Genomic DNA, 264,202 nt, shown 5'->3' with positions numbered 1-264,202 from the left:
GCTTGATAAAAAATACTTTGCTGATATTACTGTGTTTCTTTATGCTTAGTTACCTTATACGCCAAGTAGGACATTCATTTGTAACCAAAAACCTTTTGCCATAAATTTCTTAATTCTAAAATTGTGTTTAAACAAAAGTAGTGATCAACGGGTAATAATAACATAGCTTAACTTTTCATATTATCATATCCTATAAAGTAGTTCTTTGGGCAAAATTGACTTGAAACATTGCTTTTTTCTGTTATTGTGTATTGTAATATGTTATTGTAGCATAGTTATCTTAATCTCTAGTGTGTATACGCCATAGTCGGTGTATTCACTATTTATCACAAATACTGTAGTTGAAGGGAATGTAGAGGCATGATTTCCTAATGACATTATTATACTTTTATTTGATTCGTACTGTCTATCTTTTAGTGCACTTGTTGGCCTCAATATTGTGTTCTCTCTTCGCCACAGAACGAAGATACCACAAACGGGATTCCAGTACCTAGGATGGAGTTTCTTTTGTGCTGTTTTCTTTAAACATCCATTTGTTGTGCACTTAAGATAATGTCATTTTAATCTAAGTAGGCCTATGTCACTTTATCTATTTATTTCGGCTGTTAATGCAAGTGTTTTTAATATGAGGGAACATGCCCTCTACATCTTCCAACAGTGTAGTTGTTTCGGCGTTTGTGTTATTTTGGCCTTAAATTCGTTAAACTTAAGAATTATTTTGTGGCTTTGGTGGCCATGCTATCCTACCATCTTATAGCACTACTGTATTATTGCTACCTTGCTTGTTTTAAGCCCTAGGGCTTTGCCACTTTTTCCTGCATGTTAACTGTTCGTTAGCATGTGTTTTATTGTGCTATAACTACAACGGTTTAGCATCCTGACTTTCGCTCCGCACAGTTAATGGCGAAAAATAAACAATACAATACAAAATACATTGCGTGATGAATTTTAGAAGCACATTTGCAGTACGCTTGGCAAGACCTCCTAGCCGTAGCCTACACCCTCATAGTAAATCAAACAGCACTTACAGACGTAATGCTTTCAGGCGACGAAGAATGCGGTGCGACATGCAACCAACAATAAACTAACCGGGGTTTTCGGCATTTCGACTGCTAACGCCGGTTACCAGTGTTTCGGTTTCAGATTTTCAGAACTGCCACATATTTATCTCCTCTGGACTACTGCCTTGTGGGGCAGAGGAGCTTGAGTGCCTCGACAAACTTTCGATGTATACTGGAGAAAACTTTGTTTCCAAAAGGATACCCATAACAGGTCAGGTTGAAAGTAAGGTGTGGAAGGCAATGTCCATAATCTTCCAAGTTATGATGTAAAATTGTGCAAGTAATTTGTACCGCGTTGTTTATGGCATAACATCATAAGTTGCAAAAAGTTCTGTCGTTGTTTTGACAGCCTGTCTGGTAAACATGTTAATCTGCGAATTAACCGCATTGCAGTACAAAAAAATTATACAAAATATTAGTGATGGTCAAAGTAACCACATAAGCTACAACTTAAGCAGAAGAAGCGTCAGAGCATTGTTACGTTACGTCAGAGCACTGTTACGTTACGAAATAGGTGAAAATCAATTTGAGGACTGTTTGTCAACGCTTTGTGCATATGTGATTGACTGGTTGCTGATGAAAATTACTACAAATTATCTTCGAACTAAAACAGTGGTTCCCGAACGCCGGTCCGAAATTGTATCTTACTTTATGCCAAGCTAGTTTTAATATGGACTCATATTGCAGGGAGTAAAGTTGTTACTCCCTACAAAACCCATCGTATGCCTGGCCGATTCATAGCAGTAAAACTGGCATATCTCGCCTTCGTTAATACTTCGTTGGCGTACCGCAAACGCAATAACAGCTTTGGTTAACAAAAAGATTACCAAAGAGATTTAAACACTTTAACGAACATTTAAATCTCTTTGAGATTACACACATCTGTTCTATACATTACAATCTTTTGTTGTCGGTCTGTGGTAATAAAGGGATATTATAATATACAAATCGAATAGAATATAGAATTCTTATTTTCAGACGTCTGCTTAACGAAACATGACGTCAATAATAGATAACATTGCGTACCGATAACTTTCTGTTTTCCGTTTTAAGTCGTGACATAGGCTAAGTATCGTGCCTGCCTATCTTGCGTGACTTATTCACAGCTGTTCAATGCATTCATTCTACTAAGATCAACCCTATAGCATTGACGTCTTTATGCTGTTGCTGTGCCAATGTTTTGTCGAAATGAAATTGTTCAAAGAAATTTCAATATAATTAGTATACACACTTGTCTGTCCTATGCAACCATTGTTGAATTCTATTTGAAGAAGTTCGGTGTTAAGATAGACAACTTTATTGTCATCTTCACAAGGCAACAAGGAATTTGGTTCTATAATATAGCAGTGGAGAACAAGTCATCATAATATTGATCACTGCCAATTGAAGCTAGTCATCAGACAATAAGCCGTCAAGGTGAACAATTAAATCTGTGGGTGAGAAAAGCAAACAACGACCTCATAAGACTCATATATTATCACCCGCAATAAACATTTCAACAAGTACTTATTGTAGTGAATGCCCACTTTTCATTACAAGTCCGTGAACATTTTTAAAAATTTTTCCCGATTCGTGAACATTTTTCAAAATCTTTACCTGTTCCCCGGAATAAAAATGTTGGGAACCACTGAACTAAAACACCGACTACTTTTTACTTGAATATTTTGTAAACCTACTCAAGTACGTTACTTTGGCCTATACACTACTTAAGTAAAAGTAGAAATACCCATGAACAAAATTACTTAGGTTAAGTCAGTATAGCTAAAGTAGAAGAATTTTACTTCAGTAAAACTACTTGTTACTGACCACCAATGCAAATGATTGACAACTTATCATTCACATTTTTCTTTCTTTATTATATTTTGCTAGTGACGTGTTTTGTCACACGTGAGTAAGCAGTATGTGCAAGCGCATTGCGGCAGATCAAAGATGCAGTCGTGGATTGCAGTGAACGAGTGTGAAGACGCGTAATTTTTCTGAGCAATAAAGCTTGTAAACAGAAATATTGTTGGAAATGCTAGGTTGTGTTAAACTGGAAAGTGTCGATTAAGTGCAGCAAGCACATTTTTACAAAGTAACTATTTCACCGGCGTCCGTTTACTATACCGAAGTTGCTGAATCATAATACCGTGACCGGCAGATTTTTACTAATTTTTTGGTAATTGATTGTCAATCGTTAGCATTTTATTTGAAATCGAATTTTATTCAAATAAACTTAGGATTCGCCTTTAATAATCGATTGATTATTATTCGATTTTTAGGATACCAAAGTGAAAAATAGTCGATTTATTCGTAATAAGTTTGTTGTTAATTCAAACTGTAATCGATTTTCCAGTGACACATGACAATTAACTTTTATCTCATGTACAATTGAATTTAATCGTTATCTACTGGGTAGTTTTGTACCGCCAACAATAAATAGTTGTTTTTCAACACTTAACAGACTGCGTGGTCAATTGAGCATCTTTTACTGTTGCGAAAGATGCCACTGACGTGACGCATCATAATAACGTAAACATAGAACAAGGTGCACTGTTTAAATATGAATTCTGACGGCAAGACTATTATACGGGTTCGATTTACGTACGTTTATCTACATTCTATAATATATTTAAAGTGCTGCGCAGAGTTTTCTAGGTGTGATATACTATATAAAAATTGTCTTAGTCGAAATTTAGTGAAATAAATTTCTGACCTAACGTAACAATTTCATGGGCTGCTTTGGAGTTTAAAGTATAGCCTTACTCGATTGATTAGTTGATTAACGTTATTCAAGTAATCATCCAAAGTCTGGAAAGAATATAAAAAGTAATCGATTTCGAGTAACCAAATAAATCGTCCAAAACGCACAGTTTATTCGAATTAATTGACCAAGATTTTGCCAAAATCGATTAACTTCCGGGTTTAGGTTTAAGTATTCGATTTATTCACCACCATAGTTTAAAAACACCGATTAAATCGAATAAAACCATTTCCGTTAACATTTACTTCATTGCTTCTTCGTTTACTTGGTGGAGGTAATCGCCTCTACTGTACTCCTGACTAATCATTAATATTACAATCTGATTCTCATGAATAATTAGAAGGTTGTGAATCTTGTCTAGAATTCTCTAAACTTCAGTTGAGTAGATTTAATACTAAACAAGGAGAACCTGATTAATTAGACTTTTAATGCTTTTCATTACGAGTTTCAGACAAACACGAGAAATACGACATTATTAAAGCTGTTCAGAGAGAGGGATTTTATTCACCCAATAGCAGTTAAAATGCATCTCTCAACTTACAAGATCAATTAAATTGAAATTTATAGCATGTAACGATACATATATACACTGAAGGAGAGTACGAAAGAGACAGAGTTTTATCTTGAGGGACGATACGCTTATCAAAATAGGAAATGTTTCGCACTTTTGAACTCGAAGATTTACATGTTAGGTGTTTAATTCTAACAAGAGAATCTTAAATAAAACAAATGAGTGTCAATCAACACAGGCTATTTTAGTAAGACAATGCGATGAATACGACGTTAATCGTGCATATATACATATTTACCAATAAGGTTGTCAATGAAACAGAAGTTATTTCAAATTCGGCGAGTTCACAATGCCATGTAGAAAAACATGTTCATAAAACAGGATGACAATCATGTTGTAATCATAAGTAAAATTAATTTTTAATGCAATGTAGACAACATGTTTAGGAAACAGATGGTCAATCAATTATTCTTCCATTGGATAATGATATTGTCGTGCAAGATCGGATTTAGGGGAGGGGGCCCCCACCATTTTTTTGGCCAGCTACATTTGTGTCACAAATTGGGAAAGACACGATTCCGATATAATTAAATCAGTTCGATTTAACGCCAATTATCTTTATTTGATAAATGTTGGCCTCGGAAAACGTAATCTGGCAAAAAATATTTTTTCACAAATGGCGCTCCATTATTATAACCATAGCAGTTACATTTATACATTACCACCCCCACAGGCCAAATTAAGTTAGCTGAGCGAACTGATCCACTCGATTAAGCCAAATAAAATCAAACTCTTTCTGTCAGAAATATTTGTGTAGATGCAGCCGAATGGAAAACCACAAATTGGACTACTTTTTACTGTTGCTTGGAGACTGAGACATACTGCTAACTTATCCATGGCAACCGAGACAATTGTCAGTTTTGTTTGTAGGCCTACTGCATGTTTTAGAATAGCCTAGTATATTAATATCAATGTCTTAATGATCGACATCACCTTATTTTTCAAAGCTGCTCAGAAATGCAGAAACTAGTTCATTACTACAAAAAGATCATAAACATTTTTCTTTTTTTAGTTTACATTTGGATCTTAGATGTATCATTAAAATAACAAAAGTATACCTAGAAGTATGATTAGAGTTATTTGCTTTTTGGCAAGTTGGCGATTGACATGTTCTCTGATACTATACGTCCGGCAAATCGTCTTTGGAGAAGAGCAATCAAGTAATCGTCTTTAGTGAAGAGCACTTGCTTCAACTATGCTAAGAGTATCGTTTTACATTTAAATAAAAGTTGGCATTATATTTTTCTTAGGACAAGTTGGAAAAGCAGGCCAGGTCACTTCAAAAAACGCATTGTGATAATGCATTACGTAACGGTAACTACACAACAACTTTAATGTTGTGCCGTTTTTACGCTCACACGATGGGGAAATCTCCAACTTTCAATATGTCTTTCCATTTTCTTTTGATTTTTGAAAAATCAACGCCTATGTTTGATTTAGTTAGAAATTCCATATCTTTGTGAGAGAAGGGTGTACCTTGTGTGCACCATAGGCAGGGTGCTACTAACATTGTATATTTCAATCCTTAGGGCTTTACCATTTTTTATTAATCTTTTAATAATAATTAATGCAAATGAGCATATGCTTCTTTTTGTGACGCAACAAGTTGGAACGATTTTTTCACTCCCACTGTTACTAACAGAAAATAAACCATTTATTACGGATCAGCTAAAAACAGTCATATGTAATTGCATTAAGTCGTTGATCGATATGATCAGCAGTAATGGTGCAGCAAGTTTGTACCAAAAAAATTATTGCTATCAACAAGACACTTGTAAAGTGTTTGCCAGCATCAACAAAGCTTTCAAAACAAGATTATTCAATCAATATGTCTGGTCAAGAATAATCTTAATCTTTACACCTGATTTGTGAATCGGAGAATCCACGACATGAATATAGGCATATACACTTTTATTGGGAAATCATGTAATCCTCGGAGCAGCTGAGACGTAACAAATAGAAAAAGACATGGTTCTTGATGAATGACAGTTATAAGCGATACATGAACAAAAAGTTGTTCAAGACTGCACTGGTCCATAACTTTGAGTAGCCTGTTTATTACGATTGAGTACTTCTCCAGGAGATGGATATGGTCTTTGCTGAAATAATGGGCCATTTGCTGTTGAATCCACACCACTTTTTGCATCGTTGATCTTTTTCAAACCAACTGACCAATTCCCCCGAGGTGCATCTGAATATGAACTAGGATCCATAGGATCAAATTCCTCTGGTTCTTTTATCCTTTCACTTCTAGTTGTTCTTCGTCTCGGCATTTTACTAAAAGATTTCGCTTTATCTGATTCTTGGGTATTGCGCCTTTCCAAACCGGATGCTAATTTAGATGCAGGATATGCAATTTCAGCTTCAGGATCATCAGGGGGCAACCAACTTACTCTCCCTGATTCAGTATCCCAATAGTAGCAGGTATTGTACTCATCATTCCAAACTTTTTTCCATATCAATGGAAGTGGATTTCCAAATTCATCACGATTTTCAACTTCGGCTGGGTTGTCATAGTTTTCTTCTATCACCTCCTCATCTTGCAGCGAAGTAGGTTTAGTTTGTGTTATAATTCCCCTCTTGGCTAAACGAGCAGCTAGTGCAGGTGGTAAAGGCATTTTTTAACCTAAACCAAAACTGTACTAACTTTAGGCAATCTTAAAAAAGTTAACTTAGTTCATATCATGTCAAATATTACAACTACAGTATATGCTGTAAATAGATAGTTTAATTATTGTTTTTTTGGTGTGGATTTTGTTGTACAGTGGTCACTGCTTTATATGTAAGCGTTTGGGCTTATAAAGTGGGTATAATCTATTCATGTTTAATTTTTTTATTTTTCGTCTTCAATGTGAGGAACGAAAAAAATGTGCTGACGCGGGTGGTCGCAAACATATTAGCAGTTATCAACATTTTCCACAAATTAGACGGGGAAAAATGTGACAGGCCTTGAGGGCAAAAACTTGCATTACGAACCAATCAGAGAATGTGAAAAAGTCATTAGCGTCAGCACGGCCGCCAAACCCAAATTATAAAAACATTTTTAAAACATAATTTAACCCCAAAACACGTAATTTAAACACATTTAATATAAAACAAAAGTTACGCTGAAAGTTTGGCATGACATAAGCATTGTGTCACCGTCAAGAAGGAACCGACCTGTGTGTCTGGATGGAAGAAGAAAAAACCCACTAAAATGAACTCTCTCCATGGGACTAGTTTCCCGTTCAGGTGGCCTGTTTACGTGGTAAGAATCTTTACACAGGTCAGTTGTCAGCGGAAGTAGAAGATGGTCAGATACTTCACTCATGTCCAGCCAGATGGTTCGATCAGTTTGTTTGAGTATGCATACATCAACAGTGATGTACTGTAAGTGCCAGGAAGAGATGAACATATCTGATGCCCGACTGGATCTTCAAGTAAGCCTATGGATGTCTAGGACTGTATTCTAGGGTGTTCACTGTTTATATTTTGAATAACTAATTGTTTCTGCTGGTTTGCCCATGCCAGATGCAAAAAAAAATTAGCAAAGTTTGTTTTACATTGGACCTCGTTTGAATTGTCTGAGAAAGAAAAAGGTCACTGGCTATAATTCAACCAAACTATTACCTCAAACTTCATCAAAAGAACTACCTTTTTTACACAAGCCCATGGCCATGACCGTAATCTCTGCAAAAACCATACAAAAGATTTTGTAGGTCTTAATTCTTGGCTTCTGTGTAGTCTTGTCCGCAACCAGAATTCTTGTAAATAAAAATCATTTCAGCTAATAAAAAGATTGTTAATATGAAATTTATTGCCATGTGCAACAAAAGTAAATTTTGTTTTTGCTTTACATCTCCCTAAAATACATTTCTTTGATAATATCTTTGTTTGTTGACAAGACAGAGCAAAGGTTTTCTTGAGACAAAAAGAAAGGTTGTCTTTTTGCATCTATTGAAACCTAATTAAGCACTCTACAACAATCTGTTACAAAGTTTGACCTTGAGCCGCATGATGTTTAACCTGATGCTGGTCGACCACTCCACCGAACAATTGAAAAATTTTCGCCTGCACACCAAAATTTTTTATCTTCACACCAATTTATGATTAATAAACAAAGAATTGAGACTTCAGTGCATTCCATCACACCAAAATTTGTCAAAATCTGCCATAGTTTTCAGTCAGACTAATGTACAGAATAAGGGCATACATTATAGAGTATAGACGTACAAAAAGATGTTCGATGCACAATGTCACTGAAACGTCCACACTACGACATCAGTGGTAAGAGTTGCCGTTCATTTTATAAGTTTTAAGACAGTCATAACATTGGAATGGCTATGTACAGAATGGGGACAATAGCGTATAGGCTACTTAAATTAACAACAAATCACCTTCTGGTTAATTTCCTCCAATTTGCATATCAATAATGTATGCCCCTATTTTTCATGGTGGAAATTGTGGCATCTGCATGAACGAGGTTCATGAATGTGCAACTTAAACTATTTTACCTTTACCCTGATTTAAAATAAATAAAAAACGATTGAGGCTTCAGTGCATGCCCAGATTGGATAATTTTCTGTTTTTGGGGGAGAGATCCTCCGCACAACAAGATGAAATAATAGCCTTTACACTCACAATTAATTCTAGGGATGGGCCGATACGAACCCAAACCCGAACAGATTCGCCGAATATCGCCTTTATGGAAGATTCGGGCGAACACGAATACCAACAATGGCGAACCCGAATACAATATTACATACTTATAAATTTACTGACTTTCGTATAAAATGATGATCTAGTTTCCCAACAATGCTAAACTAGAGTCAGCAGTACTTACAATGAAGGTCGTTTTCCTAACGATTTTGCTTTTTCGATCGTTTTTTAAACACTATTTTTCGAAAGAAAGCGATTTATTTATCGATTACGTCAGTTTAGAAGCAAGACTGGACAACTTTTGGAGGAAATTTTATTGTTTGGTTCTAATACGAATAGATTCGGGATTCGTTCGTGTCGACCTTCATGATATTCGGGTTCGCACGAACCCGAATAATCTTCCTCGCGGCACATCCCTAGTGTATACTGTATGGACGTAAACTAAGGGTAATCCCCTCCTGTTCATGACATATTGATGAAGACAATACATCACTAGCTTACATGAAACCATCTAATCTGCTGATCTAGCAAATAGAACACCTGCTAGGTATATAGGCCTAGTGGTTACCGCTTCTATTGGTGGTAGAGCCACTGGATATCCACCGTGAAACACGGGCCACTTCATTGCGAGGCCAGCGCCCTAACCACATGGCTACAGAGATTACAAATGAAATAATTGTAGTGGTAATATCAATGTGTGTTAGTCACAGGCTCTATAGTTTATTGTCCATCCCCATTATAACTATTCTTGACCAGTCAATTAGTGTCCTGGGGTAGAGTACATTTGGGGCAGAAGGGCATAATTCATTCATACTATATGCAATGGCAGAAAAGGTCTCCTGAGCCAGGAAGGTACTAGGCCTAGTATTGTAGTAAGTGAATAAAGGTGTCACACATAACTCAACGTCTAACTGACCTGTATTGACCCGGTAACGATATGTTTTCGTCAATGTTTGTCCGCTTGTGTCATGTAAGTCACTCGATAACAAAGACTGCTGCTAGATTGAGTAGTGGTTTCAGTTGTTTCTTCATGCTAAGACAATGGCTTGTCCTCATTTTTCTGCTTCAGTCTGAGAAAGTACATCTATAAAGTGTGCCTGGCCTCTGCTAAACGTATACCAATGGAGGAATTGCATATACAGTATGTGCACTGCCCAGTAGTGATGGGGCAGTTGCTTAGATAGCTTATTTTTATGTCATTTATCTTTTATTTCTATAAAGCTACTATACTTTTCTTCAATGTAACCTACTGAAATTTATTTGTAAAAGGTGGTTAAGATGTTCATGCAGAAAACCTCAGCCACAACTAGAAATAATGAAAGGACAAATGTCAGCAATAGGAAACAGTATAATGTTGTTGGAACAAAATGTCAAGCAGCTGGATATACTTTATACAAAATCATTATTAAGGTAGGTTAATTTATTTGTGATTAATTTAACGATTAAAATTGTTTACCGATTACAATGCTGATATCAATGATAAATTGCAATTTCGGTACCGATGATTTCTGGAATTTTGAAAATAAGGTAGTGTGACTGTGAAAATACAATGAAAGTATTTTAGTTTATTAACTGCCCAACGTCGTGAGATGTTGCAGTTGGGAAATTGGTTAGTGGTATTGGGATTGGTGTTTCGATTGGTATTGGGAACCCTTCTACGCCATTGGGGCAATTGTGTTGTGATTAAATGGCTTAGTTCAGAGTAAGCTTTGCCAATTATTAACTTAGGTTATTAGGTTTAGCTTATTGTTAACACATTCTTGCAGCTAGCCTACTTGTTATATCTTATCTTTAGAGATTCAGTGGTATGCCTTTTCGAAGACAAAAAAAATTAAACGTAGACATTTTTTTCTAATCACCATAACTTTTAAAATATTGGCTTGGGAGTGAAAATTTGATTCGTTGTGCTCTGACCTAGGCAGAAGCCATACTGTGTGTCATAGGAGTCAATTTTTTAAAAGGAAATGAAAATGATAGGGCAAGTTGATAATTCGGAATTTTTCCCATTGTGAGAGCGTAAGATCGGCACAATATTAACGTTGTTATGTAATGCATTACCACAATGCGTTTTATGAAGTGACTTGGCCTGTTTTCCTACTTTTCCAAAGAAAAACATTAAGAATACTTTTGTTTAAACAGAAAATGTAAATAAATTTCTTAGCACAGTTAAAGCAAGTTCTCTAAAGACACTATCAAAGGTGATTTACGTGTGGGACATATCTGAGAACAATGCGATCACCAACTTTTCTGCAAAACGCTTAAATGCAAACTACATATTCTTTCAAATTTCAATGATTAGATCTATAGATACGTATGTTTAGTTTTGTATGGGAAACAAACGTTTAACTTTATCAAATAATTCATATCTTTGGAGCAATTTTGCTTTTCGCCTTTTTGCTTTGGTCTACTGTGAAACTAATTGCCTGTCGTTAACAACATGTTGAGTGACATTACATCGGTGCAACATGACGATTCCAAATCTTTGTAATTGATATGTAGAACGAGTACCAAAACCAAAACAGTAAAAAACATTTTCTTAATTAAACGTTTCAGTCAATACTACAACCATACAACATTTTTTGTTGATGTTGTAGAAAAGCTGGTGACAAATATTTAAATAGTTGCAAAAATAAATTTTTTAATGTTTTTAATGTCATTCGTCATTGTGACGCTTCAGTTCTCGAAGGGTGAACGAATTGATAGATTTACGTATAGTTAATCACCACAAACTTAAATTGGTTGAACTAGACATTTTGAAGTTTTGTTACTGCAGTAGAAGTTGGCAGCACACGAAAGTTTAATTTGTTCTTTGGATTTACTTAAAAACTTTTGCAGTTTAATACCGGCAACTGGCTGGACACATCACCAGTGACCACTTTAAACGTAAAAAAATACATTATTATGTTACAGTTAAGGCGTTTACAGAAATCCGCCCGTGTTACGCCTTCTAGTTTCACACCTCAGGCTTTCATATCTCACTTCTGCTTATAATCTATCTTGTGTTGCACTTTTTTCTCTCCCAGTTGTTTTCCCTTTGATATCTTGTGCTATCCCTTCTTTTCTTTAAATGTTCTAAAGATAGCAGGAGTGTTACTGTTTTTCTTTTTCTCTCTATCTTCTTCTATCACGCATTACCTTTGCATTTTAAAGTGCTAGTTATCTTCAATCATATCTATGCCTAGCCCCTTCAAAGACAGTGATTTCAACAAATAATTTCTACTGGGATTAAGGCGAGGCATTGACGTTGATATCCAGAAATGAGTAAATTATGAGCAATTTAATTTAGAATAAGTTGCACGCGTTAACTGTAGATTATAACCAGGTTGATGCTTATATTTTGCTCCCTATAATTTACAACGGAGGGAGCGCTCTAGTTTATGTCTATCATCTTAATTATAATACTGCATGTGCCAGCATATTTTAATTAACTTGTGAATTTGGGCTGCCGCCTACATTTGATCGGCAGGTAGTGGATTCACATGCAAAAGCTTAATTGTCTTAATCGATCGCAAACCTTGTGCTATGGTGTTAGTACAATTAAGCACTTTCCATTTAAAGCTTGTTCTCTTTGTTTTCTATTAGCAAAGACAAAATGTGAGAAAAATGAGACATGTCTTGGACTTTTTCTTTTGTGATTATTGTCAAACGCAAGCATTTACTGTTGCATAGAACCCTTTTGCAGCGGTAACAAATGAGAACGATAACGCACACAATTTGATTTCAAGTATTGGTAAACAGTCATCTATTCTATGATGCATAACACTTGTTGCAGGGGAAAATCACAAGGGTGGCTTATACGTCAGGTAAACGTTAAAACATGTCTTTGGCTTCAAAAACTGGGAAGGGACTTATACGCCGGTATATACAGTAATTCCAGATCCATGGCACTTTGATGTAGAAATGCTACCAATATTATTCAAGTGATAATGGTTGGCTTTTTCAACTGGTTCCTGCTCCTTTTCTGTCAGAACAAGGACATTTCAGTTTCTATTTGTTAGTCTTTGATAGATTTCTAATTTCTTATGCTCGCATAGGATCCCCAAGAGTCCATAGTCAAAAGAGTTAAAAGATGTTTTAGTGTTAAAACAAGGCTTGCAAAACTTTGTATTTTACAGTTTTATATTTATTTGGTTACCTAAGTTGTCTCTTGCACTTTTAATTACGGCTACTGTGTCATACGTTGTGGCTACTTCACACATTACCTGCGTATTTGTTGTGAGAGAAAGGAAAAGCATTGTTTCCACTTGTTATGCTGGGTCAATGACAGAAAAGGGAAAATTTTCTCTTACAATTTAACTTTTACCCAACATACCTTTTCTTTTATATTAAGGCTCTGACAGTTACGAGAAATTGTTTCATATAATGTTAACAAAAAACAAAAAATTGTGATATGGCAGTTATAAAATGAAAAGATGTATCATGTTTGTTAGGTTGAAGTCTAGAAAACTAACACTTGTGTGCTGAGAAAATGAAGATGTTTTTTTGCTTGTTGGCATCGGTTTTGTGCTTAACTAGTTATCTAGGACATGTGTGAAATTGTGAGTTGCAATCAGTGTAAACTGTAAGCCTTTTAATAATGTCAGAAAGCTGCAATTTCAAAGAAATCTTTGGAAAAGCCATACAGCTTTGCTTAAATGAATGTCATACACGATTACACAAAGCAAAATAAGAAATGTTTATATTATAATGTAAATCTGAAAGACTTACGAATGAGAAATCAGATGGATAATATATGGTATCATTAAAAAATTAGTCATTTTTTTAAAATTGAAACGATTGGTTACCATTAAACCTATTGCTAAAGATATCAATCAGATATTAAGTTAAAATTTTGTTGCATATGTTTGTAACCTGTTTAACTGTTTTGTAGATAATTTAAATTCTAAATTTGTTTACAGGAGTTGGTGTCCTCGGACAATTTAGAATGGATTAAAGAGGTACATAATGTGATTTCTGTCTTTGTAACACAATGATTAGCCAGAAACTTTGCATATTCCAAAAACATATCCAGAGGAGTCAAATGTATCTTCTATGCGTTTCATTATTAAATAAATGTTGTTGTATTAGAACAAATGTATCACTGGGTTTGAAGTAAACCCCAGAAAACAAGCACTTAGGGATTTATTTCAGGAGATAAAAAAATCTAAGACTCAGTTTTTATGTAGAGTTTCATATGGAAAAGATACACAGACTTCAAGAATCTCCATCGATGTTTATTTTCCATTCACAAAGATCTTTATTTGTCAGGAAAATTTCCAACTCTCACCAAACTGAATTTTTTTGGTAAGGTTTGATGTTACTTAAACGATGTTAATAAATGTGTGATTGTAAAGCTTGAAAAACTTGCTTTTTAAAATCACATTATGAATACTTGATGCTTTGTATACTGCATGGTGCAAAAAATACTACAGACGAAATCGGTTAATTGTTTACTGGTTAAATGTATCAATCATTTTATGGTATCAAAATCTGAAATCCCAAACCAAATCCTATCTAATGTTAAGTTTAACCATCGGTTAATCGAATCACACTTAAAGGAATAAATTGGATTATGGTATCAGGATTTGCTTCTCACTTGCATACTGCGGTCATTTAATCGTATCATCGACTTCGGCCAGACGTTCGGAAGCAAAGATGAGTCACGCATCTCACGTTTACCGATAAGCGAAAGGATTTAAAACAGAAAACTTTGGAGAATTTTTTTAGAGCTGAATAAATGTGCGTACTGAAATAAATTGCGTGATTTCATTTGTGCACTTTCGTTCAATTAACTCAAACAACGAATCAATTACTTTACAAAGACAGCGCAAAGGAAAAAAAACAACTACAGTACCGGTACCGATTACGCTTGAAAAAAAGACTGTGACGTAACAGAGACCATTCACGATAAAAAGAGAGTCCTATTAAAGCAGTTTGCCGAAAAAGTGCTTTAATGAACAACGTGTTCTTGGACGATAGCTGGCAATTTAGCCAGCTGTGTTGCATAACGCAATGCAATATGCCACTACAGTAATAAACTCTACATAATTTAACCAGAATTGTATTCAGCTGACGTTGTAGGATTGTCTCACAGAGTTGTACAGTACTGTAATGCCTGTTCATAATAAACATTTTTTTAGCATATTGGTTAATCGGATCAATCGGATCAAAACGTCTGGCAAATAGGTGCTACGATTAACCGATTTCATCTGTATAACAATTTTTATTTTGGAATTTTTCGAAAAGTAATGAAGTTCTTGTTTTTCGTACACATCATCATGAAAGAGATATTTAACACTTTTTTTGACAGTTTCAATTTTCTAGATAAAAAGAAAAGGAAAACATCGCTTATAAATTAGTTGCCAAAAATGCAGTGCCGAAAATGATTTGTAATTATAATTTGTAATAATTTGTATATAGCTTCGTGGTATTAGTTTTTGTTCTATTTACCAGAAAAACATGACCAAGATATAATAAAGACACAAGTTCATCAAATTCAGGAGCTTTTAGATTTTACTAACCTGCACAAGGCATTATATTCTTGCAAAGCCATTGAAGACTTTTTTAAGGTACTGTTGATAGCCTCAAGTATTTTTATTTTCTGTTTTACTTGTCAGTGATGTATTTACGTAAACTTAGACCGCAGGTTCTAGTTTTTGTATTATTTTTAGTTGCTTCATATCTTCAAAACGCATTTATCTTTGAGTGTTGAAAATATGTCTAGTACAGTTTTTAAAAACCATAAGATGCATATTTCTCTATTTGTTTATATCTGATAAAAGTAGGGAAAAACTAAAAACAATTCTGTATTTAATTGTAATGAAATGAACAGTTCTAAAACTTTGGCTCATGATTCATGACTTGTTGATGATCATGATCCTTGATTCATGCCTTCCACAACAATAGATTTCAGTTTACCAAACTTGATAATTCACAATTGGCAGATAGTTAATACAGTAATTGACCAGCAAACATTACTTCAATCAAAGATGTCCAAACCTTGCACCATTTCATGTCTAATGCAACAGTTGTAATTGCTATGGTCTTAATTGACATACCGTGGTTAAATCGACATTTTCAAGAAATTGTTTGGGCTGTTATTCCCTATGTTCCTAGAACAAAGATAAGAATAAAAAAAAGTGTTGACACCGTGAAACATCAATTGCTTAAAATTATTTATTTTTATTTTTAAGGAAATACACTCCCTTTTCCTAGCCTGTTTTCTAGTTTTACGCTAAATATCAACTGTCGTCTTTTTTAGTTGGTGTAATATCTGTGTATTTGGTCTCACACTACTTCTATAATACAGGATAGTACCCCTTTAGAGACTAGTAGCGAACTAAGTGAACTAAAAGAAGTGCCAATTCAACCTATGTCTCAAAAAATGAAAGAAGATGAAAAAGTCAAAAAAATGACAGGTTTGATATTTTTTGTATTTAAAAGATTTTACTTTGAGGTATGCAAGCAGATCTGGGCTACTGCTCTTTTTAAAAGAGTGTTTCTAATGCTCTCACTCGTCAATGAAAAAAAGAGCGTCGCTCATGCTTTCGTTCTTATTTAAAGAAAAGAGTGCGCTCAGTTTGCTTCTCACGCTCCATCTCTTTTTTTGCAATTAAAAAGTATTTACACTCCGACACATTTTCGAAAACCAATCTTACTCGTGTGTTGCAAGTTTGCATTGGAAAACGTGTCTCGAACTGCAACTGTCATTTCATATCATTCCTTGTTGTAGTAAGTGTTAGGAAAGTTAACAATATAATTTTTGTGGCTTTCAAAGAATATATCGGTAAAGTTATAAAAATAACGACAACTTAAAGCACATTATGACATTATGATAACAACTCGGCTCATCTGGACTGAGTGAGTCTCTTTCATTTGATCAGTGATCATTCTCGTTGACCGCTGTTATCAGCTTAAAAAGAAATCTTTTAGGTAGAACCGCAATCGCATGGTTCGGACGTGCTAGGTGTGTATTGTTTTGTTTATTTTTTGCCATTAAATTTTTGGAGTGAAAATAGTGTGTGAAATTTAATCTTAAAGCAGTCATTTTTTATTCACTACAGTACATGAAATTATAGTCTTGCAACAGTCCAAAAACTCAAAGTATTTTAGTTGACTATTTGTATCCATTTTGTGCATTCGCGGTGTTGTTTGTGCAAAAAAAGCGCAACGAACGAATAACTCTTAATAAGGAGTGTGCTCATGGTTCTGTTACTAATTAAAAATGTGCATCATTCTCGAAATCAGTCCTACAAAATGAGCGTGTGTGCAGTTATATGATGTAACCCAGTATTTCTCAATGCGGGCTCTCTGAAAGACGTCCAGGGCCTCCATAAGCTTTTTTTATCTAATGAAATAGGATCATCTATTAACAATTTCCGTAGTACACCTGAAGAAGCAAGCTTATGCTTGCGAAAGCTCGTGTAGAAAAGTATAAAGTCTATCTTCAGAGTCCCAAAATATACCCTGTTTTTTATTTTACATTAAAATTTGGTTAACACGGTTCAGATGACATCAACTATTCACAATTATATGATAATTATTATAATCAATGTACAGTCTCATTAGGTTACACATCAGCGCATAATTAGAGACAAGGTAGTGTTTCAGTGTTAAATGTCATTATACTGCAATTTTGGTTATTTTGTGAATTAAATTGGTGGAGCTCCGCAAAAGACCCTTGCATCTCTTCAGGGCTCCATAACAATTTCACTATGGGAAACAATAATAGTACTTATTTTAAATATCTTATGTGTTCTTGTGTATGATACTAAAATATGATTGAATAATTACGTGATATGCTGATTTTATAAATAAATGTTAAGTGTACTAATACTGTAAATTTCTAAAAGATGCATGGCGAATGACTTTATGTTAGTGCTTTGTAGAAGCATCTAAGGTTTTCAAAAGTACTAATGCATATCACTTTTATTCCAGACAAGGAAACTTACGCTTTTATGAGCAAGGCAGATATGCTTTTCTTTGATCCTTGTTTGTCTAAAGGTAATTGCGATTGGTTAATTGGCGAAAAGAAGAGTGTCTTTTCTTACTTTGTTTTGACTTCAGATTAGTTTATGTCGGCTCAAATCATTGTAATATTTATATACAATTAACTACGAATGTGCAGATAACTGTCACAACTTCTGGAAATTAATTTGCGAACTTTTATTTTTGTTAATTTTTATTAAAACAGTTCATTCATACAGTTGTTGAATCTTGTGCAATCTTAAGAATAATATTAGGCTAGTTTGGACTTCAGATTATGAATTAATCCGATATCAGGTGAAGGTGTATACTACTATATCAAATTGGAACTTTGTTGTTCTAATTTGCATTACATAAACATTAATTCTGTTTAGAAGTTTGCAATCTCTTCCATGTTACACCATATTTTTTTAATGCTTTTGAGTGCTCTTAGGTAAGCACTAAGAGCACTTCATGTCAAAAAAGTTTTGTGTGAAGTATATAACTGAAGCTTATCTCCCTTTAGTCCTTTACATGTATAATTTATTACCTTTGGTTTGTTTTGCCTTCTGCAGACATTGCTAGAATAGTGATCTACGAGGAAAAGGTTATATTGATTTTGAACTTGGCCTTATAGCCTGTACATACGAAAATAGAAAGGTAGAATGTCAGTATAACTGCAGATGCAATACAATTTTAAGATTATTGACTAGACAAAACATAAAAAACTTTAACTTATAGTTGATAAAACCAACTTCAATATGATTAAAATCATATCTTAATGATGTAAGTTGCAATAAGAAATAGGATTTTATACACAGGAAATGGTACACAATGAAATAAAATCGTTTCTTTGTAGTGCTAGTTAAATTTAAAACTGTTTAAATTAAAATAAATGCTTCACAAAGATAAGAAATTTTAGCATTACCCAAAAAAAAACCAAGTAACCATGATCAACTTCTTAGATGTTGTTACACTACTATGCAAGTTTTCAGAAAAACTGGTCTAAGATTAAAAAATGTAAGAGTGAAAATCATTTTCGTAAAATTTCCTAAATTAAAAATCACGTGACTAGAACTAACTCATCAAAGGATGTCTTTGGATCATCGCAGCAAAGGTTTGAAAGCATTAAACAAAATAAGAACGGTTAATAAGAAAATGGAATTTCCAAAGTTTCCCTAAATGAAATTGGTCATATGACCAATCTAATCCCGTCAGGTGGTATAATTACATTCTTTCAAGAAAGTTTCAAGTATAAAAATAAAGTCAAATAAAAATAATGAAAATATAATCAAAAAACGTTTTTGGGAACTCCCTCAAAATCATGTAATCATAAAGAAATAATAATAGTATGTCGCAAAATAATCTTGGTGCCACATGAAATAACCTTATTAAGAAAAGCGTTTCGCACTTTTTTGTATTTAAAGCAGCAGAGTTAGTTACTCATTGGTATAGAGTTGAGAGCAAACGCCCTACACAAGTTTGCAGGCGATTAAGCCACAACAACAACCGTTGAGATGTGAATTGGCAAAAGTAGGCGAAGTCTGGTAGGACTGTTCTTCCACTCCTCATTCCACCAAACAAGCTGCATTGTTGCCTGAGTACTCGGCTTTTTCTAACAGTTGCAATGCAATTGGTACAAATGGATACCTCGATTTTAGTCGATAGGCTTATTTGCTTAGGCAAAAAAAATCAGCTCGTTGAGCTCAGGCTTTGTTGTCCAACATGTAAGAGAAAGAGAGGCTCTGTTGCAGCAAAGACCAGCTGGTGGAATGCTTGCAAGGAGGGGAGGTTGTCCAATCTTATGAGGCCCAACATCCAGTTACAGTAATACAGTATACAAGGCTTGTTGTGGATAAGCTGATGCTGTCACAATGATAGTGTTGATAAGCCTTTATTTTTAATGACATATGAAGTTCTTCTTTTTAATTATTGTCAATGCTTTTTATCAAAATTTTTTTATTTAATAATTACTTCATAGCCATTAGAAAATTGGAAATGTTATGGATCACGTTTTTAAAATGTTACTTTGCATTACCCACTAAAATCAAGTCATCATGGTATCTACAACCTATGAGAGCTTCTAAACATTTGAATCTTGTAAATTAATTCCATCTAAAGCAGACAAAGTCTGTAATTAACTAGTATTTTAATGCAATATCAATTTGAGTTTTCATATCAAAAACATGAGTACATAGGATTGCAAGGATATCAACACATACTAATTATGAAGTTTACAAACATAAATGTTGATATACAGTATTTGATATGGATGACGTAAAGGCATGCATTATTTCTTCAGATACTTCTGACATTCTTGCTAGGAATGAGTGGGTAGAAGTTGTTAAGTCATCTATTCAACCATCAGAGACAGTGTATGCACCAGAATGCGATGGTCAAACAAATACTCTTGGAAATTTTCAACACCCTAGTCAAAATCAATCTGCAAGTTTTCCAGAGCTGCAAGGTCTGGCTAACGCAGAAACTGAAAACCATTAAAAATTTGATGTATCTCCAACTGAAATAGAAATGAATCTCAACTAGTCAATAACTTTCTATCTCAAAATAAATTTTTTTAAGCCATTTCATAATTATAATTGTTCTTCACAAATGGTACTTCAGATGTGGTGTCTGATCCTGTTTCTGACAAAAATATGTCGAGTAGTACTGCAATTGAACTTGGGATGGATATATTACATGAAGAAGAAGAAAATATTGGAATGGCAAAGGACCAACATAGGAAGTCTTCAAAAGCAAGAGCTTACCTGAATCAAATGTTGGAACGAGAACGAATATCTTCTGAAAGTGGTAGTGCTTTTATCTGTAGTGACTCCCAAATACCTAGCACCAAATCTGAGCACCAGTTTGAAACTACTGTAAATACAAACAATGAAATGCATGGATTGCAAAGATTGAATGCTGAAGAAATTAAAACATCTTCGTGCAGTGTAAAAGGTAGCATTGTGGGAGAGAAAGATGAACAAAGGTGCTTAATTTAAAATTATTTGATGTCTTTACAATGTTCATTTTTCCTCATGTTAATCTTTGTTAATATTTAGAGGCTTTTATTTAATTGAGGCTGCAAAGTTTATATCGTCTGCTCAAAATGCATTGGTTGATCAGGAGCATGAAAATGCTTTTGCGTCATACAAATCTGCCATTAACATTCTACTTCAAGGCGTACAGGGTAAGCTGAAGTATTATACTATATCAGGGGTCTCCAACCTTTAACCCAAAGGCCATAAAACCACAATGATGAATGGTGGCTAAACTAAAGAAGGGGATGCTAAATTTCGACAAAAAAGGATCACTATTAATTGTATAAAAATACACATTCTAACTATCCCTTAGTAGACTCGAAAGTGATAAAGGGTCACTAAAATTAGGCTTCTTTAAAGCACGTTTTGCTGATCATAATCACTTGACTGTTTCATGTCAATTCGGTGGTGCTACAAGCCCAATTTTGAAAAAGCATTTACTTACACATTTGTAACATTATCATGAATCAAAATCCTAATAAAATTACTGAAATTCACTTTAGTTGTCCACGGAATTTAATCTTATATACTACATGCAGCCTGAAAATTGGAGACCGCTGTACTATAGCTACAATTTTAGTTCTTTCATTAATTGCTTTTCTGCTAACTTGTGACCGCTAAGAAATTTTAAGACGTTGCGACTTTTAAAAACTAACTGCTGATTTTCTACTTTAGTTGCAGACTTATAAATTTTACGAGACCATTTGTTTTGGTTTCCAAAATCACATTAAAAACTCTAGTATAAGCATGATTTAGAAGTTAATAACTTTTTAATGAAGCTTACAGCTCACCAGCTCAATTGACATCGAGGGTAATGAAAATGGTTTTGGAATTACTTTGAAAACAAAATGAATCTATTTATATGGTTATTCTATTATTCGGAATTGTTTTTTACTACTATTACTCGTAAATGCAGCTGGTACAACGTTACCATAGGGCTTGGTTTTCTGCTTAGTTTTAAGTTTTATTTCAAGGTGATACTGATGAAGTTCGAGTACAGACTGTTCGCAAAAAGACTGCTAAGTATCTCAAAAAAGCAGAAGAAATTTATGATAAACATCTGAAAAATATGGTTAATAGTTCAAGATCAATGAAGGTAAAGCAAATATATGCAGAATGTAAAACATTTTACATATATTGTATTCTGATGGAATTCTGCATGTTTAAGTCAACCTAAAATCAGTAGCTAAATAGGATTTTATTGTCATGTTATTTTTCATTTCCACCTTCAAAAGTTACTATCTTGCCGATTGTTCATAAAATCTGAATCTAAGTAAATACCATACATTAATTGTTTCACATTTCAAACTTTTCTAAATATATGCTGGAAAATTAGCGTCGGTGTATACAAGTTTGTTGAGTTATGCAGTCGATTTTGGTCAGCACTTAAAGTAAGGGGCAAGCTAGTTGACCCTAAATCAAAGAAAGTTTGTCGATAAGCATACCGGACAAATAATTTTTCAATATTTAGTGGTTAAGCAATTATTACTAGAAATGTGTCATAAAAACTGCAAATTGGGTGCTAATTATGACATGGGTGGCAGCAATTTTGATGTCATAATGTGAAAGCCATGTACACGAGGCTGGTGTTTGGTTCGTTAGCTATAGCTTACTGAGCTCAGTTGTGACCATTGGTTCTACACTATTGTCATAAGGATAAGAACCCTACACCCGCCACTTATAGCATTTCTATATTGAAAATCAAGATCAGCTTCAATTAATCGTGAACCTGTAAAGTTGTATTCCAATTAAAGCATGTTAGCTAGGCTAGCCCGCCTATAACTACAACCATACTTGTTTCAAATGTCAGCCATTAAGCCTGTTGATTTTACATGGTGACGTCATAATCATCGCCACTGTTATCAAATTAAGCAGCAGATTTCCAATACATTTTCGGCAGTATCTGCTGAAACCTCCACATAATATCGTAAAAAAAATTTCTGGGATACTCACTAACAACCCGTTTTTGATTTAAGGTCAACTTGTTTTTACACTTGCCCCTCACTATTACTGTTTTGGTAAATGATAGCTTATTTGACGAAAACGTTTATCTGCCTTTATGATTTTTATTGATATTAAGAGCATTTGATTAATTCTAGAATTATTTAGATTGTGTTTATAACAGACTGATCAAAACGTATGCCATAGTGCATTTGATGAAGCCGAAGTGTCCTATAAGGATAATTGTGACAGCCTGAACCATTCTAAGAAACTTGAAGATGATTGCAAACCTGCTCCAAGTCCTAGACATGCATCTGAGGATTTAGTAAAATTTAAAGTTCTTGGAATAGTTGATAAAGTGCTCTTAGTGGTCAACACCAGCTCACAGGACACATTTGTGATTAAGGCATGATGTCTTGTTTTATTGCTTAGAAATTGTGCAAAATTTGGGTAAATGTTTAGTAAAAATACATATCACAGCTAAATGTACTGATGTTGAATTTTAACTTTATTTGGTTGTTGTTTAGGTACTTCCTAAGTCTTGCCGAAAAAGCAGTCGGTTTAGGAAAACTGTTATTCCTGCTAATGTACCTTATATGGTCAAGTTGTATCATTTTTTTAGTACATCTACTTCCATTTACCTTGTTTTGGAACATGCCTCAGGTACTGTATTTTCTATTTGCTGATATTGCACATTGCTAGTTTTTGCCTGGTAATTATCAATTGTTATTTGACCTGTACAACTAAATGTTCTTTGGTGTATTTCAAGATATCACTTTTCTAAATAGAAATATTTAACTTTGACAGGGGGTAAGCTTTGGGATCACTTGTCTGCCTTTTTTACAAACTGCCGAAAGATGTGTCGAGCAAATCCAAAAGAGTTAAATGATAGCAAATTAAGCAATACAGCCCTTACTCCAAATAACCCTGCTAAAACAGATTTGACAGACAGGCCACTTCTTTGCAAGTCAGATGACTCTAATACTACTGCTACCATCTCTGAAAATACCCAGTTTACCATTGACAGTTTAGGAATTTCAAGTGATGAAGATGTGGATTTGCACTTTGAGCAAACTCCAACTGAGTTGCTAGGTGAAAACTACACTGAAGAAACTGATTATGAGAAGTATGTCAACTCAACAGAACTTCTAAGTGAACAAGATTTGTCTACGGTTGCTTTAACCAGCCCGCTTCTAAATCGAAAAGTTGGTTCTTCCCATGCTCTCCAAGCACCGCCGGTTTTAAGCAGCAGCCCATCGCTGCAACATATTCACATGGCTGACTGTTCTCCGAGTTTATCTCTGAACAGTAGTGTAGAAGGAGATGAAGTGACAGCAGATGTTTTGTATAAACCAAATGAAGGAGAAAAAGATATATCCAACAGGATCAATGAATATGGTGTTTCAACTATTGATCCAGCTTCAATATTTCGAGGCTGCCGGATTAAATCTCAAGACAAAAGCGAAATCACCCAAAAGGTTGATGAAAATGAGCTGGTGCAGCCATGTAATACATTCAAGGAAATTGATCAATCTGTGTCTTCTGAAATTAACAGTTTACCAATTGACACAAAAATCACACCAACATCTGTGTTTAATATCTTCAAACAAATGGGTTCACAACCTGCACAATCTTACAGGTACGCGGTTACACCCATAAGTGTCATAGGCTGACTTTTGTAATAAAATTTATATGCCAGGTAAACACTCAAATAAAATAGATTTTGTGCTTTATATGCTACTTTTGCAGGATACCTGAAAGTCTTATATGCACATGGGCAGCTGAGATCATTGTAGCTGTTGGAACTTTACATTCTCTAGGAATATTGTGTCGCAATCTCTGCCCTGATAACATTCTGTTAAGTGCATCTGGTAAGATGTATTTGATGTTTTATCATCAAATATTTTTAATTAATTCGTTACAATTCATGTCAGTCTTTGCATGTGAAACTGCTCAATGTTCAATCATTCCTATTTAAACGATGATGTATTGAACAGACAAGATAACTAAACTAATTTACAAATGTTATTTGAGATATGATTGTTCGACTCAGATATTTTCTACAAATTACGGCGTCTCGCTATCGTAAAAAGTATGGCACATTTTTTATTTGTTGATATCCATGTCAGTGTTCTGCCTAAATTATTATAGACAACGTTTTCAGAAATCATCCTCATTGTCACGGAAGGGGCTAAGGATAAATATGATAAAAGCTTAGCTGCGCATTAAAATTCATAGTGACGATGATAGAAGATATTTCCCGAAGAGAAAGCGCAGAACTAAATGATTGAGACATCTAGAAAGAACAGTTCCGCTTATTTTGAGAACCGTCAAGAGAGGAAAAGCATGGTGCAAGATCATAAAGAGATAACAACTAAGGGAAGGAAAAAGAGTACAGGAACTAATAATGAGATGACAGATAAGAAAGCAGATAGCACAACATGGGACAGATTAACAGGAACTACATGGGATAGGTGTCAACAGAGTTAATAAAAGCGTGGGGCGCGGTCTTCTTCGACGCTCTAAGTATGACATCCTAATATATTTTTCAAGTTTAACGTCATTTTTTATCCTGCCAGCTACCGGTGTTTACCTGCAAAATTCTTAAAGAATGAATTCAACTCGCTAGTTGCAAGCAACTTGTAACCGTGTAAATAAACTTCAAAATGTCCAGTCAAGCCAATTCAAATTTGTAACGAATGATTACACGCCGATCATTTAGTTAGTCCACCGGTTCGACAACTGAAGCGTCACAACAAAGTGTAGCATTAAAAAAAATATAACGAAAAAGTTTAGGCAATCTTTGAAAATTTGTTTTTAATGAACTTTCACAGAAAAAATTTGGAAGCATCTACTTTGCCGAAATAAGGTCAACATACCCGTTCTGTTGTTCTCAGGTCCGTTCCCGCAAATCGTTTTTGATAGCGTCTTTCATGAGGAGCTTACTTTATCTCCGCTAAGAAGTTCGTTTTACGCTTATAATTCAATTAAAAGCAGACATAACCCGTTTCGGAAACAAGTTGGAAAGACAGGTCACCATATAAAACTTGCAAAACGCATTGTGATAATGCATTACATAGCTGCACAACAACGCAAACGTTCTGCTGCTCTGACGTTCTCACGACGGGGTCCCAGATAATTTTCCCCCCCCTACCCACAGATATTTCTTTTTTTTTAAATCGACTCCTATAAACAAATCTTTTATGTGTCTTATGCAGAATTAATTGAAGAAGATACATGTTTTATTTTGAATTTGGTTATAATGTATGTAATTGCCCTTACATGTGTACTCTGTGAGTTTCATAGAATCAAATGAAAGGTTTCTAAGCTTTTATTTGGTTGATAATAAGCTATGGTGGCAGATATTGAAACGATGTTAGGAATCGTGCATGTTTGCTGTCGAATCAAAGTGGTACAGAAAAAAAGACTAAAAGTCAAAATTTGGTATGATGCAAAATCGCATAATGGGAATGAAACCATGAGTTATTTCACCGTCACCGGTTATATATGTTTGGGACACTCTAAATGATAAAAAATCTGGTGAAATTTTGCCGAAGGTTGGTGCACCACATTAGAAGCTTCACTATGTGGCTACACCTTACACCAGCAAGATGAAAAGTGCCGGTAGGGGTAACAAGAGCAGAGCGCACTGCTTTTTTCATTTGGAGCAGTAGCTATCCTTTAATTATGATGCATTGGTTGTAGCGGCTACTTTAATCAATTTTCATAATTTAATTTTCTGTCAAGGTCACATACGCTTAACATATTTTGGCAAGTGGAAGCAGATTGATCCACCTTCAGCGTGTATTCATGCTGATCACTTTTATTCTGCTCCAGAAATGATCAATGTTTTACAAAAGCGTACTGAAGCTTGTGATTGGTGGAGTTTAGGTGCACTTTTATTTGAACTTTTTACAGCGAAGGTAAGTATGTGTAAATCTAGTTGCGTATCCTTGCATCGTTAATATTGTATTCATTTTTGGAATTTTATATATTTTAGACTCTTCGGCGAGAATATCCTTGTGGAATAAGCAGTCATACAATTATTTGCTTTCCGGATTATATTTCAAATGAAGCAAAGTCATTATTGACTGGACTCTTGCAATACTATCCAAGCCAGAGACTGGGTTCAGGAGTACGAGGACTTGATGATTTAATGGCGCATCCATTTTTTTCCAACATCGAATGGGATAGTTTAATAGAATATTGTTGATGTTGTTTTTACATTTCTTCTTAATTTTTCGCTCGTTACTAAAAGTTAGCTTTTAAAGAATGAGTTATCGCATGGTGTGTAGTATGATGGTAAGGATGAGCAAAATTAAAAAGTACAGTTCTCAACGTAAAAAAGACACATGACATACTTTTAAAAATTTTATGCAATCTAATCTTCATTTCCACTGTAGTTACGATAAGTTTCTGAAACACTGGCCTAATCAAAATTCAATTATCATAGCTATTTGTTTAGATAGATGTATACTGTGCGAAATGAAACTGCAAATTTGCTGTCACTGTTCTCAGGAAAAAGCAGGGATGATAATAATTAATCAGCATAATATTTCCTTTATTCATTCATTTATCAGATACAATACAACTTACATCATGATCAATTAAAAGAACTTTGAACTTTGTCATGCGGTAACTATTATGACAGAAACAAATGGTAAACAATTTTCCAGTCACAACTGCAAGGTAATTCGAATCTGTTAACTTTAGCTAGTTTGGCAACGTCCAAGGAAATAATTACACAACTTTATTGTTGTCTTAATTACACATGTCTCGTGCACACAACTTGCAAATCTTAACAATAAAACTTGACTTAAAGGTTTGCAAGTTGCATGACACAAGCTCATTTACAGTTGCGACTGGGCAATATGTCAATCGCTCTGACTGAGAAACTTCATTGCCTCATTACGTTCCTCAAGTAATTCATTAGCTGTTGCATCCATGCGCACTCGGGATCGATCATCTATTTCAAGACCATCCACTATAGTATAACCATTTTCCTAAAAAATAACAAAATACTTTTAGATTATTTTTTGAATGGAAATGGTGTTGAAAAATTGCTGCAGGGTTACTTAAAAGACTGCATGTAAACGAGACCATTGAATACTCTATTTCGGGACTAAATTTTAGGTCCTGGGAATTTTCGTGGTTAACATGTTTATTTCTTGTAATATTGACGCAAATACAGCAGTGCACCAAGAGTGTCATCATTAAAACGATTTCTAATTTTATTGCCAAAATAACCAAGGAGAACGCATGTTCAGCCTCAACTGAAGGACTCCATACTACTTTTCCAAGTTGAGACTTGACCTCACGGCATTCTGCTTCTTCGTTTTCATCAGCTGCCATAAATGTGTTCAGCTCTTGAGGTAAAGTCATTTGAGAAGTAGATTTCTTCAGTAGTGCCGCGTGGATCTGATTCGTTAGTAGAGAACCATGTTTGAATAAGATTTGTTGCCAAGGTGGCAATTTTGGCGTCTTGTGCGATTTCCAAGGTTTCCTGAGGTATTCAAGAAGGTGAATCAGAGTATCATTGCGACGCTCATCGATCCGAAAAGACCAAGTCTGCTTCTTCACTGGCTAGTGCGTCAACAGCAGCCTTGACGGGGGCCAGAGCTTCACCAACACCATTTTGATCTCTTTCCTGAACTCGTAGAATCTTTTCAGCATTGTCAGCAAACTATTCAACCTGGTCTTGCAATCTAATAGAAGCATTTTCTCTTTACCAAAAGATTGTCATCATTTTTTACGAGGGAACTCCAAACGACTTCTACTGTTTTTCTCACGATATCTTGCAAGCTAGGTGACAAAAAAGGAGCGACCTCCTCAGAATCATCCTCAGCAACTGTCTCAAAGTCACTTCCAAAATCATATACATCAGGAGGCTTCACTAGAATAATACTTAGAATTAAATATCTTGTACGAAACATCACAAACAGCCAAATGAATTGCATGGGCATAGCAAGTCACATGTTGAGGGCTAGTGTCCTTTCCGAATTTTACCATAATACTGGCACCATCAGTGACTGTTGCAACCACATCTTTTTTCAGGTTCAGACCAAAGCATTCCAATCGTTCTTCAACCAGCTTTGCTGCAGTCATAGTGATAGAAAATCGACAATTTTTTGTTTGATTGCAATAAACTTTTCATGGACTAGCTTTATAATTTTCTCTCTGTGCTTGATTACTAAATCCCGAACCTGCTTGTGGGATCTGGACAAATCATACCAGTCAGCCTTGAATGCTCGTGGCAATTTGATTAAAGGTAAGCCCATCCACGGGATTCAAATGACTAAGCAGGTCGTTGAGGCTCGGCTTCTTCACCTTGAAAAAGGATCCAATCTTTCGGACTTTACATTTTGGCTGATCTTCCGCTAAAACTTCCATCAGACATGACTTCACTGCTATTTGATGTTTTCATTTCAAGTGGGTGATTAGTTCCTTTGTACTTGATCCAGCAGCTTTCAAAACAGGTTGGCATAGATTACACTTTTCCTTTTCTAGTTTTGCAGTAAGAAAAGCTTCGCCATACTTTGATTTTCTCTGTGAACTTACGTCTTCAAAATTAGACATTTTGATTAAAATATACCACCACGACTTAGTCAGAACTAGTAGCAAGCATATCAATACAGTTTGACTAAAACCTGATGCACAAGGTCCAAGCCCTTGCGATAAAAGCAATTGTTCAGCCATTGTTACTCAATAGGTCGCATGATAACACTTTGCGCTGAATCTAAGTGGCAAGCTACTGCAAAACTGTTTTAAATAAATTTAATCCACATATCAAGCAATATTGAACGGCCAAAACGTTAACTCAGAATTCCCGGGATTTCAAGATAAAAAATCCTGGGGAAACAAGATTGGGATTTCCCGGGGCCCCAACCCTACTACCTAGCACAAGTTATTTTTCGATCTTCACTTTTACATTTACAACTAAAATCTAACAAAATTATTGAAAGAACAACCAAAGAATGTATTTTAAATATGCACTGTACCACAATTCAGACCAATACAATATTGAATGTATAATGTAATATATAATGTAATTGAATGTATAACCAATACAAAATGCCAGTCACGAAGGTGATCACAAATTGCTTTAGCTGCAGACATGGCACTTGAAAGCTTACGAGCAGCAATAATAGCAGCACCCCTTTTTTGAACAGTCTGTAAATGATATAACAGTTTAAGTAACCAGGTTATATAAGCAACATAGTTATGCAAAAATGCCTTGGCAACTCTTATGTAACTGGTTTTAATTAATTTAAAGTAAACGAGAAATAAAGAATTTCTACTAAACAGATTTCTAATTGTAATTAGCAGAACTAATTATACATTCACTTCAAACAAGATGTAATTGGAACCAGGATATAAGCTTTCTATATGTAAAACATTATTGGAACCAACATTTGAAAATTATGCAGGGCTACCTGAAAAAGCAACTTTTCTTATTCTATGTATTGTTTATTTATCACCATGGGCGGTGGGAAGCACAAAATATGGTGCTAACCTCGTTGTATAAAGGTAAAACAAGAAATACACTCACAAACAATCAATGATGAGGAAAAAAGTGACAATGCATTGGATACAAGCAATCTAACACTTGTTCTGTGATATTTTAATAATACTGTGATTCTATTGTACTATATCTTTTGTAAATGCAGTACATCACATGTTGTTTATACAACTGTTCAGACAGAGATAAACTTACAGTTACACCTAAAACATATTTTGACTTTTGAGGAGACTATAATGCAAGTTACCGTAATAAAATCTCCGTTTAGCCATGCATCATCTTTCACAACCAACGGCACTGGTTTCGCTTCGTCACCTACAGATACTGTGGCATGTCGAACATCTGGGTATTGGGTGGAAGAGTGGTTTCCCCAAATAATAACATTTCGCACTGCGCTGGTAGCAACCTCTAATCTTGTGGCAATCTTAAGCACAAGTTTGTAAGTGTTTCAAAAGCCCTTTTACTTCACACATCTTTGTGAATTATGTCTGTATAGATCTGTATGTTGTGTAACAAAAACTTCGAGAATTTCATACTTATAGTACTAACTCTTGCTTGTAAAGCAAAAAACTATATTATTTTAAAAATTTGTTCTATATTTCCATGAAACCTATGAGTCTTTACCTCAAACAATATTATTATTAAAAGCACATTTTAAGCTTTTCTAAATACCTGTGCTTTAGCCCTGTTATGATCAAGCCTTGTAAGACAAGTGAAGTTTTCCTTTGAAATTGATGGGGCACAAGTTGCGGCAATCAAGCAGTTGGTATTTGCAGGGTTGCCCACTACCAAAACCTGAGAAATAATGAAGGCACTTAAAACAGAAAAAAACAAAACGGTCAAAGTTCTAAGAAATGCAATAAGCCATATACAGCAGCATCTAGAATTGATGGTACGTTAAAGTTTTGAAGTACAACAGCAAAAAGTCCTCAAACGCTCCAAGATCCACACCTTCACACTTTTCTTTGCGTAATTCTCTAAGGCTTTCCCTTGCTCCTTAAATATTTTAGCATTGGCTTTTAGCAAATCTTTTCGTTCCATACCTTGCCGACGTGGCATTGCACCCACCAATACAGCATAATCTATGTCAGTGAACGCTTCTTGTACGTTACAGGTGGCTGTGATTTCTAAACATATCAACATGATTCCAGAGCAGCAATATGACAGCATACTCATTAAACATTAGTTGATTTTGAATATTTTCTGATTTAATACGATCATGAAAATAAATAACAGTAATGTTTTGTTAATAATCATGCAATCAATGTATTGTAGTCATGGTATTGTATTTTGTTATTGGTCATGTACTTAACGGTTTGCAGTGTTCCATTAAATTTATCTTTTTCAGGTACATAATCTTAAAACAGTAGATATGTATGTTTATTTGGTGGTGGTAAATTTCTATCTGAAAAGTTGCATGGTGGAAATAAAATGACAAAAGGTGAAGAGCCACTGAACAGCATATGCTAAATGCAAGCAAAAACTTCAATTTATTTAATTGAAATTTCGGCGACATTTTTCTAAAAAAAATACTCGAAGAAATAATAATGAGCAAAATATCATAGCCAAAAAGTAAATCTACCAAACAAGAAGACTTAAAATATATATTAAGTGTATTACAATGAACTGTGAAACAGTTGCACAAAATCTGATTCAGTACATGCTTATTGCTTACTCTTCAAATTTGGCAAGGCACAATCTTGTAATTCTAAAACAACCCCACCTAGAGCCTCTTGCATCATTTCAATATCAAGAAGAATGAGAGAAACTGACTGTAAGCGAAAATAATAAATGTAAAACTTACTTATAACCCTAAATATTAAACGGTATTTTTAAAGGGGAAAAACATATACAAGCATGACTAAAATAAGTTGTCTTTATATAGAAAATACCAACCACATTTTTTCCAAAAACATCTCCATTTGCAATAGAATATAGCAATGAATATGCGATTTGCCCAGCTGCTCCTGTCACCAAAACTTTCAGTTGATCAGTCTGCAATATTACTAAACATTAACTTTGATCCAAGCAAACACCAAAACACACATGAATACATCAAGGTTCGTTTAATAATTATTATAGTTGCAGAGGTAGCATTCTGAACCCAGCTCGCAAACTTTTATGTGCTTGTAAAAGACACTTTTACTGGCAAATACCTTCCAATTTCCAGGAAGTAATTATTACTAATTAATAATTTCTGAAAACAAGATGAAACAAAAATAAATGCACAGTGTAGGTACAGCAATAAATGCTTCACCAGACAAAATTTCTTCAAGCATCTCTTCTTTGTGCAAGTTCATCATGTCTTGACACATTTTCTCGTTTTGTGTTAGCCACATGCAAATCGTATAAGAGTTGCAATTGGTATAGCAACTTTCCTTAAGAACTAACCACACATATGCGTAAGGCGAGTGTGAGATAAAATTCAGAATACTACCCCTGCAAGTATGGGAACCATACTATTTTTGAAAATTAGCAAATTGCAACAAAAAATGTGTTGGTCATTTGCTATTGCCTTTTAAAATAATCAAACCCTGAGTGCTGATTTACAGTAAGACCCCCAAAAAAATAAAAATTAATACTTTACATGCTTTCCAGTAATACCCACCATGATTAGCGTCCTCGGAGTAGGAATTGGTGTTATCAGTGACAAGTTTAACCAAACAAACCTAAAAATCTGCTGCAATAATTACAGACCAATAACTTAATATTGATAGATCTATTTCCTACTCTAGTAGGTACATGAAGGTTACCATTTTACCGGAAGATTGCTTTGATTAGCATAAGCAGTTGACTTAAAGAAAAGACATACAATTAGTTAAATTTCATTGATAAAATGGCCAGACTAAGATTTGAGTCAGTTTAGGATTAAGTGACATAAAGGTATATTGAGAATAGTATACAAGAACATAAACTTAATAACATTTTAAGCCGGTATAAAGTTCAACAGAAAAATAAAAACTGCCACTACATTGAATATTGTAAAGGACGATGTAGTGTGGGGAGCTACAGGTTTTTAGCCTAAAAATATGTTTATGAAAGATGTCATTTTAATCATGAACATTTTTTTAAATCAAGTACAATCTAACCATTTTGTTCATTAAAAATATCGGTTTACTGAGGTATATCACTGCGCAATCAAAATTGGAAGAAATTCTTAGAGTGTTACAATGAGCTGAATAAATTAAACCTCATCTCAGTCAACACCAATATGTTTTGCTTATTTCTTTCCTGTATTCAATCAATTTATGTAAAATAGAATTTAGGACTCATTAGATTAATAGTGAAAAAAATGTTTTAAAGACAAAGGTGTACCCAAAATGACAGATAGTCAGTAAGAAAATTGGTCAATGGCTGTTTGTAAAACTTACATTGAAGTGTGACGAGTTTGAAAATTTAATAATACGATTAATGACGAATAGCGAAGATCCTTGTTTTTAGATAAATGTGGCCTGACACCGACGGTATTTGTTTTTTAACATGTATATATTTATACTGCTACAAATATTATATGTTCAATAACATGGCAACTAGCCGAAAGAAGCACAAAAGAAAAATTATTGCAGATGCATCAGGACAAGATTAGACTAATCTTCTCTTTTTTATCCTCAGAATCGGAAGTATGGTAATTCTGTTTTCTAAACACTATTTCAAAACAAAGTTTTGCACCTGAAATTATCCAAAACTCAGTCAACTAACCAAAATCGAAATAACATATTATTTCTGCCAAAACTCTAAAACTCAGCACTGGTGTACTGCCCACCAGCATGACTGGATAATGTGGCAGTTTATGAGAAACCGTGCCCAAAAAGACACAAATTTTGGTGTGATGGTGTGCATCGAAACCTTAATTCAAACAACTGTTTTTTGTTTATTTATTACAAATCGGTATGGACGAAAAAAATTTGGCTGGCATGTTGAGGAATCTTGTGCGTGCAGGTCACAACACAAAATTAATCAAAAACTAATCCACACAGACCCCAACTAAATCATCACTAAACTACCCCCAAAACTTTCTCACTTCCACAGATTAATGTTGGTACTTCCTCAATTCCCCAAATTATTGTTGACCCCAGGTGCCACACTTTCCGCTATGGCTTGCCAGCACCTCCACTATTTTCATGTTTAACCGTTTTCTATTGATAAACTTATCATGAACATTAATTTTATAATCATTGCTTGTAGCAAGAATGGCAGCAATGGCCAGATCGCTTGTGATTTAGAAAAGAATCAAAGTGAGTTGACATTTTCCATTGTTAAGTAAAGTGACCGAAACAATCTTGCCAATTAAACAGTAACTTGAAAAGCGGCTATATCTGTGATTCCCAAACTGTGTGCCACCACAAATTCTCAGGTGTGCCGCGAATCTTTTTTGGAAAAGAACTGTATAAATATTTAAAATAAGGCATGCAGACAAGCATATACGACCTAAAAGCTTTCTAATTGCTTCAACAGCTGATAAATAAGCACATGTGACAATGAATCCAATTATGGCATTGCCGATAGAGTAGGGTAATTTTTTAAAATAACTTTTCTTCTCTTGTAAGTGTGCCTCGAGCGTTTTATAATTTTTCTAGTGTGCCCAAAAGCTGAAAAAGTTTGGGAACCACTGGTCTATATCATAGGCTTAAATAGGTGACTTTTCACCGGTATCTGTCTACCAAAGTTGCAAAATCACAATACCATGACCGGCAGATTTCCGCTGATTATTAACCTAGCTACTGAGTTATTATTCTCATTTTGGATAAAGGCAAAATATCCAGTAGCATAATATTGTAATGGTTAACGATTGGTTCCGAATACTGGCGGTTTCAAATCTTGCTTAAATCTGTTTATGTTAAATCATTAATTTGGTTATGAGAGATGAGAGTTTGTGTCAGAGGGGACTAGTTGTAAATTAAATTAGAGTTTGGAAAAAACATTATGTCACTGTATGTTGAAAATTAGCGTCGATTTTAATTTGCAGCCTAGCTTAGTAATCTAATCAAGAGGTAAGAGTTTGGGTCTGAGCAGTGCTGGGATTCAGTCGGTTCGTTCGAACCTATTTTTGGAATTTTAATGACTCCCACGAATCAGTTGTTATTAAGCGTATGTATAGGCCTATGTGTATATCAGCCCCGGCCCCCGGGTCAATATGGCATACTGCTAGTGAGAGAACCGGATGTTAAAATATATGAATCCCACTACTGGGTCATAAGGGGTTAGTTTTTTTAAAGGTTAATTTGCACTTGGGAAAATTACTATGTCTTTTAAGATAAAAATTATGAAATTAGCATACTTTTCAGTTCACAGGCTAACCTAATTGCCGTTTACCATATTCGTATCTTCCTACTTCAGTAAACAGTAGCTGATAAAATACCGGCGCACCCGCAATTGGCTGACGTCCTATACGAGCTAATCTTTGTGCAAATGCCAATTGCCACATATTTTTTACTGTTTTTTTTTTTTATTTCTTTTATGGTATTGCCCAGACTAGAACTATTTACTAGGTCCAGTTGGTAGGAGCAACCGAGCAAGTGTCGTGAATGCCTTACCCAAAGGCTTATAGCGGTAGCGTCACTGGGTATCCAACACGAGCAGTATTGCTGTGAATCCAGCGCTCTAACCACTTAGCTACAGAGCCAACAGAATGAATACACCACTGCATACGCTAATGTAGTAATGCAAAATATGTAGGCTAGTCTTGTGGTCAAATACACTATAGTTGATAAAACACAAAAACATACGTATATGACTGTGAGTATGATACCTAAATTGGGTGACACTGGCAATGCCACCATTTGCTGATGACTGATGAGCAACCTCAGCAACGACCTAGAGAATGACCGATTGACCGTTGAAAGTTTCTTAGAAGTCAAATCGCTGTAGCTATCATTTTACCACATTTTACATTTTTTTGTTGCTACGTTGTAATGTAATGTCATAGAAATGTAGTTGCTCGAAAAACAATGTGTTGAAGCACTCTCTTCGTGGAGGATTAGCGCTTTAAAAGCGTGGAAGGTTATGACAAATATTAATTCGTTTGTGTATTACTTGTGTGAAGTATTACACAACAAACATATCTGTCATAAAGACCGGCTTCACTGGCGGCTATTGTTACAATATGAGCAAGGACGATTAAAGATGAGAATTTGTTTTACTTCTGCTTCGATGATATGAGTTCTCATTCCTCAAACGGCGTGACTATGCTGTTAGTTGTGTGACGGTTACGTCACGAGTCATGAGTTATTAGTTGTTACATTTCTCACTCACTTGTTAAGACTGCCCAATAAAGTCAAATAAATTACCACGTTTGAACTGGTGTGCCCTATATATATACAATTGTGTTGTATGCAAGCCCCCCTTATTATGTGATTGATTTCATTGGTTACTACTGCGCAATGTAACATCCAGTAAGCTGTGCCCGAAGGTGAAAACCTTTGTGTCTGATAATAATATATAAAAATGAGAACTTTATAATTTAGTAATTTGTATAGACAGAATATAAGCAACTAACAGCATAGTCACGCCGTGTGAGAAATGAGAACTCATATCATCGAAGCAGAAGTAAAACAAGTCATCAACCGTCAACCGTCCTCGCTCATATTCTAACAATTACCGCCAGCATACGTGGTCATTATGACAGATGTGTTTGTTGTGTAATACTTCACAAAAGTAATACTACAAACGAAAACTAAATTGTCATAAATGGTACCTCGATAACTCGGACTCAAGACCTTCACGGTGAGAGTTTTGTATGCAATAACTTAGCGACGTGGGACTTCAGCGGACTTTCGTCATACCTTTATCAAGATTTCTACAGCTGCTAATTTTTACGGAACTTCACCCTTGCTACTTTTAACCGGTACAGTGTTTTTATTGTATATTATAATTGATGGTTAATGGCTACTTGTTGAACCTGTCTTATGTTTTCTAAATTGCATTTTCTTAAGACATTAGAACACGCTGTTGATAGTCATTTTCCCCCTAAAACATTACCGCAATCGAACGTTATGTCCACGAGTGTTCCAATAATCATGAGCAAACTATTGTATATATTTTTAGTCATCAAGACAAAGTCCATTGGACATTGCAACAAACTGCATCTTATTACCGCGAACAAGGCTTGCTACAGCCGCGGACAGACACACGCAAACGTGATCGCTCATTTTTTTTATCTTCGACACGCAAGGGAAATGCGACACTTCTGTAAGCTTATATCTCACGTTTTGTATATCAAGTAAAATGGTGTATCTACATTTGTTATATTTGCCGAGCTCTGTCATTGTACTGTACTAAATTCTTATTTTAATGACTGTGATGAACATAATAACCATAGAAATAATTTTGTCAAATTCAGCTTGCCTTTCAATTTCATTTTTCACACAAGTTTCTTTGTAAGAAGGAAGGCTATGTGACGGTTACGTCACGAGTCATGAGTTGTTAGTTGTTACTATTCTCACTTACTTGTTAAGACTTCTCAATGATGTCAGATAAATTACCATGTTTGAACTTGTGTGCCCTGGAAGGAGAGGAAATGCAGACGAAAACAGCAATATGGTTCATGCACATGAAATTAATGGTACATAGAAACTGTGACGGTGGGGGCATATTATACCATAAAGATCGAATATAATGTGGACTTCCTGTTTTCGAAAATCTACTTTGCGAAGCTTTGCATTGTGTGCCGATAACTTCCTGTTTTTGAACATCGGCTTAGCCAACCATTGCATTGCGTGCTGATGACTTCCTGTTTACCGTGTTAAGTCGTGATAAAAATATCGTGCCTGTCTATTTTGCGTGCTTTATTAGCAGTTTTATTATTCACAGTTGTTCAATGCAAAAAGTATACTAAGATCAACGTTATAGCATGGACGTCTTTGTGCTGTTGCTGTGCTAATGATTTATGAAAATGTAATCTTTCAAAGAAGCTTCAATATAATCAGTATATACAGTTGTCATTCTTGTGTAAACATTGCTGAATTCAATTTGAAGAAGTTCAGTGTCAAGTTAGACAACTTTGTTGTCATATTCACAAGACAATGAGCTGTTAAGGTGAACAATTAAGTCTGATGGTGAGAAAAGCAGACAACGACCTTATGAGACTCATATATCATCACCCGCAATAAACATTTCAACAAGCAATTACAGTTATTGTAGTGGAGTGGGTCAACCTGTCAAGTTCAGGTGCCATATACCCACCTTTTCATTACAAAGCAAAATGATAAAAATAACCAAACTTAAATTGTGTGGGTTTATGCGAAGTGATCACGAGAAGGGAAAGCGGGTGGCGCGTCATCAAAGGTATATAATCCAAGAGAATGCGAATGTTAACATAATAGAAACTGTTGTGAGTCCAGGTGAAGAATCACCTGCGCGGCTGATATAAACACAAAGGAACCCGTAAGCAGTAAACAATAAAACATTTTGTGTTTCTAATCAAAGAAACATTTCGGTGGAATGACTTTGGGACAAGTCCGAGAAGTCTTGACCGTGGCAGAAGAGGTTATGGCGTCGTCATCATCGTCGTCTTGGTCATCTACGTCAAAAACTGAACTACTCTGAGCTCGAGCCATTGCTGTCTTTGTTGTTAAATCAACTTTTTTTCAAGAATAGAGTTAGCAGTATCAGCCACATTGAAAAAGGTCGGGTGTTTTCATCAGACATTAAGAGGTCGCAGTAGCGGCCACAATGATTGAAACACGTCGGGATCTTTCACCAAAATGAAGAACTACTTTTGGCTTATGAGGATATCTTAACTTGATTTACCTGTTGAATTATCTGACTCTATTGTTGCTTGCGGTTAGAATACTTTATTCTTTTGTCGGCCTAAAGGTTTTAATATTACAACAGAAATAATTTACAAGAAAATATTTTTATTATAGGTGCTGTAAACTTTCTCAATAATACGAATAACCAAGAACATAAGTAATACTACTGCTTTTAAAATGTCTATTGAGTTACAATCACCATGACTATCTCAGACAACTCATCTGTTGATTTTGATGATTCACTAAGCTAACTCTCTTGTCGCTAGTAGAAGCGCGAGCTTATACGACGGGCAAGCGATGGTAGTTAAAATGTTCGAGATGAAAAACGCAGCAAGTCGTAGCAGGTGCAGCGAGCGAAACAATGTTTTGACAATGTGAGATATATATAGCTAAAGCTGATACAGTGAGACATAGATAAATGATCAGTGTTGAGGTTTAGAACCGGGCATTTCCAATAAAGATTTCTTATCAGCATAGATGCTGGAAAACAACCTGGGAACATACTAAAATGAGTGTTCACACGAAGTTATTCAGTGCAATTTTCCAAATATCAATTGACAGTTGAAGTGTTTATCAAAAAACAAATTCACAAACTTCGATCAAAAACTAGAAAACACTTTTCCAAGAAATGATGTAGTGGTGTTAAAAAATACCACCCATGCCCCTGCAAACTTTTGGCTCCGTTGTTTATGCTATCGTTTATTTTGTTTCTTCTAGCCAGCACAGCCTTCATAAAAGTCCAAATTCTTATATTCCTAATGTAGTCGTACTTTAATAGCAGTAATGTTTTGCCGATTCTGATTCATTTTGAAAAAGATAAAGTGCGAGGATAGGTCAAATGAGTTCACAACGTAGTTTTTAAGAACTTCTGAATAATGGTCACGTAACCAAGGTCAAATGAGTTTATGTTCATTAAGATGTTTAACTTTTTCATTATCGTTGTGTAATCCATGAAAACATTCCCAAATGAAATTATGAACAAAAATAGATTTCCAATCATCAGCAGCAGTCATTTTGAAACCCAAACCCTTAAAGACCTGGCAAATCTAAAATGAACAAGTTTGTTGATTGGAGTATGAATTAAATTCCTCATGTACCGAAAAAGCTACAATGGTTTACGTCATTTTTAAACAAAATTCAAGAATTTCATAGAAAAACATTCAAACCACTAAAATTCGTTAAAGGTAAGTCTTCCTTGAGAAAATTCGAACGACAATGCAAAGTCGTTTCTCTCGGCAGTGAAAAACAACGCAATCGAGACGTTTGAAAACAATACCGGAACTGAAGTTCGAATCGTTCTTAAATGCTTAATGGTACGAGATGGTATTAATGAAGAATTTCAATTTAGTTCACAAACTGAAGAAAATCTTTTAGGAACAGATGCAAATAGACTCTTTGAGAAGATGACGGCAAAGATCCTTAAAAATATTGGTAGTTTTTTTACAGGGAGGAGCTGATGGAGCTTTGTTTGTATAACCCATCTCAAAACTCATGCGATAGAATTCAACCCATTACGTGATTGTTTATACATACCTCTTCCAGGGTTTATTGGAAAGAAAGCTAGTATTAACATGAAAAACGAAGATAATGAATGCTTCAAATGCTCAATTACTAGAGGTTTGAATCCAAAGAAAGATGATTCTTAACGAACTACAAAAAACCTTCGAAAACGGTCCGAGCAACTCAACTTTTCTGGGATTTCTTTCCCAATGTTATTGAAGGCATCACCAAGTTTGAATTCAGGAACAATGACATATCAGTGAATGTAATTGGATTTGAACGTGTTTTTTACCCTTTGAGAATTTATGAAGGTCCTAAACGTAAATACAAAATAAAATTGTTCTTTATCAGCAAGCATCATTGTTGGACGAAAAATCTAAGTACAATCTATAGATTGCCATCAGAACAAAGTTAAAAGCACGATCATCACTGACATTTTTGTCTCAGATGCTTATTCGTTTCAATATGAACAATCACTTGAAAACCACAAAGAACTATATAACACTAAAACTTCAGTTAAAATCGTATTGCCAAAAAAAGAAAAAAAATTTTTAAATTCAAAAACTTTAATAACTCCATGAAAGTCTCATTTGTTGTCTATTCTGATTGGAATCGTTTATTGAAAAAATTGACACGTGCCAACCTGAAAAAGTTTGGAAGGCATTTGAGCTGAAAATTCTCTTGGTGTATCATGATCTCTACCTGAAAAGGGATGTATTTCTTCTCGCTGATGTCCTTGAAAACTTTTGGGAAAACTGTTTAAGTCATTATCAACTCAACCCTGCTTGGTACTACACAGCTCCAGGATTAGCGGGGATACGGCATTGAAGAAAACCAACGTAATAAATCTCAAACTTCTTACCGACCCATATATGAATCTCATGTTTGAGTCTGGAATTTATGGGGGGTTTCAACAATTATTACTCGATGTGGAAAAGCAAATAGTTGTTACATGACAGGTTTTGACGAATCTATCCCGGTTAAGTATCCAATGTATCTCGATGCAAACTACCAGGACACCACAGATAATTGGAAGAACATTCCTTGTATTCTTAAAGTTGACATACAATACCCGGTTGATTTACATGACTTACATAATGACTATCCACTTGCCCCAGAACGACTTGAGATAAACAAAGTCGCAAATTAATTCCGAATTTCAACAACAAAAGAAAATACGTTTTTCAATACGAAACACAAATTATATGAAAGTCTCGAACTCAAAATAACAAAAATGCATCGTGAGTTTCATTTGAAGAATCTACATGGTTGAAAAAACACATTGATCTAAACACAAACCTTCGAATGCAAGCAAAAAACGACTTTGAGAAAGATTTCTTCAAGATGGTGAATAACAGCGTATTTGGAAAAACAATGAAAAACATACGAAATAGAGTTGATGTAATGTTGATGTTCAAAGCGATGAAATTAGCAGCTAAACCAACTTTGATCGTGCAACCATATTTGATGAAAACCTAATTGGAATCCTTATGAAACAAGCAAAACTATATTTTAACAAATCAATTTACCTTGGAATGAGCATCTTTCATTTATCCAAAACGCTAATGTACGACTTTGATTACCATTATATCAAAACAAAGTATCCAGGGAAAACGTCTAAGCTATTATTCACAGACACAGATAGCTTGCTTTATGAAATCGAAACCAAAGACTTTTTCAAGGACATCAACCAGGATATTGAAACCAAGTTTGACACTTCTGGTTATCCGAAAGATCACCCAAACGGAATCAAGACTGGTATAAACAAACAAGTTATAGGAATGATGAAATACGAAGCCAATGGGCAAATGATATCTGAATTTGTAGGTTTTCAGAGCTAAACTGTTCACTCTTACAAAATGGATGCTGGGGTGGAGGTAAAGAAATGCAAAAAGGAGTTGTGAAGAAAAGTATTACTTTCGAGGATTACAAAAAATTCTTGCAAACACAAGTAGAATAACATCGAAAAATGAATGTAATTCGCTCCAATAAACATAAAATTTTCACAGAAGAGATGAACAAAATTGAGTTATCTGCAGAAGATGACAAACGGGTTTTTCTTGAAGATGGGATTCATACTTTAGCTTACGGTCATAAAACTACTTTAAAAGAGAATATTTTATAATATAAAATCTATCGATAAATACTCAAGTGACGCGCAGCGCCCTTCCAGTGAAAGATTTAAAAAAATGTTGTGAAAATCAAGAAATTGTCTCTGTTGATGAAATGCTATCGTATAAAAGTTGTAGTGAAGTTCATATACCTGCAATTGCTTATGGTTGGATTGATTATAATCGAAAGTATGTCATTAGACCTAAAGCAGTTCATGATAGAGCTCAACACGTTAAAAAGAAACTGCTCCTTTTACTTCAGATGAAATGCAAATATTTATGGAGGTTTGGAGTCATGTCGAAGGTTATTTAAAAACAATACGTATAGTAAAAGACTTCCTAAGCTAAATTTTGTTATTAACAAAACATTGGAAGTTATTGGAATTGATAAACAACTTTCACTCACCAAAAAAATAATTCAAAATATAATTCTATTTGGGATGAAATTGAACAAAAACTTTTTAGTTTTTGATTTCCCTGAAAAAAAATTCTTCAAATAATTTTTCTGATAACAATCAGAAATCGGTGGACAAACATCAGCAATAGCAAGTTCTCTTTCTAGAATGCTATCAAAATTTACTTCAATTTGTTTCATAACAATCTGGCTATTACATATCGCTATTTTTTCATATTTTATAAGTTATTTTGAAGCCATTTTCTACAAACATTTTATTTCATACAAAAGCAATATTAATCTCTATTCTGACTATTAGTGCTACAGTAGGCTACCTCTTCATATACAATCGCATCAAAAAAACTTATGAAGGGGCACAAAAATATCGAAAATTGGAATAGTTTATGTGATGCTGCAATTTTAATACATCCCAATCTAATTTGCGGCAAATTAGACAGTTCTTTAAAATCCAAAACGCAACTGTTCATCTTATACATGGTCGTAATGGCTAAAGTTGTTTTATTCACAAAAGCGCTTATAGTTTTATTTTGTAAGTCTACTTTTACAAAAATTTAACGGCAACTTTTAACATTTAATTTAATTTAACAACGACATTGGATGTTTATATGAACTCATTTAACGCATCATTTTTGAGACATGAAAACGGATTAGAAAGAAAGCGCTTGTTTAACACAAACAATCGCCGATAAAACGTGCAATAAATGGCCCGCCGCGCCTTCTGTAGTAGCCGCTATAGTTTAGGGCTTAAGTTATAATTGAGGTCCATTCGGTTACATTTTAAAAACCCAAGAAGTGGATAACATTATCTCGCCGTAAAATTAGAAAAAGGCGCTTGGTTAATTATTAATTACGAAGATGTCATCACTGTATAATTACTGTTGTATTTGAAACTGATAAATAGCGCTTGAGTGTTCTGCTGCTTTATTTCAATTTTGTTTTCAATTAATAACGGAATGTGTTATGGAGAAAAACTGAACGCAATGCTGCAGCGTTACATTTGTGGTATATTTTTTACAAATGTTGATTATATTTGTAGATATTAAAGCTTTGAATTGCATAAGATGATGCTGAATGTTGTATCATAATTAATTAACTGAAATCGATATCGATATCAAATTGATATTGATAAAATATTGGCAGTTGATTTGATTATTGTATAAAACAATACTGCAGAGCAGCGGCCGATTATGTTTCATCTTTCACGGATCACTAAATTTGTGATTTTGTGCTCGTGGATCGCTCGTATAAATTTTAGAAAAAAATACGACTATCTGCCATATATCTATATGAACGCCTATTTTATTGACCAATTGTTAAAATGCTCAAGCAATTGTAATACAACTGACAAGAACGTGTTACGCTTTGTTTTCCACGTTGAACGTTACCTCGCTTTGAAAGGTACTACAAATGCAAAGTTTACGCTTTCGTTTGCATATAAACATTCCAGGCGAAAATTATTGATTGATGTGTGAGTTGGTCATGTCATAGTTGGTGTTTTTAGCGAACGGCAAGTGAGCTCAGTTGTTATAAACCAGTAAAATTAATGTAGGCACGATACTAATTGGTCATCTAGTGAAACGTTTGTAGGCCTACCTGTTTGCAGTGATGGTCAGTTATGAAGTAGTTTTTTCTTTAGTAGTCCGCTTAAGTAAATTTCTTCTACTGTGGCTATTTACTGAAGTAGTTTTGTTCATGTGTACTTCTACTTTTATTTAAGTAGTTTTTAGGCCAAAATAACGTACTTGAGTAGGTTTACCAAATGCTGAAGCAGAAAGTAGTCAGCGTTTTAGTTCGAAGGTATTTCGTATTATTTCCCTGCAATTGTATTACTTTTAACAAGCTCTTGGTAATTTGTGTCTTGAAAATCTCATATTTCAGATCGATTACTACATGTACTAAGATATACTTCTCAAACTACTTCTCACTTAAGCAGTTTCAATTTTTTCAGGAATGACAATACTTCTACTCAAGTAACTTATCGTGTCGTTTATTTTTCGTCATCGTCAGTGGGGGAACGAAAAATAAAATGCTAACCATTAAAACGTAGAAAAATCACAACTCAGCCAGCTGACAAAAACGGGAAAAAGTAGCAGAGCCCAAAGGCTTAAAACGTTCAAGAACGATGTTAACACGTGATAAAGACGTATAATGGTTGGCATGGCCACCAAACCCAACATGAAAATAAGAATAAAATAAACGGAAAATATGTGATACATTTATTTAACTTTGAACACTGATGCAGCGTAGTAAGTAAAAGCTGGTAGTAGAAATACGCTTCAGTATCATGGTAACTACAACAAATAATAGGTTGATTAAGGCTAGTGCAGATGGATGGTGAAAATAAATCCTCTGATGTGGTTACTTTGACCACCACTGCCTACTTGTGCGAAATTTCTTTATGGAAACTTAATTGGCTTCATTGATGTAATTATAAGCCAGAGAGTCGCCTAAGTTTCAAGACGGAAACAGTACTGAGTTTTACTTACTGTAACAGATGAAAATTACTTTTCGCAGAAGCAGGTCGTTGAGTAATTATGTAGCTTAGCGAACGTAGTGCACAGGCCAACTTTCGTTTGATTCGTTCTCTATGTCACATGCTTTAGTAGGCTACGTTTGTTTTGTTGAAGAAAATTTTAAGATGAATATATCAATCAAGTTATAACCATAGATTATAAAGGTGCTTTTGTTTAATTTTTAATAATAAACATAACAGTAACAGATAGTCACAATGTCCTGCAAACCACCAAAGCTCTCTTAAGGACCACCAGTCGTCCGCAGATCGGGTTGGTGACCGCAGGTGCAAAGCATAGCTAAGTTTATCTGACATTAGAATTAACTGAATTGTTGTCGGGAAAGGTGAAATCAATGACTGCTATAACCTACATACCATAATTCAGAGAACAAACCACTACGTATGCTGCACACCAACGTTTCTGTAGATTACAGTGACTTCTGTCGTTCGACTAGCCGGCATCACTGTAAAGTAGTGGGAATATATTATTGTGAGAAATAATCGCCTGTGGTTGGGCGTTTAGCTATACGAGCAAGGTTAACGACCGACTAAAGCTGGTGAAGTCATAAGTTTGTGTCAACACCGTGCCAAAAAGAAACGCCTGTAATATTAGTTGTTTGTCACAGTTTCAAAATAGGTCTATATGAAGGTCAAAGTTTCAGAACAAGATAATAACACTTGATGGTATCACTTTCAGACACATTCTACACGATAAACATCCAAACAATATCTGTTAGACAGTTTGAATGTAGAACAGCTCACAAATAATTGAAAAACTTTCCCAATTTGAATGTGAATAAGACTGTGCTAGCACTTGCTCTAGTGTACCAAGGATGTGCACTGAGCAGATAATGCAAAGTCAAGACTGCGAAATCAATTAGGCCCACTTTTTTAAATGCTTGCGCACGTGTCAACCGCGCGTGTGATATTGCATGGATGTAACTATACTACATAGCCGACAGGACAGAACAGCTAAGTGGAGTTTTTCCGCTATGTTACAAACGATGTATCAGTATACCTTGATTCTAGAATGAAAGTTTTGTGTGCTTCATTGCAATATATTTTTCATTTAGGCTTTAGTTTAAAACAACTTTTCTTAAAGTTTTGATGTAAAAATTGAACTTGAAGATTTTTTTCCGAAATGAATGGATTCTTGAAAATTTATGATTCTCAAGTTTTTGATTGGTGGCTTTTCATCTGTTTTTTTCTTCTTTTGCCGATGCATTGTATTTCAACGCAAAGTGGTAAGCTGATAATTTATGTGTAGATTGTACATGAATCAGTATAATTCGAACCTCATACGTTTGGTTTTATTACGATGCTTTTATAACTTGTTAAACGCTGTAGCTTCTTACATTAGCGCAAAAGCTGCTGCTTACCGAAAAGCTGGAAACTTCTTGAAAAGTCTATTGTTAATCGGCAGTTTGTCTACGGCGATATATGAATGTCTTTAATAGTGTAATCTGTAAACCCGCATGAAAAGTGTTCTCTACTGTGGCATATGAAGGTTTAATCAAGGCATGTAGGACCTGCATTACGGTAGTGAATGATCAATGTTGATGTTATTCAGTGTTATTTTACATGTGCTCTCTTGGGTTAAACAAAATTTATATTTAATTCTCTCCTCATCGGCCCTGTCTACAGACTGACATTTCTAATTTTGTTAGTCAAATTATTCAGTGAAGTGACGCTTGCACAACCCTGCGGTCTTTTGCCTTGCGGCAGCACCTACTTCCGTCGTAAATTCGTTGTAATTCTTCACAATTATTCGGACCAATTACAAAATGGAGTGTGACTTGTTTTATTTTAAATGAACAAACGCAGCAAAATCAAATACGTCTTTCATAACCATCACAGATACAAATTGCTATTTCTTAAAATATATGGTTACCACATCCTTTAGAGCAGGACTGGCTAACCCGCGGCTCTTTGCCTGGTATTATGCGGCTCTTTCGTTCATATTGAACCTTCGAAAGAGAGCACATTTTACCCATTTTAGGCAGATAAACAGAAAAGTAATCTGTACTGGCTAATGTTCAATTGATATTTGCTAAATAATGATAGATTTCGACCCAGAATAAAGATGATCCAACTGAAACAATATTTCATGCACTATTATGACGTAATAAGAAAAAACGTCATAAATGATAAGGTGTATGATGTGGCTCTTTGCGGTTAAAACAGTATAGAATGAGGCTCTTCGTCTCTGACTGGTTGGCCACCCCTGCTTTAGAGCCTATCTGCAAATAGGACACGTTTTGCATGGCTCAATAACTTCTACAAAGGGAAAGCAAGCACGTCTTTCGTGTGGATAACTTCATAATCGTTATATAGTCAAAGCGCACCTAATAATAATCTCGTTTTAGGACACGTAGGCTTTCATGTTACCAGTTCAATGAATGCCGCGCTCAAAGACGAAAAGTGTTGACTACTGTAGGAAATTGGTTGGATTAATTAACAATCAGTCATAAGTTTTGCGAAGCTGAAGTAACTTACAATACTATGGGGGAAACACAGTCCGTAAAAAGTGCTTGATATGTTAACAAGTGTGTTGTGAAGCTACAATGTTGTTAAAACACATTGTATGTACAAATGATGCCTGTTAATTATATTTTGTCACTGATTTTTAAATTATTAAAATAAATTTAATTACACTTGTGACTCATTAATAAGATTTGGTCAACAATACCATGATTCGACATTTTGTTTGAAAGATTTTCGCAAATTCAAATTTGGACTTGTTTGGTTTGTTTGATCTTGAGACACTTTGAACTCAACTTCATTGATTTAAATTTGCACTGCACCCTGTCAAGACAGTGCTTTTATTTAGGTTTCCATTGCACTGTCACAATTATTTTCACCCATTAATCTATATATTTGGGTTAGAAATGAGGTTTATAGATTTGGTGGCTGGGCCAGAGTAATGTCAGATTTTCTTACAATAAAATTCATTTACGGAATCGTTTCACGTTTTCAATTGCCATATAAGCATTGCTTTTTAAAAGCAAGCAATCTTTTGCAATTACGCCATGTTACGAGCAAGATTTGGCAACTTTTGGATGAAATTATATTGTTTGGCGCCGATACGAATAAATTCGAGATTCGTTTGTGTCGACATGTAACATGAATACATGATACTTGAATTCGCACGAACCCGAATAATTAATCTTTCTCGCGGCATTTTCCTGCTAAACAAATGCGTCTAAGGTAATCATACTAAACAAGACGAAGCAAGGCAGTCCTTTTGTACTATACAATATACATAAAGTCGTTATAGCCAAATGAAAGGATGCCACATTAGTGAGGTATAGTGTAGTAGTAGTAGGGAAAGACAAGGCAAAGGGTGGCACAAGTTTCTCACGTTTTGTGCTCGTACTTGCTGCGGAAAATTAACGGCGTGAAGGCTACGACACACGCAGTAGTGAAGTGAAAGTTCTTTCGCAACCAACAACGTACATTTTTTATTGGTGACCAGGGAGCCACCCCTTTTGACGGTCACTGTAAGTCTGAGAACCACAGCGTTATAGCTATATGCCCAATTGTTTTTATCGTAGTTAGTAAAATGTTGCTCGACAAAGCAATGACTTGTACAACATAAAATTTTGCATTGGCTACTATATACATACCTCAAACAAGGTTTCAGAAAGAATTAATTTTATTTCAAATACAGTCGACTCCGCTTAATTCGGACACTTTGGTTCCGCTCACTTTTGGCCGAATTAAGCGGAGAAACGGCTTTGTCCGAATTAAGCGGAAAATCAATTGTTCGTTTCATGGTCATGCATAAAGGCAAAAAACGCATTTAAAATACTGTAGTGTTGCGTAATAAATGAATTGCAGCTGCGCTATACTGCAGTAACTGGCACTGATCGCATAAAACATCTTCGTTTACTTTAGTGAGCAATTTCACTTTTTCTGATAAACTTTTCTGTACAATTTTGTCCTATAAGATGGACGCAATTGTACCGAAGTAAAAGCGACTATGAAGCTGGCACGGCGTTATATGAGTTCATTGTCGATTGTTACTGCATGGATCGTCATTGTTTCACCATAATCACTCATAATGCAATTGAATCTTGTCTTAAAACGAACGAAGTATTGTTTATTGTGTCATAACCTAACGATGGAATTGCGAACCTGTGTCCGAATTAAGCGGAGAATCGTCCGAATTAACAGGAGTTTTTTTACGTTCAATTTTTAATTTTGTTCCGTTCCCGAGCATTTTGGCCGAATAAAGCGGTTGTCCGGGTTATCCGGTGTCCGAATTAAGCGGATTCGACTGTATACCATTGTTTGCAAAGCGCCGCTGCAACGACATGCATCAAGGTCTAATTTCATGAGGAAAGCTGCATAAAGTACATATATACACCACGAAAATAATGTGTTGCACGAATCATATTTTTGTGATCGCACACAAAGCGAAAGCTTTTTTTAATTCTTTGTCAAGTATGACCAATACTAAAATGTAAATTATAACCGACAGTTCGTAATTAATGATGTTGGTGAGCGTCAGTTACAAAACCACGGCTATAATCATAATTTATTAAACATGTCAAAGGCATGAACAGGATTTTGCGGTGTCATCTTGTTATCTTAAAAACTTACTTAACACGGAAAAATCTGAAAGGTTTTATATGATTCGGCGGTATGCTCCAAATTGGCCAATTTAGACAACCAATTGGACAAGTAAAATTTCTTAAGCACTAGTCATGTGTAAAGAACCACAAAACATTATTTTTGTTGACGACGCAAAATGTAGAATTTGTAAGACACAAAAAATCTGCTTATGTTTATTTTATACCGATGCGGTAAACAGCAATATTCACCTGATATAAAATACATACATCAACAAATAAAGTTTGGTGGTCCTTTCACCAAAATTGCTTAATACTTTACAACTCTATCATCCGTAAAAAAGAAGTCGGACTGACATCAAGTTTATAACGGTCTTTACCTTTATTTACATGCCCGATTACCAGAGAAACTAATTCGATTCCGTTACATATGACCAGCTTATTGAATGTAGTATGTTGTTTTCAAAAGGTCGCTGGTAATATGAATTGTGATAAACAGTATATGAGAGATGTTTTGCTCTACTTTAAGACAACTTGTGTCTAAAACGCCAGGCGTAAATACCGTATTTATCTAAAATTGTACCAATAACAATTACATATATAGGCCGTTAAATCAGAGGGCAATAGACGCGTTAAAGAGAAATTAAGTTGTTGTTAAGTCAACTATTCAAGTTGATTCATTAAATTTATCATCCACATGGAGTGACTCAATAACTTAGTTTATTCATGAATGTTCTTGCAGAAATTTTGGGTATTTTATTCGGTAATATTGGTAACTTCAGTTCCGCGATCGCCATGCTCTCTTTTAATGATATGGCGTGCACATTATACAGCTCCGCAAAAAACAGCAATTTTAAAGGGTGTCCAACATGTACGATTTTGCTTAATTTGTACCAAATGAAATTTTTTTAATTGAAGATACAGAGTGCTACACGGCAAATGGAGCAGACTACCTTGGAACTCAATCACATATAGAGTCGTCGTTGCTAAATCCGGTTCGACTTACATCATGCGTGAAGTGGAGCGAGACCGGAATGAGTGAATTTATAACATTACCCGAAAATTATTGCAGGTCTTTATGTTTCTTATAAAACGTGTACTGCTTAGATAATTGTAAATTGTTTTCTAATGGCCGTATATAATTAGGTTATGCATCAGAAACGTAACCAACACTGAAATATTTGCAGGAATTCAAATAACAGTATCTTTCCATGGTGTTTCATCCGAAAGGGAAATAAATTGGTGTCATCGTTATGCGATATTCCCAATTGCAAAAGTAGGTAATATTAGCCTATTCTTTGCGTATCGTCAACAAGGTATAGTGCAAGAAAAAAAACCTTAAAATTTAGTATGGTCTGAAGTGTATAATTATAAAAGTACAGTATATACCTGTATATTGAGAGTATACGCACAAAAGTAAAAATGAGAAGTGAGTAAAATAATAAAAACTAATTTCTACAACTATAGTGTGCTTTGCAGGCCCTGCTTATGCTGGTTGCTACAGGATTCCTGCCGTACTGAGCAATTTGAATCATACTGCTCTCTCTGGAAGCCAATACATTTTGAATGGCAATGAAAGCATTCAGTATAACGCAGACAAAAGAATAGAAAATTGTCTAGGGTTTTGTCGTAAACTCAAATACATTTCCGCCGGTTTAGCTGGCGATCGTTCCTGCTACTGCGGAAGCTGGGCTAACGAAATGGAAAGAGATGCAGTGTTGGCAAATAGACTAAATAAACTGCCAGAAAAAGATTGCCGTGCTACACATTGTGTCAACGATCCAGGGCGTTCGTGCGGCGGTGTGAGGGCCATGGCTGTATACGACAGTAAGATAAGTAGCTGTTAATCAATGTAATAATATAATTTGTATAGCTTATTCCCTGAAATGCTGTAGTAAATGCTCCAAAAACTTAGATTCTTTCCTGTTTTATCGATATTAACATCAACATAAAAATTACGCGTTTTTATAGCTAAAGCTGGCATGTGCGGCACTCAGTTTTGGAAGGTAGAACATGGAACTATTTATTCTCCCAGTTGGCCCGGAGCCTATGTCAATCATACCTGTTCGTGGAAAGTGTTTTTACCTCACCGCGTCATGCATCAGCGCTCAAAACATACTGTTGTTTTTTCATTTATCTACTTCGAGCTAGACAAATTGCAGGAGAAACTGTCTTTTTTCACCTTCCAATACTTTGCGAGTAGTAAACCCCATCTTGTAGCTGCGGTGCATGGTGGCACGGTTCCTAATGATCTTATCATTTCACTGCAAAATGTTACATACATATTTGTCCACTTCATAACAGATGATAAAAACGTGCTCAATGGAGGATTTGTTCTTCAATTTCGGGGTAAGAAAGTATTCAAACACTTTGAAATTAAATTAATCATTGTATTATATATGTGTAATTACTCTGTAAAATGTATTATTATTCAGTGGAAAACGCAACAAAGACTAAACCAAACCAAGAAAATGCTACTGCCAACTATGGAAATGGTGAGTTATCAACTGAATTTCCGACATAGTTGAAAAAGCTTTTATCGCGAACTTGAAAGTAAAATCACCTGTCAAGTACTATATTTGGCGAGCAAAAACGCATAAATCACAATAATACATCTTTGAATAGCTGAAAATTTTTTTTTTCGAAGAACTACATTTTATCGGGCCTATTTTGTTACAGAAGCATATCAAATTTTTAGACACTTTATATTATATATAATTATGTAATCTCATGGAGCAAAGTGTTGATATGCGTGCCAAAATACGGACACAAACGTTTCCATAATCGTTATACACGTTCCGCTTTTTTAAACCCCTCATTATTATAAGTAAAGTAGCAAAGCTTGCCATGTCTAATAATGCTTTAAGCATTTTTCAAAGAATAGGATGGGTCGAAAATCGATGTACATCAAAGTGAAGCTAAAACGTGCTCATCGAATAACACTTTTATATTACAACCGCGTAACATCGACTAGTGGCGTCTTTATCCACTTAATACTTCAACAAATAACTCGATTTTGCTCGAAGACATATTACTTCTCGGCATGGCTAGACAAACCGCAAGTAAACGTGTCAAACGCAGTCGTTTTGCTCTATCATTATTGTTGTTTGAAAAGAAAACACGTGCTTGATCGTTTCCAGAAGTTCGAAGCGAGTTCAGACCGTCTTCCTCAATAGGCGTAGGAAAAAGAGTGTCAGAGTGATGGCCAATATCTGTGAATACGTTGTTTTAATTTATCCTATTACCACAGAATAATCCATGCATAGCCAACGTTCTGTTTTAATTTGCTAACTCTGCTGAATTTGTAGATGTTTCGATCAGTTGGAGAGATACTACAATGACTCCAACTCGTGGATCACAAGCTACCGGTATGTCATTCAGATTCAATGATTTTGTTTGTTTTATCCGTTAAGTAGCCTACATGGAAGCGTTAAAAATTAATGCAATTACACCAAAATAGTCTGCATCATATCTCTTAGAGATTGCCTTTGGTAAAAATTAACTTTTTGCAAAAATATCTCAGTCATCATCATCTTCGTCCACATTTGTTAAGATAAAAAGGTGGTTCCCATGCTTGAATCCAAACGTAGGAGATAAGTTAAGGATCTCAATAATGTCTTCAACCAACGGCACTGATTGCAATACAGAGTGGCGCTAGTTTGTTTTTCTCACTCTATTTTTACCTACGGTTTTCTGTCTACTCATATTCTTGCACCCTCGGCAGTGGCGAGTGAGCTTTTTACGACATCTCTACAAGGTGAAATTCGAACTCGCATCATTACGTTTACCGAGCGATTAAGAACTTGACTATGGGCTCATTCTCAATCTTTAAATTAGCTAAAACGGATTGAGTAGTATGTTAAATACGGATAAATAATTTGTTAAAACGGATAGTTAAACAAATTTATGTTTAGCATGCACACTAAGCATACAACGAGACGAATTTAACTTCTGTGCTTTTCACATTTAAATCTAGTTGCAAGACTGTTTACCTTAGTTTCACAACAAAACTTTCTTTCTACACATTTGTAACCATAAGCTCCTACAGCAGCCTACTAGACTAAATGAGTTTTGCAATATTAATAAACGACTTTATAATGATGTAACGTTGAACATTAATAAAATTATATGCTTTTACTGTAATGTCATCTGCAATGATTGTCTTAGCTTTTATTAATGTAGATCTGTCTTCATTTCACAATACGCCGAATTAATTTCACTGAAGTATTAATAGAAACAAGTACTACGTACAGCTGATAAAGTCAAAACTTAGTTTGTATACCGTGATAATAATAAACGGCGGTCACTATTTCGCTGGAAAAATCGAACGTTCGAAACTATCTTTCACAGTTACCTTTACACCTGTTATTTAAATGTCAAAGGAAGCTAAACTTAACCAAAAGCTACTCCCTAATCTGAATCCAACTTGAATTGAACCCCAAACAGCTTAAGTCTACTGTTTGGATATACCCTTTCTCCGCAGATAGGCCTTGCCGCGAAACCGTCCATTTCTAACAAAGGACTGTGTGACTTAAATCATGTATACAATTATATGTACGTTGAAGGTGAAATAGTCACTTTTATATTAAATTTTTTGCAATGTACTTTCAACGTCATATAATAGTAATTTAATCAAATATTCATTGTACAGATTCATCAGGATCTGCTATCGTGATTGATGGGACAGGTCTGAGCTCTGTCATTGCGGGGATTATAGTAGGATTTATTATAATCACAATCTTAATCATAATTACGGTTTTGACAAAACGTTCTGGTACAAAGAAAGTGTTTGATACAAAACCATCTTCCTTCAGCAACCCGGTATCTTTCAGAAATGATGATATAAAAGCTGTTACTGTGTGCTAGAGATTGCTTCCTATATCTTTTTGGAATTATTATTTCGTGTAAAAAAATACAAAATATACGTTATGGACAGTAGCCAAGGCTCTATCGTTACAATAAAAGCGTCAGAAAAAGTTTTGATCCAGAATGAAATTTTATTTTACTTATGGCAATTTCTATTGTCTAAATTTTGTATATATGTTATTGTTTCTTGTTTGTTATGGTTTATTATTTAAAAACTTGCAAACTTTTATAGGTTTGTAATTATACATTTGCTAATCAACTCGTAATCGATGATCATTAATTGTAAGTTTTATTAGTTTTTTTCTGTACTAATAGCCTTCAAGTATTTCACCTGTGGAAATAGTGTTGTCTCTTTTGCTACCTCGTTTTGTTGATCTTTCTGAACAAGCTGAAAAGACAGATTGTTAATTAAAACGATCAACATCTACAAATGTATATGCAAATTATTTGTATAAAAGCTTCACTCTTTTTTCATTTGATTATAGGCATAAATGTAAGCTAGTTTGATGGACTACGAGTGCCAATTCAACTTTTGCCAAAAATTAAAAAAATAGGAAGTCAAATTAAAACAAGTTCGAATGCAATATTGTTCCTTCAAAATAGATTATGTAGCCTAAGTTCGAAATAAAAATAAAAGTAAAATTGCAATCAAAATCAAATTTTAAGTTAAAATCGAAATGTTAACTATTATTGAAGAGAAATGAAAGTAAAATGAAAAGCAAAATGCTAGGGATGTGCCACGAGGAAGATTATTCGGGTTCGTGCGAACCCGAATGTCATGAAGGTCGACACGAACGAATCCCGAATCTATTCGTATTAGAACCAAACAATAAAATTCCATCCAAAAGTTGTCAAGTCTAACTTGTAACATGACGTAATCGATAAACAAGTCGCTTTCTTTCAAAAAAACAGTGTTTAAAAAACGATTGAAAACGCAAAATCGTTAGGAAAACGGCCTTCATTGTAAGAATTGCTGACTTTATTTTAGCTTCGTCGGATAACTAGATCATTACTTTTTAACAAAGTCAGTAAACTTATAAGTAATATTGTATTCGGGTTCAGCATTGTTGGTATTCGTGTTCTCCCGAATCTTCTACAAAGACGATATTCGACGAATTTATTTGGGTTTGGGTTCGTATCAGCTCATCCCTACAAATGCAATATTGCACCGTGTCCTGTAAGGCCATGCCAGTGTTTCCAGCACTTGAAATGAATTTTTAAAGGTTTTAGCCATTTAGTGTATGAAATGGTATTTATAGATTATATTACAGTAAAAATAGCTTAATGAAAACTGAAAAAAGTAAATTAGGCTTATTGGTGCAAACAATGGTTACAAAAATCAAGTTTATGCTCACAGTTCCACACAATTATTTTTCAAAAATCAGACAAAAAATGTTTTAAATAATGTACGGCTGTTGTATACTCATACTTGTGATATGCGTTCTCTAGATCATATTGGCCATAAACCTATAAAGGAGACAACTTTTTTCTTTGTAATGTTTTCTAACTTTTCATGCAATTCCCTTCAATATCGTTCAATCTGTGGTAAAGTTGACATAACAATGAACACAAGACAATCACTACAACAGTAAATGGCTTCATAAACAATTATGCATCCTAGCATGTTCCAGACTACTTTATTGTGAAACTAGGTAAATAACACAGTAATAGCTAGAAAACTGCATCAAATAGTTTGCAATACATTTAACAATGTCTAAATCTTGAACCTCACTGCATGGATGTAGTAATGGAACAATGTGAAACTTTTCCTCAGCGTGGGTAATGTTCAATACGGTTGAGTTCAATTAACATAGTTTATTATCTCATTACAATGCTCTTGATAATATGACATATTCATAGCAAAAATGAACAGATGATTGGCAATCAAAGCTATTATGTACTGATGTATACTGAAAACATGACAGAGATAACAAACACTTTGGAGTTTTACGCTCGGTCCTTCCATCGTCCATGCCTGACAGGCAGTATGTTGGTGCAAAGCCATATGCTTTCCTTGCTGAAACTTAGATGTGCAGAATTTAATAAACAAAGATGTGCTTATTAAATGAAAGTAAAATAAATAACACTTGTGATACAAAATTGCCTAGTGTAATTAGCCAATTTAAACTAACACTTAACAAAAACTAAACTGACCTTACCAAACTGATTAATTATCAAATCAAGAGTAAACAACTCACATCAACTGAAATCAGAAAACCAATTTGAAAAAGTCATAGTGTTTTTATCAACTCCAGAGTATTAACATTGAACAGTGCTCGTTATTGTAGCATTAATCAAAAGTCACTCAAATGGTTATTACAAAGTGCCCAATGCTATGTTTTATAAGTTTTCAAGTTTAGCACATTCAATGGTTTTTTTTTTCAATGCCCAGCTTCATTTTCATAGATAATTTCTGTCAACTTAACCAAACTCAAATAATTCAAACTTCTAAGACACCGATGAGTTTCTTCAGCTTTGAGTCAACCAGATTCTACTGTATATATTACAATGCCCCTAGAAGCCTTCTAAGCATTTGGCATATTGTCCAAGTTAACAATGGGTTCATTGTCTCTGAAATTGTTTATGTACCATATTGATATACTAACAGTAATTACGCTATTTACTAGATTAAAAGATGCTCTTGATCATAAAGCACACAAGGTGTTCTAAAAAAAATAGAAGGTCGAAGAAATGATGTTAAATAATTACCGTACTAAAAGCGCTTTTTAGGAGTGTGAAAATATCAAAGAAGCAAGTGTACTTACTGTACATACTAGTAACTACTACCCAACAGGATTAGCAGGAATAGCTGCAAAGTCATTGTAGTGCACATGGTACTGGTTAAAAAAATACAAGCCCTTCATTAAAACGCTGTCAAAAAAAGAATAGAAGCCGCGGCTTTATTTCGAGTATATTCCGTACAATATATATATATATCGTCCTTGTTATCCCACTCGGTTTTGCATGAGGTATAACATGTACATTTCATTGATACAATGCCAGCTTTTACATCGCACATTGTCCATGTTAACTAGTAGAGAACTTAAACAGACCACTTTGTTCCCTGAAATCACTTTAAAAACACCTTTGTGATTGACATGAGTGGACCGACATTTGCTTTCTGATCATAAGTTCGTCACAGTGACTAATCATTTATTGCTATTATAGCTACATTGCACAGTGATTTGTCTCATGTAGTGTTCAACAGTTAATAGTTATTTCTTGTAGAAAACATACATGCTGTGATATGCAGCAGCCTAGGTATGGTGGTCTGGTCTGATCTAGTACCTCTGTCTGGTTAACTTGAAATTTAGGAAACATATTGCTAACTGGCATGATGAAAATTGTTCCTTTCCCAAACGGATATTCTGAAATTAATTTCGCATAAAATAAGGCTGCATGTATTTCTTTTGTAAAATTTCACGCTGGAAAGCAAGATATTAATTGCTAAATACTGAATTATTTGCTGTAGGCTTCCTACAACCCAAAAGGCAATGAATAACTTCCCAAAGTACTTAAGAGTAGTCTGAAGAAGTTGTAAATATTGCGAGTAAATTAGCCACAGTTACTTGCAAGATGCGCTTCAGAATTGGTCAGAGGGAATTCATAAAAAAAATGTCACTTGCATAGCACGAAAACCCTTGTGAGGTGTGTTTAGAATGTTGCCTGTCAGCAATCTTGAAACGCCCGTTCATTGTGAGTGTACAGTACCTGTTGGTTTTAAATGACAATAACTTCAGTGTTTGGTGTTTTGGTTCACTTTTGGCTGTTGATTTTAAAAAGTATTAGTGTATTGCTGTGCTGATTGCCGGAAAATTATAATTAGTTGTACAGTAATTATTATTAATCTATTACTATTTATATTTTACCAACGGCTGTGCAGTGTCTATCTACATTTTGAAATGATGCCTTTATGATGACAGTTTATTTGGTTACTAGATACGAGCATTATACTGTCGTAGCTATATGTATATTAGACCTACATAATAAATGTTTTGCAAGGATCAGTAAAGTTTTATCAAAACAAAGCTTGTGCAGCTACATACCCATTATTAGGTAATAACACTTTACATTGTTTCTTTCGTTTATGCCTTTACACTGTTGAGCTATTGACTATTATTATTCATTAATAATTTTCACTCATGAATCATGATTTATGTTCATGACAAATCAAAGATTAGGAACCACTGGTATTGTTATCATATATGCTAAGGAGCCAAGCAAAAATCTTCAACCAGGCAACCATAAAAGTGTAGGATGCAACTGGTAGTAGTACTGTGCTGTTTACAAAAAAAGCAGGATATACAACATTAAATAAATTTACAACCTAATAAATGTCAATAACAGCAAAATTCACATCAATAAAACAGTTACAGTAGAATCCACTTAAAAAAACAAGTTGAGAAGCACTGATTCAAACTATATTAATTTCTTCACAATTCCGGCTGTATTTTTTTTCACTGCTTCAGTTTATAAAACCATGGCTTAACCGATTCAAAATCAGTTGATTCAGGAGTGGATTTCTTAGATAGATTCTACTGTATTATGATACATTAACATAAATATTACAAGTACAATAAAGATTTCGGATACGTATTGCATTGCATTGCTGGTAATGAAATACTGCAAAATACACAGTTCGAAATGTCAAATCAAAATTATGGAAAATAATGATAGAATTAATACTCAACACAAATATAAATTAAAGTCATTTTTTGAAAAAAAGGTAAATTGTAAAGAACTTGGCAATGAAAGCTAATTCGATGTTATAATCTAGCAAAGCTTGACGCTAAAAGATTGGCACCAGAACATTGAAACATTGCAACTAGCCAACTAAACGTTTTCTTTGTGAAATATGGAATTGAATGAATTGTGGAATGCTTTTGTTTATTGTAGGGTGCAATCGTTTATTTGCTTACACCTAGGGTTAGACTATCCGGATATTGGTTAACCGAGGCAATTTTAACTATTTGATATCCGGATAAAAACTTGACAGTTCACCGGATACCAAATGCATAACATTATTAATGCATTTTTACATTTTTATACCTTTCTAGCAAATTTTGAACTTCTCTGTTTTCAGAAACGAGTGGTGCAGCCAAACAGAAGGGGTTTTTGACCCCACGTTGAACTTAACTAAAAGCTCTTTGTCCTCTATTCTCTACAAAACGTTGAATGTTGAAAACATTCGTTGTGATATGTTACAAACAATACACAAATCGACTGAAATGCGCAAGTAGAATTATGAGTTATCCAAGAGGCATGAATACTTTGGTAGATGCATTGCAAGGTGAGGACAGGGCAATTTTTTAAAGAAAGTCATTTAAGGCCGTTTGTACAATTCTGAATTTACTGAATTCAAAGATAAATTATAAAAAACTAAAATACTAAGTAAACATTAAGAATTTGTGAAATTTTGGACACATATGTGTTTTTTCATAACAAAACTATGTCACACTTGAACGGTTTCACAATTGACACATTACGTTTTACTAAGAATTAGGATAAAAAGGTTGCTTTGTGCTTACTGTTTATTATGCGGTTAACTAAAACAGAAATATCACGAAATATCCACTATCCGGATAATAGATATTATTGATATCAGAACTAACCCTACTTAAAACTATTTGTTTTTTTAGAGCTGCATTCACTTAAATAAACGTTTGATTCACTACAGGAGATTCCTAAATCAACAGCCACATGCTAATTGCAATGTTTACAATTTGATTTTATGAAATAGTCTCTATCTAGAGAAATAAACAACTTCAGGAAAATTCCCAATTTATCCTGTGACTGAATTATTATTGATAAATTCATTTCAAAAAAAGAAATGAAATTCATGACAAAACTCAGCTAAACACTTTGTGAACATTTTAATCATACCAGAAAACTAATAGCATTAAATGCAAAAATTCGGATACAGATACCAGCAAACGTGTTTTGGCAAACTTCCTTAAAAACTAAGCACACTACATAATAATATGAAATTCAAAAAATGTTCAAACGTTTTTCAAAATGTATCTCAGTTTAAGAGACCAAAAAAAGAATAGAAAATGCATTAGTTACCAACCACATGATATGCCAAATGAGTATGAATTATATTGTTTTGTCTGAAGTGAACGATCTTAACATAAAATAGTGAAAGTACTTTGCAGTAATGTTATTTCACATTTTATGTTTTTTTCTCTCTTGAGATCATGAAAAAAACATGAATGTAAACGCACCAGAACTCAACAACAAAACCCAACAAACGGCCCAGTAATAATCCCCATGAGATCCAATGAGAAAGAGTTGGTATTTGAAGTACAACATCAGTCATATGAATTTGAATGTACAACCAGACAGGAAAGATATGAATAGAACCAATAACAAAACTTCCCAGCATTGTCTTAAAACCTAAGAACAAGTATTTCTCCATTTTATTCAGTTACTAAGCACTTTTGTTTACAGGTTGTTCTAATAAAAAAGCTAATGTTTTTCTCATGTATGTCATAATACATTTAAGCACAATATTTGCTCAGACATTTGCCTGCTTAACAGCTCATAAAGTTAATAGCAGGAGACGATTTAATGCATAGGAGAAGGGGAATGAACTATTACACTTGAAAATAATCTCTACAGTTTGAGTCATTAAAAATTGATAAAGCACAATTTCCAACTAAAGTTATGTTTACATATTGACATAAATCTTCAAATTGATACATGAAGTAAATCTACCATTAGTTAGAGCACTCTCTATAAAGTTTTATCCAATTGAAGACTGAATTAATCAATTAAATTTGTAAATTTTGTCCGACGGCTGTTATGTTATGGAATTGAATATATTTATCCTGATAATATTTATCCAATAAAAAGGTTTTCATTTAAACTTTTTTGGTTTACCATTTTTAAGTCCTCCATTAACAGAAGAAACTGGAGTTATTTCTTTTCCAACATTCATTATATAGATAGCAGACACTTGAAACAGTAGCCCATTACTTCTTTGACAAACTCCAGACAAGTTTAACATTCATTTCAGGTGCCATATTTAAAAAATGTCGGGCTTAATTACTGTCAGCTATAGCAAAGAAGTTTTTGCAAAAAATTATTATATAATTACCTTTTTCCATAACATGTTTAACCATCAGTGGTGATTGGTCAAACTTGTGCTTCCATTGTCCACTATCAGCCTGAGCATGATTTGCAACAAACACAATCCATTCCCAGGCTGGAACGGCATAACCATACTGCATCCACAATGTAAATAAGTTGTAAAATGTAAGGAGAAAAATTCAAATTAATTTGAAAACTTAAGAAAAATAAATCAATTTTTTACATAAATTATTATCTATGCCCTCCTGATGCTCTAGCAAAAACTTTCCATGTATAGCAAACATGCGTATGGAATTGAAATACATGTTTTAGTTGTATTACTATAAACATGGCGATAGCATGGTCTTAGGCTCCTGATTCCCAAGCTTGAAATTAACTAACAATTTTTCATGATCTTTGTCAAATTTTTACCTTTCCTAGATTACACCAAATTATTCCACGACCGATAACATCAACAACAACATCTAGCCATGCTCCAAAGTCTGAAACTTGGTTTAGTTTCCTGGCAGTCCATCCATCTACAGCTGGAAACCATATTAATTATTTACACTTCAAAATCTGACATTCCACTGTTTAATAATAAATATGATTAAAATTAGTAACTGAATAATTACTACAATGTTTATGCATTTGAACATGTATAACACTATAACGATAACTAGGGATGGGCCGATATGGAGCCCAAATAGATTCGACAAATATCGCCTGTGTGGAAACTTCTGGCGAACACAAATACCAACAATAGCAAACCCGTATACAACATTACTTATCAATTCATCGAGTTTTGTATGAAATGATGATTTAAATTCCTTGCTAAGCTTAACTACAGCCAACATTTCTTACTGACGGTCATTTATATACAAGGATTTTGCTTGTCAAATCGCTATTTGATCATTAATTTTTAGCAATTACATCACGTTACAAGCAAGATTTGGCAACTTTTTAATGAAATTTTATCATTTGGTGCTGATACGAATAGATTCGGGATTTGTTCGTGTCGACCTTCTCGATATTTAGATTTGCAGAAACGCGGATAATTGTCATCGTCGTACATCCCTAATGAAACTACATAAATGTGGACCGTACTATGTTTGCTTAGTCGAAAACAAGATCACACCTAGAAACACTTCTCTGAGTTAGTTTTTATTCATCCCAAAAATAAAACAAACAGCATTAAATCGCAATTTTATGTACTTTACGTTTATGCAATTGTATCGTATAAACAGCATACCATCCAATAAGATGCTGGTTATATAAAAGCTCAAAAACTCTGTTGGCTGCTCAATAAAAATCCAAGATGCAATGAGCAGAATCAGTCTGAAGTATCCTAAAAAATAAAAATATACCAGCATACAATTAAAAAATGTCTTCATTCTACCAACCACACATATTCCATGATATACTGCATTCGTGCATTTTGGTACTGTACATTTAGTTATTGCAAAATTTTAGTGTACATATCTTATTCATTCTATAATGTAAGACAATCGGCAATATTGTGTGGCGTAAGCAATTGTTTCGTTTACAATTTATTCTTTTTAGAGCAGTGTTGCCTAAACAATGAACATAAATCAATATAAGAAATCTCCTTACTGTTCATGGTGGGTCTTGCTTAACAAATTCTTGAGGTTTGGTTTGTAATTATTGCTTATTAGTGGAGATTAACAGTTAAGTACTGTCAGAGCTGCGAACTTCATAAATTTTTATTTGAGTTCGAGTTTAAAAAATTTTTTAAAGTTCGAGTTATGCATTTTCAATTTTCATCATGAGATTTTCAGTGTTAAGCAGCAAAAGTGAAACAACAAATATTTTTTTAACATTTAATTTTTGTTTTATTCAAATGCTTTGCTTTGGTATTTCTGTAGCATAAGTTTGAAAATGTATTTATATTGAGTTCAAGATTTTTTATTTTTTAAGTTCAAGTTCAGCAAAATGAATGAGTTTAAGTTTGAATTTGCAGCCCTGGTTACTGTACATCTTGGTAAAGATTGCCACTATCTGCTATTCATTTATTTAAAAAGGAATAGCATAAAGTAATCAAAAAGCAGTGATAAAGAATGTTTTGCAAATCATCTTTCCTCAAAATCGTATAGAAATCACAAATCAACATATTTTTCTTAGAGATGAGCATTCAATCGTTTTAGGTCTTATTGACTACACAAGTAACTATAAAAGCATTTGTAAACATAAATAATTAATAATTTGTTCAGAAATTAGTCTGTACAGTAAATATCAAGCAAAAAAATTGTGCAAAATAATCAAATATCAGTACAACTTTATAGTTATCTAGATCTTGGATGGAATGAAAGAATTCCTGTAAAATTGTAAAAATGATTAATACCAATACAGAAAAGCAATAAAACTGTTTTGAATTTTTTTAATTGGAAAATAAACCTAAATCAACAAGTTTCATCCTTCTTTATTACACTTCTGCCTCGTTGTAACAGAAGAGCCTTAATGGTTTGATGACGTTTTAAACTTAGCTGAAGGAACTTTGTTTCAAAATACCAACACAAGTCAAAAGAAAAAAGTAGACTAAAAGTGGTCTAAAATAAACAAGTTGTGTGAGTACGAACAAGAATGTCACTTCACATCAGTCATCACACGATTAATATTTCAGAAACCCATCAATGATGCGTTAGCTACAAACTTGGTGATGTGACTGGAGACAGCGCAGAGTACTTGTACTCTTGGAGATCTTATGCTTATATTTGTTTACAAATGTGTCAAAGGTTAACAATTGGAAAGGGAAGTGTCCTTTCTCTGACAGGAAAGGAAGAGAAACAAAAAAATCAAACATTAACACTTGGGTATGGTAATACGCAATAGGCAGCTCTTCCAAAAAGGCACTGTAGCTTTGGAACTGTTTAGTTTACTTAAGGACGAAAACTTTTTTACTTGGGTGTCAGTCCAATAGTTTCTGCCCAGGCGAGTGTGGCGAATGTAGATACTCATAAATTTCCAGCTAGTGGATAAATTGATTCCTTGAGGAGGCCAAGTATGCATGTTGTCCAAGTCCAAGCAGGAGGGACGAAGCCTGCTTTGTATATAGAGATATATCCAAATTCAATATCATAACACCTCAAGTTTGGGGATAGTTGAGACTAGTCTGCATAGGGTAGGATCAAATGAATCTACGTTTTTGCAAACTCAGTGGAATGATGGCCTTGACATCCAAGGTGAAAAGCTTGGCAACACCACAAACAAATACGAGGGCAAACTAACAAAACTAAACCATGAGAATTACAGGATTGGCCTAAAAATTAATAACTCCAAAACCAAAGTTATGTGTAAAACCCTAAATAAAACACCAATGTTACCAAATGGAAAAGAAAAGGAAAAGAACTCCGTTTTGTCACATCACCATCCATTTTTTTGGAATATTGATTTTAACTTTTTGCCAAAATTACCATGTATGCCTTATCGCAGGTACTATGTTGTAGCATTTAAAGCATTATTTTGCTTTTATCTTGTGTTTTTGTGCCCAAGTGGTTGCTGCAGTTAAGGTCCAATGTATATGACATTACTTTTTGAATTAATAACCACATTTTTTGCAGGAGTAACTGTATACATTCTGCCTGATTATAATGTCTAAACAACAACGTTTATGCAAAAACAAAGCCGATGCTTTTTGCTATATCTGCAATAAGTTAAATTTAAGTAAATTCAGAAGAAATTTAAGCGATATTATCAAACGTTTGTATTGTATCTACTTTGGGTGTGCAGTTGGTGACTAAGACAAAGATTGGGCTCCATACTTTTGTTTCTTAGACTGCACTAACAAACTTAGTACATGGTTTGCTGGAAAAAACGTTTCTCTGGGATTTGCTGTACCAATGGTATGGAGGACAGAAAGACCATATCACAAACTGCTATTTCTGCATCACCAAAATAGAAGGGTATAACCAGAAAGATAAAAAGAGTATTGCACACCCATATCTACCATCTGCTATTCGTCCGGTTTGCCATTCTGTGAAATTGCCTATACTAAAGCCTCCATTTGGTCTCCCAGCAATAAGCGATGAGTCTGCTGAATGTTCTGAAGACTCAAGCACTGACTTAGACCCTTGTGTGAGTGAAAGAAGACCACATTTTATTACTCAAGAAGATTTAAATAACCTTGTACATGACTTAAATCTGTCTAAAGATAAAAGTGAACTCTTGGCATCACACTTACAGCAATCGAACTTAATTTCGGGCATAAATGTATAGTGGTGTTTTGCATACCTCTATCCATGTAAGTGGTCGGGGAGAAGAAAGGATAAAATAATAATATTACAGTTGTGAAATGGAAAAACTCAATATGGTTGTCAGGCGCTTTGCAAAGCTGCTGTCCTCTGCACCCGTAATGGGCAGCGGTGACAGGTAGTTTTACATGTATCACATCTGCAGTTTTCAGGAAAAATTACTCAATTCTTCCCTTTATAGCAGCACATGCATGTTTGCAAGGATAACCAAGCGATTTCATCACTTTGGCTTTGAATTTTGTTGATCAGTCGTTCAGATTATTCGATTTTCAAGCATAATATTGGAAAGATTAAAAATGTATTTTTTGAAACAATCTTGACGTGACCGTAAAAAGCCAAGCCCATATTTGGAATCAGCGCCCCAGAATTTACATAGTACAAACCCACTAGTTCTTGAATTTTTTGCGAAGTTGATAATTTGTTGCACAGTACTGTCAACCAGGTCAAACTCCGATATAATGCGAAGACTCATTTTGCAAATCACTTCAGCACTAACCGATTCCAACTATTGCAGTATACGCTAGTTTTTCACTAATACATGTATTTCTCTATTGTATTTTACTAATGGATGCTTGCTTGCTTTAAGCTGTTCATGTTAAGTTTAAAGTTAATGGGTATTGGTGACATTTATATATCAATAGTATTGTTATTGTAATAGTAAAATAGTAATCGGCTCCTGGCCGGAATGGGGTTTCTTTTCCCATGTGCTGATGTATAGCATTGAAGCTAATCTCAACCATCTGTCCCTTGGACAGTTGACACACCACCTGCTTATTTTCTTAACTTGGCTATTTAATATGCAAGCCGGGTTTGACTCCCAGTTACGCTACTTTTGTAATACCTTTGAACACTGTATGATTAATGCTTGTTTCTGTTCAGTGAATGGTGAACAGTTTCAAGTTCGAGCGATATAACAAAAAAAGTAAAAAAAAAACAAATAAAAATCGTGTATCCATAACTTGTACAAAAGACAAGCTCAGTAACTGGGGCTTGACCAGCGTGGAATCATTGCCAAGTTTAAGTCGTGCAAAGACTTTCCTCAACCCAATAATAAAGATACCATGCCATATTTTTAGTACTGTAGTAGTATTGAATAAATTATTGCTGCTAATTATTATTTAATTATAATAGCTGACCAATAGGCTTTTGATTTTTTCATGTATTCTTCTCTTACTTATACTGTCTTTTACTTTAAAAAACAGCAAAAGCATTGTTTATAACCGGCTTTCAAGTAGGCAAGGAAAAAGTTACAGGTTACCCAAGTAAAACGTTCAGTTTACATGTTTGACATTCGGAAAAGCATTTTTTTCCAAAGACACTTTGAATGTAATTTTTAGAGTTAAACACTTCAAGCCCTACCTGTTATATAATCAGTTCATTCCACAGTATATATATATGTGTGTGTATATAATATGGTTACTGTATATGCAACTACTGTGTTCAAACAACCTTTCACAGAATGCACATATTCACAAAATAACTGAAATATATTCTTCCATTCATAGAGCTAGCAACTCACCGATTATGTTGGGAATGAAAAAGAACACATTCTGACCACTAGTGCTTTTCATCATCAGAGAATGTGACAATTGGCTTTAGGTAGTAATCGCAGATATACAAAAACACAAAAATTTTTTATGATTCCTTTCCGATGTTTTAAGTTTTAATATGTCAATCTGAAAAAAATGTAATTAAATAATACACACTCTAAAACCTTACACAAGAAGGTGTATACCAAACATTTTTCAGTGAGAGCAGATAGCTGTATGAATTAACTAGCTTGAAAGGCAACACTATTTGACTAAATAAAATCAGAGCAAACAATCACTCCGTCACCTATCTTTAGCGTTGAGTGTTGCAAAGTTTTCATTTTTATGCTATAACACAAGCTATAAAATACATAGCGGCATTGCATCTGCTTTTTTACATGGAAAGAAAAATAGTTCACTAAAACATTTCATAAATGGTAATTGTACAAACGGATAAGCCTAATTATATGAACAAACATTAATCATTTATGATGTTTTTAATTGCAAATATTTCTCTGGTATCCAGCTTGTTACGAAATGTGAACTAATTGGTAACATTTTGCAGGTTTGGCTAGGGTCCATTTCACAGTCTTAAAAAAATAGATGGTTATGTTTGTTTTTGTGTATATGTTCAGGAAGCCCCATGCTACATTAAACAAATTTTGTGATTTATGGTCCGCAACTGCTTTGCAGTTAGCAAAAAAGAATGTTCAAAAATTTTGCAGCAATCTACAGTAAAAAGTATGTGAAAAACGAAACAGATTTCATAAGTGAAAATGGTGATGTAAGTACAATGTTTGTTGATATGTCTTGGCTGTTTGTCTGGGTCTGGCGGTCTGTGGGTTTTTCCTTTCTTTTGACTGGTTTTAGTAGCAATTAGATGTTTGATGAGGAGTAGGTTGCGCGCTACTCATTTCACAGCATGGGCTTGGGACCGGCCACAGCAGACTTAAGAGCACCTGCTTTTATGCAATTCTTCCATTCACTTAATCAGTGCATTATTGTTCTTTTCCTATAACAACAATATAACAAACACAACAGTAATCTGAAAAAAATTGATATCAATCATTTCCTAACTAAGGCACATGATCCTGTATTAGGCTACATGGCATTGTACTGTATAGTGTCTGGTTATCACAATGTCTCTTGTTCAGTCTATTTTTTACAATTTTATTGGTTGCAACCAGTCATGTAACTGAAAGTGCGTAAGCGCAGAAGTGGGCAGTCGGTACTTCGAAAGTACTGCCAGTAACAGTACCAGTACTTAACAAAAAACGTACCAACGGTAACGGTACTGTTCCAAAAAATAATTCGGTACTTTGTTGGTACTCTGTACCGATACTTTTTGTATAGCGGATCCAGCCGCAAGGGCAATTTTTGCTGTTATTATGGTCCAACTAAACGTAACTCCAGGTTAAAACAACTGTGACCTCACTCCTTGCGACTTTATTAGACATTTGCAGGGTCTAGTCCAGTAGTGCACAATCACAGGATGCATTTGTATTCTAGGCCCCGGCTACTCAAATTGTGACATTATCTGGTTGTGCACTTCTGCACTAGACCCCATTTGTATATTAAAAAAGAATAGCGAACAATACAATTGGCATTAAGGTTTAATTAACATAAACTTATAAAATGTTATGTTAAACTTATAAGCTTATATATACTTTCCAAATATACTACTCAAAACCTTGAAGTAATCACTTTAGAAGTACCAAGTATCCGGACAGGCTAAAATTTCTTAAAAAAATAATTCCATATGAACAGGAATTTTCTACTAAACAAGTGCCATGGTATTGACCACCTCTGCATAAGCGGTATTGGGAATAACCTGGATAGCAAAAATATAATTCACAAGGTAGTTAAAATTTCTTATTTTATAAGAGATTTCACAGAATTGACAGAAATTTCATTGGTCAAAATACATAGCGTTAAAACGCGTCATTATTATTCAAACCTCATTTCTCTAGCAGGTTTCATACTAATCTATTGATGAGATTATTGACCATCAAAATATCTGAAATGCTTCTGGCGGACATTCAACTGCTGTTTTTTGTGATCCGTAGGTTATATATTTCAGATCGAGCTGATAAAGATTGATCGAGCAAATAAACGATCAAAAGACTTCAAAAAAACGAAACCTGGAATCCCGTCGATAAAAATATAGAAAGAACGAATTAAAACAACGCGTCAAACAAAAATGGTCCAATCATGTGCAAACTTGCAGTTGCAAATTGCGATCACACACCTAACGCAAGTATACCATCCGTGTTTATCAATCCAAATTAGGAATAAAGAAAGAATACAAAGAACGATAATTCGATAATGCTAAGAAGGTAAATCTTGTGATTTAAAGCCGACTTGATACAGTGAAATAACAACGAAACAATTAGGTTAAAAGAAAACTTTTAAAAAACACCTTGGTATTATAGATTACCGTACATATCAATGTATAACCCCTTCTCGTAGAAGCCCAGTCCCATTTTTTTCCTGCAAAAAATATTTTGTATCATCTAGAAAACAACTGTTTACCAACTTGAACGTCATACAAATTGTGTGTATTGATATGGCATTAGAACAACACGTCTGCCGTCAGTGAAAACAAAGAAATACACAGCGCATGAGGAGGAAGAAAGAAACAAAAAACGAGAGTAATGGAAGGAGGGAAATAAAAGTGAAAAAATCTTCTACCGAAACCACTATTCAAAAAGCTGAGCGATATCAATGGTAACCTGGGGCTGCAGTCCCCTCCTTAATCCGCTACTGGGTCAGCACGATAATAAAGATTTCTCCAGTGATTCATGAATTTTATTTGGTGAATAGTTCCTTTACAGAATTAAACATTAATATCTTCTCTAAGGTTTTAAATATAAAAAATACTAACAAGTACAGAAATATGCATGATGAAAAAGGGATTTGTTTTTTAAGAGCTGTTTAGTGAGCGAATAAAGGTTTAGCATTACTCATGTGAGCTACATCCAACAATGGTGTTGTATTTATTGCAAAGTTTAATCTTGTTGCCAATAACATGGTATATCAATTTTGTGAATCCACTAACGATTGTTTAATTGTCCAGACATTCCATTTAGAAAACATTTATTAATTAGTGCCAGCTAAAGTAATAGTCTTGTAGTTTTGACCAACATTCAACATGTGCTGAAGCTTAAACAATAACGGTACTTGTGTCTTTTGACCCAATGCCACTGCTCACACATGCAGTTGTGGCAACAGACACCATTAATAACAGTTAGTTGAATAGTGGTCAAATATATGTATCTATACTTTTCATGCGCTCATAAATTTTGCAAGTAAATCTATTCAAACTAGTCTTAAACAACACGGTGGTTATACAAAATGCAGAATTTCCTGACACTACTTGCACACCCGATAAAGGGATTTAATGTATATTGAGTGGAGATAAATTGACAACCAAAAAACACACTAGCATCGAATCAATTGCTAAATAGTTATAATAAGGAGATGTATTGTTAGTTTGTTGACTGCCTAACACTGTTGTGTTGTGTGAAACTTTTTTCCCAATACCCTTTCATATGTCCCTTTCATACTTCATACGATGTGCAAAGTAGAATGATTTACTATTCTATATTAATCTAGAATAATTTTTTCGAATCCTGAGTTTGCAACCTTATTTTCAAATAGTTCTAAACCTATATCAATTACATTTTTTTTTAAATATCAGGTATGAGACACTATGACAGGTTCTTTTATGAAATTCTTACTGTTATTTATCTATTTTTTTGAGTGAGAATGGTTAATTCAGGCATTTTTTAAGAAATATACACAATGACCAGTGTAAATTAATCTAAATAAAACAAGTAGGCCTAAGGATGAATTTAAATTTTAGATTTTAGAGATTTTATGTTTGTTTGACTTCGACAGTTACCTCTCTCGCCTGCTTAATAAAGTTAAACAAATACCGTGTGGTTGCAATTGTAATGATAAGAGCAGGCAGGTTCATCGTAGAACATATATTATTAATGTGCTGACTAGTTTCAGAGTTAACATGTCTCCGTCATCAGAGCAAATTTAGAATGAGATGGTTTTACAAGTTACAAAAAAACATTTGAGGAATTAAGCGAAACAGAACGATTTTAGGTGATAAAAGAAACAAAGATAACAAAGCGGTGGACAACACGAAACAGTATAGTGAATAAGAGTGCAGCCAAGCAGCTTCTAATAAACATAAACAATATCATTAATTATATACTTTTAAAAAAAAGATGCTCCCTTTTCAAAGGTTAGTTTGTCAAGAGATTTAATTGTTTGAGAATGTTAAACAAACGGAAAAAGCGCCTGAGTGAAATTTCTGTGGGAATCCATAGTACAAAGTTGCTGTTTAAATGCTCATTTTGCTTTTTACTTTTTGATATTCTCCTAAGCATATAGTATAATAATCATTCTCGCTACCAGGTATAGCTTGACTGTAGTTATAGTAACTTAGCTTTACTTGCAATAAACGAGGTCAACCTTTGTCCTCATGTTCCATCGGATCTTTCAAAACTAAACCCAATATTTTTACAACAATAATAATTATATAAAAAAGCAACAAATTGTTAGCAAATTTTGTAGATTTTATCTTTATTTGCAGCGTTTGGTTAATATCGTATGTTTTTATTATATCTGGTGCGTCTTTGTCTGCAATCTTATTAAGCGATTTCCAGAAAGGTCAGCTTCTAATATGGTAACTGCATTCCAATATCGCCTGATGTGATACAAGGAAGGCTTTGTAGCATTAGTAAGTAGTTTTGTTTTGTCTGCTAAGACAGAGCTTCTTACAAGTTGGTGATATTAATTTGAGTGGTTTTGTAACCAAAAGCCGAGTTACACACAGGTAAAGTTTTTTCTTATCATAACGTTGTAGTGAAGTGTGCTTCATTGTGCAAGCAAAACTAACGAAGATGCCTTGCACTTGAAAGCAAGGTATAATCGAAAACCGACTTTCACACCATTCTACACAAGGGTGTTTTTAAAAATAACTCAAATAAATCGTCAAAAGGTGTTCCAGTTCTCCTTGATTGCCTTTTTCAACAATGACCATTGCGTTTGTGTTCATTCCTTTTCTTACAAACTTATTCAAATGCCACATGCCGTCGCAAATACACTCAACCCCTTTTTCATTCGCAGCAATAATTGCTGTCATGGTTAAACACTTTTAATTTTATAATAATTTAAGCATTAATGTCCATTGCGTTCAGTGAAACCATTTTGATAATAATCTTCGTTAAGATTCTAGGAAATATATAAAAACCTCTGTAAGTAATGATGGTAATCAGCATAATATCGGTTCCAAAAATAAGAATCAAGTAATTTCAAATTCGGTTCTCATGGATTCCCATCCCTACGTACACCATCATAGTTTGGTGACCTATGCCCTAAACACCACCATGCCTTCTTCCAGTAATGAAAGCAATAAGCGTTTATACATTACTCGTACTTTGGTTCAATTTTTTAACCATGTGATATAAATGTGCCTTCTCACTTCAAATGCCATATTTAATCATTTTAGGTCATTCTACTGTGCATGCATGAGTTCTGTTTTGTGAAATCAACACATTTCCTGTTTAAGAATGCAGTAAGCAGCTTCCTGAAAAATCATTTGTATGTACAATCATCCATATGGGACAAAAAAAGCACAAATTGATATAGTTCTTTTATAAACCAACATTTTGCACCTTTTGTTAAAACAATACCTGGTGGAAAACATAGTATATTTACATAAATAAAGTTTACTTCAAAAGAGAACACATAAAGCAAAAACTTAATTCAGAAAATGTACTATATTTCTGCCCTTTTTGTCCCATATGGATGATTGGGCATATAAATCATTTTTTAGGAAGCTGCTTACTGCGTGAGTTCTGTTTTGTGAAATCAACACATTTCCTGTTTAAGAATGTGGTAAACAACTTCTTGGAGAATGATTTATATATACAATTATCGATATGGGACAAAAAAGGCAGAAAATGTAGTATATTTTCTGAATGAAGTGAGCTGAATTTCGTTTAAACTAATTTTTAAATTAGAAGATAAATGGATTTAGAAAAATACTGTATTTATCCTCATAGATACGGATGAAATGATATACTATGATAACCACAATTTCTTTTATCATTCCACACCTTGTGATTTATTTTGATTTTGGTGTGTTGTTTAAATTTTCTGAAAGGGCAAAAATAAGTTTCTCTTTGTAATATTAAACTGGATCAGGCATCATTTCCGGTATACCGACACTTAATCACCGACACATAATCACTTGGACATTTAATCACGCGACACAAAATCACTTGGACATTTAATCACGCGACACATAATCACTTGGACATTTAATCACGCGACTTGGACACTTAATCACGCGACATTTAATCACGCGACACATAATCACTTGGACGGGACAGCACTTGGACAGCGCCTTTGTCTATAGCCTTCCGCTGTCTGTCGAAGGTTGGCATTTTGGTCTCCAAGCGCTTTTTCAATGCCACCACCCGACATTGTGGACTTTCATACAGGGAATTGAAAAAGACATTCAAATGCAACGTGCAACGTTTCTGCAAGTAATTGTTGGTACTCAACCTTCTATTCCAACGCGGTACAAGGCACTGAAACTGCGCGTGCAAAACACAGTTGACCGTTATCTGTCAAGCGAGATTTTAGTTTATCTTCGTGCAGTTGCTCACATTTCCCATGCATGACATTGTTACCTAGTGTGTACGGTAGCCTTCTCTGCGCAAACAATGTTTAATCATTTTAACATTTTCTTTTCAGGTTTTTATTTGTTTTTCGTGTGTAGACATGTAATTTTCGATACTGTAAATGTGTGATTAAACGTCGCGTGATTAAATGTCCAAGTGATTATGTGTCACGTGATTAAATGTCCAAGTGATTATGTGTCGCGTGATTAAATGTCCAAATGATTATGTGTCGCGTGATTAAATGTCCAAGTGATTATGTGTCGGTGATTAAGCGTCGCGTGATTAAGTGTCGCGTGATTAATCCTCCGTCTACCATGGGGTCAAATTGACCCCAATCGTACTTTCACTGTGTGATTATTTCTTTAGTTTTATAGATTGCACATTGAAACTTGGTGACTTTGTGCGCATACCCCAGTGGTATAGCCAACACAAACCTCAGTAAATAAAATCATCTTTTACTGCGTCTGCAAAAAAAAGCAGCATCATGAACCAATGGGGTCAAATTGACCCCAGCGGAATCACAATCGGAAAACTGAGGTTGCAAGAAGATTTTCGTATATAAATCACCATAAAAAACCAGCAGTTGCAGTTTTATTTTGTAAATGATACAATAGTAACCCCAAGTGTTAGTTTATTTGTGATATATAAGATTGATACAGTAATTTTCCTTGGATAATTTCAAAAGAGTAAAAACAAACAATTTTTCAAAAAACAAGAGTTCTACTATAGAGAGGAGATGGTTAACTGTTGGGGATGTTGAGCGTTTGCTAGACGAAGAGGATCTGGAGTCGGCTGATGATGAATATTTGTCTTCTGATGACGGAGAGGTTGATCACATCAGCGACTATGCTTTCTCAGATACTTCAGTCAAAAGTGATAGTGAAGTTTTTTCGTTGACAGCTGCAACAAGTTCTTTTCTCTCTCGAAACAAATCTGTATGCTGGCCTTCCAGTCCTGTAAGACATCCACGAGGCAGAGCTCCTGCTCGCAACATCATCCATGCAATACCAGGCCCATCACGGTTTGCCAACAGGCAACGTGGTTCCGTTGTGGAACGTTTATGCTGTTTCTACGTCAACCACTCATAGAAACAATTTGTAAATGGACCAATGCAGAAGGAGAAGTTGTGTACAACAAGGAATGGAAACATGTGGAAGCTGAAGAGTTCAGGAGTTTTATTGGCGTGGTAATACTTATTGGAGTTTATAAATCAGGCAATGAAAATGCAACCCAACTTTGGAGTAAAGATGATGGCAGACCAATTTTCAACAAAATCATGAGTCGTGGAAGGTTTCAGCAAATACTGAGAGTTCTTAAGTTTGATGATGCAGAAAAAAAGAAGAAGAAATTGATCTTCGGACTAACTTCAACCAATCAGAGAAGTTTTTAACACTTGGGATTCATACTTACGAAATGCGTATAACCCTGAGGCTTGCATGACGGTGGATGAGCAGCTCCTATGCTTCAAAAGGATTTTAACTGATCAAGCACGTATTGTATACGCGAAAGTTTATACCAAAACTAATAAAAATGACAGTTTAAAGTACTATTTTGCTATCCTGCATGAAATGCAAGTATATAGGTCGTAGAACTACAGCAAAATTAAAACAATGCAGCATGGGGTCAAATTGACCCCATTGGTTCACAACGTTAGTTTTTTTTCGTGGTCGACTGAGGGTTAAGTGTCACCAAACCATCATTTCCAGTAAAATGTGAAAGATTATTCCAAGTCTGGACAATGAATGCAATTATTACAAATACAAGAACAGTACAACATAGGATAGATTTGGTTATTTAAATACTAGTGTAGTGACCTTGGTGCTACTACTTTAAAAGGTCCCAAAAGCACAAATTCTATGCTATTTATTGGTATATAAACACTGAAAGTTGTATTCATCCATGTATTCACTTTGGGTGTATCTAGCAAATGGCAGGCGATTCTAATTGTTACACTAACGTACTCCGTACTCACAGGCAAGCCAATTGATATAAATAAAAACTAAAAACACTTAAATGAAATTAGACCAGGCACCTATCTCACAAACAGTATACTGCATTGTTTGGATCACCTAAAATGCAATTAGTTGGAAAAATAGTTCAAGTAAAATATAGCAAATAGCTATTTTTCATGGCACAAGGTTTGTTATGGTAACTGTTAACTGTTTAGGTGACAAGATCAAAGAACAATTGAGATGGCTTTCAAAAATGATGCAGTTGTGATTACAACAATTATGGCAGGTAGGCTCATAATACTTATTTTTCATGAAATGATGACTATAAAGCTTCTGATGCAACAGTTTCATTTGTCCTTCTTCAGAGCAAATCCAGAATGAAATTGACTTCACAATAACAAAACATTGACAGAAAAGAAAAGAGCAAAACAGATGAAAGAAACATTAGTTTTGGATTGTCTATCAAGGAAATCGCCCTGAGATGCAAAGTGATGATAAAAAAAACAGTAAATTGGTTACAGGCGATGGGTAGTCAAATTGCGGTATAAAACGATAATTACTCAGTCAAACAATAGAATACTTTAAAACAGGGGTCACCAAACCACAGACCCCGGGTCAGATCCGCCCAGCGAGATTAGTTTGTTTAGCCCACCTTACTGTGTTGCAAATGAGCTTAATGTATGATAGTCTATTGAACAAAGCGAGTCTCTGGCCCACGATCGTCAGTTGTAATGTTATCTGGCCATTTGTGAAAAAATTTTGGTGATGCCAGCTTGAGAATATAATGGATCGATAGTTTTATACTTTTAATATAAAGGATGACCCATTTTCCAGTTTTGTTTATTTTAGGATGGGTCCAAAAGCAAAATGGAGACACTAGCTTTTGGTCTGATTTATACTGTAAAATTTCTGTTTAAAACCAATATCTCTCTAACTAAAACAATTGGAAACACTGATTTTTCCCCGATTTCTATCATATGGGACCGCACCTTGCCTGCACAAACGTCGAGCAGCCATGGCCCACAAGTCGCAGTACACACCACCTGCTTCCTTGCATACCGGAATTTTGCTTCTGTACATTCGAGATCTCGGCGAAAACTGTCATGCTTTGCAGTTCTGCCGTTTACAGTATTCGTATTTGCCTATAAGCCTAGTTCCGTAAACGGCAACGGTAAAATAACTTTTTACTTCACCGGCCGCCGTTTACCGAAGTAACAAAATACCAGTTGCGTAACCAGCTAGCCGTTTACTGAGGTAGCTTTTTCCGAATTCGGTAACTAGCTTCCGGTGAAATAGATGCCTCCTTCTTTGATGGCCTACTTGTTTTTGGACTTGCCACTCACTTGAAGCGAATTCGAATGCATATCGAACGTCCATGTAAACGCACTTAGTGTCACATCACTATTTTAGATTATTGATGTATATTGACGTGACAATGGTGTCATCCTGTTCCAAATAAGTATATAAGAGCAAATTAACAATATTTCTTTTAACTCCTGTCAGTTGATGCCAATAATTTTGAAGACAGTTTTCTAAAGTGGGAAATCCCCATTTACAAAACTGAACATGCATGCCATCTACTAATCTCCATCAACATGCTTATGGAGATCTGTGGTGCCGTCGGCCATGTGACTCAAGCAACTCGTCCCCTTTCCCGAAAACACTTTTCCGTGTTACATAATTCCGAAAAACATTAGTCCAATCAACTCTAGTCTCGTCTGAACCTGAACGAAATTCTGATTATATAAACACCAAATAATTAAAATTTTGTAACGATTTTAAGACGAATTTGCAAAATCCCGAGCTACTAATAAGGATAAGTAGTTGTACGCACTATTTCCATTGTCTTCCAAGTTGTGACGTTATAATTATGTATCTGTTATTTACCGCGCTGTTTATTACTTTACGTCATACTTGCCGTAAGTGTATTATTTCCAGTTTGCGACATAATTGTTACCCAGTCGAAGAATAATAATTGATTGACAACTTGTTCATTAAACATGTTATTCACATTACATTATGAACTCATTGTACTTATGATAACCTCATAATTGTCATCCCCTTTTGTAAACATGTTTTTGCACATTGTATTATGAACTCACCGAATTCGAAATAGGGCTACCCCTGTTTGATTGGCAATCTGACTAGTGATTGGCAATCTGACTGACTAGAACAGAGGTGACGAACCTGCGGCCCGCCAAACAATTTTGTGCGGCCCACCAAACGATTTGACAAACGCCCATACATGCAAGGCATATAGGACTTATAGGAAATTTAGGGTTGCCATACCGTCCGGAAAATTCCGGACATGTCCGGAATTTAGGGTTAAATTTTGCGTCCGGGAGACCAGCAGTCTTGAACGAAGCGTCCGGTGAGACCAGCAGTCTTGAACTTTCTTTCACCTGTTTCTAATCTTTGCGCAATGCGATATCAAAAGCTGATAGCACAATTGAGTCGCAGCAGTATGTCTTCAATAGATTGCCGCACTCAATCGATGTATTTTTTGCGGCCGCGGGAGCAGCTAAAAATCTGCCAAATGAAGCGGTTGTGCTTGAATGCTAATTATTATGCAAAATGTTAAAAAAATTGTGCGGCCCGCTTGCTCAGCCGTAACTGACAAAGTGGCCCGCGTCATCGAATAGGTTCGTCACCCCTGGACTAGAAGCATGTTTATCTGCACGATCGACCCTGCAAATAACCGTAATGCCATATTAAATATAGCAAATGTTGATTGATACTTAGTCGTTTTGTTGACGATTCTCTTATTAGAATCAACTTGTAAATCTTTGCGTTCAAAAACCCGAAACATTTCCTGTTGTGATAAGCGCATCGCCCCTCAAGATAAAATTTTGTTTCTTTCTCTCTTTCTTCTCTTAATCCTTCCCTTCAGTGTATATATGTACTGTTAAAGACAAATAGTAAACGACTTTGAGAACAATCTTTTGAATTGATCTTGTAACGTTAGCGGATGCGTTAACTGCAGTTGGGTTCTTAAAACCCGTTTCTATAAACAGCTTTACTATTGTTGTAATTCTCGTGTTGTCTGAAAATAGTAATGAAAAACATTAAAAGTCAAATTAATAAGATTCTCTGTGTTTAGTATTAAGTCTGTGATGATATTATAATTAATGTAATATACAGATTAAATAAGATATAAAATTTTCGTCTTCGAACATCGGCTTACCCAAGCGTAACACTGCGTCATGATAACTTCCTGATTACCGTTATAACTTGTGCTATAAAATTTGGTGCTTGCCTTTTTTGCATGCGTTTAGTTTGCAGTATAAGTTTTCATTAGCGTTTATTATTATCAGTATCAGTAATATTATGCTGTTGCCAATAAGCAAAAAGTCTACTAAGATCAATGCTGTGAAATGGACGTCTTTATGCTGTTGCTGTGCCAACATTATGTCTAAATGTAATCGTTCAAAGAAGCTTCAATATAATCAGTTTATACAGTTGTCATTCTTGTGAAAACTACTGTTGAATTCAATTTGAAGAAGTTCAGTGTCAAGTTAGACAACTTTGTTGTCACCTTCATAAGACAATAATTCGTTAAGGTGAACAATTAAGTCCAAGGTTGAGAAAAGCAGACAACGACCTTATGAGACTCATATACCATCACCCGCAATAAACAATTTGACAAGCAAACATTGTAGTGAAGGTGGGTCAACCTGTCAAGTTCAAGAACCTGTAATGAAAAGTGGTATATGGTACCTTAACCTGTAAGGTTTACCCACTTCACTACAAAGGTTACACAACAATGACAACTGTGTATTCTGATTATATTGAAGCTTCATTGAACGAATACATCAAGATAGAACATTGGGACAGCAACTACAGCATAAAGACCTACATGTTGCGGCGTTGAACGTAATAGCCAAAAGACTGAATAAATCAAAATGCACACACAGTAAGTACGAAGCAATCGACTACGTCACGCAGTGTTATGCTTCGCTGATTCGCTAGACGAGAATTCTATGTCGTACACAATATTATCACAAACCATAAACCACCCATTCCATTACAAGTCTATTATTCATAAGAGTCCGATTGCAATATTAGTAAATAGTCAGGAGTCCATTTAATAGAATAAAATATTTTGTTGGGCACACTAAGCAGTGTATTCCAGTTGCTTATCAATGGGGTTTATAAAACACAAGAATCAGTCGGGTTAAAAAATACAAGAATAAATCGGGTGTTGCGCGTTTTTTGGGATTCATTGTGTTTGATTATTTCATTTAAATTGCTTAAATTCATCCATTCATTTTATTCTTGGCCATAATCGTGGGAGACGAATGATTGTGCTGATACTAATGATCGAATGTATTAGCAAGCCAAACTGGAGGCCAATGCGAGCGATGCGGCTGCATTGGATCCCGCGCTCCTTAGCACCAAAACAAAAATAACAATTTAGTTTGGGAGCTAATTTAAAAAAAATTGATACTTAGTTTACGTTATTAATAAAATTACATTAAATTTTAAATAATCGACAAGGGGCTCCGGCGTTTGTTCTTCAGTTTTAACTGAACATGTGTTAAAATTTTCTCGTGACATAACAATTACAGCCTGCTAGTTTTGAGTACCCCCTGCGGTTGGTGGCGGCAAGTGGTTGCTAATCGGTATAGCACCCTGATATTGGTGACGTAGTATTGGTCACGTAATTGCTCATTAAAGATTTACAGAGGCAGGGTCGTATTGTATTGTTTAGTTTTTATCTATGGGGTAACAAAAAGGGTAAGCTGCTGTTGGTGACGTCATTAGCAGTTTTAACTGAGCACGTGCTAAAATTTCCTCGTGACGTCTCCAGTTGCAGCTTGCTGTATTTCATCAGTACCCTGCTATGAGTGACGTCAAGTGGTTGCCGATCGATATAGCACCCTGCTATTACAGGGCCGCAGGGGTGTAATGATAAAAGGGAATTTCGTTTTCAAATCATACTTTTTCTTTTGGTTTGTACTCAATACTTGGCATGCTGCTGTTTGTAACGTGATACTTGGCTGTTTTTGGTGACGTAATGAACAGCAGGCTGTAATTGATCTAGTAACATTCTGCTGTTGGTTGCTACTGAAAACTGAACAACCACAGTTTATTTACATCAAGATTCATGGGCGTTTAAGGCGTAAATATAACCTACCGGTACGCTATCTTCGCTCAAACAATCGATCTTTAAATATATTCTTTTGTAAAAACTAATGTACACTTTTCTTGAAAAAATTTAGATCAGCTGCTCATTTTGCTGAAAAATTAGGCTGCTATTGATTACGTCATGAACAGCAGCCTGGTGTTACGTCACCAATAGCAGCCTGTCAGTTTTAGCAGCAAGCTACAGCAGGGTGCAGCTCCCTTTCTTTTGGTTACGACCCCGCCTTTGTGGAGTCTCGTTGACCGCTGCTACTCTAAGAAGGCACAATAAGCGCCGAGTTTACACATTTTTCAGTGTATATACTCAATCATTAATAATAACTATTAACTATTGAGGCTGTGAGTCGGCCGCATCTCTTTGGACAGCTCAATGCAGAGACCGGCTCTACAGCCCTATAGTCACACTGGACACCTATATGAGTTTACCTTTAAGACCAAGACGTGATGGCTAATCACGGATGTTAACGTTGTGAGGTATTCTCTGTATACGCTCAGGACTGAAAGGGTACGGTGCTTGTTGAGAAGCCACTAGCGCACTTGGACAAATGGAAGCCGCTTAACGAGAGAGATAGCGCCTTCATGACTGCGAGACAGTGATGGAAAGAATCAACTTGATTCGTGTGAACGTGGAAATTTTAGTTGAGTCCCAAAATTGAATTATTTCAAGTTGTTGTAAAGTCGGTTTTAAACTTGTTAAAGAATTTATTAAAAAATCACTATGTTATACAATCTATTGAATGCACAGAAGCGTCAGAATTGGATAAAATCATATTTTATCCTTAGATTTACGTTACGAGTAATCAAAAAGCCACTCATTATTGATCAAAAATGAAAAATTAAATCATAGATGGTGACTTGGCATGTGTTAAGACTTTGACTTGGACTTGACCTGATAAATGTTACTGACTCGATTTGACTTGGACTTGCGCTTTAGTGACTTGACTTGCATCATGTTCATTAAGACTTGTTTCTCTCTCTGCTCCAAGATAATTCGACTCCAGTAAAAGTTCGATGCTCTTCTAGATTACCACTGCATGTAAACCACGTTGCCAGTAAAGATGAAAAACATTGATAAAACTTGTACTGAAGTGTAGTAAAGCGAACGAAACCAAATAAACTGATTGGATCTATGCACCAGACGCACATGCACATTTATAAGAAGCGTATATCTGTATATACCAGTGATTCCCAACCGCGGCTCCAAGCTAGCCTTCTTGCGGCTCTCATTGACCCCTGAAAACCCCACAAAAAATTTATTGATAATTATAATTAGGGCGATTATTTTTTGACTTGTCAAAAAAAGTCAATAATTGGTCAAAATTTGTGTTATTTTTCTTGTTGCTATTAGTTGATACTTGTTTTCATGCTTTAAACTTTTCGTTATAATTACTTAAGTGTTTTCATGTGGCTCCATACGTACTCTGAAGTTTGAAATTCGGCCCGACACCAAAAAAGGGGGGTACCACTGGTATATACACTTAATTAGGCAAAAAAACAGTATGTATAAAAATGTGCAGAATGCGGGGTTTTAAGGGGAAGTGTCCAACTGGCATTAACCCCCACAAAGTTTTATTAGTAATGTTTTGCTTGTTGCTTAGAGGTCGTTCCATGTCAGTAAACCCAGATATTTTTAAAAATTGACATTCATCATCTCAGATTTTGATGAAACTTTGTAGAATGAAAGTAAAAGTCTTTTCGTGGAAATTGAGCCCAACGTTATTGAAATTGGTTGAGTAGTTTCCGAAATACAAATATTTTATGAAACTTAGCCTACTTTTTGTGTTCGTTGAAGCAGAACTACCATGATGTTTTCATAGACCATTTTCATTAAAGTAATTTTGGTTTTGCTGTTGCTTTTTAAGTGCACACATGGTTAATATCAATGGAAAATTTCCTTATCTATCGATTTTTTTGTACGAAAATTGGCATTGCATCAACCATTGTAAGATTTTGGGAAGCAGGACAAATTGTTTGAGTCGTGCGTTGGCTAATCAAACTTTGGTGGCATATTGACAAAAACCATATACTTCGATTTTTAATTCTTTAGTATTATTTGAAAGTTAATTTAATAATCTTTCAAAAAGCGTTTCCATAATGGTGTTTTCTGTTTTATTCGTTTCATAGCATTTTAAATATGACAGAGTATCTAAGTTGTTTCTTTTGAATTCTGGCATGTTTCAGATAACAAATTTTCAAAGTAGACCTATCTTAAAGCCCTGTTGACCATGCTAGATAATTATTCTACTTAAATCAATTTCGTACTGATTTTATGCATATAAAATGTGAAATACGTGTACAAATTTAGTCAACTTTTAGGATGTTTACGGAGTCAAAATAAAATAGGGTTCTTTTACATGAAAAATCTCGACACATGTTTTAACAAGAAATTTAAAACTACAGTTTATGTAAAATGCTTTTTCTGCCAGTACAGCAAAATATTTCACTCCCAATGTTTTGTTTACTTAAATGTTAAGTAGCAAATGTACAAAGGTTCTTATAGAGTTATAGACCCTTTCCAAGTTATGGCCGCCATTTTTTGGGTGGCAAAATTTTTTCGATCGCCTAAACTTAACAAGGAAAATTGTTGACCCACTTTGATTCTTTTTAAATTACAAGCGTTCTAGGCATCCGACTGTAAAGATTTCGCTTAGGTGAATAGCATGTGAATTTCTCTACGTAATGAAGAAAAAAATTTGAAAATATGTTCTTTGAATCCTAGGCACCGGTCTTGTTCGATATGACGTTTGGATACGTGGTCAGCGAAGTATGCAACGTAAAATGCGTAAGAGTTTGCGTGATTCCTGCATGCTGTAACGCATGTGAATGTAGTAATTCGGTTTGTATTTACTTCTAGTTGGATTATTTTAAACTTTGTTTGACATGCCAAACAAAATTAGCCTGTGTATGCCCCACAGATTATATGCAAATTCTTATGCATTTTATGTTGCGCTGACCAAATCCAGATGCCATGCCGTAGAAGTCCAGTGCGTAGGATTTGGAACCGCTGTAAAATAAGAACTAAGCAACATATTTTTGAAAGTTTTTCTTTATTGCGTAAAGGAATTCATATGCTACTCACCTGAGCAAAACTGTTACAATCCGATTCCTAAAACGTGTGCAATTCAAAAACTAAGAATTCAATTCACAACAATTCAAAGAACTAAAGTGGGTCAACAATTTGCATTGTTAAATATAGGCGATTGAAAAAGTTGTACCACCCCGACAGGAACTCAGAAAGGGTCTATTGGGCCGGCCTATACCCCATATTGGAAAGTTTGGTACCTGTACGCATTAAATTCATCAACTTGCTCGCCAAATATTTTACTCATGTCGATTTATAGTAAACAAACAAAGAAAAACTGATTGTTAGAACGCCAATTTATAATTTTAATAAACAAAGAATTAGGGCTTTAGTGCATGCCATCACGCCAAAAAGTGCATCTTTGCATGCACGATTTCTCTTCAAAAACTATACCTAGGTTTATACCTATAAGAAATCTTCATACTAACAAAAATAAGGCAATGTATACATTCAGCAATACACAAGTGCAGATAATACATTATTTCCAAATCAGTATATTGCCTTAAGTTCAGCATGGTTTTTGTACTGAACCAGTGTATTGAAATTTTGACCGGTTTGGCGTCAGCATCAATTTTCTTCTGTTCGGCTTCCGCACCAGTTTTCTGATGCAGAATTGCCGTTTTGCCCTATATTCTATAATACAATTACTACGTTGGGTTGGTGCAATTTTTGGCAGTACACTTACTGGCATCTTCTGGCGCACTGAAAGCAAACTTTTCAGTAGGTAGAAACCAAATTGGTTTAAACCATATTTTATGATGCTTTGTAAGCTATTAAGTCAGTTTCAGGGTAATGTCCATTTCGTAACTGCAAGAAAACTTGCTGTAATTCAAATCACTTTGTAAAAGCTTAGTGATTTAAACTTGTCTTATGATTTTTTGTCAACTTAGGTCAAAAAGTTTAAATTTTTCAAGGACATCACCAGGCACCTAACATGTTCCCATGCAAATCCAAGTATTCTGCCATTTGTTTTAGATTATTAATTTCCGTAGAAATCACCTAGAGTGACATCTGAAGGAACTTCTGAAAAAGTGTCACTGTTAGCGATTAAAGCAAAAGCCAGTATTTTATTATGCTTTGTTTAGTTTCAAGATAATTTGTTTCCAAATGATATATACATTATGTTTTCGTCGGGTAGGTTTATTTTGGTGTTTTATTTTTGGATGATGTAAAGGTGCTAAATGTAAAAAAAAACTTACCAATTCTAAGGACATTTAATTTACTTATCTACTTACATTAAATTACAGTTAGTGCACATAATTAGTTTGACGTAAAGTCATGTACCAGAAACATTTACGTTGCATTGTAGCATGTCAAACAAAGTTGCAAAGTAGTGTATTTCATATTTTTATGCAGGTTCTTCAAATGGCGCGAGAGAAAACTTAAACATTATTTATGACTAAATTACAAAGTTATTTCAAGGCAAAGGCAATAAAGGGAATTGTTTAATGAATTTTTTATTCAATACAAAAGTACACGTATAACCTTATGTGTTAAAAAATGTTAACATCTCCCACAGATTGACTTTGTGGTCTAACTATAAAGTTTTGCTTTTGGTTGGAAAGCTTGTTTTTACAGTAATACTGTTGTTTATGATTGAGTACTGATTGCACTGTGCCACCATTCAGCTATGGGAATGGTATAATTGGTGAGAGGATTTCTTTGACCTACTCATATTGATACCATACTTCGTTACTGATCATGGCTCCAACAGTTCAAAATCAGGGCCAAAGGTCATCAGATGATAAACGCAGGTTGGTATAAAAAAGTATTTAGCGAAATTGTTCACTGTCATAATCAGTAGGGTAAACAGTTGTACTAGTCAGGAGATTTGTTGCATATTATAAAAATAGCTTTTAGGTGTTTTGTAAGAGCTGATAAAAGTGGGACCTTGGCGTTTTTGGGTAAATATGTAATTAATTATTTTAAACTAAATGTCCAGACCAGCGCCCGGGCGTTCCTACATTGATTCACCTAACATCCATGTCATGCAATCAAAACAACTGGAGAAAAAAAACTTTTTTTTGGTATCTAGCGAAACGTACTATAGATTTTTAAGAACAAAACAATTGTGTAAAAAGCATTAGTACATATCTAGTTGGGTAATTCACAGGTCTTATACAATGTACTGGCTCCATATCTCGCAAATAGACAACCTTGAATGCCATGGAGTAAACATTGAAACTTGTTTTGAAATAAACTAATATTGCATAAAACATTTTAGGTTAGATGTAAAACTTTATGATTCCGCATGCTATAGATTACAAGCAAGGGTTCCTTGACAAAAATAACTGCCTGTTTTTACCAACTGGCTGCATGACTTATTTTTTGTGAAATAGTCCCTTCAAACAAAATGTATGCTTTGTATTTTTTCTAGTTAGCCAAGATTAATATGTAGTTTTGGTGGAAAGACAAAATGTGTTTGGAGTGGAATAAAAAATAATCTGGCTATTATTGTTTTGCTGAGAATTCAAAACAATTGTTGTTGGGAAAAACTCAAGAAACTAACCCAAAGTTATCTGAAGCTTATATACTGATATAAGTCTTACCTTAATTTGTTTCTAGTTCTTCCAATACAAGTGAATTGCCATTATAGGCAAACTTTATTGCGCCTGTATATGGTAACCATTATCTTGTAAAATAATCTCTCTCATCAATAGAAGTCAAATAAAAATGCAATTTATGCTGCACTATTAAATGTCAATATCCGTTGTGTAATTACAACTTCATAGCTTGTGCCACACAAATTAATCAGGCATTTTTTTCAGGGGTGTTGAGAAAGCAAGTGGTCTTGTAACTAGAGTGAAGTACTCCAATGCATTACCTGACATACCCTTTGATCCAAAATTTATCCGCTATCCATTTGATGCCAACAGGTTTGTCAGATGTAACCAACAGGATTCTTTTTTCAGACTAGAATTATGACACTGTAAATAGCTGATATTATTTTCAATGGATAATTATTTAACACGCAACATGTTCTAGGTACACATGATAATAAGTAGTAACTGTTATTTTCAAAGGTTCGTTGAATACAAGCCCACGTCACTAGAGAAACTTCACAAGACTGAATTGCACACTGATCATGACTTGGGTGTTGTAATTGATTTGATTAATCCAGAAACATACAAAGTTGGTTGCAACGATTATTACAGAACTATCATAACCAGGAATATCACGATAGCGATGGCATATTTGTAGCATTTATTTATTAAACAACAAAGATAATTTACGATTTGAGCTTCTTAGATAGATACCCATTCTTCATGGCTGGATCCAGCAGATGAAACTTTATTAGAAGAAGACCTGCCGGCTCCGCAAGACTCAAAGAGGTTATATTGCTTAGTGCCTTAATCTATAACTTTTGAGTGTTTGCGGAAACTAGAAGTCAAAGGTTTTGATAGTTAAACGATGACATATTTATGGCAGATCAAAGCAACATAGCTTGAATGTTTCCTGGTTGCGGAGAAGTGAATACATCTCACAAGAATTTAATCGATATGGAGTTAAGCCCGTTAATATTGAAACTAGGTAAATTAGTTATAAACATTTTATATGTTCAGTTGTTATGTGTTGCTATGCCTACTAATTAACACTTTTCACATACTAACATTACCTACTTGTAGATTCTGCTTGTTTACAATCTATATGTCCCATTATTCAGGATTGGTGCTGGTGCGAAAGAACTCTTTAATCAAGAGGATCTTTATAAGGACAGGGATGGTCAAATTGCTGCTATCCAAAAAACGTTTGAAGATACCAAAAACGAAATTTCTAAACACTATAGCAAACCTAATGTGTATCCAGTGGAAGAACTTCCTATTTATCCTGATATGAAGGTGATGTATTTAATTACCGCCCTATCGTATTAGGATTGTATATAAATAAGTTTAGATGTTATAATTATTTGTGGTTTTGCAGATGTGGCAACACCCCAGTGCTCAAGTTATATTTGACACCGATCCAGCTGTACCTGGTAAGCCTGCTCCTGAGCAGGATGAAGAAATGTCACAAGCAATGATAAGGTGCAACTTTTCATTCTGAAGCTCCTGTTTGATTTTGTGGTTTCATGCATTAAAAACGTGATGTTATGTTTGTATCTCCGATAGATGCACAGCACATGCTTAAAATTTGTTTTCACTTCTGAGTTGGGCAATTCCCACAAGAAATTGCTCCAATAAAAAGTGTGTTTCTATTCCTATGAGAAATTGAAGTTTAAACTATTTTTGTTTGATTTTTCAGAGGTATGGTAGATGAAGAAGGTGATCAGTTTGTTGCCTACTTTCTCCCAACATCTGAAACTAGGAGAAAAAGAAGGTTGGATGTAGATGAAGCAATCGATTATAATCCAGAGGAAACCTATGATTATCGGTAATAACTGAACTTTTGCCTGGAATGTCATCATAATATCACAATTAGTAAAGTAATATTTGTATTGCATTCTGTTCCTGTAGTTCCTACAAGTTGTCGTTGTTATGTTGATGTGAAAATTATAATTGCTACGTGCACTTTTAGAAGTTAATATACTATACAAGTATACAACCTGGCACTAATGGCAAATGGTGTTGAATTGCACTCGAACACCTTGCATTTTGTTTTAAACTTTGATTGATATATATTTTAATGGTTGAAGTAGAAAAACTGAAATCTAAGAATTACTATTATGCATGTAAACAGGGCATATTAAATTTGAATTTTATACTTTATTTTTACAGTTTAGCACGAGAATACAATTGGAATGTGAAGAATAAAGCTTCTAAAGGATACGAGGAAAACTTTTATTTTGTATTCCGAGATGATGGTGTTTTTTACAATGAGCTTGAAACAAGGTTGTTTATATCTGAATTTTGTGTGTGATTGTAATTGTGTTGCAAGATTCTAAGTAAGTAGAAATTTTCTTGACATTAAGTTAAGCTTGACTTACGTTTGTGTAGGATCTTCGTGCTGGAATACCTATGATGTAAAAAGTATGATAACTATTATTTAACCACCTCTTAATTAAACTTTGCAGAGTTCGTCTAAGTAAACGACGTGCAAAAGGCGGTGGTGGTGTGCAATCAGCTACAAATGCTGTGCTAGCTGTAAAACATCGCCTGCTAAATGATCAAGAGATGGCAGCCCAAGAAATGAGAAAAGCTCAATTAGAACCTTTGGAACCAGATGATGAGGAAGAAGTAGAAGAAGAAACAGAGGTAAATATATAAATTCCTTTTGTTTTTTGGTTGTCTTGAAAAGCAGTGGACAGCATTTAAACTGATATGGTGTAAATATAGGCCAACGATGATGAAGAGAGTGACGGTGATGAAAATGACCAAAAAGGCGACATTGAAGAAGAGGAAAATGAAAATTCTGGTAAATATCTTGTGCATTTACTTGTTACTACAATTTGTATGTTTGTCTTGTATATTTGCGAGAGGTTTGTTTTGGAATGTGCTAACTTAACTCTACTTGAAAAGTGGACGAAGTTCAATCAGAAGATGAACCGGTCAGTGATCAAGAAGCCAAACAAGAAGAACATTCTGAACAAGAGAACAATGCCGAACATTCGTCAGATGATGATCAGCACGAGATTGATGAGGAGACTGAGAGAAGAAATGAAGAAGAGATCTTTGGATCAGGAAGTGACTTCTCTGATGATTCCAGTTAGTCTTCAGAAAATTTTGATTTTGCCCTGTGCTTTTACGTTGTCTTGCCCAACAAGATACGATGAGACGATAGCTTTGCATAACTTAGTGTATTTCTGAGATGTACTGCTATGTTAAACCTCGAGATGGAATTTTGATCATGCATAATGTTAGCAAACATTTCCGCTGAATATGAGGGTAACAACATGCATCACTCGTCAGCTGCTGTGGACAGACGTATACATCTGTTGCTGATATCTTTTGTTTGCAAATGTGTCTTGCTTAATGACTGCTTGCAATTACATTAAAATCACCATACTTGAAATACCCAGTGATTGATGCACCACAGTAAAGGATGATAATGTTAAACATTTGCCGCTATGCACAACATCAATCTGCAAAAGATGACTCCACATGAACCCTTAATGGTTAACTATTTGGTATATCGAAGTTGTCTATATAATTTCTGAAGGTTTATTGCTATGAGTATGACCGCTGCATTTACATTTGTCTTCTACAGATTGTATCTGAAAATAAAATATTTTACCTATAATACATAGAAACGGTAACCATGATGTTGCACTTGAGGGCATAATTTGTTGTGTAGTAACTCTTTTTAACTGGCTTTGTTGGAAAAAGTGTAAGTTTATCGAGTGAGTATGTATGTAAATTTCGCTTGGGTCAATGGGTACAATGCGAACCCATTAACTAAACTTAAATTTCACAACAAATGCTCACGTACTTTATTTTCATATTTGTAGAATTGCACATTACATAAAATCACCTACCTAGGGTAAAATTAAGCCAGGGGTCCTTAAACTGGAGGCGCGAGAGCTGACAAACTGTCTGTTCTATGAGCTATGTCTAAACATGCTTTCTTGTCTTCCGCTGTAGGTTTATTTTTACTGAAAATTTTAACGTGTGTCACAATGGCAATTGTATTTTTGAAATTTGGATACTGAAATACGTCAATTGTACGTCATAAGATTCCACCATTAGGCTGCTGCCTTTGTACCAAAACCGGAGTTCAACTTCAAACCATGCTATAATGCAGGCTACGGAGTAACAAGTGGCACACGTCCACCCAAGTAAGCAAAAAATGCATTGCTTATGCAGATGATATCAACTTCACCTTAAGGACGTTTACTCTGCAGAAAAACCTTTCTCTTTCTGGACGACTTTACCGAAGCATCCGGTTTATGTATAAACGTATCGAAAACGCAAGGCCTATTAAGTCACCCGCACATTGTATTATCTACTAACATGCCCCCGATCGAATGGACCCAAACGCACTTGAACATATTCGGTACCACACTCAGAAATACAACTTCGGACTTAGCTTGGACCGAGGCCTTACGGAAGCTGAAAGCTGTTGTTTTGCGTCTTAAATCATTTCCCACAACTTTAGACGCCAAGAGCAATCTAGTTAAAACCAAGATTTTACCTATCAATTTGCACAACGGCTTTTCCCAACCTTTGCTTCTCAATATCGCACAAGAAATAAATAAAACGGTTCAAAGTTTCATCCTTGGGAATCTCCACTCATTCGCAAACTATAAAATACTAGAGAAATCTAGACTACACAGGAAATTTGACATCGTCAGTTGTATAGTCACTGTATATTGTATGAACCATTCACCACTGTATGCCGAATTGTTGTATGTTAAATCCCTCATCGATTATTGCAAAGAAAAATCAGAAGACGCTCCACTGAGTGAAAAACACGCTTCAATCGAATTCGAGATCGGTCACCAGCTCTCAAATCTCTTCCAGCTTCCGATAAACAACAACACCCCGCACGTTTCCGCCCATCGTGATTCTATAATGGCACTCTCGAAATAATCAGGAAACATCACGTTACTGTAAAAGAATTGACGCGCGGTAACATTCGACCAATAAACCAACGCTTGATAAACGACTGTGAACCCTCAATCTACGCGCAAGATCCCGGAAAAACAAGCTGGCCCCTCCTACAGATCCTAATTTTGTCTAACTGGCAAAAAAATTTCGACTACCGCGTAATATGGAATGATTTAATTACCCGAGGAAACCCGATTAACTATACTCCGTTGTCAAACTTAGCCTGCCGTTTTTGTTCCACAGGTCCAGATACAATATTCCACACTTTCACTAGGTGCAAGAAAATTGTTGGGAAAACCTATGGCTTGCACTTTCGAGTATCGTAAATAAAGTTTGCAAGTCCCAAATAGATATTACTCAACCCACAGATATGATAAATTTCGACGCTATAAAAAATCTTGACCCTCAACAGAAAGGTATTATTATAGTTATTATGCAATATACGCCGTCGCATCGCCAAACAACAGATTTGGAAAGATAAGAATGATATTTGCTTTCAAGACACAACTTTCTGTTTACCCTGCCTTGTCACATCCCATAAAAAAGCGGCATATGTAAAACGTGCGTGGGAACGTAGAAACAATGGTCATTATAAACATCACCTCGATTCACTTCGTTTACTCCTACAAACATTTAGCCCCACCAAACTGCGCTGTACTCGCACTTCTATCTCCATGTACGTTGAATTTTTTGAGTTCTAGTCATTCTCAAACATCACTTTGGGTGTACGCATGTAAACAGTAATTGATTTTCGTGTGACTGTTTTATATCGTTTAAATGATTAATACAAGAATTGCCGTATTTTGAATCCCCCCTCACTGCTTTTGCTTTACCATATGCGTTTAATGTAGGTATCGCCACTTGTAAATTCTTCTTCCTTTTTCTATCTTTATTTAAGATAATTTATTGTCGCATGTTATTGTGCGCTTAATAAACAACAAATCGCAGAGTATTTAGTCTGACTTCTAACTTTCCACCTCTCTTGGTACCATTGAGAAATGAGGTTTCCTCCGGTTTAGCCCGAAAGTTCATCAAGATCCTCTGATAGAACAAGGCAGTAGCAAGAAGAGTATTTTTAGTAGCGACTAGCGAATATCAAGAACCTCAGAAGCATAAGCGCACACATAAGTGAATAAAATATTGACCAGTATATATACGGTATAAAATTCTTTTATTTAGTTCTGTTTTTTATTGATGCTGTGATTAGGGACGTTTGTGGTATAGCGTTCTTGATTTACTAAGATAGGCAATATCATTATTTCATGCATGCTAATACACATCTGGCGCATATAGCTTTGGACAAATAGTGCTAAAAGCTTTGCAAACTATAAAAACTGTTCAAAATTGAAATATGGTTGAGAAACTATGCATGCACACTGCACAGCCCCTATTTGTGTGTCAACTAATGCTGCAAATGTATATACAAGTCCGCGTACAGAAAACTTAAAAACTAACAGACAAAGTGGCACAAACATACTTGCTCAGATACAAAATTCTGCCATCAAAAGTCGACAAAGGAAGTAATTAAGGCACTAGATAGAGGTATTACCAATTTTATAGTTTCTATTTGACTGCACCCACGTGCACTTTACACATATACAATCATACATGCTCAATTGAAAAACTTCATTGTGATGTAAACCTTATTCAGCCCTTTAAGACGATAATTACAACTAAAGCAGTTAAAAAGAGTAATCACATAACAAATTTTGCCCGTGGCCGTAATACCGACAAAGTAAAACCTGACGTGAGAAATAGAAAAGTAAATATACAAATAAAACAACATACCACCACACAGACAATACCGAGATACATACACAGCATTTCTAATAGTACCATTTTTAAAAACGTATTAGAAATATACAATAGTGCAACACACATAAACTAATGCAACAATACTTTTGTTATTTTAACTAAAAACGTTAAACATTTTAACCAAATCAACACACACCATTACGTTGCAATTAACATGATTTACCTGGATACGTGAAGCAATGTTTATGATTACTGGTACGTTTGGGTAAGATGTATCATGTGTACAAAGCTAAGGTAAACAACATCTGCATATATCATATAATAACTAAAGTTATGCTAACTAGAGTACTAGACACGTATGTCATGTTGCAATTGTGTATGACGTCTTATGTGTAACAATTGAGTAAATTTATAGAGAAAATAATAATTTAGCTACTTCTTTCATTATTTGCATTCAATGTATAAATAAATAAATAAATAAATAACCAAAAACGGCAGTGTGTCAACAAGTTTGCTGAGTTGAGCATACTATTAACACATTCAGATGTTTCTTTAGCAATGGTATGAAAGGAAAATATGTAACATTCTGTGTAACTGTCTGTATAAAAAGTAGAATGGATAAAACACGGGTTCAATAAATTTGATCAAAGTACTTTTGGATTACAGATGCACAAAGTAGTTTAAAGTTATGAAGTGGATCGTAGAAACATTAAACATGAAAAGAATGGCTACAGAAGCCTGAAAAGGATAAATGCAAATAATAAACAATATTCAACAGAAAAAAAATTTAGTACAGAACATTCAAAACAGTAGAAATGCAAATATTCAAACAATGATAGTAATAAAAATGTCGCGTTCCCATGTGTTAATTTATTAGCGTTTGTCAACTTTTTGTGACTTCTATTATTTTCTTCTTAAATAAAATATTTTTCACTTGTGTCTGTTAGTGAAAAATTGCAGCAGAAGAAGTTTATAGGTTTGCCTGCTGAGAGCTGTTTGCTGTAACTTTAAATATATGTTTACATTTCCCTTACAACAGCATCTTCAGTATCTTTGCAAGTATATTAAAATTAGCTACTGAAGATGCCCTTACAGGTGAAATACGTATATATTTAAGAAGACTGTAAAACACAACAGTAGGCTGATCCCTGATCAGCTACTTCTTTTGCTGCTATTTCTTACTCTTCTATATATTGAACCACCTACGGAGCCAGGGCTGTAACCAAGGATATTTTAGTTACATAAATTAAATAAATTGCATGTGTTAAACACATTGTGTTTATTAGTTTGTATCTTGCCCTTTTTGCTCATGTTTTTTTCCATTTACCTTTGCATTAACCTTTCTGGGCTTCTGTAGTAATGTAACAATCCACAAAGATCATGTTTATCACATGGCTACCGTTGCATTATTTAAAACTGCTGTTTGATTGGTAGAACACATGTCTGTATCCAACCAGCTAGGGCAATCTTCAAATACGTGGAAAGCAGCACCCCCAAAGGCATGTACTGAGAACATTGCAACAAGGATACCAATAATGTTCATTATAAAACCAGCTTTTATCTAAAAAACAAATATAAAAGCTTTAAGAAATAAGTACTGTAATACATGCTACAATTGCTACAACAACTGTATTGTAATCTATGTCTTTTTTACACAATTCTTCTAATACTGCAGAAATGAAAACAAAATAAATAAATATTGTATTTAAGTTACGGTTTGAATACTACATCAGCTTAATTACTACCATATCCATCATGGTTAAATGCCCATATGAATACGCAATTGCATTGGGCGGTGTAGATACTGGAAGCATGAAAGCGTATGACGTTATTACTGTTGAAGGAAGCATTAAATATAATGGATTCACACGAAGCACCTCTGCCTACAAAAATTAATTATTATCAGCAGTTAACAAAATATTGCCGAAAAAATCGAAATAATAATAACTGGTATTTGCACAGACAAATACCGCATTATGTGAAACTAAACTTACTAGTTCTGCGAGAATGGGAAGAAAAACTGTTGCAGTAGCTGTATTGCTTGTACATTGTGTGAGGGCACATATGACTATGCAGCAAATTAGGTTTGCCCAGCCTGACGGAATGGTGTTTAAAGGAGTCATTTGACTGCCAATCCACTTTGAAAGGCCAGATTCCTAATATGACAACATACTTCATGAAGCTTCGAAGTGTAACACAACTTTCTGCTATCAACAAGTGTGGAAGACGAATAGCACCATGCACAACATACTTTTGAACCTAAAGCCATTGCAAACCCTCCCCCAAGCAGCAATATGACATTCCAAGCCATCTTTTGTTGCACCACCTTCCATGTCAAAAGAGGAGGAACAGGAGCCATCTCTCTTGCATCTGTAAGTAACATCCACTCAAGCATATGATATCTATTTGTGCTTTTTTATGTAACAATGTACCTACCATTTTTAGCACGACAACAGAAAAAGTTTGGTCGTTTTGATGGAAACACAAACAGAATAAAGGTAATCAGCATAGCAACCGAAGCATCAGACACATATCTGTAAAAAAAAAACGAATATTTTATGTATTTTACCGTTAAGATTTATAGCCTATTATCACAGGTCAACAAAATTTCACTTTTTTTTTAAACAAGAACGCAAGTATATTATTTGAGATGTATTTTTTGCTTTGATTCCGAATCTGCCTTTAGTTTTTCTTTAGCTCATCACATTTTCAAGATATCGTCAAATCCGTGTTTTCAGAAAAAAGCATTAAAACAATACACAGCTATGATACATGGCACTTAAAAATGTTTAACATATGACTTTCTTTTGTACACATGACTGGGGTTATCACGATATAACATCCAGCAGTGGTCCCCCATCATTCCAAAAGCCTTGGTAACGAGCTTCCATAGCTTGAATGTCCTGGTGAAATCGTTCACCTTGTTTGTCACTAACTGCACCAAAGTTTTCTGGAAAGAAGTTCAAGTGGGAGTGCAAAAAATGCATTTTGAGGGACATGCTGCAACCCATTTTTCTGTAAGCCTCAAGCAAATTATCAACTCCTGGCTGAAAAGAAGGCGATTTCGCATTTCCTAAAAAGTTAGCACACAACCACTTGAATGCCTGCCAAGCACAAAATTCAAATATCAACAATGATTTTTCAAAGTGTGGATCCTTTAGCACTTCTCTAATTTGAGGGCCCATGAAGATTCCTTCTTTTAGTTTTGCTTGGCATATGCTAGGAAACTTTTTGCAGAGAAATGGGAACCCATAAGAATTGCACTTTCCCATTGCTTTAAGAAAATTCTTCCAAGAAAAGAAGAGGTGGCAAGAGAATTTTCTGAGGATCTACTAGAGCAGCGGTTCCCAAACTGGGGTCCGCGGACCAACCTGGGTCCGTAAAGCAATTTCAGTAGGTCTGCAATAAGAGTTAGTCTTTAAAGCTTTAAAGCAGTTTCATAGGGTACACGACATGAGAGTTGCGCTATCCAAAACCAAACCAAACATTGATGAGGTAATTGCAGCGAAACAAGTGCACCCATAACATTAAATGATAGTTTTTGCTTTTTCTTTCATTGGTGTGGTTTTTGCATTTTTCCTTTAGCATTCTTTGATTTTTATAGGGCCGCGAAATATCAAAATAATTGCAAAGGGTCCACCAGGCAAAATTTATATAAAAGTTTGGGGACCGCTGTACTAGAGGAACGTTTTCGATGTTAGCCACTCCAGTTAAGTACGATTTTCTTACAGGCTAGTCTCTTCTGATATAATCAGCGTTGCCATACCGTCCCTATTTCTAAGATCTGTCCTTATTTTAAAGGTCCGTGTCTTAGAAAATATATTTGTCTTTTTTTTGTAAGAAATGTCCTTATTTTCACTTGCGTCCTTATTTTCGTCTTATTTTTAGGTCAGGGGTTTGTATTGTGGGCATTTTGACACCTTTGGTATACCATTTTGTACCAAAGAGATACCAAAATTAGGAACATGCAGATTGTGTCTTGTTTTTTTTAGGAACATTGGTTGCTTTCTCCTGTTGTGCACTGCTTAAGGTGGTATTTGTCTTTCGTTTCCCAGTTGTTCTTATTTTTGAGTTGAGACCAATGGCAATCCTGGATATAATGCTCTTTGGTAGCACGGCTGTTCCACAAACACAGGAAACAGCAGTGTTTTGTGAATCCTCCCTGCACTCCCATCAAGATGCCAACGACTTTGAGGTCTCCGCAAATACTCCATTTGTAAGCATTGCACTGAATAGCTTCCAGAAGGACTTCGATGCTGTCATAACATTCTTTCAGATGAACAGAATGTGCTATAGGAATAGACGGTTTTATATTTCCATTGTGCAACAACATAGCTTTCAAACTTCTCTTCGAAGGGTCAATGAAAAGTCGCCACTCATCAACAATGTGTGTTTCACCCAATTTTTGAAACAAGTCATTAATGTTGTGGCAATAGCAAAGAGGTCCGTCTACTGTGAATGCTGCGGCCAGGTCCAAGTTTCGCTTTCTGTAATGACTTATTACTACATCTTTCTAAAGCAAGTTGTTTTCTTTTAATCTTGATGCAAGCAGTTCTGACTTTTCTTTGGAAAGAGACAAATCTCTTATAAGGTCGTTTAAACGTTTCTGGGAAAACAGAATTGATTTTGAACTTTCTTCTGGTTCGTATTCGGACTCAGCAGAATTACTCGGATCTGTGGAACTCCCTTCAGCAGCACTATCTTCAACTTTATCAGGAACAGATTGAAGACCTTCATGAGGAGGAAGCGGAACGGGAAGTGAAGCATCATGTGGTACAGGTCTCCTCGCTTAATCTAAGTTGGGATATGCAATTTTACTTTTAGTTTTTGAAGAAAACTCTTTTACACTGACAAGGCAAAAATAGCAGTCCTGAATGTGGTCTTTTGGTTCTCACCATATCATGGGAATAGCAAAAGGCGTCGATTACGTTCGTTTGTGTAGCTAATTGTGTAAACCAGTTGAACAAGCTGTATATATTCGATGTGGTGCCCACTTTTTCTCTTGGTCTCCTAATGGGCAGCCAAAGTACAACTTGTACATCTTTTTGATAACTGAAGTGATAATTTGTTGCTTGCCTTTGATTGTAAAACTGCCACAAACATATCAAAACAGATCAGGATTGTTCTTGCACTTTCTTGACATAACAAAAGCAGAATAGCAGTCGATCAAAATATGGCACAAATAAATCTATTGAACAGTATACGTTACTACAATATTGATTAAAATCTGCCATTAACAAACACTGTGAAAACCAAACAGTTTATTTCAAATTTTCTGCTGCAGTGCTATAAGCACTATCTACATGTGGAATTAACTGTTCAATATACCACTTATTTTGCAAAAGGTTGGCAAAATAGGCTATTATAGCATAACAACTAAAAATATTGGCATTTTCGGTATCCGCGTCAAAAACCCTTCAAGAATCACCTAATCGCATCTCCGTTTAAAATCGGCTGTTGACCAGTGAAACATTATTTAGTTTAATAAAAATTAATAATTTATTGTAATATAATATGGATTAATGTAAGTTAAGTAATCTTAACAGTAAGATAAAAAGTTACCCTTTCTTAAAAATTGGCAATGACCCCCAACCACTGACAAAACCTGGATCTCGAGTTAACCAAAGCAAAGCAAGCAAAGTGAATAAACAAAAAACAGAGATTTCCGCAAAGCTGTAAAAAGTAAACACAACAATAAATTACTAAATAAAACAAAAAATTTAGTAAAAATTACAATTTAAAGCAATGTAACTAACACATTTTCAAAACGAAAATATGGACATACAGTTATTGTTTTTTAAGTGAGGAGCAAAGCCAAAATACCCTTAGCTTAAATCGAAGAATTTCTGTTAGTAGGTATGCCGAAAAAGAAATTTTTCAATACTATTTAGTGGTTCATGACATATGTGGTGACAATTATAATTTAATGTTGCAATGTTAAAAAAATGTGCACCAGGCTGGTATTTCGATCAATTATGAATAGAACGCTGCAGGCGGGTGACAAAAATTAGGTATGGTTGAAGTTAAGCAATGGGTTGTCACCCTATGGGTAACAATTTAGCATAATTTTCCACTGGGTTACTGAATCATTTCACTGAGACCCTTGTCTGGGTCGCCAAGGAATTTTACATAATGACTTCATTTTGTTTGTGACATGGTGTGTTTGGAACTGTTAGTAAATGTTTTCATCATCAAGCCTGTTCAACAGATTATGGTTTCGAATGTTTTAGTACTGTCGGAATATGTTATTTTCAGTGATTGAAGAATCGCAGATACTCACAGCCCAATAATTTGTGACATTACGATCGTAAGCACCTGAAATCAAGAATCAAGCACCTGACTATCAAGTAAAGGTGTACTGTGCCTTATTTTTAGTCACTCAAGCATCTGTTACCTTAAACAATGAGGGTTAGTTTTAGATTACCTAGCTAAGGCCACACAATGCAGATAAGATACAGATAACACTTGTTTAATTAAAAATGCCTCTTATATATAATTAGCCCTCTAAATTTGCCTAAACGATTCTTGCAACAGCAACTTTCTGTTGATCTGATATGCGCTTGGACCATGCTCAAACACCAACAACCTCGGTGACGTCACATCTGCTCCCCGCACAGTTTTTTGAAAAGGGTTTTACCAATAAATCGAAATTTCATTTAAGTTTTTGAAATCAACCCAATTTTTTCCTGTTTTATAAAATAGGTTGAACATGACTTCAGTTCCCCTTTAACTAAAAATCAATGAACTCAGCCTTGGTTTTTGGCGCAAACTTACACCGGTACAGGCAAATGCCATGAAGACACAAATGCTTCACTAGGAAGCTACAAGTACTGTCGCATGTGCTATTTCTATGATGAAAAGGAACATTAACTGCAATTAATCACCTAAGCCTATTTATTTAACTAAGCGACTTAGCCATTTTATCACTATTTACCAGGGATGTACCATGAGAACAACTATTTGGGTTTGTGCGAATCGGAACCGAACGAATCCCAAATATATATATTTGTTTCAGCACCAAATGATAAAATTTCATCAAAAAGTTTCAACCAAATATCGCTTGTAACGTGACGTAGTCGTTACAAATTAGTAACCAAATGGCGATTAGAAAATCAAAATTCTTACGTGAATGAACTTCAATAAAAAATGTTAATTCTAGTTTAGATTAGGCAGGAAAATAGATTATCAGTTCTTATCAAAGTCGATAAAATTAAAAGTAATTTTGTATTCGGGTTCGCTGTTGTTAATATTTATGTTCGCCCAAATCTCTCATACAGGCGATATTCAGCGAATCTGTTCAGGTTTGCGTTCGTATCAGCCCATCCCTACTATTAACATTGTTGATTCAAACCCAGCCATCAGGTACGTTGATTTCATGGAGTGACGTCATAATCGCCGTCACCCCCCTTATAGTTAGTGACAAATTTACCACACATTTTGAATTGATTCTTAGGTTTAAGGATAAATTGTTTTTGGGCTTTCCCCTCACTTCAAGCTAGGTAGAAAGCAGAAAATGTATCATTTCATAGAACATCACCTCATTCGTCCAAGAGCACTATACTGTCGTTTAATCACAGCATCCATCTGCTCTTCTTCTCGAGTCATCGGACTTCTACGAGACCAGCATGGAAATATTTCTTTCCAACTGCAAAGATACAATAGAACATTTATTGTTTCTATTTCCAACCTTTTCATTATTTTTAAGTTTTAATGCATTACGTTAGACTTCATACACAGCTACAACCTACAGGAAATAAAACTTATCATACAATATAGAAACATTGTCCAAGATATTCATGCTATAATTTTGTTAGACACACATCCAAAACCAAGTTACTAGTTAGTTTTGCAGTAAAAGAAAAGCCTGCCTATAATAACAGTCATGTGACAGTGATGATGTTGCTAAATAACTTAACAAAAAATGAGAAATCAACTTCAATCATAATCATAAGAAATTAGATTAAAGTAAATTTACGTAATTGTCAATGATATGGTATATAGTAATAACTCACTTTAAATCCAAGAAAAGGTATTGAATCCATAACCAAGAAATTATTAAAAATAACACCATTCCAGGAAAGGCAAAGAAAACCCATGATCCAAAGTCAATCTCAGGTGCTTCTTTGTAGGCACTGAAACATTGGATTAAAACTCCAATTGTATGTCTACAGACAAATGTTGCACACTTAGTTCATGCACATGACGTCATACATACGTCCTAAACTGCCCCGCCATTATTAAATTGGGTCCTGTGCCAGTCAAAGTGGCCGTTCCACCAATATTTGCAGAATAGCAAACACAAATGGTTAAAGCTTTCGCTAAGCCTTGATTTCGTTTCTCTTGATCCATTCTTTGACTGAAAGTTCTTTCAAACATGTCCTAAAGAAATAAAATTACAAAAAAAAATTTCAAAAATAAATACTTTGTTTGAAGAATAAAACACTTTTGTTTAATGTCAAAGTATACCGAATCTTGAATAAGTTGTGCAGTTGAAGCATCCGGACCTTCTAAGGTATCTTCACTGTTGCGTTTTTGTTCTACCTGGGATGAAGACTACGAAGAAGAACACTTGTAAGCATACAAAAGTAGAATACAAAATTAAACAGTAGCTTAATATAAAATACACAAGGAGGACATAATTGGATTTTCACCATGGAAACAAAATTTAATTGATCCACAACATACCTCATATACAAAATTATTACATACCTTAGAATACTTTTCCGGTTTTTGTGAACAGACTGACCTGCACAGTAACATACACATTAAAGCACAGGTATACATTTATATCGTAAGAGTTTTACTAATTCCTGGTATTCTTAAATGGTTACTGGTACTTTACATACGTTGGCAGGGATAAATGTACTTCATTAGTGTCATCTTCAGTTGCTACAAATGAATATGCTGGTGGGCTACTTGTGTCATTATTTGGTACATACATAACAGATGGATCGTTATGCCCAGCAAGCCTTGCACCCAGCTGTTGTGCTTCACCGATGTTACCAATTTCAGTAACTAAATAACAAGTGAAGAGATATTTAGGTTAAGAAATTGAAAGTATTTGTTTTTTCATTACTGTAACATTTGATATGGTGGAGCGTGACGTTTTTGAGAGCAAGCTGGTATTTTATTAAACTGTTTTTATGTCACTGTATTTTATAATTTTTTGAGAAATATTTGAAGTATTCATTTTTATAGAAATTGTTTTAGTTAATGTAATTCACTAGACATGAAAAACTATTTTTAGAACAAGAGGGCAACAAGTCAGGTAGTATATCAATTATATCATCAAACAAATATTATAAGCCACGCTTCACATTGTTTCAAAGGTATTCAATAACACTAGCAAAACTAAATGGACAGATCAGTTTCAACACAATGCCTATGATGATATTATGAAGATAACCTTTATGACATGGCTACAAAAGTTTTCCAAACAGTAAAAACTAACATTGCTGTTTCAACTTACAATAGCAATTTTGCTTGCTGTTAAAATAATTCAGAAACAAAAGCCCAGACAATTGATTATTCCGTTGGGATGTACTTTACTATTAGTGAAATATGACACCTCTTTATTGTTGATCTGACTTTACCACACACTGAGCTAGGTGGAAGCTACTGACACCTTGGTGATGAAATACTCGGTAACACATCTTCCTTTCAGCATGGAAGTAGTATTGGATAAGGGCAATTTCCTTAAGAAATTTGTCATGTTGCTACCACAAGAAAAAAAAACTTAGTCACACTATGCTGGAGCTTCAGTATATAGCCTCTTCACAACAACTTTTATGCAGTGATCTCCCAGTGGTGATAAATAATAACTTGGAACAGTGAGGCCACAGGCTGAACTGCAAAGAAGGTGGTCTGGCATAAACAAACCAGAACTCCAGCTAGGGTATACATAGCTTCAGTGCTTGTGGTAGCCCATTGCTACTAAGGCCTAAGGCAGGGATGCCCAACCTTTTTTGTCCCAAGATCTATAATAATTTTTAAATAGCCAACGTCCAGCGGTCTACCAGTTTAGTGTCAATGGTGTATCACAAATCTACACACATCGTTTCCGGTGTTTCTTCATACATCTAACTTGCTAACTTCAACCGGTTTTAAATCACCCCATTTTTAATTGGTACTATGCAACCACCCACACACATTTTTAGTGTTGTTCAATACCATTCAAAAATTGATCTCCAAGCACCAGCTCATTGACACAATTTGCTTTTATTATTTCCATTCCAAAATTTAAATAAAATATAATAAATGTATGTTTTGCTTAATCACTTGTTTGAATAAAAAACTTGAGCAAAACTGTCTCCTTAGAGAACAAGCAGACTTTAGAGACTGTGTGTCCACTTGAGACTAACTTCATTGTTTCAGTAACTTCAAACAGGATGTAGTAAGTACCATTCAGGTCATCCAGTGACAATGAACTGTTTCTATTAGTTACCAGCTTAAATGAGACCAATTACACTTAAATTTAAAAAAGGAGTGGGAAACTGACAGTAGAAAAGTGTAGCTAAGATAAGTGATGCCCGTAGTTGACCACCTGCTGAAAGGTCTGCTACTTTGTCCGTATCGGTTTTCCATTGCCACATGAAAAAATTCAGAACAAGATAAATGACTTAATTCATTATCTGAGCCAGAAGCTGCCATGAATTAATTAGTTAAAAAAACCCGGCCCTTCCTTCAGCTCGCCTCAATTCTTTTAGTTGCACATGTGTAAGTTATACATGACATGTTGCCCACATTATCATATATCACACACATTCTCCTTTATTGAACAGACAAAAAGAAGAAGCCGGACTTACCAAGAAGATTGGGCTGAGCAGGGCAGACAACATGTGAAGAAGGATGTACATCATGTGGTTCATGAATATGAACACTCGGTATCGGATCGTCTTTGGGTGTGCTCCTTCCCGAATCACCACTGCTATCGCTGCTTTTGCCATTCTACGTTTATTAAAAACACCGTATGGTATTTCAGGAACTACATCAGAATGGTTCATTTAAATGTTTACAATAAATAATGTGCTTATTTATAAAACCACACCTGCTCAGACACCAACTCATCAAGTACAGCTTGGGCAATGGGAATCATCATAGCTGTAGTAGCAACATTGCTGATCCACATGGAAAGAAAAGCTGTAGTGATCATGAACCCAAATAGTAACCTAAATAAAGATTGCATGAAAAATGTTGATACAGTTTTGGACAGGTAACAAGTATCTTAAAAGATATTTACATGGTTGTTTTTGTTTTATTTATTTATAAGTAGTTTATTTATTTAATTTTTATCTGAAAATGGGAAGATCGATCACTCCTGTGGATACCTAAAGAACAGTCATCGCTTGTGACCCATAGCAAAGATGCCTTTCGACAGAACCGGTTTCAAACGATGACATGCAGCATGGCAAAAAACGAGTAAGAAAAACAGAACGGCAAAAACTTGATTATCAAGTTGTTCAAGCATATGTGTTGTGTAAATGGCGGTCAAACCCGCTGTAAGCGTTAAACAGCTACAGACGTTTAACATTCTGCCAGGCAAGTAAGATTTAATATGAATACCAATCAACAACGGGAATACGACACAATAGTTTCCTTAAAAAGCTTTGAGAATGTTTCTCCCTTATTAATGTAATGTACATGCACAGATGCTATCTGAAACGCGGCAATTAAACGATTATTTTCACGCGTTTAGACAAATTGATATTCATTAACCAATCTCATTTGGCACTCGCTAAATAAGGCAAAAGATGCAACAATTACTTTTCATTATTGCATTTGTGACCCTGCCAAGTTAACGTTATCCGAAAAAACATAATTATAAATCTAGGACGACTACACAGAAAAAAAAGAGGGATGGAGATTACAAACCCAAGCGTAACACAAAACTAAAGTACAAGGTTAAAAGCGAGCCATGCAAGGCTACACGTACGCTGAAGTTCTTGGAAATGTACTCTAACATTACACGGTAATCAGTAACATTCAGTACGTGACGGAATGTGTTTCGTCCAATGTGTCTGTGGGACGGAGTTAAAGCTTTAAAGTGGTCAATAACCAAATAAAACTACAGCTATGTAACCTTAAATACATGGGAAATTATGCAAGGTTGTATGTATCTCCTGTTAAATATTGTCGATAATTATAAACGTCGAGTCGGTGGGCAAGAACTTCCGCAGTCGTTCGATATTCTGATTGGTTCTTTTCATGCAGGCGTGTTGTTCGTTCGAACTAATCACGATTCGATATACCGGGCAAAGCGTTTCCTAGCAATCGATTCATAAATTATTAGAATTACGCTAAAGGAAATATGAATTGCCTACGTAAGAGACAGCGGGCAACAAAGGCATTCTGACAAAGTACACAGGAATGACATGTCTATTTCTTTGTGAATTAAAAGTAGTACAAGTGCCCAAAACGCGCACAAGGTTATTTATTTCGCCTAATGTACATTGCAGCACATACGGTCGCATGAATTGGTTAATAGTGGATTATAATTTCAATTCATGTAAGAATAATTGGGACCGAAACCTAAGGTACCAAAAACGGAACGCGTTACTATTCCAGAAACGGAATAGTATCACAATTGGAATTAGTTCGCAATGGCCTTATTAATTCTATAGCAGCAATAAATTTTCGCATCTTTTTCATGGACTACTTTAACTAAATACGGTCTTGGTCTTATTCCTGTATTTTTGAGTTCATTCTTGTCTTGACCTTATTCCTTAAATGAAATTAATATTGCTGCCAAAACTCTCACGTGGGCCAAGTAAAATAACCTTGGCGTTGTCTAGGGCTTAGCCAACTGTGTCACACGCGTGTTTTAGCATTTCCAAAATATATGTACTATAAATAATTAATGAATGAACCAACTGTAAAAATAAAAATCACTCTTCATACGCAACGACGGTGGTAATTTTCTTCGTTTTGTTAGTCATAATTGTTTGTATTAGTTTGTGATTTTTCTAAAATCTTAACTGGTTTAGGTGGAAATTTGAAAGACGTAAAAAAAGAAATTTCTCTATATTAGCTCTAGCCTATGTGATGTATTACCACAGGGTGTAAACGCTTTAAAGAAAAATCGTTAGTGGTTCGGAAGATGACCTTGAAGGTTAACTACCGGTGGGAACACACGCGGGAAATGCCATCTCGACAAGTGGTGGGTGTGTCGGGGGTGTGTTAGGGGTGTATACAAATAATTATATCCCCGAACAACAACTTCAAGCAGTTCAATGTTTCTCCCGCATTTCCACGATCAAACTTTAAGAAAACCTTGAAAACATCATGGCATCATCTGCCCACAAGCGTCTATCAGTCTTTTATAAACAGTGTGCCAAATTTTCGCTGTTCATACCCTGTTATTATACTACGCGAGATAGCAAAATAAATAAGCTTATTCGCCTTTTACCAAAAGAGTTATGAAGACAATAGTAATAGTTAAAAATAATCATTTCATTATTTAAAGTGACAATGTCTTAAATATTGGCTGTCAGTTGTCAATTATCACCACAATTCGTAAAAATCTGCAGTAAAGTATGACTGATTCAATGAAATATCGAACGAATCGTCCTACATATGTCAAGCATATGACTGATTTGTGACTGTCACTATACCAAATATTATCCGTATGTCATTATGCATAATGATTCATATTTGTGTGTAAAATCAAAACCCCATGAATATCAATTTTAAGTGTTAATATGATATATAATGTTAATATGATATATAACATTACACATACCACGTAGTTGCGATTTCAACAACTCAAGCAGGTAGGTTCATAATAAAACATTTATTTCCACATAAAAATGTTGATTGTAGTTTCAAACTACATGTACAGTCATTGCATTGTATGTGTAGGCCACTAAACCCAAAGGAATATTATACAAATTCTGGAAGTGCTACGTTCTTTCCAAAGCCCGTAGTTTGCCGGTTCAGTTATTATCAATGTGGTTACGGACACGGCGTCCCGCCTTTAACAAATTTCGTGGAGGTAAAAATAAACCACCAACAAAAAAGCACATTTTTCATAATGAAATGGAATACGTCAAAGGGTTGGTATAGGACGCCCGAAACACTAATTAACTGACAACAGTACGCACCTGATAAGCTTCTTGTACGTTTTTTTAATCGGTCTGTATTAACGGCTCAAAGCTGACAAAATACCATAAACATGACTCATAAACACAAGTTGTATAGTCAAGAACTCAAGACAGAGACAATACGCTATTCTGAAAAATCGGTTATATCATTCTTCATAACAGGGAATTTTTAAGTATGAAGTTTGTTTCAAACTAAAAGGCGATTCTCCTTGTTTCGAACTGATAAATCAAATATTTGACGGAGAAATGTAATATCGAAGTATAACTTTTATGTGTTAAATATCACCAAATTTCAAGCACTGCTGAAAACAGCACCGATATATTGCGCACTAGATTAGAACGATTAAAAACTGTTGAATTGATGCGTCTGTCGCACGATACTGGACACGTTTATACTCGTCTTGCATCAATCCACCTTCGTTTATTCGTCAACAAATTCTTTTGTTAACCATGGATATTTAACTACAAGCAATCCCGTACAGGTGTACAAGAATACGCAACAAACAAATGATAAGTATCGTTATTAAAACCTTTAGTTTCACAAGAAATGCGGTTATTTACTGGAATATTGTTAATTTATCATCACGAAACGTATTATGTTTAACATTTGTTTGAGATGTGTGTTTATTTTTGTCTATCTAGCCGAGCGTTATGTTACATTAACGCAAAATAGTCAGCGGTACGATAAGCCAACAATGGTAAACTGCGCCCTTAACTAAGAAAAATATTTAGGCACTTTTAATCTAACGATTAGTAAATTTATTATAACGCATTAAAACTCTCATAAAATGAAGAGGTATACGTATGAACATGACACACAGTTAAGTAGGCGGTATGAAAGTAGAAATAGAAACACATTGTCACAAAATATTCCTGGACTAGGACTACTGAATTTGGCAATGGCGGTGGGTATGTACGATACGTAGAAACAACGTAGTTACGCTTTCACTACAATCATTACAGAAAGGTTTCTTTGACAGTACCACTCATTTAAACAACAGCCATTTATAAATTTGGACCACGTGGCTGTGGCATTCCAATGAGTCATTTCCGAGAACCGCACTGAGACGGTCTATCTCTTGTGCACTAGAAGGCTTCGGGCCAACAAATACTGTATGGAAAATTACAACCTAGCAACTACAGTCAAACTAAATCAGACTGTACGTATTGAAATGTGTAAATTTCTTTCTCATGTAAAAGAGCTCTCATAACGTAAGTTACAAACTTAAACGATTAAAATTTGGTATGTAAATATCAAATTGAAGCAAATAAATAAATATTGTAGTAACTATGGGAAGTTAAAAACACAATATTGTAATGAACAAACGTTACCATCTTGGCTTGGCTCCAACCAAAGTTAAAACCTTCAACGCTATTCGCTTGTGAAGATTCCAGTGTTCAACGGCAACTGCAACGGTCAATCCACCAAGAAAAAGGACATTTACGTCCTTTAAATACTCTACGCTGACCTTGGAAAAACAAGACATACATACAGTAACAACAAAATATCAGTACTTTGGCAGTCCCTTTGCATTAACGTATGTTAAGTATATGATCGCAAAAGGTTTGACGTTAAGGGAGAATTTGAAGTTGTTGGAACTCCAAAGAAGTGCGGCTGGAACCCAAATATTCCTGACGGAAAAATATAGTCGGATACAAAAAACATAGCACTGAAAAATTCCATTTTTTCCTACAATTCCGACACGCAGTATTACAGTATTCCTTCAGGTTCGGGTTAGCTTTGGAGAGTAATATTGATAAAATTCAAGAATTGCAATAATCAATGACTTTATCTGGCCATGATTCGTTTACCTACCAGTATTCCAACCAAACAATCAAGGTAATGAAGCCAATATAAAATTTAAAATATACTTGCTTTGTCGGAAATGTTAGTGCGACATACTCTGCATTCCCTAGCTGCAAACGGGTAAATTGACCTATTTCTGGACAATAACCAACTAAAATGAAATAACATATAAACGAGGGAGCCATGCACTATGAACTTTGACCAAACTTTTTAACACTACAAACAAGGCAAAACCTCATTTTTAACAACAGTCATTCAGAAGTAAGTCTATTACTGGACAAAAGCTGATTCTGTGAATTTTGACAGCCATCTTAAAATTAACTATCTTCTTATATACATATAGTATCATAACCTTTCTGCTACAACATAGAGTTATTCTACCTAAAAGTTATACTATACAGTACATACATCCTCTACTATATGGCCATGGTATATAAATCTTAGTTAAAGCTGAAATTGGTAACACGGGTATGAAGGATCCAAAGTAATGCCATAAGAAAAGGAATGGTTTACTAATCGAGAAAGTACTTACTGTTTTTGCTTTTAAAATACCGAGAAATGGGTAAAATACCAACGGTAGAAGGGCTGTAACTGCAAGTGGAACCACTTCTGTTATCCAGTAAACAGCCATTAGAAGAATTGTGTATGCACATGCCATTTCCTATTTCGAACACAATGCAGTCAAAAAACACGAAATTTATATTTTCAAAAAATATCAAGAATTATAGAAGTAAATAATGAGATTGAATACAAAAATAACCTGATTGGCAAGTTACTAATTGTTTTACATAAAACATCTACATAACTTTTTACTATAACAGAACAAGTGCACGACTTACAGAATACAATTCTCCAGGTGTAAATAGAATTATAGGAAGCAGCAGTACTGGTGCCAGAATCAATATGAGGGTTGATTTGAACTTTCGCAATTCTCGAAGAGTGCCCATTGTTTCAATAAATATAATTAACTAATTACACAGTCAGAATTATTATGTATATACAATTTTTCTTGCCAAGCTTTTTGGGTGATCTAAATTAAAATAAAATTACTTTGAAGATAGATTCAAAATTAAGTCAGACCCCAAATACTGTCACACCAAGTCATAATGTGTGTATTTCAAAACGAAAACATTTATATTTCAGTTGCAGGATTTAAACAGAGGTACCGGTAAAAGCAATTTTGGCAACAAAGATTATTACACAAAACTAGTAAGTAAATACTCCAAAAAGCATTGGCCAGTCTAGTGTACAATACAAGTCATTCAAAGGTGGTGATAAAATATTAGTATTTTATACAACAATTATGCTTGGAAACATGCAACAGGTATAGCAAAATTTGCATTGTAGCTGATAAAGAGGTTATTGATAACATCTATGTTGGAAATTAATTATTGTTAGTTATGTATGATGTTTTAAAACAACCAAATGGAGTGTGCTCTCAATTATCAACAAGTAACAATTAAGCTATGTAATAACAGAAAGTAAATCTATTTTAATGATGTCTTGCTGCGATGGCATAGATTCATTTTATATGATGCACTTAACAATTTATCATTATTTCTATGGTTAAAATTTTTAATTTTTATAGAGGTCTATAATTTGGATATAATCCAAGATGTTGCAACAAAATTAACAAAAATCATATTTTAATAAGAAATTAACCATGTGTATTGGGGTCCAATACACAAGTACCTAGCCTTCATAATTATACACGACAGAATAATGCTGTCTAAATCATGCTAGACCTATGATTTTGAAGATTGTCAGGGAAAAGAAGATTTTTAATAAACAGTATTTATATGATGAAAATAGGTAAGTAAAGTAGAAAGAAAAAGCTCCCAGTCTAAACAATGTGCGAAAACAATAAATTTCCAGAAAACAAGAACCCCTCCCATTTAACACTGGTTTGTATATTATGTAAAGTTCATTGTGCTATGTCATAACAGAGCCTTTCCGCGTACCAATTGTCATTTTGTTTTAGTGGAACAATTGTCAGCAATCTCTACGCTATTTAACTTGACAATTATCCTTGCTGTTATTATTTTGACAATTTCTTTGTCTCACGAAATTTTAAAAAAATGTGCTTGGTGCACATGAATGTTTCACATCTACCTCTAAAAACAGAGCTCACAGGCTCTCAATTTTGCTTACCAGACTGAAAAATGCACCTGGTGCACCACGATTTTACCTGTCCTCTACCTGGTCACCCCATTTTTGGCCATCCTGCACCCCCAAGATCTCGTCGAAAGGTGCCGTGCTATCCAGTCTGGTTAACAAGAAACCATGAATAACTTTACAAATGAAAATTTTTCTGGTGGAATAGTGACAAGCAAAACATTTTCGCCAACAGATTTACTTCGAAGTTCGACGGCCTATACAGGTCGCACCTTCTCACGCTAGGTAGCCTTAAGTTAAACTCCTTTTGCAAAAAACTTTTGTCCTCCTGGGCTTCCATCAGCAATACACGATCCTATACCACAACCAATCTGAACAGCAAATTTTTTAGGTATCAGTATTAGAATATATCATCACTGGAATATGAAATATGTTGATGAAGTTTTTTGTATTGTATTGCTTATCGTTTGCTATTAATTGTGCGAAGCAAATGTTAGGGCACTAACCGCTGTAGTTATAACACAATAAAACACATGCTCACAAAGAATTAACAAGCAGCAAAAAGTGGCAAAGTTCAAGGGCTTAAAACATACAAGAGAGCAATAACAGAATTGTGCTATAAGATGGTAGGTTAGGATGGCCACCAAACCCACAAAATAATCTCTTCGTTTAACGAATTTAAGGCCAAAATAACACAAACAACTAGGCTACGCTGTTGGAAGATGTAGAGGACATGTTCCCTAACGTTAAAAACACACATATATTAATAGCCGAATTAAATAGGTTATATAATGAAATGGTTTGATTAAAATGACACTAAATATCTTAAATGCACAACAAATGGATGGTTAAAGAAAACTGCACAAAAGAAACTCCATCCTTGGGACTGGAATCCCATTTCTGTGGCCAAGAGAGGGCACGATGTTGCGGCCCACAAGCGGACTGAAAGATAGACAGTACGAATCAAAAAAAAGTATAATACTGTCACGATGAAATCCTGCTTTTACATTCCCTTCAACTACGATATTTGTGATGAATAGTGGATACGCCGACTATGGCGTATACCGTATACACACTGGTGATACAATATGATCCACTCACAAGTTATACTGCACATTTATATTAACGTTGTAGCCACGCGGGTCTAATCTACAGCTTCCAAAACCAAGCTTAACCAAATATAGCTTATTTTGATGACTTGCCTTTAACAATGCTTTTGTGGCGGTGAGTGCCACATCGCTTATGCCACAATTGAATTTGTACCTTTAAAGTCGTTCCGGGTTGCGTTCGTTACCATCAGTCAGTTCCATGCGCACGTGTTACAAAGAAGGTTGTTTTTTTTCTGGTTTGCCTGTGTATGTGTGCTTTCTGGGAGAGAAAGTCAGTCTTCTCGAGGTGTCAGAACTTTCATCAAGAAATTTTCAGTTTACGTTATGCGCCAAAATTGGTGAGCCCGACAAAGCCCAGATGGAGAAGTCACTTGCGTCTTCTTTACTAGAGAAAGATTTTTATCACTTGCACTCGCAAGAATCGTGGCAGCACAATCAAGCGACTAAGTACAGTGCTTACGAAGACTGCAGGTGTTAAGCCAAGTTGCATCTTTGTCTTCTTGCTGACATGAGCAATTCTTCCTAAGCGACGCCAGGTATCACCTGTTAACTCTCAGCCTATGACTACGTATGCCAACGTATTGTCTCCGTACATGTATACGAAACTTCTGTATTGTTTTTATACTTTGTTAATGGCATACACGCTATTGTATTTCAGGTGGCTTCTCCAACTTTACAATTTAAAGGCTTAATACGGTAACGCGCTGGCGTATATCATATACGTTGGTATCTCTTGCGTAAGTCATCACCAAAGTTATAAACACATAGGCCAACAGTATTTAGATTTCAGTTTGGTATCCTACCATCCTTATCTGCAGGGAGAGTAGTGTGGCGGTCAGTGCCACAAAAATTACCAAACGTTGAAGTTACACTTTTAGTTGGCGTGAATTCTGTGTGCTTTCTGGGAAGGACAGTCAGCCTTCTCGAAGAGTCAGAACTTTCAACTATTATATGCTTAGTTTGCGTTATACGCCACACTTTCATGCTGCTTTGTGCTTTCCCATTGACAATAAAAAATACATTTGGTTAGGCTAGGAAAAAACTAGGAGTAGTGAACAGTTTGTAGCACATTTGAACAACATGCAATAAGCAGTGAAATATAAAATGGCAATATTTTCCACAGAATTTCCCATATAATTTAAGAGATTATTATTCACATTTTATCATGCAAGAAATAGGAAATTTTGGTAAGGAAATCGATGTAATTCCGAACAATGTGGAAAAATACATGGCTTTTTTCTTAGGGAAACATTTGAAATTTATTAATAGCTTTCAATTTATGAGTAGTTTATCAAAGGAGTTAGTTAAAAATATAATAAAAGATGATATGAAGTGTACATCACAGGAAATTGGCGAGATTGAGCTTATTACAAGAAAAGGTGTTTATCTTTATGATTACATGGAAAGTTTTGATAAATGTAATGACACAAATCTCCTACCAAAAGAAGAATTCTATAGTAAATTAAACAAAGAAGATATATCAGACGAAGATTACGAACACGCTCAAAATGTACGGAAAACGTTTAATTTAAAATCTATGGGGTATAGGCTATTATGACTTGTATCGTAAATCAGATGCTTTGTTAGTAGCAGATATATTTGAAAAATTTACAAAAACTTGTCTTCAATACTATGAATTAGACTCTTGTCATTATTTTACAGCACCTGGTTTATCATGGGATGCAATGCTGAAAATGACTGAAATTGATTTAGAATTAATGTCCGATATTAACCATTTATATTTCATAGAAAACGGTATGAGTGGTGGTATTTCCTATATCGCTAATAGATGTGCTGAAGCAAATAACAAATACTTAAAAGATTCAGATAAACCATCAAATTACATTACATACTTAGATTCAAAGAATTTATATGGTTGATTAAGCAAAAAAGAGTTGATATTTGAAGTAGATTTAGAATATCCTGAGGAATTACATGAAGAACATAATATCCATTAGCTCCAGAGAAAATGGCAGTTTAAGACTATATGCTTTCAGATTATTCCAAAAAAGTATAAAATCAAGATTGGAATTGAAAGTTGGTAGAGTTAAAAAATAAATGCCTAACTTGGAACAAAAGAAAAATTATGTTCTTCAATACAAAAACTTGGAATTACACCTTTCATTTGGTTTGAAAATTACAAATATACGCGTATTAGAATTTAATCAATCACCGTGGTTAACGAAATATATCGATTTCAATCCAAAGAAAAGAAAAGATGCAAAATCTAATTTTGAGAAAGATTTCTTTAAACTTAAGAATAATTCAGTTTTTGGTAAAAAAATGGAAAATCTTCGTACAGGAGTTAATATTAATTTCATTAATGACCCAGAAAACTTATTAAAACATGTTTCAAAACCAAATTTTGTTAGCTGTAAAATATTTATTTTATGAAAACTTTGTAGCTGTTCATAAGTTAAAAGAAAAAATAATTCTCAATCGACCAGCTTATGTAAGAATGAGTATTCTAGAACTTTCGAAAACATTGATGTATAATTTTCATTATAACTATACATCAAAGAGAACTATGGTAACAAAGCAAAACTCTTATTCAAAGATACAGATTCATTAACATATGATATCAAAACAAAAGATGTAATCAAAGATTTCTTGGTTGACAAAGAAAAGTTTGATTTTAAGAATTACAATTTAAACTCAGAATTTTATGATTCAAAAAAAGAATATATAATTGGTGAATTGAAAGATGAAATTGGTCGTATTTCAGTTGCATAGTTGGGCAGTACCGCGATACTATAATACCAAATTTCTGAACCGCGGTACTTTTTCAGTATCAATACCGGTACCGTTGGGACTGTTGAAAACAAGGGGGCATAATAGCGGCAAACATTTCATTTACAGCAGCATATTTTACGTAAAAGTAGGCTACGGGTACCGAGTACTGACAAAGTACCGAACTATTTTTTTTTAAATAGTTCCGATTACCGGAACGGTCGGTACATTTTTTGCCAAGTACCGGTCCCGTTACAGACGGTACTTTTAATGTACCGACTGCCCACCTCTGTCCAATTGTAGAATTCACAGGACTTAGGTCAGAAATGTGTAGGTATGCTTTTTAACAAATAATAAGAAAGGAGATTCCCCAAGGCCCAAGGGCACTGTCTGTTAAAAAGCAAAATGTATTAAAATGTGTTATAAAGAAAGATATTGAACATCAAGACTATGCAAATACTCTGAAAGATAGGAAACAAATGTGTCATAAATTGACAACAATGAGAAGTGACCATCATCAATTTTATTCAATAGAAATCAACAAAAAATCCCTTTTTATTTTTTGATGATAAAAGATATATTCTTGATGATGGTATTACCACTTTAGTCTACCGTCATAAAACTACTTTAAAAGAAAATATTTTATATAAAAGAAATATGTTGTCCAAATTCAAACATTAAGAACTTTAATGGAATTTGGATTTGCATTAATTGTATAATACATTTCAAAAACCTCAACTTTATTATGAACAAAGTTGAATATATGAAAAATGTCGTGAAAAATGTAGAAATTTTCTCAGTTGAAGTGATCTTATCATGTACAATTGTGATACAGTTCATAGACCTGAAATTGCTCATAATTGGGTGAAATATAATCGAAACAATGTTTATAACAGACCTAAAACAGTTTATGATAGAACTAAACACGTTAGAAAGAAACTACTCTTTATATTTAATCTAGATGAAATGGAAATATTTAATGAGGTTTTGAGTCATGTTGAAGATTATTTACGGATGATAAAAACAATAAGTATTACCGAAGGCGTTAAGCGTAAAATCATTTCCTAAACTAAACTTTTTTATTAACAAAACGTTACAAAATATTGGAATTGATAAACCAATTTCATATGATAAAATTAATTCAAAATATAACTCTATTTGGGATGAAATTAAAATATTAAACTAATACTTTTAAGTTTTTAATCCAGTTGAAATTTCTTCAAATATTTTTTCTCATTACAATCAGAAATCGGTGGAAAACAACCAGCAACATGGTCATCAGCCATAGCAAGTTCTCTTTCTAAAAAGCTATCAATATCTCCAGACCTCAAAATGTACTTCAGTTTATTTAATATTTTCTGATACAATTGAAAAGCATGTCTACAAGATTTTTTAATGAAATTTTGTATGTATGAGATATGTAAGTAAATATAAAATATGTATATAGCATTTTACTATTTTTATCGTCATGGCGTGTGGTTTTTGCTTTTCATTCAGTACTTTGAAGTAGCATTTTTTGTTTTTCGCTTGTGAGTTTTTCGCTTTTTTTCTGTCGATTTCGGCTAGTTTTCAACCAAGCTCTATCTGCGCGGGAGTAGTGTGAGAGTCAAGGCCACACGCAGTAGCCTCCCAAATTTATAAAAATGAATTTTATTCATATTTTGGAACATTTTCTTTAATTTACTTTACGTTTTCGTTTATCCTGGTGACCTTGTGAAGTGCATTTTGATTAGCACGTGCTGAAGTGAGGATGCTCTTCCTATTTTATTTTTGTTTCGTTTTACACCGCAGAATTGAAATACAATTTTTTCAGGCGTTCTAATTTTGAGTGCTTACTGAGAACAACAGTCAGCCTTCTTGATGAATCCGAACATTCATTTAATAAAGTTTCGGTCCATGTTATGCGTCACAATGTCATCTGTCAAAATAAGACGTCTCTGTGTTGATGAATCAGAGCTAAACCATTTAGCCTCTCTTCGTCCATATTTTTCCTGAACCACGTTTTAAATGACTGTATTAAGGAAAAAGTCCCTTCTGCAGACGCGACGCTGATAGCAAAATTTGCTATGGTCGATGTTTACGCAGTTACGGGCAATAATTCACTCAATTGACAAGATGTTAACATGTACTTTAAAAAGCGTGTCTCCAAATCATGCAATATAGAATCATAACATCGGCATATAAATTGACCTGCTGAAATATTCTTCAGGTGAAGATGATTGCAAATAAGTTCTGTGCATTGGCCGTTGCTTTGTGCGAGGTAACTTACAAGAAATGTCCAGTTGGGACAATACTATATTTAACTTTGCAAATATAGTTGAGAATAATCTTCTTCGGGTTTTTCACACCTGGTATTGATAACGCTCTTTAAATCAACAACATGTGAAGCATCGACCCTGTTATGCAGGAGGAAGCACCAAATGAATCCACACTTCTATTGGGAGACTGTAATGCAGAAGTTGTAACCAATGTCCGTAGATGAAAAGGTTGATTGGAAGACACGGAGATGCAAACCTTAATGAGAATGGAGATCCAGTTAAATACTTACTGCAAGTGTGCAGAGAAACAGGTGCAGAACTAGTACGTGTAAATATGAGAATAGCCTACATCGCATTGCAAGGCGTTTTAAAGAAGTTTTTGAGGTGTAAAAATACAAAGTTTTTGCGCTTAGCGCATTTAAGGCTTGCTGAAAAACCACGGAAATTTTAGATCCAACTTTAGGCCTCCCCCCTTATACCTCAACGCAATCCTAATTACGTCACTGATCTTGACCACAATACAATCAACAACTTGTTTATTTCGCCTACGCTTTTTCCAACATCGAGTATTTGGTCAATAGGTCTCCCAATTAATTGCCATTTTCGGTTACTTTCTTTGACATTGAGCCATAAATATATTGACGCTTGTCTCGTTAATTTACTCAAAATTTTAATCAAAATTTAAAGGCAAGTTTCAATTTGCGTTGCTTTTGACGGACATCCCGTATACCATATCTTATTCTCATTACAGATTTCCTAAAAAGTATTATAAATGCAAAAGGCAAGCACGTCGATAAACTGGGTGAGGCCGGCAATCTATACTTTCGACAACGTAGAATATTTGTAACCTTTTTAGTACAAGCACCTTCTGATAAAATCCTGAGCAAGTTTTGCAGAAGGTCTATTTATACACCAAAGTTTTAATGCAGTGTGCCAACAAACAGCAAACGTTAAGGGGAAGAAACTGAGGGTAAATGCACAAACATCAAACAACTTGATTTTTGAAAGAAAAGCAAAATTTTATGCATTCAGCGCCAGATTAGCTCTTGTAAATTCATAAATTTCCAGGGAAACATCCCCCCGGGGCCATGTTTAGCGCAATGTAAGCGCGCGCCAGAAAGTAAGTTTCAGACCCAGCGAAAATTATATAAGCTCATAATTCCTAAATACTAATTCATAAACAGCCAGTTGCCGCCACTTTAAATTTAAACACTGTACAGATTTTAATCACAACGCATTTATTCTAGTGTAAGTTAGAATCAACAAAACTTTGAAAGGTCATAGGCCTAGGTCTCTTCATTATAAACTAAATTTCTTTGGCTACCATAACCTATATGTTGATAACTTATACTGTAGCTGCTTCATAAAATTTTGTTTTAAGAGCCTTTTTATAACATTTGATGTTAATAACTTCATGTAAATGATAATCGATTAAATAAGAGTGTTAGTTATTAGTTTTATTTGTACTGACTTCACATATCTCCAAAAATATTTAAATTTGGAAATTTCTACAAATATTTTGTCCAAGATCTTCTCAACATTTAAGACTTCTATTTTAATTATTTCATAAGCTTAAAAAATTTACCCTATTCGTCTTAGTTTTATAGGTTTAGATACAAAATAGGTTAAAACGACCTTTTTGTCGAAGGAAGGGACAAAAAACAGCTGTTTTTCAGCGCACATAATGCGTTATAATAAACTACTTCATCAAGAAATCTGACATGTTTATGATATAAAGAAAATTATTTGTACAAGCTATAAGTTTTCAATTATTATAATAAAAACAGTGAGCATTTTTGGTAAATAATTCCAAAAGTTTAAGAAATCATTTACCATTGAGCCTTCATTCTGTTATAAGCATCGTGTGTGAAAGTTATGACAATCTGGAACTGCACAGTGCACACTGAGTAAACAGGTTTTTAATAGGTTAGGCGTTGTATTTTAAAAGCTTGCGTTCTTATACACAACATAAATGGAATTAAGACGTAACCCAGAACACAACTTGAAAAGTCACATCTAGCCCACGTGAGCATTGGGCAAAAACAAATATTTAGCTGCGGCGCTATTGGGATACAATAATCGATATATAGACACAAAATTTCTTATTTCTTGTTTAATATCTTTTAACTTTTGTGCTATAACTGAATCCCTCCTATACGGAGGCGTGACAATAAATGTGGTCTGTAAATAATAGGTCCCGTTCAAATCCGTAGGCCCGGGCCAATTGGCCTGTCTGACCACCTCTTCTCTGTACTGGCCTGCATGCCCTCGGACCTCTCTCCCCGAGATAGATTGCTACGTCTCCTGCACTTTCAATTGACTGCAATAATTTCACGTGGCAAATCATTGATGATGACAACCCGCGGACGATCGTTAGGCGATCCTGAATAGGCCTGTACGTTGTGGTTAACGGTTATAACTTAGTACCATTGCAATCGTACCGATTTTTGTTCGGTTCGAGGTCGATTCAATCCACGAGCGATTTAACACATTTACAGAAACGTCTACGCAGTTCGTTATCAGGCACGGATGCCGCTTTTACTATTATACCAATACACATCTTGTGTTGAAATAAAAACAAGTTTATGTACCGTGTTGTAGCCTAACTAGTAGGCCTACTAATAACGAAAAATAACTAACTTTAGACTCTAGAGCAGTGGTTCTTAAACTGGAGGGCGTGTAAGATTCATAAGGGGGGCGCGAGAGATAACAAATGTGCATTATCTTCCACATTCTTCATTAAAGATGTGCATTATCTTCTACAAAGCCTCGAATTAAACGTTTGATTTCCCAAAAACAACTACATCCGTCACATAAATGAAAGTTAATTGAAAATAAATTGTTGTTTTGTTTAATGCTTTTTTATTTTGCAATGAGGTGGGGCGCGGATTTTTAGGTACCGTCAAGGGGGGCCGTGTGCCAAAAAGTTTAAGAACCCCTGCTCTAGACAGTCGAATAGTAAGCTTACAATTGGCTACTAAGTAACTTCGTAATAGCCGAAGCCATAAGTACGTGAAAGGTCAGTGGGTTGAATCGACCTAGAACCGTCTTACCTACTTGTGATGTCGCTGTATTGGCTTCAAAAATTCTGCTGACTTTGTTGCCGGCAAGGAAAGATGTCGTATTGCACTTACGTCGACCATTACACATTACTTTTTAACGCTGGTTGTCGTTAGCGAGCAATCTCACGTTTTTTATCTTTATCCCATTACTCTACCTTTGGTAGTAATTCCACGTTGGCGCATTTTCGAGACACAAGTTTTTGCTTTTTAAAAACTTCTGGTACGTTAACTTCTTAATAAAAATATGAGTGAGGATATACGTAACAAGATTAAGTTATTAATAGCTTTTTTGCAGGTGGTTGACGGATTAGGCTATAACGACCAAGGTCTAATTGACCACCCTTCGCGTTATATCTACGAATGCGTGATTTGCTGTCAATATTCATTCATGTTTGATATACCTATGACATATAGCTTATTAAAATTATTATTCGTAATTACACGCATATGAAATTAAGGAAATTTGAATTGTTTGAGTGTAAAGGCGCTCCGAATATGTTTCGTAGCCTACTTAATCCTAATCTTCACCAGCAAGTTTATTCGGTTCCTGCATAACCAGTCTGAAATCTGCACACGCGAAAAGGGGCGTTCCACTTATGGGCCATTGCTATATTCAGTGAGTACTTCAAATTTATTAACACGGTATAATAGAAACCAGCTATGTCATTGGATATACAATATAGAACATATTTCATTTATATACTGAACTAATGAAGGTGTATTAATCGTCAAAAATTTGATCAGTTATCCAATCGTAATAGGTCCACACACGGGTGTATAAGCCAGGTTGACGGGCAACACCACATGCTTTACCCCAGCTAACTATACCCTTGACATAATACGCCCCATCTTCTCCTTGACACATTAATGGGCCCCCAGAATCACCTTTACAAGCATCAACACCTCCATCAGGATAACCTAAAATGATAAAACGAACAAATCTTATCAACATAGGTATTTGCGATCTCATACAAAACACCTGGGCACATAGTTAATACAGATTCTACATATCTACAGTGAGCAGAGTTAGGGTTAATATTGGCAGCATTTTGTCACTTTTATCATTTATTGTCATTAAACTATTTAGTTGGTAAGAGTTACCTGCGCATATGTTATAATCCTCAACCGCACCTCGAATTGCAGGCCATGTATTACATATTTTATTATCCAAAATCGAAACGCGGGCATTGCGCAATACTCCCCTTTCATATTAAATATAGATAACGTTAAAAATCATAAAGTACGCACTAAGAGTCTTCAAGCTAAATGCTTGAGTCGCCAGCGTAAATGCCAGTAAGCTACAGTGGTGTATAAGCACACAAAAAAAACAAACATAATTTCGATATTAAACTCATTTTCCAGAAGCGAAGTTACCTAGATTGCGAAATGGAACTTGTAAACTATGGTATACCGTGTACAGTATTGGTTCAAATCCTCACCTTTCGATTTTATTAATAATTTCTTTTTGTCCTAATGTACCCCAACCAGCAATAACACAAACATCCCCCACTTTGACATCTGCTTCAGGAAGACAGATAGGTTTAACGCTCGAGGAAAAGCGAAAAGGTATTTCCAAGTGCAAAAGCGCTATATCATTGACAGGGACAGTGTCAATTCCAAAGCTTGAATCGGCTCCACTAGGTCTCCCACGTTTATACCTACGAGTGAAATATTGTTTGCAAGAAATATTTACCTATTAATCTCAGTTACCAACCCTCTTAAACCAGAGAAATGGCTAACTTAGCCAAACATAATTAGTCTTACCCAGGGTGCACAAGAACTCTGTCGATTTTTGAGTACTGTTCTCCATTGGATTGCTTGTTATAAGCATGCCTCCCAAGATATACAGTGAAACCGCTAACATCTGGCACGTATGTATTTATATTGCTGTTCCTGACACTTTGCGGTACAACACAGTGTCCTGCAGTTAAAATCCACCTGCAATGGAATCATACTTTCAGTAAATAATAAAAAAAAAACGATTACAATAATCAGCTGCTTATTGACTGTATTTCAGTTACCCAACATGTACTGTTAAATTCGGCGGTGTATTAATTGTGTAATTAAAACTTTATGAGCCAATTGTTTTCGTTTTCTAAGATGGAATGATAGCCAAGGACAATACAAGATTACTTTTGGTTATGCTTCTGCTTATGTATTAACATGTAATATTCACTTTAAGGAGTAACAGTTATAAGCATCATTACCTTTCATTCAGTAAAGCTCCACCACATGTAGCCCCATCAATCATCGCCACCCAGGGCCAGCTACCAGGAATCGCTGCTTGTCCACCTACTATACGAGCTTGAACTGGTCCACCGGCTCCCCAAGGAGATACTTCTTGAACACCACAACGCTCTGCTTGAGAACCATCGGTAAGTCGTGGAATAAAATAAACTGTTGCCGTAAAACCCTTCTGACCCGGAGATTTTAAATCTCTTTCCGTTGTAAAAAAATTAAGTGATGCTTGATGTGAATTTATAAGCAGCCTTGGAGGCTGGTCAACAACTCCGCAATAAACTCCACTTGTTTCATTTCCATACGTAACTGATATAGAATCTTTGGTGCAACCTGTCAACATTTTCGGCACAATGATTCTGTTGAAGGTTGACAGTTGATATTGTATGATTACAGTAATACGTTCAGATCTCTTCGGTATTGCCAGCTTACCTTTTCATTGCACTACCGAAATTTGAAGCGCTTACCTTCTGAGTAGTTGAGTTGTAATTTTGAAAACTGTATCTCAATCGAATAACCAGCATTAAAAGCTTCAATTGACCATGTGCAATTTAGACCTGCTGGATATGACCTTGGATATCCTGGTGATGTGATAGTTTGAGCATTTTTTGTCACAAATCCTCCACAAGTTTCAGTGAGTGTGTCTATTCTCGCCTCAAATCCAGAATAACTCACTGATGAATCGGTTATAAATTGAAGAAGAAATGAATTCTCTGTTATCACTGTGTCACCATTTTCACTCCCACATAAATTTCGAAGTTTTGTTTGATTGCGGATACCAATGTTACTGTCGTAATCGACTTCGTATATCACTAGCCGATCATTTACACATCGATAAGCTTCTTCTATGACCAGTCCAGTTATGGTAAGCTTTAATTTTGTTCCTAAAATGCATTTTTGTTTAGACATATGCATTATTACAATTTTAGCTACATGAAACATACAGCAACTTACCCTGCGACTTTTTGTCTTGTTCTGAAAGGCTGACTACCCATTGGCAAAACAAACCATTGTCGTACGATTGAGGGTAGTTTGGTGAACTTACAACAGCAGGGGCTGTGATCGGCACCACTTCACGCTCACAGCTATCTGAAATGACTAAAAGTGGTGCAGCAGTGGTCACTGGTACATTGCCAGAAAATGTATCACTTTCATTGGAAAGACCATACACTGCAAAACTGGAAGTATGTTTAAAATCAGGTACAAATCCACTGTACGTCAAACGTGAGTTGTAAGGCTTTCTTTCATTTATTCCAACAAAAAGCTGGCGTTTATTGAGACCGTTTGTTGAGCTTGCATACAGGTGAAACAAAAAATTCCATTTATCACCACAAGGATATTCTGACATAGTGTGGATCAGTGAAATTGTACCAATGGGCGGGTTAAGTTGTTGAGAACAGAAATATACGGTTTTGTTAAAGTCATGTTGATAAGAGGAAAAAAGCTGAAAGACACTAACATCTTGCGGAAGGAACTTAGTTGTGGTCAGCCATGGCTGTGTCGGCTCAGAATCTATTCCATCTCTAACGTATCTGTAAATTAAGTACAAGAAAGCTATTGCGAGTTAAAAATTAGATAATTAACTAGTAAATTATAAAATTATATTTTACTGCAGTTTCCCTTGAAAACACGCTAGGATTGAAAAGCAATTTATCACAAATTGTTGGCATACCTATTGAAGACAAATCCAGACTGTTGAGTAGTAAATACTTTGATCGTTTTTGGAATTGACACAGGAAGCTGAGCTCTCATATTACAGCAATACAAGACTCTTTTGTCAGGACACAAGTTCTACAAATAATAAAATTCTCGAAAGTTGAATAACATTAAATCAATTTTCTTGGGTAATAACTTGTTTATGTCTACCTTAGGAGCAGGATGACAAGGTTCATTAAGCAATCCCCATTCAGGAGGGCCAAATGCAGAATTATGTTCTTGGCAAGTTTGTCCAACAAGATTTCCAACTTGCACCCAATCATTGTATTCATCCAATACAGGTGAGTAATAATTCCCCAACTCAACACCGAAAAATGGTCGATTGCTATAACTTTTAAAAGAAGTAAAACCTATGTTACTAAAATTGTTGCTTATTACACCAAAAGCCTTTCAAAAATAAAAACAAAAACAAACACATGACAATCAAGTTTTGACACCTGCATATATCTTTAGAATTGCATAAATCTTTCCCATCTAGTAAACATTTTTCCCGTAATCGAGGCCATGTCAATGAAGAATAGCTTGATGGTAAGAGAATCATTGTAGCATTAACAGGAGGGGCTAGCATTTCATACTTCAGCATAAAGCCTGTACTTTGTTCAGAACTTTTGTTGTTGGAGAGTTCTATCAAAACAACGTTGCCAATGGTGGTAAAGCTAGGCGGACGTATTCCACCACAGAATCTACCATAGTGAAACCACCTTTCAGTGTTGGCAAAGCTACGTGGTGTACGGACTTCAATCGCTTCATTTGGACAATACTGCTGATGGTTAAACTGCAAACCTTGACCAGTTCGAAACCTCTCCTCTTGGCCAGACATACTGAAATACTTGTGTTCCTCACCACTATTCTGCAAGTTTATGTCAGTAAAGTTGATGCGTATAACATAGTTTATTGGAGCGATAATTCTCCAGCGACACTTTGTTCCCACTGGTTGGCTATGTGGACGAGGAAAGTTGGGAGATGTAATTACTCCTCTTTCTTCACGTAATTTAAACACTTTAACACATGGATTGACTACGGTTGTTGATGGAAGCACTTCAGTTGAAATGGCATAAAAGGAAAACTGTCCATATTCATTACTGTCATCAGATTCACTTGAAGTAGTTGATATTCTTGTGTTGCCACCTACATCCAAGCTAGCCGATAATTGCACGAGGGAATTTCCAGGAGGGTTGCCAGCATATAGGTAAAAGTTAAGCACGTAAGGTAACACACATGATGTTTCACTGATTTTATAGGAGGTTCCTCCTAAACCATTGTTAACAACAGATTTCGAGCAAAAATATATTGGTTTTTGAAATTGATTCTCCACATAGTGTGACATCAATGTGAATGAGGTAACATCTCCTTCTCGCCGTGACACAGTAAGCCAAGACATTTCATCTTGTCTAATTTCTTCTAAAGTGTTTTCTTCATTCAACGTAAACTTGTAGACAGGTCCATTGTTTATAACAGCTGATTTGACATGCACTTTAACAGGACTTGAATTGGTTGGTGGTACAATAATTGATTTTTCACTCTTTCGGCAGCAGATCACTCTTCCTTTAGTTATGCTACCATCAACATTGGGTCGATAATCACCAGGACCATATAAAGATGTTTGGCGGCGACAATGTAAGCTCAACTTAGGGCCAACATAGACCCAGTCATCATATTCATCAGCAATAGGCACCCAGTGATCTTCATCAAAAGGCAAATCACTGAAGTGGAAATGATTTAAATCTGCATTATCATCTGTGTCAATTTGACATAATTCGGATAACAAACATAGGCGAGTGGTATCACTGCTGCATTGCTGTGCAGCAAACGTCCAGCTTAAAGTTGGTTCAAAACTTAGTGTGGAAAACTTTGCTGAAAAGAGTTAAAATAATACAATTAACACAACAATAGACTGTAACTAAATTCTGCCCAACGCTAGCAAATGACAAAATTACCCCATGTCCAAACCAGGGATTCTCAAACTTTGTTCACTCACGACCCACTTTCTTGGGGTAAGATTTTTCTTGCAACAAACAGATCAAAATGATAAAAATAGTGATCAAATTATTTTTCAATGGTCAACAACAATATTTATTGCTTTTTTTTGAAAGCCAGTATAAAGCATGGACATAGTATGGTAAAACTCACCGACAAAAGCTTCACGTATAATGGTAATTCGCTAATATTGACCCTATTTTTGGTTCCAGAGTTATTCTGCTTGTTCATGATACTATATTTATACTATACTGCGTTTACATGCAAAATAATGTTTAGTTTGCACTTCCAAACCATAATCTTTGCTGAGGTTAATTGCACGTGTGATATAACAACCAAACTTTTCTACATCCCATGAATGTGGATGTTGAACTGGACACAAACGTTGTCGTAATTAGTTTTCGGGTTTTATTTCAAATATAGCTTCCAAAATGAATGTATCAAACATACAAAGGAATCTTCCATTTTTGGAAAAGAACGAACCTATTTGCTGGATGATCAGTCAACTCAACCTCAGTCTGCTGAATCCTGGTCAACTGAAACGTGGTCAATTCAACCATGAAACAATATTAATAAAACTATGTACTAATATTACAGTATGCAGCTAACCAAAACTACCACAAAATATATGCGATCGCTGGACAATTATAGCAAGGAAGACGACTCAACCCAGGACCATTCGTTGTGCGTTAATGCATTAATCAAATTTGAGTTTTCCGGTTGAGCTGCTAAACATATAAAAAATACACTAGCAATATATCTCAGTAAATTATACACAACTTTGATATATACAATACATAAACAACAGGATTATGTGAAGAAATATGAGAAGTTAAAGCAAGCAAAAAAAAAACATGAGAAGTCTTTCTGTCAAACCAGAACCGCTAACTTTTATATTAATTAACAATCGCTTAGGGTTGATCAGAGCGAGGTTGAGTTGACCAGGATTAAATTGATCGTGGTTGAGTTGACCGGGGTTAAGTTAACATGGAACCTACTTGCTGTATTGCAACTTAACATTTTATAAAAGTTTGCATTCTTGCGGTAGTTTTGCCCCTTAAATAGGAAAGCTTCTTTTTGTAAGCAGTAATAGGTAACTTTGGGGATGATTTACTCTCAGGAAATATATTCATAAAACTAAAAAATCAACTAAAAGAGCACATATCTCTATCAAGAAAGAAGAATACAACTATTTATCCTTTGCATTTGTCATAATGCAGCATTTTTTTTAATCAAAATTTGTGCCATGTGCCCTTGTAGTGTACACTTACACCAAATATAAACAAAATTAAATGCAAACCAAGCTTCTAATCATAGTTTGCCCATAGATTTTCTCAAACACACTTGCCCATCCTTGGCAGAAAACTTTTTGAACTAATTTTGGTGAAATAAAGACAAAATCATTCATATTAAAAAATTACTTGGTGCAGCTTATATTTAAAGGTGTTTGTACAGCCTATTTGATAATTAATTAATCAATCAGTTATAATCACAACAGTGCAGTATATTAGGCTATTGTTTGCTGTACTTGTTTGTTGCAGCAATTTTAATAAATGGAAATGTGTATATATGTTGTATTTTTACATAAATACTGGTAAATTTTAACAAAAATATCACATTTAGCTCCCATGAAGCCCTCAAGGGCTATTTACCAATCACCTTAACAGCGCGGGCTTTTAAATGAGTTCTATAAATAAAACGAAATAAATGCTGAATGTGTGTCGTAGCTATTTGTATCTTCTAATGTAGATAGTTAGTATAACTTAGGCCACAGACATTTTTTCTTACTACAAACAGTTGCTACCAAATGATTATCCATATTTTCTTTAAACTAACTTAAGTCTGTTCGAGTTTGAAAAAACCCCAGTTTGAGAACATCTGATCTGAACAGCTAATTCGCTTTCTCTAATAATTTTATTTTCTAATCATACCTCTTGCTGTAGTTATTTCACATGTAGGGTAGACAATTTCATTCGAGCATGGCACATTCCTTAAACCTATTAATTGGATTTTAGAAACATTAAGTTTAAATGTTCATCTTTTCATGATACAGTTTCTACTGTAGCTACTAAGCACAAACATGAGCAGGTTTTCCAATTCCAAAGATAATTAAACCATCTCCTAGTACAAATTTCCAAATATCACAAATCACAAACTTCCAAGCACACCTTACACAAATCCTAGACTTACATCGACTTGGGTGCATAACCACACAATTATTATTGTCTTCAAGTGTGGGATAACCGCTACACCAAGGCCAATTGCCCAGAGAATTTCCAATGCCCCAGTTCAATTCAGAACCTCTACGCCATTTCCACACCTGTTTAAAAAATAAATTAATAAGCATTACCACTTTTGATTCAACAAAAAAAGAAAAAAACCTAAACCAAAATCGTACCCCGTCGATTTTTCTGGCAGAAACCATAGTCGGTAAACAACTTAAAGATTTCACAAATATCATCTCTTCAGCTGAATGAAATTGGGCAATTTTGCCATCTATTGCTTGACAAGCAGAACGTGAACCAGGCCTTCCAATGACGGCAGTAGCAAACGTGGAAAAACAAGTTCCATTAAACAGGTAAAAACCAGGGACTCCACAATTCTTACTAACTGTTCTTTCTGTGAGATATTTTGTAGTAAACGTCTTAAAATTCGATTTTCAAGTAATGAAGTCATTCACTACTGAAAATTTGCACAGGTTCAAAAATTTAGAAACTAACTCTGCAATTACCTTGGCATTTTGAAGAAAAGCAAAACTCCCAATGCGCATCACTGACAAAACAATAGGGCATAGGACGAAAATCTGGATTTCGGCATTTGTTGCCCAGGGAACTGAAGTTAATGACGTAACCTTACTTCAATTAATAAAACTGAAGTTGACGCATAAAAACACTTGCTTTCAAAACGCATTAGAATACAAAAATTACAATTGTTACCCACTTTATATCAAGATTATTTAAATTATTTTCTATGTCACTAAGTCGCCAATTCCGACACTGCTTTCCTGTGATAGTTGTATCCAAATTGCCATTGTATTCCCTGTAACACCTATTGACACATCTTGACCGTTCATTGTAAAATTCATCAGTTACACCTGATAACAACAATACACAGCATGCATAAATCAACGCAACTTCATTAAAACATTCTATAAAATTTGTTATAAAAATATATAAAAAAGATCAACAGATAAGTACGCCAGAAACCAACACTACTTACTTTGTCCTTGAATTAATGCAACCATACACAACATAAAGCAAACAGACAGGTTAGCTTTCATATTTCTATTACAGCTGGCTTACATAAAACTTTAAAACCTGCTAATGTCAGCCGTCAGACCGTTTTTACAACATGTGCCTAATGTTGAGATTAAAAAACCTTCAGGCAGTAAGGATTTCTTACGTCATACTTGAAGAAAAACTTTCCCTGAATTAAAGAGAAAACAACTCGAGGACTAATTTAGGAAGTTTAAATCGAAACCGATTCACTTCAGGTCAAACCCAAAGAAAACAAATCTTTAGCAAAAACAATTTCTGGGAAAACTGTATGATCTATGGCAAATAGCACTAAATTCACAGTGAAAGCAGTTATAAAAGGTTTTTCCAACTGTAAACGAATGCTAATGCCATGCCGTAAAGATTTTGGAAACATTACCTAAGGCAGACTTATATTGCTCATTTCCTGTTACCTGAAAATAAAATTTATCATGCTTTAAACTGCATGCAAAATAAATCTACAGAGCTTTTTTCTGAAAGTAACAAAAGTAAACAACAGGGGAACCTATTTTGACTTGTATTATCAAAAAATGATTTTCACATTTACATCACAAAATAAAAGTGCAAATATTAAAATAATTATTTAACAATAATAAATGAAGTTAATTTTGAGATGCAGCATAACTGTACCAAAATCTACCAACAGTGAAGGCAACATAGAAGGTAACATTAAAGCAAATTTTCAAACTGTCATGAAATTCTTGCAAAACAGTTTTGTCAAAATTTACTTTTAAAAGGCCTATTGCATTTTGATACAAATCGTAGCAGCAAAAATACACATCAAAGTATAACTAAATATTAAATACAATAAATCAAGAAAAGAGTATACTGTACAAAAAAATACAATTATAAATTGAGCAGAAAAAGACAGTGTATTTAAGATCACCAAACATATGAACTACAAAATATCAGTGATTCCGAAATTATTATTATTGATACAATATTATCAAGAATAATTATTCTGCATCATCATATACTCATTTCTTTACAAAAAACTACCAAATAAAAGCATTACATCCAAAGCAGGCCTACAATATTTACAACTCAATAAATTCTTTACTTATCCTTAGCTGAAAGTTGCAAGGAAATCAATTTTTTAACTGGTAGTCGAGAAATGTTGATTTGGTGGTTTTAAGACGTCAATCAAATGTTTCTCAACATGTAAATGTACATCCTGTAATACAGAGTAAGCTTTAACATACAGTTAACTATTTCTGAAGGTAACATGCATGACATGCATATTAAAAAATGAAAATTGAACATTATGCAATCAATGATTTTAGCTGAAAATGTTTAGCTTATCTACAGTTTGAGTGTTGAAAAAATAATATCACATACTTTATATTAGAACCTTTCTATGATCCTAGTTAAGAACGACACCTATCTAGAGTAAAACAAATCCTTAAAATGAGGGGCAAATCCAAGAAGTTAGCCTTAAAACAGAGGATAGTAGTCAGTCAGCATACTGGAGAAAGGATTTTTAATTATACGTAGTGGTTTAGCACTTATTCCCAAAAATGTATCACAAATTTGGCCTCTTTTATGACGAAGATAGTGGCTCTTAACCACAACGTAAAAACAACATGCTTTATGACTGAGTTTTGGATTAGGTATGGTAGTAGTGGTTGGCTAGCTAACGCTCTTTGAATGGAACACGTCTCCATAGGTAGGTGATTAGTAGCAGGTAATGGTTATTTTCAGCATAAAAATATTACAGAAGACAGAACGTCTACTGGTCAAATTTTATTCTCTTTAAGGCAGTCAATGGTCCCAGACAAAGCTAGTGCCTAAAGCCAAAATTGAGCTTGGTGAGCTGTAACTTAGCATCACCAGTAAAAATGCGCTGAAGGTAAGTTATCTCAGACTTAGTTAACGCAAACTGTTACCGTTATACGCTTAAGTACAACTTATTACTTGTTGGCCACACGAGACATTCTATTCATATTTGATACTAATACTTGAGTTATGGCACATTGTTTTTATTTTGTGATGTAATAAGACCAGCTCTCTCTGTCATAACCGATAATTTAATCAATCTGTTTCTTTGCCAATTATTTATGGCAATAACTGTTTAACCACTACAAGTCTTTTCTCGAGCATACTGACTGCCAACTACTCTTTGATTTTAGGCCAAGTTGTTCATGGAATTGCCCTTCACTTTGACAATCGAATTTCTGTCTAAACCATGGGAATTGTTTGTTTTTTTGATGATTCTTACGGCATGGTTCCTCAGACCAAATCGCAAAATCAAGCTTTGTACAAGTTTCACGCTCTGACCATTACGTAAATGATGACTGGTTGCTTCAAAATAACAAATATCTTAAAAATGACTACAAGATTTAAACAATTCAATCGCATACAATAACTTTTAAAACTGATGCACTGCCTTACTAGAATTCAATAATTCCACAGCCTCAGTTATTAATTCTAGAATAAAATATTTAACTACCAGTATGCTATTACATAAATCTGTAATTAAACAAGCACATTGACAGAACAAAGATTGATTTTGACAAATAATGCCTTTTTAAAAAATAACTTTTAACTTAATACAACTATACTATAATTTCAGAAAAAGATAAGTCAATAGAAAGAACATGTAAACAATTAACTTTTGTTAATAATAATATTATACCTTTTATTTGAATCGTACTGTCTATCTTTTATTGCACTTGTGGCCCTCAATATTGCGCCCCTTCCGGTCCCTAAGATGGAGTTTCTTTTGTGCAGTTTTCTTTAACCATCGATTTGTTGTGCACTTAAGATATTGTCATTTTTATTAAACCATGCCACTTTATATATTTATTTCGGCTGTTAATATCCGTGTTTTTAATGTTAGGGAACATGTCCTCTACATCTTCCAACTGTTGTTTTGTTATTTGTGTTATTTTGGCCTTAAATTCGTTAAACTTAGAGATTATTTCATGGGTTTGGTGGCCATGCTAACCTACCCTCTTATAGCACTATTCCTTATTGCTATCTTGCATGTTTTAAGCCCTTGGACTTTGCCAGTTTTTCCTGCTCGTTAATTATTTGTGAGCATGTGTTTTATTGGGCTATAACTACAACGGTTAGCCTCCTAACTTTCGCTTGCACAGTTAACGGCGAAAGATAAACAATACAATACAAAAAATAACGGTTGGATTAAGATAAAAGTTATCTTAAATATTAGTTGATAGATAAAAGTTACATCGAGATTATCAGGTTAGTATGTTATAACATCGAAGCAAGAAAAAATTGCCTCGAATGAATAAGTTTTGCTGGTGAAATATACAGTATGCTGCCATAATTTTGAAGCCTTTTGGACAGTTTAAAATATACAAATTTTAAAAATAAGTTACATCTTCAATTAATTAATTTTACCAAAGCTGTGTCAAGATCAGATGAAAAATAATGAGTACAGTTATCCCAGAGACAGCAGCAATTTAAGTTTTCCTTGTAGGCATCGGTTGTGTGAAATAGATCAATGTGTGCGAGAAGGGCTGTACTACAGGTGAAGCCGGCAGCTTTGCAACCACTCCACTACAAAAAAGCAAAATGTAATTAACGATGTTAACAGCTTTGTTTTACTGTAATAATCATGGGAAATGCACAACTCACCAAACACTGAAAATCACTTGTTAAATCTATGACAATGGAAGAATTTAGACTTTTTGGAGAAGTATTGCATTTCTCCCAAACCTGCTGAAGACAAAATTAAATATGATTCTGGAAAAAAGCAAAAAAATAACAATGAGCAACATTAGCTAAAAAACAAAATGATTAAGATTGTATCTCAACATACAAATATTTGACTACAGTAACCTCTCACGTAAGTGTGCATCAGTCCAAGATTCCATCCTACTAGCCTACACTAAAATTTGTCAAAAACTCTGATATTAAATTTATGAATGAGCTATTAGTTTTCCACCTGAACACATACTGAATGATCATCAAAATGATCAAAAAAATCATTATTGCCTGACATAATGTGTACAGTAAGAAACTGAACAATATTGCACTCTATATTGCAAATCTTTCTTTATCTGTAGCCGAAAAAAGTGTATAAAGCAACAACGAGTAACTGTAGTTGTAAAAAATCATAATTGCTATTTTCATGCATTGCTATTACTGCTTTTAATGTAATAGAATATATTATTGTGTTAACAATTGTTAAATGTTACTATACCAAATAGTTGTAAGAATTGCAACTTTTTGCAACAAGTGCAGAGAACTTCATATTTTATTAAATACTAACATGTTTCGGACCAAACACTGGTTCTTCCTCAGAATACAAAGTTACTAAACGCACAAGCCACAATGTGTAGTATATGAATGACAAAGTGTGATAATCCAGAAAACATGCCATTCACAAGGATAATAAGACTGTACCACACGTAGAGCAATACACTGAGTTCTAACTACAACAGTGATAATGTAGGATGCTAATCAATGAGATATGATGTGATAAACAGTAACAAACAGATAACTAAATTAAGCAAAGATTTTCAACAAAAACGAAGACCTTCTTCATAAATTTGTTTAATAAGACTGTTTTTTTGTTTAATAAGTAAGGCCTCATAAATTTTGCAGTCGTAATCATTGTGTTGATTTTTTAAGAAACTGAAGTCATTTATGTTAATTTCTTTAGTTTTACAGTAATTGCATAAAGTGATATGGTTTTTATGGCAGATTTACATAAGCTTTGTGGCTTGAGTGTTCCCTGATCCTTGAAAGGAAATGGCGATTGGTTTTACCAATATAGATAAAGTATGCGTCACATAGGATTTGTTACAAAAATAATTGGAAATTTTGAACGAAGTATAAATATATAACATTTCTAGCTTAAATTTGTTATGAATTATGTTGTATGATTTATTTTTTAACAAAATAGATGGGTTACCAACATGAAGAATTTTTAAGATGGATGGGTGGGGTGCTGCAGTCAGTTTGGTTGACATCAGGTTCATTGCTTTTAGGGGCCTGTGGTTGTTGGCACTTGTTAGCATGGAAATATTGCAATAGTGTATCAAAAAGTTTTATTGGATAAATTATTGTTATAAAATGGGGTTCTAAGTTTATCCACTTCAGACTGAAATAAGATATTGTTGGAGAAGATATGCCATGCCCTATTCAGTAAGCATTTTATCAGTCCGTGTTTCCATTTGATGGGGGTAATACTGTTAAAATTAAGTTATACACCAGTATGAGATGGTTTGTAAAATGCCCAGGATTCATTTGCTAGTTCTTTCATGAATTTGAGGTTGGGATGTTGCTGGTTCAAAAACCTGAAGAAATTTTGGGCCTGATAATGATTCTTAAAAACGATGAAGGTATCACCGACATATCATAGCTATGTTTTAGGTTTGGCGTAAGTGGTGTTTAATAATTATAATTTATTTTCTATGTGGGCAAGGAAGAAATTAGTGAGCGTGGGACCAAGAGGATTACCCATAGCTAATCCATCGATTTCTTTGTATAACGTGTTTTTGTGCATAAACATACCATCAGTAGCTATATCCGGTAAATCTCTTAAGACATTCTTATCAAAGGGTGAGGTTACTATGACATTTTTATCATAAACACAGTCAGTAATAATGCTAATAGTTTCTTTTACGGGTACATTAGTAAATGTTTATTAGAAATGTTTAATCACATTAGTACATGTTAGTATTTGATAAAATATGAAGTTCTCTGCACTTGCTGTCGTTCTTGCAGCAATTTGGTATAATAAAGCAATTTAAACTCTCCAAAAGTTATGTCAAATGTTATGAGTTGTAAGTTTATAGTAGCCCAGTGGTTCTCAACCTTTTATGGCTCGTGGCCCCCTTATAGTGACCATCCTGCTCATCAATAAAAAAATGTAGATTGTTAATTGCAAAACACTTTTTAGTTTTCTACTGCGTGTGCAGTAGCCTTAGCGCCTATAATTTTGCACAGCAAGCATAAGCACAAAAATGTGAGAAACTTCTGTCCGGCTTTGCATCGTCTCCTCCTACTACTACACTATAGCTCACTATCGAGGCATCTGTTCGTGGCCCCCTAGAATGCCCCCCAATTGAAAAACCCTGCACTAGCCGATTAGATTTAAGCTGCGTACTTAACCAAGAGATTACTGTAGTTCAAAGCAAACAAACAAAGCCACTTACGACTGTTGATTGGGTTTTGACTGAGGCAAGATGAGGGAGTGGAATGATTTGTATTTTCCCATCTTGGCAACCAATACATACCACTGGTACAACCATACCAGGCCTACATTGATCTCCAGTGACATCACTCTGGTACAGATGCATGCACAACGGGAGTCCATCAATGGATTTGGGAATGCCATAAATGGGCGGTTTCTGAAAATTTTTTATTATGCATGAACTAAGTTCATTATCCAGATAATATTTAGTAACTCAAATGTTAAAACCAGTGTTTTTTTAAGGTGTTTTGAGCGATCGTTTCGGTCGCTCAAAATAAACAATTTTTTTATGTTTGTAGCACGCCAAATTTAGTTTTTACCAAATCCAACCACAATAAAAAAAGTATCAGCAACCGATTGCTAATTTTCATTGTACTTACAGCATTGATGATAATCACACCGCTATGAGCCTATGGCAATATAATTTCTAGCTTTACAGTTTTGCCCTTGCATGTGATTTTTGCAACAGCAGTTTCAGTATTTTATACGCTACCGTTGGTCTCTGTCCGACTGCACAATGCCTGCTTTATGACGTTGTTGACTGCTTCAAAACGGCAGATTGATTTCCTGTCAAGTCGACCGAAAGGCTATATAACCGAAAAATGGTTACGGAAGAGAAGATTAATTGAAGAGCGATATGCAGTCCCTTTAGGGATTAGCCAGTTAGCTACTACATGGATTTAGCCTCATTATTTGTAGATCAATCTATTGCAGCTTTTTTGTTTTGTTAGCGTTCCCGTCTGTCAACTGCAGCTTTAAACGTGTGTAATTTCAATTTCTTTTTGAAATTGTGTGTTATTTCAGGAAAAATGTCTCACCGTAAACGCTTCTCTGATAAAGCTAACAATCAAACTATATACCAGTTCTTCCCTCGTAAACAAAAAACACCAGATGTTGATACTTCAAACCTAGAAAGTCACCTTCAAACAACACCATAAGTTTGTTTAATGATTGCTCTTCTTCTGAAGATATTCAACAGAACCAAGATATTCCCACAACGTCTTCATCAACAGTTGTAGCAAAAACACTCTCAGTAACATCCAACAAAACATACCAGTCATGGATTAAGCTGAAAGGTTTTGACCAATTCGTTCGTGCGAACCCGAATATCATGAAGGTCGACACGAACGAATCCTGAATCTATTCGTATTAGAACCAAACAATAAAATTTCCTCCAAAAGTTGTCAAGTCTTGCTTCTAAAATGACTTAATCGATAAACAAATCGCTTTCTTTCAAAAAAAAGTGTTTAAAAAACGATCGAAAAAGCAAAATCGTTAGGAAAACGACCTTCATTGTAAGTACTGCTGACTCTACTTTAACTTTGTCGGTAAAACTAGATCATCATTTTTTACATTTACATTTAAGTCAGTAAATTTATAAGTAATTTTGTATTCGGGTTCGCCATTGTTGGTATTCGTGTTCGCCCGAATCTTCCATAAAGGCGATAATCGGCGAATCTATTCGGGTTTGGGTTCGTATCGGCCCATCACTAGTAAACATGTTGCTATTGCATGCGATGGGGTTGCTGCAATGATAGGCCGTCGAATACAAGCTGCTGATGTTGATTCGCATAGCAGGTCTATGTGAAAGTTAGTTAAAGCCTGGCGTACCGGTTGGCTATCTCATGGTGAAGCTGTGATTGCATTGAAGACAAAACTTTCGGCTGTGTATGCAACACTACAATACTTTGCTTCTGAAAAGAAGGATTGCACAGCAATTGGTATTTTTCATTTAATTTGTTCAAAACGCTTTCTTTTCTCTCTTTACTCACTGAATGCTGCTTTAGAGCATCTAAACAAACTATCACTGCTATTTCAAAAAGGCAGCTTAAACTTCTCTCACATACAATCGGCACTTTCATCATGCAAAAAAGAAATCACAAACCTTGCCGATTCGGATCAGGTTGTAAATAGTTTGAAACTTGACTGGAAAAAAATTTCAAAACTTCTATCAATCTCTCAAAATGAATTCCTTGAAAATGATATTGAGCTTAACCGATTTACTTCTAAAAAATACTGGGAGGTACTGCTACGCAATCCTGAAGACCGTTTTCCCGAGCCTGAGATACTCTTTGCTTTTCGAATCTTTGATGTTAAAGAGATTCCCTTGGATCCCCACCAGCGCCAGCTTTATGGGAATCGTGATCTCCAGCTGCTGATCAGTCGATTTAGAGTTGCTTCTGCTGAACAAATCTTGAAAGTACAAAATGATTATCAGACGTTAAAAGACAGATTGGTAATGTCAGAATTTGAGTTCTGCCAAGATGCTGGTGAAGTCTGCGGCAAAATTGCTCGAGATAAGATATTCCGAGAAAGGCTTTGCTGCATAGGCAACAGCTGCATAGGCTTTGCTGCATTGCATTGACAATTCCTTTAGCAACCGTTTGGTCAGAGCGAGGATTTTTGACTTTATGTCGTGTTAAAACCAAGCAACGCAATAGACTGCTTAGTTAAACATAGTTAAACCTTGAAAAACACTGGTTAACACTACAAAAGACGGAATAAAAATAGCAGAAAGCAAGGTACATTTGTTAGTCTGCTATTTGGTAAATTTTCACTGGATAAAATTCTTAAATCCACTACATACTGAATTAGCACAAAAGTTAAAGCGACAAAACTAAATATAAAATCCTGGTACCAAAATATACTATATACATATATAATATACTCAATCAATAGGAGAACCATTAAAACAATTATTCACATACCTCATTTCTCAAAACTCTTAATTTCTTGTCCAAACATAGAGTTACAATTGAAGTAAAGTGGACCTTAAGCATTTTAATACTTCCACCATGAAGACCAAGAAACCTGAAAAATTACAACCAAATTAGCTACATGCTTCACCATACCAGCTAGTAATTACTTACCTATGTACCATATCACCAGAGTGTATATCATGAACAAGCACACTCCTATCAGATGATCCACTATATAGCAGATGGTTGATAAGCTGTAAATGCAAAATGGAAGTCTTTAATATATTGGTAAGAATGACATGTCCACTGAATACTAGATCCAATTTTGAAAAATTACCTGTAAACAATTGACAGTTTTTGTATGTCCTGATAAGATGCGCAACAATAGTCCATCTGTAGCATCTCTAACTGACACCCTGCAATCACTAGATCCACAGCATAACACACGCCTTGCCCCATCAGTGCCAGTTGTGAGGCAGCAAACTGCATGTGGTGAATGGCAATCCAGAATATCCTGAATTTGGTGCTGCAATTTTTAGAAAATAAAGAAATGAACAAAAAGGAATGCCGGTAAATTAGACATGGGCCGATCTGAACTCAAACCTGACTACCTAGATTGGTCAAATGCTGACCTACAGTGAGAACATGCATATTATTAACACTGGCAAACTCAAAACGATTATTTCCTGAAAAAGGAAGGAATTTTATTGGCAAAAACAAGCGTAAAAATCAAGTATCTCTTACTAATTTTCATTCACTAAGCGGTGTCGTGTTTTCAAGAGCTAATAAACCATACCTTCAATAACAGAGCAAATTATTTGGCAATTATGTTATGGCAAAAGAATGTTATAAAACATACCTGGTCTTTGTTGAAAACAACAACTCTTCCATCCCGTGCCCCAAGGTAAAGCAGATTATTATTACGATGCATGCATAGTAAACTGCTACTGTAATCTAATAGTTTTGTAGCTTGAAACTGACAAGACATTTCAGCAAATCTTTGATGGGTCTGCAAATACATTATAGATTTAAAAGCAACTTGCAATGCAGTAAATGGAAACCATTTAGAATGTAAATTGATAAACTTACATTAATTGTGATGAAAAGTTGGTGCAAACTTGATTCTGTGAGTGAATTACGATCACCAGTTTCATCTACAAACACTACATAGAGTGAAAGCAAAGTAGCTTGTTTTTCGTCCATCTGGTTGCTGGATTCTGGTATAATGTAAGCTGCCAGTGGTATACTGGAAAGGTTGTATGACTTCAAAATTTGACCTACCACAAAACATATTATTTCAGCGTTGCACACCAATAAAATGTTTAATTCTACCAGAACCCAAAACATTTTGCATGTTACTTTTATAGTATTACACACACTTAAATATGTAACACCTGTTTTCAAATCCGTAACATGCACTAGTTTGTCCTTTGAGCAAGTTATCATCATCTTGCACTGGGTAACAAAAACACATAATACTGAAGCAGTGTGTAGCGGAAAAGAGTTTGCATGTTTGAGAGTGATCTCAGTTTCTGCAAAAACAATACGATACTCAATTTTTAGCCAACAACAACCAAAATGCGTCATTAACAATTAATTATACATGTCCTATATTTCATTAAAGACTTTTACGTGTTTCGTTAGTTTCTAGTTACAACTTATACCACGTTTTATGCAACTAACTAGTAATGCAAAAATTAGCTTTTTCAGATAAACCAATTCCAAATTAGTTGGAATGTTAACAAATTTACAGGGAAATTTTTAAAATTATGAAGCCAATATAATTTTGACACGATCGAATACCTGCAGAAGTTAATGTAGCTGGTTTAAATAACGTCCTATTGTTCTCTGAAGGGTGGTTGGTGAAGGAATTAATGCTACCATCATGTGCTGTTACCCATGATGCCGTAATGTCAGTAGTCAAAGGTTGTTGTAAACTTAGTTTTGCAAGATAAGGATCTCTACAATGTACAGATTACTAATAACCATGCGTAGACATCATGGTGTGTAATTCAACAGAATTTTGAGTATTGTAATCTTGAGCAATATGCAATAGATATTATTCCTGCAACTACAAAATTATTGTTATACCTCGGTAATGTCTTTGTCTTCTTTTTAGGTCGCACATTTTCTTCATTTGCATAGGCAGACTGTGGCTTAACAGCAGCATGTCTGTCATTTTCTTGATGCTGGTTTTCAGTTACTCTGCCATGGCTGATATCTCTGCAAAACCAATTTGCCAATACGAGCACACCAAAATTGAAAGTACCATTTAGAGCCTTCACCAGAAAACAACTTTTACAGTTTTACAACGTTCTGTTTTGTCTTACAACATAAACATATTTTTATTCGCACAAACATTTTGACACTAATTGCAACATGAAAGCAGAAAAAATTTAATAAGCAAATAATATTAACACATGTACACTGGCCTAAATACATCCGAGGTAATTATAGCCAGTTCTATATCAAGAATAATATACTTATTTCATACTTAGCCAAAGATTTGTGATTTGGTGTAGTAGATGTAACTTCTGTATCTGATGGTGGTTGTGAGAGTGTGCCATTGTCCTAAAAGAATAAAAGTTAAAATATCAAAAAAAGTAAAATCTTTAAATAAAGTTAAATCAGTCGAAAAATATAACTTTTTTTCTAAATAAAAACAATATAGCAAATTGAGGTGACTGTAGGTTAGGCTTGGCTTGTAAAATTAATCAGAAATACTCTTTACAATTAATTAATGATAATAAAATTAATAATCCACTTTAACTCTTCCCAAACTATATACAATTCTGAAAATTTTATGCAGCACTAATTACAGTGTAAAGTGAGCATAGACAAATACATCTACATCAAACAGCCAAATGGTTTTAAAAATGTAAAACTTAATTATAGGTAGTCTCCACCATTAAAAATAAAATTTATGAAAATTGAACTTCAAAACAATTACCAATAGTAATGCATTGTCTTTTTTGCGCATTGTTGATGAGGTCACCTCACGCTCATTACTTGCATCTTCAAGATATCTTCGTATGATTGCGTCTACAGCCGTAGTATCAGGTTTAGATGCTTCTTCCAAAGGCTCTTTGTCCATGTGTGCTTGAAAATATGTAGAGCTGGATGACACAGGAAAAGGTTCATCTCTGCTGTTGCTTTGAACAATTGTGGAAGAGTTCTTATTGCAGTCATTCTCAAAAAATCTGGGAACTTCTGCGTTAGCCTTCGTAAGTGGTGTATTACTTGTAGAATTCATACTAAGATCCAAGTCAATTCTTGTGTTTGCTGTATCGTACTTTGAATTGTCATTTGAATAAATGTTTGCAACACACGAATTCTCAATACTCGGCTGTGAATGAGAAAAACTCGACTGCACTTTTGTGACTGTTGGTGATGTGCATGCAGACAAATACAGCAAATCTGGTTTTGAAGTTGGAGTAGGGGTGCTATGCAAATAACTGCCAGGCTGAAGTGAAATGTTTTGAGCAGACGAATGAGAACGACCGCTTGTTTCAAAATTCTCTCTATTAAAAATATAGTTCTGCATCAATAAAACTGTGTCATTGTTTTAGATTTTGTGTAAGTTGAATGCAAACGTGAGGTGAAGACAAAAAAACACAAGCAAGAAATCCTGTTTAAATTAATCAATTGTTGTATACACCAAAGTCACCTTAAAATTTTTAAACGGTTTTGTCTAATCTCTTGCAATTCAAGAGCAATCTTTCTATCTTCTCGACAATTGTTCTCGTTTTCTTCATCAAGTTCTTTTCGTCTTACATCAAGCTGCTCAATTAACTAAAAGCGGGAAAAAATGAATGTGAACCCTTGTATATAAATATATTTTCAAAGTTGAGTAGTATAGTTTTGCTTGAAACAATGCTTTGAACTTGTTTTCTCTAAGGAAAACAAAGTTAAACATTTTAGTAAAAACGTTTTCAGTCATTTGTTTAAAATAACCAATTTAATTTGTAAAGCATTAATACCATGACATTATACATACTTCATTCACATGGGTGATTTCTTCTAGAAGTTTTACGCTTTTTTCTTTAACATTTTTGCTTTGTCTGTGTAACAACTCTTCTCTTTCAGACATCTCCAGCAGCTGACTGGAAAAATTTCCACTCCTCCTACCAGGTGTATTATGAGAAGCACAAGGAAGTTCAGAATTTGTTGAAACCAGCTTATGCTTTTCTTGCATTCTAGATTCACCATTTACTGTGGACTCTCCTTCAGAAAATGACCGCACACGTTTTGTGGTTGCCCCGATCTCATGGAGTGCTCCATCTTGCTATTTTCAAATGAGGCCAAATGATAAAAACTTTCACATAAACCATGAACACCTTTACATATTACAATTTAAATATATCCGCTCTTGAACTAACATGGTACACAGACAAAACACATCACACGAATGCAATATCACTGTATTTAAACACAGCAAACAATAGACAATGTGTTTGTTGCGATACATGTTTTTGGTACTTTTACCCACAAACACACAACGCAGCAGAGTTTGTCTATTACTTTGTTGTTGTTGAGGTGATAATTTTACATAAGTTTTTTTTTTCATATTATTTTATATCTTATTAAACATTTTTCGTTTCTTACAACTTTAATTTTTTTACAACAAAAAAAAACAGATTGCAGGTTCGTTTTCATTAGACTCTTATCTGAAGGACATGTCTAAAAACAAGTTGGTCTTATATGAAAGAGCACTACTCACAGAATATTCTAACAAAACATCTTTGAAAAATAATTCTGGGTTAGGTAATTATAAGCAAAAGAAATTTGCAAAATTGGCCTTCATCGTGACATGGATGAAGGCTTTAGTGATGACTGATGACATAGGTACCACATCACATTCAATCATCATTCGCAAATTCATAAATTTAGCAGGACATACTGTATATCATGTATGTATCTCCTATTGCTGTATAGATTTCTCTAACTAGCAATAGGTTGATAGGTGACAGTATAGCCCAACCATGGCAACTAGTAAGCCTACGGTACCAGTTTGACAGGTAGCCTATGCGGTTCAAAGGATTCCGTAGCTTCACGGATGCAAATGACTGGACTACCAGATATTATATGTTTAAAACTATTGTAATTTTTCAATTACAATGCTTCACGTTGCTAATTTCTTCATATGACGCTTAATTGGACATCTACAGCGCAACGAAAGCAACAGCAGCAACATGTTGTTAAGCAACTTCATTAATGTATGACGTAACAAGAACCTTGATCTACGTCGCAATGAAGGCCAAAAACTAAGACGCTTTGCGATTTTCTTTTGCCGAACACTAACTAACCAAGAATTATTTTTTTAAAATATTTTACAAGAATGTTCAGTTAATAGTGTTCCTTCAAAAAAGATCAACTTGTTTTTGGACTTGCTCCTCACTTTAACAATTATCTAATTGCATCATCATCACCACAATCTTATCCATTTTTGCAGTGTGCTTATCGTTATATATTAAAACTTTAGCTAGTAAACTTATTTTTGTCTCATTTATTATATTGTATTATTGTCTGTACGCCATCTTTGGTACATTACTCCAAATAAGGACAACGTACACATCCAATACATTTTAATTTTATACCACCATTTATACCAAGGAAGCAAAATTATGAATATTCCTGCAATGGTTATAAATTTTGCAACAGTTTGGTATGTACGTCTGTTTCCATGCAACAAAAGTCAAAATTAGATATCCTTTGATATTTAGCTATTTTAATGAATGGATTAAAGTTTGAGCCAGTTCAGTTTTTTAGATGATAGATTAGACTATTGTTACTATGTGACATACAACTTTCAAGTTGTCTTCACCTTAACATGAGAAAAACTTTCTCAATACATCCCTTTTTAATGTGAATTAGATGTCCATGGTTTAATGCTGGTGCTTTGTTTACGAGCTGTGTAAAACTCGTTTAGTGCCTTACTTTGCAACTTAGGCTAAAGTATACAGTTTTACCTGTGAGAGTAAAGCGTCACTCACATAGCTGAGAAAATGCTTCTCATTGCTATAATTATGACAAACTATTATCATGTTATGTTAAAGAGCTAAAATATGACTCAAAAATGTATTTCTGTTAAATATTTGTAAGAATGTTTTGAAACCTGAGCAATAGACATGATTATATCTTCAAGATCACTTTCATCCATTGAAGAGTAAGACTTGGTGGCATCTCTTGAAACTAATCCAATACCAAATCTAGCAAAAATATTGAATTGAATATGGTATGGTAATATTTATCATCGGACAGAACAAAGTCTTCGCACAACTTAAGCCTGGTGATAATTGCTCTTCGCTCGAGCCACGGTTACCAAGCTAGCCTTTGTGCAAGTTCCGTTTGTGACACACTTTTTATTATTTACTTTTTTATATAGTATTGCTTTGCCCAAGGGCACATTATAGCACCACTGGGTATTGAACACGGAAAATAAGCCGCATTTATTGCAAGGCCAGCTACCAAGCCGACGAATAGTGAATACATGGAAGCTCAAAAAATAAATACTAAAAAGTTACCAATCGACTAAAGTTACTTCAGCATTTATGAGTGGGAGTATCTGTGGTGTATTCGTACGTGGGCTATGAGCAAGTCTGCTACTTGTATAGTCCCCACTTTTCTATAAAATGGATGCAATTATACCTTGGTCCACTCAGTCTTCTTTTGGCTTGAGAGCTGTCAGCTTTTCTTCTTGTTGTACGACCGCTAAGTTTTAACAAAAGTTTGGCCAATCTGGCTTGTTTCTTATCACTATCACTGTTGTTGGCACTAGGTTTATGTTCTCGAACAACTAATCTGCCAAAACAGAAAATTAGTTTCAGATAGTTCACAAGGTTCAGTTAAGTGATATTTCCCAAACACAACTCAAAGTGAAGGGAAAACAAGTTGGCTTTCAAATCAAATAGCAGTTGTCAGTGAATATACTGGTGAACAGATTTGTAATAATTTGTAGTGGTTAAGCATTTATTGCCATGAATAACTGGCAAAAAAAACGCAACTTCATGCTTAATTACGACAATGATGGGTCTTCATATTACGTCACAATAAAAGAAACAATCACCCAGGTATTTGGATCAAGTAGGAATAAAATGTTTCTTGTTAGAGACAATTGAACAGTAATAAGGTATATAATTGTAGCTTATTTAAGTGTACAACAGGAACATTTTGCGTTAACTACGCCTAAACAAGCTTGGTGTATTTTTGTACTTGTTAACTTAAACGCTAACCTAGCTTAGAGTGCAGTTCAATCTTGCCTGTTGGCTCTAGCCTAGTCTAGTACTGGTACTGGTAAGCGCGATAAAAGCAAGAATGCTTTACTAGTATTTGTACTGTAATATGTAACATTCCTATGCTGAAAATAAACATTACGTGCTACTAATTACACTACACAATTACTACCTATTCCACGCAAAAAGCGTTAGCTAGCAAACTCCAGTCATCAGGCATATTGTATTTGCACTGTGATATCATAATGACCACGGTTTTCGTCATAATGGGAAGCTAAATTGTTTAACCACTGCATATTATTAAAAATCCTTCATCACCAGTATGCTTACTGACAACTACTTTTTAAGGCCAATTTGTTTTTGGACTTGTCCCTCACTTTAGACATTCCAACGAGAAATACCATATTCCAAGCAAAAAAAAATATGTAACTTACAATAAAACTTGAAAATAAATTTTTGCAACCAACCTGCTTCTGGCTTTGCGGACATTGGGTTTGGGAGTGTGTTTCTTACTTGCATCGACCACACAACGTTCTGGTTCATCCACGTCATCACTCTTTCTATCCTGCTGATAAATATTAACAAAAAAACTTTGCAGAGTTTTAACAGTTTAGACAGAATATTTATTGATGTGGTGATGATAAATGTTTAAAACATGTTTGATACTCGATACAAAAACTACTGACACAAGGTACTTGTTCGAAATTTAACTTCAATGATGACGTTGTGCTCTCCTCATCAAAAGTTTCATTTACTTGAAGAGATGAATCAAAGTGTCTGTATATTGTTATATGTATTTTCACAAACACTGACACAAAATTAACTTGAAACGCATTTTGTCTATCTGCTTTTATAGCATTTGTAAAAGATAAGCACGCACATTGATTGAATTTGTACTGTTTTTCGATTACACTGAAATATTTCAAATTGTCCATGGCAAAAGAGAATGTCTTACTCATTCTGATTGCAATCTAATTCATTTTGCTTTCTCTTTGCAAGTTTTAGCAATTGATTTCGAACTATTTCAGGAGATTTTCCTCTACTTGTACAATCAGTTTCTGCCACATCTAGAACAGTAAACCTGGAAACACAAAAAATAAAATTTTTAATCGTGTTACTAATATAACCACCAAAGCAATATAAAACCCAGTTACAAACAAAGAATTGTTAACTTCAACTACAAATTCGAGATGAGGTCCTTAAAAATGAGATAAAAGGTTAATCGTTTTACAATTTTAAAGTGAAATGGTGCTGTATCATAATCTGTATCTTTGACTTTGGAGTATCTTTAAACCTAAACCTCACTCCTGTTCAAAAACGTTTTGTAACAGCTGTGTCCAACTTTAGTAAAAAAAATTTCTGACTTAATCAACTTTTCAGCTACCACGTAATAGTAATCAGTTTTCAATACCATGGTAAAAGCATTTAATCTACTTCTGGAAAAAATTGTAGGTGAATAGAATACCAAGCCATAAATCATTAACAAAGTTTCACACATTCTCCTAAAAGTCTCATTGCTTAATACCAACCTATTTACAAAAATAACACACCTACAAACATGAAGAACTGAAAAAGTTTATCTCATACATCAAGTACTCACTTCCTAATGGGTTCATCACTGATGCTACTTGAAGGAACTGGCTGGAGTTTAACAGCAGTGCCTTTTTTAGATTCAAAACTTTCTGCCTAATATCCATTTTCAAAGTTGTTACAGTTGTTAAAGTATATAAAAGAAAGGATAAAAATGCTGATAAGTTAAAACAAATAAAATGGAAGAAAGTTTGGTGGTTAAAAACATTTTCATGATTAATAAAGCTAAATGACTCTAAACTAATGGGCTATTTCAAACAAAGAGTAATGCTATAGCAGTGAGCTTAACTTACCCTTATAATTTTCCTTAGAGAAGAATCAGAGCAGCAGACTTCATCATATTGCAAATTTTTCCCTTTATCTTTATCAGCAGCTTGTAATTTGGTTTCATGGTCAGAAAGCATCGTTTTCACTTCAAGTGTTTCCCTGTCAGAATCTATAGTCTCAGTTGAGCTTTTGTCTGTGAATTTTTTTGTAAATATCTGTGCGGCGAATGAAGATTGTGTAGAAAGCAATGAACCGCTAGATATAGAAGAACATCTTGTGGGTGGCTTGAGCTCATCCATGATGGCTTTAAACTTTCTACGAATTGTGTTACACTCAGCAGACCCAAAAGTAACAGCTGACTGAGTGGAATTATGATCTAAACTAAGCTCCGCAGTCAGTGGTTTTTCTTCTGATGAAAATGAGGACTTAATGTTCGTTTCCAGGTCACCATTCCTTACTGTTACCAAACATTTCAAAGCTTTTAGCCGTTTTGAAGCATATCGAGAGTCAACTGACGTTGCATCACTGGATGATTTACAAAGTTTCTGAAAATAAAAATAGGATAAATTTAACTCACTTGGCAGAAAAGTATGACATAAGTGCAGCTATCACATCTTTCCTATGTAGTACCTTTTCCTTAGGTTGTTTCCTTGATGAAGTACTCCATCCAATATGGTGACGTGGTTCATCAACTTTTACATCTTCAATCTTTGAAATATTGGAGGTACAATGATCTTTACTGGGAGGGAAATCAGAAGTCTGCTCACTCCGCTCTATAGTTGTATCCTTTGGTATGTTTAGTAGTGGCTTTAATTTACTAACTGTTGTTCCTGTGTGTTTGTGTTGTTTTGGTTTATCATGTGAGATATTGGAACTTAATAAATCCTGCATCTGTAAAGGCTGCGAGATAGTATTATTGTTTACTGTGGTAGAGCTGGTCCTATGCATTTCTGCAGTGGACACAAGCTTTGAGCAGTCATTATTACTGGGACCCTTTGTTATACTTTGGATAATTGGATAATTTGGGACAAAAAAGGGTTCCGGCTGTAATAAATCTGGGTCGGAATGTGCTGGCGTCACATGAGACTTTATGATCGGTGTTCTTGTACTAAACGATTCACTTTTATGAGTTGAATATATTCTACTTGTTCCAGAGTTGGGATAATCCACGCTCAATGAAGAGTTAGAAGATTCTGATCTTTTATATCTGTTCCTCTTTGTAGGTTTTCTGTCATATGTATTCCATTCCCAATGACCACTGGAGTTATGATGGTTAAAAACCGGCCCACTTCTGAAACTAGGCCTATGTTGTCCATATGTGGGCATCCTTGGTCCATAAGCATTTCGTGAAAAATATCGTTGATGGTATGCAGCTCCACGTGGTTGATGTCTATGCTTGCTCCATAAAAACTGGTTTTGTTCCCCTTGATTACTCCATGATGACTGAGGATGGTAGCAGCTTCTTCCAGCAAATCTAGTCTTAACCAGAGGACTATGACTATTTTGATGGTACTGGTAAAACACAAAATCTTTGATTCAAAAACAAGAGAGCAATGCCATTCAAAATCAATAAAATAAATAAAAATTCATATATATACTCATTACTAATATCAAAGTATTATCCTAGCATGATAACTTTTTAAAAATCTTCAAATCAAGCATGGAAAAAACAAACAGTCGACAAACTCAAACCAGCCAACATGGGTCCATTGTAATATGTGAAAAATTACACAGAAATGCTTTTCACAATGCACCATACTGTGAAACTATGTACTATACCAATTGATTTTTTGTGATTATAACTGTATATACCTCACCTAAAACAAAGGCATTATAGTAGCAAATGTCCAGATATAGTGATTGTGGCAGTCAAATACATTTATGACTGATTACAATTAGGCCTACGAATCGGTAGGTTTTGGCACATGACTTGCTAGTGGGAATTTACCATATCACAAATTTTTCGCAATTCTACCCAAGAAACCACTATTTTTTTAAAGGAAAGCATAGAAGCCTGGGTCAGCACCATTCTGTGGAAGTTTGTGTTGCGCCAGAGATGAAAGAAAATTTTAGACTAACAAGTAATAATTCAGGCAATTTTGCAGATTTTTTGCTGTCTTTTTAAATTCGCCTTCAGTTACTCGCCTTCAAGTGAGTAATTATTGTGATGTCATAATGTGAATAGTTGTTGAATTCGTGTCAGGTTTTGGTTTGAATAAAATGAATTGTTTAACCAAGAACTAGTAGTAACTAGCAACCCTAAATGCATTCCACACATACACACATGACAAAGTAATTGATACACTTAACCAATGAACGTTTGTGACCCTGACCCACCATATAGCAACACTGCACCGCAAACATTACCACAAACATTCATTGTGTAGTGGCATTTTTCATATATATCAGTCCATATTTCATGCACACTCATTTTGATACATCAAACCATAAAGATGTATTTTTCAGATGTGTTTGACACGCCTGTTTTAAATACACTTGTATTAACCAATCTTTAACCTAAAAATTTATTTAATTTATAACGTTTTTTTCAACACAACATATACAGATTTTTTTACCTGGGAATTGCCTAGTATGAATTATAAAATCAACTTACAGTTTTGATTGCAGCATGTTCATCTATTTTGCTGTGGGCACTGCCATATTCAAGTGGTTGCTTTATGTTACTACACTCCTAATAAATGTAGATAAAATAAATATAACCAAACTTTGTGAAAACAACGAGTAAATCAAATAATGAAAACCAAAAGTTATCCTTTGTGAAAATACCTCTGCTAATGATAAGGGAGAAAGAGATGACCCTGCCCTATCTTCTATTGGTTTTGGATGAATATCTTTCTTTGGTTTGCACATAAATGTGTCTCTGTATCTAAAAATGAGCAGAAAATTAGTTTAACCAAGAATTAGAATGCTTATAAGTGTAATAATACAAACAAAATCCCCAAATCTCATATATAGTAATGGGATTCAGATGCTTTGGGAAAATCGATTGCTGCTGAGCAAATGCACTGTGTTGGTTGTTAAGTCTAAAACAATCAATTGCTTTCGCTTGAATTTTGATCACTAAGATTGTAACAAAATCCTGGTAACAAACTTTCCCATGTATCCCGCGGAGTATCTCAATTTTTATTGTTAACGAATAGCTCTACAATATGAAATACAAATATGTGAAATTGGGAAGTGATGAGATCGAGCTTGTTAAGGAGTTTCGTTATTTGGGGGATATGACAGGGGAAAATGACAGTACTGGCAGGGCAGTGACGGCAAGAATACGCTCTAGTTGGAAAGAGTTTTAGGAATTGTCTGGTACACTCTGTGGCAGACTACTCTCTACCAACCTGAAAGGAAGGCTGTATAAAGCATGTGTAAGAAGTGTGATGTGCTATGGAGCTGAATGCTGGGCGATGAAGAAGGTTGATATCAGGCGAATGCAGACGACAGAAATGAGGATGATTCCAATGATGTGTGGTAAGACACTACGAGATGGGATTACCAATGATGTGATAAGAAGGTGGACATGTGTGGAAGATATTGAAGAACATCTGAGAGGACATCGTCTGAGATGATGGTTCATCTCCGAATGAATGAGGAGAGCTTAATAAGAAGAGTACAACATAAGATGATTGAAGGAAAGGTGAAAAGGGGAAGACCAAAGAAAACGGTTCCATGACATATGACCGCGGGAAAATGACCGCGAACAAACTCACCGGGAACAACTGAACGTGACGTAAATTGACCGCGAACAAACTGACCGTGATGTAAATTGACCGCGAACAAACTAACCGGGAACAGACTTACCGGAATGAAAATTGACCGGGAGGTAAATTGACCGTGCAAGTGCTGAATTATTGTGTTTAAGTTGATGGTAGTATATGATATGTAAAGTAAATATTTGTTTGTAACTATTTCCTTTGTTTTTAACAAAAATTTTTTTTATTTCAATACACATTGAAACATTTATTGAAATAAACAGAAATATTTCCGGAAATACGAGTAACAACATTAAAAGAAGTTCACTGCAAAACACATATGACACTACATAATAAGGGCACTAAAATTTACACAAACTGTTATTTGACAAATAAGGAAGTTTATTGCGCAAATTGTAGGTTGTGGGCGATGCCTCTGAGAAAATCTAATATGTCACGGTTTGCAAAATCTTCAACGATGGTTTGAAGTCGCGCATCCAGATCCTTGTATTTTCTCCTTTTGGCAGGAGGCCCTACACCCTACAAGGGGCCAACAAACCCTACGAGTGGAAACCTTGACTGCAATACACATACTAAATTGGCTGGGATTAAAGCTGATGCGCGACTAGATAGTGAATTAGATTTTTGACCTTTTGACGGCCAATTTGTCGCCGGTTAATTTGATCGCTGGCCAATTTACGTCACGGTTAATTTGATCGCCGGCCAATTTGTTGCCGGTCAGTTGACCACTACCAGTTGTCGCCGGTGAATTTGTTCACGGTCATTTCACGTGATCCCAAAGAAAACAGGGGAAGAGACGGTGAAGGATGATATGAAAAGAAAAGGTTTGAAGATCGAGGATGCCATCGACAGGGGAAAGTGGAGGCGTCGCTGCAGACAACTGGTCGACCCTGAATTTGTTTCGGGATGAAGACCAGGCCTGAACAACAGGCGAATGGAAGATGATGAATAGCTCTACAATAGATACCTGCAAAGGCTGCAATCAATAAAAAGTTTGATTGTCAATTTGTCATTAACACTTCACAAAAAAGAGATTGTGACAACATTCACTAACGACTATTGTTGTCGATGATTGTCAATCACTGCTGGTCAGTGCTCAACCAAGCAATTTGCGAAAACTCTGGCTGGTACAGACCCTTGTTCAAAAATCAAAAATTGATTTCCTTAAATCTGTAGCAAATGTTACAAGGAAATCACAGGCCTTGTTAATATAAAAATGTTGTTTTGTGAGAAAATCCTTAAATCGCTTTCTGCATAACTTATACAGTTATTGAATTTTGTCCCAAGAGTGAAATCCAGTCTGGGTATGATCATGGAACCGGTTTATCGGTTGTTAATTTTTTTTGAATCCTACCCATGCTGCAAGTATCACATTAACTTCATTTTAAAACAGCCAACGTTTGTGTGGATTCAAATACAGATGTTAAATAATTTGGCTTACTTCATTAGACCATACACTGGACCAGATAGTTTATTGTTTCGAAGATACTGTTTTCTTTTTTCCATGTTATCACGATGAATGCCTTCCTGCAGATGACTCACATACTCAGATAGCCCTTTGCAAGTAATACAGCACAAATTGCATTCATGCATGAAGTCTCTGTATGGAAATAACAGTTTCAAACACTCTGAAGCACACACCTTGGGACGGGCTACATTATATATATATATACAAAACTTACTTTCCTTTTTCAGTATCCAGAGCTCGATGATGCAAAAGGGAATATAGATGTTCTTCAAGTTCCTGGTATGTAAAGGTATGTTAATATTTAATTTAAAATATTTAAAAACAAGCATACAATAAATAATTATTAAGCCTTTCTCTAACAAGGTAATTGTTATACATTTCACAATAATCTCTGAATGTTCTATCTTAAGGTATTTAGACTTACAAGTTCTGTTTTGAAGTGTAATTCACAGAGTGAGCAAATTGTAAATAAGCTTCCTATACTCTCATCAGGCATCATGTGAGGCTTGCTTTTGGCAATGATCTTTAAAAGTTAAACATATCACATTACTGTACCAAAAAATGAAAAACAATAACCTAAAATAAAACTGATTAAAGGGATTTTGTTGCAACTTAGTGAATTAAAAAGATGTTACTGCACTGTCAGCTCTCGATAATATTATTAACGTATCATTAGTATATAAAAAATAATAAAGCAGAATATTGGATGGCACTCTAGGGTAACTTTTGCTTTTAATTTCTCTACACAAGCATCAGATTGTGTCATCAGGTGTACTAAGAGATGTAAGTAACATAATGTAAAAGATCTCTAGTTACACCTGATGAAGCAAGTTGATGAAGCTTGCGAAAGCTTATGTAGATACATTAAAAATAAAAGTGACCTTTAGAGTGCTGTCTTTTATTTTGCCTTTTTCTTTTCTAATTTGCTTATTATCAAAATTAAGTACAGAATTTTGGTCAAACTTTTGTCAATTTCACAACACTGCTAATGCATATAGATATAAAATTTCAATTTGCATTCCTGGAACATAAACATTTTACACCTAGTAAAATTGTGATCTAATACAACTGTAATGGATCTTTCTGTAATTAATCTTTCTGTAATTAATCTAATGGATCTGTCTGTAACTAATGTATGCAATATTTAGCTAAACTTCAACTTCATTTGATGCCAAACGGCACCAAATGCTTTATATGACTACACCCACCAGGTTAGGAAATTTGAATAAGTGCGCCACTATGGCCGTTATGACAGTGGTCTTCTACAAACAAAAACTCATTGATAGAAATGAATAAAGCCTCAATGAACAGCATGTGCTTAACAACCATGAAATAGCCAGGTAAATTTCAAGAACAGTTTTGACAAGTCCAGACACGATTAGCTGTAGTAAAAACTTTTCACTGAGCTGTGGTAATAACAATAAATGTATGACAGATCTACCTTTACATATGAAATATCTTAAAATCATAGTACCTGTAAAATCTATATAATATATAGTGGTTGGTATAATGTGTGTTTTAAATAACAGTCATTTTATTACCAAGCTGCAAATAAATTTTAACCATTTACAAATTAAGTAAGTGTATATATCTAGGTGAAATAAAATAAAAGTATGAGTAATGAATATCATGTCAATGGTCCCTTAAAATGTTAACTCTTACCCAATCTATCAGCCTAATCAGGCATGATAATGTTAAGTCACAAGTAAGTTTAACTAAAGAGTCTTCTATAGCTTATACTGAAAGCACTTATTTTAGATATATATATAGATAGTATAAATAACATTTTAAAACTTTATTGTTTTAGTGTTACAGGCACATGTGTTTATGCAAAAAAAAAAAGGTAATTTAGTTTTTATTTATTTAGTTAAGCAATAAACATTCACCATTCATCAGAAGCTGGCAATATAAGTATAGATACATTTACATAACCCCTGTGCCATGCAACCTACAGCAACTAACAACCAGTAGCTACAAACTCAGCTTAAAAACTGAATGTGATTTATATTGTGACAACAACAGTAACAATGTTACACATTATCATACCTTGTCCTTCACAGGTTTTCTAGTTTGAGAGCGAAGTGATTCACGTATCCTTTTTAGGTTTTTGCAAGGATAATCATTTGAAAGACGTCTTTTTACTGGTGATAGGGTGAACCTTACAAAATTAACAGATATATACAGTTGAAACATTTACTTGTTGTTTATCTGAGTTACATACAATGAATAGACTAAAAATTAAGTTAAACAGAGCTACTATCATTCTATGTGTCATTATTAAATGCACAAGTTTAGCATTATATATATATCAATATCATACATATTATAAGTATGTTTCTTCCATAGTTATGATGGATCAAGATGTGATCATACAGAAATCGAATTTCAGAATAGTTTTAAAACCGAGAAATTACCAACAAATTTGTAATCAACAATTTTTCAGTAATACATTCATATATATGAAAATTAAAACAATATGAATATTGAAAGTAATACGTAATTTTTTGACATACTGTGTGGTATGTAATAAAAACATCTTGAAAGCCATTTTATGATGGTGCACAAGTGCATAGACATAAATTGGAACCAAAAACATTTTGTCATTATAACTGGCAAGTCATCAGTAAAACTTTATCAAACTATTTGAAAGGCAATAATTTCGGAACAGATAGTAAAGCAACAAATGATTCACATGAGAATAGTCACCTGCCTATATACTTTATAAAAATTTAGTTTATTGACTTTGAATTGATTACGGAATCAACAATCCGTTATGCTTACTGGCCCGAAGCATTGCAAAGAACACTGTAAGGAGATTTATGACTGGCAGGCCTGATATAGGCTATACATGATTTATATATAGTATGGTATCTCTCAACTAAAAAACTATATATTGCTGATTAGCCTATTATATAAAATTCATTCAAAAATTAATAATAACATCACTAACATTAAAACTTTTTAAGTAACTATCTTTATAGCTAACTTATTAGTTTATTAACATATTTTAATGTTGTTATGAAAAAACTGAAAGTAGGTCAACAAACTATAGACCTTGTAAACATTTAACCCTACCATATGACTAGGGATAACACACATTGTTACAAACTACAAGGAAAATATCTGTTACCATTTGTTTAAAAAGACACACTTACGAATCAGCAAGTGGAGCATTTTGCGTTTGTTCAGTAACATAATCTTTACAGCAAGCCATTTTTCTGCATCCATGTACCCTTGAGTTAAAAACTGATGACAGATATCATGCTAGCAGTTTCTGATACAAAATCTAAGTTTATATAAAAAGCATACTTACTTCTTGATAATATGTCGCAATTACTAAAATTGAAAAGCAAAGAATATCATATTTAGCATAATTATAATAATATAACATATATATAGTCATATATACAGGAATAGTCATATATAGTCAGTAGCCAAGATATAATTTTGCTCTAAACATCACCTGCACAATACCGCTACACATGCAAATAATGCAATGAAACATTTTAAGCATTAACTGAGAAGTCATTTAATTTAATTTTGCATTTTAAGAAGAGCTGCCAAATGTTTACGAAGCAGATATTAACACCAACATAAATGCACTATTTCCACACAGCTATACAAAAACCCCTAAATGTGCAAACGCCAATTATCTGTGTTGAGCAGGTGGGAAACTGAGAATTAATCCACTGAAGAATTAATGAAAACATATATTAATCAAATGAACAAGAATGCCCTGGGGCTAGGCAAAACTTCCGTAAAAATAGCATAGGAATCTTTGTTTGCAAATGGTTGTAAAGCTTAGCACTATGTCAATTTGCACAGACAATATTTACAAGAAACGACCATGGCGCCAACTGCTCAATGTATAGTTAAGACAGGAAGGCAAAATGAATAAAAGTAAAATGCCAGCGTTGCTGCTGAGACTTGAGAAAATACTAAGACGATATTTTATTGCTGAAGTAGTAACTGTTGGTACAAAAATGGTGTGACAGTCTACACTCTACATGTTCAATCAGTGCAATTCAACATCAATCTTTGACAAAGAAAGTTAAAACTACATATTCTTGTGCAGTAGATATACCTCCTCACAGGTCAAAACTACTGGAAAGATTTAGTCAAGGGCTTTTAACTTACTGTACTAGGTTTAGAATGACAGGTTTCCTTGATTGCATTATAGCAGCTAAACCAAGCTAAGCAAACCTTGTCAGCCGATATCTGTTAGCATAGTAAATCCAGCCAGCCAACTAAGCCACTAGTGTAGCTTCAACAACGTTATCAGGAGTTAGCTAAGGTAGCCTATTCTTAATTTGCCACACGCGAGTTTAATTTGAAGTAGAATTCTAAAACATTTTATTGTGGTAAATTAAAATTGGTTTAAGTCGTTGTCAAATACATGGTAATCAATAATCACACAATTCGGACTTTTCAATCAATCAAAGATACGCTTCCATCTACCCACTAGGGCACTAGGCTATTCCAGCAAAACAATTTTAAAAACAACGCCAAGGAGTACGCTTGGCTAATCTAAATTTCATCACATAATTTGACGAGACCTAACCTGTGGTTAGCAGTATAAGCAATTAATGGGTCTCTCTAGTGCAGAAGTGCACAACCACATGATGCATACTATACCCCAGCTACTTGAACTGTGACGTCATCTGGTTGTGCATGTCTGCACTTGACCCCAATTAACCATGTAGGGAGTGTAGACTGCAGGGGTGTTCAACCTTTTTGGGCAAAGGGCCACATGCGATTTACAAATGATTGCGCAGGCCACTTGAGTCTTTACTGCTAATTGCTAATTAAAACCCTCCCACCAAAATTCTAATCTTAGAAATAAATTGTTATGAAATAAAATTAACTTGAACAGTTGTACACCCCTGCACTAGAGACTATAGTATATTATCTATCTAATGCTCTATTATCTATATAGTCTATTATCTCTACTATCTATTGCTCTATACTATAGACTCTATTCTATACTATAGTATATCGACTATAGAGCAATAGACAAAGAAAGCAAACATTAAATGCCAATTTCTCGGAATGTAAGTTCGCCATAAATAACATAGGCGATTCAGTTGATAATATAAGTCATTTCGAAAAATACCGCGCGGGCCACTCAGAATCTTCCCGCGGGCCAAATGTGGCCCACGGGCCACGGGTTGGACACCCCTGATGTAGAGTAAACTTGTTGAAGGTGCATTTGAGCAAGTACGTGAACGAAAAACATTCAATTGTGACGAATTTTCGAAGCATATTTTCATTATTTGTCAAGTGATAAATTTCTACACAATAACGGGAAATGCAGAATCACGTAAAATAAAACGCTGATACAGCACTACACAAGCGACGAAACTTACTCTAGCAGTCTAGCCAGTCTGTCCGACACTTCGAACTGCCCAACCTGACAACGAAACGAGAGGATGGAAATACCTTACAAAGGAACAACAGTACAGAAGATATAGCAGCACAAAAAAGTTAAGATTTGTCAATAATGCGAATATTTTAGGGAAAAGGTTGAGAGTTCGGGTTATTTTGGGGATTAATATTGAATAAATTCGAAGAAATGGCGAGAAAAATTAATTAGGTTTTCTACTATTGTGCTGTACCGGTTTACGGGTGACGAAAATCATTCTTCAGATTTGCTCAGCATTGCGATTTAGGTAGGCACCGTACGTGAGAGAACACATCAATTGAGAAAAAGGTATACGCTTGAGATAAAATATAACTACAAGACCGACCAAGCGTGATCATGATTACACAAAGGCTTTCAGTGGAGGTGAGCGTTTGGTTTGATTAATGGTAGGCGTTGTGACGACAGTATCGTAACTTAGCAGGTCAATTTTTTCACAGAGAATATATTCCACTGGTAACTAATCAAAGTTTCGGAATTAATCTGAAATGAAGGATTTAGTGGCAATTTTATTGAGTACAGCGTTTATTTAAATATGGATTCAAGATTGGCCTGACATCAAAGTTTGTCTTGACAATAACTTGGTACGAAACAACATTTCTCAGTTCTCTTCGACAGATCACAACAAAATTGAGAGCAGCCTACCAGACAGATCTTTAACTTGTAAAGAGACCTTTTATATTTTGCTGGTATATAGGCTATAGTTTTAGCTGAATGACTAACTTTGAATATTAATTTGTTCATTTCTTGCTGTCGCTGAGCATTCAGATTTTTACGTTTATAACAAATTAAAGTTTAGGTTTTCGTGTAAAAACCAAGTTATGGTCTGATCCAGGTCACGTCCAAGGTTGTTTAATTGCTTTGATACTGTGTAAAAATATGACTCAAGAAAATGCCTCAGTTGTGCAATGCACTCCGAAGATCAAGCCAAAAATTCCACAGAAACCAGCACATTTAGTATGTGGTGATGCGGTAGTTAACAAAAACGACAAAATTATGCATCCTCCATTAAAAACTGTTGACGAAAAATCTAAAAATGACCGAAAGGTTAGCCCAGATCGGAATGGTTGCACGTATACCACTATGAGCAGTGCAATTAACAACAATGTTAACCACAAAGAAGACTTTGATCGCAAAAGTGTCACACCACAATATAACGTCACTTCAAATAGCATACATCCCACAGAAATACAATTGGAAACCTGCAGAAATTCCGTCTACAATGACGGGTATGTAGAAATTAATTTTCCACGTGTTGAACCCGGAACTGTTATACGATCGGATGGCAAAACTGGAGAATTTCGCGCTGTTGCGTCTCAAGATCCCCAATATGAAGTATGTCGTTGCAGTAGAAATAAAATTGCTCAAAGAAGCGTCAGTGAAGGAGGAGTGAAATCTAAATTAATAAAACATTACCCGCGCGATGACAGTGAATCAGCAATTAAAGCACAACACTCTCTAAAAAGCAACTCTGTGGACTCTTTGTTCCCGTCAAAGTGTACTCGTGGACAAGTTGACGAAAATGGATATGAAATTCCTTTGCCATTTAGAAAACCAACCTATCTATCCTTTGATTCTGACCTTGGCATTTCTTCCGCCGACGAAACAGCTGATGCTGCCACTCCCTCGGAAAAACCAGTAGTTGTCAGCAAGCTCAAGAAAAAGCGTAGATTGGCCAGGTATAAACGTCAAGCCCAACCGCAAACTGCCGCATTAGCAGATAGTTTATCAAAGTCCTTCATTCTAAGTTTCTCGGGCAACCAAGCAAACGTCTCGGAAAGCAATTTAGAAAATACAGCCACATCCAAACCTTTTGCCAAGCCGATTGATAGTTTTTTGTCAAATCGCTTGCGCGCTGTTCAGTCGGACAGCAAATTGAGCCGATATTTCGTCTCTGAATGTAGCAGTTCAGCCACCAGCACCAATCTTACCGATTCAACCTCTGAAGATGAATGGAGTTTTAGCAGTGATGAATATTCCTCAGGAGAAGAATGTTACTATCAACAAATTGATCCACCCAAACTTTGTGAAAATGTACTAGATCACGATTACGAAGACATTGAAGAATGGTTAGTATGGTCAAAAAGCTCAAAGCAGGTCTCCCGGAAAAAATCCGTAAAAAATGTCATGGCGTCGGTGGTCAGCAGTCGGAAAAGAGACAAGCTCACAAAAACGGGTGAAACAAACAAGTCTCCAACAGACTTAGGCAGAAGCCCGAAACTACAGCGGCACAACATGCATGACATGCGGAGCAAGCGAGTTGAAGAGTGTACTTGGGCTACTGTATCCACGCCCGGAATACTGAAATTGCACGATTTCAAAGATTTTGGCAAAGATAAAACCACTTCGGTAGAAGTTACTGCAGCATATTGAACATTTTTTATATTTTGTTGTTTTCGTTACTTACAAGCTTATCCAACTTTATTACTTACCAATATTTTCCGCACTTGATATACCTCTACAATAGTCTACATGAAATGATTTATTGCGGCTTTCATAACGATGCAATTTGTTTTTGCTGTATATAACGTGTTTTTCTCAAGACGAAATTTGCAGATTATAAATACGTTGCACTTTAAAGTCTCTCCTTGGAAACGGAAAGGTTTGTAGGTGTAAACTGTAAATTCACGTTTTGGACAATTTGTTTTTGAAACCATGACGTCAGTTTTGAGGGCATTTGTATTTTCGTCTTATGAATAATCAATTTCCTGATCTTTCCTTTGTGAAAAAATTCCGTGAATGCCCATGCGTGACCAACATAATCTGATAGTGCTGTGACTTGCAAAATTGTATTTGTTCAAACCGCGCTCTGACACGGGGTCAATTGTTATACAAACAATGGGCGGAATGAAATCTGCGTCAATCAACTTCCGTGACGTAATGTATACACCAGTGGTGAAGTGTTTTAGTTGAACGAATATGAAATTCCTATTAATTCTCATTTAACGTAAATTCACATTTGGAAGTTTCAACGACTGGCAAGGGTGCATGATTAATTAGTCCGGCCAAAGTTATGACGTATAAGCCTGTCATATTTCTTGGAATTTGATTCCGATAATTTAAATTCAATTTATTTTATAGGCTATAAGCCTTCACCGTGCAGATTTTTCGCAATTCAGGCCTACATTGCGGGGATTATTTCATTTTTTAAAGGGATTAAAACTTCTTCCCTTCGCTGCAATAATATACAGACGAAGCCCTGGTTCTGCTTTTGTAATTTAATGCAATACGTTTTCTATAAAACTCACCTGATCGTGAGCTAATTCTTAACCAAAAATAAGTATTAAATATGTGCTGGTACTGCATAAACATTCAAATGTTCTTGCGTTATAACAAAATTTATTGCCCAATCGCAAACGTTTTAACGAAGCGCAAGCCTTAATTTGAATAAGATAAAATTGCATTATCTTTACACTTCGAAAAACTTTGATACAAATTATTTTTAGATAATTTTACAATTCATTTAAATTAAGATTTGGCGTATTTTTTATACACTTTCAATTTTATTAGAAGTTAGCCGTAAAACCACAGTATTTAACGTTTCACTACAACATACCTCCAAATAGTTGCCGCCGGGCAATTATAGCAGCAACGCAAGACAACCGCATGAACTCCATGTACAACATATACTTTTCAACATAGCATTTGCAACTTGTGAACAGTCTGTTATTCATTACGTTTTAAATATCAAATTGAATATTTTATTCCGTAAGCCTTATTATTTTCAAATACTGTATGGTCATTCCCCGTTTCAAATTGTAAATTTAAATGAAGAATTTGAATGTCAAGGGATTAATATTGAATGATATTTTACCGTTTCAAATCGTAATTGTGCAGATAAACATCTCACCAGGGCCATCGAGATTACAAGGTATAAAAGAAGTATACGTAAAATAAGCCTAAAATAATTAATAAAGGCGATAGTTTTGTGGGTATAGGACATATGTGATTGTTCCTAAATGTGCGGTATCAGTTGATAAAACGTGAACTTCATTTTAAAGCGCAAGTGACTGGTAATTGACATATAGGTTTTCCGGTGTTTAATAATATTCCGTAAATTGTGATTGACTATCGAGATTGTAGTATCTTACCGGACATACATAGAAGGCTTTATGTAGGAAGGCTTTTTTATTTATTTATTGTGTATAATAAGTATAACTAGAGCATAGCTGTTTAATGTGAAACCTATAACTTATAGCTTTCATAAAATGATTTAACGCCGCTGAGTAATCAAGCAGCTTTCAACAATCTTTATAACATAACCAGTTATGCTGATCGCGCAATCAAAGAGAAGGTTTACCAAAATTATATATCGAACTTTAATCATTCCAGCACCTAAGAATTTTTTCACACAAGCTATAATACAATTAGTTGTGGCATAAGTCTTTCAACACATACTAGTGCAACGCTACTGTGTACATGTGCTGTGTTTCACCTGGACCCACAAGACTTAAATTTCAACATTAGGCTTACTAAATTAGATGAACAAGAATCTCATAATAATTACAAAAGGGAACTTATTTTCAGAATCGTTTTCGTAGGCGCCTAAGTTTGTTGAAATCATAAAAGCTTTTCCAAGCGCAGTTATAAAAAAGCTTTGAAAAAGAACATAGTAGGATTTTGTCAAAATTATTTGCTCAAAAACAACTAACAATTATATCAGCAAGATCGTGGGTAAGACTAGTTATAGATAAACGCACTATTATGACAGGGGAAACCGACACACCTTATAAAGTTTACAACAACGTATCGTTACTCTTCCAACAGACCAAAAGAAGAATTATTATGATTACTACTAAACAATAATAACCATAACATATTAGTCAGGTTTTCAAAAACGCTTTGAAAATAGGCATGTAAAAATCAGCAATGAAAAAGGAAAAAATTGTGTTTAATTACAAATGTTTAATAACGATTTTCAGAGAGAAATAAGAAATAAAAAACGACGAAAAAGAAAAATTAAGGTCACTAAATTGGTAATTACAGTTTTAATTAAGATGATTTAGATTTTCTTGTTTTATTGTATAGTTCAGCGCAATACCATGGACTAAAAGTTTGTTTTAGGTTAATTTTTAGCTATAGATTTCTGCAGGGCAAAATAGCTTTATTATTAGTCCTCGTTGTAAAAACTGTTGTGAGAAAAGATTCACAAGCTTTCTTTTTCCATTTTGAGTTGGTCTGCCTCAAAATTTTTCGTGTCTAACTTAAAATATTATGAAGCTACAACTACCCGTACAGTCATATACACGAATAACCGAACTATAGGCTAAGCCTTAAACTTTCAGCACGGATTTTGTATAAAGTTAGTACAAAACTACTTTTTGTGGTTCGCAAATTTAACAATATTTCCATGATGCTTCGTGTATAATCGTAATCTTAATTTGCTCATTGCTGGTGCGGTCCTTTTAAAAGTATTGCTGGTAATGTGTTGGAAAATCTCTATGCGTAACTACATGAAACAGAACGCATTATGCTGCAATATTTTTTTCCTGACAACAATGGCAGTTGTTTTGCTTCTGCTACTTGTACAGTACATGAAGCATCGGTTAAACGTTGCCATAAAATTAACTGCCAGAAGGCGAAGCAGGATTAGCTCATCCTTTCTTATATATAGTTAACCACAATCTAGGTTCAAAAGGTTAGCTTCATTTGTCATTTATTTATTATACAGGGCGGTTGCATGCTCTAAATGACACTTGCGGATGTTTTGTAGCTTTGTAGAAATTTAAAGGTGAAAGGGACGAATAAAATGATTGTTTTAACAAACAATGAAAGATGCTCGTCTAAAAACATGTGTGGCGATTCTGCGTTTAACGTTGTTAAACAAAAAATGTATTTTGATTTTCTTGGCGAATTATGATAGGCAAGCTTCCTTAAAACTAAAATTTCCCATTACAAAAGGAACGTCATGTTTGTTCTATTTGTAAGCCTACGTATTTTTTTGCTTCGTCTCTCTCACTTTCTCTTTGCGACCAGACCCAAGCTAATAATGTATAATTGTAAATCCCGGTCCTAGGTCGACCTTTTGGTCCTTTATCGGTTGGGGTAAGCATAAACTATCTTCATTTGCAAATCTTTCTTGAGGCGTTCTGGTGACGTGACCAAACCATCTTAATTGGGACCTCCAAATTGAAGGAAGGAGGGGCTCAACTTTTATAGATTTACGGTTTTCGCTGCTACACATTTGATATAAGCTTATAGTAACTTTGCACCATGAATTCTTAAAAATCCCATTTCTAAAGCTGAGAGCTTTGCTTTCTTAGACAGACCTCGCTTCATGACAACCGAACCACAAAGCTCACGCATGAGTACACTTCCTTTTTCAATTCAATTTTCTGTCTTCCGTCACTCGTACATTACACCCCATATATACTTGAATTTCTTTTCGTGCTTTAGTATTTCTATACACACTAGTGGTGAGTACTGATTAGGGTTTTTTGATAGACATAGTACCTTAATTTTCTTTATGCTGATTTTCATCCCATTGAAAACAGCTGAAAAACGATCGAGTGCACGTTAAAGGTCGTGTTCAGAAAAAGTCAGAAGAACCAGATTATCTGCAAAGAGCAGATGTCTAATCCTAGTGGTTCCAACCACGACATACTCCTTTCCAAAGCTGTTTTTCCTACAACTTTACCAAGGCTGTTATCCAGTTCATGTAAACTATGAAGGAGAGAGGTCGCAGCACGCACCTCCGGCTGAGCCCAACATCCACAATGAAAGGTTTGACTTAATTTTGTTTAGTAGATAGCGGCAGGACACCTCGTTTGCTTGCCGAAAAAGTTGTATGTTTCTCTATTGTACAGTTTGCATTTCGAGTCAGTCGTCTTCAAAACAAGGAGGCACACAGACGCTTTTTGGGACGTTTGTCAAGTCAAGTTATGTCTGTGTTTCGGCGCAAGTTATTTGCCACATGTAAATAAATAATTGAAAATAACGGCGCATGTAAACAATATCAAGTTAGCCGCAGTTGTGCTATAGCGCAACGAAAGACTTTACGCCTTATATATGTTGTTGAGCTGTTTCTGGTACACCACTGCGGCTTACTTGATAATATTTTATTGGTAAATAACATGTGCCGAAGTACAGACATAACTTGACGTGGAGAGACATCTCAAAAGAGCGTCTGTATGCCTCCTTGTCTAAAAGACGACTGAATCGAAAATCGAACAGGGAACGAGCAGAAAAAACACAATAAATCTTTGGGCAAATAAATGTGGTGTTCTGCCGCTGTCTAGCGGACAGGGCGGTGAACGCAACAGAGCATCAGGAACAGTCCAACAACATGTGTATAGGCCTAGGGTATAATGTCATTCGTTGCGCTATAACAGGGGTCGGCAACCTACGGCCCGCGGGCCGGATCCGGCCCGCCATGCGAAATCGTCCGGCCCGAGACATATTAATTAGTTATCACAAGAATACGGCCCGCCGTGTCTTATTGAGTTTCAAACTGTAGTGTTAGCATTTAGCAATTATAGTATTAATGAAAATTCCAGCCCGCCAAAGAGTTGTACGCTCGACATTTGGCCCGTGACTAGCAAAAGGTTGCCGACCCCTGATTTAAGGGTAAGATATTCGCGTTTCAGAAAAGCTGTCCCGGCAGTTACGGCCCGCCAGTATATTTTATTTTATCAAATTGGCCCGCAGCTCAAAAAGGTTGCCGACCCCTGCGCTATAAAGTTAAATTGTAAACTAAATGCAATGCACGATTAACTGATAATTTTAGAGTGTTTTAAAATTAGATGGGTAACTAGTTTTGCCAATACGATGCAAAGCTAGGTAGGCTATAACAAAAATGGGTGTTAAGTGTTAACACAGGTGTGCTCAAGCACGTGATACAAACTAGGTCTGGGAACCTAAGGAGTCTAGGTCATTCAAAGTAGGTCATAGGTCACAGGTCACTGCACTGATCTATGCTAGAAAAAAAGAACTTCTGCGAGCTTAAATTCGCAATGACACAGGTATTTCGAGTTTTAAACCATACCAAATCATATAAATCATTATGAATCATATAATTTGCATGCACAAGAGTGTTAATTGAGACGTTACACACTGCAAAAAGTATATGGTTAACATTAGTCAAGCAAGCGATTCCCAAATTCTTATTTTTCTCGGCATCTCTTCATATGTTATGAATATTCAAGATACCCAAATCAACCCACAATTTACGGGTGTTTATCACAGATATTCAATTAATAAAGTTTATTGCGTCTGTTGATGCTAATGTAGCATACAAGTAACAAGTTATTCACCATATACAAGTAAAAAATCGATTATCAGCGTGGTTATGGTAAGTTCCGATAAACGCACACATTTTTTATACGATTTTTCATCAGGATTATTGAAAAGGAGCAAGGGTCGTTATTGCTTTACCCAAGGGCATTGTAATTTACAATGGCAAACTGGTTATCGGACTCGGGAGCTTTGTTGTAAGACCAGCTCTCACCACTTGGCTACCGAGCTGTTTGGATTTTAGCCAAATTTAGCAGAGCTAGACACGAGTTCAAAGCCGTTATATTAAAAGCAGTTATATAATAAGTATATAACATCTGAAGTCGTTTACTCGTTTTATTACTTAACGTATTCTTTCTGTAGAAAAGTCCGCAAAAAATTGCATTGTAATAATAATTAATCGATCATATATTGAACGTCTCAATACGAAAAGTATTTTGCTAAATTACTGTCAACCATGCTTACTTGGCACTGTTAAAAAAATCGATAAATATTTGTGTTGATGCAACTGTTTGGAATATTTACAAAATTGTTAAGTTGGTACAAAGTCCGTCTTTTATCCATTTTATGGAATCCGTCTTTTACTGACTTCCCAAGTTTTACAGCACCCAGCTTAACACACGGGTTTATTATAGGCTAGCGACCTACGGCATCGAAACCGTTTTTGACAGCTTGTAAATGCGCTGTTAAATATTTTGTGCACACAAAAGACCAAAGAATGCTGACTTCAGACATTGATTAGACGTGCGATACGAGTCTAAGGGATGTACTGGATATCAAGAAGCTTTACTGCGATGGTGTGTTTGAGTCCACTCATCGCTGGACCAAAGAAGTCGGAGTCTAGTAGGCTAGCCTATACAGCTGCACAACCAGTGGACGTCAGAATTTAAGTAGCTTGGGTCTAGTATACAAAGGCATCCTGTGGTTGTGCTCTTGTATACTGATTAGAAATAGACCTTTTTCGAGTTACTGTCTGTTTGGCAAGACTTTTTCGATCGCCTATACTTTACAATGAAAAATTTAGATCCAATTTAATTCTTTTTTAAATTACAAGCGTTCTGGACACTGGATTGTAATGATTTCGTGGATCTAAGAAGTGCCCAACCACAGGATGCCTTTATATACTAGAACCCAGCTACTCAAATTGTGAGGTCATCTGGTTGTGCATTTGTATACTAGGCCCGATGTGGCTCAGGTAAATAGCATATGAATTCCTTTACGCAATAAAGAACAAAATTTGAAAATATATTGCCTATAATTCTTACTTTGCAACTGTTTGAATCCTACGCACTGAAATTGATCCGTTTGATGTCTGGATATGTGGTCAGCGAAGCATACGACGTAAATTGCGTAAGAAATTAAAATAATCAACTAGAAGTAAATACAAACTGAATTGTAACATCCAAACACGCCGCAGGTAGCATGCAAACCCTTACGCATTTTACTTCGCATCATACGTACAACTACGCAACATATCTTAAAATATTTTCTTTTCCAAAAACAAAAAACATCAAATTAGTTTTAATTACTTAATTAATTGCTGGTCCCCAAAACATGCGCGGTGGGTATAGATGATAAAAAAAAGATTCACTCGATTTGCTTCACGAGGCACGTGCCAAATAAACATAACAGACGTTAACATGCAGCTGTATACTTCATGATTATTCTCGGTACCTAAATAGCTCAGAAATCAATTGAAAATTATTTACTTGGGTTAATCTGCAACTTTCTTTGTTTATTGCTTTGTAGGCCTAATGCTATTAAGTTGCAATGTCACTTATGGGTCGAATTAAGACTCACTACTTTTTGTTAATATGTATTATCTTTATTATGTTTGGTGAACGTAAAATGTAAATGTTGCAAATAGTATTGTCTGCCAACCATAGAATGGCGTTCTGTTAATATCAAAGTCAATTATCTGCCTCTTTAAATTTCTTGGCGTGTAGCCTTTTGCTACCTATTTTGTTACGGATGACGTTATTCATGAACCCTTATCGAATTGCGTTGCTTAACCTAATTAATTTGTGAGTACACCAATAGGTAAGTTGATGTTTTTCACCTTATGTAATTTATTGAAGTAGTAAAGCATAATGAAGTGAGACGTAACACCTGAGAAAAGTTAAAACACGTGAGACATAACACACTAAACAAAACACGTGGGGCACAACACCCAATAAAAAAGAAAAAAGCATTAACAAATAATACATAGCACTAAGATTGCTGTAAAAAGGTTGCAAAGCCAACAAACAACAACACACGAGCTATTTACATCAAAAGTTTTATTGCCACCTCTTGTCTATTTATAGACTTGACATCATTGAATACACACTTACTGCAGCAAATACGCCACTTGCTTTCTTCCCAGTTCTATCCCCAAGGGACCTCTGATGTGTTGTAAACAGGAAATAAATAAATATCGCTCTAATGAGGTTTGCCTTTTAGCGAGATTTTGTTTTGCTGCATTAAAGAGTTTACCCGGTTTCTGCCTTTTGCATAAAATGCTTCCATTGAAGTTATAATTAGCTACAATACTTCGGCAATTCCCTTTACCTTCAGAAATTTATCAATAGCATTTTTCATGTCTTCATCGGTCCACTGTGTTAAGTTTTTTTTAGTAAAACCCTCCGGTATATTTCAGTTTAAACATTCCCCACTAAATTCTGAAATTCCTAGGCTAGACTAAGTGTCTCCCCTAATCTTGATTAAGCCGTAACGAGACTCCAATAACTGTTCTCTTTTTGTGATCACCACGATTATGATACCATCATTGGCATTCCAATCGGGAGAGCTTTTATTACTCACCACATTGAAAGTGAAAATAATAAGGCTGACTGATTTTGAAATTATAAGGCAATAAGCGCTTTAATGCCAGCAGTAGAATTGTGCTTTTTAGCGACAAGTACAATATAGCTATTATTGTTGTTCGAAAACAAGTATTTCAGTCTCACACACATTTTTCGTACTTTGACTTCACCACATATGTCAGACTCAAGCAGAGAAAAGTGGTTAAAAAGAACCTTACAGAAAAGATATCTTCACGAAAATTTAAAGAAACAGAGGAAGACTTTATGCGCAATTGTTGGAAGTAATCTTACTTTTTCCTTTTGTGAGATATCATAATACTGTTTTTGCCATGGACAGCGCAATTTCATTTTAGGCTTGAAGAGGTGTGTGAGTTTGATGCGAAGAAACTTAAAAGTATTATGTGTAGGAATTTTGTATACAGTTAAAAGAATCAGCTTATTAACTGCGAAAATTCAATTAAATTGGACGAAAAATTAATATGAAAATAGAGGTTTTTTTTTAAAATTGGAACACAGGGTACTTTCGTACATTGGCTTCCTAACCCTAGAAAGTAAGTAACCGGAGGTTGTTATCAAAAAGAAATTTTGTTATAATTCAGGTTTTTTGTGGTGTGGTGCATATTTTCATATTTGTTGTTTATATTTGGGTTATTTTCTTATAATAATTTCAGGATATTGTCAAGTGGGGAAGTGTCCTTGATGGAAAGTGTTGTTCCTGACAAAGACAAATCAGGTTTTGCACTGCATGTGTCTGTCAATCAGTTTTAGGCAGTGAGCGAAAGTCACTGCCTTTTTTTGAATACTTAGCGGTATGAAAATGCAGCGCTTAGTAGCCAATACGAAAACTGAGGTGCTTTTGTGGGAGAATGATTTAGTCATATTCTCACCGAGGCATTGCCAATATTAAAACGCTTGTTTAAAAACGTCGCAAACTCAACCCGACAAGATGTCATGAAGTAAACCATAATGTTCTATCTTAATCTTTTCCTGAAAAACATTATTCAAACAGTGTATTCACAATGACTTAATCATCAGTATTTACAACATGCCAAACTTAAAACAAGGGATCATGCGACGATATGGCAGAGTATAAATTGCCCGTAGTTGAATAACCCAAAGGCAATGTAAGTCACTTATTTAATATCCTAAGACTGATGAGTTAACAATTTGATATCGTATTTATATGTCGCATTTGGGTTACTGCAGATCAAGCTACCACATAAGTTGTCAATTCAGGCTTTTTCATGTGTATTGCAGCTTTAAACTTTGCAAAAGTTTTTAGAAACCTATTGTTTAAAAACTGTTTCTATAAATGCCACTTCTATAAACTACTTTATAGTGAAATGTGAAGAATGAGATCGAATCTTTTGAATTTCATAATAAAATGTTGTGATTATGTAAATCACTGCCCCAACAAAACGTAGGTAAATTCAAATTACATTTGTTCGATAGTAACCAGCACAAATTAATCAACAATATTTTTACCCCTGTGAGCAACAGGTTGGCCGCCACCCTGTAGAAGCTGGCCCCGCTACCCCTTAACCTTGTAACTCGGAGCCTATTGTAGTGAGCAGTAATGAACAGCACAGTAGTCGCCGCTTATAAGATCCACCTACTTTCCAGGAGAATTGGATCCTATAAGCGGCGGATCAAATGAACAGCGGATCTACTTTAGGTCTCCAAATGACTCAAACAAGCTCAGTGTGCATGGTTCTTAATCATGTAATGTAAATGAACGTCGGAAATAATTCAAAAAACATACTATATTTCTAGTCATGTTAACTTTGATATTTTAAAAGGAACCGTGTTATCATGGTAATAACCTTGTTTTGTCCTAGTGACTGACCCACACACAGTGTTCTACCTCATTCTGACATGCCGTACATCTGTTTAGCTCCAATTTTAATTTTCCTTTTTCCCAAGCATTTAAGTATCATGCTTGGGATCTCTGAGGCGAAAAAGCTTTTCTTATGTAATTACAAACAAATGCACTGTGTGTATCATGTAGGTGCTGCACCACATGTAGCCTGTGATTAACCTAATGAACACACATTTTGCTCGCTTAAAAATATTATGTGATTGTGCTATTAAAAATACTGGAAATAGGAAGCAAATGCTTATTTTAGGCCCCTACCAACCTTCAGAAAAGGGCTCATTTCCTTGTTTATTTTATGCTGTGGGGAAATTAGTAAAATCAGGTTCATTCTTCACTCAATCTTGCATGGGCTGCCTGAAATTTTTCATTTGTCAAACTCAACATAAGCCTTAGGCTTATTTTGTTATATCTAGACAAAATCACATCCTAGAACTCCTTCAATGGCTTGCTAAACTCAAGACTAGAGTTTTGGGCCAAAATCACCTTTTACTACTTTTTAACGTTTGACTGCCAGGGCCTTATTCTCACTCCCATGATTAAATTACCTCAAAAACAAGTATAAACAAAGAAATAATCTAGCAAAGGTAGGATTTGAACCTGAAACCTCTGCTACGCTATGTCCCCAGATTCTTTTTTCCTTCGTCTAAAACGAATCAGCCGAAGGGTCTCATACTTTTGCACTCTGATTTAAACGCCAGAATGGGAAAAAGTTATTAAGTAATAGAAAAGAAATTATGATGTAATAATAATAATTTCTCAATACAGGATTCTGATATATAAGTGCAAAAGTAGAAGGGACCCTAGCACGATTGGAAAATATGGCAGGTTTCAACGCAAAATCACATATTGAAATTCAATACTCATGATCTGTTTTCCCTAACTAAACAAAAACTCCAAATTTGTTACTGAACATCATTTACCTAACGATTTTGTAAATTAAACCAGATTGTAAAGAGTGCTAAGAAGGTAGCGATTGTACAATCACACATTAGTCTGGAAAGATTTCTGTTGTACTGTACGTAGTGTTTGATGAATTTAAGTGCAAATAATGTTTTTTTTTAATTTTAGTATCTGTATTTAAAGGTTGTGTTGCCTTTATTATTTACTTATTATAAACATGGCAAATGTTGGAAAACCAATGGAAAAAGTTGTTGTCCATCCTTTAGTTTTGCTTAGTGTGGTTGATCATTTCAATCGCATTGGCAAAGTAGGAAGTCAAAGCAGAGTTGTTGGTGTTCTTTTAGGACAATGGAAAACGATTGACGGCAAGAAACTACTTGACATTTCAAACAGTTTTGCTGTTCCTTTTGATGAAGACGCAAGGGATCGCAGTGTTTGGTTCTTAGATCATGACTATCTTGAAAGTATGGCGGCTATGTTTAAGAAAGTGAATGCAAGAGAAAGAATTGTTGGATGGTACCACACTGGCCCAAAGCTTTGCTCAAATGATATTGCTATCAATGAACTTTTGAAGAGGTACAACCCTAACGCTGTCCTTGTTATCATCGATGCTAAGCCAAAGGACCTTGGTCTGCCAACTGAAGCTTACATTGCTGTGGAGGAGGTACACGACGATGGAACTCCAACTTCAAAAACATTTGAACATGTTCCCAGTGAAATAGATGCAGAAGAAGCAGAAGAAGTTGGAGTGGAGCATTTGCTTCGTGACATTCACAATGTCACTGTTGGCACTTTGTCTCAGAGAATCACTAATCAGTTACAAGGTGTTCGAGGTCTGGGGGCAAAGTTGCTGGAAATTAAAAATTATTTAGAACAAGTTTCTGCTGGTACTCTTCCCATAAATCACAGCATAGTTTATGAGCTTCAAGATATTTTCAACCTCTTACCAGATATAAATCTTGCAGAATTCAGTAAAGCATTTTATCTAAAAACCAATGATCAAATGCTGGTTGTATATTTGTCATGTCTTATTCGATCAGTGATAGCTTTGCATAACCTTATCAACAACAAAGTTTCCACTAGAAATGCTGAGCGAGGAGATGGCAAAACTAAAAAATCCGATGAGACTGGAGATGGCAAAAAGGAAGATAAAAACAGTAGTGACTCAAAAAAGACAACCAAGTCATATAAACCAGCTAATGCTTCATCTAAGAAGTAGCCATTTTATGGTTGGGTATATTTATCAACAATTGCTACGTGGAAATGGCATATCAAGACAGCAATGGAGTTATAGGCTAACTTTAGAAAGGGCAATCGCAATGTTGCCTTCATTGTTTTTATCATTAAATGATTTTGCTTGTGAGTTTTGTGTATGTGATTACGTAATATTCAAAGCAATTCAAGTCCAGTTTATGTTTACTTGTAGTTGGAAATTGGAATCATTCCCCAAAATTGACAATGTTAGTTTTAGCTTTGTTGTTTTAACCGCAGCTTCTTGATGTATTTCCATTTTACACGATATTTATGAAGACAAAACTTAGCATTTATTGAAAGCTTTATTTACTGTACAACAGCTGTCAACACATGAAAGCATTAATGTATTTTAGATAGCGATGCAATTTAATGTACTCATAATTTGGTAATATCATCAAGTTGAAATGCATTAGTATGTAATTGTTTATTTTCGGTTTTGCCATGCTATTGATATTTCCAGAAACATTGCTTACAATTTTGCCTAAAACTATTTGTTAATTACAGCAGAAATATCTAGTTTAACAGGACTAAGCTTCATTGTTATCTTTGTATTTCTAGAATTTATTTTTAGTAGCCTAGTACAGCACAGACTGCGCAGCTTTGTTGCACAATTATCCATACAGTGTATGTGTGTCTGGAAGACATAAAATGACTGGTTCCTGAATGAAGATGACACCATCGCAAGGGTTTTGGTTCCTGAAAAATCCTGTGGAGTTTGTTCGTTCAAGTGAACGATCTTCAACGCAGAATGAAGTTTGTGTCAGCAACATCAAACATTCTTCTATTCTTACAGGAAATGAGGCAAAGTCCATCTATGAGAGTATTATACATTTACCAAGTTCCAAAATAAATAACCCAAATAACAGTTCTGCTCAAAGCAGTGAAGGTGTGACAAATAAAAGAATATCCGTGGTTTGTATTACATCTGCTGATGACACTAACACTGATACGAAGCCACCGAAAAAGTTAAAAAAGCTCTTAAAATGCAGCATACCTGACACATGGTGTTCAGTGACTTCATTTTTTAAAGCTGCTGAATCTGGTGACCTTGCAACTGTAGAGAAAATTTTGAGCAGTGGTTTGATTGACATAAATGCCATAGACCAGTATTCATGGACGGCATTAATGATGGCATCTTATAATGGTCACATGCCAGTTGTTAAGCTTCTTTTACTTGAGGGAGCAAGTTGGAAAGATTATGTGAGTACAAACTTTTATATGCACAATCTCATTTTGGTATGTGTAACTGCTGACATGTTGATCACCCTACCAACTTTGCATCAGTTTTGATTCAATACTGTAACAATGCAGTACTGAACATAGAAAATCACTGAATGGAAGTTTTTGTGATTTTATAAAATTTGTGTTTGTTTCAATAAAAGTCTCATAGTTATAAAAGCAGAGAAAGTAACTGCAGGGTAAATGTCATTTCTTCAATTTTGTAGGTTGATGGAAGTGCTTATGATGCCTATGATCTAGCTTGTTTGGGTGGTCACCATGAAATTGCTTACCTTCTTCGACATCAAAAAAAGTTAGCAAAATCTGTTGCCATGAAGCGCACCCTAGAAATGGCTCATAGGTCAGTGAAGAGGGAAACATTGTTGTGTAAAACATGTCAGTGCCTGTACAGTGCGACTACTGATGGAAAAGAATCTGAAAACAGCCATCATTCTTCTACCCTCCATCAGTTTTGCAAACATGAAAAAGAACGTGTGTCTGCTATACCTCATTTTTATCTAAGTGCAAATAACAAAGGTTATAAAATGTTGCGGAAAGAAGGGTGGGATGGGGCAAGTGGGCTGGGCTCACAATGTAAAGGACAAAAGTTTCCAGTGAAAACTATTTTGAAAAGAGATAGAAGTGGATTGGGTTGTCTAACTCAGTCCCCTGCAAGAATAACTCATTTTGGAGCTAATGATACATCTGCCATTAAATCTTTGGAACTCGTAAGTTTTAGTGATAGAAAACAGCAATTACAGCGAAAAGAGGCAAGAGAAAGGGAGTTAGAGAGGAAATTTAGATGTTCTTTCCACTAGTAGTTACAAGACTTATATTCTGTATTCTACTTTGCTGACAGAACACTTTACCAAAAATACTGTTGAATTAAACAGAGGTTATTTGTAAAGTTTTGCTGCAGTTATGTATTTTTATTATTTTTGCGTATGACATGTTTTATGACTGTATAACTGGGATAAACAATGACGTAATGATTTGAAGTTCTGCCAGAACTTAATATTTGTTCATGTTTGCTTTTAAAATGTGAGTTCCACCGAAAAATTGTTGATAGGTATATTTGATTTGTTGTAAACAGAATACAGAATTACATTAATTTTTAACGTTATATATCAAATGATACTTTGGTTGGATATTTTATGTTACGCTTAACGTGGTGATGCATGAAGTTTAAGTGAACCAAATGTGACTTTTATTTTATTACCTTCGAATTATAATCCTATTTACTGAAGAAAGTTTGAAGAAGTATGCTTTTCAGAAGTTCATTTCGTTTAAAGTTAAATGCCAATTTTAGCGTTCGCTTTTCCTTTTTAATCGACAAATGTCTAAAAAAATTGCAAGGGATGAAGTCACATGTTTTGACCTGGAGTAATAATTTCAAAATTTTAATAGGTATGTTTTTTTCACACAGCACCAATTTTGTAAAAAATTCATAAATATATGATATTGATAGTCAAAATGATATGCCCTGTGCAATCATCTGCTGTGTACTACCTGTTTTTATTATCATTTCAGGAATATTGAAAAGTAAAAGTGTTAAGAAAACATTATGCAACAAAATGTGCTTAACTTGTGCGAAAACGCAAACTGACCTAACAACCGATACATTGACTTTATTAACTTTGAATCGCCCTAAATTGTTATTTCCTGATGATCACAAAAAATATAATCACAATTGCGTTACGGTAAATGCTGAGGAAAAAGAGAGATATATTTTCGTCCTTGTAGGGAAATTAAGTAACAATGATAAAACAATTACAGTGCAAATAATTTTTGGCAACTATATTGCCTTTTGTTACGAAATAAATGTCCAGAAAGCAAGATTCAAACAACGCGCTGCAACATACAAATAATGTTATGCGCTGCAGCATTATGTTGTGAAAGCAGCTCATCTAAGTCCACTCCATGCCGTTTTGGGTTGTAATTGAAAATAGAACATTCCATATTTGCAACAAGACACTTCATTTGGATTAGCATTTGTTGCAAAGCCCTTCTCTTTTGGTTGCTTGCTGGTTCGTCACAGCACACCATGACACTAGCGTATTCCGCAATGCAATGAAGCTGAAGTAGAAGAAGTTAATCACAAAGAATCTCAAGTATTACTGCATGCAATATTACCATGGGATTTACCAACTTAAAATGTGAATGACTTTGATCTGACCTTCAATTGATTTAAACCATAGTGCTAATATTTATCCTTTCAAAATTATTATTATAACTATAGCCTACTGTTTTAGGCTACAAATCGGCAGTGGTGTTACCTCAATTTGACAGTTTTGTTGGTGAATACACATATACTGTACATCAGGTTTCAGAATTAATTATCATTGTTATTTTCAGTTGTTTTAAATCAGGGGAAAGCCACAACACTTAACTGCATCACATATAAGCAATATTGCTTCGAATTTCGACTTCACTTTTCTGGTGAAGTCAATCTGCTGGTAAACTGTCGCACAAAACGTTGTGCAGCTCTTGGAAAACGACAACATTCTGTAACTAGCTTTGCTACAACAACTTCGTCTTGCTTCAAGTATTTTCTTCGAATTGTAACAATTGTTATGATTTTCTGTCAAATCCCTCACTATTGAACTGAAAAATGATTCAGAGGTCCGACTAAAATCCCAAGTCTGAAAATATCAGTCAATCAATTAGCAGGCCTGCTAAATATTTAAAACCACAAACAGCTGATTAAGGACGAAAACCTAAACGCGAACCTCCTTTCGAGTTGCTTGAACTTTGCAACTGTACAAGCACGCGGAATAAGGCTGCAAGCATATCCAGCAAAAGTGATGACCGCAGACGCAAGACATCATTTGGCAACCTCCAAACTTTTCAATTGGCTCCGTACACATTGGGCATCTTTTTCCACTGATTTCAGTAATAAATTTTGTACTGGCCCACAGTTCTGTTATATAAATTAATTACAGAACTAATTCACTCTAATTAAGTATCATTCAATGAAAACTGTAATATTATAGTAATTAGCGACGGTAATTGTGATGATTTTGGAAAACAAAGCCGCTTGTAATTTTATAGCAAACTATTATAGCCTAAACTTCGGGTATTATTAAGCCATACTTGCGTATTTAGCTGCTTCCTTTCGATATAACGCTGCTGCTTTGCAGCTCGCAGGCCAATGTGGGCATTCAAAACAACATGCGCACCAACCATGACCACACGTACAGAATAAAGGAATGGGTAAACTTCGAGAAGCGTTTGAAAAAGTCTGGGATAACTTTTTTGCATTTAACTGCAAATGCAACTTAAATTATTGTCGAAGCAATTTCTTTATCTTTAGCCTTAAATAAATGGAATACAGCAACAATCTTACTTGCACCAGCTTTCTGCACTTTGGACACATATAAACGTTTCCCGAAAGAAGAGCTTTGGTCTCCTTTTTATGACGTTGATATTTTGATAAAACGTCACCAGGCAAATATGTCATCAACACGACGAGATCAACCTTAACTGTGCATTCGAAAGCTGGACATTGAACGTCTTGGGAATTCTGTTGCACACTGTAGGAAACATGTTGCCTCCAGCACTCCACGCAAAACCAATGGTTGCAATCATTCAAAGCTGTTGCCTGAAAAACTATTGGTAAAGTATAACTTAGTCAGTAAAGTATAATAACTTAATCTCCTAATCACCAGTAAGTCAATGTCAGCAACAAATGCAAAAGTGGTATATGACACTTACGGGTTTTTGAATCTGATAAGGCTCCATCACAAATTCCACAAAAATTACAAGGAATGCTGTTGACAATTTTGACATAATTGTCTTCGGATTCCGGGTCAGGACTTTTTGGGATAAAACCAACACACGAGTTTTCCTGATCAGAAGAGTAACGGAGGTCGATCATCTTTGCTACCTTTTTCCCTACTTGATTGACATAGGTGTTTTTTGAAGTATGAGTGGAGGATTTGGCTACACAAGCAAGTTTCTTATTGGAAAATTTTACATTTTCTAGCATTGCAGCAACGGTTACTTCAAGTTGATTTTCTGCAAGGGTTATCAAATTTTGGACATCAACTTCATTGCAACCAGGAAATAGTTCATTGGTAGCAGTTTGTAGACATTTCGTCCAAGCAATTCCAATTTTCTTCGGAGTTTCTTTTTCAGAAAGTACCACAGCTTTAACCTTTACATTTATTGATTTTGAGCAGTCACAGATACTCTGCCGTGCATAACATACATCCCTCCTTTGACAATCGTTCGGATTGCTAAGAGATTCCAACACCAAAATTGCATCAAACCGCAGATTTTTTGACACACAACTATCAACTTCGGTCTTAGAGGCATGCCTCAAGTGAATGCCATATTTAACTGGGCGACAAGCGGCTTTTGAAACTTTAAGTCCATAAAATGTGTTGGATTTGGTATGAAAAGCATTGTCGAGTGACTGGAAAGAAGGGGTCGAAATATTTAACCAAATGGAGTTTTCTTGCTCTTTTCTAAAAATCGATTTGTGATGTTCAGCCGCTTTTTCCAACTCTTTTATATTTACCCTATTGCAACTGGAATCATTCGAATTGTCCTGGAAAATATACGTGGTTGTTAACGCGTCTGTTGATTTCTACCTATCGGTGAGTAGCAAACTTTGTACAGTAGAATAAATAATGAAGCATGATATATTAACAATAGCTTAATTACACCAAGTTACACCAGTAGGCCTATTATATTTTGTGCAACAATAAGAAATTTTGATATCAAAATACCTTTTGTATGACGGTGTAATATTTACGGCCCTTCATTGAAAATTCCTCTGAAAAATCAACGTTTTGATTTTTTTCTTTATGTTTGTTGTTGATCTTGATCCCTATTTTGGCAACGTTAATCCAAGAACCCAGCTGCCTTTTACCGCATTTATTTTCCTTGCTTGACAAACCATAACTGTAGTTTTCGTTGTATGAATCGTGCGCAGTTTGAACTTCGAAGCTATTCTCGTCCCAATTATCTTGAGTAAGATGAAACATTTTGTTCTTGCTTTTGTGACGCGGTTTCCACCGTTCCATGGTGTTCAAATTTGGTGAATGAAGATAACTAGAATGTCGGTCCGGGGGTTTAGGACGACAGATCTCGTAAATTACTTGCGGGTTATTATGTTCTTTCTCATCATCAGAGGAAGAAAATTCATCTTTCTTCCTGCATGAAATAAAAGGTATATGGCTACGTAAAACTGCAGAAGAAAATATCATTCTATACGACGACACTGTGACGTCTACCGTCCACTTTCTGATATTTTACTTTACATTGCATGATTTCTGTTCCGTAATTAATCGTCAGTTATTATGACTTCAATTAGTGGTATGCGCCTTGATTTTGATATACAAGGAAGCGTGGGACCAAAAACACAAAAAAATGTCACAACCTTTTTGCGAATGTGTTCTTGGTTGGGTTAATATTTTTTCTTCTATAAATAATTTAATTGGTGAAACAATTATGAAATAATTAAAATTCATGTTTCACTCTTTGGTCTCTGTTTTGTAAAACATATTTTAAAGTACACAAACGTGACTAAAAGCGAACGTTTAGCTATGACATCAATATATAATTAATAATTAAACACAATTATGGTCGGTCGACTGCAAAGTTTCGCACCAAACTCAGTCTTTTAGTGTGCGCAGTGGGTTTTGGCTGCAGCAATACTTCTACGATGTTTTTTTTATACAGAAGCGATGTTTTCCACTTCAGGGAAGAGAAATACATTTTTAATAAAAGATGAAAAAACTTTGTTGGCCTATATACAATCGAGTAAATATGGTAATCAAAAAATAGAGTTTAATGCAAGAACCAAGAAACAGACAGCAATCATTCTATTATGCAAACGTTTCTCCAACTCGGTGGACTTCACAAACCCAGTCATATTGCCTTCAGCAAATCAGGACAAACAAGTCAAAATAAAAGAAAGCATACAAATTCACAACCGATAACCAGCGCTCAATACCAAAGTCCAATCACTTCCACTCTGCCTATTTAAAATCCGACATCGTTTTAAATTGTATGTTACATCTCTAATCGAACCCTACCCTATTACTTCTATATTATCTTTACGTCTTATACTTCTTTTGCGTAAACCATATATTTTTCGCATTTTTCGTCGCCTGTACTCTATAAAATATTACGGTTCGTCTACATCGGTTACTCATATGTATCGCATTGAAAATGAGTTAAGCTTAACTGGAAACGTTTGCAAAATAGAGTGAGTGCCAGTTCCTTGACTTATGTATTTATTCTTCGAATAACTCGTGGTTAATTCTCAACACTTTGTCCCTAACATTTTTAAAAGTTTTGTTGCAACGATAACTACCGGTAATTTCATTATAAAGTTTCCTAAATAAATTTTCATTAGATGGTTTAGTATGAAACCAACCTTGATTGTGAGAGGCCAAGTAGCTCTGTAGACCAGGCGTATCTTCCCTGCTTCGGTGTTCGGCAGCTTTTCCTTTGATATGTCCTATCATGCGATTTTTCTGACGTCACACACCTTACTGCATCTGCCTTGTTTGTGCCACAGTGATGGGCATTTGGACCAATCTCCCTTTCGATCATCGTAATGTAAACAGGGGATTCCTGTAATGTTTAATATCGTATTTAGAAAATTTTCAAATGAAGAGTGCTACATGATAAAGAGGTCCGGTTGAACCTTAAACAGTGCAAATTTCATTGTTCGTTTAATTATTATTGTAGCGATATCACTAAGAAATGCAATTAGCCATGGGATTCTCAAAAAATTTGCATATAGATGTAGCATGTATTTATGACAGTTTTGACCAATTTTCAACTCATATGTGTTGTATTTTAGAAGAAAAAGTCATGGAATAAAAAAGTATTATACTTTCTCCCCAGGTAATCAAAATACGCTTGCAATCATGGGTGCAGTTCGATCGGAAGTCCGCTCCAACACTTTTGCGAGCTCCGGTTTAAACACAAAATGTGACATATATAGAAACAATATTGGAACTGGAAGGCTTTTATCGCTATCGGTTTAAGCGCTATTAGGAGTTCAGGAAGCTATAACTGTGGCCCTGTACCCCTGCTCATAACTATAAAATATGTGAAGGCATAGTTGCGTTTTGATAAGTCACTTTTTAATATAGGCTATACGTCGTATTTGCAGGAAAGTTATGCCATGACTAAAATTAATAAAAACACTCCTATACCTTATGAAAATTGTCTTTGCGAATTTCGCTTTTTATCTTATCTTCTATCATCTCTGGCAGAAGCCAACGTTTCTTCTTATTCATGGAATAAACGAGACCGCTATGTTGTGGTTGAGCAGTCGATTTTCGGGATATAGGCGAATATATTCCACGGCCCCTTTTTGATGACACTCGAGTCAGATGAGAGCGCTGCATAGCTGTTTTCAATATCAAATCACACATCAAGTTTAAAAAAGCAAATGTCGGCATTGCGGAAAGGTGCCATGGAAATTGTCTGTTACCTCCGTCGTCAAAGTCGATGGAAGTCTCTGCTTGTAAAGGCGAGTTATTTGTGATTTTCTTTCTCAAATCACTTTCGTCCCAAGTTCCATCGTCTGGTAATGCTACGTGTTTTAGAATCGCAAATTCTTTGCAGTGACCACCACGGAAAAAATCTCTGTTGTATTATTTCTCGTCAACTTTTCAAATCGTTGTTTAACAGGAATAAACAAAAATAAATTTACAAAGAAACACATACAACAACATCATTTAAAAAGTCTTCCGGTAATTTTGAATTTTTTCGCATAGCGTGTTGGTGTTACATTAGACCACAAAATTAATTTCTTCGCTCGTAAAAATTGAAACTACATAGGCTATAAAGCACGCATTTTCATTATTTTCTTGAATTTATTCAATAGAATTATTGCCCGAATTAACTCTCACAATTACCTAAAAATTATGAATGTGTCTACAATTTTTAAATTTTTTCGGTCCTATACTTTGTGTAATAACATTTTTTCCGATGTATATATAGTAGGCTCCGTTACAATACCTGCTAGTGTGCTTGTTTCTTCGATATGTTGCACCCGATCTGGGTATACACCCAAACTTTTGCTTTTTGTTTTTTCTACGTCCAGCCTTTTCAAACATCTGCGAAAATGTTTGGTCTTGACTTTCCATGTCTTGCATGATACAGATTACGTCAATGACTGGCCTTTCTCACTAAACAAAATACAGCAGACGTCTAACGACAGCGCTGGCCTTCTACAAAGACGCTGCTGGGGAAAGACGACGAATATGAGACGGCGAATTCAAAAGCGGCTTTATATAACTCAGACAAACAAGAGGGGATTCACCTCTATAAATAGCTTCGTTGCTGGCATGACAATACGCTTGGAACTTCAGCGTGTTGTGCAACACCCCTTACCTTGATATTGCGCAACCCAGCATTCGACGTTTAAACTATAAGCTTTCCATATAGGTAACCGACTATAAGCATTATATGTCCTCCGGGTTATGGACGTACGTAGAGCCAATATGGTTATAGACGCATAGTCCATAACGAAACAGGTTGGGGAGAAATTTCGAGGAGAGGAATTGGGGTTTTCACAAAGGATTTCACACTTTATACATCATCATTACGAAAACCATTATACTTACAATACTTTCAGGTGTAGCTTATTACGAGTTACAGTACCTAAAAATACCAACGTAAGAAGTCTGAATCATTGGTTTGATCTTTTAACTTGACATCTCATGTTAAAAAAGACAAAAAAGGCAAATTTAGGACTTATGCTTTTGTATACAGTAATGACGCATGGGTCATAACTAGGGCAACCAGTTTTTTGACCTAAAAATTTTAAATTTTGACCTTAAAATTTGCAAATTTTGACCTCATTTTGACCTAAAAAGTTTACATTTTGACTTCATTTTGAAAAACGCTATACTGATAGTCTCTACACTGTCTACAGCAACTTTCTAATCTAAAGCTGCATTTAAAAATGACAAAATGCTTTTCTAGTGTTGACTTTTTTTTCGTTTCTGCGTATTAAGATTGACAACTTGCAGTTTCAAATGCAAAGACGTCACATCGTGACGTCACCAAACGCGCTGAAAAGCCTTCCCTCTCTTTGTGGCTTGGGTTCTAAGTAAAATTTGCGGGACTGGAATTGTTTGCGGTACAAGAAAAGAGAAAAACGGAAGAATAATATTACAAAATGGTTACAAAATTACAAGTTTAATAGATTTTGACCTAAAAAAAAGACCTAACGAAACAATTTGACCGTATTTTGACCTAACTTTACATTTTGACTTTATCTGACCTAATAACTTCTATACCACACGTCGTACAAAGCTGAAATTTGTTTTGTGCTTGTTTCATAGCATTTTGAGCAGGTAAAAAAAAATTGACCATATTGACTTTTGGTTGCCCTAGTCATAACTATAACCAGGGTTGCCATCGGTCTGGACTCTCAAAAATAAAGTCGACTAGGAAACGAAAGAAGAATAGGCCTACTACCTTAAACAGGGCACAACAGGAGAAGGCAATCAATGTTCCTAAAAAAACAGACATTATTTGCATGTTCTTAATTTTGGTATCTCTTTGGTACAAAGTGGTATACTAAAGGGAGAGAAATGCCCAAAGTAGAAACCTCTGCCCTAAAAATAAGAAAAAAATAAGCACGCAAGTGAAAATAAGCACGTTTCTTAGTAATACGCACATTAGTATTTTCTAAGACATTTTACTTGAAAATAAGTACAAATCTTGGAAATAAGCATGGAATGGTAACCCTGACTATAACTAACAAAGACAATGTCAATTCAAACCGTTGATTCGAAACATACAAGTACATCGATACTTGCGGACATATAAGGTCAGGATACCAATACTTCAAGGTACGGCGATTTTAACAATGAAACATAGCATAAATTGTGCAAATTAATTTAAAATCGTGTTATTTCTGGTTTGGGAAAGTTGTATCTTAAACTATCGATATAAACACTGTTTCGTTGCTATGTCACTACAGTCATAACTAGCACTTGAAACATAAAAATATGTTTGCTGGGTTTTAAATAATGGATCTGGTATAAAAGTATTTTTAAGTAGTTTGTGTTTTGAGTAGTTCATAGTCTATTAAAAAGTAAACAAATAATTCTGCCATTTTGCGCTTACAAAAGTATTGATCTTTTTTCTGTGTTGTTGGCTATTCTGTTGCTGTAACGCACGGGTAACTAGGTGTCATGGTCTACTCTAAATGGCTAAAATAAAACGTAAAGTGTACTATCATGGAATTGCATATATTCTGATGATATATTTTGTTTGAAAGAGCATTCGATATTAACTTGTTTCCAGTAAGCTTATAAATATAATCTGGGAACAAGCAAACCTTCTGAGCTCGCAAGTGACGCAGACCAGAAATCACGAAGCAGAAAAAGATCGCGAGACAAATTGCAATTGACGGTTTATTGGAAGTGAGTTACAGGAGAGATTTTCAAAAATTATCCAAGTATCCAGCTGAGGAAATTTCCGCAGTCAAGCAACGAAGGAATATTTCACTTTAATGCTACTGGAACTATGGATTCTGGGTGAGAAAAACGCCGTTCAACTCAATCAAGCAACGCAGACAAAATGCAACCATAGCCCGAAAGAAAGATGAAAGAAATACTGTATCACCAAGAAGAACGAAGCCATCGGTCTCTTTGGCCATTTCTACATGCTTCTTCTACGTTCTACAATCTACACGCTTCTGTGCTTCCGAATAAAATTTAGCCAGTAAAGTGCATTACTCATTTCTGAACAACTGTAGCTTATTTCCGGGCGTTAGCGTATTTCAGAGTCAGTACCCATTTCAATATTAAATGGGTTTATCTAAATCTGATGTCACGGCATTGATTGTACTATGGCGATGGTAATAGTGAATTGTAATAATTTAGATAATTGACATTTTTTAGTAAACAATAGTGTACTAGGGAAAATGTGTTATTTAAAATATGTGCGTGTTGTATTACGTTGCTATACATAGCTGTCCAGTTTAGCTATGACACGTATCCGTGTGGTAGAATAACCTGCTTTCCAGGAGTTTGTAGTACGCTTAGAGTATTACGAATTTAGAAGTGTTCTTTTGACATAGTTCTGTGACGTAAATAGTGTTGTCAAATTGTTATGGTTAGAAAGGAGATATTTTGTGACACGTCGATATGTAGAACGGGTGGCCTTAGCTGATCGGATATAGCAAAAGGATAAATAGAAGTGATCTTGGTGTAATTGTTCTTCGAATAAAAAGCTCCCTTTTTGGAAAATCTGGTTTTATCAAAGATCTATGTAAAAAGTGTGTTTGTGAAAATGACATGGTAATTCCTTCTGATGTATGCGATTATATTTCGGAATATAAGAATTTGGTCTTTATGAACGTTGTGCTGTTGAAGAAACAACAAGGGATAGCAATAAGCAACGGAATAAGCAAGTCAAATAGACAAAAGGAGTTCGAAACGAACAATTAAAGCTTTTGGCTTTATGTCATCCAAAAAACATTAATATAGCCCCCGCTATCGCCACAGTATTTTATAGAACAAAGCGCAGTTAAACTCATGCTTGTTATACCTTATATCAGTTCTGCGTAAACCACGCAAAATATAACCATATCAATTAAATCTGAACTTTAATTTGAACATAAGTTAATGTTATTCTCTACCCCCTATCGACGTATGTCTTTACTTATCATTTTAATCTTATTCATCAAGGAAGAGGATTTATTTTATTTTTACCGTACACTAAGCACACTCAGCCATATACTAATACGCAGCTTTATCTCAATGAAGAACTCACTCGCCATTTTCTACCGAATGAGCAATTCTTTTAGCATTTTCTTTCGCTGGGCAACTTTGTCTTTACTTATCATTTTAATCTTATTCATCAAGGAAGATGATTTTTTTTATTTTTACCGTACACTAAGCACACTCAGCCATATACTAATACGCAGCTTTATCTCAATGAAGAACTCACTCGCCATTTTCTACCGAATGAGCAATTCTTTTAGCATTTTCTTTCGCTTGGCAACTTTGGCTTACGCCAGGCATGTGCAACCTTTTTCACTGGAGGGCCAAATACAAAATTTTGAATGACAACGCGGGCCACATGATTTTATCAGAAAAAATTAGTATCGTAAAACGACTTTCCTATGCAGTTTATATAGTTAAGAAATAGATTTAATGCAGTCCACGACACACTTGTGCGACAATTTATTGAAAAACTGTGAATAATTGTCGATGGAAGATGAGGAAACTAAATTCAGTCAAGCGTATTGCGAAATTATGCAACGCAGCATTGTTGCATCACAAACGGCATTGCATTGCGATATGCACCTCGCATTGCGAAATTATGCAACGCAGCATTGTTGCATCACAAAGGGCAATATTTCTATACACAGCGTTCTATACACAGCGTAATTTCCATTGCTTTGATGTAAACTGCATGAAATAGTGATGTCTAGTATGAAGTTCTAACATTTTACTGAGCACCACGCGGGCCGCACGAAACAACCTGGCGGGCCGCTGGTTGCACATGTCTGGCTTACGCTAACTATATACTAACCCACCTTTGTTGTTTTCATTAATGACATACGTAAGTGCTAGCGTTATCTTCATTCCGTACAATTAGTTTGCATTTTGTCATTCGTATCTGGGCGCAATCTGACGCCCTGTACATGTCAGAATCTGTTAATTAATTGACTGTCCTGAGAGCGTCGGTATACACTACGGTACTGCAAAAACTTGCGTACAGCAACATGCAAGGAAAATCGAATGGAGGCGTTCTCGATCTAAGCTTATTAGTTATTATTATTACCAAGACTGATCGAACTTTTATTTTCTTCTCTTGCATACTTGATATCCTTTTCCTAACTCACCCTTCTACATTAACTTGCAATTGACAAATTCGGCAAACTAACTCATTGTCCTATATCTTTTTTTGCGCACTTATTGAATTTCTTTTAATATAAAAAGCAATAATGTAATACAGTGTGGTTGTATTATTTTTTGTGTGCATTTACTAGTATAGGGTACTTCTTTCATTTTACTTTGTTTGTGGTTTTATAAATCATATACAAAAAAAATATTAAAAAGTTTAAAACTTAAATACAAAATAATTTAGCGAAGAATTTTTACTGCTATATTGCTTTATTTTGCATGTACAAAAGTCGTGTTTTCTGCGAAGAGCAACAAGCCCTAGCTCATGAGAGAACACAAGTTGTTACATTTCACAGGGCATACAAAGACAATAATGCCATCAATTACACTACCTTGAAGCTTATTAGAGGGGACAGAGAGTTTATTGCGATTTTGGTAATGAAATATAATGTGCACTGTGGAAATTGATTAAAATGTTATCTGTATGTTCTCTCTGGTTTGGGAAAGTTGTGTCTTAAAATAACGGTGTTTAGTTGCTGTGTCACTGGGGCTATAGCTAGCACTTGAAAGAAAAATATTTGATTGGTTGCTGTGACGTATAACTAGGTGTCGTGATCTAATTGGCTGAAACAAAAAGTAAAGTGTAGTGTCATGGAATTGCATGTATTCTGATGACATATTTTGTTTGAAAGAATATTCGATAGTAACTTGTTGTCTGGAAAACATCTAAAAATGAATTGCAAGAACTTCACATGAAGTGTATATAAATTCTGGTTATATCTGGAATATATAAAATTGGTAAAATACATCACTACACTGTGCTTATGGAAAGGAATAGGCGCTCACAACACACAATCGGAGTCATACTAGTCAACTATAGGCCCTGGGTCTAGTAAACCCAATAATAAAAATGGTGCCCGACGCTTTCGCCATAGTTGAGAGCCTTTCCCCGACGTTTTCCAAACAAAAAGAAAAACTTGCAATGTTTTGTCTTTCGTAACAAAGCTTGATGTTGAGCTCCTGGATAACAAAATGGTGTTGGAAAACGACTGAGCGTCCGTCGAGTTTAACCGACATGGCCACACAGTCAGCACTCGGTGGTGGATTTTATTAATATTGTAATAGCGTTCAGATGGAATGACAATATGAAAGCGATAGCCCAGGGGTGGCCAGACCTGCTTCATGCTCAATACGAATTTATTCACTCACAACTAAGTGTAGATATTGATTAATATTAGTGCTGCGTGGTGATACTATGAGTCTCCACCTGGGCTGCAAGATGTTTGAAATTAGGCTGATATGATGTTAAAGCAGTTCGGAGCAGTTCCTTCAAGCGTTGATTTGTCAAAACTGAGCGGTATTTTGACTTTGCAAATTTCATCACGGAATAAAATGACTCACAACAGTTTGTTGTGCTGAAAATAGAAATCAACCGGATAGCTGTTTTCTTTAGGTTCGGGTATTTTGCTTCTGGGACTTGTTTCCAGAACTCAACTGTGATTTATGTGATTTGATTTATGGACCATTTTCAAAGCGAGATCTTCCTGCAGTTCCATTTCATTTCCGATTCTGTTTTAGAAGTTCTATTCTCCTCTTCATATTTTCTCTTTTTGCAGCTAATCCTCAACGACATTTCTTGGCTTAACTCTTTTTGCAATGATTAGTATAACCGTAACCAAGATTTGAAACTAGGTCAGCCCTGACGTACAGCTTCAATCTGACAGTTTGCTTAACTACAGTGTACAAGTTAGCACACTTCTGTACAACAATGCACTTTTCGGAGTGTAGTTTCATTATTATTTATTACTAATCAGTCCATTGTTACTACGTGTGATAGAAGGCATAGTTTCATGATCTGATCAAACAACTCGTCTAGACCGGGAAAATTGCATGTCTAATTCATCAATGCTAATTCATTAAAGAGCCACAATCAAAGGCTCAAAGAGCCGCAGTTTGGCCACCCCTGCGATAGCCTGGGTTTTTCAATAGGTCGTTTGCATTACGGACAAGCCGTTCTGTTTCTGTTTGTTTGTTTGTTGTTTAGCTACTCTATTCGATTTTCTTTGCAGATTTGATGAAACGTGTGAAGGCGACTTATCATTTGGTCTCTAAAGGTGGAATAAAATTGCTCATAAAATTCTGAAATCAAAATTTTGTGGTAGCCTAGTTAGACCATTGTACCTTGTAGTAATGCAATCGGAGCTGGACGTGTCAACTTCACGTGACTCATGAAAGTTTAAAATAATAGTTCTCAACCTGGGTGCGACCGCCCACCAAGGGAGCGATTTGATATCGCAAAGGAGCGTTATACATAATTTTCAAAATTAAGGGGCGATTTAATTCTGTTGGGTAGCGTTTGCTTTTGTTTATAAAAACGGTTTCTCTCAATTATCATACGTATTAAGCGATATGTTTTGATGTATGTATGAAGAAATGCACCTAGTCTTATATCTACTGTACAGCGTATTGTATTGTATACAATAGTCTCTAATCGGTTTACAAAGTTTTACTCATCGTACAGTGAGTTGTTGCTTCAAAACACTCCTTGAGTTTATTTGTAGATTGTAACGTATATGATTGTGCTTAGTCTGGGCGAAAAATGGATGCGTCAAAGGACAAGCTTAGAAAATCGATTATTCCGTCATAGCACAACGAAAACAAATTTACTCTTTGTGGGGTTTATAATTCATAAAAGACAGGTCAGGTATTCTAAGCATAAAATTGAATCTCACTGCTTCGTTAAGCTAGAAAAGCTTCAGCTTACCTTAGGTATGAGAATGTCTTTGTGATGTGTTCTGTGTCTTTGATGATGTGATGTGAAATTTTCCCGTAATGAAACTTGCATCAAACAGGAAAGTTGACTTCATTCATTTAACTCGGAAGTTTTTAATTTTTCTTTGTGAAAAGTCGTGGGTGTAACTGTATAGTTAACCAATTAACCTTTATTTCTTTTGGCACGTGACGATTAAGTAACAAAGGGAATCTGCTGGTTAGTTTAACAGATACGTTAACCTGGACAACATGTGCTTTATATTTTAGATTATAAAATGAAAATGTAGGGTTTTGTTTACAAGTGCACAATGATATGAACCGTATCAGATTGTGAGACCACTATTAAATTTTTGTGCTTGTATACATGATCCGAAATGCATTCACACCATAAACCGGGCTCTTGCCCAGGATGGGGCTTCTTATACGATGGGTTTCTTTTCCCATCCTCTGATGTACAACACTGAAGCAATTTTCACTCATCAGTTGCTTGAACACACCACCTGCTCGTTTGCTTAATTTTCGATTTTTCAAGTTATGTTTTATGGATTTAATTAATTATAGGTTTAGTGGCCGTATAAGTTGTTACCAGCAAATATCAACGTTATTTCTTTGAGCACGTTTTAAGCCTTTTCGGCTTTGTCTCTTTTCCTATTCATTTGCGCGTATTAGTAACAACTGGCTTGATTTTTCGTCCCCACCGCGCTTTGGCGAAAAATAAAATGATTGAATGATTGATAATAATCTGGCAACTATCGTGCTGGATATATTGCGGGCAATAAACTGATTCTAGTCCCACCTTGATTAGAAACAAAGGGGCTAGGCTAACACCTATCGCCAAACATATGTCGTTACCGATGTTACGCAGATATTGTGACTATATAGCGACAAAATAAATTTTTACATCTTTGGCTCCAACATTTCGGCTCAAAAAGTAAAAAATTCTTGAAAAAGTATTTTTCTTGTATTTCAAACTGCATAATCTTGAGTAATAGATGTAAAGTTTATTTCTTGGGGATTATCGAACTCCGTGCATACGAAAATCAGGTTAATAAGCAGTGGCGTATGTTTTTGAAATCTAGCTCTAAAACATCCGCGTCTGCTCACTGGACCCAACGTCCGCTGTTTTTACTCCTGAAAACTGCTTAAAACGCCTTGAAAAGAACTGTATATTCTTATATTTTCTTGTACAGTTTAGATGACAATTTGGATGGTGCTTTTATAGTTGGCCTACTGTTATTGCAATGGTTAAAACCGATAAGAAGTTGCAAACAAAAAAATGCAGTGAACGAAAAGCAACGAAGACCTAAAACGCGTACAGCACACAAAAATTTGGTCCGTGGGGGAGGCATGCCCCCTCCCTAAATATGCTGGTGCTAACAAGTCTTTCTTGAGTCATCAACGTGTGCAGCCGGTTTTCCATTAGTTTTATCATAAATAACATTCCCAAGTGCATAAATAAGTATGTAAATAAATACGTATTGCAACTCGATTACTTGCTGGGAAACTAAAGGATAAAAAATATGAACAAAAAAAGGCAAAAGACAAAATAAAAATAAGACAAAACTTTACCTTTGATGAACGTTTTTGCGTTATACATCATTGTATTTTTTGCTTATTTGTGGCAAAAAGAAGCTGACGAAAATGTGGTGGAGGCCTTCCCTTAAATCCGGCCTTGCATGGGAGGCAATACAATGTTCAGGTGCGATGGCTCAAAAAAGATTGACAAACAATGGTTTGAAACAAAAGAAACACATTTGAGTTGTGGAGTCTATTTGGAATGCTGGTGTCAATTATTCATTATTTTGCTACTATACTTTAAAACACGTGAGCGTAAGAGACGACATACAGCGGTGAATTTAGTTAAAAACGTAACACATTCATTTATGCGACACATAAATCAATTTTAATAAGCTGTTATCGAAAATAGAGCCTGTTTGCGGCCAAGCCAGCAATAGGTCCTATGGTTTCAATAGGACCGGATGAATTTGTTTGGATTACAGGATTCTCCCCTTGAGACGATGGTTGCAAACCCATGTCTCATTGTATACCAGAAGTCTTCAAGTCTTGCCCGCCCATTAAAATTTAAGTTAGGCAACAATGTTTCCGGCGTAACAACTAATTTGGTTAGATTCAATTTATCAATGGGCTCGATGATTTCTGTTACGATTTTGATTAATATTAGTGTCACAAATTTGTTTGCACTGGCGTGTGACGTCACTAAAAGGTTTTGTCGCACCAGGAATTTTGACCGCAAGCGCATGCCTTGTTCATTGTCATTTCTAAAAACCGGCATAGAATAAATTTTAATACATGTTAAATCAGTGGGGTGTTCAACATTTTTTCGCATTTCTCCTTACAAGACCAAGATATTTTGAAATCCTTCCACCCAAAGTTAAAATAAAGGCTTTCAATAAAGATAACTATAGGGGATCTATGTAATGTCCTGCAGGTAATAAAGTTATTATTCCAGCATTCTTCAAAAACTGTGTTTGTTTGCTATTTATTACAACAACGAAAATCAACATTAAAAAGATCAAAGTCAAGTCAAACGAAAGAAAGTCAAGAATGTTTATGTTTAATAGTGACCTGTATTTAACAATCTAACAATGAGCGGTGAACCCTTAAAAGCACAAAAGATAAATACGTGTTGCAGAAGAAATCTGAAAGTATCCAAACCGAGGCACAGTGGCGTATTTAGAATTGCATTGACGGGGGGTGGGGAGGCAAAAGTTGGGCTCAACTATACTAATTGTGCTTGCTTTTAATGCGACATGTACAACATTGTATCATTGTCTTCAAAACCTAGCAGTAAAATACAGTTGTTGTTGTTGTTGTTGTTGTTGTTGTTGTTGTCAGTTGTATTTCTTACTGAAAACGGTTGATTCTGCCCTTGTTCAGTGAAAGCAAGTTTATGTCCTGAATTAAGAAACTTATATTCCATAAATTGTGTGCGAAACCTTTAGAAACTATAGGCTAAGACGCTAAGTTATTAGAAGCACCAACTCAAAGTTTCTTAGAAAAATGAGTGTATACAGTATAAGTATATATATTTTTTTGAATTTATCGTCTCCATTTTGGAAAAGGCACGCAGCCACTTAACATTTTATTCACGCCACGTTTTCCGACCAGCGGTCTAAAAATTTGAGGAGTTGAAGACCGCAGATTTTCTTGTTTGGTTTCTTTGTTGTAGCTCATTCGCTTCTTTGTTACGCCTGTACGTCACTACGCGCATTATCTTTATCGCGATGCTGTTTTGTGTTACATCATTATTTTTATGGTTTGTCTTTCATCATTTTAGTCACATGTGTCACGTTAAACTTTTCTGTTTCAGGTTTTCCCGCTTCAACGGCCAGTCATAAAACCGATAACTTTCTTCTCAATATTAAGCTATCTCTCAAGCCAAGTTGTTTTTAAAAACAATTTAATTGACTCTCTTGAACAAATTAAAAACACTTATCCAGCGAGAGAAAACAGCATTAAAAATATCATAACCAGTCCGTTCAAGCGCTTGTTGTAGAATCACTTCATAAAATACTAATGATCTAGTTCTAGACTTAAACAAAACGAGAAGCGTTTCTTAATTCGGGTAAAAATGGCTCAAAATGCACACAGCAATCTTACAACACACGAAAACAACGTGAGACATATAATAAAAGCATCACACTATGACTATACAGTACATTACGTGGCTAAAATACAAACAGCATTTGTGATAGATTACACACAACTCGGCTCATAGCAATTGACAAATACTCAATTGACATCACAAATGAACGTGTTTAAAAGTGTAAAACAAACAATTCATATATCATGCATAAAATAGGTTATGTCTAAATGGTGAATATATTAAATTTTATTAAAAGTATTAAAAACGCACATTTTGTTTGCATGCCTCCGATCTGGCAAGCTTATAAACTTGTGTGAACAAATACGCCTTCACCATGAAGGTGCTGCTACCACGTTCATCTATTTACCCTATTTCTTTTGTAATTTTTCTGAGGAGTTAAAACGGTATTGTGCTAATTGTCATAATTAGCTCTTATTCCTACGGAATTCTTGTGCCGATATGATTATGTTATAATGTTATTAGTGCTTTATTTGGTGTGTTTAGCAACAAGCACTGTACTATATTTTGGCCGTGTCTAGTATACGTGACACAATACTACTTCCGATTTACGTCATGCTTTACCACAGCATACAATGCGCTAGTTCTTTATGGCTGTCTTGCATCTCTATTATGAGTTCTGAAAGCATTAACCGTTTCGTTGTGAATCAATAATATAATTTTATTCCAGAACATAGACAGTTTGGTTATTGTACTGTGATGCCCAACTAGTTTATCACTGTTTGATGAACGCGCATGTCAATGGATCCAGACTAACGATCAATCGATCAAGCAATAAGTAATTACAACTAAAACAATCTAGTAAGAACACTGTCAGTTGGCACAGTATATCAGTATATCGCCACCATTTTGTGGTATATTTTTGTGTATGTATGTTTGTAACCACTAACCAACAACATTTTACATTTTTCCACGCAAAAGTCTAGTCGCCTTTGAAACGTGTCGTTAAAAATTGATCGGGGTAGAGGCCTCAGAGATCCTTTTCAAGGAAAATGGTATAACATGAGAAAAAAATTAAACAATCCTCGCCCATTACAGCACAGCTGTTTGTTTGCCAACGTTTAGATTTAACTGACCTAATCATACTGTAATTTGTATAATTGGATAGATTACATGACACTACGTAAAAGAAGAAAGAGAATTAGACTTTTGTGTGAGTAAATGCTTGAAAATGGTTTTATCTTAGTCCAAGCATCCCTTCATGGAAATGTTTCAACGTATCGCATATTTTTAGTACCACTCTATCATGCTTATACTACTGGACTACGTGAAATTTAATGCGTAGATTTGAGGTATCAATACTTTACACATTATTAGTTTTTCCACTAGGTATGTAGTTTTATTTGGGGCCCAGGAGCTGGTTGGTCCACTGGAAAAAATTCGGCCTACCCTGGAAAATTTCTGTTTAACCTATACTATATATAAGTATGTGTTATAGTTGTTGTTCGACCCCATCCAGAAGACTCCTTTCTTCATCTGATGCCCCAAACTAGGTAGGAGCTTATAATTAAAGCAATAATATTTAAGTTATGAGAGTTTAGAGGAACAAAAAGGTTTTCAGTATGAAATTTTTGATAATCAAATGCCGTACTCATTTTACACAAGAAATTTTAGATTGTTCATAATAGCTTTATCAAGACGCTTTTTTAAACCAGGTATAGGCCTAATTAATTCATTTAATTTTGCCAACCAAGCCGTTTTCGGTGAAAAAAACACAAAAATAAAGTTAGCTTCATTTTCTAAGGTAATTTTTTTATGCCAGACCTATTTAAAACTACCACTATACAAAAAAACGCAAGTTTTACCGGAGCTTTTTAGCTTTCCGAATAGAGGCCTGTATTCCGTTTCTTACAGATAAAATATTACTTCCAAAAAATGAGCTGAAAACGTTACCAAAACACATACCGGGCATTTATATCTGTGATTTTGCATGTAGGCTATACGCAAAAATTAATTTTCATAAATACGACCTATATGCGTTATGCACATGTTACAAAGGCTTATTGCATAAAGATGATGAATTAGATGAAAGAGAAAACACAAAACTAAACCTAAAGCCTGGCCTGAAGTTGATTACCTGTTCCATGGTTCTTTATTCAGTTACTTCTTAAAAGCGTTATGCGTCTGGTTACCTGTTATGTGGTATCTTATACAGTTTAGCTTAATACTTGATTGCAAATGAAGTTGTTTACATGCTATTATACGAGCTCGTAGTTATTTATTCATTTTGTTATCCTATTATAGTAATTTATTCATCTTGTCAAAGTTATTTACGGATATTGAATAATTAATTAACTCAATAAGTAATCAAAGGACTAACTTATAGTATCCACAGCTTCATGCCGGTAACCTAAAAATTGTTTTAGACAACATCCACTCCAGCGTAATCCGTAAAAGTCGTCATATCCCTTTTTTGGAGTGTAAGCATTTGTGTATACCCTCGACTATATAAGTCGGCGGTGAGGCAAAATGAGGACAACTGTCTGAAATCACGAGAACGAATCAGTCACTATTTCCTTATTACGCGCGTGTCGCCAGAACATGATTAGCTCACGCAAGCACGTTTTCAAGTCAGGGTTTTAAAGTTATCCTTTGCAACACTCCACTATCATTTTAGCAACTCCGGAAATGACGCAAAGTATGCAATCTGTAACTCCGCTATACTTCCAGGCTTTGCTTTTTCAGGCACGGGCAGTATTATAGTCAAACCAACTATGAAAACATTAAACCGAAAAACTTCATCGTCAGTACTTTAAGGCCTGGCAAGCTTGGGTTCACTTAATGAGCAAGGAAGTAGCAAAGTTTCAGTCCTGCTGCCATTAATATTGAAAAGAAAAGTTTATGCAATCTTCACCATCTATAGGCCTATAATACTGTTTTGAGTAGGTAAACATTTTTGTTATTTCAGGATAATTCCAAACGCTCCAATTCATGCACGTGCAGAAAAAGTTAAATTAACGGTGTGCAGTATACAAAGCAAAATTTATCACCGTAAGACTGTTCAAGAATGGGCTGGCATATAGTTCTAGTTTTCTCTGTTTTGTTTTTAACGCTCGTGCAAAATACACATTCGCAAGATAACGTTGGTAAGTCGAATGTTTAAAAGAGCTAATTGTTATCGAAGTCTTATAGAGACCAAGAATAATTTGGAACTGTTATAAGTACCTACTGTATATAGTTAAAATAACAATTCAAACAACCCTAATTATAATCTATAAATTTATGTAGATGCTGATATTGCGCGAATATGTCGCGCAGCACAGTCCGACTGCATGGAGTGTATTTTAGCTCATCCAGAATGTACGTGGTGTGCAGATCGAATAGGTAACGCTGAGCGGGGTTTTCGGAGAATAAGGTGTAAAACTGAGAGGTAAGGAATTACTGTATAGAAGCAATACTTTTTGCTAATACTGGTTTGTTTCCTTGTCGACTCATTAGCCTACAATTGTGGTTGCTCTTGTTCAGTGGTCATGATATCGGGCAATACACAAAAATTAAATAAAAATGAGTGTGTCAATGGCGAACTTGCACAAAAGCTTGCTTGATTAGATTGGAGCTCGAGCAATAAGGAATCATCACCGAGTTTAATTTGTGCAAAGATTTTCCTCAGTCCCAGGATAAAGATTATGATACTATGTCATTTAAAGGGCCGGCCAGCATGTCTATGTAATAAGATTTAAAGAAATTAACTTAAAAACATCAAATTTTCACTTAAGTTGAGGTGCTTACTTTCGCAATGCAGTCTAGCATTTGAAAGGTTGTAAGCATTTCGATATATTTAGGTTACATTTTAGACTTATGTACATCGCAAACGTATTCACAAAGTTTACATTTCTTTCGTACGGTTCATACTTTTTATATATAGAAATATATATGTAGAAATTTAGATATATGGAAGTTTGCTAAAATATCCTAAACTTTTAACCAAAATAGCCATAAAAGTTCTTATATCCAGGGAAAACAACGCAACATGTAACCGTGAACAAATACAAAATCCACGAAACGATATTACGTTTCCCAAAGACATGAACTTTACAAAGCGAGAGGACGTCGATCTAACTGATTCAAGTCAACAGGTTATTCAACTAAGACCGCAAGAAAGTAGTTTGAAATTGCGAAAAGGTAAGTTACAAACCGTTACGGGTAACAGAGTGTACGTATTCAGATCAAATTGTCCCTGGTTATGGAAACTTTTAAAAAATGATTGAGAAGCAAAAAGTATGACATTTAGTAACACCAGTTCTTTTTTCGCATATCGTCAAATGTACTACAGGTCAACCCCAGAAGGTAAACGTCACATTTCAGAGGGTCTTTGACTATCCCTTGGATCTGTACTTTGTCATGGATTTGTCAAATTCAATGGGTGATGATCTACAACGTTTAAAGGTAATCAAAAGCAATAGTCTGGAAAGAGTGCTACGGTGTTTGCGTGAGAAGAACACTAGGAAAACTGTTGTTTAATAACGCCTGTTAATGTCTTATTTGTGCTTGAACAGGATTTTGGAGATGCACTTGTTGAAGATATAGTGAGCATCACTGGAAACGTACGTCTTGGTTTCGGAACATTCGTTGACAAGGTTGTAATGCCGTTTGCCAGCACCGTTCCAGCTCAGTAAGCCTTTGCGAATGACATAGGTCATAGAACAAAGCCAAAGTAAAGTGCTAAATTTAAAAAGCGAATTAACATTATATAGTTGGGTCCAATAAAGCTGCAAAATACGAAAAGCCCCCTTCTAAGTACGAATTACGATCTTAGTTGAAAAGAAAAACATATTAAGCATTGACATGAAGGTATTTGAAGCAAATTGACCTTAATTTATGGCCACTGTTACTTTAAGATAAAATCGAACTTAAAAGCTTCTAAATGTCTAGATTATATTTATATAACATGGCAGTTAAGCACGTACTGTAAAACATAAGCCAGCACTTTCCAGTTGACAGTTAAGTCCCAATATGTCGTTTGTAGAATACGTCATTTGCTGAACGTACAAAAATAGGCGTAAACCCATATACGGTATGTTTTAATTGAGAAGTGCCGATCTAGCTGCTACAGTTAGACGTTTAGTTGGACTTGTGGTACAATACAATAAGTAAAGTACAAAAGTACAGTACAATAAAAAGTACAGTAAATTTTAAATCTTGGGTTGATTCTTTAAAACTGTAATGAAAGTCGGTTGCTTATTGCAGGCTTAAAAATCCCTGTATCAACACGGCGACAGCCAATACGACCAGTGGGACGTGCGCTCCCGTTTTTGGATTTCGTCATCAACTGCCAATTACAAGTGACGGATCCCTCTTCCGGCAGGCGGTTGCAGATACTGAAATTTCCGGTAATATCGATTCTCCCGAAGGTGGCTTAGATGCACTAATGCAAATAGCTGTATGTCAGGTCAGTCATGTCACGTTTGCGGATGTTTGTTCTGCTGTTATGTTGTAATAGCTTATACTTTTTCGTTTATTAAAACCTTTACCATACTCTGCTTTATGTCTACGTCGGACTGGATACAATTGACTGGAGCTTGTTTTACGAAATGTTTAGGACAAAATAAAATGGCGAAGTGACTCATTGCGCGTAATCCTCTATACGTCAGACGCCACCCCTCATCTTGCCATGGATGGAAAGTTGGCTGCGATTCTAGAAAAGAATGATATGCATTGCCATCTAGCTGAGGTACGACAAAGCCCGTAACTTAACTTCTTCCTAATTCAAAAAATGTGGAAGAGATTGAAAACGCTGTAAACATAAGAATTAAATTCTCTATTAATTAAAATTAATTGTTGTTTTTGCTGTTGTTACCCTTCGCATTTAAAATTTTGATTTGTATGTTTCAGGGAATTAATCCAAATCTTCCAGATGCTGTAGTCTATTCCAAAAGCAAGGTTATGGATTATCCGTCACTGGGTCAGCTCAATTATGTGTTTAATAAAAACAAAATTCAAACTATTTTTGCGGTAACCGATGACGTCTACCCTTTATATGAGGTAAAAATTGATAAGTGACAGAAAAAAACAAGAACGGCCAAATCCAGATATTTAAAGTTTGGCCTTGCCGTAGTAAACATTATAAATTGTACCATGAACCTGAGTAAATAAACCAACAAACCAACATCGTTATGAAAAAATTTTTCAATATTTTTATTCCAGAACTTAAGATCTGTCATAGACAACGCGAATGTGCAGATATTGGCCAGAGATTCTGGAAACATCATTTCAGTTATCAGAGGTTCCTATTCGGTAAGCAGCAAGAGCTTTATAATTTCACAATGGATTTTAGTACGATACAACATTAGGCAAAAATTTGGTTATTTGCGTGTTTGTTTATGGCAATTGGATTGGACTTTTCAGTTTTCAAATATTTGGTAATGTAAAGCTGGTTAAAAATGTGAGTTGTTATTGTCCAATTTCAATTAAGATATTTATGCTATTGATAGAAGCATTGCACTTAAACATTCTGTTTTTTCTTAAAGTGAGGGTTAAATACAAAAACAAATTGATGTTATGTAAAAGAACACTACATACTGAATATTTTCGTAAAATAATTTTGAAAAATAATTCTTGGTTAGGTAATTAAAATAAGCAATGGAAAATCGCAAAATTGTCCTTAAATGTCAGATAGATGAAGGCTCTTGTAATGTCACAGGTAATCACAGACAACATTGGCAAATTCATAAATTTAGCTATACCTACTGTATATCGCGTATGACTTGTATGTATATATCTGTTACAACTATGTAGATTGCTCTAACTGTCAATAGCTAGATAGGTGACAACCTAAAGCCCAATCACGGCAACCAGTACGGTACCGATTTGACGGGTAGCATATGCGGTCCAAATGATACCGTAAATTCAGGGATGCAAATGATTGGACTACCAGAGTTTTACGTTTAAAACAATCGTAAATTATTCAATTACAATGTATCACGTTGTCAATTTCATCACATTACGCCTAATTGGACATAGGCTAAACTCCTACACTTTTGACTTCAGTGGACTACAGCGCAAGGAAAGCAAAAGCCTTGACCTATGTCGCAATAAAGGCCAAAAACTGAGACATTTTGCAACTTTTTTACCGACAACTACTTAACCATGAATTATTTTTCAAAAATATTTCACCAGAATGTTCATTAACTCACTTAAAACTGTTTGCTGCTATGCTGTAATATTCATTTCTGGATCACATCGTTTTTATGTCTTTTGAAAGACATTGAGCAGTAGAATACAGCTAAACAGCCAAATCGAAACACCTGACAACATAGAATTGAAATACAGAGTGTCGTGCAACGGGGCTGCCTGGAAAGAAAACAGTTTGGATTGTGGCGATATTGGAATCGGCCAAGAGGTATATTGCAAACGTTTTCATTTCTGTTACACTATATTACCAATTAGACGACAAAGTAGAATGGTGTACCGACACTTAATCACCCGACACTTAATCACGCGACGCTTAAACACCGACACATAATCACTAGGACATTTAATCACGCGACACATAATCACTAGGACATTTAATCACGCGACTCATAATCACTTGGATGTCGGAAAAGCGTGAGGAAAATTCAGTAATTCAAGCTCATGTGCATCTCTCTGTGGGGATGACGATGTGGATTGCTTTTAAGGTTGGCCTAAAGCCAAAGGCTATTAGTCTTTCTTTTAGAACTCCCCGACAATTGTCTTTGACTCCGTTGCGCCGGCTTTCTCTATAATGTTTCTTTAAATCAACACCAGCTTCATAAAGTCAAATTGTTATATTGTCCGAAGTAAGTTGTATCACATTAGAAACATTTTTATCATCTTTTCACATTTAAACAAAACTATAACTCCAATTCAGTAATGAACAGTCCAGAAGGTAAAACTGATATTATGTGTAGAGACAAGAAGGGGAGATTTTAACCAAACCTTAGTTTTTATAGAAACACATTAGCCAATCAGGAAATAACATGTCATTTTGCATTGCTACGTATAACCTATGTAATATGTAACATTATTCTATTGTCACCGAAGCTTTTGATCAAAGTACCATCAAAACGGTTCTGATGTGAAGAAAAAACTTTTTACCTATTACCTTTCTTAAAACAAAGTTTTGCAAAAGCGAAGTACACCACATATACGCATAGATGGGTATCGCGACAATTCTAATGATAATTTAAATTAAACCGTCAAATTCAGAAAACATTGGTTTAAAGTTGACTTCCACCAGCTAGAAACTGTTTGATATTTAGCCAGAAATATCACCAACACGATGACAGTCATCGTGTTGACACAGTTGACCGTTATCTGTCAAGCGAGATTTTAGTTATCTTCGTGCAGTTGCTTACATTTCCCATGCATGACATTGTTACCTAGTGTGTACGGTAGCCGATACTGTAAATGTGTGATTAAATGACGCGTGATTAAATGTCCTAGTGATTATGTGTCGCGTGATTAAGAGTCGCGTGATTAAATGTCCTAGTGATTATGTGTCGGTGATTAAGCGTCGCGTGATTAAGTGTCACCAAACCAGTAGAATGCACCACGTAGATTACTGTATATGAATCACAAACGGCTAATTATTATCATAGCAAAGTAAAGGAGGATAACTTTTGACCATGTTATATTCATTAAAGGTAACTTTCCAATTTGAATTTGTTGCCACTTCCTGTCCCTCGCAGTCAGGTCGGTCAGACGAAGTAGAAATCTCATCCAACTCAATTACAGATCGAGTGATTTTTAACATAGGTATAGGTCTTTCGATTCAGTCCGCCCACTCTGTTTAATTGCTTTTTTTTTGTTAGAATAACCCGTTATGAAAGTTTAGAAGTGTATAGTTTTTATTGAGTATCTTTTTATGCAGAGTATATTTGCAATTGTGATTGTGCATCAAATCTTACTCTTAATACCACTTTATGTTCCTATCAAGGCAACCTGGAGGTTTGTCACTGTATACATTTATCTTTACTGTAAAAATCATTTTTAAGTGCGAAAACTTGCTATAAACTAGGTTTACTATTCATTTGCTGGTTGTTTTAGCAAGAGCGAATTATTTTCCTTGTCCAAATAGTGCGGAATCTGCCGATGCGAAAACGGCTACCAAGGAAGCCATTGCCAATGTTCACCTTCAGCTGAAGCTGTTGTTTCCGATAGTAATTGCAGGGCAAGTGAGAGCGACGAAGAGATTTGCAGGTAAGTCTCTCTGGTTTTTCAGACATTGCACATAGCTAATATTTCAGTATATATAAACATATAAATAATTATTGCAATATGTATCATATGCATAAAGATCGACATTATGATTTTTTGTTTTTTTTTGTTAAATATATTTCAATTGTTTAGTGGCAACGGCATATGCGAATGTGGAGTGTGTGAATGCAAAGAAAATTACAATGGAGATCTTTGCCAATGTACCGACCAGTTTTGCAGAAGTGATTCTAACGGCATATGCGGAGGTACCTGACTTAAAATATGCTGTTGTTCTATATATGGTGGATATGCTACTGCATACTGTACATAATGTATAGGCCTACTGTTACAATCGACCAATATGTTGGGCTGTGATATATCAGTGAAGCGAGTTTTTTCCATCTAGCAATAGCATTAAGATCATATGCCAATCGCACAGCAAAGTCAGGACAATAAATTAATCTGTATTTCACTTTACTTAGAAAAAAATGTGTGTAGCGAGCATAGATATAGTAGGCTACAGTATACAACAAGTCGTATTCCATAAGTAATATAATCCACACAATAATGACTCGCCATCAACGGTAGGCCTACTGAAGAATAGAAAAATGTCCAGTAAAAGGATTTACAAGTTTAGTATACGCAATTTAACGTAATCAAATCACCACAGTATACAGGTACCGTAAGTGAACATATATTGATGGAAATTTAAAAGTAAATTCAAAATTATAAAATCAAGCTACGTCAGCCAAAAATAGTAAACATACAGAATGTTGATATGGTCGTAATACTCCGAATTACTTTCTCTTGCAGATTTATCAAAAATGAAACATTTTTTCCTTGAGTTTATTTCTACTCTATAACCAGGGTTGCCATCAGTCTCAACTCAAAAATAAGGACGACTAGAAAATGAAAGACGAATACCACCTTAAACAGTGTACAACAGGAGAAAGCAATCAATGTTCCTAAAAAAAAACAAAAAACAAGACACTATCTGCATGTTCATAATTTTGGTATCTCTTTGGTACAAAATGGTATCGTAAAGGTGACAAAATGCCCAAAATACGAACCTCTGCCCTAAAAATAAGACGAAAATAAGGACGCAAGTGAAAATAAGGACATTTCTTAGAAAAAAGGACAAAAATATTTTCTAAGACACGGACCTTCAAAATAAGGACAAATCTTAGAAATAAGGACGGTATGGCAACCCTGTCTATTTCCTATTTACATAGTTGGTCGTTTAAAACGTTTCTGGTCTTTTCTTCCAGGTCCAAACCGTGGAACATGTCAGAATTGTAACGGAGATCAAAAGTGCATATGTGAGGATGGTTGGAGCATACATCCTAATACTGGTACATGCTCCTGCAACGACAATAATTGCAGGAGTAATGCTACTGACACTGAAGCCCCTCTTTGTAATGGAAATGGCAAATGCGAATGCTCTACTTGTGCATGCAAGGATATTGTGAGAGAAATGTCGTTCAAAAATTTTCATATGAATATGTGCCGCATTTAAAGGACGTCAAGCCTTACATTAAAAATGTTCAATGTTTTTCCAGTTTTCCGGAAATCTCTGCGAAATATGTGAGCATCCGAGGTGCAGAGGTCTTGACGGGAAATGTGGGGAAGAAGCAATAAGGGAATGTGCCACCTGTCAGTACGATAACCAGAGACAAACCGAGGTATAGTACTCATATTAGACGTTTAAAGTGAGGTTTAAAAGAAGGCTACTTAGGCTACTTAAGTTGACAGACTGTGGTACAAAAACATCATAAAGGCCAAAAAAAAACCTGCCATAACTGCATTTCCTTTTATATATCGTTGAGAATACTACTATATTGCAACGCTTTGCAACGTAAAATATTCGTTTTATGTAGTTGTAGGCCTACTCTGTATTACAACACGGGTTTACGCGACATAGCTGAAAATCCGTCTTGTTTTAGCTCAAAACAGATCCTTGTGCCAAAGTATGCAAAAACAGGAGCCTGGAAACTGAATTACGAGTAGCACTACCCGACTGCAGTTTATGCAATGGATCAGCAAACACTGATGATTGTCGTCTTTGCGCCTCTTTTAACACGTAAAAAAGTGATATAACACCTAACTCTTCAAAAACTGTCAGTAGAACTGAAATTGTACCGTATGTTTCCGACAGCATAAAAAGGATTTATGAAATTAAAAGCATATTGCCAAATGTTGCAGACGTATCCACACCCCTGTCACTTGCCAAAGTTCTCTCACCACAAGCGGCTGCCTTGCTACATACATGATCGTTTGGTTGGACGCAATCAATAACTTCAAAATCTTTATTCGAAACTACGACGAAACTACAGGTATGAACCTGAGTTAGATAATATATCCTATGAAAGACGATATTAGTGTTTGTAACCATCTTTTGTACAGAAATGTCCAATTATACTGTATTTAAAATTTAGTCCTACTTCCTATTAGATAAATGTCCCGGTCCAACTGATCCGTTGCTAATCGTATTACCTGTTATTGGTGGTATTCTGCTACTCGGCATTATCGCTTTAATTTTGTGGAAAATAATTCAAACATTACGAGATAAAAATGAGTATGAGAACTTTCTCGAAGACACTAAGAACAGTCAGTGGAGCAAGGTAAGAGTTGCCATTTTGAACGTTTGCTGAAAAGGGTAAGATACAGGCAAAAAAAATCAAACAGAACTGTAAATTAGTCGAAGTATATTATAGGCCTACTATATATTTGTGAATTTGACCTGAAATCTAACACTGAACGCAAAGTTTGATAAGATATTTCACAATAATGAAAGCATACTCTTTTAAGGATGGAGATTTTTGTAAAGATGTGCAATACTATAATAAGGTGTGGGTATACAAAGGGTTCGTATATAATTTGTATTTTTTGCAGGGAGAAAATCCTTTGTTCTCGAAGGCAGCTGTTCGCATTGAGAATCCAGCTTTTGTGGGAAACTAAGTGCAAATATATAGGGCATAATGGTTGTCATTTTCAGAGTTCAAAATGCCAATAGCAACGATGCTGAACATTTTACTACTTAATTATCATCGACAGATGAACGATAGTGTTATTATGTAGGCTTACTGGAGTCAGAAACATGTGTTGACATTGGTTTTTGGCCAGTCATGAAAAGCTTTGTGTCATAAATTTTGCTGTCTTGTATTCAAACATTTTGAGCAGAAACGCGCTTCCAAGTTCGCTATTTGTGAAAAAACTGTTTTTCCAGATATTGACCGTTATACCATAGATTATTGACATCACAAACTTTTACTTTTTTGTACTGTTACAGTTATTTCGTTCTATTTCATTTATTAACTAATTGTTTTTATTTGTCCGCCTTTGTAAGTTTGTAGTTGGTAATTATGTGTTTGTTATATGAGTTGTATATTACTAAATCAACTACAAAAGTTTTCTTACATTGCCTAAACCTTTTGTAGGTGATATAAAAAAATGCGTTAAGTGAATGCATCCGTTACAATAACAGCATACCGAAAATATCTGACACTGTTTTGTATATTTTTGATGTGAGTAGCCTACAAAAGCTTACACACTGCCTGTGAAAACAGCTAATAAACCTTCAATAACATGTTGGACATATTTATTCCATGAAAGCAACACATCGAAACGAAAATAATATCTTAAATTTTGGAATGAGATCAACAGCGAGTGGAATAAGACTAGGAATGAATTGATTTTTGAATTTTCGTATTTGCACGCGCATAACTATTAATAGCACCCATAAAGTGTGACTATACAGAAATAGTTTATACATTTTTGTACAGATTTAATTTATAGAAGCACCTACATTCAATCAGTATAGCATAAGTTTCATAGGTATATCAATATGTCTGATATAGGCTTCAAATTTTTTCTTCAGTCACGTATTAGTCGCACCCTGATTATGCTGTATGTAGCATCCTATAGTCTATACCAGGGGTGGCCAACCAGTCAGAGACTAAGAGCCTCACTTCTTACTGTGTTAACTGCAAAGAGCCACATCATACACATTATGATTTATGACGCTTTTTCTTATTACGCCATAATACTGCATCAGATATTGTTTCAGTTTCATCATCTTTATTCTGGGTCGAAATCTGATGTAATCAGTCATTATTTAGCAAATATCAATTGAACATTAGCCAGTAGAGATTACTTTTCTGTATTATTTATCTGCCTAAAATGGGTAAAATGTGCTCTCTTTCGGAGGTTCAATATGAACGAAAGAGCCGCATGCGGCTCGCGAGCCGCGGGTTGGCCAGGCCTGGTCTATACTCTTACTTGTTGGTATATACTTGTGTACATTAGGTACAAAATACGCAATGTAGCCTATATACGAATAAGTTAAGCCTGTTATAATAATTGTGTGCTAAACTTGTTTTTTGATAGAATCATTCACACAATTTTTAACGATGATAGTTTATTCTGTTATTGACCGCTGAGCACCCGTCCACTTAATTGCTGAAGTCTGGAGATTTATGTGACACGCTTCGGGCGCATTCTTTAGAGTCAATTAACAGATCATGCAGAAGCAATGGAATATACGACGTTTTTGAATAATATAGGCTTAAATAGTTATTTATATCAGCTAAAACCATCAAACGAGATGAGTTAATTTGGACTTGATTGAATTACAATAAAACTGTAGATGGCCAAAGTAGAATTTCGAATAGACAGTTATTCGAATCCAAATTGTGTGGTTTAACGAATCTTGGAATTCGAAAACCTTTTGTTTCAGTGGTAACACATCTATAAATGGAATTAGAATGTTAAATTGTTTTGTTTGAAAACTACCCTACGAAAACAACAAAAGGTCAATTCGATTCCCAACAGTATAATGTTTACAACCGAAGTACAATTAAGTTTGGTGTAATTGGATTTACACAGATTTACTGATGTATGTATATTATACATTGTATAGGTATACATTCACGTTTAAAACTGTTTCCTTTGCCAGCAGAGCCTATATACATGAAAGACTATAGTTTTCACTTTATCTTTTGAAACCAAAAAAGTTTTTAAAATGAACGCCAACTAAATTTAATGCAATAAACTAGTTTAAACAGGTACTTACAAACAAAGGCAGAAGAATACAAAAGAACACTATGAAAGCTGATAAAAAACTATCTCTTATGTGGAATTCAAGTCAAAGAAAATGTTTAGAGATGGAGCTTCATAAAATTGTCTTCGTTATATGCAATACTGAAAGCAATCGTATGTTTACATTAGCATAAAAGATTTTCTATCAACAGCATAATAACCGTATAAGTACTATGGGGTTCGGTAAACTTTTTATTACAACAAAAATTGTAAAATAATCTTATAAGCAAATTGTATTATGTACTAAAGCAAATTTGACATCCAAATCAAGCAATATTCAGCATTTCGTATTTAAAACACATTTACAAACATGTTTTAAAACTAAAGTAAATAACTTCAGAGAAAAAAGGATGTCAAATACAGAGCTCAAATTGAAAAGAATAATTTGGTTCAATGATCACTAAGCCGACCCTGGACCGGCATGAATGTAGTTACTGATTCCGCTGGTTACTTATGTTCAGTTATTATTGGCAGTTCAAGAGGTTTAAGCACTTGCTGCAAATGGTAAAGCCATTAGTTAAAATAAAATCCTAAAAATTAAAATTAAAATTTTTACTCATTTAAATACATGTTAATTGAAACAAATTAAAAGAAATTTAAATTCAAAAAACTCAAATTAGTTTGTGTCAAACCAAACAAACTTTCTAAAAATTGAAAATCGTTTCTATAAACTTACATAAAAGTTCAAACAAACTGGCACGAGTTTTTAATATGTTTGAATTAATTTATTTAAACAAAACTTGCAGCAAATAAGCGGTGTTTGAACTTAAGGTTATTTTGCCGTTTAACTAGTGATGGGTTTTTGGCCGATTAATGGGTTTAAAAATGAACTTTTGCTACAATCATTATTACTTAAAATAGTTGATTATTTGGCTACCATTTACTCAAACCAGTATGTTACTGAAAAACTTAAGAAATTATACGTAATGACAAGTTTAGAAGAGGCCGTTTTTCAAAAAATGACACCAATTAATCAGTAAAATATCCATCAAGCTAAAGTAAATTACCAATTCTTTGGTACAACCTTAGTATATAAAAATTATGTAGCTTATATCAAATTTGAATGAACTAGTGCAAGTATTTGTAGTTACATTGATATATATTTTTTTAAATCTGTTTAACATAGCTTTTCCCAAGGAACCGATAACCAGTTTCAACTGCAAATACTCGTAAGTAACTAAATAAGCAACAAGGGAATCGGTAACCAACTTCACGCCGGTCGGTCACGGTTCATATATCTTGTAGATTTCATGCTTTTTATCCTACAAATGCAGGATTTTCGACTCGAATTGACGCTTTGGAATAAAGAGGATTCACTCCCTAAACAAAAAAGTGACTTTACGACATAACAAAAAATATTATTATCTCATAGATGGAGCCGTTAAGTCACAAACCTCGTTTGTTGCAGCACTCTTTAAGTCTTGCATAAAACGTTTATATTCTATCCTGTCACGTAAGGTTTGTAGGATCTTCCAAACAATTAAAGCGATTATTCCAAGCAATACAATGCCAGCCACCACAGGTAAAGCAATTGTAAGTGGGTCTGGTGGCTGAGGACAATCTAAAATTATAAATAACTTGAGAATAATCTAAACTACTGCTTTAGTTTGTCAGTAAAACATTATTAGTTTATTACATAGTAATCGGCATATACTCTTTACATTTTTCAACGTGGTGCCATTTATTTTAGAATTTATTTTACATAACAGTAGCGAAAATATTGTTAAGAAGTATTTTCTTTACATGTTAAAAATAGTATTGATGTATTTAGCAAAAAATGCTGTCCTCTAGAGTCTAGATAGACGACACTATGCACTAGAAAAAACAACAATTGTAAGCGTGTGCAAGGCTGCACAACACAGTGATAGTTACCGTTTTGTTCGTTATAAGACCGTATATAAAGAGCAAAATCTTGTTCCTCTGTTAGCCATGCAATTAAATAATGAACTGTGCAACCACTGATAGTCAAAGAGCTTGAACAGGTGATAGGGGTGTGTATTTCTCTAAACACGAAAGGAAAATTGCCATATGCCAATATTTATAGGCTACAGTAATGTAACAAAAAATAATGTTAAATGTTGGAGCTTTTTCCTGCACCTATCAAATCTTAAACATTCTCTGCAAACGTCAGGTTGAAGAGCACAGTCAACATTACATTGTGCTGGCAACGTAGGTACGGCCGAGGTGAAAGTTAGGCTATTGTTCTGACACAAGATTTGACAATCTTGGTTATTATTCGTCTGGATGAAATAAAAAGGGGATTCCGTAAATATCAATACGTAGCTAAGTTATTAAGTTTTAAAACGTTAAAAATGTTTTACACACCCCACTTTGCTCGTCGTGGATGCAAGCCGCACATTCTCTTATTTTATCTTCCTCACAAGTTCCATCAATATCTTTACACTGAGGATGGATGCACCTCTCACAATAGACACCGCTATAATAAAACTTCAGAAAGAAATTGTAAGAAAACTGACTAAACGATTCCTTTTCAAAGCTTTAATAATACAGACTTTAACAAAAAACGTAATACCGTACACCTACAGAGTTGCTATCGCATTCGCAAGCGTCGCATGCACATCTTCCATTTCCACTGCAAATCATTGACGTTATGTTTTCGGAAGGCTGTCGACAGAACTTCTCGTTGCATGCACACAAACCATTTTCATTTGGTGTCCAATCTCCGACACATATGCATTCTTGATTCTCGTTGCAGTTCTCACACCTGCCACGATCAGGGCCTATAGATTGTTGCAAGCAATTTAAAGAATTAATAAAAACTGAAAAATTGCTCAAATAAGTTAATATAATGTAGATTGATAATAATTTAATTAATTCCTAAATATAACTGCTTTCTTAAACCAAAAAAAAAACACTTTCTTTGCATATTGCCAAGGATAAGTCACCTCCGCATAATTGTCCAGCATTTCCTGCAGGGCATCCAGTATTTCGGCACTGGCAAAACTCTCCATAGAAACCATCTCTGCACTCGCAGACGCCACACTCACAAATCCCTTGATCACTGCAAAGCGAATTCTGATTTGTTTTTCGTAGATAAAAGTATAAGATGCAATTATTGAGACTAATTTCGTGAGTATATTGGCGCTGTTAAACAGTTATCAAATTTTAACGGTTCTTCGTATAAGCTAAACAACGTTTGCTGTAAAAATATAACTTCAAATTAACATGGCTACGGTGTGCTTAGAGATTATACTAAATGCTTTACGAGCCATTTCGTGGCCTTGCTATAGCTATTACCCGCAGTTGTTATAATTAGGCCTATTATTTTCGTGCACGCTGTTGATTTTTCGGTTTTGTTATACTTTTCCTGTTGATTAGCGCATGCTAATAACAAGAAGTGTTATTTTTTTGTCCCCACCGCGTTTTTGACGAAAAAAAATTGATTGATGATTGACTGATAGATTTTAAAGCAAAACATGTAAGATATGCTATAAGAGTTCCGATTTTTAGATATATAAGAGGCATCACAAAGACTTGTAACATATAATCACATTGCACGTAAAAAATCAAATGTTACTTAATAAATATTACAAGATAAGCGAAGTATTTATATTTTCGACTCAGCTCAGCAGCAAAAACAATAGATGAACTCCATGAAGTAAAATCCTATGGACCTTAATTCCATACCTGCATATACTTCCTCCTTCATCTAATGGCGTCGCTAAACATCTCTCTTCTGAAATGTCTTCACCATTTTCAGAGCATTGGCACTGAGTTCCTCGATACCCTTCGTTACAATCACAGTTTCCACACTAAAAATAGAAATATGTAACAAAGTTAAAGAAAGCATACAGAAATAATATAGTTCTTACAATAACAATAAAATAACCTTAAATAAGTAGGTTATGTGAGAAATATTGTTAAATTTTAGTTTATATTACTGTTATATACAAAGTATATACAATATGTAGGTATTTGCAAAGATTGCAAACCTAAACTGTATAGCAATTTTCACATATAGTACCTGTAATATTCCACTGTTGTTACAAAATCGGCTGTTTGGTATTTGGACGGCAGTGCACTCGCAATCACAAATATATTCTGTAAAAACGTTGATTGTGTACTCAAGCTCCACTACTTTTGTAAGCATTGAATTATTTAATATCTACATATAATAACGGAGACCGAAAATTAAATCCTACTGGTGTGCCACACACAGCCATAATCTTTACCTATGCCAATGTCTACAGTATCAGTGATGGAGTTAGAAGTGATTCGTAACATGTCACGCTGATTAACGTCGTTGGGACAAGAATTTGCGATGAACTCAAATTGGAAAACGGCCTAAAAGTGGTAAGATAGAGAAATAAAAAAAGTTATTTCTATAGATATAGCTTAAATAATCTAAGTATAGCCCATATATACTGTAAATTAAAAGTAATACACAAATTATGACTTTGCACCCCGATATCTTCATTGTCTATAAGAAAACATTATGTATATATGTATATATATTTTTTGTAAAATAATCATTTGTCACTCACTTCTTCTGCTATGGACACGTTATTGCATTCTAAGCTATCTTCAATCCATGAATCTCCTCGACAAGAAACTCTGTACTTGAGATTAATGTTTTCGGGAAGTGTCGGTCTTGTAAGTTGGATCTTTGTCCGCAAAGCCTGTGCAAAAATATTGTTACAAGTATCTGGGGTGTTACTATAAGTTACAAAATATAAAAATAGCTTTCTTTGATTAAATTTTTTATAGACAATTTTTTTATACATTTCAAATATATTCCAAAAAATGTTAATCATGAACTAATATAGTATATAGTAATATAGGAGGTAACTGGGTCAGTTGACAGGGACAAAAAAACGCAGGCTCAATCTATAATGAAAATCAAGTTTTTGAATATCCTTTCAACTATAGGCCTATAACATTTCTTCGTAAACTGTATACTATAAGCATACTTATCGTAGTTTAAATGTAGCATTACATGTTAAATTACATGAAGCTAACACATATAACATCTTTTTTCTATTATACTTTTTTCAGTAGTAACACTGAGTCAGAGAATACCACGATATATTTGCACTCACGTTATATGACGTTTCTATCACAGATACAATGTTACTGGAATCGCTGTTCAATCGATCAACGAAAGAGTTCTCTATAACGTCAGGAAGATTCTAACAAAACAAATTGGAAGATTTCGTTTTACAACATTTCATAAACACACAGTTTTGCAAACGATCCATTGATATACGAAAACGGAACGTATAAAATATATAGTTCGTAAAGCTAACGAAACTACATCGCCATATATAAGAAGAATAATGGTTGAAACATTCCCAACGGCAAAAATTTACCTTGTACAAATCATAAACATCTTGTGTTATGGCAAATATGGTTTGGATCTTGTTTTCGTTGAAAACATGCTTTAATTGGCCTACTGAGGGATAATCCATAACTCTGCTTTTTGCATATAACATGGCATCTTGAAGATAGGGATGTATACCCTGCGGTATAAATGTGAAAAAAATTTGCATTGCCTTTCTTCGCCGCTTTAATATGTCAATAATATGTCCGCCTGCGTGACACAATCAGTCTATTGACGAGGCTGTTTGTAAGGGCATTTCTAATTTAAAAACTTCAAGGGATTTTTAGGAATACCAATCTCTCCAAATTCTGGTCTAAAGTTTGAGCCTTGAGAAGTTTAAATAAGGAACTTTGGATATACTCAAAATTTATACCGATTCCAGGTGGCAATTCATGTCGTTGCTCTCTAGAATCGCTGCGAGTTTTCCATCCATAGCTAAGTGGGGCGAAGCATCAGATGTGAAAAGAATAACACGCAATGCTGCTTGACGCCATTGAATTATGTCCTGTGGGAAGAAATTTATGAAAGGTATTTAAAAAAATGCAAACGAGAAACGTCGGTCAAACCAAAAAATGTTTGCGAAAATGCCCGTATAAAACGACAAAAATGTAATTAATGCTTTAGCATAGAAGTTCAGAATACAATCTGCCTAAAATCTGTAAGTTCTTGGTATTCGTATAACTTTGTTCAATGTTTGAATACCTGACATACTGCAATTTGCATCAAAGCATCAAAGCCACCTTCGGGAGAATCGACATTCCCAGATATGTTGGTTTTCTCAACTGCGTCTCGAAACGCATCTCCGTTTGAAGTTATCGATAACTGATGGCGAAACCCAAACACTGGCGCACACGTGGTACCTTGAATTTCATAGCATGGATCTTGTAGACTAAAGAGAAATGTTAAGACGTACAGTATATAGACGGACGTGGTAAAATTTAATAATATCCCAATCTGATCGTGAACTTGCGCTGTTAAGTAAATTATCTTATTATATTAAGATCACCAACAACCATTGTTTCTTGTGTAACTGTGTAGTAAATTATTACTGATTAACAATACTTACTGCTCTGGAATTGTGCTCGCAAAAGGCATTAAAACTTTATCGACAAACGAGCCAAATCCGAGCCTGACATTTTGAGTAACATTTCGGATATCTTCCACTAAACTACTTCCCAGTTGCTAGAAACAGAACCAATAAATTAACAATCTACAAGTTTTTTTTCGTCGTCAAGAGAGGTCACAAAAAAGTTATCTAAGTCCTATATGATGATGTGATTAGCCTATACGTCGGATTTTTTTATAAAGGTCTATATGCCTACAGTCTACAAGAATATCTTATATCCAGATTCCATAGCTCTAACCTGTAGTGTTTCTAAGTCATCACTCATGGAGTTTGACAAATCCATTACATAATAAAGATCCAATGGGTAATCGATAACTCTGCGAAAGGTAATGTTTACTTTTTCGATCCGACCTGAAACAAAACAGTTTATCAAGAATAAATTTTGTGTTATTTTGCAGTTAGGGCTACTGAAATATCATTACGTTATAGTCTTTATGATTTTTAACCCTTTCCATTCGAGCTTTTGATCAATAACCTATAAGTTTAGTTTATTGCGAGTTATTCCTGAACCGAACTATAAACATACCCGGTCTCAATTTAAGGTCGATTGATTGAGGTTTCAATTGAGTGACCGAAAGGTTTGCCACGTTGATGTCGATCTGGCTAATCACAGAAAAATCGTTGTCTTCTGTCAATGTAACTTCGTTGGATGGGTTTTGAATGGATAGCGAAAGACAAGCTATCTGATTTTCGCTAAAAATGCAAAATTGCATTATCATTAATTGCTAACTGGCAGAGAACCTGACGTTTTAAACCACCGCACTGCAATATTTCTACAAAACATGACAGCATCTTTTATGTAGATGCTGTTCATAAAATCATCTTATGCATATTATATCACCAGCGCGCGCTGCGCAGTCTTTTGAATGTGTTGGGTTATTCTTAAATGATGGAATGGTATTCACACAACACCTGGTAGTTCTGCATCTGCGCCTGTGTGTTCCAGTGGTAGTTTGGTTATCAGAACACCACGTACAGTCTGGATGAGCCATTATACACGTTCTACAATCTCTTTGGGCATTGATACAGATTTCAGAAACACCTAAACGATAAATTAATTGTATTGGAAATAGTATTTTATTTCGTTGTTTCTTGCCGTAAAAAAATAATTTTTTAGCTTATTACCTGTACGATACCTGTAACCTAAATATATGTATCACATCACACTATGCCCATGTATAAAGATATTCGTAATACATAAACCTATACACAAAATATCTTAGCATACTTTTGCACATACCAACATTTTCTTGTGAATGAGAGTATAACAACGATGTCACAAGGATGAGCAGTATGATTAACTTAGAAACCATTTGTCTTTGCTTACTTCGAAACTGTTAAAACATTTTTTTGATTAGTTACACTTTTGTTTTAAAAAGCTGCATCCATCTGCTAGAAACTGCGCTATCATAGCTCGAAAACTGCGTTCTAACTGCCTTGGCTTGACGGTACATTGCTAAAAATATTAGTTTGTAAAATCAAATCAACTATAGATAACATATGACTGATATTATTAAAGCTAAGCAGCCATCACGCGACACCATTCAGACACAGTATGACAAAAACCACTGCTATTCTATTACACGTATTTAAAATTGCGGAAATGTAACACTAAACAGAAGCGTTAGCAAAATTGCACCTTGCAGGAAACTGTATTATCATTGCATGTGTGAAAATCTTGATTAATTCTAGAATCTCGACGTCTTCTTGTCAAACGTGCAACTACCCTCTGCCAGTATATGAGAAGTCAGATTTTTACCAAATGGACGTGTAAAATCTCTGGCTGCAATAAGTTCTTTACTTAAAAAGGATAACTGAGTCCGCTTTTTTAAGGAAGTGGTTCGAAAATTTAACTTAAGCATCGTATCCAGAAAAAAAAGTTTAATAAACCCTACGCTTAAAGTTGTTTACTTTTGATTGCAACAAAAGCAGAGAAGTAAATATAAGTTTCTCGGGCGATAGTTCCACGAGTAGTGGAAATTACTTAAAACGACATCACAACAACATCGAACTTACTTTTAAATGGTTAGGTTTTCTAACTTTTCTCCTAAGTACTTCACGTCTCCTGGCATTCCTATTTGTTCGTAGCCGTTTATTTAACATATATCTATCGCATTTTTATTTTTCCTATTCTGTGCTAATTGATGGACTAAACAACACATTTCATTGATAACAAAGACATCTACCAAACTCCTTGCCGATACAATAACAGATGAGATAAGCAGGAAAGCATGACCTCAAAATGCTTGTAATGGAAATTAGCATACAGCTGGGTAGCATTATGGTATACATTCGTGTTTTTACAGGAAGCTGCATGTAGGCCTCGTTTTAGAAAGCTAATAAACGTTTGCAATGGTGTAACTCAAATCCAAGAAAGTTTAATTTAGACTTATCTTGTGCAAAAACAACCTATAGGCCTATATACTCTAATTCGGAATATGTGATCTCATAATTAATCAACATTAAAAGGAGAAAGTGAATAACGAGTGTTGAATAGAATTATTAGATTTTTCTATTTCTTGTATAGTCCAAGATTCATAATTTCTGCGTGAAGCCGATAACCGGTTCCCTGGTTACTTATTCAATATAGAAAATAACTTTATTTAGAAATAATTAGATGACCACGTAGCTATGTAGCATGTAACCAATTTAATTTGCCAACAGCTAACTGAATAAGAAACCAATTAACCATAAGAACCAACCAACAAACAGGTAATTAACCAGCTTCACGTTTTGAATAAGTAACAGTTTAAGTTTTGTCTGGGCTAAGCATTGGTTTTCATAATACAGAATATATTGGTTCTGAAACGAACTCTACTTTCCTACAATATTTTTCGATTTTGACGGATATGGATTTGAATATGGGGTTGACTTTAAAGGTAAGCTCAAACAAAATAAAATAAATATGTAAAATACAGTACTCATTGCTATAGTAATGTTTCGAAAATTGTAGCTTAGTAGGCCTATATTTACAAACGTTACTAATACCGGCATATATATTAAATTCTCTGTTCCTTTCTGTTTGTTATTATAGTTAGTACTATTGTACAAAAAACATTTTTCTGCAGAACAAGGCACGATTGTCTGCTGCGTCAGTCTCACTGCAATAACTGGCATTGTTGAATACAGAAATAGATAATTATGTCGACATAGCTTGACAGCAATGGTAACAGGATCCTTTGTTATAAACCGCGGAGTGCATGTCATTTCCCGTTCGCAGGGCATAATTAGTCTAACCCATGGATGACGAGCGGATCTATTCACGTATAGGCCCGATATTGAATCATTTTGTTTCCATTAATATTACGTAAAGTTTATAGAATGAAATCGGCATCAAAAATATATTGTACATGCTTTTTGTTTGGTGACTTATGCTTAGTGAGAAGATGAATAAAGACAACCTACCTTACCCTCTATGTTTCCCAATCAATGGAGGGCTAAAGTTATCACAAAAAACCTAGAAGTTGCGAAAAAGGTATTGCTAAGAAAGATACGAAATTCACAACGCAAAAAATCAGAAATATAGAGTTAAATGGTCGTGCCACTTTTTAGCATGAAATTTTCTTGCCTTTTCTCTCCAATTCTGCTGAAGGAAAACATTCGATACTGCATCCCATAGTGTGAAGTTGCTGTAGCATATAAAATATTTTGCAAAAAAATATACTTTGCTTGAATGAATACAACATATACTAAAAATCATACCTCATTCTCAAATAATGACGTGTTCTGCCACAAACGATATACAAAGATACCCGATGTAAAATATTGCTCGTAGATCAATAAATATACGTGGACGGATATAGCTTGTATTTACTTTTATATTGCATTTATATATACTCATAAGCTTACATTATTACATCATATTTGGTGACTGCAAACTACAATTCTGGAAAGAGAGCTATACAGGTCAAACAACAATCAATCAACATCGCAATTGGCCTAGTGAAGAAGCTTAGGTGAATGCAAATCAATGGAAGAGAAAAGAGAGAAATTAACATGAAAGAAAAACTTAGTGCTGTTAATGTGATTGACAACGAAATATTTTTTGAAAAACTGTTAACGTTTCTCTATGATAAAACCTATCACGACATATTACATAAGAATTTTTCAGGAAACGTTGCAATATATTCCAAAAGCTGCCGAAAATTATAACTTTATATGACAAAGTCACAATTCTTGCGCAACAATTTTAAACGAAGGGGCTGCGAGAACGGGGAATTCAAAAACCGGTAAGGTATCCGGTAATGCAGTCGCTTCTGGATCCGGCAAAACCTCGAAGTTTTGAACAATCGTAACCAGAAAGAGGAATAATTCCATTCGAGCTAGTCGTTCTCCCAAACATTTTCTTCCTCCAATATTAAAGGGGATCACATATTTAGAACTCACAAAGTTTCCCCTTTCATCAATAAAACGCTCGGGATTAAATTTATGTGGTTCTTCAAAGTAATTCGGGTCATTGTGAATAGACCATATGTTAGCCAGCACCTGAAAGAATTACAAGTAGTATGGACAACGTTAAAAAGGTCATGGGGATTATGTTTTAGAAGTACTGGTGATGAAACTAATATTATAGTCGATTTTAAATCATTCATAGCAATGGAACTTACTCCTGTCTTTTTCGGGATGAAGAAACCACACAATTTAGCATCTTCGCTAGTTTTGTGAAAGATTAAAGGCAACAAGGTGTAAAATCTATTACATTCTTGTATGAAAGCGTTAATGTATGGCATGTTAGGTAGATGCGACATATTAATCTGGCTCGGCGGTCCTAAAACATGTTTAATATGATCTACTGCAAGCATGGTATGTAACGTATCGTTTTATTTACTTTACTGATTGATGTTAATACAACAACTATATTAATTAACATGTAAGTTTACCACTTATACCTATAACCGCAAAAATTTCCTTTCGTAGTTTATTTTGTACTTCAGGATAGTGAAGAAAGCAGTGCAGATACCATCTTAATGTATTTGTAGTGGTGTGTGCACCAGCCATGAACAAGTCGGATACCACATGAAGTAGCTGCTTGTGCTGGCAAACACATAAAATGAATTTGATAGCTTTGAAATAAAAGGATTAATGTTTAATATATCTGTATAGGCTAGCCAAGACTCGTTTAAAAAGCTTACAGTAAAATGTTCCTTTCCGGACTTCATTTCTTTCAGAAAGCAATCGATAAAGTCTCTCATAACTTCTTTCTTAAAGGTATTCTTGTGGTCATCTACGATATTTTCTGTTATATCTAAAAACAGTTATCGAGTTTTTTAACCTAATATCAGCGTACAGTAAGCTAAAGTTACCTTTATTTCTCACCCAATATATCTTGTCTGGCCTTCAACATTAAATCGCAACTGGTTGATACTGGTGGAATATGCCGCAGTGGAGGGAAAAGTATTCCAGCTTGAAACCATTCACTGATATCTTTGTCAACACTAAATCAACGCAGAATTCTAGTTGCATAGGTTCGTAAAATACATGTTTCTGAGCACATATGCCATCGTAATTGCTAAAAAATGTGGAACAAATATTTTTAAAAATAAATAAAACTATAGTTTTACAAAAGCTTTAAAAGGTCCAATAGTTTGCAAAATGTGGAATCTTCATATTCAAATCGTTTTCCGAAAACGCCATGGCAAATGATATTGGCTGTTGCTTTGTGAAGCAAGTCCTTTAGTTTTCAAAAATAAAGATACAGTTTAGCAACACGGTGCAACTAGATAGGCAATATTTGCTAGAATACACTACGATTTTTATGTTCAACATACTGTGCAGTGAATGGTGTTTTTAATGAACAATGCGTACTGTCATGTCAAAGGCTTGTCCGTTTTGTAATCTGATGAAATCGGTTAAATATGACAACTCGTCCAAACAATTAGTTTCTACATTCCGCTTCCCAATCTCAAACCTGAAAGTGCAGAAGAATAGGGTTCGATAAATTTTTGAAGTAACATACTAATAATACGCTAAATAAGAAAACTTTATCATGTACCGAAGTTTATTCATATACCTACGAAGTGTAGATATTGCAAATTTCCTTTGTGACAACCATAGTGGCCCGTAGTCTGCAAACAAAATCCCATGATATCCATCACTAAATCCCTTTAAGACAGGAGTGTCAGGATGTCCAGCAAATTTGACTAGCTCTTTCACAAAGGCCTATGGATAAAACATGGCTTTATGTACGGCATGTGTTGATATGTTGTCATTATATCTAATACATGACTGAACTGGTGAAATACAAGATTTTATTTTTGACAACGTTTCATTAACCCATTTGGGATAGCTTCATCAGGGCATTTGCCTTGTATTTGATGTTATTAAGCCTGGTGAAAACCATAGTATATTTCTTATCATTATAAGTTTGTTTATGGATTCAAATTACGATAATATTGTTTGCTGGTTATGAAAGCAATTTTATGGCAAATATTTAACAACAGTTAGAAATGGCACTATACACTATACATAATAACATATCTTGTGTTTTCACGAATTGAAAGACTTTTTTACAAACTGTAAAATCCAAGTTTCAAATTGAGTAACTCGCATTAGTCACCACACATCACAACATTAATGCCCCATGAATAGGAGTTGAATAATAATATATAGTTGCCGTTAATAATTTCCGCCCATACAACCTATGGCGCATTACTCTGCGGCATTGAATTTGGCTTAAAGTCAACTAACTTCAAACGTATTTAATGTTCGGATGGGTTAATTGTTCAAAATAATACCATATAAATCAAAAAATTGAACTATACAAGTAATAACAGTAGAATACACATACTTCAGCCATATCGCTGCAGTTTAGCACTACTGCAAACGATGAAGACGACTGCGAACGAATTGCAGGCTACTATGGAAACAGAAGAGTAAACGCTTAAGTGAGGTAAAACTGTTGTAGATTGGAAACAACTGGATCGACCGATTTCAATAAAACAGCTGGGCTAGTTTTCCATAAAAAAGCCTTCACCTTTCAGCCTACAGACGTTTATCAAAAACTGAATTATCGTGGTTATCAACTTTAGAAAATTCTGAGTGAATCAACATACAGTAGATTGACGCATCAAAGAGATCTTGGTTTTACTACCCGAAAACATACAAGATTGACAAGATCTCAATCTGTCCGAAAACTTTCCAAAATTCGTTGTCCTTCAAATGTCCTATTATCGTATTAAACTACTGTAATGATGCTCAGAATCAAACTGTGTTTTGCGGTACAATACTGTGTACAGCAATTTTAAAAGGAAATAATGCAGAAAACGCAATCAGCTCAAAGTTCAGAATTTAATCAGGAAGAAACTTAATTGGTACATAAAAAAAATTTACAACTGTATTTGTGGAAACGTCTAAAAACCAATTTGCTTGTGCAGAGCACTGAAATTGTCGCCTATGTATCCAAAAAATGATTTCTGTTTAGCATAAAAAAGGGGTTAAAAATAGTTTTTTAGGTCATCGGCCATCAGGAAATTATCTGTTCAAAATCTTAAGTTACCTGATGTAAGGATTCATAATCATTAATAACAACCCAGTCTTTCCTTCCAATACGAACAGACATGACTTTTCCGTATTTTCTACCCCAATCACGCAATGTTACGTGGGGATCTTTTCTTAGAAATAATGCATTTCCAAGAATTGGAATTCCACGAGGGCCTGGTGGAGAACTGGATGGTCTTCGATACCAAGTCAAAAGACAATACGATACACTGGCTATAGCTATAAAAACTATCACCACTGCTTCCACTATCATTTTCTTACATCTGAAAATTCTGCAAAATTAAAATTTCGCAATTGATGTGCAGCATAAGTTCAAAAATAAGCATTGCTTTTAAAAAACACGCAAAAGGAGTACTAACAGCGCTTTATAGGGAGTAAAAATACGATTTATTTACAGTACAAGGTTTGCAAACGAAAACAGCAACAACCAATCCAATTAACATATAATAACAATGTCTTGTTTCTTAATTTGCCATGGCACTTTTTCAGATTCAGTCAATGGCCTCACGTTATTTTGCTCGAGGCGAAATGAAAATCCGACAAAGAATTTTTTGGTTAAAAAGAGGTTCACAGAAAAATTTAATAAATTTCAAATACGTGTACAAATTACATGTTATAGCTACTTAGCGTCGTGAAGCTGGTTACCGATTTCTTGGTTACTTATACAGCTACTTATACCCATAAAACCAATTGCTACCTGTTGTAAACAGCAAAATTTAAATTAGAATTATAAGATTTAAGCTAAATTTAACGAAATTTATACTAATTTATTTAAATTCATATAAATCCATGTTAATTAAAAAAAAATATTGATGTTAATGTTTATGATAATTTGTTGTTCTCTGGACAAATTTACGGCATACGGAATACGGCATATTTTACGGTATACGGTATACCAACAGTGTCGTAGCCTTAGTCATTAAACTCGAATCACAAGTCTAGTCAAGTCATTTACTTTTTAAGACTCAAGTCAAGTCGAATTTTTTGGAAGCCGTAGCTTGAGCTTTTTTTACAAAAAAGGGTCGAATCAAATCCAGTTATGTCAGTTGATAACTGAAGCCAAGCCATATAAAAAGCAAAAACAACGTTTTTGTCAAAAAAAATGTTCAGGAGTTTTACAAAGTTTGCTTTATTTTGGTTTACGGCCGTATGCGTTCGTTACTTTGTGCTATACACTTCCATGTGATTGGGGAATAACAAAAAAAAATTCGTTTTACTTTAATGCTGAAACGTAATCAAAAGGAACTGACCCGAGTCAAGAAGATTTATTTTAAATATTGAGTCAAGTCTTTCATGTAAATTTCATGTAATTAAAAGTCGTCTAGTTTTAAAAAAAAGTGACTCAATTAAGTCGCTATCAAGTCATTAGGACTCCAAAGACGGTGATATGAAGAACCTCACCTATAGCAGGACGTTCAGCAGCAAGTGCCAAGGAAACTGCCTTAATTAGGGCAAAAAAACAACTACCTTCGCCTTGCAATATGTTGCAGCTGAATGTCTAGGACTCTAGGGCATGGCTTTGAACAAGCTCATTGTTATATAATCTCGCCCACAAACAATGGGCCCTTGTCATTCTCCGCCAAGATGTACACACTATACGGCAGACAAGTTAGCTCTGCCCAGATTCTTGCTAAGGTGCAAATATCACTTTGCAAATAGTAATAAGTGAAGAGCCACGCTAAGCAGAAGTTCCCGCGGTCTTAACGTCAACCCTCACTTATTACTATTTGCAAACTCATAAAATTAGTTCCAGGTACTCAAGTGAAGCGGTGAAACCACGCAAAGGCTAAAAGAAAGAGGAAAAAAGGAAAGAAGCGTTTTCGCCTTATTAATTATTATCAAAGAGTATGCATCAGGCCTTGTTAACTGATGCGTTTCAAAATTGTACGCCGTAAATTGCCAGCTATATTGTTAGCTCACTTATAAATTTAGCCTAAGAATACATTTCATCTCGAGCGATTTTGGTTGGAGATAATGTTTGGGAGAAGCAGAACCGTAAACGAATCTGTTAAATTTATCTACACACAATTTGATTCATAATCCCATATAAAAGGAAAAGTAAACATCAGGTAAATCCGAATCGAACCTTCTTCCGAGGTAAACAATCTATCAACGCTTTAATTTTATCGAAAGGTTATTGAAAGGATGTTAGTAAATAACGTGCCCAATTCATCTATTATTATAAAAGTTTAAGATAAATCAATAGTGTATGAAAAAAACTGTCTCATTTTTTAGTAGAAGAAAAACACCGTAGATTTCAAACGTGTGTGTTTTCACCGTAAAAGTAGATGCTGACAAATTTTATAAAATTTAAGTTCTAAACTAACGACAAGCCTACGAAATGGTTTGGAATATTTAATATGGGCGGAAGAAAGTTTGTATTCGACTTTGTTCAGCAATTACCACTCACTGTCTATGCTGAAAATATATGTTTTGCGCATTTTACGATGGATTTAAAGCCTGCGTGTTCTGTTTTTATTAGTTAGTAGTCTGTGCTCAATGATTCTATTTATCCGCTATTTTGTGTAATTATCTGTTTGGTATTTATTTTATATCTTTTGTCAAGTAAGCGAACTAATTATTGCAATTACAGATTCACAATGACGATGTAGCGTGGCCGAATATGAAATGCGGGTGGCATAATTGCAAGTCGGACGTTCTAACCGTCGATATCGGGCTATATAATGTTGCAGTATCATTGGGTTGACGTTGAAAAGCTGAAGACTTTCATTTTGTAGCCTCTAGCGCAGCGTTAGGCTTTTGGTCCAGAGGGCCGCAGGAAATTGAATTTTACAGACTTGCCAGCTCATAATAATGTATGACGTCATAACTAGTTTTAACGTCATTTGGTCTCTTATACATGCGTTCCTCAATCAGGAAAGGCTTTCATTGGTAGTTATGGCAAACTCCAATAAATTAATCAATAATGTAATACAAACTCTTATCAATGAATTTGAAAACTACCTTCACTATAATTGCAGTATAACGTACAACTCATGAGACGGTTAAAGGCATAAAATATCCTTGTAAAAAGGCCTAATTTCTTTGTTTATTTTATTATAAAGTAAAGTTATTAAAAATTAACTGAAATAAATAAAATATTTACTCGAAAAATACGGCATGGGGCTCCCTGAAATTTTGCACGTCAGTTTAGTATGCCTTAGGCTATTAGTTTATGAGATTGTAATAAAATCACATATCTCTAACTCTTGCAATATTAAATTCAAGACTGCAGTTTTGGGCCAAAAGAGTCAAAATTTATCAATTTTAAATTACATTTTAACCTAATCCAGCAATGCGACTTGGAAGTTTTTAACAGCTGTTTACTATAGCATAGCGGCAATCCCCGTACTCAAAAACAATACAGGGCATACTGGCATCTGATTGGCCGAACACACTTTGTTAAACCATCACGTAGAACGTACAACGTTTACAAGAAAATCGCAAAATTCTAGCATATAGGCTACTGCTCCTAAACCTGCCAGCCAGGCAGTCATCTCAACAACATTAAAGACGTTTGTTTACACGACAATAATATGAAATAGATTTTTGTTTGTGGTATCTTATTCTTAATAATTGAACTGAGGCCGAAACGTTGGAAAAATTGTCAGAGGGGCTAATGAGTAATAGCTTAGTAGCGCCTAGCGCCGTATTATTAACTAAACCAACTAGAGTTTGCTTTTAAAAACATATCTTTTGAGCGCGGTATCAGGCATCACTCATAGGAACTCTGCGTGGTCTGCATAAAACACTTCAGCGTGCCGGAGGTCGCCCAGCTCAGCACTAGCCATTAGCCGAAGATTTAGAAAATGACTATTTTTCCCGTGAGCATATATGTAGGCATAACGGCACTTGTTTTGAAAATACACATGCCCTAGCTTTAAAGAAGAGAGCATAGTAGACTATACATTGGTTTTTGTTATTTGGAGTTGGATTTATACATTGATTAAAAGATACTAGATCGAACATTAGGCAAGGTTCGAATTGATAAGACCTTCTCCGAAGAGCAAAGTAAGTACATCTGACTAACCCAATGTTAAAAAACTATTATCGTTGGTTACTTGTATAATCACTAATCAGTTATTTGCTGTGTTGTTCACGTATGAGACGTTTAAAGCAAATGAACGTTTGTAATTTTTTCAATACCTTTCCTTTCAGATTAGGCCAAGCGACTGGAAGAGCATTTTATCTGTTTTTTGTCTTTATTTCATTCCTGTATTGTACAGTGGCACCAAATTTTTCAAGGATGAAACAAATCACACGAAGCAATATGTAACGTCACAATCGTTGTCGTCAATGAAGACAGTTAAATGCCAATTCAAAACTAAAGCAAACTTTCAGCGCGTATGCGATCAATGATTAGCCAGGACTACGTTTTTGAATAAACAAAGACCCGATACCATAACTTGATTCTTGCTTACATGCATTTCTTTGAAAAGCTTTTGCTTTGTCTTTTTGTCATCACAAATATTTGCTCAAAGGTCCATATGTTTGCTGTTACAGGATTGTTACAATTAGCGCCGCTCCGACACCTCTGCGACTTCCGGCTCAAACACGAAATGTGAGATAGGCTTATACAGAAACAGGAAGGCTTTTTATACGCTCTACAGAGCTCCAGCACCTACAAATGTGACACTGCACTCCTGGTTACGATGGAGCTTTTTGTATGTGACATTTAACATATAAGGGCTAATTAGACCGAACAGGACAATCTCGAAAAAACGAGCCGCCCCCGACCAAATGGGTACGTAGGCCTACAGTTGTGCAAGCTACAGCTGTTTAACCTTCCATTGTTACATCGGTACTTTGGTAAACACCTGGCACGTTTTAACTTACCGGGGCTTAACAACTTTTTCTTGCTCGTTAATTGTTTGTGAGCGTTTTATTATTTTCGTTCACAACAGTCAATCGCAAATCGCAAATAAACGATAAGATACAGTTCCTCACGTAGTCTGTTTCTTATGGCAAAATATTTTACTCTCTTCCGTGATAAAGGCACACTTAACCCAAGTAACCATGTAGCCAACCTTTCATAGTCATCACTTACAAAGTCAACCTAAAACGTGATTAAGGAGGAGTGAAACATATTTCACTATCATAGATTTCTTGTAAACACAGAACAATTATAACTTACTAGGCTTATATGTTAAAAAATTTAGATTAACAAGAAACTGACAAATACTGTACCTTCGGGGTATCTACACTGCAGAAGTGCACACACATTCGCACCGGTCTCCGCACTGAATCCACGGACTCCTTACATACAAACTCTCTCGTTTTGGTGTCTTTCAAAATGGTCCTTGTTTAAAGTCACGCTTCGCTGATTCTAAATCTCTTTCGCGTTTCTAGCCGGGTTGAGACGATTACGTCTACACCAAGAAATCCAATAAGTGAGAGAGTGACTAATTTTCCATATGTAGGTCACGCAGCCTGTTGCTTAAAGATAAGCGGTTAGGTTAGGAGAAACGCAATGCAAAAAGTTGATGTAAGCCATTTTAGGTTTTATTGGAGTTAAAGTTTGATAGGAAGTAGATTTAGATTATGTTTAAGTTACCATGTTATAATTTGATGAATGAATGCGCTATCAATGGAGTCAGATTAGCGAACAATCAATCAAGTAATAATTGACAACAGTTCACAGCCCGAACAATACGCCCAGTTAGGTATCCCACTTGAAAAGAACTCCCCACTTTAGGAGTTCAGGAACTCTTCCACTACTTTCATGACTTCCATATCATTAGCAAAACGTTGGCCAGCCAGGGCTTTGTTCATGTTTTGAAACAAGTGAAAGTCAGATGGGGCAAGATCGGGTGAATAAAGTAGGTGAAGAATAATATCGACACAATCATCAATTGTTACCATTGCAACCGTCGAGGTGTGAGCAGGAGCATTTTCATGGTGGAAGAGGACACCCTTGGTTAACATTCCTCGAATTTTTTGACGGAAATTTTCTCTGACACTTCAGAAGATGCGAATAATAAGCTCCAGCGATAGTATGTCCCTTCTCAAGGAAATCAATGAGCACCACACCTTTGGAATCCCAAACCACGGATGCAGTCACCTTCCCAGCCGATGGAATCACTTTGGCTTTTTTTGGGGCAGTGAATGATGGATGTTTTCGCTGCTTCGACTGCTCCTTGGTTTCTGGTTGGTACCGATGAACCCAACACTCATCCATAGTGATAAATCATGCCAGAAAACTGTCAACATCACTTTCAAACAATTCAAAATTTTTCTTTGACAGGATGCACCGAGTTCGTTTATGCTCCGGAGTCAGGAGGCGAGGGAACCAACGAGCTGAAACTTTTGATAAACCAAGCTCCTTCCTCTGAATGTTTTGTGCTCGTTCAAGTGAGATTCCTATCCTTTATGCTACTTGACGGCATGACAATCTGCGATCTTCCATTACCATATCAAGAGCAAGGTCGATGTTTTGCTCGGTAGTGGCAGTTGATGGTCTCCCTGCCCTCTGCTCATCTTCAACACTCTGTCTGCCTTGTTTAAATTCAGCCACGTAGCGTTTTACTGTAGCATATGAAGAGGCATCGTTTACTAAAGTATCCTTTAAATCTTCATGGTTTTGGGATGCCGTTTGTCGGACGTTGAGGTTGCTAGTATTCGATCATTGTAGGACGTCGATCGAGGTTATAGGCCAGGGGTGTCCAACCTTTTTGGCCAAAGGGCCACATGCGATTTACAAATGATTGCGCAGGCCACTTGAGTGTTTACTGCTAATTTCTAATTAAAACCCTCACACCAAAATTCTAATCTTAGACATAAATTGTGATGCAATAAAATTAACTTGAACAGTTCTGCACCCCTGCACTAGAGACATAGTATATTATCTATCTATTACTCTATTATCTATCTATTACTCTATTATCTCTACTATCTATTTCTCTGTAGTATATGGAGCATATGGAGTACATGCTATGGAGCAATAGACAAAGAAAGCAAACAATAAATGCCAATTTCTCGGAATGTAAGTTCGCCATAAATAACATAGGCGATTCAGTTGATAATATAAGTCATTTCGAAAAATACCGCGCGGACCACTCAGAACCTTTCCGCGGGCCAAATGTGGCCCGCGGGTCATGGGTTGGACACCCCTGTTATACGCATTTGATCCTTGTCGGACGGTAAGGTTTCAGGCACTCGAGAGATCTTGCCACAGTGCATACTTAGAGAATAACACCCTGACCGCTAGATAACGGCAGGACACCACGTTTATTTACCCAAAGAATAAGTGTTTTCTATGGTAATTACAATATTTATTACAATATTATTACAATAACTGACGCCGTACCCGGCGTTAAATCCGATCATCGCATCGTGATGTTATTTATCGCTATAGAAACGGTACCTATAGAGGTAATGGTTACTGGAAAATGAACAGCTCACTTCTACAAGACCAATCGTACGTGGAGTTTTTGGAAAAGGAAATTGTAAACTTTAAAGAAGACAATGCCACATATGAAATCGTTCCACATGTCTTGTGGAATACTTTAAAATGTGTAATTCGTGTTGTTACAATTCAATACAGTTCTCGCAAAAAGAAACATCTTTCACAAGCTCAAACCCGTCTTGAGAGAGAATTAAACACTCTCGATAAAGAATTACTCAAACCAGAGGGTAATAAAGATTCCATCTTACAACAAATTACCATAAGGCAACAACAACTAGACGCTCTGTTGGAACGGTATACCAATGCTGCGATAGTTCGAAGTAAGGCCAAATGGTCTGAATTTGGGGGGAAAAATACGTAATATTTTTCAAACTTAGAGAAGCGTCATGCAGACGAAATTAGGATAACACGTCTGAACTCTGATGGAAACATTTTAACCGATCAAGGTCTAATATTAAAAGAGTTAAGAAAGTTCCACGCATCGCTTTGCCGTTGCCCTGCCAACAATGCAACACCTGACCAGATAAACTCGGTCTTATTCAAACTCGATATACCTAAGATTGATGGGAACAGCGTAGACGAAGAAACTACAAAAATTTCAGTATCTGAATGTATAACTATAATTAGAAGTATGGCTAACAACAAATCTCCAGGTCCCGATGGCATTGGCATAGAGTTTTACACAACATTTTGGCCAGATATTAAATCACTTTTTATGGCTTCAGTTGATCAATCTAGTGCCATTGGGGTAATGTCTAACTCGCAGAGAGAAGGAATGGTAACTCTTATATCTAAACCAAATAAAAATCGATTGTTTGCAAACAATTACAGACCAATAACGCTTTTAAACACAGATTATAAAATAATCTCCAAAATAAAATGTAAAAAGAATTGTAAGACGAATCTTAATCCATCATGACCAAAAAGGATTTATAAAAGGTAGGTTTATTGGCAATAACATTCGTATGCTTTATGATATTATAGTATGGGGATGATGGTGGTGTGGACTACTTTTAGGTTGGCCTAAAGCCAAGACTAATAGTCTTGCTGTTTGACTCCGAGATAATTGTCTTTGACTCCGTTGCGTTTACTGACTCTATAATGTTTCTTCAAATCAACACCAACTTCATAAAGTCTAATTGTTATATTGTCCGAATAGGTTGTATCAAATTAGAAACATTTACACCATCTTTCCACATTTAAACCAAGCTATAACTCGAATTCAGTAATGATTCCAATTCCGAATAAATCAGCAATAACAAAAGAAATAGCTAAGAGAAGAGAGAGATTTAGACCAAAAATTAGGTTTTATACTCGCCGTATTGACCAATGGGCGAGTGCCAAACTAGCCATACAATGACACGTATACATGTGTCATGTTACATTCTAAGCTTTTATCACAAAGAATTAAAATCGATTTACATCGGTACAGAAAACCACTTGACACACTTAACTACGTCACATGTCGATTTGTAACTAAGATTGAATAAGGATTACTAGGAACAATACATTTCAAATTTGTTTAGAGTTTGACTGGAAACACAAAAATTGCTTAACAATGCCATTTATAGAACTTGTTATAATTTGTTATCACGATCGCCACAATAGATTACGCGGATGAGTTTGAAATTCCCGGCACCATTATGTCGTTAGATATATATGAAGCCTTTGATTCCCTTAATTGGAACTTTATATATTGCTGTCTTGAAGCCTACGGATTGCAGACACAACTAATCAAATGGGTGAAAACACTTTACTCGAATCCTAGATGTGTTATTACAAACAACCGATATTTATCCGAAAACTTTGCCGTTTGCCGAGGCGTTCGACAAAGATCTTATCCCTTATCTCCATCATTATTTGTATTGTGCATAGAAATAGTAGCAATTATGTTGCGAACTAGTAATTTTAATGGAATAAGATTAGGCCAAAATACTTCCAAAGTGTCGCTTTTCGCAGACGACACATTAATTTTTTTAAATGCTTCTCCGGCTGATTTTTCAACTGTAAGCATTATCTTAAAAACTTTGCCGAAATCTCTGGCTGTAGAGTTAATTTTGATAAATCGTAGTCGTTTTATGTTAAAATTTCGAGAAATACGGCAAGTAAACCATTAGCCCAGTAAGGTTTAAAATGGCCCACTGATTCTATTGATTATTTGGGAATTACCTTTCCAATAGATGGAGTAAATAACCTAAAACTGTTTACCATGAATTTCCACAATAGTTTAAACAAAATGTCTACCTTACTAAACCTTTGGTCACGTAGGGGCTTGACGTTGATAGGGAAAATTACTATTCTTAAATCATTGGTAATTCCAACTTTAACTTACAAAGCAAGTGTACTTCCTATTAATCTCCCGGCGACCTCTATGAAGAAAGTTAAAGCCTTGTTGCACCGCTTTATCTGGAGTTCCAAATGGGAACGAATCAAACGCGAAACCTTGTGCACTAGATATGCTGAAGGCGGTGCAAACATAATTCGATTGATATCGAGGCATTTGTAAACGCATTAAAAATAAAATGGATTAAGCTACTAATTGACTCTAGTTACCAGTCTTCATGGAAAGAACTTGAAAATTTTTTTTTCAGAAACTCGTTGCTTTCATGCCTCCTACGGTCCACGGTTAACATGGAAACAAAGTTGCCTAAAACTGTTTTACCACTACGCTCTTTGAGTTCTTCGGTCAGTGCATGGCTTACATTTGCGTCAGAAGAAATAAAGTTACTCAACCTACAAACCAAACCGCTTTTTTTCAATAAACTAGTAAGATATAAAAAGACGTTATGCTACGTTTCCACTACGGCTCGTGAAGGTATCACAGAATACTACCAACTAATTGACACAAACGGTGATTATATAAATTTTGACAAGCTTATCATTGACCATGACATTGTACCTACCAATCAACTATTCGTGGAATACGTCAAACTTAAATCTGCAATCCCAGATGACTGGGACGAAACATCGCGACAAAACGACCACAACAGAAACCCATTAGAATCTCTAAAACAATGCGTTATACTCCATATGGGAAAACAACAAAACGCAGCTACGAGTTCATTCTTCAGCTAAAAGCTACGACAGTCAATATCATACAAAAAAAATGGGAAAAAGAACTAGGAATTGACATACCCGAGACAACATGGAAAGAATTATACCATTAGGCCTACAACTCAACAATTGAAACAAAATTACGTTTATTTCAAATTAAACTTAACCTTAAAGCTGTTCGCGTTTGGAGTATTAGACTCTGAGCTATGCGATTTCTGTAGAAATAATGTTGAATCTGTACTACACATATTTATTCAATGCTCATTTTCGAGAATTTTCTGGATAAATGTATGTAACTGGTTTGCTGTGCGCTTGAGATGGCCTCATAGCTGCATATTGTTAGTAGCGCGTTTTACTATCTACCGGGCCAAGTGTAACAACAGAAAACCATCAATAGAGCTCTTTGAACACGTGGTGAAGGATACTGAAAAATCCGAGAAGTGTTCAGCAAAAAGAAAAAAAAATTAAGATTTCATTATAATAAATGGGGGCTTTGCCTGCCATGCTTTGGATTTATCGCTAATCATCGAAAAAAAAGTGTTCTCTTAATTTCCTGTTCGCATTTCGAGTCAGTCGTCTTTTAGACAAAGAGTCATACGGAGGATCTTTTGAGACGTCCCTCCGCGTCAAGTTGTGCCTGTGCTTCGGCCCATGTTACTTGCCAATAAAATAATACTAAGTTGGCCGCAGTTGTGGATCAGGAACAACAGCTAAACAACACACATATATATATATATAGCTAGGCTTACCATACGTCCCGTTTTAGCCGGGACAGTCCCGCTTTTTAAGGCTTTGTCCCGGCGTCCAGGTTAGTCAACCAAAAGTCCCGTTTTGGCATTTAGTCAGCCAGCATTGCTCCACACTACACGAATATTAGCATGCTGTGATAGGTCTGTTTAGCCAACTTGCCGAAGAGCAATGCTCGATGCGTGTTCTTGTTTCGTTGTGTTAAATGTGAAATTAGTTGTTACGTCACTCTAGCGGGTAATTGGTCCAGTAGTGAGTTGATTGTTAGCGCATTCGTTAGTTCAGTAATAGTAGGCTAGAAGGAGAAGATGGTCTTTTTGCAGTTAGGTTATTGAAAGAACTTATTTCTTACCGGTACTTGTTTGCATTTCCTTTTGCAAAAAACATTCGAATTTAAAAGCCCTTAGGCCTATCACCTGCAAAATTAACACTGACTTTTCCTGCTGTGATTTTTATGAGAAAATATAGTCGAATAAAGACTTCTTGAAGAAAGTATTATCTACACTCTACAGAAAAGTATGATTGAACGATTATGGTAAATTTACAAATGCTTGAACATTGTTTTGTTTCCTAGTAAAATGCATTATTTTAGTTTTTCTTGGTGTCTTACTACTTTAATCATCCCTCACGATAGGAATCCAAAATAGTTTCATAATCCTAGTAAAATATGAACCACATTTATCTGATAAGGTTCGTTGCTCTGAAGCGTCCCGTTTTTTAAGCACAAAAATATGGTATGCTTATATATAGCGTAATGTCATTCGTTGCGCTATAAATGGACGCTCCGTTAATTCCGCACGCTCATAAGTTCGAGCTTTGACGGAGTTACCAATGTGGCCAAACAGGATGACAGTACACGATGAGGCTTCATCTGATTCCTAGCAGAGTTACCGAGAAGAACACCTAAGTTTCTTTTCTTCACAGAAGCAGGTTGAGCAACAAATAAAATTTGATAAAATTTTATTTGTAAACTGATAAACGTAACGTAAAGTAAGGTACTGAACAAAGTTGAAAACACAACGATATTTAAAGCAAAGCATTCCACGAAAGAATGTAAGTTAAGGAGGAAAACGAGAGCTTAAAGGAAAATGTCCAAAACTGTGGCGCTTGCCACCACATTTGTGTTGATGTTTGCTTGAGATTGAAAATTTATCTATGACGTCATAGTTATCTAGCCAATCGCTGTGAAGTGCGGGGAATTCATTTTTCCTAATTAAGAATAGGCTAGGTGTTTTCTATTAACTTCGGCCTAGGCTAGCCTATAGTCTTTTCATCCTTTGGGATAGAGACAAATAGCCCAGCCAAGCAGTTGGGTTGGTAATTAGGCTAATACTTGGCCGTCTCGATCCCAGAAGCACAAGGACTAAATGAATGAAAGCTTTCACTGATGGATACTTCTTAATTGGCAGACCGACTACCGTATCTGGTACCTAAAAACAATACATTAGCCTAGGCCTATAGCCTATGCTTTTAACCTGAGATCCAGACTGGAATCTATCCGGTTCTTTTTCGCCGAAGATTTCAGTTACGGACTACGGCAGAAAAATTAATGCAATTTCTACGCCGTTTGATTTTCGCGTATATTATAGCCTTGGCTATATCAGTGGTTCTCAAACTTTTTTAAAATAAAGTACGCAACGGTCTCCTAGCAATTTTTTAAATGCCTCACGCTCCCTTAAAAAATCAACACAAATAAACACAAAACAACACGTTGGTTATTATGGTATCATTGTTACGGGTGTACCTGCTTCTTTGCAAACAGTTCGGCTACGTTTGGTTCCGTTTTGGACAACGCAACCCTAATATCGTGAATCACATTTAACCGGTTTCGAGATTTTGGCTTGATGGCAAGTAGTGCCGTTTTTTGGAAGGTGCTTCGCGGTCCCAGAAAATAGTCTCGCGGACCCCAGTTTGAGAACCACTGGGCTATATGTATGGCAGAAAACTGGCGCAGAAGCCGACTTAGCGGCGAAATCCGGCACACCATACAAGCTTTCCGCTAGCCTAAAGTACACTGCTGCGTAATTGAGCACCGCACTTGTCATTTTTGGTTGTTTGACACTACCGAGATATTTTGTTGAAAACGTCCATACTCTCTGCAGTCTGCTGGGCAGTAGAGTGCTGGAGTAAACTATTTTGCGGCTAGTATAGTTCTATGCCGGACGATTTTGCTCGATTCTACCATGGCCTGTGAGATCACTAAGATGAAAAGTTGCTGCCCATCGGCAGACTGTTAGAGTTTGACACACCCGAACTCAATACTGCTTTTTGTGAGCTTCAGTGTCACACTTTAGTTGCGTTATTTTGCCCTTAATGACTTCGACGGCACTTATGTGAACTCAATTTTCAATTAATTTAAAATTTGAAAACAGTAGCCTAGACAAGTAAACAGGTGTTGTCAGAACTTTGTTTTACACATTAGCTTGAAAACAGACTGCTAGACACATTAACTGTTTACGCAATCATCTTTTACTACTCATAACACACATAATCGAAGTGTACTGCATGGTTTGTGATAATAAAGCATTGTTGTATATGGTATTCGGTGAACAACCTTTTGTAAGAATGAGCGTGCTCAGCCTTTTGTTGGTGTGGTGCTGTTAGGCAAAGTGGGAAAGATAGGTTTATGTGTTTTCGGTAATAAAAGAAAGAAATTCTTTATCGATGAAATTAATATCACGCGTGTCTTCCAGCTGTCCTTACAAGTTTGAAAAAGAAACAAATCATGCTTGCTTATTCTAGTGTACTCACTAAACAACGTACATGACGAGTTGATTGCAATACAAAAAGGGTTAACTCATTTACGTCATATTGTCTTCGCTTTTGCGTCATGAATTGAAACACTGCGAGTTTTCCGATGACGCTTTTGTGTGCTGGCAAGGATAATAATGTGAACAATCGGAACTTGTTACGGTAATAATGTGTATTCATGGACCTGCCTAATCTAGATAAGAATAAATCAGAACAACGCAAAGCTTCTTCAAGAAAAATCTGCAAATCAATCAAGAATTTCTGTTCAATTAACCGATTTATTTTCCTCACTTCGGAATGGTTTGGGATTATGGAATTCTGTGCGATAAGGCAATTTATGCGTTTAACCGGTATGCAATTAACCGATTTCGTCTGTATCAGCCTTTTTCTCCAATGGCCTAGATATCAGATTGATCACTAAAACAGGTAATTTTAGTTCGCTTCATAAACGGTGCTTCTATGTCTCCTGTTATATGTTGATGGTGTAAAATGTTGCTGGCACGACATGCTTCTGAAACACAAGCTGTTTCATAAGTGTATGTATGAAAGTATTTCAAACATTAGAGTTTGTATTGTTCAAAACTTTAATGAAAATATTGCTTGTTTTACTACAAATTAATATCGCCTTCAAGGCTTCAACTATAAGTCATTGGCTTGTTTGGCTACTAATCAATCAGTATCGGCCCTGAAAAAACCAAATTGATCGATCTCTACTGTGAAGATTTGGATAAAGTGGGAAAAAAACTGAGCGAATCAGATCTCTATGCCTGTCTTCAGACATGTGGTGCAAGCAGAGCTGGGCAGCGCTTGTTGAAAAATGTACGCTTGATTGGAAACGGCAATTTTTCATTGAAAAGTGAGTGCCGTTTCTGCTTACGCATTTGAATAAAAAAGTGAGCACTGTTGCATTCTTGTTTAAATTAAAGCTTTTGTTATTTCTGAGCATTTTCAAAAACCAATTGCATTTGCTTGTTAGAATGCAAAACTTTTCTCCATTGCAAATTATCTTCATTGCTTGGTTTAAAATTTCAGGGGCAGCGCAAGACAATTGTTAGCTGTCTAGGTAGTGAATCGTTTAAGTCAAGGAAATCTTATTTGATATTTCCTTTTGGTATCTTGATGCAGTAGTTAGTCATCGTGTTTATGCCTTCACAGGTTTTATTTTAGTGTTTATTAATGAAAGGAAATACAAAGTTTATGCCGCTAACAGTTAGTCACCATATATCCTGCTGTCGGCAAATTAGGCCAGGTTACTGTTTTTGCTTTTTACAACACCAATAAATAAAAATATGTCTCAAAGCAGTCAAAACTTGTATGTTTTCTCAGCTGCAAAGTGCGTTCACGTCCATAGCATACTTTGTGCCATTAAACGACTGTGAGCAAAAGACAAGAAAATGCTTAAACAGGCTGTATTTTGACAGCTCGAGCATTGAACATCAATCGAGCTCGCTCTTGCCCAGTTATGTCTTAACTACCTTGCTAAGAGACTGTCATATGCCACCAGGTAGCGTGAAACCAACAACCCCTCGGACATCCAGCTGTTGTTTTATTGCTATGTTGTTGCATTAATTGACCGTTTGCTGAAATGCCGTAATATAGACTATGTATATCATGCCGTGACGCGACAGTTAATCGAAAGACAATTAATTGAACGACAGTTTATCGAACGACAGTTGATCGAATCGACTGTTAAAAGAACCACAATTTATTAAAAGAACCACAATTTATCGAAACAACTGACGATATGCACTGTTAAAAGAACGACAACTGACAAAGTGCACATTTCAATCGCATTCATTTATTTACAAGTTGTGTGCAATTGCTCGAAGATAGCTGTTTATGTCAATATTCGTTGAGTCATAATTTTCAACTATGATCTTCAGCCGTTGGTTGACAGCGTCGTAGCGCTTTTTCCGAGGTGGGCCAGCAATTCCAGCATTCAATTGCTCAATGAAGATTTCGTTGGAACCTTGTTCCTGCCTAATTCTTTGACGAGTCTGTGAAGCGTCGGATGGGATATTGAGACACGCTTGCTGAATGCATTGTGTCATCCTTCAATACTATTATTCGTTCGTGGAAGGTCATCTTGAACCCGGTGGAAGACATTCCAACACCGGATAGGAAATAGAGGTTGACGACGATTCCTGCGACGCAATCGTCCAATCCAAGTAGTTTCGAAATAGTTAATGTATTCAGACAAGTGCTGCTCATCGTCGTCACTGAACGAGGCCAGGAAGTCTACGAACCGTAGTACAACATCTTCAGGCGGAACGAATGCCAGTGCCTGGAAGCATTTTATGCGAAGGGCGTGCTCGGCATCTTCAGTGAACCGCCGCTGCAGAGAGAGGGCCTGAATTTTCCGGAAGCTACATTGGCCAAAATGAAAAAGGCATCCGAGAATTTCTGCCCGAGGGAAGCTGGAAGAAAGAGCATTTTATGCTGCCATTTCAAAGTCTATTGTTACCGTTTCTGGGGCTATTCCTGGTCGCCGTTGTTCCAATAAACAAAAGATGCGATTGTACACAGCTTCAGATTTGTTCTCTGTCGTTCGATCAACTGTCGGTTCGATTAATTGTCGTTCGATCAACTGTAGGTTCGATTAATTGTGGTTCGATTAATTGTCGTTTGATAAACTGTCGTAGTACCATATTATGCGTAGGCAACATGGCCAAAAATATCCAGCAGTGCGAATCTGAAAATTTTCAGACAGTTGAGGATAAAGATTATAATGCCGTACCAGTGCGTGCCGTTTTCAGGCAGTACGTGCACTGCCTGCACTGTAGGCAATGACGCCTATGATTTTATGTTAATATTAGCTGTCACTTAATTCTATTGCTGATTTTATTCCCATTTTTGTGATGCGTATAGAAAGGAGAAACTACTGTATTATGCTATAAAGTTTGATGCTGTTTTTAAATTTTTGGTCGATTGGTTGAGACTCATATTTCTCAAGTATTGGGTGTTTGTTGATGTGAACAATATTGAACATAGCCATCTTAGTACTATGTCACAGCATGATCTTTTGCCAAATGGCCATAGTGATAGAGAAGGAGCCTCACGTCTTCCGAGTGTTAAAGTTAACCCCAATGTCTCGGGGTTATCAAAAATTCGACCACCTGGTTCCATTTCTCGATTACCAAAACTGCGTTTGAATTCAGTAAGTTTTTTTGTGTAGAGTGTATTACCTGCATCTATGGCAGTATGGCCCTCTGAAATCATTAACATTTAATTGCACATTTTCGTTGGAAAATTTTCTTTATATATACTTTTGCAGGCAGTGGATTCCAGTCTCCTTCAAAGCCCCATACATGTTGGAGCAGCGAAAAAAAATGCAGTGTGTAAAGTGGTAGCTTTTATATGTATATGCAATGCATAGTGAAAGTGTTTTTACTATTCAAGCATATTTTGCAATAGCCTAAAAATCTCACTTATAAAACCGTGCGGTAATATTGTTACATGGTACTATTATCGCTTGTTTTATGTAGGAAAACATGCATGGCGCAGTTTCTCCAAATTCTGACAAAGTGGTGAGTGTGTAGTATAACTCATTTCAATACACTAAAAGAGCAATCACGAATTGCTTTTAACCCTTGATCAATTTTTTATAAATTTATTTGATTGCAGTTTACTGACGAGCCTGTCAATTCTATGAAGCTTTCCCAAAGGGTGAGTGTTAATGCTATGATATACAACATTCTCATGTAGCTCTACAAAAGCATTTTACGAAATTTTTATCATCTCCCACTTAAATATTGCTACACAATATTATAAATGGTGAAACTGGGTACACATGATAAAAGATAACATCTTTAAAAAAACTTTGATAAAAATTTAGTAGTTAGTTAATTAGTAGTAAAATTCGTAGTTTTGGCGTACATTGTTATGGTATTTTAAGTATACATTTGTTGTTTGGTATTTTAGGTACTAAATATTTGGGATTTTAACCTTATTTATTTCTTTTTCGCATATATAAAAGTTTTTGCTATTTTAGTTGTTTCTATAAACTTTATACAGATATTAAGTGAATTTATCGTCTACATTTTATAGAAAAAGTTTACGTATTCAGAATTTAGGTTTGGAGTGTAGAAGTTCCAATCCTGTTCTAGATTATATTTAGATCAAGTACGGATATACATTCTTAAATGTGATTTTAGGCAACTACCCTTCACCTTTTGTGTACACTTTAACCACAAAAAATAAAAATTGTTTAAACAACAGGAAAAATGCTTTCAAACAAATTATTCAACTTGTTCACATATGGTACGGCATCACAATATGTGGCTTGATTCTGACTAGACATATACTGATGCCATTGGGTCGACCCTTTTCAACAGAACATCGGTATCTGTCGATGTTTATAACATTTCTTAACCTTTTACGATTAAGCAACATTCAATACGGTATAGTATTTTTCTCGTTGCACAAGTCTTTTTAATGGAACATTATGACCAAAATAACCTGACAAATTAGAGGCCCTGGCCAAAAAAAGCAGGCATACAAATCTGGCATGATCATGTTTTTTAATGATCTGGAAAAAGCTGTCAATCGCTGTGCCCGATGTCATGATCTTGTTCGTACGGCTCCCACTTATGCAGGTTTTGCATGTTCCAAACTGATGGAGAGACAAACTCATAGTCTCGAGTGATGATAGGAGTGTTCTTTATTTCTTTTGGATATTATCCGTTGGCCATCAATCAATTTAATATTCGTTCTTGAACCAATATTTTGCTATTGCTTTCTATTATACACGTTTTCTCTGGTTTGAAAGGTTTCCTTTTGAGTCGAGCTACTTGTTTGTACAGGTGTGTGTATTCTTTTAGTTTATGTGTGCTTTCTTAAACTTATAACTAGGGCAACCAATTTTTTAAACTAAAAACTTGAACACTTCTTGGCACTCCATGTCTTTATTTGTTTCATAACACTGGTACATCACGTAAATCTATTTTTAATTTTCTGACATAATTGTTGTAATCATTCATTACATCAATTACATATTACAACAATATTACCATGACCAATACACGGTACACACCTAACAAAAACATTACAATTATACTCTACTATCGATATATTAATTAATTGTATATGATTACATTTCAGTCTAGCTATATATATAGTATGTATAGTTATATATTAGTGCAAGTGCTCTTTTTTGCTTCATGCATTGCAAATATTTTTGTGTTTTTGTTGGTTATTGGGACCATGTTTGTGCTGCCAAAGTACTTATTTTTCTAATTTTAATAAAAAATTCATTTGTCTCACAACCTTGAATAGCAATCCATTAATTATATTCATTTAAACTTTTTAATTGTCCATACTAATTACTAGCAAATATTAAAACGTCTCTTGTTTTACTATTAGGTAAAGTTTTCCAATTTAAAGAGAAAGTCATCCGGTGAAAGCCCACTTTCAAAAAAAATAAAAACAGAAGATTCAAGAGTAGCAGCAGTAAAAGCTAGCATATCTAAGAAAGCTGCTCGAAGAAGCATCCACAAGGCTTTAAAAATAACCCGTAAAAAGGCCATGAAGGAGGCAGTAGGAAATCCAACTGCCAAGAGGGGTATTGCTGGAAATTCTGTATTTATTGCTTTTAAAGTGGTTGCTTTAGTCTTTTTTTGTTTGCTTGCAGTATTTAAACATTGTGAGAAATTTTTAAAGGGTCAGTTTTTTTGTGATTTCAGGCATCTCAGCAGTAAAGCAACCACCACGGGCTTTAAAAAACCCTGCTTTACCTATGAAAAAAGTCGTAAACAAAGCAACAAATGTTAAGTCGCAACGACCCACAGTCACAGGTGAAAGTTTTGTTCATATTACTGTTGTCTGTTGGTGAGAATGAAGACAAAAAACGCTATAATATTGCAATATCGTTGACAGCGGTGAAACTAGCAAAAATCAAAGGGGTAAGAAACAAAATGATGAGATACTAGTTTTCAAAAAAAGCAGTAGGTAGCCGATTTTATATAAAGCTACTGGCTAGCGTTATAAGCTCTTAAATCCATTGGCAGAGCTGGTTACGAGCACACTTTTTCCTTTTTGTGTTACTTGCCGCTCTTAATTTCTTGGAACAAAAACGTCATGAAGACATAGAAAAAAATCCGTTTTTTGACTGTTTTGTGGGCACTACGAGTGCGGTTTCGGTCTGGATTCCTTTTTGAGCTTAGTTCATTTTCAGAATTAATAAATTTATGCCATGTGTTAGTTTTTAACTAGCTTATAATTTACAAAAATAATATAAGTTCCGCCATCTGTAAAAAACATTTGTGATAATCGTTTATCTTTATTCATATCATACAACATAATTAATTGTTTACCAGTAAAGCTCACGCACTACATCGAAGGAGATATGATATGCTATTACATGCTAATTAGCAAATTATGTTTATAAAACATTGTTTGACAAAAAACGATTTTGATTAACGGCAATTGATATTGTAAATAACCCTTATTTACATTTTTAACTTGTCTTTATTACATAAAACACGAATAAAAGGAATAAGCACTTCGTTAAAAAATACTTTCTGGGAAATTCTGATTCACTGCTGTCGAAAACAAATGCGAATTTTGTGATATTGAAACTCAATCCTGTATTAAGTAATAAATTGTGATGTTAATCTGCTTTTCCAATAAACAACAATGTACAGTCGTAACCAATTCATCAAAATTGAATCGTTTGCCTTTTACGACTTAAAGAAGTCAAGTTGATTCGCTTGTTTAGTAAGACTCAAGTCAAATCGATTAATATCTGAAACCAAGCTAAACAGACCACTAAATGCAAATATCGTTTCTATCAAATGCAAATGTTTAGGATTATTATAAAATTTACTTCATTTGGTTGCACCTTACGCATTTGTAGACAAATAAAATCATGTTAAGTTACACTCTAATGCATTCTTTTAAACAATAATAGAGATTTGTTATACTTTAATGCTGAAATGTAATCAAAAAGTAATGACTCTAGTTCGGCTGAGTCATTTTAAACGATGACTCGATTCAATTCAAGTTTGAACTTTCTTAGAAAGGGAATTGAGTTGAGTCTTTGAAAAAAGTGACTAGAATTGGACCCGAGCCAAGTTACTGGCTCGAGCCATTACACCTCAAGGAACAATGATACCACAATGTTACCAAAAAGAATGAGCACGGTAGTATAGGAATAATTTTGATATTACTGAGGGCCATGTGGCAAGTAAATTACATAATTAAATTTTGTATTAATTTAAACACCTGGCCTGTGCTTCTATTTGAAACTATTTCAAATATAATCTCATTCATGACTCTATATCGGAATATCAAAATTAAAACATGCTTACCAACAATCATTGCACAGAGAAAAAAGTAACAAGCATAAAACGTTTAAGGTAGCAACTACAGTGTATATTGTTGGTGTAAAGGTGCTATATTAATATTGATTATGTCTGCTGGTGATTGCCTATTTTTCAATAAAACAGTAATGAAGCATGGGTCATAGCTACCCTTTTAACTAAATTTTAAAGTGATTGAACTTCATCAACTTGTTAAATTAATTTGAATTATCCGAGTTTGAGTTAATCAAGTTTGGCATAATTGAACGTAAATACTATCAAAACATGACAACCCATTACTCAGCTCGACAATTTTAAATCAACTCCATGGGGATTGTGGTTTAAGAGTGCTTTTGGGGTAATTTTAGGGTGCTGATTTCAAAAACGATGTCAAATTTGAGGCATATGAAGCCTGCGCATTTCACACTTTGATAGAGTTGCTAATATGTCATTTAAACAACTGTGACTTCTTGTAATAATCTCCTGTACATGAAAAGTAATCAGTTTTAAAAGATAACAAAAAAGAAAAGGAACAAACACAAAACTTCTGCTCATTTACTTCCAATTACAACTTACAAATACACAGAGATGAGACGTGAAATAAACTACGTGAGGTGCCCAAGGCTTATCCTGATCTCCAAGCTTCACTCCAAAGTTTGCCTAACTTTTGAAAATTTCCATGAGAGTTATTTCAAAGCTTTACTAAACAAAGCTAAGCATGTTTTATGTAACGGCTAATCCTGACCAGATCGGCAAAATCTGATGTGATTTTTAGAATCCGCGCCCCCGAAAAACCCCAAATCCGTTCCAAACATCAATTCCCCAAAAGTCCTGTATACCAGTTTTATCGATACAATTTACCATGCTGTTTAAGTTACAATTTATGAGTATTTGACTAATTTTAAGATATTAGGGGCTAGGGAACTACAAATATACATATGAGTTAACTGAAGGTTTGGATAGAAGAGGCTATTTAAAAAGACATGTGTGTAGTTCTTGTTTAGTATTTTGAGGTTGTAGTGTATTGTTTCATTCATTTTGAAAACAAGTTTATTTATACATGCAGCCACTTTAAGGAATAAGTCTGCCAATGCTAATAGCAATTTAACAACTTCTTCAAAAACTAATGCTTCGGGAAAGAAGACGTCATCCTTGCAAAAGAAGTCGTCTGAAAGCAGTATTTCTGGACGAGGTTCTGGAGGTGGGTTTTTGTATTACTGTATGATGAATTTTTTTAAGTTGTTATTGCTGTTGTTTAATTGTACAATAATGTATTTCCTTCGCATTGTGATCTGTAGCTTTAAGAACATAGAATTTAGGAGTACCGGTCATGAAACAGTTATGAAAATAATCATAAAAACTTTCCCAATCAGTCAACCAAATCAATTACCTCGTTTTCTACATTCTCCTAGCGGATAGTCTTTCTCCCTTCCATGTATAGCTTGATTGTGGTTACTTGACTTAGTTTGTAATAAACAATGTTAACATTTGACCTCATATTTTACTGGTTTTGTCAAAAATTGAAACACAACCTTTAACAGCTGTAATATAATTAGACACAAGTAAGAATTTAACATAAATACAGTAGAACTTTGGTAAGTCAATTTTCAAGAATCTTTTTCTTTCAGAAACAGTTTCATATCTTTTGCACGTTTTAAGATCATTTAGAAAGTGTTGAAAAATATTGAAATGCTGCTACCAATTTACTTGTAATATGTGTATGCCATGCACTTACCTGTGTGCGAACACACACACAAGCAATTGCAGTAACACAGTTATAGATGCTTGGGGCGTAGTTGCAATTAATTAATTATGATTTAACAATGGCGAGTTAAAACGTTTACAAATTTTTCTGTAATAATGGATTAATGGTTGTGTTTGGTGAGGTTCAATCAGTTGTTTCGTGCCTTGGCGAAACAAAATTATACATATTTACAATAGCAGGATATTTCATGCCGGGCTGAAGTGGTAATCAACTGGAGTTCAACTGTAGTGTACTTCCAGAAACATCAGCCTTTAATAACGTAACTTCGTTGTAGTATCCCCCAATGTGTTACAAAGAAGAATTTGTAGTACAGTAGTATTCGCCTATAGTGACTTTGGCTATAGTGACACTTCGCCTATAGTGACACCTGTTGCAAAGTCCTGTTTGCAAACCATATGTTTTGCATAGAAATGACTTCGCCTATAGTGACTTCGTGTATAAGAACACTTTGCTTACAGTGACACCACATTTCTGTCCCCTGGGCTCAAAAATTTCCATATAAGGACACTCGTTTGTTTGTGATGCAATAATATATATACTTTATCCATGCGCAAGCAAGATGATAGAAAAGGTTCATGAGCAGGCTTCATAATTGTGATGTAATAAAAGCGTAGGCTACTGTGGCTGCTAGGCTAGTTCCAGGCTTTTGTTCTTGTGAGTTGTGATCTCAGTTCTCTCTGCATAAGCCAGGTTGACTGTCATTGTATAGTTTGTCGATCTAGCACAAATTTCTAAGTTTGTACAATGCCACTAAAGAGAAGAGCGTATTCGTTGAAGGAAAGATATGAAGTCGTGAAAGCTGCAGAAAGTAGTAGCTCTGACAGTAGCCTATTGTATAGTTTTGTATTGTACCATACTGAAGTAGCTGATTCAACAATCGCTATGTACAGTAGAACTTGCATATAATGGACACGTATATAACGGATAACCGTATACAACGGACTAATTCTCCAGTCCCTTTGAGGAAAACAATGTAAAATACCTTGTATATAACGGACGAATTTCGCTGGTCCCGACTGGTCCGTTATATGCGAGTTCTACTGTAGTCATCTGCGGCCATTTTACCTTGACTTTGTCTATAGTGACACTTCGCTTATAGTGACACTTTTTCTGCGGTCCCTTCAGGTGTCACTATAGGCGAATTCTACTGTATTTGCAAGTAGTTTGTATTGTTTGATAAGGCTGAGCTTTTAATTAGTGATATTGATTCGAATTGTTCCGTAACTGAAAACTGAACTAAACGGTGCTTGAAATTTATTATAATGCTTATTACTTACAGCTGCTTACCTGCTGCAAACTTGTGACCTCGATCTCATGCTGTTCAATTTCCAAATAGTTCACCACCTAAATAGTAGTCACCAGTGTTTTAAAACAACTCTACTCATATATCGTATTTGTTGTAACCTCCAGCAATGGTGTCGATTTGATAAAAGGGCCAATTTACTTAATGAATCAATATAAATATTAGAATGCTTGTACAGTTTAAAGATTGATATTAAGAGATTTTCAAATCAAGTCTTCCTTGATTGCCCCTTTCAACAATGATCTTTTCAAATCCTCACTCTAATTGCAAATGTACATGCCATGCCATGCCATGCCATGGACTCTGTGATGGTTAAATGCGCTAAAGTAATTTTACTAATTTGATCTTATAATAATTTAACATTTGTGCATAGTTACCTTTACATTCACTGAAACTGTCTTAGTATAATAATCATCTACAAAACATCGAAATACATCAAAATCTCTTAATTGTATTTGGAAGAATATCCCTTTCAAAAATAAAAACCGAATAGTTTTGGATTTATTTCAAAATTTTTTTATTTTAAAACGGACATTCTTACCTGTAATATAAGTGATTTGCGAAAATGTAGAACTTCCACTCTGATAGCTTGCTGCACAATGGTGCCTTTCACTTCTTTCAATCTTAACTGACTATATAATTACCAACTTACTCAGTTACCGTAATAATATATGGGAATGACTTGTTGTTTACCAAAAAATGCTGCTTGATTTTATTAAATAACAAGTTCTAAGACCTACTCCTAAGATAAACTTTTTACCAATTTTTGGTTTAAAAAATAGTATAACTGCTTAACAATATCACTATGAGTAATGTACTTAAACTGCAAATTTGTTTGGTAAAGGTGAGAAAAAGACTCTGCGAAAGCCATGGGACCTCCGTGGGCAAGTAGAAGACTTGAAGGGGGAGCTAACAAAAGCTAACGAGAAAGGTGCTCTCATAGATGACATTCTAACAAGAATAAACGCAAGTATTTATATTATTGCGGCACATGGCTAGTTTATTCTTGAGGCATTTTTACAAGCAATAGTGTTCCAGTGCTGTTTTGCAAAAAGTAACATAAAGCATTTAAATGTTCTGTAGTAGTTTCGGTTGACACTAATTTGTATCACCAGTATACCACAAGTATTAATTATGTTTTCAACTGACATAAAAGGCAATTATATTAATCATTATAAATTATTGCAGCTGCTTACCTGCTGCAAACTTGTGACCTCGATCTCATGCTGTTCAATTTCCAAATAGTTCACCACCGAAATAGTAGTCACCAGTGTGTTAAAACAACTCTACTCATATATCGGTATTTGTTGTAACCTCCAGCAATGGTGTCCATTTGATAAAAGGGCCAATTTACTTAATGAATCAATATGAATTTAATTTATTTTCAATATTCCATTTCGGATATTTTTACAACAATTTCTGTATGAATATAAATGAAGGAGATTTCAGTGATGATTAAGTCGAAAAATAGTAGAAATAAGTAAGTATTATAGTCAAATGGTAAACAATTGAATATTGAGACTGTTGGGTTGTTGATAAATGCTGAAAATAATGTTTTAACCCTTTTCCCCTATGAAAGAGTACCGACATGTGTATTGGTTCTATGGCCACCAAATTTTGTGTTGAGCATTTAAAATTTACCTGAATGGATCCCAGTGGGCACTCATTATCTTTTTGCTTTAACGTTTTAAAAATGCTTTAGCACCTATTTCATCATTAGTTCAACTTTTTAGCACTTATTTTATTTAAAAAAAAGTTTGATTTTTCCATAACTAATATTAATTTATGTTAATAAGGTATATATATATATATATATATATATATGTTAATAAGGTACAGGGTGGGTCAGAAAAACCTACCACATTTCAAACTAGGAAAAAGAGACAAAATTTATAAGCAATCAAAACATTTATTGTCTCATCTCAAAGTCAAAAGGTTACCATTTGATGTAATTATGTTTTAATTATTCCATCCTGTAGGTGGTGCCCTCGAGGCCTTCCAGGTGGCTTTCGAATTAGTGCTGAACCCGTAGCTCTGAAATTTTTGACCCAGAGCATTACAGATTTTCGATTGGGTCCAGGGTCGTTACGGTTTAGTTTGAAATGAGTCTTAAAATTTCTTAGCGTTCGAGTCACAGATTCCCCATTTCTAATGAAATCTTCCACAGTAAATGCACGGTGTTGGCACGGCACGCCAGTCCAGGACATTTTACATACAGATACAAAATTTTAAAAAATTGCACAAAACATTATTTACTTATAAAAGCTAAAACCTGAAACACAAATGGTAAGTCCTTTGCTGCAAAATTTCAATGCAACCTCCTGTCAGACTGCTACAGCTTTAGTACAGTAACAATTTGAAATGTGGTAGGTTTTTCTGACCAACCCTGTATATAGATGTTAAACAGTGTATTACATAAACAAAGGACTTAACCCAGTAGACTAGCAGCCAGCCCTACCAAATTCTTTGTTATAAATTCTTTTAATGTTATTCCAATTGACAGTAAAATTCACCTAATGTTACCTCTGACTACCTTGGGACGAGTACATTTTGGTCATAACATTTGAATAGTCTGAATATTTGAAGCGGCTATAAACAAACCTGACAAACGTTGTCACAAAACACACTGCATGCACACGAAAATGTGTATCATGCAGGCAAAAAGTATACACGAAGAAAAGGTGGAGTAATGGTTTTAGAGTAATCTTATGAAAATAAATGAAAACGCAAACCAAATATATCATGGAGGTGCATCTCGAGGGAAAAAAACATGTGAGAGAATCAAAAAAATGTCAAAATATGTAAACTATTAAACGAAAAGTTCTTGAAAAAGTTGCTACCTTTCCACAATGGTTACAAAGTGGTTGGTCATATTAAATTATCCATGGATATATAAAGTAGCATCTACCATGTTAGACAAATATTTTGGGGTAGTTTCGTAATTGTATCATTGGATAAATTGTTGAAATTGTGAACACAGGATTCCTATTGCTTGGTTAAATTTTTCTTTTCCAAGGATTAAAGTAGACAGTAGTAAATAGTAAAATTATGTAATCAGCATACTTTGTGTAATTGGTCCAACAATTTCTTTAGGCGTTAGAAACTGAAAACAAAAATATCTATGTGGAGAAGAAAGCTCTAACTACTAATGTGAGCAAAGGGCAACAAGAACTGACCGATTTGAGACAATTAATAGATGAAAACGAACGTGAATTCCAAGGGAAGTTGCATAGACTGAATCTGTAAGTTAAAATATTTCATGACCTTTGTTGCCCTGTGTTGCTGCAGTGCTTATAATAATATCCTGAAACCATGCTTTTATAGAAAGATAGAATGTTTTCACCTACTGAGTAATAACAATATGTCTACATTGTCTACCCAATAAATAGTGTACATAGTACAACAACATGATCACGAGTATACCCTGCATCCAACTTAACGCTGTTGTTGTTAATAGGTGATTATTGTTTTGCTATCAAAAGATTCAGGTCGAAGATTGTTATTGTGTGCCGTAAAATTCATTGTAAGATTGCAATATGTTTTTTTTCCAGTGAAAACGAAGATTGTAAGCATCAAATTCAAGTGTTGCAAAGATCACGAGATGATATCGATCTCGAGTGTAGAAAGCTTCGTCGAGAAAAACTGGATGCTGGTGATCACATTGCTGATTTAAACCGAACCTGCAAACTTAAAACAGTAAGTTTTACATGAAATTATTACAATATATTTGTATCTGCTGTTATTGTTAAAGTTTTTCGTTGATTAGATGTAGACACAGTGCTAATGTCAAAGTTAATCAACTAATTTTTCATGTTACTGCAATGAAGTAAAATATGATTAAAGTGGTCCCATTCACTTTGCTGTGTGTAAGACAGTGCCATTTCCCAATTTGTTGCCCTTTGGCTGCACATCTGCTTGTGCAGAAAATGTGACAGCAGAGAGCAGGTCTTCTAGTGGCACTGTTTATTTAGTTTTTTCACCCGGAATTGCAATAAAATAAAGTAAAATACTTTTATTTTATTAAATGTGTAATTTAACATCTACCATGATTTGAACTTATATAATCATTAGGAAACAAGTTTGTTCATACCTTGATTAAAATTTGACACCTCTTACTTCAGTTTCTCTTGATTATGTTTGGTGTGCTTCTGTAGGATGAAAATTTCGAATTGTCTGGTGAACTTAAAAACTTAAAGCATAAATTGCAAGAGGTTCTAGCTAATAACCAACGGCTCCAGCAGGAAAACAGGGAATTTGAAATTGACAGAAGGCGTCTCTTGAATGATGTTCAAGAATTAAAAGTATGTTGATAAAATGAAATGATATATTCTTGCATTTTAGAGTGTGCAAACATTTTCTTTAATGTTAACCTCTACAAAAGGAATTTTGTTGATAAATGTATTGCTTAAAGGGAAACATTCGGGTTTTTTGTCGTGTCAGACCAATGTTGGCTTCTGAAATTCAAGAACAAGGCAACATTGATCATATTGAGCTTACAGGAAAATCCATTAATGTTATCAATGCAAGTACAACTGAAGTTTTATCAGTACAAAATTTTTCCAACTTTTCACTCTCCTGGTACAAAAATAAATTTTAATTTGTTCATTTGTTATTTCAGGAAAGCAACAAAACTCTGAAATACTCCTTTGACAATGTTTTTAACCCAGAAGTGAGTCAAGAAGCAGTTTTTGAAGACATTGCACAGCTTGTACAAAGTGCATTAGATGGTTATAATGTCTGCATATTTGCATATGGACAAACTGGTGCAGGTGAAAACATATTTTCATAGAGAATCTCCTTAATGCTATTTGAATACAAAAATTATTTGATTTATTTTCCAATCTTTGCAAATAATTTATATATCACAAACTAATTTCTGCTTAAAGCGAGTTTGATTTGATTGATGTTGGTTTGATGATAATGATTATTTGATATTTTGTGTAGGAAAAACGTACACTATGGAGGGCCCTGATGATAATACTGGTTCAGAACATGAGGGCATCATCCCACGTGCTATGCGCTTGATATTCGAGAAAGGTGAAGAAAAGAGGAAGTTTGACTGGAATGTAAGTTAATTTCTGGAGTGTTGTTGACAAGATGGCTTTGGTAAGTGGCCTTGATGAGTATGATGTTTTACCAATGTTTTTGTTTTCTTTAGTATGATCTTGTAGTTCAGCATGTGGAAATATACAGAGAGATCTTGCAAGATTTGCTAGATCCTAGAGGAGATCTAAACAAAAAGCTAGAAATAAAAACGGTCACCAAATCTGGTAAAGGTCAAAGCGTGTGGGTGAAAAATTTGTCCGAACATCCAGTATCTCAGTTTAGACAGGTAAATAAATAAAAGACAGAAAAACTCATAACTTACTTTTGTCCGGTCTATAAACTAACGATTTTAAACAAAGGTTTACAACTTGCTAAAACAAGCCAAAAAGAACAGAGCTACAGCGGCGACTAATGCCAATGAAAGATCGTCTCGATCTCATTCGGTCTTCATGTTGAAGATAAAAGGCCACAACGTTGAATCTGGAGAAATTACGGAATGTAAGTTACCAAGAATAGTTTATATGAGTTGCATGAGTTGTTATATGAACTTTGGTTATTTGACATCCAACAACGTCTTAAAGTTTTAAGTGATTGACGAGTGCGAATCGAAGCTAATCTTAAAGTTAAATCAACGGGCAATTGCCCATAAGAATAAGGAGGATAAGTTTAATAATATTCAGTGGTTAACCCAAATTTGTCAGAAAGTAGAAAATTTGCCACAAAATGCGACTTGAATACCATGAAGTTGCAAACAAAGCAACTAGTGCAGGAAACAAATTTATTAACAGTGTCAGTAAACGATAATTAAAATAGGTGCAAAGGCATTGTTCAAAATAGCAGATGTTGCGAAATGCAAGGTGCAAAAAATTGCATTGAATGATCGGATAACAGTGGAAATAGTGTAACACCGGTAAGTGCAAGCAGATTAGTTGTAAACTTTTCATAAAAACGATCAACCATTTTCATAGGCCCGTTTATTAAGGGTTGGATTCAATTGCTTATTTCTGTTCTCGTTCGTTCGGTGTTTTCTTTGGCTCTGGCGTTGGTTTTTGATGCTATCAAAGATTGAACAGTGTTGTCGAACGTTTTGTTAGGGTAGATATTGTTACTAAAAGTTTTTTGTAATTTGTTAACTTATACGTTAAAGGGAGTTTTCATAGAGCGAATGGTCCATTTGCAGGTTCACAGGCTTATAATTAAACTTTTTTCCACGTTGATGGGCTATTGCATGATAGTTCGCAGCATTAATCCCGTGTGAGATTTTTAACGAAAAACCTAAGATTCGAATGAGGAATTCATGAAACGTATTCGGTGCCTAGGAATTCAAGACTAGTGCTTGCGTATAACAACTTATTGTAAGTTTTAACCGTAGCCTACTTGACATCAATTGGGAAAAACATTTCTGACTACTTATTTTGGGTTTCAAGTCGGTTTTAGCCCTGGTTAGCGGTTATAGTCTTACTCATACAATCCTACGTTCATATACGATTCAATGATTTAGCCATCAATTATTTTGATTTCATATTGTGAAGTTATTATGTATGCCATCTATCTACGTCATGTAATAATTAGGGGCATGTTTGCCAGTCTTTCTTGGTAAAATTTTTTAACTATTATTTAAAAATTCTTGGTATTGGTATAATTACTGACAAATCGTCTTTTGTTTAAGGTCAACTTAGTGCTTGCTCCATAATTACATGTGCATTTTAATAATAGTGCAGTTATGAGAAACCGGTTACAAATGTTTTAAGAATTGTAAAGGGTATGTTCTTGGCTAAATCTTTTGCTTAAACATATTATCTGATTGCTAACCAGTTTGTTCATGATGCGCTTTTAACTTCTTTGACTTCTTTGCAGCTTCTTTGAATTTGATTGATTTGGCTGGGTCAGAAAGAGTAGCTGAAACTGGTTCAAGCGGAACAAGACTGAAGGAAGCCCAAAAAATTAATGGCTCGCTGTCCGAGCTTAGCAATGTCATATCATCTTTAGCTAACAAGGTATTCGTGAAATTAAACCTACTGCTGATGTCAATACAGTATCGTACTTAAGTGTTAATAGTCAGTGGTGAAGTGGTGGTGACATTAAAACCATTTGCTATCGCAGGACAAGCATATTCCATTTCGTAATTCCAAACTCACCTTTCTCCTCATGGATTCCCTGGGAGGTAACAGCAAGACCCTTATGCTTGTAAACGTGAACCCTACTCGACGTGCAACTGCTGAAACTATCAATACCTTACGTTTTGCAACGACGGTAAACAAATGCCATATTGGTACTGCCCAGAAAGTTATAAAGTTTGATTGACATTCTACGGCGAGCAGAATCACTCGTCATAATGGGATTGTTATCGCAAGGCATGTTTAGGTTTGCATGTTAATTTTGTAAATATCAGTAACTGATCTTTATTCCGTTTGTCTTCTTGATATGGTCCACTGCCTTTATGACGTATGTAAACTGCGCATTTGACAAACCAATTTGCTCATCAACCAAAAATAGCGTTTTGGCTGGCGTGCGTGATGTTTTTGATGATGCATTGTTGTAGGAAGTGTCATTTTATATTGTCCTCGGGTGGGGTAATAGAACAAGATTTCATGCTTTGTCCGTTAAGAATCGCATACTAGTGTATTCAAAGCACAATAACAAGTATTGGTACATCTTTATCATTGAGTGACCGAACCGTAACAAGTGGGTGGGGCCCGGGAAGGGGAAGCTTCGTCCTCTTGGTGGAAGTTTGCACGTCTGGACTCTGGAGCGCATTTCTTTAACATAGTTTATAAATATCGGTAACATTTTGTTTAGACCATTTCAGAAAACTCTTGACCTCCTTTGGTGCCTCAAGCTAGCTACGGGTCTGTTATGTGGTCGGTCATTTTGTCCCGTCCCCGGTCTACTTCACCCTGCAATAACTTGGAATGATTAAACTTATTATTAGCCGGGTTCCAAAAAGGGTTCAGTTCACGTGGAACATCGTCATTTGTGTGCCAAGACTGTTGAAATTTGAAAAATGCTGACATAGATTGACAAGATACGATAGACCAAGGCAATATAAAAACATAGAGGGTAAAAATATTATGTACGTTGCACGATGAAACCTTGTTCCAATGCCCCGCCTTACTCATTTTCTTTTTTTAAACACATGAATTTTCGACATAAAGCATCATCATCTGGGTCATGCTTAGCGGTCTGCGATTATGAGGCCCAACCTTTCAAATTATATGAAGAAAGTAAGGGTGTAGGTATATTTTGTATACAGAACTGGGCACAAGCGCGTTCCCTTTTTTTCTTTTTCGGTCGCCTTCGCATGTTCGACACAAAAATTACTAATTTTCAGAATAGAAGCAGTTTATTGACAATGTATTGGTTACTTCAAATGGGACACATTGTCCCAACTTGGAGAACTAGAATTATTATACCTCAATGGTGTTGAGACTGTATGATTTCGATATTGTTATAGCATTTGACTTATAGTTTGGATCAGAAAGTTTGTACAGTATTTCTTTCCGGTTTAATACAAATTTATCATTAGGAAACAAAACGCGTACGGATACATAGAACAAACGCCTATTATGGGCAAAACAAGATGGGGAAATTTGTTTATCCTTAAAGCCTCACATGCTTATAAGGACAGTAGATAGGCTACAACGCAACCAAAAAGCTATTTGGCATTATCATCAAATAAACACTTTTTCAAAATTAGTTAGTGTAAACTGTTGAGGCTATACTTGATATGGAAACAAAATACACTGACGTTACATAGTCTAGCTATGCAAAACTTAGGAAAATTTGCCAAAAAAAATTACATTTCATGTTTAACAAAGCTAAACGCATGAAAGGATAGGCCACACAGATTTTTCGAAGATCATCTTTCCTTATTTTTTTTTGATCAATCAACTTGCTCGTCCGTTTGACATTTAAACATTGCAAAAATCAATTGACATCCTGTTACAAGTTAAGCAGTTTTAGTTCAAAGGTAAATTACTACGTAACCCTTACACAGTAGTTACAGGCCCGGTGAGAGAGAAAATTCTTTTAATTTTTTTCGGTTTTTAGAGCTGCTGCTCCAGAAATGCCAAAAATAGTGTAGTTTGCAAAACTTAAAAGCGGAGTGTAAGGATTAGTAAGTCCAAAAAAAATTTTGTAGGCTAAAAACAAAAGTACACCTCAAATTGCAATTTAGGGCCTCAGAGGCCCGGTTGTAGTTTAGAGTAAACTTTAGAATTATAATCAATGTAAGTTACATTGCATTTGTACAGTCGATCTCAATAAGATGAGTTCTTTTTAGGTGCAGTCAATAACAACCAAAATATGTCATATGTGTGCATAGTTAGGTGTCGCCGCTGCTAACCGGGATAACGATGTGTATTGTTTTGAGGTTGGCCTAAAGCCAAAGGCTTTTAGTCTTTATTTTAGAACTCCTAGACAATTGTGTGTTTGACTCCGTTGCGCCTGCTTTCTCTAATTGTTTTTTTTTAAATCAGCACCACATTTATAAGGTCTAAATTGTTATAGCCTATTGTCCGAAATATAGTCGTAGTCACATCTGTAACAATTTCATCACTATTTCACATTCAAATAGAGATATCACTTGAATTCAATAATGAATAATCCAGAAGGTAAACTGATAAGATGAGAAGAGAGAGATTTTAACCAAACCTAAGTTTTTATACCGCTGTATCCAGCTAATCAGCAACAGACCTGTTGCTTGCCATGCTACGTAACATATGTCATATGTATTATTCTACGTCATCTAAGCTTTTCACCAAAGTACCATCCAACTTTGCGCCGTAAAATACAATGCTATTTGAAACACTTCAACTACAGGTGGTATGTCGGTTTGGCGCTACAGTATTTCAATAACAAACTAATCAAGAATAATACACTTGTTAAAATATTCAATTTACATCTAACCGGAGAATACACAATCGCTTTTAAAATGCCAATTATAGAACTTATTTAAATTTATTATCACGACCGCCACAGCGAAAGGCTCAGAGTGTCTGCGGTTAGGGGTGTGTTTGTCAAACATCCATTCATTCACATTCCTGTTGCTACATCCGTACATTATAGGCAACTTTGGCCTAAAATCCTTTTCTCAAAGCGAATACAGCCGATGTAATGAATTGAGATACGATTGACTTACTTTTTCATATTATGTTAGTATTGGGCCTGGGAGGCCCGTAATCGCTGTTTGTGTTACAGAACAGTAATTACAGTTTAAGGGTTAGTTAAGAAAAGGTTTTGCTGTTAGGGTTTATAGGCATAGTGTCCAATCTTGAGTTACCATGGTTATCCAAGATGGGACAACAAAGTAATTTTTTTGAAGTCTTTCAATGAATAACATGAAAATTGATAAGAACTCACGTACTTAATATAAAGCAATGTCATATCTAACATAATCCATTAAAAGATTAGCTAAAGCATAACCTGTTTTTGAGTGAGAACAGTTTTCCTAGAAGTGTCCCGATCAGCCGTGACTTCCCTCTATACGACGCCAAATATATTAGGTTGCTATTTAAAATTGAAGTTCTGTTCTGTTCTATCACTACAACTGCCTTTTTACACAAAACCACTTCATTTTTGCACAGCTCTTCAAATCTACTCTTTCGTCATTATTTTTTGTAGTAGGTACAGTTCCATGCAGATTGCAAAGGCATAACCTGGGCGTTGCGGCCATTTTTGACTAAGATAAACAAAATTTTAATAGTGTCAGTAACAACTTGAACTTAACCCTATCCATACCGGGCTCGCGACCTTGCCATTTTCACTAGGTGTGGCCGACACCGCACACACATTTTCAATCGTTAATTACTCGAAAACTATACGTCGTAAACTGATCGGATTTTGACAGGTTTGTAGCAAAAACATCTGGCTTCATGTATACATCATAATTGTAAAGAAAAAGAAAGTGAATTTAGTGTAAATTAAGTATTTCCACAAGTGATACATTTCTAGAAATTTTTCTTGTTACGCCGCGCTCCCGCTGTGCGGAAAACCAGCTGACCGCGAGAAGAGAACGCAAGAGAATAGTTAGTCGAGTTAGTGGTGCGTAAATGAGTAAACAAAAACGATTCGCTTCAATGCGGAGAGAGAGAAAAATTATGAAAATATGACAATATCTCAAAAATTACAAACTCCAACTTTATAAAACAAACATGGTCAGATAGCTGAACATTTTTTAGGAAAAGTCACCAAATTTCAAGTTTCTACAGCAAACAATGCAACTGTACGCCACGTTTTTCTGTGACTGTGTGCGGGAGAAGCCACACCTAGTGAAAATAGGGTTAAATAACACCCCTAAAGTTTACAGTTTCACGCAACAGCTATAAAATATATGTTTCTATTGTTAATCATGGCATAAGGAAGTTTAAATGATATCGGACGTGCCAATGAATTCTGTACATTGATTAAATTATATTGTTAAACAGGGTTAACAAGTTTTAAGTATTAGGCCTAGTTAGTGTATATAAGCAAAGTTTAATCTTGTTGAGTATTTTAACGGAATCAAACAATATTCTTACATGCTAATTTGTTTTGTTAGTCTACACTAAAATACTTCGTGAACTGTAGCCTATATTTGTAACAAGTTATCAAACAGGCATTTTGTGAAAAACTGAACAAGTTATCAAACAGAAGCGCATTAGAAAACATTTTGGCCATGTCCAGTCAGAAACTGCCGCGAGGGTAGCGTACTGGGAAAATAAAAAACACTTCTATCACGACCAGGCCCTTCCAAGCTTTCAAGGATAGATAAATAATACATAACACAAGATAGTAGGTGGTGTCACGTTTATACTATTTCAAAAAGAAAGTTTGCTTTGCCGTCTGGTTCCAATAGCGGTCGAATAAGTTGCTTGTAGGCTAAAGCGGCCTACAAAATTGTATTTTTACTTGTTTGGACATTAAAGTTTTCAGGTCTGTTTGGATTGGTTAGTCTTTGATATTAACGGAATTTATATAGCAAATGAAGTAGCCTACAATATCAGCACTGCTCTATAGGCATCAACCTATGTGAAAGTAATCTCAAAGCAGGAGCTGACCAATTCATGTAGAGTTTCGATTTGTACAACTCCTTCTATTCTAAATGTAGTTTATGCAGTTAATTAGTATCAACCAATGAATGACTTCCATCCTGAAAAACTGTGAATAGTTGACAATATTACTCGTACCCAATGTTTGTTCTTTTATAGCCCGTATACGCAAACAGAGGGACCTCCTGGAGGTAGGACCCGAGGCGACCGCCTCACTTGCCTCACCCTAAAGCCACTACAGTCTATATTATTTGGAGAATCTATGCTTCCAGCGATCTGCTGGCTGCTTTTTAATTCCTGCGAGCTCAAGTGCGAGATACACAGAGTACAGAGACTCGAGTCAGGTTTTTGGAAAACTTGACTTGTGTTTTAGTGCTTGAAAGACTCGATTTGACTTGTGTTAACTTGGAGATTTCGGTTTGACAGAACTCGAGTCACAAAAAAACTTTCAAATACGTAGTTGTAAAATTGCTTTTTATATTTGTGAAATAATTTATTAAAAAATCACTATGCAATGCATTCTACTGAACGCGCAAAAGCTTCAGAAATGGATAAAATCAAATTTCATGGTTATTTGCTAACTGAGGGTATTGTTAGGGTTGTGAACGGTTATTAATTATTATATTATATATAATTATTGCTTGATCGATCGTTCGCTATAATCTGACTCCATTGGAAGCGTATTCATTAATCACTGACAGCCAGTTAAGCATCACAATTCCAAAATCAAACTTTCACTGTATTGAATAATTAGTTATTATTGGCTCTCAACGAAACGGTTAATGTTTCCAGAGCACAGAATAAAACTAGTAAAGCGCTTATTGTTAAACACACGAAATAAAGCACTGATAACATTATAATATCATCATATCTGCACGAGTATTCCGCAAGAATAAAGGCTAATTATGACAATTAGCACAGTTCTATTTACGTTACGAGTATTTAAAAGGCAGTTTATTAATTATCGACCAAAACAAAACAATAAATCGTAAATGATGACTTGGCATTTGTTAAGATTTGGACTTGATAAACGTTACTGACTTGATTTGAATTGGGAATGTAGTAAAATTACCTGACTTAGAATTGCTCTGTTAGTGACTTGACTTGAGTCACGACCATTCAGACTTGTTTCCAACACTAGAGATACATTACGTTTACTTGCTTTGTCGCTAACAACGTCAGTTAAATCGATTAATTAACTTGAACAAACGTGAAAAATGCCCGCGAAAAATCTCTGTGTGGATACACCCTTTCCAGAAAATTAAGGCCAATTTAAGACTTTAACTCATGTCGCTAAAGTCAGTTTTTGATTGTTTGTAGCATAAATAATATTATAAAATAATATCATAATTAATATTATTGAATGATATATTATTGATATCTTAAATAATATTATTGATAAAATTTGTCAATAATAGTAGGTCTGTTATTCAGCAGGCCTGCACTTCATTGAGAAATTAAATGAACGCATTGCACCATTCAACAATTTTAAGCTGACGAAAATTTACAAATTGTGCGCAGCGTTAAGTGTGCGCTAAAATCACAAAAGTCTACCCTGGCTGCCTATACAGTATACAGTAAACTTAACTCACCCAACTGGTCAACGTTTCGAAAACGTACCGTACCTTGCTGGAGCAATGTCCTGAGGCGTGGTGCTATTTGCCCGTGACCGATGTCAGCAGAAATCGTCTTGTATCCTGTATTAAGTTCACTTTCTCAACGTCTGTATTGGTAGAAGAATTGAATTTTCAGGTTGTGGATACATTTTGGTAGGTTTGGCCTAGGCCATTTGGTACCGTAATTGTTGATTAAAAATTATTGCAGGACCATATGGGTTTATTGTTTCGCCTTCGATATGGCGTTCAGGCATAGCCTAGGTGCCAACTTTTATTTTTGCACGGGATTGGGCCATGGAAACCTACTGTCATCAACGCAAAAAGAAATTTTGAACCGAGTTATAGGCTACCGTTGAGTTATAGGCTAGGCCAGGGCTACTCAACTGGCGGACCGCGGTCCGAATGCGGACCTTTTCAGTGTTGAATGCGGACTTTACCTGTCTCATGCAGTATTTACGCAAATGAAATCGTTCATCATTAGCTTTGTTATTCCTGCTTATTCAATTAATCAGCGAGTATGTAAGTGGTAAATTAATACCCATGCAGAGAATTATTATATTGTATACCGTATTTACATTTGTATGACTGTAAGTTATTTCATGAGAGTTATAACGGACCTAAGCAAATTTTAAACTTTTGTAACTGGACCTTTCCTAAGAATAATTGAGTAGCCCTGGGCTAGGCTGTAGCTTAGTTGGAATTGGTATGATGATGTTTATCTTTGGGCTAAGGAAAGTCTTCACGTGACTTAAACCCGGCGATGATTCCTCATCGCTTGAGTCCCGGTTACCGAGCTCGTAGTGCCTTTGGGCAAGTTCTGATTAAATAGGATTTTTTTATTTTTTCTATGGTAGCTTATAGGCCCTAGGCTAGTCAGAATTTAGAACTGCTCACCAGGTCCATTGGACAGAGGCAAATGTCTTAAATATGTTGCTCAAGGGGATTACACTTGGTATCGAACATGGAACGTAAGTCTAATTTATTGCGAAGCCAGGGTTCGAACCACTTGGCAACCGAGCCAACACATAAGCCGTTTTAGTGTGATTGTTCATTTGCTTTGCATTCACTGCTAACCATGAAGTTAAAATGGGATTTGTCAATTTTCAAGTTTTAAGGTTTTCAATGCAACACTTGGTAGCAATGTGAGAGGAAATTTAATAGCATCTTGCTGGTCAACGCATTGTTTATATAAACATGGTCACATGGTGATTATTGCAACATAGAAGCAAGACAATTCAAAACATCATGATAAAATTAAGGCTTCCACTATTTCACCAGAAAAAAATCATGTGTTCAAAGCTCTTTTTCACAGTTTTTTGTTAAGCTAACGTTAATGTTATAACATAGGAAACAGGATATAGTTTCGCACTCTTAAGGTTAACTTTATATTTTTCCACACAAGCTTTCGCAATCATATGCTTGCTTCTTCAGGTGTACTGTGAAATTTTTTTCACAAGCTCGTGTCGAAAAATATAAAGTTAACCTTAAGAGTGCCAAACTATTTCTTATTTTACTTTAAAATTTGGTTAACACGTCTCAGACAACATCAAACTGTTATAGCATAGCAACCTAGCCTAAATCTAATTCCAATTAAACCCTAAAGGATGTTAGTTTATGCATACCAATTCTCCTAACTTAACCACCTATCTTTAACTATGGGGTACATGACCTACTTTCGATGAGATATTCACTCTCTTAAACTAAACGATAACGTGTAATGGCAATGTCCTTCATTAATATGTACTATGTGCCAAACCTAAACATAAATAGACTACAAATGCTCTGATGTGAATAACCAAAGTTGAATGCCGCCTAAACGTTTCAATTAAGTCGATGGTCTATGATCACTGGGCAACATTTTTCAACTTATTTTTTATTCCTTGCTCGTTTCAAGTTTATCTAGACTAATGTGGCCATGCTGAATCCAAATCTGGCCTTAGATTTTTTCTAATACATCACGTTTTTGAGATATGATATATGCACACGACAACCCTTAATTGTCATTTCAGCTAATTTTGGCTGTGCAGAACAAAACATTACATGTAATCAACACAGTAATTGCTAGTGAAAATAACAGCATTATCATATTGCACAATTTAACACAACCCAGGATGATTAAACCAAACCAAAATAGCATTGTATCCCCTCAAAAGTGCTTTATACACTTGCTATTTCGAGCATGTTCAGTGTCAGTTTCACGCTGGAGAAACCAGCAGTAGTCCCAAATCATGTTAGGGTTAAATCGACCTTTATACCGCGATTCCATCAAAGAGATGTCTTGGTGAAATCTTTCACCATGCTCGTCGCTCACATCACCCAGGTTTGGTGGGAAAAAGTCCAAGTGTGAACGAAGAAAATGCAGTTTAAGTGACATTCTGCAGCCCATTTCGCGATATGATTCCAGAAAATTGTCGACTAGATCAGAGTAATTTTCTGCCTTATAGTTCCCAAGAAAATTTTGTACAATCTGTACAAACGCATTCCAGGCTTCCAATTCCATTGAATTAAGCTTGGATGGAAATACTGGGTCACAGATCAAATCACGTATCTGGGGGCCAACAAATATTCCAGCTCTCAGTTTAGCATCACTTAGTATAACACCAAACTTTTCTTTTATATGTAGGAATCCATCTCCATTGACATCCATTGCCTTCACAAATTGTTTGATCAGGCCGAGTTTAATATGAAGTGGTGGCAAGTACACTTTGCTGGGATCAATTAGGGGTTGACACTTAACAGTATATCTTCCAACAATGTAGTTAGTTCTCATTGGCCATTCGGTTGTGTTATAGTGGTTTGCATCGTCTCGACTGTCCCACAAACAGAGAAAACACATATGCTTGGTGTAACCCAACTGCAATCCGAGTAAAAGTGACACAACTTTAAGGTCTCCACATATGTTCCAGTTATGTGCCCGGTAGTCAATGACCCTTAGGATGGTTTCCATAGACTCGTACGTCTCCTTCAAGCCGACAGCATGAGCAATAGGGACAGAAGGCTTTTCATTCCCATTGTGCAGTAGGACAGTTTTCAAACTAGCTTTTCTTGAATCAATGAACAGTCTCCATTCAGTGCTTATGTGTTCGTGTCCAAACTCATACATGAGAGAATCAACATCAGTGCAAAAACACACACAGTCTTCGAATTTGAAGTAAGCTGCTAGATTTGCATGTTGTCGACGAAAATGTGAAATTGTTGTTCCTGGCTTTAACAAATTTAGTTCCTTTAGGCGAGACCCTAGAAGATCAGCTTTTTCTTTGGAAAGAGATAAATCACGCGCTAGGTCATTCAAAAATGCCTGATCCATGGGAATCATTTT

At 35.1% G+C, this 264,202-nt stretch overlaps 18 protein-coding genes and 3 long non-coding RNA genes across 30 annotated transcripts; 11 read left to right on the top strand and 10 right to left on the bottom strand.

Moving 5' to 3' along the window:
* Window positions 1-5,391: 5,391 nt before the first annotated feature.
* Window positions 5,392-27,220, top strand: LOC143462422 (ribosomal protein S6 kinase-like 1). 2 transcript variants are annotated; one of them, XM_076960586.1, is made up of 17 exons: window positions 5,392-5,535; window positions 10,283-10,423; window positions 13,912-13,950; window positions 14,179-14,296; window positions 15,446-15,561; window positions 16,302-16,410; window positions 17,930-17,995; window positions 20,259-20,423; window positions 20,579-20,942; window positions 21,016-21,143; window positions 21,969-22,090; window positions 23,120-23,341; window positions 23,463-23,598; window positions 23,743-24,574; window positions 24,685-24,806; window positions 26,683-26,858; window positions 26,936-27,220. In XM_076960586.1, exons 2-17 carry the CDS (start codon window positions 10,292-10,294, stop codon window positions 27,146-27,148), a joined length of 3,060 nt encoding a protein of 1,019 aa, XP_076816701.1. In that variant the 5' UTR covers window positions 5,392-5,535; window positions 10,283-10,291; the 3' UTR covers window positions 27,149-27,220. The 2 variants fall into 2 exon arrangements, with proteins under 2 accessions (XP_076816701.1, XP_076816702.1); XM_076960587.1 differs by lacking the exon at window positions 17,930-17,995.
* LOC143462423 (polyglutamine-binding protein 1-like) lies at window positions 6,270-8,342 on the bottom strand. 2 transcript variants are annotated; one of them, XM_076960590.1, is made up of 3 exons: window positions 8,009-8,342; window positions 7,535-7,938; window positions 6,270-7,001 (listed from the first exon to the last, which is right to left on the bottom strand). In XM_076960590.1, exon 3 carries the CDS (start codon window positions 6,991-6,993, stop codon window positions 6,394-6,396), a length of 600 nt encoding a protein of 199 aa, XP_076816705.1. In that variant the 5' UTR covers window positions 6,994-7,001; window positions 7,535-7,938; window positions 8,009-8,342; the 3' UTR covers window positions 6,270-6,393. The 2 variants fall into 2 exon arrangements, with proteins under 2 accessions (XP_076816705.1, XP_076816704.1); XM_076960589.1 differs by lacking the exon at window positions 8,009-8,342 and having other exon boundaries at window positions 7,535-7,993.
* Window positions 27,221-27,475: 255 nt separating the features above from the next.
* Window positions 27,476-33,221, bottom strand: LOC143463363 (uncharacterized). Its single transcript, XM_076961829.1, has 14 exons — window positions 33,063-33,221; window positions 32,351-32,449; window positions 32,130-32,226; window positions 31,406-31,581; window positions 31,127-31,249; window positions 30,702-30,878; window positions 29,929-30,105; window positions 29,388-29,535; window positions 29,175-29,342; window positions 28,872-29,030; window positions 28,665-28,828; window positions 28,499-28,582; window positions 28,183-28,353; window positions 27,476-27,938 (listed from the first exon to the last, which is right to left on the bottom strand). The coding sequence occupies exons 1-14, from the start codon at window positions 33,063-33,065 to the stop codon at window positions 27,810-27,812; spliced, it is 1,875 nt and encodes a 624-aa protein (XP_076817944.1). The 5' UTR covers window positions 33,066-33,221; the 3' UTR covers window positions 27,476-27,809.
* A 2,890-nt stretch (window positions 33,222-36,111) lies between these two features.
* On the top strand, window positions 36,112-39,361 carry LOC143462424 (uncharacterized). Of its 2 annotated transcripts, XM_076960592.1 has the most exons (3): window positions 36,115-37,298; window positions 37,499-37,642; window positions 37,909-39,361. In XM_076960592.1, exons 2-3 carry the CDS (start codon window positions 37,630-37,632, stop codon window positions 38,067-38,069), a joined length of 174 nt encoding a protein of 57 aa, XP_076816707.1. In that variant the 5' UTR covers window positions 36,115-37,298; window positions 37,499-37,629; the 3' UTR covers window positions 38,070-39,361. The 2 variants fall into 2 exon arrangements, with proteins under 2 accessions (XP_076816706.1, XP_076816707.1); XM_076960591.1 differs by having other exon boundaries at window positions 36,112-37,642.
* A 7,458-nt stretch (window positions 39,362-46,819) lies between these two features.
* Window positions 46,820-55,613, top strand: LOC143462946 (kremen protein 1-like). The gene is made up of 8 exons (XM_076961263.1): window positions 46,820-46,986; window positions 51,235-51,388; window positions 51,504-51,592; window positions 51,796-52,143; window positions 52,288-52,665; window positions 52,752-52,811; window positions 53,625-53,684; window positions 54,968-55,613. The coding sequence occupies exons 1-8, from the start codon at window positions 46,884-46,886 to the stop codon at window positions 55,180-55,182; spliced, it is 1,407 nt and encodes a 468-aa protein (XP_076817378.1). The 5' UTR covers window positions 46,820-46,883; the 3' UTR covers window positions 55,183-55,613.
* A 1,094-nt stretch (window positions 55,614-56,707) lies between these two features.
* Window positions 56,708-70,083, bottom strand: LOC143462333 (uncharacterized). Of its 2 annotated transcripts, none has more exons than XM_076960460.1 (5): window positions 68,041-70,083; window positions 63,506-63,601; window positions 62,686-62,798; window positions 62,282-62,408; window positions 56,708-57,205 (listed from the first exon to the last, which is right to left on the bottom strand). In XM_076960460.1, the coding sequence occupies exons 1-5, from the start codon at window positions 68,093-68,095 to the stop codon at window positions 57,009-57,011; spliced, it is 588 nt and encodes a 195-aa protein (XP_076816575.1). In that variant the 5' UTR covers window positions 68,096-70,083; the 3' UTR covers window positions 56,708-57,008. The 2 variants fall into 2 exon arrangements, with proteins under 2 accessions (XP_076816575.1, XP_076816574.1); XM_076960459.1 differs by lacking the exon at window positions 56,708-57,205 and adding an exon at window positions 59,089-61,578 and having other exon boundaries at window positions 68,041-70,060.
* Window positions 70,084-86,424: 16,341 nt separating this feature from the next.
* LOC143462362 (RNA polymerase II-associated factor 1 homolog) lies at window positions 86,425-91,129 on the top strand. Its single transcript, XM_076960495.1, has 12 exons — window positions 86,425-86,690; window positions 87,705-87,812; window positions 87,960-88,068; window positions 88,186-88,268; window positions 88,366-88,467; window positions 88,601-88,775; window positions 88,858-88,961; window positions 89,179-89,307; window positions 89,652-89,765; window positions 89,948-90,128; window positions 90,210-90,288; window positions 90,393-91,129. The coding sequence occupies exons 1-12, from the start codon at window positions 86,638-86,640 to the stop codon at window positions 90,581-90,583; spliced, it is 1,428 nt and encodes a 475-aa protein (XP_076816610.1). The 5' UTR covers window positions 86,425-86,637; the 3' UTR covers window positions 90,584-91,129.
* A 2,445-nt stretch (window positions 91,130-93,574) lies between these two features.
* Window positions 93,575-111,173, bottom strand: LOC143461632 (Na(+)/citrate cotransporter-like). Of its 2 annotated transcripts, XR_013118060.1 has the most exons (18): window positions 110,921-111,173; window positions 110,614-110,742; window positions 109,607-109,743; window positions 105,223-105,343; window positions 104,981-105,122; window positions 103,022-103,190; window positions 102,885-102,921; window positions 102,642-102,728; window positions 102,391-102,554; window positions 102,188-102,307; window positions 101,713-101,820; window positions 99,738-99,848; window positions 96,612-96,709; window positions 96,427-96,545; window positions 96,170-96,331; window positions 95,921-96,058; window positions 95,503-95,736; window positions 93,575-95,391 (listed from the first exon to the last, which is right to left on the bottom strand). XR_013118060.1 is itself a non-coding variant. In XM_076959418.1 (17 exons), exons 1-17 carry the CDS (start codon window positions 111,026-111,028, stop codon window positions 95,563-95,565), a joined length of 2,124 nt encoding a protein of 707 aa, XP_076815533.1. In that variant the 5' UTR covers window positions 111,029-111,173; the 3' UTR covers window positions 93,575-95,562. The 2 variants fall into 2 exon arrangements, 1 of the variants encoding a protein (XP_076815533.1); XM_076959418.1 differs by having other exon boundaries at window positions 93,575-95,736.
* LOC143461633 (uncharacterized) lies at window positions 111,111-113,812 on the bottom strand. Its single transcript, XR_013118061.1, has 2 exons — window positions 113,460-113,812; window positions 111,111-113,138 (listed from the first exon to the last, which is right to left on the bottom strand). It is a non-coding gene; the product is annotated as an uncharacterized LOC143461633 (long non-coding RNA).
* An 8,155-nt stretch (window positions 113,813-121,967) lies between these two features.
* Window positions 121,968-130,653, bottom strand: LOC143462046 (uncharacterized). Its single transcript, XM_076960053.1, has 16 exons — window positions 130,506-130,653; window positions 130,227-130,380; window positions 130,018-130,118; window positions 129,685-129,905; window positions 129,477-129,606; window positions 129,218-129,283; window positions 125,747-127,163; window positions 125,460-125,640; window positions 125,266-125,384; window positions 124,548-125,125; window positions 124,061-124,477; window positions 123,563-123,926; window positions 123,120-123,293; window positions 122,795-123,013; window positions 122,457-122,557; window positions 121,968-122,273 (listed from the first exon to the last, which is right to left on the bottom strand). Exons 1-16 carry the CDS (start codon window positions 130,564-130,566, stop codon window positions 122,077-122,079), a joined length of 4,500 nt encoding a protein of 1,499 aa, XP_076816168.1. The 5' UTR covers window positions 130,567-130,653; the 3' UTR covers window positions 121,968-122,076.
* Window positions 130,654-131,062: 409 nt separating this feature from the next.
* On the bottom strand, window positions 131,063-158,739 carry LOC143462045 (uncharacterized). 4 transcript variants are annotated; one of them, XM_076960049.1, is made up of 32 exons: window positions 157,025-158,739; window positions 156,867-156,944; window positions 155,758-155,869; window positions 154,136-154,234; window positions 153,926-153,987; window positions 153,685-153,843; window positions 151,303-151,402; window positions 151,130-151,207; window positions 149,146-150,027; window positions 148,542-149,060; window positions 148,259-148,344; window positions 147,614-147,739; window positions 147,345-147,435; window positions 147,126-147,226; window positions 146,075-146,227; window positions 145,542-145,635; window positions 143,424-143,711; window positions 143,094-143,218; window positions 142,377-142,947; window positions 141,921-141,997; window positions 141,518-141,649; window positions 141,230-141,387; window positions 140,821-140,958; window positions 140,516-140,703; window positions 140,286-140,435; window positions 139,764-139,952; window positions 139,598-139,680; window positions 139,436-139,538; window positions 136,690-136,884; window positions 134,162-134,245; window positions 133,925-134,083; window positions 131,063-131,735 (listed from the first exon to the last, which is right to left on the bottom strand). In XM_076960049.1, the coding sequence occupies exons 2-32, from the start codon at window positions 156,923-156,925 to the stop codon at window positions 131,658-131,660; spliced, it is 5,439 nt and encodes a 1,812-aa protein (XP_076816164.1). In that variant the 5' UTR covers window positions 156,926-156,944; window positions 157,025-158,739; the 3' UTR covers window positions 131,063-131,657. The 4 variants fall into 4 exon arrangements, with proteins under 4 accessions (XP_076816164.1, XP_076816165.1, XP_076816166.1 ...); XM_076960050.1 differs by having other exon boundaries at window positions 134,162-134,242; window positions 156,867-158,739; XM_076960051.1 differs by having other exon boundaries at window positions 147,126-147,223; window positions 156,867-158,739.
* LOC143462047 (uncharacterized) lies at window positions 132,148-132,803 on the top strand. Its single transcript, XR_013118126.1, has 3 exons — window positions 132,148-132,227; window positions 132,319-132,410; window positions 132,691-132,803. It is a non-coding gene; the product is annotated as an uncharacterized LOC143462047 (long non-coding RNA).
* Window positions 158,740-172,191: 13,452 nt separating the features above from the next.
* On the top strand, window positions 172,192-174,756 carry LOC143461680 (26S proteasome non-ATPase regulatory subunit 7-like). The gene has a single exon (XM_076959502.1). It carries the CDS (start codon window positions 173,160-173,162, stop codon window positions 174,159-174,161), a length of 1,002 nt encoding a protein of 333 aa, XP_076815617.1. The 5' UTR covers window positions 172,192-173,159; the 3' UTR covers window positions 174,162-174,756.
* A 103-nt stretch (window positions 174,757-174,859) lies between these two features.
* On the top strand, window positions 174,860-176,781 carry LOC143461679 (G patch domain and ankyrin repeat-containing protein 1 homolog). The gene is made up of 2 exons (XM_076959501.1): window positions 174,860-175,396; window positions 175,642-176,781. The coding sequence occupies exons 1-2, from the start codon at window positions 174,860-174,862 to the stop codon at window positions 176,230-176,232; spliced, it is 1,128 nt and encodes a 375-aa protein (XP_076815616.1). The 3' UTR covers window positions 176,233-176,781.
* Window positions 176,782-177,022: 241 nt separating this feature from the next.
* LOC143461678 (uncharacterized) lies at window positions 177,023-183,635 on the bottom strand. 2 transcript variants are annotated; one of them, XM_076959499.1, is made up of 11 exons: window positions 183,404-183,635; window positions 182,874-183,028; window positions 182,593-182,789; window positions 181,803-182,002; window positions 180,148-180,574; window positions 179,129-179,966; window positions 178,761-179,023; window positions 178,508-178,679; window positions 178,144-178,334; window positions 177,805-178,056; window positions 177,023-177,490 (listed from the first exon to the last, which is right to left on the bottom strand). In XM_076959499.1, exons 1-11 carry the CDS (start codon window positions 183,538-183,540, stop codon window positions 177,254-177,256), a joined length of 3,069 nt encoding a protein of 1,022 aa, XP_076815614.1. In that variant the 5' UTR covers window positions 183,541-183,635; the 3' UTR covers window positions 177,023-177,253. The 2 variants fall into 2 exon arrangements, with proteins under 2 accessions (XP_076815614.1, XP_076815615.1); XM_076959500.1 differs by having other exon boundaries at window positions 182,874-183,050; window positions 183,404-183,544.
* A 13,741-nt stretch (window positions 183,636-197,376) lies between these two features.
* On the top strand, window positions 197,377-207,402 carry LOC143462110 (integrin beta-1-A-like). Its single transcript, XM_076960152.1, has 20 exons — window positions 197,377-197,739; window positions 197,882-198,023; window positions 198,609-198,775; window positions 198,927-199,039; window positions 199,150-199,265; window positions 199,841-200,042; window positions 200,193-200,324; window positions 200,486-200,635; window positions 200,798-200,887; window positions 201,855-201,992; window positions 203,257-203,368; window positions 203,484-203,560; window positions 203,691-203,812; window positions 203,963-204,075; window positions 205,078-205,274; window positions 205,369-205,491; window positions 205,753-205,889; window positions 206,012-206,142; window positions 206,261-206,430; window positions 206,702-207,402. Exons 1-20 carry the CDS (start codon window positions 197,661-197,663, stop codon window positions 206,765-206,767), a joined length of 2,577 nt encoding a protein of 858 aa, XP_076816267.1. The 5' UTR covers window positions 197,377-197,660; the 3' UTR covers window positions 206,768-207,402.
* A 1,257-nt stretch (window positions 207,403-208,659) lies between these two features.
* Window positions 208,660-216,703, bottom strand: LOC143463181 (integrin beta-1-like). Its single transcript, XM_076961585.1, has 20 exons — window positions 216,614-216,703; window positions 216,286-216,415; window positions 215,900-216,066; window positions 215,612-215,724; window positions 215,314-215,429; window positions 214,950-215,136; window positions 214,621-214,752; window positions 214,237-214,386; window positions 213,967-214,056; window positions 213,412-213,546; window positions 213,100-213,211; window positions 212,892-212,968; window positions 212,555-212,679; window positions 211,813-211,928; window positions 211,451-211,647; window positions 211,232-211,354; window positions 211,004-211,146; window positions 210,779-210,909; window positions 210,301-210,467; window positions 208,660-210,226 (listed from the first exon to the last, which is right to left on the bottom strand). The coding sequence occupies exons 1-20, from the start codon at window positions 216,684-216,686 to the stop codon at window positions 210,164-210,166; spliced, it is 2,547 nt and encodes an 848-aa protein (XP_076817700.1). The 5' UTR covers window positions 216,687-216,703; the 3' UTR covers window positions 208,660-210,163.
* A 1,276-nt stretch (window positions 216,704-217,979) lies between these two features.
* LOC143463064 (uncharacterized) lies at window positions 217,980-218,782 on the top strand. Its single transcript, XR_013118243.1, has 3 exons — window positions 217,980-218,085; window positions 218,164-218,252; window positions 218,442-218,782. It is a non-coding gene; the product is annotated as an uncharacterized LOC143463064 (long non-coding RNA).
* Window positions 218,783-218,831: 49 nt separating this feature from the next.
* Window positions 218,832-228,111, bottom strand: LOC143463063 (cytochrome P450 2C5-like). Its single transcript, XM_076961427.1, has 10 exons — window positions 228,058-228,111; window positions 222,869-223,142; window positions 221,384-221,532; window positions 221,179-221,281; window positions 220,935-221,044; window positions 220,690-220,808; window positions 220,506-220,618; window positions 220,263-220,407; window positions 219,981-220,141; window positions 218,832-219,858 (listed from the first exon to the last, which is right to left on the bottom strand). The coding sequence occupies exons 2-10, from the start codon at window positions 223,121-223,123 to the stop codon at window positions 219,541-219,543; spliced, it is 1,473 nt and encodes a 490-aa protein (XP_076817542.1). The 5' UTR covers window positions 223,124-223,142; window positions 228,058-228,111; the 3' UTR covers window positions 218,832-219,540.
* A 284-nt stretch (window positions 228,112-228,395) lies between these two features.
* Window positions 228,396-229,479, top strand: LOC143463111 (uncharacterized). Its single transcript, XM_076961487.1, has 2 exons — window positions 228,396-229,017; window positions 229,115-229,479. Exons 1-2 carry the CDS (start codon window positions 228,888-228,890, stop codon window positions 229,312-229,314), a joined length of 330 nt encoding a protein of 109 aa, XP_076817602.1. The 5' UTR covers window positions 228,396-228,887; the 3' UTR covers window positions 229,315-229,479.
* A 5,889-nt stretch (window positions 229,480-235,368) lies between these two features.
* Window positions 235,369-255,758, top strand: LOC143462061 (carboxy-terminal kinesin 2-like). Its single transcript, XM_076960081.1, has 18 exons — window positions 235,369-239,984; window positions 240,102-240,161; window positions 240,313-240,354; window positions 240,452-240,493; window positions 242,189-242,387; window positions 242,509-242,619; window positions 245,192-245,326; window positions 248,038-248,159; window positions 250,287-250,435; window positions 250,745-250,889; window positions 251,348-251,494; window positions 251,605-251,715; window positions 251,812-251,962; window positions 252,138-252,259; window positions 252,352-252,525; window positions 252,599-252,737; window positions 254,097-254,236; window positions 254,343-255,758. The coding sequence occupies exons 1-18, from the start codon at window positions 239,832-239,834 to the stop codon at window positions 254,541-254,543; spliced, it is 2,343 nt and encodes a 780-aa protein (XP_076816196.1). The 5' UTR covers window positions 235,369-239,831; the 3' UTR covers window positions 254,544-255,758.
* Window positions 255,759-264,202: the final 8,444 nt, after the last annotated feature.

The sequence above is a fragment of the Clavelina lepadiformis genome, chromosome 6 (genome assembly GCF_947623445.1).
Source record: "Clavelina lepadiformis chromosome 6, kaClaLepa1.1, whole genome shotgun sequence".
NCBI lineage: Eukaryota > Metazoa > Chordata > Ascidiacea > Aplousobranchia > Clavelinidae > Clavelina > Clavelina lepadiformis.
Note: the sequence above shows the minus strand (reverse complement) of the source record. Positions and strands in the feature narration are given on the sequence as shown.

Excerpts from the sequence above, each read along its gene's own strand:
- LOC143462423 (XM_076960590.1), bottom strand. The coding sequence starts at position 6,993 with ATGCCTTTACCACCTGCACTAGCTGCTCGTTTAGCCAAGAGGGGAATT.
- LOC143462422 (XM_076960586.1), top strand. The coding sequence starts at position 10,292 with ATGTTCATGCAGAAAACCTCAGCCACAACTAGAAATAATGAAAGGACA. Across the intron at positions 14,297-15,445 it reads CACCAAACTGAATTTTTTTG|AAAAACATGACCAAGATATA; the intron begins GTAAGGTTTGAT and ends TCTATTTACCAG. Across the intron at positions 17,996-20,258 it reads TGATCCTTGTTTGTCTAAAG|ATACTTCTGACATTCTTGCT; the intron begins GTAATTGCGATT and ends TTATTTCTTCAG.
- LOC143463363 (XM_076961829.1), bottom strand. Across the intron at positions 28,829-28,871 it reads TGCAATTCATTTGGCTGTTT|TGAAGCCTCCTGATGTATAT; the intron begins GTGATGTTTCGT and ends GTATTATTCTAG. Across the intron at positions 28,354-28,498 it reads CCAGTGAAGAAGCAGACTTG|ATCCACGCGGCACTACTGAA; the intron begins GTCTTTTCGGAT and ends CTAACGAATCAG.
- LOC143462424 (XM_076960591.1), top strand. The coding sequence starts at position 37,360 with ATGTTTTCTAAATTGCATTTTCTTAAGACATTAGAACACGCTGTTGAT. Across the intron at positions 37,643-37,908 it reads AAGGGAAATGCGACACTTCT|ACTTCTCAATGATGTCAGAT; the intron begins GTAAGCTTATAT and ends TTACTTGTTAAG.
- LOC143462946 (XM_076961263.1), top strand. The coding sequence starts at position 46,884 with ATGAATGGATTCTTGAAAATTTATGATTCTCAAGTTTTTGATTGGTGG. Across the intron at positions 46,987-51,234 it reads TTGTATTTCAACGCAAAGTG|ATACAGAGTGCTACACGGCA; the intron begins GTAAGCTGATAA and ends TTTTAATTGAAG. Across the intron at positions 52,144-52,287 it reads GGCCATGGCTGTATACGACA|CTAAAGCTGGCATGTGCGGC; the intron begins GTAAGATAAGTA and ends GCGTTTTTATAG.
- LOC143462333 (XM_076960459.1), bottom strand. The coding sequence starts at position 68,095 with ATGATGAAAAGCACTAGTGGTCAGAATGTGTTCTTTTTCATTCCCAAC. Across the intron at positions 62,409-62,685 it reads TTTGGTGTAATCTAGGAAAG|TATGGTTATGCCGTTCCAGC; the intron begins GTAAAAATTTGA and ends TTGTGGATGCAG. Across the intron at positions 61,579-62,281 it reads TAAACATGTTATGGAAAAAG|GTTTTAAGACAATGCTGGGA; the intron begins GTAATTATATAA and ends ACTTGTTCTTAG.
- LOC143462362 (XM_076960495.1), top strand. The coding sequence starts at position 86,638 with ATGGCTCCAACAGTTCAAAATCAGGGCCAAAGGTCATCAGATGATAAA. Across the intron at positions 87,813-87,959 it reads TATCCATTTGATGCCAACAG|GTTCGTTGAATACAAGCCCA; the intron begins GTTTGTCAGATG and ends TTATTTTCAAAG. Across the intron at positions 88,776-88,857 it reads CTATTTATCCTGATATGAAG|ATGTGGCAACACCCCAGTGC; the intron begins GTGATGTATTTA and ends GTGGTTTTGCAG.
- LOC143461632 (XM_076959418.1), bottom strand. The coding sequence starts at position 111,028 with ATGGGCACTCTTCGAGAATTGCGAAAGTTCAAATCAACCCTCATATTG. Across the intron at positions 105,344-109,606 it reads GTTGGAGCCAAGCCAAGATG|GTTACTATTTGGGTTCATGA; the intron begins GTAACGTTTGTT and ends ATCTTTATTTAG. Across the intron at positions 96,059-96,169 it reads TTCCCATTCTCGCAGAACTA|GCAGAGGTGCTTCGTGTGAA; the intron begins GTAAGTTTAGTT and ends TAATTTTTGTAG.
- LOC143462046 (XM_076960053.1), bottom strand. The coding sequence starts at position 130,566 with ATGAAAGCTAACCTGTCTGTTTGCTTTATGTTGTGTATGGTTGCATTA. Across the intron at positions 130,381-130,505 it reads TGCATTAATTCAAGGACAAA|GTGTAACTGATGAATTTTAC; the intron begins GTAAGTAGTGTT and ends TGTTGTTATCAG. Across the intron at positions 130,119-130,226 it reads TTAAATAATCTTGATATAAA|TTCCCTGGGCAACAAATGCC; the intron begins GTGGGTAACAAT and ends CATTAACTTCAG.
- LOC143462045 (XM_076960049.1), bottom strand. The coding sequence starts at position 156,925 with ATGGCTTGCTGTAAAGATTATGTTACTGAACAAACGCAAAATGCTCCA. Across the intron at positions 151,208-151,302 it reads CTCCCTTATCATTAGCAGAG|GAGTGTAGTAACATAAAGCA; the intron begins GTATTTTCACAA and ends TACATTTATTAG. Across the intron at positions 147,740-148,258 it reads AGTGATGAACCCATTAGGAA|GTTTACTGTTCTAGATGTGG; the intron begins GTGAGTACTTGA and ends TTGTGTTTCCAG.
- LOC143461680 (XM_076959502.1), top strand. The coding sequence starts at position 173,160 with ATGGCAAATGTTGGAAAACCAATGGAAAAAGTTGTTGTCCATCCTTTA.
- LOC143461679 (XM_076959501.1), top strand. The coding sequence starts at position 174,860 with ATGAAGATGACACCATCGCAAGGGTTTTGGTTCCTGAAAAATCCTGTG. Across the intron at positions 175,397-175,641 it reads GAGCAAGTTGGAAAGATTAT|GTTGATGGAAGTGCTTATGA; the intron begins GTGAGTACAAAC and ends TCAATTTTGTAG.
- LOC143461678 (XM_076959499.1), bottom strand. The coding sequence starts at position 183,540 with ATGCAAGACATGGAAAGTCAAGACCAAACATTTTCGCAGATGTTTGAA. Across the intron at positions 182,003-182,592 it reads GCAAAGACAATTTTCATAAG|GAATCCCCTGTTTACATTAC; the intron begins GTATAGGAGTGT and ends TAAACATTACAG. Across the intron at positions 178,680-178,760 it reads AGTGCAGAAAGCTGGTGCAA|TTAAATGCAAAAAAGTTATC; the intron begins GTAAGATTGTTG and ends TTGCATTTGCAG.
- LOC143462110 (XM_076960152.1), top strand. The coding sequence starts at position 197,661 with ATGGGCTGGCATATAGTTCTAGTTTTCTCTGTTTTGTTTTTAACGCTC. Across the intron at positions 199,266-199,840 it reads GCCAGCACCGTTCCAGCTCA|GCTTAAAAATCCCTGTATCA; the intron begins GTAAGCCTTTGC and ends TGCTTATTGCAG. Across the intron at positions 203,369-203,483 it reads TCGAGTGATTTTTAACATAG|AGTATATTTGCAATTGTGAT; the intron begins GTATAGGTCTTT and ends CTTTTTATGCAG.
- LOC143463181 (XM_076961585.1), bottom strand. The coding sequence starts at position 216,686 with ATGGTTTCTAAGTTAATCATACTGCTCATCCTTGTGACATCGTTGTTA. Across the intron at positions 215,430-215,611 it reads ATGACTTAGAAACACTACAG|CAACTGGGAAGTAGTTTAGT; the intron begins GTTAGAGCTATG and ends TTCTGTTTCTAG. Across the intron at positions 211,355-211,450 it reads GCGAATGCGATAGCAACTCT|TTTTATTATAGCGGTGTCTA; the intron begins GTAGGTGTACGG and ends TTCTTTCTGAAG.
- LOC143463063 (XM_076961427.1), bottom strand. The coding sequence starts at position 223,123 with ATGATAGTGGAAGCAGTGGTGATAGTTTTTATAGCTATAGCCAGTGTA. Across the intron at positions 221,045-221,178 it reads GACAAGCCTTTGACATGACA|GACTTGCTTCACAAAGCAAC; the intron begins GTACGCATTGTT and ends TGAAAACTAAAG. Across the intron at positions 220,408-220,505 it reads CCGGAAAGGAACATTTTACT|CACAAGCAGCTACTTCATGT; the intron begins GTAAGCTTTTTA and ends TGTGTTTGCCAG.
- LOC143463111 (XM_076961487.1), top strand. The coding sequence starts at position 228,888 with ATGAGCACCACACCTTTGGAATCCCAAACCACGGATGCAGTCACCTTC. Across the intron at positions 229,018-229,114 it reads CGACTGCTCCTTGGTTTCTG|GATGCACCGAGTTCGTTTAT; the intron begins GTTGGTACCGAT and ends TTTCTTTGACAG.
- LOC143462061 (XM_076960081.1), top strand. The coding sequence starts at position 239,832 with ATGTCACAGCATGATCTTTTGCCAAATGGCCATAGTGATAGAGAAGGA. Across the intron at positions 242,388-242,508 it reads AAATCCAACTGCCAAGAGGG|GCATCTCAGCAGTAAAGCAA; the intron begins GTATTGCTGGAA and ends TTGTGATTTCAG. Across the intron at positions 248,160-250,286 it reads ACATTCTAACAAGAATAAAC|GCGTTAGAAACTGAAAACAA; the intron begins GCAAGTATTTAT and ends CAATTTCTTTAG.